Consider the following 285,546-nt stretch of genomic DNA (forward strand, 5'->3'; position numbering starts at 1 on the left):
TAAATGTGAGGAAAGTGAGCTAAATATTCAAAATATATCAGCTAGAAAAGTCTGACTGAATTTTTACATTCAGCACCCCATACGTTGGATGTAAGGAATTAAATGCAGAGGAGGTAAATTAAACGAACAGCATCTGTTTCCACCTGTTGCATATTTGATGGTTATTTATTTGTGCTATAACCTAACCACCAGGAAACAATCAGAAAATCTACATTTTCTTTCCATCTCGACTCGCTTGTGCAACCTCTCTTTTTCTCTCTGTCTTTTTTTTATTTTTTAACATAAACATTTAAAAACCTAAATTAACAACCTACAAATAGGGGGCAGCAGAGAGACAAACATCTCGTATTCTTATTTTCTACTTGCTGAGCCTTAATTAGTTTCTCTTAATTTACATATTTCATACATTTCACACTATTTCAGATTTTTTTTTGTATTTAGTTTGATTTACTGTTTACTTATATATCATATCTTAATATTGCTTATTTATCATACTTGTTCTGTTTTGCCTGTTGTTGTTCTGCTATCCACTTTGCTGCTTCACTGCCTTGCCATGTCTTATTGTGTACTATGGATGCTTGCTATTGTACTACTTATCCTGTCTGACAGTGAAGCATGGAGAAAGCTCTGTTTAAGTGTCACGTCAAACTCAAAATGACAGACTTCACGGTGAGGTATGCAAACAGACTGCTTGACATTTTTTCCTCAAAGTTGGTGATGACAATGCATTTGCACAACTCTTATCAGGATCACACGATGGCAAACAAACATCTGGTGATCCAAGCAACTTGTTTATATTGGCTATATATACACAGGAATATATGCCAAAAGAAAACAGAGGCGAGAGAGATATTGCCAACCTCTCTCGGCTCCGTTTTCCCCCCTAAAATGACCGTAATACGCCGTCGTAGGAAAAGAAAGTCAGACTTGAAAAGCATGCTGTCCACCATGAAGCTTGAAAAGGGGGAGGAGTCAGGAGAGAAAGGTTGGGCTGAGGGTGAGACACATCATTCCACCTTCCCTGCTGACCAAATTTCAAGTGAATTCTTGATGCGCGAGATGATATCTTAGTAACCTGTTTGTTGCCACCTATCCGTGAGGCCCGCCAGGCTGTGTGAGTGTGTTTGATTGTTTGTTTGTTTGAGGTGTGTGCTAGGTGTTTTTATCTGGCAGCAAATGTAAATGTCACAGGCTCAGGTGTGTTTATTTATTTTGGAAAGCTTCCACATTCAGCAGCACATTTGAGTTTCTCTTAAATGGGATGATATACACACACACACACACACACACACACACACACACACTGTTGCCCATAATGTTTTCAGACACAATCCCCTATTTTACTTCTTTTTAAATGCATCAGTTATCAATTTTGACCAGGTGCAATGATTTCCATAGTTTTTTACAATTACTCAGGTGAAATGAACTCATGCATTTGTTTGGTGCTATAAAGACATTTGCAAACTATTCCAACTTCATGGGCAACCCCTATATATATATATATATATATATATATAGGGGTCTATTTGTCAAATTGTTTCTGTACATATTTAGCATTTTGTTTAAATCACCTATTCTGTCTATTTTTTGGGGGGGGGGGGGTTATGAATGTGTGGTTAACAACCATTATCATGTTGTTTCTGCCTCATAAAAAGTTTAAGAAAATCTGTTGGTTAATCATTTTTAAAACCTCCCTTCAAGCGTCTCCACACTCAAGCTCCTTTCCCATGTGACCTCAAAGAGGGAGTTTTAATCCCTTATACGTGTTATTCATTTAAATGCATTAATTTCTGGAGTTTGTGGTTGAAGTCATTTTGTGTAAAGTATTCTTAATGTATATTCAGCTTCCGATCAGATTAACAGAAGTTATGAAAACGTTGCTCCAATATGCATTCTTAACAAGTTGAAGAGACTCAAATAAGCTCAAAGCTGGGCATAATTACTGGGTTGAATCATAATTTTATTTGAGTAATATTTGTTGCAAAGTATATTAACTGATAAATGTATTGAGGGAAACATTAAAGGAAGGTTAAAGTGTAAGGATGTGGCGGTGGCTGGTACACGCTCGACGACACTGATATGAATCAGTAGGTGTTTGCTTGAACGTTGAAGCTTGGCAGAAGTTCAGTCATTCCTTCATTCACGTTGCCTCTCTTTATTCCTTTTGCAGATCTGTTTAGAACTAAGGGAACGTGGCCGTTGAGAATACAGAACTCAAACCACCAATTACACCTGTGGCTTTTCACAGATTAGTCTTTCAAACTTTCAGCTGCGGCTTTAAGTCTCGGCAAACTGTTTTGTTTTGTGGAGATCAAACGTGATATTTTACAACTGTATTTGTGCACATTCTAATGCCACTATTATTGCATATTTTGACACATTCTGTCAGTTGAGTGAGAACACTCGCACACACATGTAGAGTATGTGGGGAAGGGACTGCTAGAAACCGTTAGCCACCTCTTTTCTCACATCATGCTCGCATTATTTCAAAGCGTAGGCAAGAAGGGCTACCTACTGTATGGCCCCTAACACCCTAAAAGACATGACGTTGTTGTTGTGCCCAAATGAGACGCCCCGCCACTCAGCACCAACCACACTGCAGTGTCATTCAGCTGACCTTAGATCAGCTTGCACCTGTCTGAGTGGAAGCAGTGATGCTTTATTCATAGACCGCCACCATCTGGCAACATCCATGCACCCTGCCAGCTTAACACTCACCCTGTCAGAGAGAGAGACAGTTCAGATAGGGAGTCCTTGCCTTGCCCCCCCCCCAAAATGCAAATTAGTCAGATTGACACAAAAAATGTTGAAATCAACACATAATAGTGAAAGGGTGCCATGTCTTTATATACACAGTTGATAAATCAAACCCACGAACACAAATCTTTGGAGTTGAAAAATCGATATTGTATTGGGTAGCAAAGTATCGCGATATAATGCCGTATCGATATATTTACCCACCCCTACTAACAACATTACAACGATGATATATTGTGTATTACATCTGTCTGATAGAGCGGTTCCAACACATTCTAGTCTAAAAGCTGTAGTTGTAATACATTGAAAAAATAAATGTGAGTGCATGTAAATGTAGTGTAATAAAATATGTGATACAAAGAATAAAAAAAGAAGCTTTTATATTCGTTAAACTGCATTTGTTCAAAACAAAAAAATCCTTTTTTAAATGTAACAAGATGCATTCACGTAATCCCAGCCAATCTTCTCTACAACCACACGACAAACATGGGTCTATTTACTCTGTTCCAATATAATCTGGATGTGGGAGGAGCCATGGGGAGTAAGCAAACAGTCCCATGAATGCTGTGGGTTAGTTTGGACCACATCAACCACAGCACTTATCAAAGCTAATAAAAGAAGCCCAGATTAGTGGATGCGGTTGTTTTGGCTTCAGATCTGTTGAACTGGAATCAGTTTGTGGGCGGGGCGCTGTCGCTCTGCAAACAGTGTTTATTCAATGTTCAAATGATTGTCTGAGTGTGACTGGTCCTCTAGCAGAGCTCGGGTCCTCTATCGGAGGCCTTGGAGCCGGAGGGTCTGCACAAGATCTTAGCTGTTCCTGGGACTGCGGAAGTGCAGTTTCACAATAAAGTGCAGTTAAGCCATTAACCACATGGGGGTGCTAGTGTCAAGTTTAACTGAAACACAAGTATCTTCACACCAGACGGTCCACCAATGCATGTCCTGTGTAGAAGTCGTAGTAGTAGTACTGCATGTGTGTATTGTAGTAATTCAGGTTTTATCTGTGCATCATTAAAGGATCACGGAATCCTGAAATCAAAGACTTCACAGCCAGAAGATTTCATAACGTAATAATTCATAAGCAGTGTTTTGCTGCCCTCTCTTGTTGAAAGCATCTCTGTTGCAGCCAGCGATGATGTCACAGCAGCAGCAGCAGCAGCAGCAGCAAGGTGAAAGTTAAATGACTGGAGGGTGGTAAGTTAGATTTTAATAAACCACCCCAGCTGCCGTTCGATAATCTGATTGTAATGAATTAAAGATCTGGGATTTTTCATTCATCATCAATCATCAGCGTCTCTCTAACCCCAAAAATATCATCTCAATGTTTGACTCCAACTCTGACAAAGCAAGCCCTATTTTGTCAATTAGTGAGCCCTGAACGTCTCATTTAATTTAAATATATGACATTAAAGCAATATTATTTCAGATGATTGATTTGAACAACTCTGACTTTTTGTTTCTGACACAAATTTTTATCTTTAAACATGTTAAAATAATCAACATTCTCCTATTTAATGTGCTAATTTGCTATTTGCAAGAAAACAATACAATTATCTGTACTATTGTCTGTTTAAATATGCAACCAAGGCCTAACGCTAACTTATGGTGAATTGAGGAGAAATCTGCCAAATAGACAAAACATGTCCAACATCCATTTGTATTGTGGATGTTTTCTTTCCACTAGTCTAGAAGGAAAATAAATGTATTTACCCTTGAGAAGTTCATAAATGATGATATCAGATATTTGTGTATTTATTACAGAAATAAAGTCAGTTAACAGAGTCAATATATTTCAGGTGAAAGGTCAGAGCTCATACACCGGTGTGTGTTATGAGAATCCGAAGACAAACAGGAAAGCATCCACATACTTTATAGTCTTGTATAGCGAGGGACGGCCGGGGAAGAAAACACCACCTGGCATTCGCTTCACTTCTGCCGTGTGAAGGTTAAATCCTTCCCAGTCTGTCCTGTTCCCTTCTGATAAACCAGGTCACCACAGTGGGAAACTACCAGCTCAGCACAAACAACACAATACAGGTTTACACAGGAAGACTTGTGGCCATTATCTGCCATTACATGTGAAAAGGTTTTTGTTTTTTTTTACCTGTAGTGCAGATAAAGGAAATACAATGACACAACCACTGTAAAAAAAATTAAATTAAAAATAAAAAAGCAGAAAATTATATTTAAAAAAGCACAATTCTCCAACAGAAACACATTTGGAAATCAAATAATATAACAGCTATATTTGTAAAAAATAATTAAAAAAGAGAAAAAATGAAATGAACCATTACTGCAGAGTGGAAACACAAATATATCAACTGGTAAAATGCCAAACCAGGAATATAATTTGTTGAAGGAATGGATGCACGCGATAAGGTGTGATAACCCCTTTGCTCCACTAGGTGTCCCTGTGTCCTGTTTGCTGGCCCTACTTATTTTAGAGGATCCTGGACTGGGTCGTCTGAGCTTCGTGAGCCACACCTGGGTCCCGGTTTGGTTCTACATTAATATATAATATATAAATATAGCTGACCACCTTCACATGGAGTTCCCCTTTCTTCCTGTTGAGCCACTTTTCACACATCCCCATCCATAACTGCACACTGACTTTGTTATTTATTGTTATGCTGTAAATAAAGATGCGTATTTATCACTTTTAAACTAGCCTGGTGTCCCAACTTTGAAAACAGACACCCAAAAGGAACCTATACAGCCTTAAAGCCTTTAGAGCATCACATATAGAAAGTGTAATCAGGAACCAAAGGTCCTTCCCAGGTAGAAGACCTGTCACCTGTGCTACCGAAGCTATGTCGGGATCAAATTCCTCCCCTGAATGTGTTCTCCCCCAGCAAGGTCCTTAATTCTCCTCAGCCGTATTTTGGGAAGCGTCGCTTTCAGGTCGGGACGCACGCTGACATCATGACATCGCGTTTTTCTGCGGGAGGCAACATCTACGTCGAAACCCAGCTATGAAAATAATGGAGGGGAAGTAATTACACATAAACATCACGGGGAGCATGAAATCAGTAGTATATGTAGTAGACCTGTCCTGCACACACACACACACACACACACACATGAAGGTGTGAATCAGGCCATGCCTCCTTTGCTTTACTCTAAGAGGCAGCTGAATGGAAAGTGCGGTTGGCTTCCATTTTTGGATTCCGGTCCAACTGGGTGAAATTATTCATCAAGGTCGGGGGGTTACGGATCTGAAATAGAATTGTATTGTGTACTTTTGTTTGTCCCGGCTCCCAGGATGGCAGTGTTGGTCCGCTGTGTTGGTACTCATTGGAATATCTCATAAATACACTGGCTGTTTAGTACGAATGTTAATGATGGTCATTTATTTCAATTTGAATATGTTTATCCGGCAAAAACCAACTCATACTCCAAACATTGACCTTGTTTTAGCCCGGTCCCACTCCCAAGTCCTGTGTTTTCTTAGTCCACCATTGCATGTGTGCACCTCCATGTTTATCCCTTCCTTTTCCTGTAAGGAAGTACGTTCTGAATATGTTCACAATCCATTCACAAAACAGATGACAGAGCCTGAGATGTCTCGGCTACGACCGAAAACCGGACTGCCGTTTCCTCAAACCTCCCAACGATGAATTCATCTTCTTTGTCCTTGAAAGTTCTTGTCTTTTTCACCACGACGGGTCTGATAAACGCACCAACATATCTCTCGTTGGCTAAAAGCATGTCTTCTTATGTGGGTTTCTCACAACACATTGCTATTTGGACGGAAAGCATCGAGAGGATTGCTTCAGTGATTTTGTTTATACACAGTCACGTGAATAATAATGTCCAGTGTTTCCCAGAGGGTCCGCAGAGACCCAAGAACTAAACTAAAAAGACATTCCTGTGGATTGTGTCATGTATTTCTCTTTTGAACTCTAATAAAATGCGAGAATATAAAAGTTCGAGCTCCGTTTGGTGGAATGGAGGGCAGACTTTAGGGGGTTTAGACTTTTTACCCCTCCCTGCCTCTCACACCGATCTCTGACTTTGATGAAAGTCGCCTTCACAAAGCCCTAAACACAATAGACCCCGCTCCCCCCTCCTCCCCCCTCCTCACCCCTCCTCACCCTCGCATGCCCTTGTGAGAGGATATATGTCAAAGCTGTAACATCATACTCCAGAGTATCACTTCGTCTCTCCGCGGGTCGCATTCCTCCGTGACGGTGGAGGACGAGCCGACAGATTCACGAGGAGGAGAGTTAAAGAAGAGGAAGAAGAAGAAGAAGAAGAAGAAGAAGAAGAAGAGGAAATTGCAAGACCAAAAAAACAAAAAAAGGAAAGACGAAGGACAGAGTTATGAGAGTGAAGTCCATAAACATGGAGCAGCATCTGGCATGGCTCATCCTTCCCATCATACACATTCCTGTCTGACACGCTCACAAAGCACCATTGTAATGAACTGGATCTGATGCTACCAGCCCTATAAGCTACGACCACATACACACACACACACACACACACACACACACACACACACACAGAGACGTTTGGCCTTGAGCCTCCTCCATTGTGCAGAGTTATGGGCTGACAGATTTAATACCACCTGTAAATGATTCTCTACTGTAAAGAGAGGAGGTGTGAACTTCAAAAGATAAGGAGAGAAGAAAGGAAGAGGAGGGCGGATGGGCCGTGATATATGTGTCGCTCTAATGTCACGTGAGCTGGGGTCAACTGTATGTGTGTGTGTGTGTGTGTGTGTGTGTGTGTGTGTGTGTGTGTGTGTGTGTAGTCATACCATACCTGTCAGTCCTTTACCCATCAGCCACTGCAGCCACAAGCCTCGAGCGGATCAGTGTCTGTGGTGGAAGATGTCATTTTGGGGTTTACAGAAACAAAAGTGCATTCAAGTCTTTTTTTACTTGAGTCAAAGCAAACAAGCCAAAACTGCAGTCAGTGAAAGAAAGTGTTGTTCTGTCAGGTCATGTGACCTCCTCGTAAAATAAATGAAATGTAAAGGAAGCTGTGTGAATCCATCAGGACCAAGAGTTTTCCTTTAGTCCGTAACAATGACTGGAAGTAAGACAAAGACGATAAAGCAAATGGCACCGGAGATGAAAATTACACCTCCTAAAGACACTTAGCTCATATACTTCCATATAAGGTACTAATAACAATCATACAAATAATAACAATAATAGGCCTAATTGATGTAATGCTATTGCTTATCCGAACATGGTCACATTTTATGGTATACCTTTCACACATAATGTTCATCGCTTAAACGTCAGCTAATACACTCGAAGATGAATGGGTTGCCATGACGACAAAGTATGTCAACTCTTTTTGGGGAGTTACTGCGATATTTCTATTGATCGTGTGAGCAAAAGTCCTTACTTTATATGTAGAAACAGCCTCTTTTTTTATAAATGTCTTGAACATGATATTCATACGCCATCAAAATACAGATATACTTTGAAAACATTGTGATATACAGCTTAAATTTCTGGAAACGTTTTTCACACTGAAGATGAAGTAGTGGGTAGTTAGTAATAATAATATACTGTAAGCAGTCCGATATTTGTCCTGGTTTCCTTCATGGGTAAGCTGGAGTTCAAAGTCGACTAGAGATAATGCTCTTTTCATCATATTTATACTTAAATAGACGTCAACGTGAAAAAAGCTTCTCTTTTTTTTAGCCTAACGTCCCCCAGGCGGAGGCTTGTGTCCGCTAAATGGGACAAGAGAGAAAAAAATCCCCAAATTCCCTGTGAATGGCACGGAGTAATTAATCTGCAGTAGGGGTTTGCCCTCCCCTCTGACATGTGAGTGACATGCAGGGTGTGTGTGTGTGTGTGTGTGTGTGTGTGTGTGTGTGTGTGTGTGTGTGTGTGAGGGAGGTGTTTGATTGCTTCTCCCCCTGGACCTGCTCCATCATGTCCTCTTCTTCTTTTGATGTTTCCCCGGTCTTTCCCCCCTTTTTTTCTTTTCTTTCCCCGCTCTTTTCTCTCTGCCACTTCATGTGCTGCAACGAGCTGTTATCCTCCTCCTCTTCTTCACCTTTACACTGTAAAACGGATCACAGGTGTCTCGCTTTTAGTTTTCAGGTTCCTTTAAGGTGAAACACTCCAGGCAAAAACATTCTTTCATGCAACGGTCAGAGGTTGGACTATTTTGTCTCCTTTCAGACAAGTGGAAAGCAAACATTAAACACTCCTTTTGTTTGTCTATACATTTCTTGTAAATTCACCAAAAAAGTTTGCCTAATTATTGCTTCATTTGCATATTTAGATATTACAATAAAAAAAAACTTGTGATGTTGTTTGGCGATATCTAGATAGTTGCTAAAATGTATGGAATTTGATTGGCCAGTCGCCAGGCGTTTAGGGTCAAAGGGTCAATCAGAGAACACTGCAGTAAACCTACTGAGCGTAATCTTTTCTGTGAAAAAATACCACAAGTCGGCCTGATTGGACAGATTTCAGCAACTTTTTTTTCCCTTCAGAGATCTAATCAAGAGCAGCTCCAGCTCCGCTGCATTATTACCTGCAGTCGGATGGAACTATTCACCAATGTTGGACTTTTAAATGTAACCACTCAAACACGGTCACGCTTGTCTGCAGCTCTAAATTCTCTGACATTTTATTTGCCATAATTGTGCTGCTTTAAATAAAATCTAACTGGTGAGCACCCCAGCGACTTGCCTATGGGCCGTAACTCGAGAAGCAGCTATTTGTGTGTGTGTGTGTGTGTGTGTGTGTGTGTGTGTGTGGGAAGGGAGAAAAGCCTGCCACATTAATGACAACCACACTTATGTAAAGCTCCACACAGTATTTATAGAGTCAGCTGGGCTTCAGAAGGCCACAGTCGGAAAGTCTGCAGCCCACAAGCCGTGCATCACGCACACACACACACACACACACACACTACATTCATTCGTTTTAATTCATCTGCCGTACACAACGAAAGATTCATCTTTCAGTTGTGCCTGATATGGCAACCTGAGTGAAAAAATAAATAAAAAATGTTGCCACCAAGATCATCAGCATCATCTTTTATCAGCAGGTCTTTAGGAAGGCCGGACCTGTTTTAGGGATCCCAGACCATCCTCTCTTCGGGGTCTTGATCATCTCCCTTCAGGCCAGAGATACAGGTGCAATTTACCCATTGTTAAATCCTCCAACACAGATTAGCCAATCATGGCATCTCATGCAGTCGTTTCACAGTTTCTTCATTTTCAGGCTACTTTTGTGGATTTCCAGCTGTCCTGATTATTTAATTACTACGATATCCAAATATTAGATATTCATGCAGTCAGTGACAGTGTGGGCTGCCTGGTAGCTCTGACAGCTTGACAGAGTAGCAGCGGGGAAGGAGGGCTTACCTAACACTAATGCACTTTTCGCCCACATTTAGCCACGGCAGCATCTTATTCGATCATTTTCATTTAAACATTCACACATATAAAGTGAGCAGTTGGTTTCCAGACATGATGTGTATTTAAGATTATAAGAAAGACACTTTTCCAACGTCGTTGTATCGTTTATTAGCTTCCAAACGTGCTCTTTCTGTGCCTTCGGACTTTCTCTGCCATATTTACCGGAGCTACATCTGTGTTTACGAAGCTGCCGGGGCAACTACTCACACACACTGACACACACACACACACACACACACACACACACATATATATATATATACACACAACCATCAGCACTGACACATCTGTATCTATAGACAGAGAACATGGATACAAACGTGTACAGCTCTGCCTTCATCCGCTCTCTATTCTCCCATCAAGCACTCATCAAGCGAGTTCTGACCCCTGATTGGCTGACTCCGATGTCACACTGTGTATATGTTGTACAAGTGGAAGCACAGATGCTCATTAAATTACCAGAGCTCTGTATGTCAGGGATGACAGGAAGCTGTGCTGTGAGGTCCAGCAGGGATGGCCCCGGGGGCCACAGGTGTTTGACAGCTGACATTTAAGTTTAAAACGTCATTCTTGCGTCATCACACGGCCAATTATTAGTTATGAGGTTCTGGGTGTGTGCTGCAAGATTAATGTCAATAACCAGTCAGTGGATTAAATGGCTTTTCTTAATTAAAAAAAGGGTAAGCATGACATTCTAGCACATTTTAAACAGTTAAAAAGAAATCCTTAAAAGTGGTGAATGCATCATCCCGCGTTTGGCTGCATATTGACATCGTTTTACATCGTTATGTGCCAAGTAAACACATGTTCCCACATATTGATATAAAAAATGTATATTATGAGAAGGGGGAAACCCAAGGTCTTCCTGTAATAAATAATTCCCACCTTTTCAGGGTGTAAGATCCCTGGTGGCCCCGTGGCTCACTCCGCTGCTACCCCAGCAGCTTAAATTAACTTTTATTCTAAAACAATCTGGAAAGCTGTTATGTGTCCAGAGGATTAAAAAAAAAAGAAGTCTTATGATCAGGAAATACATTTGAAACTTTCAACAAGCTTTTATTAGCTACTTGTTTAAACTGCAGTGTTCAAGTTCAAGATGAAGAAGTCTCTATAACATTGTTAGCATGTTACACAGATCCAGTCTTAATGTTAATCAAACCAATGTAACCTATCAGCAGGGCCGGCACAAGGCATATGGGAACTAAACGGCTGCTTAGGGCACCCTGGCCACCAATCATGTGTGGAGATTTTTAGGTTATGAATCTGAACGAATTTAGGTGTTGCTATTCTCCAGCTGACTATCAACAAAACGCACCAGAATACAGGAAATCACATCCACCAAAATCAGAATTTTCTTGGGGAGGACCCCCTCCTCCATTTGCACCCACTATTGCACAAAGAGGGTGGGGTCTTTATGCATCTGTGCCCAGGGGGACAGTAGTTCATAATCCATCACATGTATTAATATAATCTATAATGTAACATTATAGTGTGACATTTGTGTCAATTATCGTCAAGCACAGGTGGGAGGGGGGCCCTAAATCAAATTCTGCTTAGGGCCCTCAAAAGGCTTGGGTAAGCCCTGCCTATCAGTAAAGTATTTATTTTTTCTTTAAAAGATCATTTTTTGTGCACAAAGTGTGTGTGTGTGTGTGTGTGTGTGTGTGTATTTGCCGTAAGCAAACTTAGTAAACAGTGAAAATATTATGTTTTTTGGGGTTTTTTTTTACATGTGCTACTAATTCAGTCTCTTTTGAACTCTCAAACCAGAAGTGGTGATTTTTGGGAAAACGGAAAGAATAACAAAGACGTGAGTTTTATTTAGTCTGCTGCTGCGTTTGAATGAAGTGTGGTTTTATGGCGATCGACAGCGTGCTAAAAGGACTGTTGTTTGACGCGAGTCTTTGAGGCTTTGAGGCTTTTTTTCTGCTCACACTGATGTTTATTCCAGTAAAAATGTATCTGCATCAAAATCAAATCCATTGCAGAAAAAAGAATCTGCCCAAATTTAACCTATTCACACTGTTAAAATACACATAGTTAAAACCATGCAATATATAGACATCAGACATTTGGAATATACTTTATTGAAACTGCGTTTGACTCCCAATTGGCTCTAATTTAGGGGGGATTGTTGCCACCTGGGTCAAAGTGGAATTAAGTCCAGAGATCGTCCCTGATTGGCCACAGAAAGCAGGTGACAGGGTATAAAAGGTCCTGGAAGAGAACAATCTGATTGCTCTCTGTTTTTCACTCTCCAGGAAAATGGATGAAGGACAATGTTTTGTGTCCAGGAAGTGTTTTATTTTTATTTATTTATTACATTCTTATCCGTCCCTATCTTTTTTTGTTCATCTTTTATACAGTAAGCTGCACATCCTGCTCCCATATGTCCTACGTTTAAGAAGTGCTTTCACAGATCTATAAAATAAAATTAAAAAATAATTTCTAACGCCACTGGCAGCAGAATTAAACAACCTGCTAAAGCTGAGGAATGGGGGAAATATGAATAGAATTATTCAAATTGCAGACAAACAGAATGATTTCAACATAATTATGAAGAGTTTTCAAACTCAAATTAAAATAAATGAAATTTAGAATCCATGAGTGGAAAACACGACTCCTTCAACAGCTGTGGAAAACTTCATAAATCGTGTTTGTAGCGTAAATACGAAAAAAAAAAGATTGCTTCGATATTTTCTTTTGGCTGCAAAGCATGCTGGTATTTAGAGGAGGACCGTGACGATATCAGGCACCGAAGACAAACCCGCTCCTCCATCGCGGCTGCATAAACCGTAACGCTACACCGAGGTAAACGGGTTTCACAGTTTCACCGCTGACAACTTCGACTCCACCGAATCCCGGGCGGCAGATTCAGGCTGTTTTTTTTTTTCTTTTTAAGGTTCTCAGGCGGCCAGCAGCAGGATGTGCACACTTTAACAGGACGGGGAGGGAGAGGGGAAACTGTCCACTCAAGACTCATTTCAGTCCTCCAGAGAGTGACCAACCCTCGCTCCGGCCGTCCATCCATCCATAATCCTGTTCAGTAGAGTCCGAGACGTGACCACAAACCTTTTTTCCGACCCATAAATCAGCTTTTTTACAGCTGGGATATCCATTCATACGTGGGTTTTCTGCAATTTTACAGTTTGTTGCATAAGCAAAGCGAATCCATAAGCAGCGCCGAGACATTCGTGCACTAAACTAAAAGGTTTATGATACAGATCCAAGGTCTTTTTGAAGTTTTTTGGGTTCCAAAGTGGAAACTGATCAGGAATGGATGTAATCCATGACAACAGAAATCTGTGGAAGCTCACGACACCTTGAAGAGGACTTTAAACAAAGCTATGTTAGACGCTGAAAGGTTTAGTCCCAAGGACACTGAGCCGAAGCACAGCATGTTTTCTTTAAAAAAGAAAAACACGGAATGAAAGCAGCTGCCCCATGTGAACCGCAAGGACGATCCAACAAAGGGAATAAAAGAAAAACTCACTTTCTTCCACTGCCTCTCTCTCTGTTTCTGACTCACTTCTGTCCTCGGCTCACTCTGTGGCTGTTTTCTCTCCGGGTCTCTGGGCTCAGCGGGGTGAACGCTGTGCTGCAGTGGCAGGATGAAGATGGTGTTTTGTTGCTGCGGATCGACACCTGGGAGGCAGAGTCAAGCTGCTGGACGTTCAAACAAACAGACAGACACGATGCCCCCCCCCCCACAAAGACTCTGCAAAGACAAAGTCTACCTCTCTGACTTTCAAGGCCAGAGGTGTCTCCTGTGGTCCAAACGGTTCTTCTATCATTTATCTGCTCGTCTTCATCTTTTATTTCAGCCTCCACTTTCACAATAATCCACCCAAACTCACTCCCCGCTGGAATCGTGAATAAAATCCATCAATAAATGATATATGTGAAAGATTAAAAGCAATTAATGATGCTTGTTCTCACATTAGCTCCTTTCTGGAACACTCTGGAACAGTGAGGGTTTGTGAATTCCTAGCGTTTGTCATCATATTCACAGTTTCCTAAATTAAAGTTACGAGAAAAATACGCTCAGATATTCTTTGAGATAACACGGATTATTACAGATTATTATTGAAATAAAGAATAATAAAAAACATCTGAAAGGTCTGAAAACAGCCTGAATTCTGTTGATCCAACAATAGTGTTATTATGATAAAGTGGCTCTGAGCTAGCCAAAGGTCCTGAAAGATACATACATGCTGAAATGCATTCTATTTCATCGCCATTTAGACCTGTTACATGTTTTATTTTGGGTCACCAGATAAAACCTGTTTCTGTCCTCTCTGATATCCGGGGTCTGGGCGGGGCTGAAGGTCCTGGAAGATACGTATGTTTTCTTTCATGTTCTGTAAACATTAGAGGAAAATTAAATTGATTTAAATCAAATTAAGGCTTTAAATGATGCATAATAAAGGGGCGTGGCTGCTTTGAGAGACAGGTGGGTGCTGTCACCTGAACTAAGTGCTATTGAAGGGGAACTCGACGCCGTTTTGAAGGAACAGTCGCCTCTCTCTGTCGTCTCACGGGACCCTGATTGGTCCGTGCAAATTACACGAAGCCTGACGTCATGGAGATTTTCCCGTGATACACGAGAATGCAGCTGCCGTGCAAAGGTACAAATCTGCGTTGGAAACGGTCCAGTTTGTCCTCTCGCCCCGTCTCCGTGCTGCGAGGACAAAAGGTTTCATCCAGTCTGAACGGTCCAGCTGTACCCGGCGTCTGAGTCATTAATCAACAGCCACAATAACAGATCACTGATTAGATTACACTGTGTGTGTGTGTGTGTGTGTGTGTGTGTGTGTGTGTGTGTGTGTGTGTGTGTGTGTGTGTGTGTGTGTGTGTGTGTGTGTGTGTGTGTGTGTGTGAGCCATGATTCCGTGATGACATCTCATTGTACAGCGTGGTAACGGGCCGACTCTGCCAGCCAGAGCTTATTTAAATCCTCCGTAGTCCCCTGGCATCGACTGGGTGTGAGACAGCTAGAAATCACGGGGCCAGACCAAATCTGCGATTCTACGCTTGGTGCCGAGTCGCTTGGAAACACGTTGTTTTGAAAACAGTACGTGGTACACAGGCTTTTTTGTAAATCCATTATAAAAACACAAGTCCTTTCTTTCTTTGAGTTTTCTTTTCTTCCTGGGAAACCGGAAATCCTTGATCTGATCAGATCATCGAGTGAAAAGAAAAGCAGATCTTCAAGAGGCTCACATAAATGCATTCAAGTAGCTCTTAATGTTCTTCTGGATTTGGATCTGTGTGTATATAAACAACTACAACTGTTTGCAGTACTTAATAGGAAAGAAGAGCAAATATTCATCAAGAAATAAAGAAATCAATATTCCTTAAAGTGGAGCTGAAGCAGCGTCTAGTTTCTGTGATGTATTTCTGAGTGAAACAGGATAAACAAGCAGGACATGAAAATAAGCTCTCGACCTTCCCGAGCTCTGTGACATGTCTAAGCTGCAACTTGATTGGATGATATCTTTGGTTGAAATGAGTTGCTATTCACTAATCATATTTTTGTTGTCTATGTGATCTAAAGGGGTTAAAAAGGCAGTTTTTATTCCAGCTTTAATCTAAACTAATAGCTAACTTTATATAATATTTCAAACAAATACATGAGAACAAAGACTCACTGGAAAGTACTTCTTAGACACGACAGGAAAATGGAGCAATAGGTTTCCTCTCTTACTGATTTGGTGTTGATGCACTAATCTTTCATCACACCAAAGCAAACCAATAATAGCTGAATTGAACACTATTCTTCTGGCTTTAACAATGTCAGTCCACCTTAAAAGATTTCAAAGTGTTCTGTGTCAAACTACACTATCCCAGCTGAAATAAACATCTGTCCCGTGCAGATAGGTTGAATAACATAATATATGTTATATATATTTATATACATATTTGAAAGATGAGACTACGGCTGTGAGATGACTTTAAAGGGTTAACATGAAGATAATGAAGCTCGAATGAAACTGAAATTTGTTTCTTTTTTTCTGTGACGGATTTTTGCATCACATTCTGGAGACCTATATCTGGATTACTTCGAACACCCTTGATAACGTGCCCCCCCCCCCCCCCCCCCCCCCCCCCCACCGTTGCGTGCCAGACGGTGCTAATGGCATTCCTCACCATATATAAGTGATGGCGGCCCCCCAAGCGTGATTTGTCCCTAATAGCTTACTTCCCCCCTTCTCTCCGTCGTCCCCGTGATGCTCGTCTCCTTTGAGTCCCTGTTGCTCCTCTGTCTCCTCATTGTGATGTCCTCGCAGCAGATGGGCGTCCTTTCAGCCACATCAGCTGGGCCTTCAGTCCACCGAGACATTAGTCATGCCTCCGGGCTACCGGCGACACAAGAGGGCTAATTGGAAACAGATCACACACACACTCACACTTGTGATCACATTTACACGTGCAACCGCACGCACAGACCCGTGAACCCACATCCAGTCCATTACACACACACACACACACACGCACACACACACACACACACTTAATTACTCAGACCCTCAAACTAATACACTCTCACACAATGCGCCACACACACTTGCACTCTGTGTCTTTTCAGAGGCCCCTCCGTCTCCCCAAAGGAAGCACCTCAGGGTGAGGCGAAGGGGGTCAGTGTATTGTTTCTTATGAAGAGCATGTGAAACAAGCGAGGGTCTCCGCAGACGGGTAATGAGAGACGGAGGGACGGAGGGGCTGCAAAGACGGGAGAGGATGAGAATTGTCCACCTCCCATTAATGTGGCTTTTCCTCTCGCTGTATAAAGGACGGCTACATTGTGCGAACCCAGTCCAGCGTAAAAAAAGCCCTTAATGGCTAATAGCAGCACACACACACACACACACACACACACACACACACACACACACACACACACACACACACACACAACCCCCGATCTGGCTTGGCATCAAATCTGCAGCTCCCACAATCAGCTAACAGCTTCTTAATTAGCTCATCAAAGTTGACAGGTGGTTAAACTTCAGACGTACAAGATGACATCATCGGCATCCCTGCAGTCTGATTCGTGGAAGAAGTCCTGGACCAGGTGCTACCTTTATAAGGGGTTGAACATTTGCCTTCATTGAGTCTTTGTTTTACTCTTTTAAATATTCTTCCCAAAGGCAGAGCTTCACGTCATCTGGAAGCTCCTCCCACAATGCGTTTTAAAAAGACTGGAGGCGCCGACGGTGATGTCATGAGTCAGCTGTGTTGATCAAAAGAGTGACAGATGACAATGAATCACATCGGAGCTCGTTTGTCCTCGTTGATTGAAGTAACTGAGAAAGTATAAACATGAGCTCTGAAGGTAAAACCAGGAATGTGACAGTAAAATGCTGGAGATTGTTGAAAGTATTTGATGCCAGTCAAGCAAACATGACAAAAATCTATTTTTATTTTCATTTGAAGCTGTGATGTCACCTTAATCAATGTCAAAATCAATGGCAAGCTAAGAATACATTGTAAGCTGGAAATGATTGAGAACCAATTGTGTAAAAAATCGACAAATAAAAAAACAATGACAATGTCCAGCTTACTTTTGAAGATATTCAACTCCTTCAGAAGTGGACAAATGTCACCCATTTGTTCGTAGACTACAGTTTAAATGCCTCGATTTCATCATTTCGGCCGTTGCCATTTTGAAATGTTTGCAACCAGCGATTGAACGTGACCATATTTGGACAAACACGAGCATTTTAAAGTTATCTCAGTAGCTAATTGCTTTGATAGTGTAGTTTTGTCGTGGTAGCGAGGCCGAGGTAGCAATGCCGTGGTAGCTATTCGTCAATCAAAAGCTAGCCAAGACGAGTCTTGTCGGCATCAGCGTCTAGTGGCCATTAGAAGAATTGCAAGCTAAAGCACTGTTTTGAGGATTTCTGCTCGACATTGAAATGCTAAATGTGACGATAAGTCAATCGAGGATAACAGCGTGCTAGCCAGCAGGAGGTTCAAACTTCAAAAATGCAGCATCTTGTGAATAGATCCAGTAAATAGAAATGCTGGACATGTTTCGTCTACAAATGCAAAGTATATGAAAATGATATTCAGGAATAGGAATACATGATGTGGGATAGGAGACCAGGAGGTTAAAACTTGATGGGTTTTAGCCAAGGTGGCTTCTGAAATCCCTGCCTGGGTCTGTTCATTGTCTGTCTCAGTGGAGGATGTTATTCGGTATCTGCCAATTAAATGATGCCCCGGAGCATGCCTCGCTAACGCAGCTAATTTGTGTATATTTAGAGATAAGCAGGTTGGAGGAGGCGAATCCTCGAGATCGGCCAATGCAGGGGGGGGTGGGTGATGGACAGTGGCTGATTAGGGGAAGTCCAGAACAGGTTGGGTTTGCTCCGATGCCCCAAGGCTCTGTCGAGGCAGCAAACATCTCAGCCCGCGGTGCAAACACGCCCTCCCATTACTTATTTATTCATTCTCTTTCCGGATGATGCGTTGACAGCCGGGTGCTGCACGGCGCCCTGATGAACGGGGGGGATACTGTTGTTAAGAGCTGATTCGGAGACCAACGGATAGAGTCCGCTGGGCTTTACCTCTCACGCTGAAAATCAGGCAATGAATGACATTAAGGAGGAAGAGATAGAAATACGCAGCTCTGAACCATGCAAGAGCTGACAATCACATCGGCCAGGAGGCAGGTCATCACGGGACAGCGATCTGGAGTCTGTCCTGAGGCTGTGGATACTTTTCCTCCCCTTTGATCAATAAAACATTGGGTAACACATTAATATATACATTATCTGCTTTTCACTTATTTAGAAGTCCTTTGTATGTAAATTTGTGGCCCAATAGACCTTTAATTGGGAAGAAAGGAAGGGAGCAACGTGAAAAAGAGCAACTTCTTCTTCTAGCAGCAATTAAAACAAATAAAAAATATAGTCATGTTCATGTTATTATGTTAAAAAAACATAATAAAATGAAAGTACAGGTGCTAAATGTGCGGTATAGAAAAAAACGCTCCATACAGAAGCACTAACCAGATTCAGTTGGGAAATATGGGGGGGGCTTTTAATGTGAAACAGATGCAGGAAGTGTTGAGTTAGCACTAATAAGAAGCATATTATCACAACTAATAAGGGCAGACCAGAAAAGAGAATATTACATTTATTTTTATTAACAAATATAGTCATAAAGTTGTCTGTAATTTATAATAATAATCATAATAATAAGATCTAATTACACTCTTAAAATGTCTTGCATATATTACAGTGAAAACACAAAAATGAGACCTAAATGCGGCATTCAAAGATGGAATAAACATGATATCCTGTTATGATATGGCGTATAGATTTCTCTCCAGCTGAACAGAACTGAGATGTGACAGACGGGTTAAGAATAGAGTCACTCTTTTGAACTCACACACAGTCCTGAAATGTCATCATCACGTCGGAAATACAAACGCAATATTGGAGCTTGGCGTTCCCATTGGCTCTCCTGATCTTATTTCATATATTGATTTCCTAACCTTGTCCTCTGGGTTATATCTCTGGAAATACACACAAATCACCTCCACTCGACTGCAGCTGAGACGTTTAGCTGTTGTAAAATAATTCATATATTTAAACAAAATCAGGATTATAAGAGCCCTCAGCTGATTGTTTTGATTTCACATTATATTAAATGACTCACTATAATAAAAAAAAACTAACAATTGGGGTGATTTACTGCCTGTTTGGACATTTTAACCCAGTAAGCCTGTTCCTCATAGATTTCACGAGTTGCTTAATGAACCCTGGGATGTTAATTCAAAGCTATCACCTTTGTTTACGTCCAGCCGTCATGGATTTTCCTCTCTGAATACATAATGTGCAGTTTCATGCAGCAAACAGAAATATCATGGGACTTATATAACTATAATTTATGACTGCAAATGCTTTGGGGCATATGCATTCAATCAATAACCGCGTTACGAAAGAGCCCATGCAATTGGGAATATTGAGAGCGAAGCAAGCATATCCTTTAGTTGTGCAAGTATATATAAATGTATTATATCACAGGGAGAAGAGATTATTATATCAATCCATCTTCTAGAGCTATGTAATATTTCTTTTGTTGGTCCACTGCGTGCAGATCACATCCACTTAATGCTGAAAGCATCCATTTGTCCTTTATTGGTTCCTTTTTTTTTTACAAAGTGACAAAAGCTGAATTCCTTTACAAGTGTTTGTGGGTTAGATGTTTATTGTTGCTCAGATCAGTTTATGGTCACCGAGTCTTTAAGGTCCTAAACTGTGAAATGAAAAACAACGTGCAACAAAAGAAAATGGATTCCAGGGAGAAATCTGTCAATGAAAGCAATCATGAAACGCAAATTAAGTCGAGCTATCGAGTGGATGAAAGTGTCGATCGGGGGGGTCGTATTAGCAAATATTTATGCAAACATAACCTCTTTTTGATCAGATTAAGAAAGCGGCTTTAATCCCTTCATTTCTAATTTGCAGATTATATGTGACTCTTCGTGCATGAAATGGATTTACAGACTGCAGATGTTTTATATCTTCTGTTAGGGATTCATTATTTTACTCACTGATGGTGAAAGTGAGCAAAACCCAAATGAAGGATAAAGCTACTGTGGTCTAGTGATGTAAAATAAATTAATATTGCTAATCATAGTGGGCAATATCACATACCTCATAAATTAGGGGGTTGTCAGAAAGAAAACCTGAAAAGCAGCCTGGTCTCATGGGAGAATAGCATGACATTTCCCGACCTGTGTATGTCATTTGAACGCCACATCGTCGGTTATGTTTAGGCAACAAAACCACTTATTTCGGTTTCGGAAAAAACGTCATGGTTGAGCTACAAATAAACTATATGAACTAAGTAAAATACATACGTGAACAGTGCAACATGGAAAAAAATCACAGACATCACTCATGTGACTTAAACAGTTTGGGACACCGGTCTCCTGGGTGACGGTACTGTTTGTTTGAATGAAGGCAACGAATATGAGCCAATCAGACGGAAAGTAGGGCGGGTCTTATATGATCAAATCAACCAAACTACCATAAATAAAAGGCCACGCAACTGTCAATAGCTGTGAAAATGGTAGTTATCAGATAATAGTGCACCTAGTGGCCAATGAATGTGGGACATGATCATTAGCTCATAAAAAAAATCTTTAAAAATAAATAAATATGCAAAGTCAAATAGCAGATGCCATCTAGTTTTATGAGCTCCAGGTGATTTAGGTTCTTCTTAAAATCGTGGAAGGAGCAGCTTGGTTACCATGGAAATACAGCTGGAAATATACATTTATTTACACTTGAATATCATAAAACCTTTTTTTGTAAAATGTTAATTGAAACAGGAAGCTAAAATAGTCACCTGAAAAACAAGTACTCTACAAAAGTGGTATGAGTAGTCCAAAAATCATGCATTAAAATACATAAATAATCCAAATCACATGTAAACATACCAAACCCAAAGTACTATTCTGTCTGATGAAAATACTATTGGTTAAGTTAAAGTTGCTCCTGGGCTGAACAGTAGGCCTAAATATCATCATCATGGTGATCAACTGTGTGTGTTAATAGGCTCCGGTACCATTAAACGCTGGAGCTGGGTCACACACGATGCACTCCTCCACTGCTAGAAAAGTCATTTGAGTTTTATATTTCTGTGCATGGAAGCAGCGGGGCTTAACCACCATGTGTTCATTAGTGGTTATCTGTCTGCAGCCCCCGGAAACGGCTAAAATATGCTTTGTTTTGCTGCTCGGGGGTCGGAGAAGTTTGACTTTTCTCTCGCTCTCGTCTATCTCTGAAGCAGATAAACTCTCATTTCCTCTCATTACTGAATCAGATTGTAAAAAAAAAAATGCTGCAGGGCCAGACATTTGCTGTTGGGTGAAGAAGAAGGAAAAAACAATGGAAAGACAACGAGAGAGAGAAATCCGGAGAGGTCAGACAGACAGGCACAGTGGTAGAGGAAATCTGGGAGCCTGATGGATGATCAGCATCCACATCATCTCATTCTGACTTAAAAGCTCCAGAAAGGTGCAGAGGACACGAGGAATAAACACAAGCACAACAGTTTGTAAAAGGAGTCCCTCGTATTCAGCAGAGCGACCAGAGGTGATCTACAATGAAGTGAAGAGGCAATTAAATAGAGAGGATGAAGTTGGAAGTAAAGTGTGAAAAGAGAGGGGACACGGGGGGGAGGGTAGTCCTTAAACTTCCCCCTGAGACCCTCCGGTGTGATGACAGGAGGGGAGGAGATCACAAGGATTGTTTCTCACTGCCAAACCACCGTCTGCTCGCACTCGGAGGAAGAGAGACTCTGATCCTCGAAGGTAGGAAGCTTCTTCTGGGACCGATGGACTCACGGACGAGAGAGACGCATTCAATTCATGGATGAGACAGTCGAGTGGAGATGAAAGTCTAATTGTTCCGGGTCTGGGTTCGGGTTAGTTTTAGGGTAGGATGGCCAGGGACAAATAGAAAACAGCTCCTTGATTGTCAGTACTTTGCCAGATGATATATAATGGTATAGTCCAGGTTCCTTTTCTAGGTTTTCTCTATGGATCACATGAGCATGAAAATCCCCCAATGATAGCAGCAGAAATAGACAGGAAAACCCCTTTTTTTGTAACTTTAAGGGTTGTTTTTTCTGCTGTTCGAAGACTTAAAGGGTCTATGTGTGTTTTGTTTATTCTGTTAGCTGGAATATTCACAATCATGAACAGTCCTTACTTATTTCAGTATAAACACACAATTTCCACATTTTCAAACCACTTTTTTATTGACGTGTGTAGGAGTCACATTTTATTACCTCTTCATAATTATATAATTATTGTGTTACTTTTTATGGGATCCTGCCTCAGTTGCTCTCCCTGAGGTTTCTTCTGTTATTTCCCATGTGAGAATGTTTTTTTTTTTTTTAAGGGAGTGTTACCTTTTCCCATAAGAGGGTCTCATAAAGAGGATGTCGTCATTGACCTCAGCCTGGCAGGGTTATAGGTTTGAAAATATTATCAACCTTAGAAAACCAAATTTTAGCTGAAGCCTGATCATTTAACATTCACCCAGGAGGATAACTGGATGGGGGTGAGAATGTAAATGCAGATGGTGGTCTGAGTGATGTTGATAAGCATTCACTTAGTCAGTTAAATCTAATGCATCGTCATTATCCTTACACAGCTAAACTGGAAAACAAAAAAACATTGCAATCAGGTGCAGAGGCAGCAGAGGTCACTTCATCTAATATGATAAGAAGCAGAAGTTCAACTAGTTAGGGGCAAAAAATAATCAAAGCACGTTGCTCAGCCACAACCGCAACAGCCCTCAGTGAACAGTATTCCCTCTGTCATGCTCAGTGATTCCCCAGTCATTTGCCAAATCATCTTAAGACAAATAGTCAACGTTGTCCCAATTTGGGAAATCCCTTTCCACGCCAAGGAAAACCCGCATGATCAAAACCCTGTTGAATCAAAAACGACGTGACAAGGATTCTTATACAACGTCTGCCTACACTACCACAAGGAACCATTTCAGTCTTCAACGAACACATTCTAGAGTACAATTGGTGTATTCACTCCTCTGAAAACAAAACAGGAACTGGTTTCAGTCCCTTTTATACAGTTTACAACTCAAAAGCCAAACTCAAGGGCTCATCAAAAGCTGTGAGTTCACGTCTCCATGTAGGCTGCCAGAAAGCAAAGACTACAAAGGAAAACATTGGAAAGGAATACAAGATCTCTTGTGTTTACTTGTGCTCTATCTTGGTCCCTAATTAGATCTGAAAATTCAAACTCATTGCAGGATTTATGGCGTGTTCCTTCAGAGCTGCTGCAACGCCACGGAGGATAAGGGATCCTTTGTAGCTTTGGACTTAGGTAACCATACAAGCTCACATACACTGCAAGAAGTGCACAATCAAAGGATTTGGACAAATTTGGACCTTGTCTTTTTCATTGAAATGCAAGCCTGCATCACTCTTTGGTGACCTTCAATATCAGTCAGTAGAGGAAAGGCAAGATCCCCCGTCAAGTCACTGCCGTCAAAGTCATCTGGCAGTAGTTTTGATGCTATTGCCCAAAAACGAAAAAGACCCTGAACCCTCTTGTCCATTTGGCAGCAGAAGAGACACATTTGAGTCATGTAAAGATGCATAGAAACAAGCTTTTAAAGGCCAAGGGCATATGCTTTGGTTGTTCCTACACAGGCCACATTAGGAGGAGCTGCAGAAGTAGTCTTACCTGCAGAGCGTGCAAGGAAGCTCGTCCAAGGGTCATGCACATATTAAAGATGGTACTGCTGTAGTAGGTTGTGTATTAGGAGAATGTCCCAGTCCAGGTAGCAAACGGAAGCCAGGTTTTGTAAATGTATGCTGTCCTGGATCCAGTGCCAATCAACCTGAAAGGAAAAATTCACACATTTTGCGAAGAAATAATGAATCGAATAAAGTTTGGTGCCGTTTCATGTCATGTCTGGAATTTAGGTTTCAGCACTGGACAGCGACAGCTTCTTACCTCAGAAGGAACTGCCATCTACCACAAACAGCATTCCCAGGCAGAATGACTTAGCACAGTGGGAGGAGGATCTGAGTCAATCAAACCTCCCAGTATCACTGCTATGGTGGAGTTGTTGACTGGCGAAAATTCTACGAAACTTTTAGAACCGCAGCAGGTTATGAATAGCCAATAGCCCAAAAAAAGCTCTATTTATGGTGGTTGTAAATGTGTCCCTGTGAAGTCGTGAGGATCGCAGTGCAATGAGTGTGACAGAGAATAGGATATTCGTTGCGAGACCCCAAAATACCTACTGATCTCATAGTATATTCAAGATTTTAATGAGCTAGTGTGGAAAAGACCGAAATGTCAAATTTGCGGAACAGTGCCTGCAGAGTCAAAAAAAAGGGGGGAAATGAAAAAAGGACCTGCAGTATAAGCAGGAATGTGTTGCGTTTCTCAATGACATCTGAGGATAATTATGAGAAGAAGGTGCTGCAGGAAGCGCTGATACAGTCAGAGGAAATATTTGCTACATACCACACCATGGGATGCACCCCACCCAAAAGAAAACCCTTGTTTTTTTTTACTGTGCAGCTTCTTATAACGGCATATCCCTCAACACAGAGCTATTGCAAGGTCCCGATCTGGTTAATTCTCTTGTAGGGGTCACAGCTCATTGTAATTATGGCTGACATTAAGTCCCTGTTACATCAAGTTAGAGCGAAGAAATCTGATGTGGAATGCATGTGCTTCTTGTGGTGGCCAATAGCTGAAACCTACCAAGACCCAAAGAATACTTAATGCTGCTGCATATATTTGGTGCTGTGCCCTCCTCAAGTCCTTCAAGCTTTGCAATGGAAGTTGTTTCTCCCCTCGGGTGGCTGATACAGTCTGACACCATTGTACCTTGAGGACTGTGTAAAGTCAGTGGCCAATGAATCTGCAGCCGTCCTGCTAGTGAAAGATCTCATTGCATTATGCAGCAAAGGAGGGTTTCAGATTGAGAAATACTGAGTTGTGAAGAGGATCTTACCGGACTTCCCTCCTTTTATCAACCTCAGATTGGACTATTTTGGCCCATTTGAAATGAGACGATGAAGATTTATGATTTAAAGAGTCCAGAAGAGTGATACACTTGGAAGTAGTACTTACTTATTCATGCCTTGATAAGGTTTATTGGGTACAATCCTGGCGGGTGCTCAAAAAAAACAAAATTCTCCATCAGCAAAGTGCAGATGATGATGAAGTCCTTCAAACTTTGGTTCGTTATCCTACTACACTTTACCACCAAATCCTACACACTGGACCTTTAACTGTTCAGAGGCCGAATCACGATGATTTCTCAATACTTTCAAAAACGTAAAACGATCATATTAACGCTGTTGTCATTGATTTCTTTTTAATTCCTATTTTATTTTAATTTCAAACTAATGCTTGCACGTTTATAAGTCTAATTTTGCTCTCGAGCTTGTTTTCTCAATATAAATAATCCAATGTAGAACACTTGATATTCCATTTGAATGTCAGGAGGGCTGGGTTTTTTTTTAGGTATAGACACCTTTATTTATTAGCAGTGGATAGATAGGAAACATCGGGCGTGTGACATGCAGGAAAGGACCTCTGGACGGGATTCAAACCGGGGTCGGCTGCGTATGTACGTTCGTACATGGCATGGCGCTCTAACCACTCCGTCAACTGCACGCCAGGAGGGCTGTTTTGACATCTAGATTATCCAGATCTGTGGTGGGACTCTCAAGAGCCGATGGATATAACAACGTGATTGTTACACAAACTCCACCGCCGTTGCCATTGCTACTGTCAGTTGCAGTTACCACAGCAACTAATACACAAACACACACGTCTAGGCTCGCGTATACGCTCTTGCATGCATGTCCGCACACCCCTCCAACCCCCCACCCCCACCTGAAACACACACACACACACACACACACGCTGGTGTTGAATGACAGTGCTCCCCTGACCTTGGCGGCACTTGGAGCTCGTCCAAGCGAGAGGCTGCTGGAGGTGTTGAAGCCTGAGCGGAGCAGCGAGGTGAAGGACAGGCAGCGCTGTCAACGCTGGAGCCGCTCCGCTCTTCATTCCTCACCTCACATTCCTCCTCCAGTAGAGGCACTCGTCAAATCAGTCTGACTCTACCTTCACACACACACACACACACACACACACTGGCGCTTGTTATCGCCGCTTCTTCCTCCATGACTCGCCGTGACACCGCTGTTCTGTCGACGCTGCCGTTCCCGATTCCCGAAACGCAGATTTGTGTGAGAGGAAAAAGTGCAAACCGCAGCTACTTCACCCAATAACACACTTTTACTTCCTGAGTGGGCTACCAATTAAAATGCCTGTCATATGCTGCGCCCTCTTTTGTGATAATGGTGTCAGGATCGTAGCAGGGTCTCATTATTTGCCAGGTAATAAAGCGAGGTGTGACACAGCGGCGTTTATTCATAAAGATGTTATCTTATCAGCCTGGTAATCAGGGACGGTTTTAAGTCTCTGCTTCCTCTCGGCAAAGTAAAACGGGGGTCGGCAGCGAGTCTCAAAAGTCTCCGTTTATTAAGAGATTTCAAACACTAAATCAGACAGTGTTGCTCAAGGACAGCAGGAGCAGGGAGTGAACCGTCGATCTACATTTAATGGCTGCAGCGCTCTCCAGTCTGGCGGGGCAAGAAACACAATCAGGCAGCTTGTAATAAAGCCGGCCGTTTCAACAGATGAATTAAAACGTTTGGCATTTGGAGGTCAAACTGGTGAGCACACCAGAAATGTTGGTTTCTCTGCACGGGGAAAACTGTGTGTGTGCAGCTACATGAAGGTCAAAGGTGAACCAGGAAGTCGTCTGTAAACTCTGATTTTCAGGTTATAAATGATCTGCGATCATATTATTTTTGCAGTATTTTGCTGTATTATTACTGTATAAACTGTAAATGAAGTGCAACTCAGTAGCCAGCAATTAACCCTAAATTAACAAATAATATTGTTATATTGTAAAATAGAGTGAATTTTTGCATACAAGCCTGACCTGCATTGATTTCATAATCACAATATGAAGTATTATAGTCAGAAATATTAGTTATATTGTGTGAAAAACACATTTTACACACAAAACACACAGCAGACAAACATGATCAAACAAATACTCCAGCCTCCAATAATCAGTAAACCGCTTAAAGGCGCTATATGTAAGAATGTGGCCAAAAACGATACTACACTCAAATTCAAAACACTGCGGTGAGTTTTTATCCGCCTCCCCCTCCACCCCCTCCCCTCCAGACTCGAGGTTGCCAGAGCTGATGGCGTATCCAAACACGCCGAAGGCAGCCGGACAGCGGAGTAACAACGTTACTCATTTCGATCATAGAAACAAATGTTAGCAGCACAGCTCGTAACAGGACAATGCTAATGCTGCTAGCGTTAGCTGTGCTGTCCGGCCGGCCGCGGCTGGACAGCTGGACAGCCGGATGCCCGTAACAGGACAGTGCTAATGCTGCTAGCCTCCAGTCGATGTCCGGCCGGCTGCCAGCTGGAGAGCCGGATACCCGTAACAGGACAGTGCTAATGCTGCTAGCGTTAGCTGTGCTGCTAGCGTTTGTTTCTATGATCGAAATGAATAACGTTGTTACTCGACAGTTCAAAGTATTCGAAATGTCCATCCCCGTCAAGCTATGATGCTAACTTAGTTAGCCAAGCTCAACTTACCCGTCTAGGAGAGGAGTAGCCAATTCTGCATCCGATTTCAAATTCCTCTCAGCTTTCAACTGTCTCCACCGTTCAAATGCTTCCCCTATATAGACCCTCGCTTTGCCTCGGTTTTAATCTTGGCGTTTTTGTGAATCATAACGAGCTCTTTTGGGTTTCGTTGCCTCCGCCATTGTAGCTCAGTCGAAACTGGCAACCCGTGGCACGTGTCACGTGCCAAAACATGTTTTCAAATCCGCAAAAGATTTTTTTAAATGCGAATATTTTGGCTGTACTGTTGTTGTTGGTGAGTTCAGTATGTTATATGATCATTATTCCTGAGTCTCTATGACATATTAGGATGATTTTACAGCCAGTTGCTTTAGATTTCTTACATATTGTACCTTTAAAATCAAATTAATTAATATGTAATAATATGATTTACTTATTCAAGTAAATAAGTGTTGTTTCTGTAGCATCTGCACAATGTTGTGATGACTTGTACTATTTTTATAAAACATATAATATATATAAACACCTATCTGGGAGGAATGAACTGACATTAAAGGGTGGCAGTCATCATTAAAAATTAAAATACTTAAAATAATTTCTGTTCTTCGAAGATAGTTTCCCCGGACCAGTTCAATAAAAAGCCAGATAGAATAACATAAACAGGTAGAACCATTTCCTCAACAAAACGCTGTTGCAACTGTTTTTGGCACCCGGCCTCAAGATTAACTTCAAAGTTCAGTTTTCAGTCAATAATTGCCCCCGAGACATTCGGAAGATTGCACACATTCCACTGACGCTTAATGGAGTCGACTTCATGTGTGTTTACAAGAACAGTTTGTAATCATTTTATTCCACCTTCGTTTTCTCTTCCAAATACGTTCGACCGACCCCAAGGTTGAAATGAAACAGATTCTATGACTTTAACCAAGAAACAAACAATCAAATTCACCTTTTTATTTTTTAAACGGCAATATTTGCTGATCGTGACATCCTTACTTTAAATAAGTCTATTTGTAGCACTTTGATGACGTAACCAAACCTTCACTGTGATGGATTCCCTCAAACAAGTCTCTGCATGTTTTCATGACATTTTTAAGATGAACTGAATCACATCTCTTTTCTACTGCGTGAATCATAGTTTTCATTTTATCTTTTGGGATACGCACTCTTGTGATTTATCACAGATATCCAGACTGTAAATAACACTGTCACAGTGTCTTCCAGTCTTCTTTAATTTTAAACACTATATTTCCCAACTTCTCTCTGCTTAAGAAGCCCAGAGGAGAAAGGGGAATCCATCCTCACGTTTGCTTTTTCTGGTACACAACGAGCTGAAACACCAATACAAGCAACACATTCCACCAGGAACTTAGATGCTGGTTGTTTTTTCCCCCACTGTCATGAAGTTTGGAGTGAACTTTTGCCAGAGTCTGACTTTGCTCTCTCCTCCTTGTTCTTTGCCTTGTTGCTCTTTGTCAGCGTGTCAGAATAATGAGGGTGGGGGGGATGCTGCGTTCAGGGGCCGGAGCCCGGGACAAGCCAGCTCACCGCCCTGCATGAATATTCAGTCCTGCATATGGCGCCCTGCATAAGGATCTGCATTCACTTAAAAGGCGCTAATTAGGACGCCGGATTTTGAAAGGAAAGTGGCTGCGGTTGCTGTCAAAGAGCCTCTTGGGCTTAGTTAGGAGGGTTTCTCTATGCTTGGGAAGGAACGGGGGAGGAGAGAGGGGAGGTGGACCTCCTCCTTGGAAGTGGATTATCTAAGTGTGGACTGACCTGTAAGAAAACACTGAGGAGGTTTTGATTTGGGAGGGAGAGAGAATGTCATGTCACATCATGTCATGGTTGACTGGGCTTAAAGCACAGACTTTTTTTTTAAAGGGTAATACTGCTGTGTGTGTTTATTTCAAGTTAGTGTCAGTGGTTCAGGTTCACCTCTCCAGAGTTTCTTCCCTGTTTTTTTACTCTTGATCAGAATGACAACATCCACAGAAACCCACAATCACAGTAAATCTGCCTGTTTTGGACAAAATCATTTGGAACATATGACAATGTTATGCGATGCAAAGACAACAATGCAACAAATTAAACACTGAGAACAAACTTGGATAATAAAAAAAATCAAAAAAGAGAGTGAATCAGCTCCACAAGGGTAGGGTTCATTTCTGGGAATTCATAGTATTACCAGGCACTCGTGCTTCCAGGAAATAATCCATAAAGAACGTGTTGCATAGTTTTTTTTATTGTCATGTTTATCGGTCTTTGTTGTAAAATAGTCGATAATTACTGCTAACACTAACATTCTACATGTCATTGAGAATTATACGTCTTAAAAGACTCATAAAAATGCCATGTGCCTCTAATTTCTTCATTTTAATACATTTAGAAATGTGTGTTTGGAGCCCGATGTGGCTCTTTGTTAGATCCAACAGACTCAGGATCAGTGTCAGTTAAGGAAGCAGCCTTAAAGTACCACCTTAACTGTACTTGTGGCTACAACTAATCAGATTAAAGGCCACATCCAGGCCTGAGTCAAGATCATACCAACAGTTAATGAACAGTATTGTACACACAGGGAACAACCCATTGGAACAAATAAACACAATAGTAATCACGACAATGAAAAAAGGAAGGAAACACGGCTTTGCAATTAAACCGATAGAGTGGCGAAGTCCCGCCCCCTCCGCTAGACTCCCATGGGACCTCTGAGATCGTTAAAAAAGTGTGGGTCTCAATGCAGATAATATAATTAATTTCTGGTCCCAGTTGTTATATGTCCTGAATTAGAAATATGTTGTTTGTGGATTTAAATGATCATTTTTCTCTTTCTCACAGTGTTTTAGTGCCGATCAAACGAAGATGCCGGTGTGTTTTGTTCCTGAATGTTCCAGCAGGTACGACTGTTCATTCTTTCGGTTTCGTCCAATGAGAAGACGAGGAATCGCTGGCTCAAACTGATGGAAAGCAGTCACACCGAGAGCAGCGAAGAGCAGCGAAGAGCTGTAGTTCACAAAGCGGCCTCACACAAAACCTACCATTATCAAACTTCTTCGTATTGTTTTTTTGCATGAAAAATGATCTTTAAAAACCACAAACAACATAATGTGAAATTCATGGCACAATTCAAACAGGACCAGAAAGTAATTTCGATCTCACCTTAGGAATACATGCATGTCCCATGTACCGGACATAGAAAGGCGGGACTTTGCCACTCTGTGAGTGAGTGGATATGTTGATTGGTGTTTGTTTCACAAAAGGGCCTCGTAAGCCATCTTTGCATGACGGCAGTGTCACCTTTAAGGAGACACACAGCAAAACAGGAAGGTTATCATTGTGGTAACTATCTGATCTTTAAAATAAAAGATTGTGAGGGAAATTGTGAAATTACAGCATTAATGTTACAAAGTACCTCCCGGGTTTATGTGCTCTTTTGTATATTTGACAGTGATTCAACGTTTTTTTGCCTGAAAACCACCCCGTTTTTTTTTTTTTTACTCAACTCATCTGCAGCCCAAAGTCGCGTCATGGTAACGAATACAATAGCAACAAAAACATTTAAAAAATCTTCAAATATATGACAAATAGTGTCAAAAACCATCAGGAATCAAGTGTCGACGTGTTTTGCGAATGCATCACAGCCCGTTGGGGGAAAACCGTGAACTAGAAACAGACAGAAAGGGATGGATGTTTCCACACATACCCGTTTGGTGATGCATTCACTTGTTTTTTTTTTTACACAATTGTTCGACTGTGTCTAAGCGGAGCTCGGTCGGCTCCCAAACGTGCAATAAGTGCTCGGAGCGCCGACTGTAAATTCTTGACCACATCCCGACTCTGAGGTCGCCTCTTCTGCAGGAGCCAACCTGTCACGTCCAGCACTCGGGATGAGTTAAAGGTTTGTCCCGCTGTAAATATCTGGCAACCCACTAAATAGCTATTTGGTGGTTTGAGGCCCATCTCTTCCCTTGCGGACGTATCTCTTTCCTGCTGATATAGTGTCTCCGTGTCATCATTCATGCCGGGCTACGCCGGGCGAGGCAACGCTTCGGATCCAAGACTGCAGAACTTTTTTCTCTCCTCTCCAGTTTTCCATTTTAAAGCTTGGCGAGGAAGCTGATGGCCACTGTAATGCCTGTTTTCAATCTGTGCAATTAGTGCATAATAGGGGATTAATTCTCAGCGTGCTGAACTGCTACTCACAGATGGACTGCGTTAACCTCCCTGCAATGTAGATACATGTGTACATGCAGTGAGAGCAGCCTTTACAAAGGCTAGACTTTCCGTCAGTTTAAACAGATTTTATGTCCCCACACGGCAAACATCATGTGACACAATAAAGAAGCCCCTTTGGAAAAAAAAGCCTAGCTCCGAAAATGGGGGTGAAAATGCAAGTGAGCTGCTTTGCACAACCCCTTTTTTATTAAATATATTTGATGTTTGTGACATATTGATCAAACAGAGACAAGCAGGGGAATTGTAAAGTAGCAGGGCTGATAATTATCAATATTTTGGTTGTTTTTTGTTGCCAGTTCTGCTGTGGATCCAAGCAGCTGTCAGAGCTTGTCTATATAATAAATAAAACACATGTATATAGCGGAGGATTCCTGTAATTAAGGGGACAGCCGTCTGGAGCGCTGGACTAAATCCTAACGTCAGTATATCATCAATGTGTTGGATTATCACCAAGGCAACGACTTGTAAATCACCGTGTCAACAGCCAGCGGTGGAGCAGCTGTGCTTCGACAAGCCGATGTCCTACTCCCTCCCCCCCCCCAAAAATATCTATATATTAAAAAGGCGTGTTTGAACAACGCTGAGATTCCAAATACCTACGCAAACGTAATAATCCAGGACAACAAAGGTACGACTGTCCCCGCTAAAGCGTTTAATTGAGGCATTTGATTGAGGCGGCTGAACAACACGTCCATATGGGAGGTTTAATGGATTCACTTATAATCAAGCGAGCTTACCACTCAAAACAAAGAGCCTCTCAGTTGGAAAGCCGCCGCCGTGCTTATGTAATGTGAGTGGTTGATACAAAAACCTTCTCAGTGACTGGATACTAATGATATCTGAGCCTTGGGCTTCATCCAGTATGACTAGTTCTGCATGTAGAGCATGATGAAGTGGTCACACACACATTCACGTTTTAAAGACTTTTGGGGGCATTGCATTGCCTTATATTCATTTCCTGGAGATTTCCCCTAATCCTAACAATAACCGCCGTGGACTTAACCATTTCTAGGAAATTTACCGTGGGTTTCGTTTTTATTTCTCCACTGCTTTTAAGTCCCCCAAAAAAAGGATCGGCAATGGTTCAAAGATGTCGTCGTAAAAAAAAAAAGAAAGAAATGAATTCAACCAAATGTCTTTTCCATCACGCCAACACTTCAAAGTGTTGTCACATCTGTGCATTAGCTCCTCGAAATGTGCTCAAATTGGAAATATGGTTGCAGATATGACCAATCATATCCCTGCAAAATGAAATATATCAGAAAGTGTTATGTTAATTATCAATTAATCTCATTAAAAGTTCTTCAAAAAACTAAATCTTTTCCTGGAGCCAAGTTGATATCTTGATCTTTTATGCTTTTTCCCAACAAAATCAAAAGATATTGACTGGAACTGGAGTTGGAGGAATTGCCAATCTTCGAATTATATCCCACAAATGTTCTCTGATTTCTTTCTTTCTCTTCATGTTTTGGCGATGCTTCCTCCTCCTCCTCCTCCTCCTCCTCCTCCTCCTCCAGGCCTGGCTTCTATCACCGATGACTGAGCGTGTAAAGCTCATTGAGACGCCGCGACATTGAGCTATACACATTAAACTTAACCTCGACACTCAGGAGCGAAGATACTTGTAAATGCTTATTTTTTACCAGGTGGATTTATGTATTTCATAACACGCTGTAAATCCATCCCCCTCCTCCAGCTGAGTCTTTATAAGGCAGTGTTATCCTAAAAGAGAAATGTTTGGACTTGAAAGAGCCTCGCGGAAATCTGTTTATCGGCGGAGTGACACTGTTTACTGCAAACCACAGCGGCGCTGAGCAGCTTATGAAAAAACAGAAACTGAATGTTAATAAGGAATAATGTGTTTAGCTGCAGAGGAAAGGTTTTTGTGAAGATTTCCAGCCCCGCTTTGGCTTTTTCGTCCCTCTTAAGAGTCTCAATCTAATTTGGTTTCTTTTATTCCGTTGCCAAACTCTGTATCAGTTTATCTTTCTCCCCCTCTGTCTTCTGGATACCCTTCTCTCTCCTCTTTGGAGGCGGAGCCCGGCCCTCCGGTTAAAGCCGGTTGGAAGTCGGGCGCTGTTGACAGAATCAGGATGTCTCCTCCCACGGGGAGATGCAGGGCTTTTCAAAGCTGGGACGGAGGGCCGAGGACGGCTGCAGGTCCTGCATTAACAACATGAACACACACACATATTTGTCCCATATGCTCATCACTATTCATCACTAGTCATCTGCATGTCCTGTTTAGCTGACAGGGGGATTGGAGAGACACAGGAAGAAGGAGAGAGAGAGAGAGAGAGAAATGAAAAAACCAGGAGGGACAACAGAGGAGCGCTATTCTTAAAGGGATTTTGATGGGTTTCTTCTTCTGCGATTAATATGTTTCTGATTGAAGCAGCATGTCAAGGCAGGACATGACACAGTCAGACACTGCTCATTGTCTTCTTTCATATTCGTCAGCTGTTACAAATCTGGACGCGTCAAAATTAATATATTTGAGGAAGTAGAAAGAAAGTTGGGTTAGCTGTCCTTTCTGGCGTGGCACTAGAGATGGTAATCACACTCTTTCTTCTTCATCCATGACTATTCAAGAGTGAAATATCTTCACAACCACGGGATGAATTACCACAGCAGTTCATACGGGCATGCATGGTCCCCAGATTCAAGAGTCAAAGCGTTTACTATCAGATGCACAGTAAAAAACAGAGTCCCTGTACAATGAAATTCTTTGTTGCTGTCCATAGAATGCCAAGGAAAATCAAAATCAAATCTAAAGTAGATGAATAATACAAAACAAAGCCATTTTAAAAGGCAGCATGTGACAAATAAATAAAACGGTAAAATGTAAACAGAAGATGGACACTAATGAGGTTGGCGGCCATTTTTTTTCACATGTTTTAGAGCAGCAATTATGTTAAAAATTACATATTTATATTTTATAGTAGTAAATGAATGATGTCATTGTGAGCATGTTAACTTGACAATGTAACCACTACTTTACTTCTTCACCAGCCCTTAAACCTGAACTTTCCTCACAGTTTGTTTTGCTTTATAATGAGCATTAGCCTCACACTATAACTGGGAATTCTTACTTACATTGTAAAACACACACTGAGTTCACCTCTATTCATTTTTCATGACATGAGAGAAAGTCCTCAAGGCCTAGCATGTTCTATATTTAAAAAAAAAAAACATACATTTCATCACATTCACTGTGTTTTGGCTCAGCACATAAATGTTTCAGCTGCTCCTGCCTACACTTGGAGCTGGAGTTCGGGATGCTGTTGCCGTTTTGCTTTTGTAACATTATACTGAGAGGGGTTTCCAAGGTGAAGTCTGCTCTCATTAGGACGGACGAAAGTTTGGCTTGGTGCACCAGAAACTGGTAACTGGAGTGTAGGCGTGTGCTACGATACGGAGAACCAGCAAACACAGACATAAATGTAGAAGATTGCAGGAATGTAATGTTTGCAGAACGGTGGACCCTGTACATCGCTGCAGACTGACTCATCAACAGTGCTTTATATTCCAATAAACATTAAATAGGATGGAGGCTAAACTGAAAGCCCACCCTCAATGTAAAGCCGGTAGGAGTTCATTCATGTTTCAATCATTAAAAAGCATGGATGTCTTATGCAGAAATATGTATTGATGCTCGATGATCATCGTGAGAATCGAGGTTTGAGCAGTAAACCAGTTATGAACCCGAGTCTGCCTCCTGTCCCTCCTGGGAGAGCATGAAAGAAGAAGCTGCCACGGCTTCCGTATTATGTTGTAAGGTAACAACTAACTGTGTTCGGCCATGAGAGACGTTTGTGAGCTTGCCTCTGACTGGAAATCCACAAAACCAGAAATAGAAGAAATTCTGACGAGTCTATGGAGCAGACCCGACACACTGACCGACCATGGCTTGATTTTGCCAGTCTGTATTCAAGGGGAGGGACTTAGCAAATGTTGAACTGCTTTGCGATGCAACCCATGGAGGCTCGGGCCAACGGGGCTGAGCTGAAGCCCCTGGAGGCTGCGTTAGACACGGGCTTGCAATAGTCACCGCCAGACATCGGCCTCTAAACGCTGCTGTTGGTGGCTCGCAAACATGACCCGACTTTACACTCACGCACACAAAGGGATGATGAAAGGAGTCGGAAATGTGCTGAATCTCTGTGTGACAGGGACCTGAATCCGTACATAAACAACATACATAAACCACCATAAATAGAATACAAACAAACTCACCAGAATGCAGGAAGTGAAGTGTTTGAGGCCCCGAATGCAGTTTTAAAGGAGTGGCAATGTCTCCCTAACGAAAGCAGTCGTCTCGTAGACAAGCTTGCTGGGTTTAGTCCAATCAGATCGCGGCTCATTTGTCAACATCCTCTCAGATCATAGGTTTCACAATAGTTGAAAATGTGAAATATGTCCCGCAATTAATCAACCAGTTAACTCCTTTTGGGCGTTGTGAATGCCCTGAGGTCCACCCATCTCGTCTGTAAGACAGCTGCGACGCCAGGAAACCATATAATATTAGTGTTGTGAAGAATACTCATTATGCATTGATCTTCAGCAGGATTCCCATATAAAATAGAAATAAGTCGGTCTCCTGATCCTCAGTATCATCAGGGGACATGTTCTGGAGCTTCCTCATCAACACAGAATCACAAAAACACTGTAGCCTTATGATTTCTGTCAATATGAACAAACACGTTCTGTCTCTACAAAGAAATCAGCTGAAACGAGCTTCTGACGCATCCTTGAAGTCAGTGTCCTATTGATTATCAATGCTCCAGAAAAGTCCACTTAAGCAGACGCCCGGCATTTTGGCTCCTCGTCGTGGAAGACGATCGTTCACGGTCAAAATTATTGATCTAATTACTCAGATCCACTTGAACAGAGAGAGAGAGGGCGGCGCAAAGATTAAAAAGCCGTTCGTCTGCAGACCCGGAGGAAATGTGTATCTCGGCACCGATCTCAAACCGGGCAGAGAAGGAAAAAGGACCTTCGCTCCTCTGTTCTCCTGCCCCTCGGTGCTTTTATGCATTTGTGCTTCAAAATAAAGCTTCCAAGAACCACATGGTGTAGGCAGAAAAATGGAAACGGCCCTCTTTGTTGGTTCAGAGGCACCGTTGTGTGGGAGTTGAACCGGGGACAACTGTTGATTCTTTTACTGCACGGATGAAACAAAAAACGAGCCGATTCGGAAATTACCGGCACATAATGAGAGGTCTGTCTGTCATGTAGCAACATACGCAGCATGATCACTGTTGACATTTTGAAGTATTTTAATATTTTACGATTGAGGTGCTGTTTTGTAGAAATAATGAAGTCGATCTGAATGGATTTTGAAAATGACCGACGCTGAAGCTGATTTTCTCCAAACCGCTTATTGGAAACGTGTCTAATCTGCATTTCTTTTTTTCTGAAATGTCCCTTTTGCATAATATTCACTTGACAGCTGAGTTGATAAATGGCTAGTGACACATTGTCCTGAGATAACCCCCCCTCTCTAAAACCCTTCTCTTCTCCTTCAGCATGCCTTTGATCCGTCACCCCCCTCCACTGCTTCCTTCACATGATTTCCCTTCCTGTTGCGGCCTGTGCACATACTGTATGTAGGAACATGTGCGTGCCAAGCCGTGTGTAATATTACACTTATAGATCCAATCATGACACATCTGCAAGGCATCAGGGCATAATAATCCCACCACGCTGCAGTAAAAACCCCACAAAGGATATAGAACATCCTCGCTGCCTGTTTAGGAATGCTTAAAAACAGACGGCGTACCGGCGGTTCTGCTCGGTGTAATTGCCCCCACGCAGGAGGGAATATGTCACTTATTTTCTGTCCACCTGTAGGCTCGAATGCCTCGAATGATGGGAGCTAATGAAGTGTTGCTGCCGGAGATGGGGCCGAGAAACTGGGAGAAATTAAAAAAAAAGAGAAACAGGAAGAAGAAAAGTAAGAGGAAACGTGGGAGGTGGAAACTTTGACAGAGATATTGTCTCTTCTGCGCCCCGTGGATGATGAGCCGCCGAACCTCGAGTGGGAGACGCGGCGCTCAACTAGAAGTCGATTCTTAAGTTCAAAATCTTCACACATTGAAAAACCCCATCCTGACACTTCCTGTGCTCTGGTGAAGTAGTTCAGGGCTTTATTGGGGGGTGAAATGTCCCTGGAACTGGTCCCTACGAAGGTACCAGACTGCTAAAACAAGTACATCTCCAGTAAATGAAATGGTGTGGACAAGGAGACGTGTCCAAAAAATTCATGATGTTAGTGTGTATTTGTGTTGAGAGAGGGAAAGTGTGGCAAACGTTCCAGTAATGACCGTAATTTGCTTGAATCCCAGCCTTGTATTGATCGTTGGACCGTCCTGTTAGTTTCAGAGTTAGTGGTTTCAGGTTGATGTCTGGTTACATTGTAGATCTGTAACATTGCTCCCCAGTTGCCTTGTTGTTGGCAGTAGACTGTGTGTGTGTGTGTGTGTGTGTGTGTGTGTGTGTGTGTGTGTGTGTGTGTGTGTGTGTGTGTGTGTGTGTGTTGGTTCAGCAGATATTTTCAGGTGTTTTCAGTTGAGTACATTTCAGTTATTGTAGCGAGATAAAGCTCAGTGGAACGTTTCGTGGTTCAATAACCTTCTGCCAATCAAAGAAAAAATCAATTTCTCACTCTGAGGTTTGGAAAGATACCATTGTTATAGAAAAAAATATGGCTGAAACTTGACTAACCTTACCGTAAAATATATTTAAAAAAAAAAGGAAATTGTAATAAAAAACACAAATAAAAAAAAAACTGCGGATTTTACTTCCAATAGATAATCTCAATGAACACAAATGTGTATTAATATTCATTTCTAAAATCAAATATGTTAGATTATGTATTTATGAGGTACAAAATCCCCTTCATTGTCATGTGAAGACAAATATTTACAAAATATATCATTTTTTGATAAAACTACTGAAAGCTAAATGAAAACGAATGTGTATTGTGAATCCTAAATCAAATAAAACACATTTCTTTTTAATAAATCTGAATGAGGATCAGTGCTGAGTGGTCTGGCTTCTAGGTTCTATTGGATTACTGGGAGACCAATCAATCATTAATCAATTTACTGCAAATGTGGAAGGATGTAGGCGGCAGTAAACATATTAAAAACACCTCTTCATCCTTCCTCCTTCATCCGTGTGCTGTTCCTCTGCCGCACTCCCTCATCCCCCACATCATCCCGCTCCACCCCATCTCTACTCCACCCACCACCACCACCACCATCAGCAATCCCCCCTGTTCCCCCCTCCATCCTTCCGTCTACACAAAGCGCCCTTTCTAAGCTAGAATCAATACGATATGGAGTGTGGCCGCTTGCCTCTCAGTTGCTGTCAATCGAACTGATTGTCACGCACACAGAAATGAAGACAGCTTCTATTCTGCTGAATTAAGCCTCACAATGCCGGCACATGATTTCTCCTCAATCTCTCAGACAGGCGGCATATCGGCACGCTGATTATGAGTAAAAGAATATGACATTTATGATGTTTTTAATGGAGGAAAAAAATCAAATAAAGATATCAGAACAATACATTTATATTGCAAAACCAACTGTGACCCAGGATTTGTTCAATGCTATAAAGACTTTTTATGGATTGTGGATGAATATGAGGTGAGAGACTGGTTTACATCTCTATTGCCATGGCGACATGGTTCTGTGATGTCTTACCATCATTTTGACGCTCCACGTTTGTTTTTGCGTAAACATATTTATTCTCTTCCTGAGAGCAGGGATAGTTGACGTTATATGTCTGCTTGTCATTTGTACAACAAAACATTTCATACAAACTCTTGGATTTATAATCAAGTATTTGCGTTATAACCACCATCACGACAACCTCACAAAAATGATGCTGAGCCTTTTATAGATGAGCTGAAAGGATCTAAATAAATAAATGAAATAATACTTTCTACAAAAGTGTGATTCCCGTTCTCAAAGTCATTAAGTTTGAATTATAAAGTCAATTTTCTTTTATTGTTAATGCTCTTAAAAGTCCAACGATATCAACGGCTCTCAACCTGGCGACCGCTGAGCCGGCGGCTTGCAGCTAACAGTGCAAACACTCTCGATTGAGATAATGATATATTTGTGACTTTTATAGATCTACACCTTCAATAGGGAAATAATAGTCTCAGAAACACAACCATGGTAGGTGAATGACAAACATCGGATGTGCATTTCAGAGATCATAAAACATATGACTTTGTCGGGGAAATGAAAGGACAAAACCGGAACACTTTCCGTGCATCTTTGGCAGCAGCGTGCCACGGCAGGTGATTCACAAACGCCGTAATGAATCACTGTATATTTATCTACTGATGTGCTCCTCTCGCTCTCCCTCTGTGTGTCTTCTGTTTCTCACTCGGCTTCCCACATCACATCGACCAGAACCCGCCACCGCCACGCGTTATGAGCGGATCATAAAATCCAGAGAGTGTTTTCATTGCCATCCCGGCCTCTTTATTCCCTTTATGTTACAGGCTGCGGCGTCTGATTCAGCAACGCGCGCTGCTTCTCGCCAAAACCAGCAAAGGTGAAACTTTCACAGGTTTATTACGAATAAAATGCAAACAACATATAAGACGCTATTTACGGAGAAGGGGGGGGGGGGGGGGGGGGGCTGCAAAGAGTTCACACCCAGCATGCTTTATTGGATCTTTTGAAGTTTGTTTAAGCCAGTTTTGCTGGCCAGGTTGTGATAAGAGCTCAGACAGTACGAGGTGTGTACATTTCAGCTTTATCTTATCTCAAGGGATTGGTACCTTTTATTGTACTGGCTGATTATAGTATCCGGCACCTATCAAACAGCTTTATGGGGATGACTTTACACAGTGCATCGCCAATCTTTGGAAATGGTCACACTAGAGTATCTTTTGGAATCTTCAAAATATGTCTTGGTGAAAACAAATTAAATTAAGCTTTTCCTAGACGTCGTCTGTGTCCGGGATCACTAGCTGCTCACTGTATGATGGGTTTCTCTATTTGGTGGTGTTAGATGTATCGTCAATAAGATTATTTATACCCTACATAGGAGACTCAAACAATCCCATAATGCATCAGGGAATAAAGCACCATATACTCTTATGCATTGCGCTGGAGGATAAGATGTCATAAGAAAGAGAGTAGAGAGAGACTGAGACAAATCCATTCTTTGTTGCATGAAAATAACATATTTAATATGAGCAAAGCATCACAAACAGCCAGTAAAATGTACTTTGTAATTATTAATTTGGGAAGATATGCTTATTGCCTGACATTGACACAATCTCTACCTTTCACAATAAAAGCCCTATATGTTCAGTATGCATACTCTGCATCACCAGGGGGGGACTTTGATTCAGTCAGAGCATTTTTGCTGAGAGGCAAGTCAAGAAAATAACTGACAATATGTTATAATTACAAATATGTCCATATTTATTATGGATGACCCGCCAGCCGACGTTGATCTGGTTCGTTTTAACTGCACGACAGCATCGATGTGGAGAAAAAGTAGCGAAAATGTAATTAAGACCTGATTTCCTTTGAAACACAATTAATAAAGATGTTGAAACTACATGAATATCTATCCTCAACCTTCACAAAACTTTTCAAACTAGTTAATCCGGACATCAGGGTGTTTTTTTTTTCTGACACGCAGATTTTCCAACATTCTCAGATATCAGCAATTTTCTCATGAGCGTGATGTTGACATGCTGAAAAGTGACAAAAGAACAAACAAGGAACAAAGGAAGTCCGTTGCCAGAATCAATAAACTTACAAGGTAAAAGGTCATCAAAACATTCATCCAACAAGCAACCTGTTGCTGGTTTGTAATTGAAGCATGTGAAAATAAGTAGTATGCATTACATTCATTAAACGTAATTCTTCGAGGTTGGAGCCAACTTTTTTTTCCCCCCCTCAAATCTGTCCTTTTTGGTTATTTTCTCTGTAAATTCTCTCAAACTGCTCTGCGACTTCTCTCTGTCGTCTCCGTCCTTCTGTCCTCACAAACACCCTCCACACCCTCCGTCCGAGGAGCTGCAGCTGTAATGACGCTTGATGGAATTACAGTAAAAATATTGATCTGCGGGTGGTTGGAACACTGAGCAGATCCCCGGCCTGGTGGCCAGCTTTCCTCGGGTTTCCAGGTCTGTTCTTCGTTCCTGCCGAGCTTAAGAGGCGACGCGACGCCAGGGATGGAATCACGATAACGTGTTTACAAAACGTGGAAATTGGAATGAGAATATCTCAAAATGACATGAGGTGAAACGTCGGACCACAAGCCAAGAAACACGTGATTTATTTTATAGAACAAAGACCACCAGAGAACTCCACTCGGAGCCATTTATGAAATCTCAACATTTTGCCTATTAGCTACCGAACTGTGAAAGTCAATCCAAGTAGGTGGTTTACAAACTCCAAGCTGTAGTTTGGTTTAAATCAACTTTCAATCTTGGATTGTGTCTGTCCTTTGTTATCCTCCAAGCTACACCACGGATTTGGTGAATGCTCAGATCTTACATCCAAGAGGGTCCACCCTTGTGTGCAACCAGGATTTAGCACCATGTGCTAACTGCACATGTGCAAACATACATGCTCTGGTCCAGACCTGGTATTAACATGCATCCAAGTGCACAGCTATACAGCATGTCAGTTCACATTAAAACGCGTCTCCAATGAAGCTAGCCATATACTAAGAAAATCATACTTTAATTCCAAGGCTGCCAGCAGCTACTGGTATCTTTACACTTCCCTCTATAGCAGCAGTTTTTACTTTGGCACAGTCCAAATCTCCGACAGGAGGCTGCCTGAACACCGTGGGAATAAAGACCCGCCGTCAAAGTGTCAGACTGTGTCATAATTTAAATGTCAAGTTGAAAAATGTGTCTTTACACAGATCTGGCATTTAGCTTGACTCCGGCTAAACCAACTAGCATGCTACAGCTTATAGATAACAACTGGCACGCCTGTACTTCCTGGAAGAAACCAAACAGAAGTTGCGTACAGAACCTAACATTTGTTTGTTTTCATCTTGTGGGTTCGAGTGTCGTCATGGCAACAGGTGGTCCTCGGGACAACTATTGGAAACTGTTTCCAGGTGCCTATCTGAATCCTATTTTTTTATTTTTTTATTATGATTATTATCATTTTGCAGTAATTGTTTTGGTTTGGTTGGTTGGTTGGTTTTGGGTTTTTGGTCTTGGGAAGAGAAGCTTTTAGTATCCGAATACAAGTTGCAGGTTCATTTAGTGCTCATGATGCAGGATGTCAACCAAACCATCCCAACGAATGATTTATCCGTCAGGCGGTGAGAAAGAATGTTTGCAACCGTCTGGCCGTTTGTAATAAGTCAAACAAACACTTTGTTGTCCCAAAATGAACTATGACTAAAAGTCAACCATTGATTTTTAATCTCACACCGAGAGAGTAAAAACACGGCGGAGAACACATCCATAGTTCCTGTCAGATCCTGTTGTTGCTGCTACAGTGATAAGTGGATACCAGAGAGCCGAGGTGTGTGTGTGTGTGTGTGTGTGTGTGTGTGTGTGTGTGTGTGTGTGTGTGTGTGTGTGTGTGTGTGTGTGTGTGTGTGTGTGGTGATTCATTGAAACAAGCTGGCCCGAGAAGAGAGGAGGATGATTGAGTCACGGCTGCAAAGTGTTTACAGCTTTACAGCAAATCCCTGGTTATTGTACCTATAAAACCCCTTTTTATCATTTTTATAATGTCTAGAAAAAGAACACACACAGAGTTTTAAATGTAATTATTCTCTGCATCTAAAGCCAACATTTTTAACAAGAAACCTTTATAGCATAATGATGATTATCTCCTGTAACTGCTCCAACAGTTGGTTTTCTCTCCAGACCTCTGTGTCTTTGGCTTCGGCCCCAACTGGGAACATGTTCATGGTTGTATTCAGCCAACTGGGCTCCCAGTACGTCAAACTGGGATGATAGAAGTAACTGAAAGGAACTTGCTGGAGTTATCTAATCTTAGTTAGCTAATCTGAGGACTAAGCCACTTTCCCCGTTGGATTTAACGGATCTAATTGTCTTCTTATCCTGCCGCTTTCTGACTTTATTACTCAGTTTGCGCTCCATCTTCCATAAATGGAGATTGCAGTTTACCAAGTTGCAGGCAAATTGAAAAGAAATAGATTTTACTTTGTTCTTTGGTTGGTTGTTTTTGAGAGTTAAGAAATATGGGCCCATACATATCCATGAATGGTAAAGAGCAGAGCTTTTCCAATTTTAAGGTTGAAGCATGAAACTTACTTGTAACTTTCTGCCAGAACATTATCTGAACGTAAGTATTATCATACTCATAATATGAGTCAATGTTCATATTTTTGATTGGTTATGGTTGCATCTGTTTCCCTTTTCTCCCACCCATAGATTGGTGGGTTCCCGTATGTGTATTGCAGGTCTTGTTGCTGTTAAATGTTTATATATGTTTAATTTGCTTTGCCACATATGTGTTGGAAGAAACATAATTGCCGTTTGGAATACAGTCACTGGCAATGTGTTTTTTCCAATTTGGGAAATATGGCATTTTTTAGCCCAGAAATCATAGTGAAGAAGAGGACGACTGTTAGCACTGTTAGCTGCGAGCTGCAGGCTCAGCCGTCGCCATGGTTAGAGCCGTGTCCGAATTTTGAATTCAGCATCTTTTTGAAGTCTTAAAAGATTCCGATCCTTCTACAACATTTATAAAGTGTTAATAATACGTTTCCTACTAGCTTCCCACCAGGGACACTACCACAATAGTGTGCACAACAGAGCTGGAAGCACCACTGAGTACTGTTCTCTGGGGTGAAAGATGCAGGTGTGATCGTAAAAAGTACCTTTTCAAAAGCCACAAGACTCATTCCTTCTGCGTGAGTGTGTCAGGGACATGTTTAAGGTTTTTTCTATCATGTCGTTAACAGTTTACTGGTCCTCGCCTCACCTCTCAGCCCCCCCGGCACGTCGGAGTGCAACCCGATCTGCTGCTGCAGCCGAAGACAAGCTGGAGTCTGCAAACAGATACACGGAGGAAGCTTTTATTGAATCTATAAACATGGCGGGTGTTACACCTCGTAATGAAGGTGAGAAATCAGGGTTACAGTCGTCCTCGACGCAAACAAACAACCAATGAGGTCATTCAACCTGAAAGACAAGCTGTGTCAGCAAAACTGGATGGTAAGCCTCATGTTAATGCATGAATTTAATAAATTCCAACACTGATTTATCCCGAGGCTTTGTAGTTAACTTCCTGGTTAGGCTGAGCTGCTTGAGTTAAGATAAAATGCAGCCTCACTCTCTATTCTAATTTTTTTTTTGCCCAAAGAGCCTATTTTTAGTTGGTTTCAGACTATTTAAAGTCGAGGTGTGAAACTCATTTTCCTTCAACCACACGCAGCCCAATTTGATCTCAAGTGGGCCAGACCAGTAACCCCATTACATAATAACCTATAAAATAACCAAACATCTCCCTTTCTTTTAGTGTAAACAAGTACATTCTGAAAACAATTACTGAACAAAGCCTGTCTCACTGAATGTCTGGGCTACGACTGAAAACCGACTTTCTTGTTTCCGAAAAAACCTACCAACATTCATTTATCTTCCCTGTTCTCACTTGTCCTCGCAAACGTCTTGTATTTTTCCCAACGATGAGTCAAACATTATATTCACACCAAGCACATCTTCTTTTACCTCGGTGTTCTGTCACAAAGCCTTTACATTAGCATGCGGTATCTATAGTAGTGTATCCAGCAGAGGGCAACCCCACGGACAAATACGAAAAGCATTTTATCGTGAAACATTGGAATGAATGACTTCTCTGCAAAGTCACACAGTGAGCTGGATCGGACCATTTGGTGGGCTGGTTCTGGCCCTCGGGAACTATGGTTGACTCCTCTGACGTAAAGGGAAGAAATATGCTATTTTAGCTCATTTTTGGCACCCTTAATTTACTATGGCCAATTATGTTTAACAGGCTGAAGGCAGGATGTTAAGGTGGGACATAATATATGGTTGTCCTTTAAATGTACCATAACAGAATAATGAACCAACGTGTACTTTAACAAACTTGTTTATTTCGTGTTTAACACCCCCTTCCCCGTACTAATGGTTCCTAGAGGTCATTAAAACACCTTTTCTGTACTGTAAAGAGAGAAAAGGGAGCCTCCCCTCGCTGCTATTGGACCGTGAGTCATTGGATTTGGCGAAAGTCGGCTTTAAATCACAGCAGACAGGAGGTAATCATCTTTACTGGAGCCTGTTGTTCTTCAAAGGCCCTCGTCCATTTTTAGCCGCCGTGCCGTTTTGGGAGTTCATGATGTCATCCCGCGGCGTTGGCTTTCATGCTGATCTTCTCAATCCCTAGTTCCGTTTTTAAAACCTGCCATTAGCTAAACGGGGAGCAAAGTAAACCAGTGATTCACCCCCCAGTGTGCATTTCCATTGCTGCCGGAGCAAGACGATACTTCCTGGAGTGTGTGTGTGTGTGTGTGTGTATGTGAGAGAGAGAGAGAGAGAGAGAGAGAGAGAGAGAGAGAGAGAGAGAGAGAGAGAGAGAGAGAGAGAGAGAGATAACAACCAAAGCATCAGCAGAGAGGGAGGAGGGAGAAAAACAAATTGAGCCAAGATGGATTTTCAGCAGAATACAGAGATATTTTGTTAAAACATTGGGGAAAGTGTCTCAACTACTTCTGACTTAATGTATGGAAAATTAAGAAATGGGGGTTATTTAACTCCTTCCCTCCACACAGAAAGGTTTTTTTAAGAGATACAATTTTTGTTTGATTCAATATGAGAAAGAGAAAGATTACTTATTTACTAAACCATTCTAATTCCCAACCAATCCTTTCTCCGTAATTGTTCCCATACGACAAAACCTTATTGTGAATCATTTTTCGAGGGAAACAGATTTGGCTGAATCACATGATTCAAACTGTTTCAAACTTTAATCCGGTTAACAGCTGGTCTGTTTCCTTAGAAAACGTAAAAGTAAGTGCAGCTTGATTGTGGTTGTCCCAACCCGCCACATACAGATGTTTGGTCAGAACCCCTTAGCATCATGCTAACCTGCTGGAGTTGTCAAACTATGACGCCGTAAAGTTAACATTGTGAATTCAAACGCAGTGTTTTAGTTTCACATGGAACAGGAACAGCAGTCTCCTGTGTGAAAGTTCTGTGTTTGAGACCCCCATCCTAAGCAACCCTTATTGGTCTTCATGCTCTGTCACCAGACTCCTTACTGCAGTATTGGTTGACACTGGAGTTAGTTGAAAGGCTGTTGCATCTCATAGGCTCTAAAGATTACTCCTGCATCGGTATCAGAGACGGTGCCACAAGACGGTGCCAGAACTTTGAATCAACACCTTTCAAAATAAGATGTCAACAGAGATGAACATTAAAACCTTCCTGGAGATATGAGGTGTTTGTTTTTGCTTCAGAAGCTGAACTGAAAACCAAATGAAGAACAGCAGTTTTTGCAGAAATCTCAAAACCAAGGGTATAAAACTAAACAGATTCCACTCAAGGTTAAGTGACAATCCTTTTTTTCCCCATTTTGGTGGCTTCAGTCTGCCTGTATATTTGCACCTATAATAACTTTCCTTTCACCGACTTCAAGGCTGCTGCTGCTGCCGAATTTCCATCTGTGTCTTCTCACATCTCCAAAAAACATGTTGCTCGGTTAATGGTGACTGATTGTCGGAGTCTTTTTTGAAATGCGGGGGTCAGAGTTGCTCCCCCTTTGTGCATTGTGGAGATCCAACATCACAGTATAATCCATCCTTTAACTCCGGTCAGGCTTCAGATGCTCACATTTCCGGCCACAAGTTATAGATGGACAATAAATCTCATTGTGTTCTTTAAACATTCTTTCCTCTGGAGAAGTGGAAACTTCGTCTGAGCACACGATCAGGTGAAAAGAAAAAGAAGAACACTTGTTTTTGGAATGTTTTTTTTTTTTGGTTTTCCACGTTAAATGTTCCCCATCCATCACTAAGCAGCAGAGAAATACTGTAACCAAACATCTGTTTCAGGTTTGACACCGCTTGGAACAGAATTCAGATGGCTGGAGGGTTTCAGAGACACAAAGAGATGAAACAGGTGATCCAATTTACTCACAAATGAACATCTGTGGCCTGAAGAAATGGTTTCTGGCTGTCGAGCGGAGATCTGATTTGGCACATACGGATTCATTAAAAACATGCCTGCGAGAGCGGCTCTTGTCTGAATGCAGTCCTGTCTTGTCCCGTTTACACTAACGAAGCTCCAGCGTAGGTTCAGACAGTGAGGCTATACTTTAGCGTGCTCAGGCCAGCTGTTATCTCTCAGACATCCTGTCATTCTCCAATAGCACAATGATACACCTAAAGAATGATCCTGTCATCCTGCTGCTGAGTCTTCTTGAATATGTCCGTCTCTCTACCTTCAGGAGGTTCATGCTACTGTTACACCTCCGCATCGCCACCCACCATCGTCAGTAGTCAGCCTCAGCAGAGCCATCGGACACCAGCACCACCGTGTCTGGACTCCACGGGGAAAGATGGCCCTCGAGTGCAAAATCTACCTTACAAATATGTTAAAGACTTTATCGTGACAAATATTCTGTATAAGATAAGATGATCGAGAGTTACAACAACACAAGGGGATAGAGCAAAAAACAAAAGCATCAATATCAGATGCAAAATAGGCCTACAAAATAAACAATTTGTCTTTTCTTGGTTTAAATTAGAGGTGTTCCGATACCATTTTTCCCTCCCGATACCGATTCGGATACTCAAGCTGTGGGTATTGGCCAATACCGAGTACCGATACCAAACCCAGACATGATGCGCTAACATTAGCTCCTTTTAACAGGTATCAGGCAATCAATTCTTCTTCACCCCTCTAAAACAGCAGCTACCGATGGCAGCACAGCGCAAACTGTTTTATGAGCGGCAAAGAAGAACTGTGTCAAAGCTAACAGAGATAAATTACGTGGTATGGGATCGGTGCCTGGACTCCAGTACACGGCGATACCGATGCCAGCATTTTCTGCAGTATCGGAGGCATTTCCGATACTGGTCTCGGAATCAGAACAACTCTAGTTTAAATGATATGCAACAGGAAATGCAACTTTTTCCAAGACTGACAATGAACCTTTAAAGCTCAATTTACAATCAAAAGTGACATCTGATGCATTTGTGTTGGATGTGACGTTGTTACCAGCCATGAAAGAGTGTCACATGATTTGTCAATGTGATGGCACAGACTTGGAATGTCTGAAAATGTACAGGTATGTTGTGGGGCATTATTCGAGCAAGGGGGCAGGAAGTAGGAAGTTGGGAAGGCGCCATTGGCGTCCCCACTTTTAGCCACCTGGCGTTGCGGATATTGTGATCCCACAAAACCTCCTCTTATCATCTTAATAGGGCAGTTTTTTTTAAACTTATTTGATTAGTATTGCTAGTAGATAATGCAAAAAATAAAAAAATAAATCTGGCTTGTTCTTTTTTCTCTTCTTGAAGACTCAAGAAAAAACCGGCAGAGCACAGCTTGTGCTGAATACCTCTGCCAGAGTTGCTGACTACAGGACAAAAGACAATGAACACATCGCACCTGTCTTGGCCACCTCACACCGGCTTCGTTTCCTCGTTCCGCATCGATTAAAACGTGGTGGAACTTGCTTTTTCAAGACCTCGCATACCAGACAACAGATCAGATTGCCCTAAAGGACCCTAGAGCTGCTCATAGTTTGAGATCAAGAAATGAGAGTCCTCTTTGTTTTCCATCAGTAGATTAAAACTAGCAGAGAAGCTTCCTGATCCGACCAACATGATTTATACGTTTCTGCTGTTATAGAAATAGACTTTGATTGCACAGCCTTTGATTAACTGGTGTTATTTCTCTGCATTTATATTTTATTTTATTTCTATTTTCTGAACACTCTCACAACCCTCGCCTTGTTCTTATTGTTTATGGCTTCCTGGTGTGTGACTGATTTATTGTAAGTAGAAGAATGGAAGATGCTGTAAATTTCAGTGATTGAGAACACACAATGGGAGCCCACGGAGGCCTAAACACAGAGTATCGACGGGGAAGTCATTTATCCCTTCTAGAAATCTTGAAATTGCACTCACCAGGCGTCTGCAGAAACAAGGCTGAGATGTTGTTTATTGTCAGTTTTGTGTCAAAGGAAAGCAGAATTTTCAACTAACGTTACAGATTTCAACACAATGTAATAAAATGATATAAATAAGAAAGAAGAGAGGAAAATAATAACACAAAAAATACAATAATGAAAAATAAATTTAATTTATTTATATTTATAAATTAACTTTAAGGGCTTTGACGTAAGAAATCAATTTGTGGTGAAATATATTTAAAGGTTTCACTTTCAATTCCCTCCAACGTTTCACAGTGTTAAAGTGATGGTTTCGGAGTGAAATGCACCCTGACATCCAGCCAAATACCCCCTCGGAAGCATTTTTAGCGATGGTCAGCATTGGTCAAGATAGCCACTATCAGCCGAATGGCTTAGTACTAGCGCTATGGTACTGGGGGTATATCTTGTAAATTACCCCACTAATAATGCATGGAATGTTACCAAACTTCTGCAGTAGTACACATAGGGTCTGTACTCACAAAACGAGGCATTTGAAAGTTTGTAAGTACACCAGGAGTTTATTTAAAAGAACACTTGCCTGATAGCTTCTATCCTCGGCTGCTATGCTACCGCAGCGTAGACGCCACTTCCGTGTTGACCTGATAATACAAGCATTTATAAACATTTAGCGAAACTTTTTCATACTCTTGCGTGAAACTCGTGTCACGGCATAGGCTGGGTAAGCACGGAAGTAGCGTCTACGCTGCAGTAGCGTTAGTTAGCGTTAGTAGCCGAGGATAGAAGCTATCAGGCAAGTGTTCATTAAAAATAAACTCCTGGTGTACTTACAAACTTTCAAATGCCTCGTTTTGTGAGTACAGACCCTATGTGTACTGCAGAAGTTTGGTAACATTCCATGCATTGTTAGTGGGGTAATTTACGAGATACCCTCTGTACCATAGCGCTAGTACTAAGCCATTCGGCTGATAGCGGCTATCTTGACCAATGCTGACCATCGCTAAAAATGCTTCCGAGGGGGTATTTGGCTGGATGTCATGGTGGAAATTACCTAGGGTGCATTTCACTCCGAATCATCACTTTAACCTTCAGCATGTTGCAAAAGGTGAATCTGCCCCAAAAGGTTGGTTTTCTTGTGACGGTATATTCTCCCCTCTTGCTGTTTGTTTTAAGTTTCCTGGGGGTTTCTTAGACCACAGACCTCGTCTGCATTTGGCCTTTTGTGAGGACCATATCATAGCCGAGATGAGGCGGCTTAATGTTAGCCACACAATCTTCTACGCTTGGTCACACCAGCATTCGAAATGACAAAGTCCATTTATTTCAGTGGAATTTCCACAATTAGTGGCTTCACTCGAAGGCATGAGGCCTAAATCCGCACTGATGTTTCACGCCAAGCTTTTGCCTTTTTACTAATAGCTAAGTGTCTTTTGACTGGAGGGAAAGGAGTGCTGGAGAGTCCATGTTGGAGGAAGCTTTAACAGCTCAGTAAACCGAAGTTAATGTCCTGTTTTCTGCCAAATTAATAATCTTGTTCTCTCTGACCAATCAGTGGTGTGCAGTGTACATTTTTAGTACCAAAAGGGCAACCAGCTACTCTCCACAACTTTTGTCAATGGAAAACCAAGAGGAGGTAAACAAGTTGCTTGACTGGAGGTTTGCCGTTGCTATGGCAACAAGTGAAAGCTACCGCTAGCATCTTAGCCCAACCACCCGATCAATAAACACCCATAAGATGATAATTCGGCCCATATAAAAACAAACAACAATAACCAGCCATCACCCTAAAGATCTTAGAAAGGCGTTGTCACATGTTGTGATGTATTAATTAGAAAAATAAATGCGTACATGCATACGAAGTTAGCTAGTGTAGATGCTGGTTGTTAGCATCGTAATAAAGTAGCACATTTGCGACTTTTTTCATGGAATATTGCCCACCTCTCTCGGCTTTGTTTTTTTCCCCTACAGTGGTATTGATACGCCGTCTTATTTTCCTGACATCCAATAGCAAAAACATAATTCTCTCTTTAACATTTAACATGTTTTTCCCATTGAAATATAAACCCTGTTTGACATTCCCTCCAGTCGCAGCCAACAAGCTGCACAATGAAATACTTGATCCATTATCGATGCTTTAATCTGTGTGCACAAACTGACGGGTATTCTTAGGAGGATGAAAGATGCCTCTGGGAAATCTGCACCTGAGCAGGCGGAGGAAGATGATGATGGGGGGAAGCAGGCGGGTCAGACCTCAATGGAGACCTGCTGCCTTTGGGACCGCTGGACTGGACTCTGCTGCTCACCCTGTCAATCAAGACACTTAGCCTCAGGCTAAAACGCACACGTGTACTGCACACACACACACACACACACACACACACACACTCACCCTGCAGAAACGCCGGCGGTGTCCAGACATTGTTAGTTGTGGCCTCAGTCAAATCTCCTAAAGACTTATTTCCAATGCAAAAAAGGTTGAAATCCAGCTGGACATCAAAGACACTGACAGCCGAGGTGACTGTATGGAAATGAATACACTCATATGAATACACTCATATGAAAGTCATAAAGCACTTGATTTAAACTGGAAAAACATGGCGTTTCGTGTTTGTGACAACAACCTTCTGGTTCCATGGAGCGTGGGTGAATAAAAGTGAAAACACAAAAAAATGTATGGACGTTAGTTATGTATTAACCCCAGATTCCATGCAGATAGGCGTACCAGGAGATGTTGCTTTCGGGTTGATCCATGTGCACCCTTGAGCCTTGAATGAGCCCCCCTTCCATCCGAGCTCACAGCTTAGAGCTACACCTATATTCATAGAATCCAGAGTTACAATACGTAACTAACACTCTAGTCTATGTAAGAGCTAAGGCTATTGGGTAAAGGGCTCAACCTCCACTCTGACACCAAAGGTCAACAAGCAGAAAACATACATCAGCTCACAAACTGTAAATGCCACGTGGCAATGAGCCAGGTAGGCCTGCAGCTGTCAGCACCATGTCAGCCCTGTGTGGAGAAAGCGTATGTTACACCGTCCACATGCAGCGCTGCCATGCAGAAGGGGTTGCATGAAAACACTCTGAATGATAATAAAACCCACGGAGCCCACTCATTCGCGATGATCGGATTAGAGGCACACCTTTTGGCACGGATCGGGCAACACTTCATCTGCAGACGGGCATATATAACACTGAACTACTCAGGAAGGGTTAGATCCATCTGGAAGCTGCTGCAGAGAGGTCTTCCACCGTCATCCCTCTGAGACAAACTCTGTTTTGACAGTGCCATGCCATGCAAGAGCCTTTTGTAGTGAAGGAACAGCTGTTGTGTCTGCGTATAGTGTGTACGTACTGAGACAAAGCATCGGTAAGACAAGAACACGTTGTGGTTCTGCACCTGCCGTTGGAAATAATGGGTTTTCAGTGCTTCACTCTAGCTGATGTTATGTTATATTATATTTACAGTACATATTAAATAGCATTATTTTGTATTTATCCTCAGTTCTAGTGTCATTTTCAGAAAATGATCTGTGAACAAAAACGCACAAGTGTGACAACACAGTACAAACAGTGAAATAACCTCCACAAGGACCTTCAACCAGGAGACCAGTGTTAGTGTGTTAGTTTGAATGGATGGAGGGTTGGCTTATACAACCCAACCATGACTTTTTTCCTCATCAACGTGGTTTTGTTGCGTAATATTAAGCATGTGTTTTTGTTTGACTTTACAACATTAACCACTGCGTCCGTAGTGGAGAGTTTGACGCACTGGGCTACAGAGTGTGTTAGGAAAAGTGACGCCAGGGGCCGTTATGTGACGAGTTGTGCTGAGGGCGTGTTGATAAAAACACCTCCTGACAGGAAAATACAGAGGCGTTGGGGGGGTGTTGCTTCGTATAACGTCCAGCTCCAACAATCGCCACCAAAAGGCTTAAGAGTCAGACTCACTTTGATACTGAAATGAATCTCAAGCAATAGTGAAATTAGACCCATGCACCCAACTGCAGTGAAATTAGATTTATGACACGACAAAGTTATGTTTCAAGATCATAATATTTTATGGCACACATGACTAAACTTTAATTCCATGTAATCCAGCCTATTAAAGCCTTCCAATGAATGGCTCTTGTAGACCGACCACAGTGACTGGAAGCAGAGCGGTGAGGAATGACAGGCAGAAAAAGGTGACGAGGGTGACGAGGGTGTGTAACCACAGGAGGAAACCCAGTCTGTTTACCCAAGTGATATTTTAATTTGCGCTGTGGGTTTCAACCTGTTATTTTTTTTCTTCCTCCGGATCCTTTCAGCGTGGATAGGCTTTTTTTCACCTCCTGAAATTGGTCCCGGGGATGTTAAGACAACATTGACTTTGGCACGATGGGGCAGCAACTGGGGGAAGTGACGGGACTCCGAAAGAAGTTTCCTCCCTCCGCCTCTCGCTGCCCGGCTGCACTCTGATCAACGTCACATCACACTCGACGTCCGCAAACAGCCAGACACGTCAGCCCGCGTCCCCCCGGCGACTCTCCGTGCCACAGTGATGAGGTCACAATCTCCCGTGGAGGTCAAATCGAGAGGTCGACGCCTGAGGAAAGTCAAACACATACCTGAAAGACTCACTGTTAACCGTATGACTTCATACCATATAACGTGTACGTGTGATTTTAAGATATTCACTTTTATTTACTCTATTTTATTTAACCTTTATTTAGCCATGACTAAGATTTAAATCTCTTGTAAAAAAAAAAAGCATAAAAACATGGATATAAACACCAAAATAACAACAACAACAATAAACCTTAAATTGCATCAATAAAATTACTTGTTTTTCAGTTTTAGTTACATTGTGCATTGCATGCTCAATGAACCTTGATAAAAAAAAAAGCTGTGAAAATGAGAATTATTGCATGAAAATTGCATCCACATGCTCAAAACGCCTGCTGGAATCACTTTACGAACAAATATTTTTAATTTGTCACAGATGAGACACTGATCTTTTCTTAGTGAACACCCTCTTAAGTGAAAAACAATAAGTAATGTTAAATAAAATTATCATAAATCATAAACTATCCATAAATCAATATCCTGCATAAATGAAGGATAAATGTATGTAAATGTATTTTTGTGTCCTGTTTTTTTTTTTTTAATCTGGCTCTTATTTTTTCCTTCTCTACAAAACGAGACAGCTTTTTCAAGTCTCTCTTGAAGATATAAATATATATATATGATAATCCCCATAATGGAAGTTCAACCTTCTATGAGTGTTTTATCGCGATCCTATATAAAATACGACATCGTTGAATTCCTTGTACAAGCATGATTGAACGGCTCAGAGTCTGCTTGACCTGATTTTAAAGGTGGAAGATGCTGTGGAAGTGGATGCTCTAGCAATCCCTCTATTATTGTAAGGAGGTGAACTACTGGCACTTTAAGTGTAAATTTGACCCGTTTGCATGTATTATTTTGGGAGAGAAGTCTATAAATATCAGAAAGGAAGACACGGAAGAGGCTAGCAGAACAAAGGAAAATCCGAGGAGTGTTCTCCTCGTCAGGCAGATGGTTGAAACTGACAACCAAATGGATTTCCGTTATCTCCGGATGTCTGACAATCTGCTCCATCACATTCGTATACGTGAACCGACGCGGCACCGATTTCCGATGGACTTGCCATCATTTTTATTTCATCAGTTGATATCTTGACATTTAGTCCTGGGAGGAAAATTCCTGGAAGTGTTCACAATCGATAGGATTCATCCTCTGGGGAGCGTGAATGTGCTCAGGACAGTTTATTGCAATCTTCCTGTTGGATGTTGAGATTTTATACTGAGGGTGGCAATAGAGGAAATGTATTTGTATGACATTTTGTAGCGATTACATGACTGTTATTCTACCATTTAGTCCTGTTTGTATCCATTTTGTGTGGTTCATATTAACTAGAATTGGGTCCAGGGGAAAAAAATATCTGGCGCTCCACTTCACGATGTTGCTACGTTTGCCTGTTTGCCATTTGGGAGAGTTTGCAAGTTGCAAAGCCAAAACAATAATCTAGGAGGGCTTAAAAAGTGCTGCACTGTGGCGTTAACTGGCCAATAATGTGGGTTTGTCATCAGCGGCACCTTTCATCGTTAATAAAAAAAAAACACAGATAAATACAGCTTCGCATTTTTAAACGATTTCAATTTTGCCAGGAAGGATTTAACGGATTTTTCTATAAAACATAATGAAGAAAACTGTCATTATCCTCAGAGGGGTTTTTTGTTGATGAGAACTTAATAACACGGGGCAATGAAACCTTCCCTTCATATGACCAGAGCGGCCGTGTAGACGCTTGTTGTGCTCGTTTGTAGGTTTAATGCTATTGGAAGCGTAGGCAGACCTGTGGTCAGATTGGCCAAAACTACAGACGACAATGTGACGAGCATCCGCTCCCTCCGTCGGGAGCAGAGATTGAAGCTAAACTGCGGACTAATCGTCCTCTCTGTGTTTACAGCACCCAAGGGTGAGCTTTTAATGAGGCGATATGACTAAACGTCCTGCAGCCTTCATCCGTCAGGCCCCGGGCTTTCTGATGCCTGGGCAGCGGGAGAAGCCGAATCTCCTCCTCCTGTCCTTCTCATGTGACTTTACCTCGTCCTTGTCCAAGTGGAAACAGGAAACGTCACAGATAAAGTCGCAAACTGATCTGCAAGAAGCTGGTGTGAGATTAAAGGAGGCTCAAAAACTATTTTTGACTAAAAATTGCCGAAGCAATATTTTCTTCTCTTTTCTTTTGTGTTGACTTTCAAAGGGAATTTTCAGACTCTTGAAAAACATATTTTGTGCACAAGCCATTATTGTAAAATGTCAGTTTTGTTATTTCAGTGTTTCTCTTGTGTTTCTGTTGGATCTCTGCTTTGATTCGCCAGTCAAGTCCTATCTATTGAGAAATTGGAAGAAAAAAAAAACATTGTCAGCACGCCACAATGACTGCTTGTCAATGCTGAAGGAAGCTAAAGTCAATATTTATGCTGAATTGTCAACGTTAGATTCCTCAGTGATGGAAAACGTATCCAGATCATTCATCAAAGTAAACATATTTCAAAGTTAAAGCTGCAATTTAAATTTGATTTGATGATTATAATTCATGCAAACAAATCCCCGACACACTGGCCCTTTAATGCCATTAATACATCGAGGTAAAACGAAGAGGAAAATAGTCCACTTTAACGGGAATGAAATAAAATGTTTCCTCCAGACAGAAACCCCTGTGGTTGTAAATTTGTGTGACCTGTGATGCAGGTGGGGCTAATGCACCAGACTGATATTTCCCTTTTATTAACTGATGGATGTTATTGCCTGACCTACAGTGAAAAGTAATTTTGTTCCATAAATTGAAGGTTTCCCTGATATGGATGGGGGTCAGGATACTGCTGGTCCTAAAATAGTCTCACCGGTCTGGGTGTTACTCAGACTTTTACTGTCCCACAAATGTAGAAATCTATCTATCTATCTATCTATCTATCTATCTATCTATCTATCTATCTATCTATCTATCTATCTATCTATCTATCTATCTATCTATCTATCTATCTATCTATCTATCTATCTATCTATCTATCCATCCATCCATCCATCTATCCATCCATCCATCCATCCATCCATCCATCCATCCACAGAAACTTTCATACCCATGCGTATTTACTTTAGAAGTCAGCTCGGTGTCCTTGCCGTCTCCTGCTGTTCTACAGTCAGTGTCCCCGACTCGAGGCTAATGCATGCGTGGTTCCGGAGGCAGAGCATCAAGGTGCCCCCCCCCCCCCCCCCCCCCCCTCAGCCAGGAGGACGAAGAGCAAACAATGCGGGTGGAAACATCAGAACGGTGATGAATATGGATGCTCTGTCTGAGGCTGTGGGAGCTGCTACCCCGCCACAATAAAACATCCTCTTACTGAAACTGAAGAATAAAAGCTTTGTATGAAGTTTTTTTTTGGCAACCTCAAATAAAAGCATCGTAAAAGAAGAAAAAACATTATTATTTGTTGGACGTGGCCAAGTAACAACACTTTTATATTTATACGACTGTTCAAGTCTAGAAGGCATGTGGGGGAAATACAAACCAAGGGATCATTTTCTTAAAAGCTGTTGACTTTGATGCAGCCTGTTATTAGTGAAAGTGTACTCAAGCCATGTAAATTAGCCTCATACACATCTTGGCCACAGATGTGGAGACTCTGTGGAGCTGTAATGTTCTGAATTGCTGCTTTTACACAAGCCCAAAAAAACAATCAAACCCAGTTCAGACACCAGATTTTCTTGTGACTCTTGAAATGTGCTAAAAGGGATTCTTCACCCACAAAATGATGATTTGTATAAACATCACTCACCAAGGGTTACCTACCTTGAGTTTTGAGGAAAACTTTGTTTTTCTCACATGCGACTTCGCAGGGAACGTAAAATCAAAACATAAAGAAAAACCTTATGAATAGAATTAAATGTGGGGATCACGTTTAATAGCAGCATGTCGTTTTGTGGGTAAAATATACCTTTAAGCTTCCATTTAAAGATAATATTATTTCTCATTGCGTTGTTTCTATTGTGTTGTTAGAGGAAGTACATTAAATATATTTTTTTTAATTATGGATCATGAGAAAAATCTTCTGATATTACATGTTTGACCATTTTTTTCCATCATCATGTGAAAAGGTGAGTGAAGTCACTCCCAAATTTCACAAATGAAGAAAAACGAATGAGAAGATAATGATAGATAGATATTACTGAGAATGTCTATTAAAAAGTGACACCATTAAAGTCCTCTTTATCAACCACGTCCCTCAGGTGTCAGACTTAATTTCAAAATATGAATGCAGGCTTCCATAAACCTCATGAACCCTAGTTCTCCTTACAGGCTTACAGCTTTATTATCTGTGTCAGGTACACCTTTATCACCGGCTTCAGGTGGTTCATATCGAGGTGTATTTCTATATCAGTCTTATTGGATAACGGGGGGTTGTGGTGTACTGAAGGATTTCCTTCCCCTGCCCACTCGGTCGGAGCGGGGTCATAATGTCTTCGTGGATAAGCTGCGGAGGCCCAGCAGACGTATACAGGGAGATGAAGTCTTCATCAAATTTGAAGTTTCCATTTTCCTTCCCTCTGAAATCCCTAAAGCGGTGTCACGTTGGATCCATTTTCACACCTGGAAATAGTTTCCTCAGCGTGGGGGGTTTGCGACGGGCTCACAGGCTGGCGGCGGAGGAGGCAGCGGCGGCACGGGGACGTTTAAGCCTCCATCAAATAACGGCTTTGTAATTTCACAGGAAACGGCGTCGAGCCAATCTCTCTCTCTCCTTGTCTTCCCGGCGACGTCGCTGCCTGCCTCGCTCTGTTTCCCGAGTCGTCTCTATCTCTTGACAGCTTCAGACTCTATTAGCTGTGATTGGTCACAGTTCACAGCCATGAAATGAAAAAAAAAAAAACAATGTGAAACCTGTAATTGTAAATGTGACAGGTAAGTAATCGAATGGCGAACTTCAAAGGCTTAAATAAGCATCTTTTGCTATCAGGAGCCTTCTGTTTTGGGGGGTTGGGGTGAAAAAGGAGGGAAACCCCAGTATTATCGGGGGGATTTTCTCCAACAAATATCTCAGTATCCGCAGATGTGTCAACACTTGACAATCAACTTGCCCGATCGGTTAGTGATCGGATATAATTGCTCAACGGAGCGGCTATAAAGCGGTGGATAAACACATTTAATGTCCTATAAATTCCCAATAAAAGTCCCCCGTTACTTTTGCTACTTACACTTCCTCCTCTACACTTATTTCATAGGCAGAGTTATGTATTTAATATTGGCCTAATTGGCATTCCATACCCGGACAACCGGAGTCTCCAATGCAGTGAAAAAAAGGGCATGGTCCCTCACCGGCTTCCCACCAGCGAATGTCTTCCTTCGTCTCTGCTGTAAAACCTTTAGCGTTGCGTTGTACGGCATCAAACCCTCGACAGTCGCAGCTTTTAAACAGTGTTGAAGTGTTTTCAGGCTGGATTTTCCCTTGGAGCCCTCGTTCTGCTGCCACGGAAATTTTAAGAGATTTGAGAACAGTATCACCATAATTAAACACTTCATGGAGATTAAGTGTTGCAGCAGAGATATACTCGTTTAGTGTGTGTGTGTGTGTGTGTGTGTGTGTGTGAGTAGTTCATGGACGGTGAGGGCGGAGTGCATGGGACACTTAGTGATGATTTAGTGCGAGCAGTCATAGCTGTGCAGAAGTGGAAGTGTTTTCCTAAGGCTCATAGCATTTAACAGCTATAGGTTCACAAACTCACACACACACACACACAGACACATAACTCAGATCAACACACCTGATTTTCCCAGAGTGCAGCAGTAATGGAGTGCAGATTGAAAAGCATTTGATGTAAGAACCTGCCAATTATGAGCATTCACACAAAGACAAACCTACTGTACGTTTAATGCTGCAGCGTACTGTAACTGTACTGTACTTTCTTTTTTCCTTTTTTGTTGCTTTGGGATATCATAAACTGATCACAGCGTGCCTGGACTAAACATGACAGCGCTAACCGTGATGACAAATATAGTGGAGAGACAGAGATGCTTAACTTTTCCACTGTCAACATCATTTAGTGGCTCCTTGTCGACGTCCACCTCCCTGTGGAACTCAGCTCGCGGGCTCTTCCTCCTCTAATCATCTTTCATCACTGCAGCGTCGCCGTGGTGACGGCGCCGGTAGCCTCTCGAGGGGAAAATCCACCGTCAAACACTGGCTTCAGGTGCTATTGAGTTTGACGAGAAATTAGTTAAATGTAAGGTTAAAATTTAACAGTGACACGTTTCATTTTGTTTTTAAATGGCAGAAAAGCAGATAACAGAAGTCATAAAAACTTTGCTCAAATTTATTTATTTTTTATTTATTTATTTAATAGGGGTGGTGCAAATTTATACAGAATTAAAACAAAGGTAAATAAAATACAACACCCTCATCTTTAACATTATTGTTGTAAATATAATTTCAGCAAATGTCATGTGAATCATCCAGAACCAGGGAGCAATATAATCTGATGACTGAAAAGGGACATTTTAATATATATATAAAAATAGCTGAATTACTAATGAACTAGATTAAAACTATGATGGATAAAAATCTCTCTGAAACTAAGCATTTTTGTCTAAAGAGTAAGACAAAATCTGAAACAGCTGCCAAAATGAACAGGGCTTGGAATGATGCGTGACCACAAGTCAGAATAACAAGAGTCGCGTTCCCATTCTTCCAACGCCGTGAGGTTAACAGATAACTTTCTGTGATGATGATGTCCTCGGTGCCCTCTGCGAAAGTCTCAAACAACCGAAAATACCAAGATGACATCACGTCTTTATGAATGGGAGCCATTGCTGCGTCCCGATGGAAGAGTTTCCTCTTTTGACGTTCGCCTTTCAAGACAGAACACAGTCAGTCTAGGCCTGCTCCCTTTCAAAGGATCTCCGATGTGGCTTTCTTTTCAGGGAATTCAGGATCTCACAATCCATTCTGGATCAATCCTGTGAGTGATGATGTTGACTGATATACAAGTGAAATTGCAGAAACAGGAAACATCAGTTAATTATAAATATATTGAAAATGTATGGTTTGGACCAATGAAAAAAACGCAAGGTGATATTAGGGTTGAGTATTGGCAAGAACCTCACGATACGATACGTATCACGATACTTTGGTCACGATACGTATCACGATATCACGATATTGTGATATAAATACAGATGAAAACACAAGTACCTGTATATGTACATCAGATGATATTGATCAGAGAACAAATTGAGTCAAAACTATTTCATTCAAAACAGCCTCTCCATTTTATTAATTCCCATGAAATTCACTGGAATAAATATTGAAAATAAAATGAAAAAGGATAAAGTACTGCATTCACAACGCGTCTAAACATTAATTAACTTTCTTTTTTTTTTAAATTGATCTTTGGAGTTGAAATATCGATATTGTATTGGGCGGCAAAGTATCGCGATATATTGCTGTATCAATATTTTTACCCACCCCTAGGTGAAATAAATGGCTGTTTGTTCAGTCTGGACATTTTGTTCGTCAGATCCAGTTGCAGATAAACGGAAGCTACAGTGGATGAATTTACTGTATTTACCATAATATTTGTTGAGGTGAAATGTCAGGAATAAATTCAGGATAAATCATCATTTTATTCCCCAAGTTTACCATCATTTTACCAGAGTGCAACTTTGTGAAATCCCCTTTGACTTCCTCCATGAATACTGTATATATTGAACGTACCGCTGGCTGATGAAAAGTACGTCCACCCACCAAAAACCTTAATTTCCACACATAATCGGAAAAAAATTGCCATTGAACATCCCAGTCTGATCAGATTCAAGTGTATAATAAGGATTTGAGGGTGAAATTGGTTTCCTCGATATGGATAAACCCCGTATAGGTTTATAGACCACTGGTTTGTCCGCTGTTGTGTAAAATGAACCTTAAAATGTTTTTTCCCGTCGTGAAATTAGTTTTCTCAATCAAAATGTGAGCACAACATCATGACGGCCGGAGGCGATTCCTGAATAATTCAGACTTCAAACAGCCTGATGCTGCTCTTATCATCCAATCACAGATTCAGTCACGGAAGCAGGTCACCAACCCTCATCTATAATCCACTAAGAGGGTTTCCCCATCCATTAGCACCCTCACTACTGGATGCATTCAGCACTTGGGAAACCAACGAAAATGCATGTTTTTGTGTTTGGGTCGGGGCTGTTGTTGTTGTTGGGGGGTGTGATTATGTTTGGATACATTTAAATGGAATTCATTCCCTGTTTTTTTTTTAAATGCCACTTTGCATGCGGACCCTATTTCAAAATCATCTCATCAGTTGTGGCCATCAGTCGATCAGTCGCTTCAATAAAATAAAGAACGACTTCATTCTTCGTTAACTGGTCGCATTTCCACACAATAAACCACTTCATACTCGGAAGTCAACCACCAAAACTCTCCAAACATGAGGCCCAGCCCAGAAGCACATGGCATCCACCGAAGAAAAACAGTTTTATTGACTTATGAATAATGACTTCCATATCCTGTAATTATGACCTCTGGTATGTGGCATCTGGCAATTATGAGAAAGTGATTTTTTTTTTCCTACGTGTGAATGCCATGCACTTCTGCTCAGGTGAAAACTGGAAAAACGACAATAACGTCCCCGGGCCAAACTGTGTGGTACACAGCCTTCTAGCAGCAGAAGGGACATGTTCTATCAGCTGAGTGATTCATTAGCCAGCTAACTGAACACATGACAAATGGCATAATTATAATGTTATATTCAGACAAACTTTGCACTGATGGTTTTGTTCAGTGATGGATTTGAAGTCCCTAAAGATATGATATGATTTTTTTTGGGGGGGGACAAGAAATTGTCAACACAATATCAGGCTTAATAAATCAACTGAAAATAAATGGCAATCCATTCTGATTCCCAGGCTCAATGAACACCCTGCATGTCAATCAAAATGATGCATTCTGGGTGTTACAGTTAGTGTAGTGTGGTCTACTCTTGCTTTTAACCTTTAAACTTGTTGTTTTTTTGTTTTGTTTTTTGCTTGTTTTGTTCTGTTTGTTTGTTATTGTAAAGCAGCTTTGAGCACCTGGAAAATAACTATATGTATTATTATTATCTTCAGCATTATAAAAGAAAAGGAAAAGAAATGGGATCTTGGTACTTTCACTCACACTAATGTGCATCATGTTGATAATCAAACATTATTGTACAATTAGAACAACATCATACATTATCAAGTAATACCAGGATGCGTGGCGTGTTCAGATGATGTCATACACGTCGAATAAAGACGTATCAGACGACAACACTGACACAGCTCTCACACAGAAGCCCTTGTGGCGTATATATTTGTGGTGTGTATCTCGGTCCAGGTGGAATATTTAGCTACTTGAAGTGAATATTTCTAGATGAAGTAATGAAAGGCTGCCCCTGTGGAACATGGGAGCTGTTCTGTTTTTAGCGGCGCAGCGTTGTACTGGACGTGGTCGCTGCTACGTTGCACGGCTATATTGAGAATAAAGACATTTGTTGAATATTTGAGTTTACATAATCACTGCCTTTCTCCTGCTTGCGATATCGAGTGCCAACACTTTGATCCCTCACACACACACACACACACACAAACAGGCTTCCCAGAGAAAAGTGAGATGTTGTTGAGTATAGGATTTGTAAATTCTTGGAACTCCTGGTGACACTATTCCCACTAGAGCTTTGGATGAAAAGTTAGGGGATCACGTGAAATCCGTAGAGTACATCTTCATAGTGATCAACAGACAGCTTCGCAACAGAAGCCAGATTGAGTGGTAAGATCCACCGGTCGCTCCTCCGTGGCTGCTTGCAGTCCGAACAAAAATCAAACTAAGTTCCAAGTACAACATATGTAACATATTTCTCCCTGAATCACAACAAAGCAAACAAACTACAGGTCTGAATACGCCCTCACATATTAACGTATTTTGCTTAAAGGGGAGGTCATCCGCCTCACCCCCTGAAATTACCTATTTTGCTTTCACTTTCCTGTCACTATTTCAATAGAGATTAAATCAGAAATACTTTTGGTTGGAATATAATTGTAGGGAAACAAAATGTAGGCTTGAACGATCAGTTTTAAAATCTAAAAACAATAAAACCTCCATTATGTCGTTGGAACATTCATTATTTAATGGGGAAGCCCAAAGCAGTCTGCAGAGTTGCTCACTGAGACAAGTTGCCATTGTCTTTATGATAAACCAATGTCATGATGTATCATATGAAATCGCATGCAGCCGGCTGACTTCCAGTGAAACGTTGCATCAAAGGCAATAGCTGTGAATAAGTCAAAAGTCCATTTGATGTCATTTTATTAACCCTTTCAGTGCATAAAGAAATGCATAAATGAACGGATCAAGGGATGATTGCTTCTTGTTTCTTTGATGTGCCCGGCGGCTCGGCTCACAATGTGGATTTATGAATCCTGAATACTGTGAATGGAGAGCTTAATATCTCTTTCTGCCTGTTCCTCTCTTTTACAACAGGTCGCTGCGTTGAGGCAGGTTCAGACTCGGGGCTGGTGCAGCTCCGAGCCGAGCCGTCCCCTGTGTGTGGGACAATTACCGTGTGTGTGTGTGTGTGTGTGTGTGTGTGTGTGTGTGTGTGTGTGTGTGTGTGTGTGTGTGTGTGTGTGTGTGTGAGTGTGGTTAAAGTTGCAACCTGAAATCTATCAGCAGAAGAGAAAATTGGCCTACGGGGCTTTTGAGGTTTTTGTGAGTTTCCACCTTTAAAAAATGAGATAAAAAATGTCAGCAGCAAACTTAATCGTACTCCTGTGGGACTAGAGGGGGTCCGACCAACAAGAAAGAGAGAGAGAAGAACAGAATGAGTGTCAGGGCTTCTGTTTTCAGGAATACAAGTATCCCACATGATCAAAGTGCAAATAGAATGCACATTGGGATTGTGGATTTTTTATTTTTTTTAATCCTGTGGATGGAAAAGGACAAAAGTCACCGACAGCCTGGCACTGTCGGCTATCAATTTTTAGCCATGATGGTTGGTCTGCCGCTCTGTCTGCTGGTCAGTCGGTCACCACTTTGGCTTCACTGAAATATCTTCACAACAGCGACGTACTGGAACTGGAATTCAGATTCATTTATGTGGTATAAAATGAATATGATGATGATTAAGACCTCCAAGACACTTTAGGACAGGGATGCCAGGGTGAAATTGGACAGGGGGACAGATTTTTTTCAAGTGAGACCTCAGGGGGCCGGATTACACTTTCGGACTGAAAAGGCCAAACATTGATTCAACACATGGATAGGTAGGCTATTTGAAATGATTCATGAAGGCCTACACATCAAAAAGAAATTGCGTTGGCACCAAAATAGCCTCACAATGAGGCCTAAATGACATACATTACAAAGGAGGATGATTGGCAGGCGCTCTCCTTCATACAATCACGTGCACACTTCATGGCTGCACCTGATTGGACGATCGCTTTCACAGCTGTCCTGTCTGCTCCCGGATTTCAAACCGACCAACATGGCGGCTCGTTTGAAAACTTTCTCTTATATTACGACAATAGTTCACCGAAACGTGTTTCTGGAAACATTTTAAGCGAGAAATAAGCGATGCAGTTTCTGAATCTGTCTTTATTTTAGATCGACAACATTCAGTTTAAAAGATTTTCGAGAGCTTGCGGGAGGCAGCGGCGCACCGTCTCTCCACACTCGCCGTGAGTCGAATGCATTGCAGGGCATACCGTAAATCCTTTAATATAGCCTCAGTGAAAATCTTCGCGACGCGAACCTGACAATGAATGGGAAGGGTGGAAATAACGCTGCCTGTCGACACTTGCCCCGGCCAATGTCACTGGCCAGTAATAGAATACAGGTCAGTATTAGAGGATTTACGGTAATACTGGCAAATACTGCAAAACTATTGGGGTTCCCATTGAATTAGCTAATATTAGCATGCTAACATGCTTAACTAATATGATAAAGTCATCATGGTCAACGTCATACCTGCTTAACATCAACATGCTAGCATAGTCAATGTGTGCATATTTGAATGCTGATGTTAGTATTTAGCTCAAAGCACCACTGTGTCTAACCACATAGCGCTGCTAGAACGGTTCTAGACTCAAGGTATTTGTAGTTCTACATTTCAGGATGAGGCTTCCCTGTAGGCATGCTCTCCGTTTCAGATTCCCTGAATGACATTGAGGACACAGATACGTATGAAGTGCAAATGGAATTCACCAGTTTCCCCAAAAGAGACAAGTGTTTAAACACATGTTCAGGGTGATAGTGATCTGTAATGTTGAAACGCTGTGTGAGTCCAACAGCCGTCTCAGATGAAAGTGTTTCAGGTGAGAACTGACAAGCACTTCATCCACTCGCCTCAACTTCCTTCATGGATGACAACTGTTCAACACATTTAAGAATTCAATTTGGTAGATATAAACCTCGGTAGACCCTGCATATTAGTATTAACAACTGAATGGCTGAATGCAACACAGGAACACAGTGTAACAGGGTGAAAGAAATCAAGAACGTGTTGAAATCCCAGTTCTGAATCAGCAAAATGTAATGAACAGACGGGAGAGGTGGGTGGGACGTTTGAGGGCAGCCAGAGTTCTTGAAGTCCTTTTTTACTACTGGAAATGTGAGGTGACATACTTTTCAAGCATTTTCAAACTCTCCTGTTGAAATCATCAAAAATACAAAAATAATGACCGCCTATAGCTGAAGCATCCACCCTCCAGTTCCTCCTCAAGTTAAGTCTGTTAGCCCTGTCAGGACGTTTCCTGTAGTTTGGACTGTTAGCACTGTTAGCTACAAGCCGACGGCTCGGGCGTTGCCATGGTGCGAGCCATTTAAGAGGCAATCAAAATATTCCCAATGTCATATATATGTTCTTGTAATAACTAGAACTGGGATTATTGTGCTGACAATATTGAAAAGAAATTAATAAAACATTTCACATTGATGAACATGAATCTTCCTCTCTAAATGGAGGGCCCTCCAACAAATTCAAGAGGAGAAACAAGATGCTGCAATGGAAAGAGCACTCATGTCAGGACAATAAATGATGCAAATGAAATCCCATTGTAATCCACCGGAGTGGTGATCAGAACGAGTGGTTATCATTTACAAAACTGCACAAACACTTCAGAGTGCATTAAAGCGCTCCTGCTTCGAAACCCTTTGCTAAACCTAGTTCACAAGTCTGGAGCACACGGACTGAGGCTGCTCCAAGACATAAAATACTTCACATTGCAGCCTATCATGTGGTACTCCATTATTATTAACCACTAATAGGTCCTCCCACGTGGTCCAATACAAACACACAGCCCAAAGACAGATATAAACAGGCTGCCTTTTTCTGATGCTAATTCAATACAGGAGACAGAGACAGAGGAGCCGGGCGAGAGACCACAAGCTAGCCGGTTTTTGAAAGCAGAGCCGACGCGGTCTCGGAGTCGCCCTCGCCACTGAGGCCAATTTGCAGACATTCATTTCCTCCAATCTGTCAGGTCAGGCGGTGGGAGCGGTGGGAGCAGGAGTGGACGGGACGGGGGAAGTAGCGAGGAGAAATAAGTGAGACTCCGGGGGATTGGAGACCACAGAGCAGCTAGCTGTGCATCTATGAGGTTCTCCTCTTCTTCCTTCTCCTTCCCCCAGAACAAAATAACCTCTTCACACTCTCACAACCAGCCCACTGACAGAGCGGGGATTAGCGTTCAAGCACTGCGAGCGATGCTCTTAAGATCTGCAGGGTAAACGATGGCTCCTTTCAACAAAACTGAGCCATGTGCTCTTCTTCTACCTCCTCCGCCTCAGAGGCCACAGACTCACCCAGGAGACGTCATTAAGAGTATTTACCAATTGCTACAAACAAAGAGGGTGTTACTGTACGTGCCACTGGCTTCATATTGAATTACTGTCTGCCCTACTTTAGGGGGGGAAAATGCTGAGATTTCTTTTCATGTTCACAAAATGTTGTCAGTAGGACTCCTTCTCCCTACTCTGCTTCTGAGAAACAGTGATGGGTTTGTTGGCAAAGCCCTTATTTAAGTCATTAAGTCCTAAAAATGTCAATCCATCCACTATCTGTAACTGCTTATCCTGTTAAGGGCTGGAGCTGATCCAAACTGACCCTGGACAAGTCCATCACAGAGGTGAATCATCGATTCATAGAGACGGACAAACATTCACACTCAAATTCTGGCTACCTGAACCTGAATCCCGATTTCCATCCTTCATTCATGTGAACGAGCCCATGAACGAGTCACTGGATCTGTAAACTCCTAACAGTACCCGATAATCTGGGCCTGAACATCCAAACGGACCAAGGTCCCAGATCTGTTTCTCCTCCAATTGCTGGTCAATGTATCTACCAAAACTCCTGTAGTCTGAACCCTGACCTGATGGTGTGCAGATTTCATTCTTTTTGATAAAGCCATAACAGATTAAGCTATATTTACATAAATGCCTAAAAATTGTAGTTTTTGCCAGAGAAATATTCATAGTAGACATGACAAGGCATTATTCCAAAACCCCATCCTAATTTTCTCATACTGCTGATTGATAGACTACAATCCTACAGACATGATAAGTGTTGTGGTGTGATTGCGGCGTGTTTCGTAAAGCTTCTGTTGACACATTTTTCATGTTTAGTATAGCGGCAGCACTGATAGGTAGTTCCGGATGAGGATGTGTGTGTGCTGTGTTGACCTTGTGGTTACAGTAATGACATGTTAAGGAGGACGGTGGCGCCAGACAGCCCTGAAGACCCCTACCACACTTATAATTTGAGAAGAGAATTGTATCGGTCAGAAGTGTTCAACACACACAATATCGCCATATGAAAGCATAACAGTCCAAACAAATACCGTGGGGCAGAGTGCATATTTATGATATTCTTCTCAGGAATTCAGAGCACCCCAGTCGCCATATTAGACGCCAAAGGCAGCGTGTAATTAGGGATGTGTAACTACGGATTTCACAGAGCTCAGAGTCTACAGAGAAATGGCAGGGGCAGAGCTTGGTGTCTCATTACGCTGACGATCTTCCCCCGTTCCACCAAGAGAGTGAGCTCTTTGAGTTTGAGCGTCTTGCTCAAGGACACCATGTACGGGGGGAGAGTTTCATGGACCAAACTCGGGTGACCCGGGACGCCCTCTCCAACCTCCGCCGCCTCTACGCTCCCTCACATAAAAACCCCCAAAGACATTCTGACAAAGAGGCTGAGAGTCTGGCTGCCAAACAAATGCTTGTGGTTCCGTCTGTGTTCACATTGTGTTTAATCAGCTGCAACATCCCATAAAAATGCATTGTTTACAGTATGAGATTCCCATAAATGAGTGATCAAAGCATCAAGTGGACATCATTTTTTTACTTGTTTGGTTAGAAGATGGTTTTAAGGAATATAGCTGTTTAATCTGCAATAACTGTTTGTCTTGCCTGTTTACACATAATTCATTGTGAGGCCTGTTTCTCCAATATCCCCCCTTTTTTGGCTCTGTATTTGGTTTCTACCAACTCTTGCAGTGTGTATCTTGTAAGGTCTTACAAGATACACACTTCTAGCTTATATAAGGTTTATTGCTTATTGCTCAGGTGGTAGGTTCAATTCCCCCCTGACATGTTAACTAACAGAACCTGCCAATGTTTGTGTTTTGTTGCTCTGGCTAAATTAACGTAATGAGAAAAACACCCTCATTACATCGCGCTGTTGATTAAAGGTCTCTGAGATCTGTGTGTGTGTGTGTGTGTGTGTGTGTGTGTGTGTGTGTGTGTGTGATATGGATGTGTCAGCATGCCTGCCCATCTCCTCCCCCCTCCGGCCCCCTCCTTGTAAAAAAAATATGTTCTGTTCACGGCGGATTCAGCAGCACAATTATCACTGCGGCCTTTTCAGTCGCGGCTCTTTAGGCCAAGAGATGGAGCATGAAATGAATTCTGTGGCCAGCAACCGGGCCAGCTGGATTTGGGCTGTGCCAACACAAAGGCCGGGGCCGGTGCCAGGACACTTATTCGCTTTTGCTATGAAGTTGTTTCTCTTGGTATTTAACGAGTACTGTCAGCGTAAACTTCAGGTTGTTGTGTCTCCAGGCCTTAACCCCAACGATCCGTCTGCTTTTCAATATTCCATATACTCGGTATGCTCAGTTATAGCTGAGCTAAGCACAGATAATAAGATAGTGCTACTGCAAGCTTTCTCAAAGAAACACGATCATCATTTAAACGTTTTATCTTCATGTGATGGTGTTGAACTTAAAAAAGGTGAATTTTAATGCCATGAACAAAACTTATTTATAACGTCCTTGTCGGTTGTTTTTGAATCACCACTTATGAACAATTTCAGGTTTACCAATCTTTCTGACCTGCACGTGTTTGGACTGTGCCGATCCCAGGCGACGCATTCACATTCACACATTCACACATTCACACGTCCTGTCTTTGGACTGTGGGAGGAAACCCACGCAGACATTGTGAGCGCATTAAAAATCCTTCACACCGCTTAAAATGAAGTGAAACTGGGAAGATTTGGTTTGGTGGTTTATGAAACACTTGAAACGTTTGGGAACCTGAAAAACCTTGATCAAATCCAATATTTAAAATATCTCTTTCTAGAGACAATGTTGCTGTTATTCTTATTTGCCTTTTTATGATTGTTTGTATCATTGAAAGGTGTCAAAATGAGTCCGAAATGTATCCCATGTTGCAATTTGCAGCTTGTATCAAAAAACAGAACTTTGGGACATTGCTATACATATAAGGCTGCTAGTACACATCTCAAGATACTACCTGGAAGTACTACAAAATACTGTTAAAACACAAAAGCATGAGCAGTTCAAAACAAATAGGCAATCAATAACGCTCTGTAGTATTGATCCTTGTGTAGGTGTAGGCCAGTCAAGTTGTATTCTCTTTCAACTCTTCTTTGCTTACTTATCATTATTCTAATAGTTTACTAATTGTGCCAAATATAAGGCTTGTCCAAGTTCACCCGGTCCATTTACACAACAGGTGCAGCTCATCATTCAACAGGTACGTGCACACACCTTCACACCGAGCTGTACATGCCCACCACCGAAACACAGGTGTAAAGCTTTTTACAAAGAGCAAAGTGTAAACAGGCCCGTCTTTAAGCCAGGAGGCCGACATAAAAGGCCGTTTGCAGGGGTTTTGAGGCTGCTTTAGGATTGCTCGGTAGCCTATTGACACAGCTGCAGCGCCCCACCTTCTGCCCATATCGCCTAAAGAAAAGCAGCTCGCATGGAAGCCTGCATGCATCGCAATCTGTTATTTTGAAGGTTAAAAGAAAATCCAAGCGGGTAGAAGACATTCTGAAGAGAAAAAAACCCAACAAGCCTTTATAAGCCCCCGGAGGATCAAACCCTTTTGTAAGCAGAAAATTAGGATTCTCTGTGTACACATGCATGCCCGCGCACATATATGCATGCATGCTGGCGTGTACTGTATGTGTGCTTTTGATTATGCTTGTGGGTTTTCTTTGTGTACCCTGTCACTCTCCAGCTGTTTCAGAGGGAAAGTGCTGTTGCCTCGAAAAAAAAACGAAGCACACAATTACAAGTTCCATTCTGAGGAGCACAAAGGGGCCGATAGACAGGCCACGTATTTATAGAGAACTCCTGGGCATTTACAGCAGACGGCCAGCTTTGTGTTTGTGACGGAACATGTGGATGAGGGAAATTGTCACGTAATTACACCTTGTTAAGCATCTGACCTATCATTTTGTTGAAATGTGAAAGGGGCGATTCGGCGAGAGAGGGTTGTTATCAACGATGGCAGAGAATTTCAAACAGAAGGGAAAAAAGGGTTTGAATCAAGTGCACATCAATCAGTGTGTGATTTGAAGGACACAAACACATTCACTCCTACGTCTCTGCACATACGGCATTGATTTTTAAATGCAAAGAAAATCTGTGTGGGTTCCGTAACCTTGATTCCATTTTTGACAAACAGGCCATGTCCATGCTAGCGTAGATATATTTCTGTTTTCTCGGTTTTGGCCAGTTCTACAGTACATTTAAACATGCCAGTCTCACAATGTAGTTTGGATTTTTGCATAATTTCAGCTTTGTCTAAAAAGTGAAGCTAAAGCAGAACTGCCTTACACTTGAATTCTTCCTAGCAGCCAGCAGGGGGCGACTCCTCCGGTTGCAAAAAGAAGTTTGATTGTAAGTTTATGTGATTTAGACGCCACTTCTCACTTGATTTATTATCTAAGTAAACATTGTAAACATGAGTTTATGTTCTCAATCAATATAGTTTCATGTCTTCTTAGACGACTAAGTATATTAGTCTAATTACCGGTTAAAATATATAATTTCATTGAGTTATAGGTAATTGTGACAATGCATCTTGTTATCGGAAAACATTTTGAGCATTACAGACTTATTATGCAACATACGCTCACTCCAATGTGTCAAATAACGCAGCTTTGTCAGCGTTCCACAGCTTCAAACTAGGACGCTAACCTCTAGCATCACTTTTTCATGTCAGTCACGTCATGTCATTATACGCTCATCACATGCATAGTGCATTTTCAAAAAAAACTTCCAACTTCACAGGAATTTAGGTTAAAAAAAAGGGTTATTACTACTGATTGTTAGCACTGTTAGCTGCAAGCCGCTGGCCCAGCTGTCGCCACATTGAGAGCCATTAAGAGGCAACAGATGCTCTGAATTTGGTAGTATGCACTTTTTGAGGTTTATAACACATTAATCTAAAAATCTACCTACAATGTGCGCTATCATGTGTTTGATTGGCCTGCACAGTATCACCTAAATAATTTTACTGCTCCTTGTAGTTCTACGAAGACAAAACTGTTCTTCTTGCAAGAATAGACTTTTGTTTTTCTCACATCATCACAAAGCCTTCTGGGAAATGCAGGAAGTCACTAACTAAAGTGACTGCACAGGCAGGTTGAGACAACATGGGATTGCCAAAAAGGTCAATTAAAACTAATCAATGCCTGAATTGCATACAACAAATATATGTGTGGAAGGGAATTTCCTATGAATATACATGTAGTAACACCAGGCCATGGCTGCAAGGGTTCATGTACTTGTGTGTCACGGTACAGGGGCCACATGCAGAATACATGGTATGAAGATTGATGCACGTAATGCGGAACCATAGTTCACAAGCACGGATTTTGGCTCAAGAACCTTCCGTTGTGAACACGCATTCGAAGGCACTGCCCAAATGTGCAGCCCGTAATTTGTGTAATTTAATAGATGCTTTTACTTTTATAGCCTGATGTGACCTGTTGCCCTTTGTAAAAGTGTTCATTATTCGTACAGTAGTTATGTAACAGAATTGTTATAATGAAAACATTTGTGGAAACATTTTTTAAAAAGTTGTCTGTCCTTGAGACTTGCACTAAAACAAATTAGAAATGTATGTATTTGGGGTTTTTCTGCTCTACCGAACCGTGACTCGTAAACCGTGACTTCTGTGTACCGTCCCACCCCTACGATTGGCTCTCTTTAGTCCTTGTTGTGAAGTTGGATCATCGACAGCTTTGATGTAATGCTGCAGTGACGAGGGGGGGGATCATCCGAGGCTGAAAGTGAAGCCGAGCCTGCTGGGTATGGCAGGGCGGGCGGCTCTCCCCTGGGTGGAGCCCAGTGGATGCAGGGACACTAAATCACCAGCGGTCCCACAGTAAACATGTGAGCTTTATAGCAGCTCTGGCTTTCAGTGTTGGATGTCAATATTTGGTCCCATTCCTTGTGGTCGGGGCTGTGACGCATTCAGCCAGAGTTGGATTTGTGCTTACAGCCCTCCACAGGCCCATCCAGCCAGTGGTGAACAAACAAGCTGCTCTACATTAACCAAATACCCATTCCAATAGCAAATACAATGCCTTATTATCTTATTGCCCCAAACCACAGGCCGTTATGAAAAACACTGTGGAAGCCGAGGCCACTTTGTGATTTTGAGTGAAGCGGATGCAAATTCAAAGGGAAGCAGTTCAAGGGAAATGCTGTATTCAAATTGTCTTCCTTTTGTTCAATCTCATTAAACGACCCAGAAGTCACAACAGTCCGTGTGATGGGTCAAAAATATAACAAACAATACAATGAGTAAGCTGACTGCAGAACACTGAAAAGCTTTATTTTTAAAATATTTTCATATAAACAGAACTGCCATGTTTTTAACATATATAAGGACATATATATAACTTATGAAATGTTTGTCTTTTCCATTGTACTCTCTTGGTTCTTGAACGTGCTTGAACATGTATCTATGGCCCACCTTTACTTTTCAACAACTGCCCAGTTTTAACTTAGTCTCTATCTTTTAATGCTTCCTGTGTGTTTTGAACGCTTGTATGGAGATCACGAATCATGCAAAATTACAAACCTCTGGTACATTTAAACTTAATTTCTGATTGGTATCCAGTTCCCCCACGGGACCACTGAGGATCATTTCACATGTGTTGCGTGTGTGTGTGCATGCAAGAGATCCATGTAAGCTTGCAGTATGACACTTTTGCGAACGGGATAATTAACAGCAATTTATCCTCCTTTAAAAATCGTAATCTCGCCCCGAGAGATAATTCTGCCTACAAAGCCGTATCAAAGCTCCTGGCCTTTGTTCCCGTTTCAGCAGCTCTAACGGCGAGTCCGGGCCCTTCCCCATCCAGAGCCTCCAGAGCTGCCCCAGCTTCACCTCCCCTCAACACAGGCCTCGGTGCGCTGCCTCTGGGGGGGATGGAGCCTCAGAGCTGGGGCCTCTTTGGTAGCAGCGGTGCCGCCGGCGCTGTGAGTCATGGAAGATCTGATGGCTTTCTAATGAGGTTTTAAGACCTGATGCCAACAGGCCAGGTGCATGAGTCTGTAAAGGTGGGGTTTTTTTGCAGTATGTGTACTTTGTGCAAGGAGAGGAATGTGTGTGTTTACCACGCGCAGATTCATTCAAATGATGTCCACCTGCAGCAACAAGTGTGTGTTTTGCTTGTGTAGGCGATGATTATGTACATTCATGTGGAAATCTCTCCTGCGCCTGCCGCAGATGGTTAACGGCGGATCGCTCGCGTTGAAAGATGTCATAATCGGATTTGTGTAAAAGGCCTTTAATGTCGTCGCGTCTGCGCACAAGTCAGTTAAAAGCCGACCCGGCCCAGGTGATGGAGACTGGATGTTTTAACAGGTGAAAGTGATGCTTTGTCCACGTTGCTGTCAGTGATCCAGGTTTAACTAGCTTGTATGCTCGTGTCCGCCCACAGTAAGAGTTGGAGATGTTAGACTCAAGACATTTATCGCCGTTCTTTCTGGTTCAGTTTAACAGCAAACCAGCAAGTTCTCATAACGAAACAAAACACTATCATTTAATTTAAGATTTGATGTGGTGGTGGAGTGTGGAAATCTAAAATAATAATACGTTGTTGAAGGTAATCAATGTTGATTGAGTCTACCACGTCGTCCAAACCACCAGCCGTCACCTGACCTACTTGGTAAACTAAAGCATTATAATAGTGGAATTTCAAATTAAAAATCAGCTCATTGCAATGTAAAAAAAACAAAAAAAATAATCAGTGGTTTTCTCTTGTGGAGGCTAAGTCAATATGGACGTCGCTTTTGAATTGAGTTAGAATTTGATGAACTAGGATGGACAAGCATGTGTTCCACTGACATCTGCTCATTTAGGAAACAGAGAGAAAAAAACAGAATGCATTACAACCATTAGTTATTGAGGGCATCTTTCTTGACCACCACAGCTGTGCAATCCAATCACTAATACATCCCTAAGTCTGATTGCATGTGAAAAATTAAACTGGACGAAGCTGTAGATAACACCAGGGTCCTCCTTCAAGACACACAAAGGGTGAGTTATGCTTGGATAAAATAAATGGCAGTTTGTGAGAATGAAGCCCCTTCTCATCGCGAGGGGACGAGCCTGTGGTCAAAACCCAAGTCTCCGTGCTTTTTGCTGGCCGACAACAAAGCGGGGCGAAATCCTGCGTCCATGTCAGCGTGTGCGTTTGATTTTGGCCACATGTAAACGAGCCCATTGTATCGGGAGAACATGGAGAGAGCGGAGCATCCACAAAAATAAACCTCACAGAGAAAAGCCCTGTAGTTAGACGGGCCACAGAACAGGCTGCTGGGCTCTGAACCACACCGCAGCAGGACACACTTTATGTGTGTGTGTGTGTGTGTGTGTGTGTGTGTGTGTGTGTGTGTGTGTGTGTGTGTGTGTGTGTGTGTGTGTGTGTGTGTGTGTGTGTGTGTGTGGGTATGACTGTGGCACAGCAGCAGCCAGCAGCAGCAGCCAGTCCATGTGTACTGTGGTGTGGTTGGGTTCCCCTGCTAAATTTAATAAGGGTGTCTCTGGTTACATCATGGCCCGGAGAAACGGAGAGAGAAACGGAGAGAGAAACGGAGAGAGAGGGAGACAGGAAGTAGAGAAAATCTGCCGTCAGCGCTATAATACCCAACGAACCGTTCTACTGGGGTTAGCGTGTTTAATTTAGCCAATTAGCTAATAAACCATAAATTCAAGCTGCACACGACAAGCTGACAGACACACTGCCATGTCCAATTAATTGTCAGTAGGCGTGTGATAATATTAACATTTCATGTCATAGTTATTGGCCGAAAGATTTAGGTTTTATCCGGATAGTCATCAAAATTTGCTTAAAACTTGTGAAATAACACTAAAATATTGTGGAATCATTCATTGATTGTCAAAAATATATATATATTTTTTTTTTATTGCATTTTGGATAAGGTGAACATCCTTTTTAGTGTAAAAACATCAAGTTATCTTCAATAATATGATCATAAATCATTTCTCTGTGCTCTATTTTTCACTTCTTCACCATGATAGCGAGCTAGACAGCTTTTCAAGTCACAATATTTACAATTATCTCAATAATGGAAAGTCACCCAAATTTAACGTGAGTGTTGGTGATAAAAATCTTTTATTGTCCTTCTGTAATTATTATTATCTAATAAAATTGGCAACTGGCAAAACATGTAAGCAATAGATTATTTGTCCATTTAGCTCCGTTTTGGTCTCCACCTCCTGAAAAAAATGATCCGGTTGTCTACTGCGGGTGAATGAGAGCTTGTTTGCTGAAAGTAGCGAAACAAGGCTATGACTGCTGGCACTGAAGCAAACAGTAAATGTGCCATCAAACCAAACACAATGAACCAAAGACACAAAATAACCGAGTCAGAGCTGCAGACTTGGTGATGATCCCCTTTGAGTTAATCACTGTGTTCACATGACACACCGTGTGATATATTAATTAAAATGAAAAAAAAAACATAATTAATGAATAATCCTCAATTAACTTATCAATTACTAATTAAAGGTTTAGTAATTAATATGAAAATATGAATGAGTATCTCTGTAATTGCTGTCTGACACTCTTTTTGATGCTGCCACTGGGGAGCACCATGTAGATGTAGAACACATCACAGTCATATTGTGCACCTATTTAACAATATATACAGTAAAAATACAAAAAATAAATGTCTTTGTATTTTAATATCAACATCCAATTTTTTGTTCTTCCTGGAAAACAAAATATGAAGCATGCTTACGTGAACTAATAATATAATGACATCCATGCATCAATCAATCTGCAACAATCAAATTAATATTGTAAAATGCCGTTCCAGCTCAACTTGAGCTTCTGCCAGGATCATCGCTCTAAGTTCCTTCATTATTTTTGTGGTGAAAACAGTTTTGGCTGGAGACTTTTTTGTTGTTGTTCATTTTCACAAGGGTTTGTTGTTGTAATGTTCTTTTCAGCCACAAGAGGCTGAAGTGCCCCACTACCTTAGGTTTTAAATTGTCCCCATTGGGAAGAACAACAACAACAAGCAATGGGAAAAAAATCACATGTTTTCACAGATCAAACAACAAACTTGATTCTGATCCTCGCAAAACTTTTGTCCAGTTTCATAAATGAAAAAATAATGAACTTAGAAAAGCTTTCCTGGCAAAACCTTTTTTTTCACATGTTCTTAAATCATGAATAGAAAACAATTGAGATCCGACTCACATGCATGTCATGGCTTCCATGGGCTTTTGAATTGTTGAGTAAATACACTACAAAAGGACATTTTAGCGATTCTGATTAGAATGTGTAATTTGAATTAAGACTGATTTAACCATGGATGTGTATTTGATCAAATATGATCAAACCCCAACTATAATTGCACATTACAAGATGAGTTTATTGGATTCTTTTAAATAGTCTGAAATTGGAATTTTCAATAAATATCCCACATTAAGATCAATAATCGGCTGCTGAGTCATCTTTACCTTTTAAGGAAACAGCCACATATTTTTCTCTTTAGTTTGCTTCCTTTTTGTATTCTAGTTTCAGTCTCCTAACATGCAATAGTTCGAGAATGCAATGTGTTTTTTTTACTGGGAAATTGAATGTCAAGGTGTCCTTGCATGCACCAACAATGAGAATGAGGATGTATTTTTTTTCCACAATTGGGTCATTACATCCAATGATAAAAGCAAAAATGTATTTATCCCCAACGTCCGTTTTCAAGTCCCTGAAAGTGGATTTTCATATAATGCGCTGAAATAAATGGAAACAAATGGTCGTCTGGAATGTAGGAAGTCAGTCTGAAAATTTGGCCAGCAACACGGTGTAAACCCGGGACCGGTTGCCAGGCAATAACAGGACTGACACGGAGACAGACGACATTCACGCCGCCGTTCACACCTACGGGCAATTTAGAGTCAACCTGCATGTCTTTGGACTGTGAGGGGAAAACCTAAAAACCAGTGCACACAGGAAGTGGTACAACATAGAGGAGCGGATTCGAACCTAGAACCCTCCTCCTGTGAGGTGACGTTGCATCGGCCAGCGCTTTAAATATCCATTCCCTATGTGTGAGAAAGAAATATGCTCGGGGAAATTAATCACATCCTGTGTTAATCTCAGAGAGGAACGTTCAAATAAGCAAGTCGCAGAGAGGGAAAGGTCACATCGGTGATTTACGCACACGCGTAAAGAAAAATTAAAAATAAACTTCCAACACCTGCCTGATCTTCTATCTGTGTCAACCACCTCATCTCCGAGCAGGCTTCTTTATTTATCAGCGGAGGCTAAAGTGATAAGCCCACAGCTGTTCTCTCAGCACCTACCAAACAAGCACACACACAGCTTCTTTTTTTTTTTTTCCTGACGGCCATATGTTTCACCAAAAGGTGTCAGACACCGGTGGTGTCTTTTAGAAAGTAGCAGAGGATACAAAAAAGTCTGAGGAGCAGTGGTGTGACTTTTTTTTTGCACTTACGTCATAAAGTTCTTCAGTAATATTGTCAAAACGATGTTTGTAGAGGCATATAAAGGATTAGAGCATCCCACATTAACCACAGGTTATAATGAATGTCTCCATCTCTGCACCCAGAGATCAGGCCCATCCAGGTCCCGATCCTAAACCATCTCCACACAAGATAAGAAATATGCAAAATCTCCTTATATGGCCTTATATTTTCACTCTCCACGTAGTCCTAAAGCCTCAAGTTTGAGCCCTGTTGGATTTAATGTGTACATTTTCAGTATATCATTTTCAATAATCCTATTGGAGGGTTAGGTTACCTCGCAGTGCATCTTAATGGTCTCTGTAACTGTTAAGGCGCCAAAGAGTTATGTTATGTGCGTGGATTGTGATGATCTTATTAACACCTCGGTTACTTCCAAGCAGCCGTCCCACCACATCTAAAGGCAAAAAGGGTTTCTAACCGCCGTCCATGGCCGCACTCAAAGGCTTGGCGTCACAGCTTCCTCCTGGCTGCATCACACTGCCTCCCCAGTCTCTCCCTGAGAACGCTGTGTCGTGTGTGTGTGTGTGTGTGTGTGTGGGTGTGTGTGTGTGCGTGTGTGTGTGTGCGTGCGTGTGTGCGTGTGTGTGTGTCATTGTAGTGTTGAATTGAAGAAATGGGAAAAACAGAACAGTCCCTTCTCACATTCATGGTGTTGTATTCTCTTATACAGGCAAGAAGTGAAGAAAGTAGTGAGGTAAGATTGAAGGGAAGAGTTTTAGAGAGGAGCTCAAACTGTAGACTGTAAGTAAGAAGTGGTGGTGGTCATCGTGACATCACCTATTGGTTTGTAGCCTCATTTTTTTTTGCAACCGGTGAACGGAAGTGACCATATTTGGACTGCAGTGGATCTGCCATTTTCCCTGCTTTCTATCTGACTCTAAATGGACCATAATGTACTAAATTAACATCATGTTGTATCGTAGAAGACCTGAAACTATTGATTGAGACCATAAACTCATGTTTACAATGTTTACTGAGATAATAATCAAGAAAGAAGTCATTTTCTCATTGACTTCCATGCAGTCTGTCTTCGTTTTGCACCCAGAGGAGACGCCCCCTGATGGCCAGTGGAGAGAATGCAAGTTTAAGCCACTTTTGCCTTGGCTTCACTCTCCAGAACCAGAGAAGCACTATTTATTTACCTAGAAATTGTCATTGAATGTATTCAGACTGTGTTTTCCAGTTGGACGACACTGATCTATGTTAATACAATGTGATTCTATGAATGTTCTCAGCCCACGGTCTGTTTGTCAGTGGTTATTCGTGGCTCGTCAAGGTGTGTTTGTGTATTAATATCATATACACCATCAGAAAATACAGCTGCCAAATCAAGAAAGACTTAGATATTATGTATTGTAACTTTTCCCATTTATTAGGTATTATAAGCTTAACCCTGCCCTTGTTGATACAAATATTGTGTCCTAAAGAACAATGTTCTTAATAGTATGCGTGCTTCTTATGTCAATCCTCTTCAACAGATCATACATGCGGAAAATGGGGAAATGAAAAAACAAAACATAAGTAGATCGTAAAAGCTGAAAATTGTTCAGTGTCTTTATGATTGTTCACAGGAGTAGTCCTTGTCCAAAGCGTTGTTTATTAAAGTGCTCTGTATCAAATCACGAATAAGTGACGGAGCGGACCGCTTTTATTGGGACGAAATGTAATTCTGATGGATGCTCGGCGGGAGAGTGCAGGGGAGGCGTGCGCTGAATGACGATGTCCTGTTTAGGAGACGATGGAGCTCCCATCCTAACCCAAGCTGCCCATTATTAGAAAGTGGAGTCTAAAGCCTCCTTTTCCCGGGAGAGGAGGGACATAAATGTGCAGACATGTGGAGCGGTGCACGTGCTAGAGATGCCACCTATTAGAAAACAAGCATTAAAATGATATCATAAGAAAGGTTTAATTCCTGCAAGGCCAACACGAATGCGTTAATACGAGATAAAGTTGCCAGTTAGCGGCACGGCCATTAACAAATCATTAGAGGTAATCATTGCACAATGGTGACATTCACACCGCCGGCTGCAACGCTCAGCTGGGATTTGTGAAATCACAGCCGTCACACAGCTTTTTGTCCTTTCCTTGCCATACCTCTGCTGCCAACGCTCTCTCTAACTACGGCTGGGCGGACACATAATGAATGTCAGGTTGAACTGACACAAAAGTCCACACACAGAAATGTCCCTGGAACTGCAGAGTCATGCTTTGCCACAAATAGCTAATGTATCAAATCTGGGGCCCTGCTTATGAAAAAGTGTCTGGAGTTGGATTTTAAAAATGTCAGATTCAGTGAGATTTCTTTCTGCATGTTAGTGTGAGGTAATACGCCATTAAGTTCAAGTTCTTTGTTTATTATTTATAGCTTTATTGCTGGCTATATTAGACTGATAAAAAAAAAATGCATTGAGGTTCTGGAAGGCCTTGAAGTGTGACATTGTTGGCCCGAGTGTACTTCTGTACCCTCCTTCTTAATATCCTGCTGTCAACATGACTGTTCCCACGGGAGCTCGTTGTGCGTCTCCAGTCTTAATAAATGAATGTTAAACATGACGTAATCGCACTTAATAGTTGTTTTATGTCTGATGGAATCACTGTCATATTCCTATAGCTTTTTTTCTTCTCATTTATAGTGACTTTTTGGACTTAAATTCTGGTGGAACTAAATCATCCCTATTGGAACGTCTTTTAATCTTAAAAAAAACATATGACCTTTTTTGGATTTAATTGCATTTTAATATAAACCATAATATCCCTCCAGCAACTTTTTTTGGGGGGGTAAATATGTGGTACTGAATAATGGCTGTGTAATGACCTCATCTCATGGCCATTACACCCCACAGTTAAAACCACTGCTCTGTCATTTGCCTCCATAGACTTAAGTGACAGCAGAGGAGGTTTTCTTCTTCTTCTTCTTCTTCTTCTTCTTCTTCTTCTTCTTCTTCTTCTTCTTCTTCTTCTTCTACTACTTCTTTAAACCACGTTGTGTCAGAAAGAAAAGCAGGATGTACATTAAAAACATTTCTCCACGCTGTGGAGAGAAGTGCAAACAATTTACTCAGTTATCCTTCTGATTTGTTGACCACCAGCCTCTTTATACATGAGCGACGCTGTAATTTAAGAAATGACACAACGAGAGCAGAGATTTTGGGCGAGCCCATTTCTTGCGGGATAGGGGTGCGGGGAGAGGGAATTGGAGAGATACAGACATAAAACCAATACATTGTGGGGATATTCAAGGTTTTTTTGTGTTTTCTTACATGTGGAGTGAAGGAGATGTGTCATTTTTGCTCATTTACGCTCAAGTTATCTTAAATACACGGCGCTGGACGCGTCCAGCTCCCCCCTCATGTCGCGGCTGGTACGGTCCACAGCTCCTTTTGGTCGCTACAGCGTCGGGAACTCGAGCACAACATGTTGGAGACCGGAGCCGGGCTTGTTCCTCTCTGAGTTAACTTTTGAATCCCGGTTTTGTCGCGTTATCGCACACAGGAGGAGGAGGCGGAGGAGGAAGTCGAGGGAGACGGAAAAAAGGGGGCTTAAAAAAAAAAAAAAAAAAAGTCAGTCATGGTATGAGTTTGTTTTTAGTGTGAGAGCACGGAGCGTCTACTTGCAAGAGAAGCTCGTTGATATTTAAACTGTGAGGAGGAGGAGAAGAAGCACGCGAAGAGGAAGGGACGGGGTGAAAGGAGAAGCCCGGAGAAAGCGAGAGAAACGCGGGGTACAAAGATGCAGCCGGCCGCGGTGCTGTGGGGCTCCCTGATAACTTTGCTGCTCAGCCAGAGTCCAGGTAAGAAAACACGTCCGTTTAAAAAAAAAGAGTTGCAACCGCATGTGAGAGCTGAATGGAGATTGTTGTTTTTGTGTGCACCGCTTTTTTTTTTTAGTAAATAGTGTATGTTTTTGCTTTTATTCCGTCCTTATCAGCTCCGTGAACTGGTTTGACTCACACATTCAGACGTAGAAAAGAAAAAGCCCAGCAGCCAAGTTTCCTTCTCATTACAGAGCCCAATTTGAGATGGTTAAAATAAGAAAGTGTAGTGGAAAAATGTGTCTATGAGTCCGAGAAAACATGCTTGTTGGAGGCGAGGGTCGCATCTCTGCAGCAGCGCGTCGCTTCTCTTGTTGATTTAACTTGAGACAATGTTGCTTTTTTAATTTTGTAGTTTAATGTGGTGATTTGTAGTTTTTTTTTGCACTACTTCTCCTGCATGCCAGGTGCTGTTGGAAGTGTATATGTTGTTGAATTGTGAATTAAATGAGTTTTTTTTTGTGAGGTGCAGGTTACTAGTTTCCTATTGTTTGCTGTTTGCATCCATGCCTGATGTCCTGTCAGATCTCCACCTTCAAGCAAGCAGATTGCCTGGTTAATGAGGGAATACAACCCCAAACTCTTAAATCAGTTAGAATGGTGGTTTAGGTCGTGGTCTGTGCTGCAGATGCCCAGAAGCTGTGAATGAGACCAAATGCAGTGTCGGAGAGAGGACTATGTGATGAGTTGTGTGCCCTTGCGTGGGGTTTACCAGCTTGGTGGAGAGTTTGGTTCGATGACTTAAAAAAATGCATTTATAACTTTTCTCTGTGATGCAAATGAGGCATCGACTTAAAAAAATAACTCCTTTGCACATGACGGCTCGAGAGCAAGCTTTATTTTCACATTCAGTTGGTTGGAAAAAGAGAAACCAAGCGCGCTGCATTGGACTGTGATTGCAGGTGAAGCGGGCTGTTTATCTATGATAACCTGCATCCTGCCCCCCCGCCCTCCCTTACTGCCCCCCAGCAGCACTTGTAATAGGTCTGAGTGATTTCCACCACCCCCTTCCTATGTTTTCTCTAACACCTTGTATTTACAACATGTTAGAACAGCCGCTGGAATGCAAAGACCCTACGTAAGCTATTCCTAAACACACACACACACACACTGGGGCTTACCGTCACACGCACACACACACACACACACACACACACACACACACACACACACACACACACCCCTGACATGACATGAAACGATTTACCTGACAGGATAGCAAGAAAATCATGTCTGTAATTGGCTGGTTGGACCCGAGAAAGGAGGTTGCTGTAATTGTGACGACTCCCTAAATGTCACCGGGAGACTGGTGACATATTGTCAGCCAGATAAGAACTCGGGATGCAATTGAAAACAAAAGCCACCCACCCTGAATGATCCACATCCCATATATGTAGTCGGGGCTTTCATCCTTTCAGATATACTTATCGGTGGTTTCCCCCGGCGTCCCCTCTTTTATCTGGGGAGGGGAGGGGGGGGGGGCGTGCTCATTTGATAATGGACTTGTTCTTCCATAAAGCAATTAAGTCTGCCGGGCCTGTATCATGTCTTAAACACATCGCCGTCTGTCTGTGCCTGAGCAGCGCGAGCTGCCACTGTCGGCATTCTCCATTGTGGCACGCAACATATGGCTCGCCTGCTACTGGTTTTTGAAGACCAGTGGCCCGATTACTGGTGTTTAATTCCAAATTTCAAGATCTTGAAATTGACCATGTCAGTTATTCCAAATATAACATTTTCCCCTCCGGGTTTTGTTTTGTCAGGGAGGAAAATCCTCTGAAATAGCAATTAAACTCTCATGTGACAGTGACAGTCAGGCTCGGCTAATGACATTATTTTAGGGCTCGGGGCCTTTTAAAGATGGGATCTCATACCACAGCTATCCAGTGGTTGGGAAAGTCCAGGATGCATAAAAAACCATCAACGTAGATACACATATCCTGGAACAATTCATTGACAAAATGAAATGTAAAAGCAAAAAAATGCAAGAATGAAAACCTCTACCTCTACCATCTACTACAGATATTGGCAAAGTGATGTATCGCTCCAACCCTGACACATCAGCTGTTTATTTTGTCGACTGTCTTGTACTATTAGATACATATTATGGGTTCACAGAAAGATGATTTATGTGGGTAAAAAGCTATCATTTCTAAGCTGTGTACTGTGAATGGCATTATAAAGACTAGCCGGCAGGCCCATCTGACAGTAGATGACCCGGGGCTACAATTTATTACTCTCTCTCTTTGTGTGTGTGTGTGTGTGTCTCCAACATGTGTGTGAGGTCAAGATGCCATCTCAGCTAAGTCTAGTGGCCTTGCAGTAATGGGCTGAGTCGGTTTAATGGCGTGTTGGGGAGTGTGTTATACGATTTAATGATGTCGTCTGGGACAGGATGACGCCTCGCCCGGTCCTTCGATCCCCCACTGAAGCCTCCTCATTTGCTAATCAACTATTGATTGGACTCAACTCAGAACCCTCTTGTTGTTCCGCTGAAGGCGTCGCTTTACGTTACATCGCGATTGTGCTTTAAAGCATAAATCCATAATCCAATGAGGAATCGGGGATGGTATGAAATATTTAACTCCTTCTCATGCAGAAGCGAGCAGGACTAAACTGAGACAGTGCTGCAGTATGAATCTGACAGCTGGGCAGCTGTCCAAAAAAAAGAAATAAAAAAAACTGCTTCCTTGAGTGGGGTTGGTTGGTTTTTCGCTTGTGCTGCAGCCAAACAAAGACGGAGAAAAGAAAGAGGACGGTGACCGGACAATACAAGGAAAAGAAGTGGATCATTTGCATCATTAAAAAAAAAAAAATTCCAATGCAGTTTCCCAGAAATCAAGGCTACATTTTCAAATAGCTTGTTTGAAGTCCAAAAATCCCCAAAGGTATTCAATTTAAAATGCTATAAACCAGGCAAAAAGCAGCACCGCCTCACATTTGAGATGCTGAAATGGTGAATGTTTGGCATTTTTCTTGATTAAAAGGCTTCAGTGTGTTTCCAGCAGTGTATTGTAGCAGAGGTGACTCGCTTCAGATAAAAAAAAAAAGAAAGAATGCCTTTGCTTCTGTAAAAATAATTAGTACACTTTTGACAGAAAGTATTAACCTTTAGGGAAAGATAGCAGAGCAAATGCCACATTTTAATGAGCATTGGCTGTTGTCTAGGTCACATCTAGTAATAAAGGTAAATTGATAACGAGATGAATAAGGAATATGAAAAAAAACTTCTTTTGTGTCATGAAACAAATGATTTGGTAGTTTGTATTCATAAAGGCAAGGTGTTTGGGAGGAATAAAAGGCAAGAATGTTGTTGTGATGTCAATCGGCACCGAAATTAAGGAACTCGCATACACTCAAGTACATAATAAAGTACTTTTTAGTGTTAAATTCAATCGTACAAAACCCCAGAGATGAGGAGTGTCAGGATCTGTCAAATCTCCGCCCTGCCACCTCTGCAAAATCCTTTCATGATTATTGAAGATGAGCTTGCTTTTGATTATCCAACCGACTCAGATAATCATTTTAGCATGGTGGCAATCGAAGAGGAAGACAAACCAGACCAGCATCTAGTAGGAGTTGGAGGAGAGTCGAAGAGAAAGCTGGTTGGAAAGGGGAAGCGGGGAGTTTGGCTTTGTGTTTCTCTGCAGGGCAAGTTGCTGCCGGCCTTTGTGCCCTTTCCCTTTCCCTGCCACCTGTATCCCGTCATCAGCTCGCCTAGTCCCCCGACGTTACCCTCGTCATCCTGGACCTTCTCTTACACCGTCTACACTCTTTCCCTCGTGGCTTTTTTTACCCAGCAAGCATTAGAATATTAATTTATGACGTTGTCTTTCAAAATAGCTCCCAACACCACATTTGATGAAGTGTCCTCAGAGTAATTGTGTTGGTATTACTGGTGTTGCAATGTTTATATTAGAGAATAACTCGGGCCTACAGACAGATTTATGGCTTGCCAAGAGTTGTTTTTGGTGCGGATTCCACTCTGCAGGCGACGATACTTTTCTCCAACCAAGTTTTTTTTTATTCCGAGGATGTGGCCGTGACTCAAGGTCTAATGTAACGGGACTCCTTTGTCTGCAGGGTTTTGATTGTTTTGGCATGTAGGTTCTACCTTCCACTCTGGTGACCTTTCTGGTCGAGGCCGAAGCTATTTGGGGGGCTTCATGGGGAGGACGGGGTGTAGAGGTTTTTCATGTATGGATTGTTGTATCCAGTGTGTGCCCTCCTCTGGTCTGGCTGCTCAGGTTGGTGTCAGCCAGGCTTTTTGCTTTCACCAGGGGAAGGCAGACCGGGCCACCTGATACCCCCACTGTGCTTTGTGTGTCTCTGCTGAAGGGATGGAATTGCACCTCCAAGGTAGCCGTGGAGGTAACCTATGATTACTTGATTCGAGCCCCCCCTCTTTCCAACATTCCCATGTGGATAAGTGTCACCCTCCCCACCCCGCCCCCATTCCTCTCCTCGTGTTCCCCCACCTTTCCTATAAATCACCTTGCTCACTCACCGCGACGCCGGCCTCCTCCGCGACCCCCGGGCGGGCTCTCGTCTTTGGGGTCGTTTCTGATTTCAGAACATGATGCCACGGCCCCGGGGCCCATTTCAATTATGTTCACAGCGCTAATATATGTCACAGATGTCTGCTTTTAGGGGCGCACACGAGCAAGCAAACAAACAGTCGACAACTGGCGGAGCAGCGACGGTTGGCGGGGAAACGACAGAAACGGTCCACTGGTGGAAATCTCTCTGTGTTGGATTTAATTCATCACGCTGTTCTATCTTTTTTTGCTTCAGCTTTCACACGCTACAAGGGTTATGAGAGGTTGCCCACCTATGTTTGTTTTTGTTGAATGAACTGATGTTTGAGGGAATTTTAAGTGCAGTTTAGCTCCTTGGTCTTCGCCCAAAAGAAAACCAAAAGAATTAAGATGCATTCGCTGGCATCGGGACAACAGATGAAAAATGAGCCTTCTAAACTTATTCTGGCCCATTCACAGTTTTTCTGTTGATCACTTTGAATAGGGGTCTGCCAGCAGCTCTGACTCAGGGTGTAGATTGGGTCACGATTAATCGTGGGCTCGGTGGTTTGGTCCCTGCCTCGTCCTGTCCACATGGCAAAGTGTCCTTGAGCAAGACATTGAAGCCCAAATTGCTCCCAATGGTGACGCAATTGGTAATTTAGTGTGTGTGAAGGGATGAATGAGAAACAATGTGCTGCATTTTGGGAATCAACCCGATTTGTCCTTTTTATAATGTGTATTCTGACATTTTTGGATCCGGTTTAAAAAGCATTTCACGTTTGAGCTCTTCGACCAAAATACAAAGACAGGATACAAGCACAAAGACAGGCCAAGGTTTCCCAATAAAACCCCAGGTAACACAAAAGATTAACCAAAAAGTGTTACGTGAAATTCAGGCCATGCTACCGTAGAGGTTTGGTATGAAAAGGGGACATTGGTGGTAATTTAGGCCATGTAGTATGAATGTGAGTTCCTCAGGGGTTGCAGATTATTGGAGAGACTGTAATAAACTCTGGGTCTCTGTCTCAGCGGGGGTCTGCTGTGGAGGACAGAAAGATAAGCAGGGCTGGAGACTCACTGTCTGAGCACAACCAGTGGAGGGGAGGGGCAGGGACACAAAGACATTTTGAAGGACACACACTTGTATGGATCCATAGTAACTTAAACCTTCACAGAATTCAGTTCACCTCTCTGGCTTGGACTCCTGCAGGGATGATGATTCCAGCTGCACGATATTGGAAATGATATTTTTTGCAATATGACAGTACGGGAATATTCACCCCTAAATTTCCTTGGCTACATATTGAAGGGTAAATGCATCAGTCTGGTGTAAAATGAAAAGACCCAATTAACATTTTTTTAAATGGCATAATCAAATACTGAAACCACATATACGTGGTGGAGCCCTAATGCTGGTGACATTCTGGGAAATTTGCTTTGTGATGAAAGCTTCTTTTTGACCCCAAATGTAGTCTCAGCCATGCGATTAAATGCAGCCACTTATTCTCATGCATTGTCTCCATAACCAAGACATCCTCTTTACGCACGAAACCAGTATCTGATGTCGATGTCTGTATGGGTTCTGTATGGTGCAGCGCTTGCATTATCGCAGTGTATTGAAATGGAACTTCTCTATCATGATGTGTGTCACAAGATAATATATTTTTTTTATTGTCAACAAATCCCATGAAAAGATCAGAACCAACTATTGAGCCTTTTGTCTGTGTAGTCAAAGCTTGATACGACTTATTTCTCTGCCATCGATCCATTGTTTGGTCCATTGTCCAAAAAAAAAACTATTTCCTGTTTGAGGGATTGAAGGCGCCCAGCTGCTTATAGGATATAAATAACTAGAGATGGAGACAGACGGGCTTCTTCACTAACTGGACCTGGCCTCATTCATTCAGGTCATGGATGTGTGTATGTGTATGTGTGCATTCATACAATGCTTTCTACCACAGCTCACAAACAGCCTGTCAGCTATGCAGCCTCATGGAGGGGGAGGAGATGAGGCCTTTTACTGTTAATTGATGTCAGAGCTGTGACTCTGGTTTTTGTTTCTCTGCACAATATTCAGCGCGCACACACACACACACGCACACACACACACATTAAACACTACACCTGCTTCAAAACGATTGTAGCATGCTCCTTTCTCCCTCAGCTTCTATTCATAACAGTTATAATAAACCCCTCATAGAAACCTGTCAGACCACTCCTGCATATGTAATGAATCCCCCCCCGACCTCCCAAAGAATTGTCACTTCGCCCAAAAATTGCAAAATATGCTCCTTTTGGTTGCGCTTTTGTTTTACGAGGAGGCGATAGCATGCTATGCCAGTTGCATATTTTGCAACATCTTCGCCATGGCTGCATTGTAACTGCTGTGATTCCAAAGTGACCACAAGTGCTGGAGCTAGCTTCAAACCCTTCATTCCCACAGGAGGTGAGTCGACATGACCGTTTCTGTCCTTTGCCATGTTTTTCCTCTCGTTGTTTTGCAACAAAGCCGCCTTTTGTTATCACGTGGGCTTGTTTTCCTTCTTATTCTGCTTTCCTGATTATATCTCTCTCTACTCATGCTCAGCACCTTAAACTCTTCCACGTTGCTTAGGGTCACCACCCCCCACTCTGTTCACCAGTGGTGGTCCTGCACATGGGGGGCCTGCAGGTGTCTCATAGCTCACCTTCAAAAGGTGCCCGAACCAAGGCTCCTCACCTCTCAACATGCCTGTATGCACAAACCGCCTAGTCAGCCATACATCCTGGAACACACACAAACACCCACAGCTTCCATCCCAGCCTTCAGATAAGATTACAGTGTGATATGAATTGACGGAGGCCCTCACGCACTTAACGCAGAACACTTTCTACCCAAACGCACACTCTGTGGCGTTTAAAAATCCAAGAGAAATGAAAAATGAATCCAGTGTCCCTGTGATAATTATCCATTTTATCAAGTCCCTGTCTTTTCTCTTCTGGCAAAACGGAGGCAGATGTTTGATGACAGCCTCTGTAGCACTCTTTCGCACTTAACTCTAAGCCCACCAACTTTTTAGCGGTTCAATGAAATGCGAAAGATTTGATTTATATCCCTCTTGTAATTGTACACCACTCAAACATTGCGTTTCACTGTGAAATACATCAGAAGCTAAAGACGCTAACTTTTGTTTCACTCAGATTTTAATCCTGTGACACGTCAACCAATCCCATCTTTACAGTTACCCAGTTGATAGCATGATGAGACAGAGCTTAAAAGCCTGATGCATCTATGTGGTCCAACATGAGTGAATTCTGTAGTCTTGCTATAGTTACATCTTTTCCAAATCTCATGTTTTCGCTGTTGTCCATGTATCATCTAATGCCGGTGTGTATGGCTCGGCTCGGAGAAACAGCTGAACGGACTTAGGTGACTTTCCGATCACACCACGTACAGTATGAGCACATGGTGTATCAGTGTCGCCTTCCCTCCCTGAGATTCTACAACTGCAGGGAAGCACCTGCTTCGTATCTGATGTCCCTCTAGCTGTTGAAACCAGTAGGAGGCACGCTGCAGCACCGATGGAATTAAAAACACGCCCAAAGAAATCTCAGACACACTCTCGAAATGTGATACCACCTTTCAAACGCTGTCAAATAGCTGGCAAACATAAGTGTAAGATTGTATAGCTGATAGATATACATATTTATAACATTGCAAAAATTTACACAATTCAACAACCTGGCTGTGACTTTTACTTCCTTGATCAAATATTCTACAAATTATTCAATATATCAAGCGATTAGTTGTTAATCTTTTTAAATCTCAAAAAAATAGTGGCACATTTTCATCGGTTTTCCCAGTGCCCAAGGTAACGTCTTGACATGTCTGATAAACAGTCCAAACACAAAGGTACTAAATACCAGGTGATATTTGGCATTTTTGATTGACTAAACACTTAAAATATTGATGGATTTCTCAAAATTGTTGATTCAATTTCAAGATACCTATTGGTAATTTCAACATTACAACAATATGTAGTGTTTATATGTTTTTCAGATAAATATCCACAACAAATCTTTTTAATGTGCGTGTCCCGAAAGACAAAAAACACATGACATGTGTGGATTGACACTCACATTAAGATGCTTCTGTAATTAACTATTAATTTGCCAAATATGCGACAAAGGACTCCCCGAAACAGCAGCTCTGTCTGGTTGCTGCTCTTGCAAACTGCTTGGATGTCACATTTTTGAGCAAGCATGAAACACAATCAAGATCCTATACATAACGTAAGCGGATTCCATAGAAGTCTCAAGTTCACGGGAGATGCAAAGAACAGACTCAAATTCCTTGTATGTGCACACATACTTGGCTAATAAAGGGGATTCTGATGCTGTGCCTCTGATACAGTATAGACTTTAGTGGGAATTAGGACAAACCCATACCATAGATAAGGAACCATAGCTAGGGTTATTGGATATCTTAAAAAATTGTACACGCTGTTTTTCCTTATTGTCTCTTGCCGGTGGCACTCTTTTAGTAAAATAAAACGACAAACACAAAAAATACAACCGGGTATGTGCTCAGTCAATCGCCGATAGCCGATATACGAGTCCGATTGCCCAACCCTAAAGTGAGGTGTACAATCACCCCACTTGTACTTTCTCACAGTAATTATCTGTGCGTAGTTCATGCACACCCACACATGCAAACAAACACAGGCAGCTGGGACTTCCTTGGGGCTCGTATGATCTCAGAGTGCCTTTGCCCTTCTAGAGTGACATCTCTCACTTTTGTCCCCCTCCATACTGACGCACAGTGATGTCACCAGACTGTGTGAGAGCTGTAACCTGACTCTCGGCACACACACACAAACACACGGGTAGAAAATGCTTGACATGACAGAGCGCGCTCACCTCAAAGCTACTCGTTGATGCAGGTGTACCTGCGTATCTAACTTCATGGCGGGGGAAAATGTTTGTCCCACATCTTCCCTCTCCACCGCATGTCTTCACGCTTATGCTTCTTCTTTACATTTCTCCCCTCCCACTCTTTCTTCTTCCAACATTTTCCTTTCAATGTACCCTTAGCCCACAGGCCTTTAACTCCACCAGGCTCGCGATGAAGGAAATGGTAGGTGGGTAGTTGTGAAGGTGGTGAGGGTCTTTTATTATACAAACAGTGAAGGGGCTTTGGAGGCCCCCCTTTGAGGCCTGGAGCTGGAATGGGGACGCGACTGAAAGCGCTGTAGTCCCTAATGAACTCGAGTGGCCCATAGAAGCGGGGCCTTTTCACAGAAGCCAAGGAGGACAAAGTGTCAAAACAAGCCCAGCCCCTCTTCGTTCACAGGGGCTAAACGCCGCCTTTTGACTCTGTGGAGTGTGGGCATCTGAAGGGGAGGCCATGAGGAGAAAGGAGGGGGAGGCAGAATGTACTTGTTAAAACAATGGCCTCTTAAATCAAGCACCCCTCCTTGCCTCTCTTCTTCTCCTTAGCTCCCCTGCTCCCGCCTCCCTAACCCCCTCCTTGTATCGCCTCGACTTCCAATTAGACCTACTCTTGCACAAGCAGTTGAAAGCCCCATATATCGCAGGGGCCTCAAAGGAGAGGCTTTGGAGTTGCGTCTCTGTAGCAGTGTTGCTTCTATGAAAGGCCTTAGTATTCAGAGGAGAGCCCTGTTTGGGCTCTTAAAAGCACTCAATCTGCCACTAGGGACTTGTGTACCATCATGTCCCCTCCGTTCGCCGCCTCTACACTCCCTTCTTCCCCTCTTTCTGAGCCACTCCCCCCATTCCTGGTCTCTGCTTCTCCGTCCCACCCTCAGCCAAAACTCTTTCTTCTGTTTGTGACCCCTCCGTTGCTCCTCCATGCTTGGCTGCTCGCGGGGCCGGGGCAGGAGCCATGCACGGCCGGGGCCCGAGTGCTTGCTGCCTCCCTCCCTCCTTAGTTGTTTAGCCATGGATGAAAAGCGGAGACAAATATGTCTGTGGTTCAAAGTCCATCCCGGCAATTACAGTGTCTGATTAAAGAGTTGGCCTACACAGGCAGCTATGTATAATACTACAACTCCCACTCGGTGTTTCATAACAGCACCTTCAGAATAGCACTGAGCTCAGCAGTGCCTGATAAGGGCCCATGGCTGGCTGAGTCCACTGTTTACGGCGCAGTGATCGAGAGTTGGTGCCATAAAAGGGGCCACGATTGTTCTATGGACAGACTTCATAATAGCCAGAGCAGACAGTGTTGTTATATTATTCCTGTGCATTACTAATGTTTGCTTGCAGTTCCCCCCCATTTTCATAACATTCACAATTGCATACTTTTATTGAGAGGCTTGGCAATAAACAAAATGGTAAGGCATTGCAAGGATTTGGTATTTTGAAAATTTTGGAGTTAGTTCAACTTTTGCAAACTAACAAAGCCACGGCCATGAAGTGTAGCAGTAATGTTACGATGAAAGTCAAGTTCCTGTGTCTTGCTTGCCAACTGCTGAGTAAAGTGAAGCAGGTTAGCCCAAAAGTTAGCGATAAATCCGGTCAAGTCAGGCTGACCTTTTTTAAGGTTCCACCAGCTTTTCTTATTATAGTCCTCCAAGTTAAGTTTTATTAAAGCGGCTGCTGAGTCATGTCCGACACCGAGTGGTAAGATTCTGTAAATCGGTCCTGCTTAATATCAAATTAGTTTGAAAATGTTTACACTGGCTCAGCTCTACAATTTGGCATCATTTTGACATTTAACATGCTAAATTAATAATCGATTAATTGAAAAAGAGAATCTGTAAATTAATCAATAGCAAAGTAACCTTTGTGTTTTCCAACAGAGCATCGTTTCCTGTAGGGCTGTGCTATCAGTTAAACAAAACAAAAAAATGCTGAGCAAAACTCACAGGAGCAGCGTGTCACTTAAAGAAGAATAAAGCTAGTCCATCTTAAAGGTCAATCCACCTTAAGTGTGCCTGAGCAGCCGGAGTTCTGGCTAACGTCGGGGCTTAAATCATCAGCTGACTGACAAACTAAGAGACGGGAACGTTGCTACGAGTCCTCAAGGCCCTCGAGGAGACACAAGCTTTTATAACCGACGAACAAGCCGTACACATACTGCACCGCAACGTTCACAGCTGTAGCTTTTCTGCTGACTTCATATTCACGGTCGCACCGTGACTACATCGGCACAATATCGGTGCATCTCTATGTTGTAAGCATCATTTGTCCTTGTTTATGCTGTGAAAGTCCCCCCCCTCCACACCCCCAAACAACCACATCAGTCTCGGAGCACTGGAGCTCTGCGAGACAAACAACAGCTGTATTGTTTGATGTTGTTTATCTGCATGTTGTGCTCTGATGTTTGATTTACTTTGGACTTCCCTGTAATCAACACAAATGATCTTAAATGCTGGACTGTGATTACAAGAAGGAGACTCTTCAAATGTCAATGGCAATGCAAGCAGTGTTTGCACATGACTCTTTTGAACTTGTGATCTTCTCAAATACCTGCTGCTCTTACTGCAAAGCCGTGACTTCAAAAACCGTGAGACCGAATTGGCTGATGTGTTTTGGATAGATGACCCATGGTTGTGGAATTTACTTTCGAGATTGTGTCTTGATCCCAATCATGTATTTCTGCCAATGTGATTGCCTTTGTGTGACATAACACTGTGTTCAGTCTTGTCTAGTTTACAGAGATTTTGTTTGTTAGAAAAATAAATGATAAAACAATGGAGGCTTACATTAAAATAACTTTTCATAATGTTCTTGTGCTTTATGCTTTTTTAATGTATTTTCAAAATTCCAAACATTACTTAATTGCATGTCAGCATATAAGTGGGAATACTTTTAAAAGTTAAAAATGACCAATAAGCAGTATATCTCCCAGAAGGAAGAAAAGAGAAAGGAAAAGAGTATGAATAATGAATGGCGACTTTGCTTGAGGATTGTGGTAGCCACTCCCAGGGACCAGAGTTAGACTTTATGCCTTGATGCAAAAGTAGAGAAAGATAATAATATCAACAACAACACGATTAACAAGCAGAACCAGGGGGAACCATCTGCATGGACTGAAGTGAACTTAAACGGGCGGGAACAATGCTCTGCTGAGAGTCGGCACTAATTGGGTCAGCATGATTTTCCACTTTTGTTACAAGGTGGGTGATCTACGGGGGTTCTATTCTGAGAAGCGCCTACTTAAGTTATTGTCTCGGCCATCAAGAGACAAATCCATCTATGTTGGGCGAAGTCCAACATCTCACATCGTCCTCATTTTAATTTAGCCCACATTTATTTTAGACAGTGCGCTCCAACTCACAGTCGTGGCCCAAAATGAGTTCTGTCAAAGCTGTTTCACTTCTTTTGTGATATTTGTGTGTAAGGCGTTTGACTGGAATTGATTCAAGCGTTTTATTGTCACTGATGGCAGGAACACCATCGTGCAGGGAGAACAGAGGATCGGCCTTCTTGACTCTGGGCCACTCTGGATAATTTGTACTGTATGTCTGCATTTTTATCCACGATCAAAGGAGAGATGACCTACTTTAAATATTTGACCTGAGCAGTAATCATATGGAACATGCCAAAGACTCCACTTTGGCAACATCAACAATTTGCCAGTTTTGTCCCAGAAAAAGTTGATTTGTGCCGTTTTCCCAGATTTGGCCCGATATCTTGCACGGCTCTTGCATTGGTGGCAGATGCTGTGTGTGTTTATTGCTCCTAAATGCTGAGGTGATTGGGGATGGAGCAGGCAGGGATGTTTTTTTGGCCAGACCGAGAAGACTGGTGCTGCTTACAGATCCTACCCAGGTGTTAGCCTGCAAGGGAGAGGAAATCTGGGGCACAGTTAAATCAGAGCCAGGCCCGGACCCAACCCCGTAGGCTGGAGCAGCATGCTGGGGTTGGACGAGAACAACTCGGGTCATTGTGCAAACTGGGATGGTAATTTTGTAGTTTGAAGGCCTCCGCTTCATTCATACAGCGTACGTTATATAAGAGCCAACATGATGTCCATATCAGTTTATTATTAGATATGTAATTGCCTGTTTGGACTGACCTGGAGTTCAACCTGCAGTTCTAAGGACAATATACACTGACTGCCCTGTAACTGGCTTCACCCGTCATGCGATGTATAGAGAGCAGTTAGGGCCCACGTACAAATACCTCCTGACAGCGTCAGCCGGTGGACTCTATCCGACTACCTGTCCTCCTGCAAGCTACTTTAGATGCTCGAGTGATTGCTTTAACCTTGGCAGCCAGTAAGGAGGGAGGGACACACTTTGGAGCAGCATTCATAAAACACAGTCACTTCTCAAATTGCTCATTTAATAGGGATGCTGTGTGAGTTCCTGCTCTCTTATGAGAGAAGCGTCTGAGACTCCTAAAAGGTTGTTTTTTTTAATGCTTCTTCTTGCCTTCCCACAGCAGAGATGCAATAATTTTATGTCCCCGTTCAAGCAAGCGTTCAGGGTCATGCTAAGGCTCAGGGTTGGCTGAATTGATCTGCTTGGTATGAATCCCCGTTGGAGCTAAGGAGCTGTGCTGTACTGTAGAACAGGCATCGAACCGTTGTTCACGGTCATTTGACTTGTACAAAAGAAAATGGTAATTGTTGGTAGTTGTGGTGGTGACACTACGTCAGTGGGACCACAAAGCGTGGTCACAGCTCGCCAGGAAGGGAGCGGATGCATTTCTGGAGACGGATGTCTGGCTAGTTAGCGAGTCCTTCTCTGGATCGGCTGGAAGTGAGGCGGAGGGACCGCTGGACTCGGCTGCTGGCCACCATCCCGCTGTTCGGCTCATATTCTCTAACAAGTGTAGCATTAAAGCATGGGGGAACTAGCCAGTTTTTCGCTTGTTAGCCAATACCACCATGCTTTAGTGCTACACTGGTTACAGCAAATGAGCCAAATAAACACGTTACTCATCTGGTGACAGCAATGTGCTTTCCTACGCGGTGGCAAGAGTGTGTAGAAGCATTAAGCTGTTAAACACACGTCAAGCTCTCTGTACTTATTACTGCAAAACCTCAACCTAGTAAGTTCACGACTTGCCACAAGTAGTTTAGAATGTTTAGAAAGTAAGAAATCCTTTTGAATGGGAATGTTTGTTCTACTCCTGTTAATTTATAAGACTGTACTTTACTAGAGCAGAGAGCAGGGTAAGAAAGGTCACGGCTTGTGGTGTCAGGATATCAGAGGTCTCTCTTTCCTAAACTTTCACACAGCGATTCATCCTAAATCCTTGACAGGTGCCGCAGTTTAATACGAGGCTCTTCCATGCTACACGCATTTGGCCTCTGTTGTGTGCGTTTTCATGTTTTGTGTGCGTGTGTGTGTGTGTGTGAGACAGGTGCCAGGGTGCAGTCAAGTTGCCCGGCAGTTGCAGCGACGGGCTGAAATAAAAAGGTTCAGCTGGCGCCTGGCGCCCGTAGCGCTCAACTCAGAAATGTCCCTCTGGCCGTGTGCCACGAAAACACACTCCACACACCAACCAGGAGCCACTCAACCGACCCTGTTGATTGTAACAAATACACACTCCCAAACAATCGCACACGCACACACACATTCATCTGCTGATTTCCTTCCTCTCTGCTGCCACAGCTGAAGCTGGCAACACTCGGTGCCGCTGTCACCCCTGGGTGTTTCAGGTAGACACCGTCATCAGGCAGAGTGGTGCCAGCCCATTTTATAATTGGATTCAGTGTTGGCACTCCACCCCCCCCCCCCCCCCCCCCCCTCAGCCAGATAGCATTGATTTATGAGGGAGGCCTGGGAGACTGTATGTGGCTGAGTCCAACAAGCATTGCGCCACATCTAAAGCCTTTGTTCCTTGTGTTAGCTTCTCTGTCACTGAGCCGAGTCGCACTGAATGTCTGATACACTCGCGGCTCATTTAGATCGCTGTGTGTGATATCACTTTTATAATTTTCTTTATCTGATAAGCTGATTAAAAGTCAGTTGCTTTTGGTCCGCTGGTATTGTTTTCTTGGCCCGAGAACTGCGCTGGGATGTTTTCGTAGCTTCTGTGTTGGTCTCATCAGTACATGGAACAGCGTTTGATAGAATCTTAATCCAGAACCAAATTTATCGAATCAGAATCTGTTCAACAAAAGTTTAAGAACAGAATCTGAAAACTCATTTCAGACACTTATTCACTCTCTGCTAGTAAATAAAGAGGGTAAGCCTTTAATTATTATCTAAGATTTCTTAGACTTTGAGCTCAACAATCCTATGTATTTTAACCAACTTGGAACCGAATCCAAAATGAAAACCAGCTATGAGAACTCGACCCTCATCACCATGTCAGTGTCTACTTGAAGACTGGATACCACAGAGGCTCTCGCTGGCCTTCCAGTTACGGTAAACTCTGACTCCCCCACCCTCCACTCACTCTTTCTCAAGTATAGGGTGTCGGTGCTGTGCTCCCTCCCTCCCTCCCCCTCTTGCCTTGGGTTTATTTTTTGGCGATGGCTATTCTTGGCAGAGGAGTGTGCCCAGTTCGCTACCGCACCCCTCACCCCTTCCCCACAATAACCCTTCCCCTGAATCGGATGACCTTTTGCCCTTCGGAGGACGACACGGAGGTTATGTGCCTCCGGGACTCGCAAACACGGACTACTTTAGCAAAATAGAAGCAGCCCTGGAATGCAAACAAATGCTCCCATTACCCTTGAACTGCGTCCGACCTCGGTTTGTGTTCGAGAATGGAGTGACGGTCAGGATAATGGGCGAACGCTGTACCTGTCATCCACCTTCTGGAGCACCTTCTCTGTAGAGCAAGTGAAGTGTGAAATGACCTTCATGTGTAGCGGTTCTTTTATAACCGCTTTCTTCACCGCTGTTTTCTGACACATACGCATAAATGTGGGTTCGGATGGGACCCGCTGGAATTAGGGAGAGTGTTTTAGAGCTTGAATAGATAAGCTGTGGCTTCTGGGTGACTCACTTCATACGCATTTTAAATATCCAGGATGCATTATGTTATTTTTGGTGCATCATATCTATACCTCACCCCAGATCCTATATTTCATTCATCACAAATGCTCTTAGATTGAATGTTGACAATAATGAGTTCTCAGTTTTGTTGCTGAGCTGTGGACAATGGCTCCCAGTGTCTACAAAGACGACCATAAAAAATGTCAGACTTACGAGAAAGGATTTTATCACCGTCATATGGTGATAATAAACACTCACAATAACTTGATTGTGTGATAATTGAAAAAGCTGTCCAGCTCACTGTAGAGAAGTGAAAAATAGAGCCTGATTTACAAAACAAAATACATAAACCTATCATTTATTTATGCTGGGAGACTTTATGATTTATTATCTCATTTAAGTTTATGATATGATGGTCTTATCTGTGATACAATACAAATATTATTTTCTTAACAACATATAAAGTGATTGCAGTATGTTTCTAGCTTTAGTTTTAAGCATACTTTGATGATTATCGGGGTTCCACTCTTACCATCCCATGTCTCGTCTGACTTGCCGATGTGTACGTTGTACTTTTGCATTCCCGTTAGTTTTCACATCTGTGGCCCATGAGGATCTCGAGTCCCTGGAAAAACCCCCAGAGAGATCATTGCAGGTCAGATGAGGGCACGCACAGATAAACTGTAAGTTGTCCCCTTTTGCCTAATTAGTTTTCACGCTGGTGAGTTCTTGAAAGATGTCCGCCCGGAAAGCCGCTGCCAGCTGTAAGTCACATGATGGGAGGAAGATTTTAAATAACACAGAGACAATGTCCAGGGAACATCAAGTGCTGACCTCGTGCTCCTGATCAGTCAGACGGCTCAGGGCTCACTGTTCTGCAACAGAGCCACCATTCAGTGCAGCGACATACTGGATAACGCAGTCACTCTCGAAACACCCGCTGCTGAGACAGCTCTAAGACAAACACATGATGCCCTACTGAACAATCCTATTCGTTCACGTCAACTTAAAACATGCATGAAGGACATAAAGTTTCTAATAAAGGACTTGAAACAAAATGATAACGTAATGGTGTAGTATAGCGGCAAGTGGTAGTAACGTCCACCTGAGCAGACAATGAAGCCGCTCTCCCTCTGTGTGGGTTGTAATCTGAGCTTCTCCTTGCTCTTGTTAACATAGCCGGGCCAGCCACGTGTGCTTTAAGTGCATGTGAGCGTGCCCTCCTGGCTAGCTCACCTCCGTAGCTCAACAATACGCTAAAACGGTCATTACAGCTGATATCAGCACTGTTAGCTACAAGCCACAGGCTCAGCCGTCTTTAGATTTAAGAGCTTCTGAGAAGCAATTGAAATGCTACGCTTCCCCTGGCTAGCTCACGACTGCAGCTCAGCACTGCGCTAAAATGGTCATTTCAGCCGATATCACCACTGTTAGCTGCAAGCCACAGGCTCAGCCGTCTCCATTTTAAGAGCTTTTGAGAAGCAATCAAAATGCTATGAATCCTGTGCATAGAGCACCTTTTATATAAAAAAAAAAAAAAAAAAAAAAAAAAAAGTGCCTTCCCTTAATTTGAATTATATACTTGCTCCTCATGCTCAGTTACAACTTACAGTTTCAATCGAGTTAAAGGAAAGAAATGTATGCAAACCACCGTTCAACTGCTCATTCTTACAAAGCGCTGTGATTTATATCTTTCTGAACTCATTATATCTCCACGCTGAATCCTCTACTACTTAAGTTTATGGTTTTCTCAATTAGCTTGAAGCACTTTTGCAAACTTCCAGAGCAGGGGCCTGAACATGTTACGCTCAGCAATGCTTTTCATGTCTGCTCGGCGTTAACAATACTCGTAGTGATTGCGATGATGATGGCAGAGCAAGACATTTTTTCAGTCGAGCAAAAAACTCATCCCTCATTCAAAATGCAACGTCTTCTTCTGTTGCATTATGGTGCATTTAGGCGATGACTCATTATTTAAGTCATTAGTAAAGCCAAATAGATGGGGAAAAATGTTCCCATTATAGAGAAGCTGCAGCCGCATCACACATTTGCTCCTGGGTGCATTAGTGTTTTGACCTTTTTTTTAAAGCCATTTATTTTTCAGAGACGGAGAGTGGTGAGTGTTAAACCGGTTAACTGCTGCCAAGGTGGAGCGGCCTCATTGTCACATGGCTACTTCAACATCATTGAATATGCTTCACATTCTGTAGACATTCCTCTCCCTTTCAGACAGATATACTCCTGTTAAAAGCAGCAGCTCGGGATCTCTGCGTCGGCGCTGAGTCATGGACGACTTAATGGTGTTGTGCCCTGTTTACTGTGTTTACAATGGCCTTGCAGATATTTCCATTCCTCTGGGAGAGTGAAGCACTTCTTATCTGTAAAGCGATGGCACTAGAAAGGGAGGGAGAGAGAGATGCAGGCGGAGGGAGGAGAGGTGGAGAACATCAAAAGGAGGAGATGCTAAATATACTCATCCCATTTTTGGCTCCACATGTGCATCTATATCTCACTGTGTGGGCTTCAAAAGAAGAGGCTGAACCTTCAACATTTAACCGATTCACTCTGCTGAGAGCTTCTCCACATAGAGACGTTCCCATCGTAGGATGCCTTTGGCATAGGAATTGATTTATAATTCAGTGTTGGATTCAACCCGCTGATAACACCAATGTGTATATCCCAAAATAAATATGCTTGTATGCTTTCATTCACTTTGTGTGTGTGTGTATGTATATAAACGAAAATCCCTTACAGATCTGTTATTTATTACATCCATATAGGCAAAAAAAAAAGGATTCTCCCATTATCAGGATATTGTTATTGTATATGAAAGCACTACATAAGAAGACATATTTACGAACACATCCCCTTCTCATTCATAACCCATAAACAAGTACAAGTCTGCCATTCAGAGGCGGGTTCAGCCACCACTAAGGTTGTAAGTAAGGTATCTGGAAAAACAACTTATCAACATTAAAATCAAAAATCTCACACAATACCCAGCCCCAACAATAAGCCGAGTTTGACCAAAGAGGTGAAATATTACTGAGGCTAGTAGAAGTGTGGCAAGATACCCCTCAGCGTTGCCCGAAGGCTAACTGCATCGCTGCAATAACTCTCCAGTCTAAATCCTCCGCCACAGCTTCATCTCAGTGATGACCAGACTGTTGAGTAGTGGCTGCTGGAGAGATGCTCAAAATCTGACCCCAAAAGGGATGAGGGGAATGAAAGGTGAAGTAAAGTAATACTGCCTGAAACCATGAATCTAAACACTGATTCACTCACTCTGTCTCTCTGCACTTTGCCTGTCTCCCATCCAGCCACTTCATTACTTCCTTATCCATCACACACACCCATCTCCGTATCAAACTGTTGACTTTGCCAAAGCCTTATCTGAACTATTGCCAAACACCGGTCCTTTGTGCACAACCCTCGCAGGGACATTAGGACAGCGCCGTCGATAGAGAAGCATGAATGTTATCTGCCATGCCTGACTTTGGATTGAACGGCGGCTCAGATTTTGGGAGCAGTTTGCAGGAGGCTGGAGGATTGCCAGGCTCTTTCTTCGTCGGTCGAGTCTAGTTGTCTAGGTCCTTGATGCAACCTTGACTGCACCGGAGATCGTTGCATAAAACTGACATATACAGATCTGCTCCAAGCCAGAACCGGCACGCCAAACTGCCGTGCCCAGACAAGAGCCCCGTCTCCAGTCTGGCCTCAGCTCAGGTCCTCTGGGGCTGGATGCCGAGCCGTGGAGCTGTGAGTGCAGGGAGTGGAGGGGCAGGGAGACGCTTTTGTAATGGTAGCGGAGGATCAAGACTTTGATATGCATCCAATGTGATTTTTGTGTTTGTTCTTAAAAACCAGAATTATCATACACACTTCTCACAGCAGCGCCTTGTCCAATTTGGCTTTTTTACTTGTTGGAAAACTAAAGGGTGCCCCTGGCAGTTTTTTCACTTTGTTGTTTGTGGGAGCGGCCAGCTGTTTATAGACTTTCTTTGCCTCCGCCTGTAGTCCTGTAGTCAGAGGCCTGTTTTTTCCCCTCAGCTGTGAAGACTCAGTGTGCTGCTTGCTGTGGGGCTCTCAGATCTTTTAGAGGTTGACCTCTCCAAAACGCTGGGCTGGACTCTGACACAGTTGTGGTCATTGTGCTGGTAGTTAATGATTCTGCCCCTCCATTTTCAACCTCCAGTCTCCTTCAGTTCCACTGCCTCCCTTTTTATAGAATCAGGAAATGCCTGCCACGAATGGACGTAACTTCCAGGTCAGTGGACTTGGGGTCAAGGGTCACGGTTGGGTTGAGGCCGCCATAAATTGGACGACTGGGACAACTTTGTGTGTTGCTCGATGAATTCGGAAACCTTCATGGTCGGCACACACAAAAACAAGATATGTGTGGAAATGTAGGAACGTGGGTTTGTTAGGGTGCACGGATTAGGGAACACGTGGATCCAGCCCTCCACTTGTTCTTTGCTGATCCGATGGTTTTCTCTCCTCTACTGTCCTCTGCTCTCTTCCCACTGTTCTAGCTTTTCTCCTGCTCACTTCTTTCTTCTCCCTCTCTCTCTCCTTCTATTCGCCTCATTGCTAAGCAACAATGACAGCCGTGACAGATCTGCGCTTTGGCTCACACAGTGTCACATCTGACTTTAGCCAACCCCCTCCCACATAAACACACATGCACACGCACACACACGCTATACAACCAAGTGCCCTGCTGGTTTGCAGTTTATGATACTGAACCCCACCCCCCACCTCAAAATGGCTCCCTGGACCGCACCCCCTCACGGAGGTGACAGGAGGGAAGCGTCCAGCTGGATGGAACTGTTGTGTTCCTCTCCTGAGGGCTTTGATCTTTTGCCCTTCATCCCCCCCCCTTCATCAGCCCCATGCCCTGCCAGCCTGGAGAGGGGGCTGGATCGCTCCTTGATTTAGCACCGTTTCTCCCTTCCCCGTGGGGGGAGGCCAGAGTCTTCGAGAGGTACGACGCATACTTGTGCAGGGCTGTGCGACAGCTGGGACAAAGTGGAGGCCCTTTCTCTAGATGGGCAGCCCCTTGTGCCCCACCCGCCTGCCTTCCCTGCCTTAACTTCCCCCTAGCCTTGCGCTCATTCTTGGCTCCCCTTAGCTCCACGGCGCAGACTCATTGTCCCCGAGCCCCCACTCGTCTCTGGGGAGCAGAGGGAGAAGGCTGAGGCTCCCCTCCCTCGGTACCCCCTGATCCCGGCCCCATTTTTTAAGGCTTTAAGACTGACCTGTCAGCCGCTCTCTCTTTCCCCAGAGTCAATGCGACCCAGCCCCCTCAAAGACCCATCCGCATCGGCCTTCTGTTTGAACAGGCCCCACCGAAAGACCCCTTGTGCTGCCCTTTGTGTGCTCATAAATAAGATCAGAGTTAAACTCCCTGTGCTCTTGTGTCCAGAGACGGGCCCTGTGGGCCAGGAGGACTAATGCCGCTTGGCAGGCCTATCGATCACAAAGCTCCTCCCAGAACGTTGACCAGCTCTGCAAATGCCCTGGTGCCTAGCCTGCTACATGGAGCCTACACGTGCACGCAATTGTGGCAGATTGCTCAAGCACATATTCGCTAACGTCGGGTGATATGACATGTAGGCTACTGTGACTCCATCGTACTCTGAATTTATTTTTTCCCCTACACTGTTATACCAAGGTAGCTCTGGATTAGATTTGCACAATAATTTATATGATTTTTTTCCCTTTTTGTGTTAATTAATTCACAGAATTGGAAATAGTTTATCTATTACCAGTCTTCCATAAAAATTCCATTTACCAAAGTATTCCAAAGTATCAAAGAAAATTAGAGACTATTTTAAACACATTATATAACAGGTTGTATGGACTGCAACAGTCACGCCTTTCTGACTCATTAATTTTTCTTTTTTTTTTATCCAACACCACCTTCAGCAAAACCCTGGCCAGACCCTCAAGCCCATCAAATCTCAGTGTATCCCCGCAGCCTCGACCCTGTCCAGGAAGCTGCCTTTGCAGTCTAAATCAGCCCAGATTTATAGCGGGGCTTGGCTGGAGCAGGGCTCTGCTTAAACAATCGTCTGTCTTGTAACTTAAGAGGCAAAAAAAAAAAAAAAGAGGTAATCTCTTATCCCCGGCGTCTGGATGAGACGTCCCAGAGCTGGGGGCCACCACATGTACGAGGAGAAAAAAAAACCTGACCAACGCTGTAAAACTCTCTTGACGACCGACCCGAGGAGGAAGGAAGGAATATGTGAACAAGGGCCAGAGACTTGAAGACTGAATGGAATAACAAATAGACTGAGGTTAAAGGTGAATGGAGAGAACTGGTAGTTAGTTGAAGAACATGATGCGTCTCTGGATATTTCCTCCCCGGGGGTTCGCCGATTAAAGTCACGAAAGATGCTGTTTATTTCCTACCCTGGCCACTTTGGTGCTCGGCATTCCTCAGAGGCTAAAAAGTCAAACCGCCTATAAGTTTGCAACGGGGGATCATGCATGAAATACTAGACATTTATGGACGTACATGCACATGTTGTACACGGAGAGACACAATTGTCCGGTGTGATGTCCGGAAATATCGTATGTCGTGGGGTGAGAGGCTGTTTGCCTCGGGTCCAAATCCCTCTGTCATGACGATTATACGCATGTCCATGCGTCTGGAGCCAGTGGCCCACCTGTTCCCATTCCTTCATCTTCAAACGCAGACAGGGAGCCTGGCCCGGGGTAGACCGGGAGTTCACCGCTGCTTTGGGGGTTTTACTGCCTTGCAAGCGTAAGAGCCTACGCAGTAGCACTTGGGGCTCAGCAGTAGTCCCAATGAATACATTTATTTATACAGCACCTTTTATGAAGTATATTACAGGAACAACAAGAGTAGGCATTTTGTGATATAGTTAACAAGGTCAGATCCTGGAAAAGAAGAACATTGGTTTCAAGTCTTTTGCCAGAATAAGACATGGTTATTCCAAACCATGTTGCATTCAAAGACAAAAATCTCAATTTCTAGACGTGCTTCATGTCTTTCATTCTCAAATATGTTTAGGAAATGGACCTTCTTGGTTAGCTTTATTTTAAAGGATCATGTTTTTGGTTTAAAATAAGTCACAGGCACCACTCAGCTGGGTGTTAGACCCAACCATCCACTACGACCTTCTCCCTACATGATGTATGCAGAATTTGATTAGAATTGGATTTGTGATGCGTCAAAAATATCTAATCTGCGAGAAAATGTGTTCCCATATGGGAATCACTGATGCCCCATGGGACTCAAGGTTTCTCTTGATGGCACACTCTTGATTAGTAAGTATTTGTTTACTGAAAATCATATAAAAGTTAACATCTATAATAAGAGTTTGCCTGCAAGTGGATGGTCAGCTACTTTTTCAGCCTCTTCTCTTTTTTTTTTGCCCGTCCCAGAGAGATGTTTGGGTCTTTAGGGGAGAAAAGTGCTTTCACCCTGACAGAGTGCCTTTTAAGAGCAGAGGAGTCAGTCTTTTCCTCCATGTGGGGAGGAAGTCTTTGGAAAATGCTCTTTAACAAGTGTGAATAGAGTCATCTCTTGCTGCTTCTGTGTTTCATGTGAGACGCCACCACTTCTCCTCTTTGCCTCTAATCAATCACGGAGACCCTATCCCTGCCTGCCCTCCCTGTTTTTCTTCTTCCTCCCTTTTCTGTGGGATACGAGTCTTTTTTTTAATGCCCCTCTGTTCCTCTTATGAAGTGAGAGAGCGAGGGAGAAAGGAGCGCATACAGACGAGAAAGAGTTCCTCCAGTGTTTCTTTAACATGTTTAACTGTGGTCCAGGGTGCCCGGGGACTTTTGTTCGGGACCTCCAGATCCCCACCGGGCATTGTGGGAGCAGCTCAGGACAGCAGGGAATTGTGGGAAAATCCATTGAACCAGTTACAGGGATCAACAAATGAAATGGAATTGAACTCTAAACTTTTTAATTCTCCATCCAAAATCCTTCCGCTCATAACATGTTCTGCACACGATGTACACACGAGGTGATCTTGCAGAATCGTTGTGGCAAATGTCTGAAGAGACTGCCAAGCGAGATGCACGGCAAGCTAGTGAGTCAGACTAGCTGAAAAACTGCAATGGAGCATTGAAGATGAGCTGTTTTGGTCTGTTGTAAAGGCCTTTACACAACAGGGGGCGTGACCAATACACCAAACGAAATGCGAAATATTCGCCAAGAACTTTTATTGTGAAAGCTACGGATTGGATCTGGTCTGCCTTGCTTTTGTCAAGGTTTAAAGAAGGGATGAAGTTTGTTGTCTTGCTTCATACTAAGGAGCCTACTTGTTGTTTTTTCATAAATATGGGTGCAACCCATCAATGACTTTATTTGTCATGCAAAGGCATCATGTTCGTATTCTTTGTTATTCGTTTTTATTTATACATATTCTCAAGTATTCATGACAAAAACAATGAAAAAAAATATATTGATGTGCATATTAATCGCACAAAAACACCCCTTTAAGACTTTTGTAACTATTAATGATGTGAGAATTTTGCTTTTAGAAGTCCAGTTGTTTGCCATACATTTGGCCAACACAGACTACTAAGGCCCCCCCCCCACCGTGTGAAGTGTCCCTCTAAATGCAGGTGTACAGCAGGTGATGTAGTGGGATGTTGTTGGTTTAATCCCGGTTCACTGCTTCTCGTTGGCCTCCTCCGAGCTTGGAATGCCTTGACAGGAGGAGGAAGGAGGAATGGAGTATTTTGGGGGGATGGGAGTTTGGCTAGTGATCTCTTTCTTCCTCCCTCTGTCTCACACACACACACACACACATTCTCACATGCACACGCACACCCTGAGAGTGGCCGTGCGGTTAACTCTAGATCAAGTTCATTGTGGCTGAGTTCCGGGAGGCGGTGGTGTTGGAGGGCGCTGGGGAAGAGGAGGTGGGGGGGGGGGAGCAGTAATTAAAGAGCTTTGAGAGAGGGGCCCCATGCGCTCTGTTAGATGCATTTCACCCCCCCTCCCCCCTCACCATAATCCCCACAGGAATAAACAAATTGGGCTTTTCAGCCTGCAAGCTGGGCCTGGGGGCTTCTGTAATGGGATAGACATGAGGTGTGTGTGTGTGTGTGTGTGTGTGTGTGTGTGTGTGAATATGAGATATGAAGGACAGAACATGTGTTTCTTGGTCAGTTGTGTGTGTGTGTGTGTGTCCCTCCACAAGTGCAGTAAGTGGCTAATTGCTCCCAGCTCGGTGGTGAAGTGTGCAGACGGACAAAGAGGCCTCGGCTTCATTTACTTAATCCACGGGTTTGATATCTGAACCAGATTATACCTCTTAAACACCTGAGCACACCGTGTGTTTGTGTGTTGTGTGTGTTGTGTGTGTGTGTGTGTGTGTGTGTGTGTGTGTGTGTGTGTGTGTGTGTGTGTTTATGTGTGTGTGTGTTTATGTGTGTGTGTGTGTCTTATTTCGGCGTTTCCGTCTATTTGTCCGATCGGTCTATTTTCCTTCTTTTTCCCCAAAAAGCTTTGATAGAACGTCTGGTCCGTTTCCAACCTGATGTGTTCACCACTCATGTTCCTGCCCTGTTTTTGACATAATGTCATTGCATCGGATTTGAACAATTCAACAGTGCCGAGTCCTGTTTTCTATCGGCACACACCTGCTACCTCCAACAGAAACGTAACTACCGTTACACCTCCTTTTACATTTCGTCCACGCCCCACAGTTTGATGTACATTTCCAGACCCCGGGATCCTCAGCTGGTACTAATCTTGAATCTCATTGCGGGGCGACGCCGTGCACCTTCCAAAATGTTCCTTAATCGGATCAGGAGCGCGGGAGCATGATGTCAGGCGGGAAAGTGAAACGGAGGAGGGAGAGTGTATCTAAATCCTCATCTCAAAGCTGAAATGCGCCGCCGATCGCACGGCCGACTGTCTCTCCGCTTAACGGGAACAACCGGCGCCACAGTTTTGTTAAGCTAATGAGAGCTGTGTGTGTGTGCGTGTGTGTGTGTGTGTGTGTGTGTGTGTGTGTGTGTGTGACATCAGGTCCAAAATGGCCACAGCTGATCAGTTGTGAAGTGTTTGGAGGGTTGGGGCAAGGTTAAATGAATTCCTCTCATTTTTAATGAGCCTGAAGCACATCTCATTTCACTGGCTGTTGCACTTATAAAAGAAAAATAGTCCCCCCCCCTCTTCTCCTGTTCAGAACCTCCACCTCCACTTCCAGTCTTTCAGGCGACTTCAGAGGGTTTTACATGCAAAGCAGCCAATGATTTACTAAAAGCTCCTTTAATCATTGCAGGTTTTATTCCCCCCTGGCCTGTCTGGAGGTCAGTAATCATCTTTTTTTTTCCCCCGACACAAAAGGAGCTCTGTTTGCGTCAGACTTTTGACGGGAGGGAGGGAGAGATTTCAGCTTGATGACCTGCAGGTCCGATGAGGATCAGCAGGTTCATTTTTAACATCAACTCCCAAGTCTCAGCTGCTCTGTTTCCCTGCAGAATGTAGAGTCACAGATGTTGTTCTGTCACTGAGGAAGGGGGGGGAAGAGATGCCAAAAAGGCAAAAAAAAAAAAGAAGCTGTTAGAAAAACAGCGTTGAAGCTGGCATCCTGCTGAAACCTCCCTCCCTCTCTCTCTGCCTCAAAGCCGCCTTGACTAAAATATCTCTGAAACCACGTCAGAGAGGAAACGGCGTCTGCTTTGAAAGACAGAAAGCGAGTTTGTTTATGTCCCTCTCCTCCTCTCCTTCGTCACCGTCATCTTCCTCCTCCGTTCAGCTTCCCACTTGATGCTGCTACAGTGAATGCAGGATGCCTTCTTACACCACGCCGGCTCATCGTCGAGTCATGAATCCTCTGCTTCATTCACCTCTCCCACTTCACAAAAGAGGAGAGAAAAAAGGCTTTGGAATGGAGAGGACGGATGGCTGCTGGAACAAGAAGAGGAAGCCGGTGGTTGTGCTCTGATCCGTATTTAATCAAAGTGGAGAATATTCTATCAGTGGCGTTTTTTTTTTAAATTTTGTTTTATGATTCTGTTGCTGCCAACGTTCCTCCTCCACACTCTCTTCTCTCTTCCAAAGCACCGTGGTTTGTAACACTTTATGCACTCATCCTCTTGTTCCTCTTTTGCTTTTATCTCTAAAGTGGGTTGCATCTGTTCAGGGTGAAGGTAAAGATCTTCGGATGCTGCAGAATGAGGGAGAGACGTCACACGGCGGTCTGTAGGAGGATGGCTGTTTGAAATAAAGTAAATTGGCTGTTCTTTTTCTGTCAGGACGAATTCATATCTATCTTTTCTTGGTGAAAATGTAGGGAAACCCCCGTACTTGATTCCCCATCAAATTATAGTTAAAAGACAAAATCAACTGGGGGAGGAACAGAAAACCCTCTGATTTAATTATTGGCCGTTTCACCACAAAGTCCATGAAGTTGCTGTTCTGGAGGCCGTAATCATTATAACATGAGCTTCTGTAGATGTTGATATTTGGGTATTCTGGGTATTTTTAGGACATTTTATGATGATCTGATCAGATGAATTTCATGTGATGTAAAAGCTTAAGTGCATTAAGTGACTGTGAGGTATTAAGACTTAAAAAAAAGAACATCCTTAGCCATTATTAAGAATAAGAATAAGATAATGTAAGGAGTTATTCCTTCCCATCCACCTGTTTACACACAGGGTTGTTACGCTGGCTAAACAAGGAGATATGTGAAGGTGAGAGAGTACAATGAAATAAGACTCATCTCAGAAACTGACTAAACGTGATTTATTACTCCAATCACAGTATTTTGCACCATAATCAGTGCAATTATCATTTTTCCCTCAAGCCTCGGCGTCTCAGTCACTGAGTCATCAAGCAATAACCAGCAGTTATAGTCATCAAATAAATCCCAGGCCATGTTCTACCTGACGGATTGCAACAATGAAGCAGTGTGTGTCTGTGTTTATGTGTATGTGTGTGTGTGTGTTTGTGTCTCGGTTTGTGGGTCAGCAGCCTGCAGGCATCTGAGGCGGCAGGCAAGCCCGAACAGGCCAAACGCTGCCATCGGACCTCAGGCAGCACCTCTCCTGTCTTCTCCCAGTCTGGGCTGTATCACTCTGCCTGTATGGGGTGTGTGTGTGTGTGTGTGTGTGTGTGTGTGTGTGTGTGTGTGTGTGTGTGTGTGTGTGTGTGTGTGTGTGTGTGTGTGTGTGTGTGTGTGTGTGTGTGTGTGTGTGTGTGTGTGTGTGTGTGTGTGTGTGTGTGTGTGTGTGTTTGTGTGTGTGTGTGTGTGTGTGTGTGTGTGTGCGTGCTTCAAAGTGGGCCAGACAGGTCCATTCTTTTAATCAAGGCTGGCTGGAAACAGACAGGAGTGATGTTAACATCCTGCCAGCCGGGGGACAAGCTGTCAGTCAGCTTTAGGAAGGGACAGCCAACCGAGGAAGAGGAGGAAGAAGAAGAAGGGATGTGATGCACAGGGAAAAGAAAGCTGAAAGATTTAAGGACGGCAAGACGGAGGTGTGGAGAGGACGGAGCTGAACGGATAATTGAGGCGTGCCTGTGTCCGGAGGGCGATTTATTCCTTCCTAACAGTAAAATATGATTCCATTTGTCCAGGAGGCAGACGGGTCTCTGAGGCGCCGTTTGTTATGGCTGAAACCGAAACAAATTAATCTGAATGAAAGATGTGGCGACTGTAAGACTGTCACGTCATGCTCACACTGTGTTGATGCGTTGTCAACAGTATTATGCTGATGAATGACCTTCATCTCCCCCCCCACCCCACCCTGTTTTCTGCAGCTGGCACCCACGGGACGCTTTGCACCAAAAATACTTTGCTGTCTTTTCTTGCTTCGACATGACTGCCAGCTGTTTAGTCTGGTTATCCAAATTAATTTGGAGATACGACTGACATGTCAGCAAAAATCCTTAATTTGACTCGTGGCATCTTCTGGTTCTGACGCAAATACAGAAGTACCTTGCACTTGCCAACAATAGCCAGCAGGGGGTGACTCATCTGCTTGAATAAATGTATTTATTATTAACTGTAAACGTGAGTTTATGGTTCACGGCTTCTTCAATACATCATGATGTTCATTTAGTAAATGATGGTCCAATTTAGGGTCAAATAGACCAGAAAGCAGGGGATGCTTTAGGGGCGGGGCTACCTTGTGATTGACAGGCTGCCCCTACAAATGTCTTATTCAGCGTTTGGGTTGTCCCCTCTCTTGTGTCGCTTCTGGCTTCTGGCTGCAGGAAAAAAAAAAACCAAGATCACCAAAATGACGAAATTGAGGCTTCAATCCACAAACCAATGGTGACGTCATGGCGACTACATCCACTCCTTATATTTAGTTTATGGTTTAAGTAGAAAGCCAGTCTGGAAACTGGGATATTTAAGGTCTGACAGTTTGGTTCATAATCTTACAGTTTGTCTTCATTTTCTGGGGCTTTGCTTAAAATCGTCACGACAGCTCGACTGCTCGTGTTTCTGTCCCCACTGGATCTATTTTTTTGTAACAAACTGGAGTTACCCTTGAAATGCCGTCTTTTCTATTTTCCTCTCCCCTTCCTTCCCCCCTCCCCTCCTTCATTACACTACTGCTGATTTGGATGATGACTTGATCTGCTGAAACTGGCGTCACGAGCTGACGGGGGTGGGGGGGGTTGCTGCTGAATTAAGATTGATGTCTTCATATTCTGAAATGCCTTGGGCCAAATTAACGTTTATTGAGTTACATGCCTGATTTTCCTCTTTTATGAAGGTCTAAAACAGGATATCGCATCATCCCGGGCAGATATTAAAAAATACAAAATGTCTCGGGACTGGAAAAACGCTCGCGCACTTGATTGTTCTGCCTTTTTATTGTCGATCAAGGTGGGGATGTTAGCTCCAAGAATGGGATAATGTTGTGATTTTGTTTTTTGATGATTACAGCATCGACAAATTAAAGTTTGATGAGGGTTCACACCTCCGCCTCCTTATGGCTGTTGATGATCCATTAACAGTTGTCATAACACTGAAGCATAATTATTCTCCAGCCAGAGGGGGAACATAACTGCTTAGTCGGACGTGATCTGAAGGCTGCGGCGTATTAAGCACCTCAGATTGACGGAGCAAATATTTGTGCCGTCTATTTAAACGGTGGATGGGGGGGTATTAGGGCAGCGGAGTGGGCTGCTGTCATTTCTCCTTGCAGACGTGTGAAAAGCTTTCTGTCATGTTTAACTTCTCCCCCGGAGTCAACGAGCTGTGGTGCTGTGGACCGCTCTGGCACCGCCGGAGCTCAAAGTGACTGGCTGCCTTGTTCCCCAAAACCTCAAAACCTGCCTTCATTTATTTGCATTGACAGATTGTATTTTTTTGTTGTTGTTGTTTGCATAATTTTCTCATCTGCATACACGGCAAACGTACTAGTTTCATATTTTGACATCCTCGGATAATGGAATATGTGCACCATAGCAACGAAACCAGTTAGAGACGGCCTATAATTAGCCCGAGTGAAGCCGTACCTCTCCATCCTACACACGCAGCGGAAAATTGAAAAAAAAGTCCAGTGGGAGTGATTTTGCTTTGCTCTCTTTAAAATGAGTTAGAGAGCTGCACACGTCTCTCATTCAGACATTAAAAGGTTGTGAAGGCTTTTTCCTTATTGCCGAACACTACTTAATAATTACACATCTGTTAGCGATGCACCGATCGATCGGCTCTGATTGAAACCGGTTAGGTTTTCGGTGTGACGGAGTGAAGATGAGTGTGATCACAATGCTGTGGAGGAGCCTTAACAACAGCGTGGCTGATTACATTGTAATTGATTCCCAGCATGCAGCTCTATGTAATCGCAGTGAGGTAAATTACAATAGCATCACGACGTGTAATAGCAATATAAAATATGACATGTTTAACAGCCTTACACTAGCTCTACGCAGCTTATAATACACCATTAAAACTACTTATGCCAAGATCCTTTTTGGATCAAAGTATTTAAATAAAATGCAATTGTTTCATTTCCTAAACATTTGAATAATGTGTTTTTTATGCAAAAAAAAAGATAAATAACAAAGTAAAACTGAATTAGTTCTAGAATTTTTGATGGGCTACACTGATTTTGAGATGGTTTAAATATTTTTTGGGACTGTTCTGGGTCAGAAGTGAGAACAAGAAGTCTGGAAATCATAATCTGCAGGTCAGACTTTTAAAAATATCCAAAAATATTTATAGTATTAGCCTCAAAAATTGCAATTGGTGCATCTCTAACATTTCTGTTATGCATTAAGGAGCTGAAACATTAATCCATCTTATACAGCACTATAACTGTATCATCACACCCCTAACCTGCAGACCTCTATTCCTCCGAATCCAGAATTAAATCTTCAGTAAATGATGACCCGAGGAACCAATCTTACTCTCCCCCAGACCACCATGAAGCAACGCGAGACCCCGACGTCTTTGTAGTTTAATCAAATGATCAATCTGCCGGACTCCTCTTATTTCCTCCAGCACAATGGATCACTGCCCTTTCTTTGCCTTTTTTTTTCTTGTTGTCTATTTCCTCAAACAAGACAATTGGTTTGTATTGATTTTCCTGAGCATCATTCCCTGATGACTCATCCTCTCACTCTGGGAGCCCCGGCACGGCGAGGAAAAGAACACTTTCTTCAGGTTTCCTGCTCTACTTTTTTAAGGTGCTTGTCAAGGTGGAAGGTCCCCGTCTGGGCCTCGAGGCTCAGAACGGTCGCTCCTGATAGTAGGTGGGAAAAGTGTGTATCCAAGCTTTATAGTGTATTCTTTCATTAAGGGGGCATAACAACGTCTTTAGTGGGGTCCGAGGCTGGCAAGAGGTGTGCGGTGGCGCCCCCGAGGAGCATTTGGCCTGCCTTTACTGTTTTGTGAGCGTTTGACAGGTGAAATAGTGTGGGAACTGCAGGGAGTGTTGCTTTAAAATGCTTTTTGTTGCGCTTGTCGGGGATGTGGAGGTGCCTGGTGAATGCTCAATAGCTCTGTAGGAGCCACTGGTGAATGGTTGAGTGCCAGAGGGGTGGGGGGGATGGCTTCCCGCAAGAGCTGTGCAGATTGTTGCTGAGGCTCCTTCTGTGACGAAACAGTCCGCATTTCTTTCCCCCTCCAACCGCCGAGTCCCACACAGCAGAAACAGTTTTCTTTTTTGTGTTATTGATTGATCAGACTGGCGTGTACTTTGGCTGTTTTCTCAGCCTGAACCGGTCGGAGTGTCGTCATGCGAACTGATGAGCCACATGTTCAGCCTCGGGGTGGGGGGAAAGGGGGACATGCTGTGGAGTTCATTGGAATGGCATAAATCCGTCTTAATGTCCGCACTCATTTTCCTCGTCTCCGCTGTCGTGTTCCACGTGTCGAAGGAAATCTCCCACGAGGTCCGCTTAATCAAAGTCAGTTGTGATATCATCCCCAACAAATATGCTATTAATCAGAACAATGATTACTTTGTTCACCCGCTCTCCTCTGAGTTTAGTACAAGTGCCTTCAGGCAAGAACGATAGTAATGGCATGATAGTTGGGGTGACACAGTGAAGGAGGATGGCTCACCCCACATTTTTGATGATTGGGGCAATGGGTGGGTCAAACTGGGTCCTGAGAACCCACCAGCAATGTGGGGGGTGCTTCGTGCTCCCCCATCTCCTTGATTCACAGCCTTCGTATCACCAGAAAACGGAAGGAGGAGAAGGGGTCGAGGCGAAGACAAACCGATGGGAAACCAGGAAGAAGACTTCCAGCTAAGACGAGGATGTTGGGTGAAAACGGTTTACGCCGAGGGAAATGGCTGAAGACGGACGGCACTGGATGGATAAAGGAATGTGGGGTTTTGCGGGGAATAGCTTGCGGTTGCTTTTAGAGACGGAGAAAGTAAGGAAGAGAGCGAAGCAGAAGGAGAGAGAGAGAGGGATTGTTCGGAGCCAGCGCCTGGCGAGGGCCATTGTTCATCCTTCCCTTTTGAGCTGAAGGAGACAGGAGAGTTTCACACGCCACTCGCAGGCATCCTGCTGGGCAGCCCCGGAAGGGGGCTATTGCAGCCGGTAAAGAAGGCCCCGGCCGTAGGGATAAATTACTCTGAATGGAGGGGTCTGTGTTTGCCGTTTTCTCCCCTTTTTCTAAACGGAGCCAGAGAGGGGAAAGAATTCAACCCCAACCACAGGTTGTCCGCTTTGCTTCTGGAAAGGGCTCTGCCTTCCAAGTCACCAATTTAACATCCCTCCAACCCCCACCGTCCTCCCAACGCTTCACTCCCACCGCCTCTGGAATGCTCCGTGGGTTCTGGTTATCCCGCGGTGACCGGTTTCATGTATTCTTATTGGAGAAAAAGGGGATGCAAAGTTACGATCTGGCTTGATATCGACAAATGCATGTCCTACGGTACGTCTTTTAAAAGCACAGATGAAGTATCGTTCTTTGCGTCTTTTGCAACACAATGTTTCATATACTTTTTAGATAATGAAGATGCCCCAATGAGTGTTATACAGTGACGTTGGTTAGGTAACTTGTTTCCTCCTGTCGTTGTCAGGTTGATGGACATGGATATCCTTCAGCACTCCAATAGAAATGTATAGAGTTGCACACAAACTGAAGTAAAACATGTTTTCTTAATGAGTTTGTACAGATACTAACATGAGAAAAAGAAGCTCAAGTAGCATCAGTGATCTATCATTAATAACTTACATGGTTGCTATAGGAACGGGGCGGACTGTTTTGAGATGAAACTGAATACAAACCGACAAAGATTGCCTAGTTTTCAGCCTAGAGATGATGTTAGAGATGATACTGTTGGTCAATATTGACCACAGATAATTTTATTGTGGAAGATGTTAGATCAGTAAAACATGAGCCTTGCTGATTTAAAAAAAGAAGAAAAAAATGTCCTCATTTGGATCCCCAGTTGCAGGTGTCTTTGAGGATAAATCTCTGGTAGTTTCTTGAGTCCAGAATGAGTCTGGCTCTCCATGTTTCCTGCTCCGGTGTGGCTGATAACTATAAAGACTTGAAGCCTTTGACATATATGGGCACATTCTTACATGTGTGTTTATTTACTTGTGTGTGTGTGCGTGTGCATGCACACACATGTGTGTGTGTGAGCCCTCCTCTTAGTTAGCAGCTCATTTTAACGGCTGGCTGTTGGACTGATGTAGAAAACAGAGAGGTCAATATACCAAATCTGGCAAACTCTCACTCGGAGATCTGGAATTTACAAGCCCGTTTTTTTGCCCCAAATCCCAAATGTTAACATCATAGAGCGCCTTGGTGCCAACATGGAGGAGGTTAGAGCAGCCGAGCGGAGCCCTTCATGCTGCGTTGGTTTATGACTGGATATTACTGAGCTGGACCTCAGTGCCTGCTCTCCTCATCCAGTCAGAGCCCATAAAGTGAGTTACAGCTCGCCCGCATGGAATAATCTCCTCTTATTACACTTATCTCTTTGCTGAGAGTTCACATTCACAGACATTTTGCTAATACTGATCTGGCACCCGGCGCTGCCATGAGGCCTGTTCAGGAACGCGGCGCACGCTTTTGTTCTGGATTTTGGCACCTTTTACAAAAGGCGATTATCTTGTTCGTTCAGATGAAAACATGTTTGGCATTGGTTACATCTGTGATTGATAGAGGTGTTGGGACAATGATTTGTATTTGCAGATTGGGTGATTAAGAAGTGAAGATGAAATAAGGTAATTTAGTAAAAATTGGTAGGATCACTGACCGTATTAATGGATCAGGTATCGACCACTCGTAGCCAATCAGGTACATCCTTTCAGTCAGTCGTTTTTACCAGGAATTGAACATTATGTATCGGATAGTTGAAAGGTGCTGCGATTTGTTACTAGGGGACAAAACTCCAATGCAAAAAGCTACAGATTTAGTTCGTTTAGTTCAGTTTAGTTTATTTCAAACTTGTAAAATAAAGGACCAGTCCGTAAGAGAGTGTTGGGGTAATTACCAACTATGTCACGTTTCAATTGCATGTAAGAACACACTTAATGAACTTAAACAACACAACTAGCTTGCGAGGTTTAACGATATGTCTGTCTGGAAAGAAAACAGGCAGTCCGTGCAGGTAGGCAGTGAGGCAGGTAGGTCAATTATTGGATGGCTTATTAAAGTCCTGGACTGGATCTTTATTTTGTCAGAGCATTTGATTTATTGATTGCTCTCTGGATGTAAAGCACGTTCCAACAAATTGCCTACCCTAGCTTTAAATTCTGGTGTTCTTGTGTTCTCCAGCCATCTATCCTGGTTAGCTGTACGTTCTCCTGTAGGCCGCCGCGGTCCGACTTGATTTGTACATTAGACTGATTTCAGTCTGTCAGCATGCAGCCCTGGAGCAGGTGATCGATAAATCCCAGGGAGAGGTACTGACCTCCGAGGCGGGGTGGGGAGGGGGGGAATAGGGGTTTCTGTTACGAGGCGGGTCCAGGCTGAGGTTTTGGCCCAGACTTGTGGCTCATGTAGCACTTAAAGACTGACTCCACTGGGCTGGACCTGATCCAAACACACACATGCAGAGCAGAAAGTCTAAAACTTCACCTGCAGTCCAAGTGTGCTGCACAGACTGGAAATAGTAAAATAGTCCCACACACACAGATTTCAGGCTCCTTTAAGCCAATCCACTTTCCGTTTCAGTTCCTCTGCAGTTCTATTCTGGACCAGAGAACGGCCATGTTAACGTTCCCGTTGGATCAGCCACTTTAATTTGCTTTTTACGAAGCAGAAACGTGGTTTTGATTTGCATCCGCAGAACAATAGATGTTTGCAGCGGAGACGGATCACTAAGTTTGTTTTTTTAGGTTTGCGTCCCACAATGAAGACATGACTGTTTGTGTTTCCACTTTTTGAAGCTCGGTTAGGAAATAGCAATTTACGAACCGTGAACGCATCCCTCACATTGGCACTCATCTCCAGCTTTGTTTTCAAATTTAATGCACCGATTCATTCAAGGTTTTATCTGTTAAAGAGCACAAATGTTTGGTACGCGTGGTTGCAATCGTGCAGACATCTGGTTAAGGGCCGGCAATGTTTACACACTTCGTTTTTTCCATTAAGCAAATGTTCTCTAGTTGTATTAGCAGCCTGATGCGAGTTGAACTCCTGTTTCTTTTGGAAAATGTTGGAATGCACCTATTGTCTACTTCCTCCGATACGATACGGTGTTGGTAGAGTTAATAAGCAGGACTGTGGGCACCCAGGATCCTGATCCTCCACCACCGACTTCAACAATGACTCCATTATCAGAAGACTTGTCAATTAGTTTCCAGTCAGTTGATTCAACACTTAATCAAGTAAAAGTTTCAGCACAATGTCCTCTAGGCAGGACCTCTACACGGAACGATTAGTGTCGAAACCACACATTCGCTGAGGGATGGATCTCCGTTTTTTTAAGAATTGATCCAAACGTAATCCATCTGGAAATTAAACTCCGACTGAAACTCCCCAGTAGGGAGCTCTGACCCGTATCCCTGGTAGAGGCCTCTTTTTGGGGGATTTTGGGGGTTAAAGTTGGGACGAATGGGAGGTGTGTGTGTGTGTGTGTGTGTGTGTGTGTGTGTGTGTGTGTGTGTGTGTGTGTGTGTGTGTGTGTGTGTGTGTGTGTGTGTGTGTGTGTGAGGGGGGGGGGGGAGGGTCAGCTGGTCAAAGAGACAATCTCTGGATTAGAGCGAGCTTGGACACCAAGTGCTCACTCAGCACATTACCCAGCGAGTCTAGTGTTCACAGCCAGAGGCAGAGCTCAGAGCGCCGCTGTGTTTACACTGCTGCCAGGCCTGACACACACACACACACACACACACACACACACACACACACACACACACACACACACACACACACACACACACACACACACACACTCAAACAATCCTATTCATACCAGAGCCAAAAACATATTTGGACTGAAAGTCTCACATTCTGCTGTAAATCTGCAGTGATGCTCTTTGAACTGTCGGAGCAGAAGAAACACTGAACTTTTGATTCATACTTTTAGAACTTTTTATTTTTTTTAAAGTTCAACAAACGAGCCGTAATGTCGGACCAGGCCGAAATTAAACTCAAAAACATATTTTTGTGTTTGGAACTATATATTGATCAACGAATATGTCATGCTATAAGTTAGGGCACCAGTATTTATGGTAAAACAACAATGATATCATGCTAATAAAACACATATTTACACCACATAGCTACTATTTTGAGTAGAATTGATCTGCACAATATGCAAATTTAAAGATGAATTTGGTTTGATATCTTTTTTTCTTCAATTTCTCTGTAGATATCGTAATAGTGTTGTTATCTTGAATTCTTTTGTCCATGATATTTGTAAATCTGATATCATGGCAGCGTAACTATGAGCAGTCAATATACATTTTTGGTACTTTCGGAGGTTTGGCTATCGAGCCCCGGTCAAAGCCGTCTTTCTCTCCGTGGCGTTCACGCCGAACCAACAGACCAAACCTTTTCACGCTCTCGTCTCTTTGCCCTCCTCGGCCCTCACCTTTAACCCCCCCCTCAACCCCCACAGGAGTCCTCCCTGACCGGTTCATGGTCTTCTGTCATCTTTGTGGAAAAAGTAGTCGCCCAATCTCCCATTAGGTCATTAAATCCCTAAAGCGAGTGAGTCCTTCCCTTAACCGTGTACAGTAAGCGTTCACATGCACGGACACACGAGGCCCAAAGCCACATAAGTACAGCGAGGAGGCACCGCGCCGTCACAAAGGGCTGACGGGAGTGGAAAAGGAAACGTAGAGCGACGTGCCCCTCCCCCTCCTTAACCCCTCCGTGGCCCTGAGACCAGACGGAGACCACATACTCACGTCATCCGCCAGAACAGTTAAAAACAGTCTGCCAAGACCTTTCCCAGTTTTAAACCAGTTTACCGAAAAATCACTTTAATTCTGCTGGATGCATCTGCATCAAGTCATTCAACCTAGAATTTTCATTTTTATTACTTTTTTAGCACTTATGATGTATTAAATGCAAATGGCCTCCAAGCTTACCGTAATAAATCAAAAGACATCATTGATTTTTTTTTTATGTTGTAAGTTTTAGTACAATAGTCCTAGTATGCATGTGTTTTGTGCTCGGATGGTCTTTATCATAAAAACTTGCTGGAGGTTTTCACTTTATTTTGAATTCTTGACACTTTGCCCGGAGGAAAATTAGATTACGGAGGGATTCTGTTTATTATCTGAATTTGTTGTTTCAGATTTGTCACTTGCTTTAAGTAAAATACACATTCTTTTTTTTTTCACCAGGGGATAGCCCTCTTTATTATATCTTTTTTTCTTTTTTCTTACCACTCCCATCGCCGACCCCCCAGTGCCAGCCCACATGCCCGTCCAGCAGCCACTCATCGCTGGCCAAGTCAGTGTTATCTTTGAACCGACTTCAGAGAGACTGCTGGCCGGCCACGGATGATGGCACTGTGTGTGTGTGTGTGTGTGTGTGTGTGTGTGTGTGTGTGTACTGTATACAGCTCCATAGCACTATCCTTTCACCCCCCCTCCCCCCCTTGTTTGATCTCAGAGGCCTTTTATTTTTAACCTCAGCAGCAGGACGACGATGTATCACAAAGCGTGTAATTATGTTGTTTTCTCTCATTTCAAGGGAATAAAGGACAGTATCCTCCCACATGCTTCTGGGTCTCACTTAGTTAAGAGGCAGTGACTTGGCTCGGTGTGTCTGTGTGTGTGTGTGTGTGTGTGTGTGTGTGTGTGTTGGCTCTTCTTTTAGGCCAAACGATGTTAAAACTCCCCCCACCACCAGCCTGACGGGGGCTTCATTACAGACCGTCATGTCTGCCTGTTCACCGTGTGCATTACAACGGCAGTAAACACACACACACACACACACACACACACACACCCTCCTGCTGAGTTGCGTCACAAGAGAAAGTGATTGAGCGCTGCAGCGTGATAAGACAAGAGTTTTTAATGAAAGTTTGAGATGAGCAGGCGAGAAAAGAACCCCCCCCCCCCCCCCCCGTGTGTGTGTGTGTGTGTGTGTGTGTGTGTGTGTGTGTGTGTGTGTGTGTGTGTGTGTGTGTGTGTGTGTGTGTGTGTGTGTGTGTGTGTGTGTGTGTGTGTGTGTGTGTGTGTGTGTGTGTGTGTGTGTGTGTGTGAATCAGAAGGATGAGCTCGTGCTGATGGGCCTGTCCCGAGGTCTTTGCTTTTGAAGCTTCGGCATCAATCTGAACTTGTTTGTCCTCCGTCTCTGTTTACATGCTTAAACGTGCGCAAACCGGATATTTTAAGCGTTTTTTTTTTATTTCAGAATTTCCCCTCCCATACTTTTCTATCTTCCCAGCAGAGCTCGACATGTGCTGCCGTGGTTACCGGCTCGACCACATCAGGGCGGCCTGACCTACGGCGGGCAAATTACTAGGTGGAGATGAGCCCACGGGGGAGGGGGGGGGGGGGGGGGATGAAGCAAAGTTGGCGTTACCCAGAGCCATCATAACCGCGGGGATTTCAGCGAAGGTGTCCTCTGAGTAGCTTTACGGCTCCCATATGTTGTAATGGAGAGATAAAAGGGGAGCAGGAGCCTGGGAAATGGTGCTCACAATCATTAAAGCGCCGTGAATAGTGGAGAGTAAAAAGGTGATTAACCCGTTCACAATCATCATCATCGTGTCTTTATGGAGCTTTTTAGCCTCCTTCAAGCTCATCGTTCCAAACGGGTTCGGAGAAACTACCGCCCCCTCCGTCAAACCGCACACGGGCATATTGGTGAATTTCTTGTGATTTTTGTTGCCTGAGTGTTTTCTAGCGCATTAAGACGCGTTAGCGTCGCTGTGTGGGAGCGGGAATTAAATTGTGGCTTTATTACAGGTTTTCCGACACCTCGCGGCTCGTCTTTCTCATAAAAGTCTGGAAGGAAATGAAGTTTGCTCTCCCATATTGATATTATACCACCTCCGATGCAGACTCGCAATTATTCAAATGAAGGATATTGCATTGAAATGTCAACACAACCTGTATGTTGTAGAGTAGATAGAAGATCTGCTGTGCGACGTAGGGTTACGTTTGTTCGGATATCCTGACAAACCAAAAATGTGTTTGTTTTTTAGGATCTCACCAGTTTCAGTTTGTTTTGATTTCTCTTTGATATGATATGATATATACAGGCTGTTGTGTCACATACATATGTCCAGATATATCCAAAATTGTTTTCCCGATGATCATCAAACTGGAATCACATCACCTTCCATTTTTTGAGACAAACAAATTGTTTTTATTTAATAAAACAGAGAAAAGATGCATCTTTTTCAGTGGAAAAACAAGAAAAAAATGTAATAATGTAATTATTAAGGTCCCACTTCATAAATAAAAGTTCTTTGTAAAATGATTATTCCTGGATTTTTAAAACCAGACTCCATTTTTTCGCTTCTAGACCCTTTTTTACGTCCCTTAATGGAAATGAAAATGTTTTTATCGCGTCCCACGATAAAACCGTCCCACGTACCAGATACATCAAACCTCCAGAACGCCTGAACACAGTTGCGTCCTCTCCGCTGATTGGCAGTTATTCCAGGTGAACAGCCGTCGTGTATCCGTCTCGTCCCGTCGGCGTGGCGACGGACCAACGCCGGTGCCTGACAGCGAGGCGGGACGCCAGTTGTGTCCCTTCTCCTTGTGCGGAGCGGCGGGACGGCGTGCGGCGCAGCTGAATGCAGCTGGTTTCGGGGACGGTTCGGCCTGAACAGTTGCCGACACGCTGAGACACAGCTGTCTCTCTGAAGCGACGCCGTTATTTTTTTTTTTTTACAGCTCGACACCAAAACGGCAGAGGACGGGTGGCAGGAAGACAGGAGGGGGGGCGGCACAAAAGGCTTGACTCATTCCCTCCGTGCTCCCGTCTTTCACTTCTCATTGTCAGATGGTTCATTCCTCCCCACCCCCCTCCTACCCTCGATTTCCCGCTTATCACTTTTATAGCGGCACGCTGGCACGCTGAAAGAAAGACGCGGTCCGACCCTCCAGGTAGTCTCCGGGGAGGTCCACGCCTAATTAACTGGCAGCCTTTTGACACCGTTCAAAGCGTGCGGCCACCCGCTCTCGGGGCCGAGTTACCATTGTGTGTTTTGGCCCCGCCGCTCTCGCTCCTCCAAACCCCTTTTTTTAACACTCACCACTTAACTATTTAACGACAGTGAAATGGTGAAGACCGAGGTTGAATGCCACCGGGTCAGATCTGAGACCGGCTCGGTTTGGGTGCCGGCCTCTGCTGTAGGTGGGTCAGGTTTAGGTGTGGTGTCGGAAGCTGGGGTTTTGCGGGATCATCTCTGTTTACCTTTTTTTGGTGGTGGTGGTGGTGGTGGTGGGGGTGGTATGGGGAGGGGGACACCTGCCCTGTTCCACACCAGGCCTGTTTAGACAGTTTGGAGGATCTTTGGTGGTCTCTGTTTTCTTTCCCTCTGCTGGAGGTTCTTTCTGACTCACGGCTCACAGACGAGGGAGGTGAGACGTTTAGTTGTCTGTCTCTCTGGCTGTTGGCCCGAGGAACGCATTCAACACGTCGGCCTTCATCACCTGTTGTTGTTGTTGTTGTTGTTGTTGTTGTTGTTGATGAGAGAGGAGCTTTCCTCTTTTCTCACCCGATATGAACCCTGGTGATCACCTGGCTTTGAGAACACCACACGGTTATAGTCTGTTTCCTGCACAAGAGCAACAAGACGAAAAAAACAAAGAAACATGTCACCTGACATGTCACCTGGCCGTTACAACCAGCTGGACGAAGCGTGATGACATCAGAGAATACCAGAAAAGTTGCATTGTTCGTTGATGTTCAGTTTCTTTTTCTCCACTCAGCTTTTCAGTCCGTTTAAAGAAACCTCGCTTGAGATCAATTAACTGTTCAGGTAATTCCACTGTACCTGCTGCTCCACTTCATCGTCCCTTTGAAAGCCTGCCATATATATATATATTATCACCCAACCTTCAGCTCATAGTGATCCACTGTCTCTACAAAGCAGCGTGTGATCTCCCTCCTGTAATCTGTGCAGCGCTGCCATGCCTGGTGTGTGTTTTCTTTTGATGGAGTCTTACGTACCAATCTATTGAGCGGCGATGATTCTCTCTTTACTTCTTACGGAGGTTTGTTGGATGCTCGATTTGTAAACGAATCATTTGCGTGTTGATCCTTCGCTCGTCATCATCGGAGTTACATGATGATCTCGTGTTTGAATGTGTTTATTGACAGCTGATGTAATTCACAAGAAGTAAAGCCATGCTTTAAATATGCAACATGAAAAGGCATACAAAATAATTAGGAATCGGCTCAAAAAATCTGAATAGACCAAAACCAATAGCAGACTAATCAACCAATCGGCAGCAGGCCGACTCAGAACGCACTGAAAGACCCAGCAAGTATTAGAATCTTTCATTTCAATGCTGTTTTCATATCGAAAGAGCAAAATAAAGATGGCTACAGCCAGAAACGCTGCTCCTAAATCCTGCCGCATGCATGTTATCATACCGCCTCTATTCCTGTCCCCAGTCCCGGTACGTGCACATGCACGTGCACATGCACTCCACGGCGTGTGATGGTCTGTTTGGCCCCGGTCGGAGACGGTGGCCTCCAGCTTTTTAAAGCATGTTTGACAAATGCACAGCCTGTGATGTGGCTTCATGTTGACACAACTTCTGGGCCAGCTCAAAGACTCTAATTTAGCTCGGCACACACACACACACAGACACACACACACACACACACACACACACACACACACACACGTATGCTTAAAGTTGTGAAAGTGTACTATGGAGCAGTGGTGTAAGTTATGATGGGCCCTTATGAAACACACACACACACACACACCATCTTTCGTCACATGATCAAATAGAGACTTGACATTGGATCAGCATGTGTATTACACAGCAATGGCCATTGCATATCTGTACCAAAGGGGATAAGAAATGATTTATTTATTATTTAAGTTCTTCAGTACGCTACGCGTTGTTGCCCTCTCTGTCCCCCCCCAACCCTCCGGTACTGTCTGCCCTGTCTATATTTACGATTTCCAGGACATAGTCTGTACCTGTCTGCTCAGGATAATTACAAAGACAACCTCACAGATTGGAAGAGTCGGATGAGGCGAGCCCCGTTACCCTCCCGTTAGCCGAGTGTTCTCGGGGCGAGGGGAGGGGAGGAACGTGGGGGAAGAGGAGAAAAGAAGGGAGGCAGCTGAAGGGGAAGTGTGAAGAGGGGATGGTGGAAAGACAAGAATGAGGAGAAGGAGAGGGAAATGAAAAGAAAGAGGCCATTAATTTAGTGCCGTGGGAGGGATCTGAAGGTTACTGAGCTCTCTCTGCCAGGCCCTCCTGGGTTGACTGATGCCTTTGTGAGGAGGCCAGGAACCACACACACACACACACACACACACAACCGTGCACACACACACACACACACACACACACACACATGCACGTTCCAAGACTTTGGGTTTGTTGCAGCAGGCTAGTTTCTGCAAAACACACACACACACACACACACACACAGATGGTCATTAATGGGCTACAAAGTGAGAGCAAAGTGGTAAACCTTTATTTATTTCCTCTCCTCGAAGTGATTTGCTGCGATGCGTCTGAAAATGTGGTGACTGTGTGTGTGTGTGTGTGTGTGTGTGTGTGTGTGTGTGTGTGTGTGTGTGTGTGTGTGTGTGTGTGTGTGTGTGTGTGTGTGTGTGTGTGTGTGTGTGTGTGTGTGTGTGTGTGTGTGTGTGTGTGTGTGTGACTCTGTATTTTGAGATGTTTCTGTGTACATGACCATAATTGAAGGGCAATGTTAGCAATGTGTTGGGCTTGTTGATGCAATTTGATTTCATATGAATCAAAATATGTTGAATTGAAGTAGATAATGATTTTGAAGACGCTTCATAGTTTGATACTTTCTTCTTGTTTCTTCTTCCCTGTTTCTACCTGGAAGTCTCAGGTCAGGGCAGTAAAAGCTTTATTGTAACAGGACAAGAAAGCCGAGTTTCTGGATTTACTTCTCAGGGCCTTCGAGGGGGGAAATGAGTCTTTGACTCACGGCTCACAACATGTGGACAAATGGAACGAGTGACTAGGGGCCACAAATAGACATTTCTGTTAGTCCAGTGACTGATGACACACCAGGGCAGAAATAAGGGCGTTTGTGGTGACGATATATAACAAAGGACCACATCCCAACAGTTGATTTACCAAACTGAAATGAACTCTCAACCACCAGCGATCACATCAGTAGTCACTTCATCAGTGCAGAATCACATATGGAGGTTTTTTTTCTGATGATGAGAAAGAATCTTCAGTAAAAACCCATCACTTGGTGCTTTTGAAAACCTCCACAAACCGTCTCAGCTGGAAACATCACGCTACGCGTTGGCACATGCAAATTTACGCCGCTTCCTGAAAACCCCTCTGACCCCGAGAAAGTGGCTGAACAGCATGAGGGTATGCAGCTGTGTGCTCCTGGTCGTCATACCATCTCCCTCTCCCTCTCTCTCTGTGACACATGTTTATGTTCTGACAGAAGAGATCCAGCTAATGAAAGCCATTCGCATTAAGAGCGTGCGTTGCCCTCGGAAGGTTTGTGAAGCCTCATTTCAACATGGTGACATAGTGTGTGGTTGCATGGAGCGTATGAGTCTGTAGTTTACCGTACACAGCTCATCAGAGGAGGGAATGCAGATGCTTAAAGAAAGAGAACATGGATGTGGAGTAAAAGCAACCCAAACTATATCTGAGTATTACCTCAGCCTATCAGTGATTATACGTTCGGCTTTAGAGCCATTCAGACTCAGGGTCAGATTTAAGTTGAAAACGTGAGCATTTGACACCCAATTACCTGAAGGCTGGACTTCAAAGCTAAAACCATTTAAGTTCTGACGCAGTAAAATCAAAGAAAGAGGCGTCGCATCGCCACACAGCGTGAAGATGAAAGGAACGGAAGGTTCAGCACCGACAGACCTGAAAGATTTGGACCGCCAGCGACTTGTCTAAACAGACTTGACCTGGACTCGCTCAAAAAAAAAAAAAGGCTCTTATTTGTCAGATGAAGTTGCCGACCTCGGTCCCGAGTACGAAAGGCGGCGATCGTCTCCTGCCGTCTCTTTCCGGCTGTTCACATGAGCAACGCCACCGTTTGGGTCCCCTGACAGACGTTCCGATGCGGGATTTCATGCGATGCGATTTCACTGCGCAGCATAAATCAAATGGAGAGAAACAGATCTCTTTTGCACACATGGCTGTAGTTAGAGGTATAGATTTTAAATGTGGGATTATATGATGTACTCATCCGTAGTTGGTGTGTGATAGACAGGAGATACTGCACTGAAGCAAAGCAATGTATAGAAATCATATCAGTTTAAGTGTTTTCTAGATTCAGAATCCTGTCTTTTTGGTCACACAACTGAATTGTTGTATATGTTGTATTAAATCTTGCCTAATCCACCAGAAGAGTGCAATGGAAAAAGCCTGTATTATCTCAAGTGGTTGCTGGTCTACCGTTGGCTTCATCGTATAGTTTGTTTATGTTATTGTGTGACTCATAGTTCACCAGAATCAGGTAGACCAGCCCTTCCGGGAGGTAGAATATATTTTATTTCTTTGAACGGCTCCAGTTCCCTGTCTGAAACATCTAAATATAGATTTTCTACAGATGGGCAATGTGGTTTCATTGTCGCCCTCCGTCCACAGAGCTACACTGCTTTTCTGCCATTACTGGAGGTTATGCTACCTCATACAACCCCGCTGCAAAACACCCAAACCTTTCCTTTTAAGGAGGACGAATATAACCTCGTAATAAAAAACAAAGTATCACAAGGGCGAAGTCGGCTTTAATATTCGGTTGTATTTCGGGGTTTTGGCCCGAGAACACACGAGAACCACCGTCCTGTCATGTGTGTTGCCGTAAACGTCCGCCCTGTGGGACTCCTCTCTCAGAGGAGGGTTGGGATGTTTCTGCTGAGTAAACCCACCTGATACTAAATACTTTCTCCGGTAATAAAACCCTCTCCTTCCTCTCCGTGTGCAGGAGTCCGGGCCAGCGCCGAGTGCTCGTGTGGGAGGAACCACTTCACGTGTGCGGTCAGTGCGTTCGGGGAGTGTACCTGCATCCCGGCCCAGTGGCAGTGTGATGGAGACAACGACTGTGGTGACCATAGCGACGAGGACGGATGCAGTAAGTTCACTATCCTCTTCCTCCTGATTCTACCTCACTGTGACGGAACATTCAGGCCATTCATTTTCAAGTCAGGTTGCCGGGATCTAAGTTTCTTTTCAAAATGTTTTCTTTTCAATCAAGCTTTATTTGTCATATGCACGTTGACATTCAGTCACAGTGCAAATAAATGTGGACAAGAGGAACCAGTCAACTCACTGTTCATTGTGTATGAACAATTTAAGAAAAGGTATAAACATTTTTGTAAAAAAAAAACATTTAGAAATGTGTCTTGAGCAGTTTTATGTTGCGTTAAGGAGCCTGACAGCCCGCTGGTAAAAGCTGTTTCTCCATTTTTTTCTTACATGGTAACCTATGGTAACGGTGGTAACCTATGGTAACGGTGAACTTCAGCCTATTGTCTTCCATCCTTCAAAGCAGCCTTCAAAACTCACCTTTTCACTCCTAGTTTTAACCTTTAAACTTGTTTAAACTAGTTTTTTTGTTTGTCTTTTTGCTTGTTTGTGCTTTTCTTTTTTGTTTTGGCTTTTTGTAAAGCGTCTTTGAGCACCTTGAAATGCACTTTATAAAACCTTTAATTATTATTATTATTGTGGCTGAAATTAATATTACAACACTTGTTGCAACAACATTATCTTGACAAAACTGCCCAAACTTTAGGGCAAAGGAACCTAGAAACTGATCCTGGAATATATTATTTCTGCACACTTACAGCTTATAAGTGAGATTTATTGAATCTGAATTGGTCCAATTTGAAACTTGGCTTTTGCTTTGATTCATGTGTCTGCTCTTCATTTACTCCCTGGGATCAGGTTAAAAATCGATAATTGCCAAATCTGTGATCAGCGAAGGTTGACGGAGAAAGATTTTAATACAAACATTCGTATCTGGTTTCAAAACAGTTGTCAAAGCGGATTAAACGGCCCGACGTGTGATCCGTTAGCTTTTTCTTAACTCTTCTTATTTTTTATATACAACTTTCCTTGACTCATTTAAACATGTTTATTCCTCCATTAAAATAGAAAGTAGACTCTGTAGACATGATTATTTTTATTACACTATTTAAAATCTTTAAAAGAAATGATCAGACTAAACATATTATATAAATCCAATCCACTTTTATTTATAGAGCACATTTAAAACCAACAAAGTTGACCAAAGTGAAAGTCAAATCACACAGAGATCAAAAGCACACAATAACACTGTATGTCAGTACTCTACAGACTCATTTTGGTCAGTAGCAATTAAGGGGTTGGTGCCCAGACTGCTGTATTTCCCATTAGCATAGCCCCCACCTCCCCCTCTGGTTGTGTTTGGCAGCTCTCTCGCTGCAAATTTGCATAAGTGCATGACTTCTGAGTTTTCAATATTTTGTCTTTTTTTAGCTGGAAAGGTACAAGTGTGTTTCAGGCTGCATAAACGGTCCAGAATAGTGAGAGAGAATAGTATAAGTGGGCCCATATGGATCCCATCATCACTCTGTGAATCAGTGAAATGGGTCAGCGGTCCAGGCGGGGTTGCAGTTGTTCTGATGCGAGGCGCTCCGCGTGGCGTGCATGCCCCCGTGCACAAAAAAAAAAAATATGCTCGAGTGACTTTTGGCAACCAGGCTGCGTTTGGCCGGAGGTCTTGGCAGCGGAGCCAGACGGGAGTATTTTTCCTGCCGAGCCTCGTCAGTGTGTCAAGCGGAGGAGATCTCCTCTTTTACACTTCTGCACGTCCGTGTGTGATGTCACCGCGAGGGTCGTCTGCTTCTCGTAGAGTAGAGGGGAAAAAGCTGCCGCCCCCCATTTTGTTTTTGGTTTGACGCCACCTCGGCCTCCCTGAAAAGGTGTGCGGTTGCGCTTTCTGTGTTGATGTTTCAGTCCATCAGTCTTCCCGCCGTCACATTAAGCTATTCAGGGGTTGGAGAGGGGATGCTAAGTGTTATTGATCTCCGGCCAGTTGAATGTTCAGTGAGACTGATCGCCGCGCATCGATCCGCGGTTCGTTACTTATTTCAGGAGACACGTGGAAGCAGCTGACGGATATCAGAGCATCTAGCTGGACCTTCCTAATCCATTAGCATCCACCCCCCCCCCCGTCCGATCGATCCCCTGTTTCGCCGCGACGCTCGACCTCCTCGGAATCAGTCCGGTTAATCTCCTGAACCATGGAGCTCACATGACGTGCTGTTGTACAGCGGCCATTACTGTATTTATTCCCACTGTACTGTTGTGAAATGATGGGTAATATTACCCCTTTAGGCCTCTTTAAATGAAATCATCCATCCGAAGACCAGGCCAGAGTAAAATCCGCTAGAGGTCAGATTTTAAATGGTCCCCTTCGAACTGATTGATTGTAACGAACCGTGTCAGTATCACGTATATTTTCTTTTTTTTAAATTGAATGAGATTGTGTGTGTGTGTGTGTGTGTGTGTGTGTGTGTGTGTGTGTGTGTGTGTGTGTGTGTGTGTGTGTGTGTGTGTGTGTGTGTGTGTGTGTGTGTGTGTGTGTGTGTGTGTGTGTGTGTGTGTGTGTGTGTGTGTGTGTGTGTGTGTGACCGAGGGCCCATGTGACTCGGCTTCTATTACATTGATTGAATTAAGTGTTGGATCGTTAAAAAAAAAGAGCAGAGTGACATTTTTATGGCTTTTAATGACGTTTTCCAAAAACACGGCGAAGAATCTGATTTATGGGGACCAAACGTTTGGGTGTGGGGAGGGAGCCGGCCTCCAGAAATTGGGCAGGAAGTTCGGACAGTGGAGTGACCGTGAGAACCAAGCGGAGCGACAATAAACACATTAAAGCACAGAGGGATATCTCTCTTTAGGGCAGAATCGTCACAGTGTAGTTCGTGGCATCCACAATTTGTTTGAACTCTTAACGTATTTATCGTTCGGACCAATTTAACAATTTCTCAAGAAAGCGCCCAATTGTCCGGGAATCACAATGAAGGAGTGTGTGTGAGTGTGTGTGAGTGTGAAACCCCGGAGAATGGGAGCGGAGGCAAAGTGTCTCCCACTGTGGCTATGAAGCGATCCGTGTAAACCTCTGATCTAATTACGATGTGGGGATCATGCGGACGTCGTGCAGTGCAGATGTTGGCGGCTGTGCGTGCGTCGTGGGCTTGCGTTCCCCCGGATAAAGTTTCATGGCTGCACGGAGACCCGGAGAGGGAGTGGAGAAGAGTCGATGGGGGAGCACAACACGGATGGATTCTCTTTGTGTCTCAACGTCACAGTAGGAACTGAATCGAACTGGAAAGGAGTTGCTGGCGTGCCTACAGGGTCAGTCCCTGCAGGTTCACCAGGACCCACATTCTGGTTAGAGACAAGCCACCTCAGGCGGACCCGGATTCTGCTTTCTGCAGCCTTGGCAGATCCATGGGGTCCTCGCTGGGAGCCAACACTGACATCACGCTGCTGGAGGTCCAGGACGGATTTTGGAACCAGAGCTAGGACTCTGTGGGGAACACTGTCGGACCCTGCTGCTGTAAAATGAGAGGTTTTCTAAAGGGATTCTGGTTCTCAAACACTACCACTTCTGACCACAGGGGACACCAAAACACACCAACCATCATCATTAGAAGTTCCTTGTTGTAGCTACAAACTAAAGGATCATGGGTGTTTATTTCCCGTATCTACAAAGCCTTTATTGGAATGAGCAGCCTTTGATTCGAAGACGCACCATTAATTTGTTGACTGAAGATGATGCAGGTATTTATGACTCACTTTAGTTCAAAGGCAGGAAGAGCAACTTAGAGGATCACATCTCAAGGACAGGGCACTAATTAGTCCTGATGCAATTTAATGTAGGCATAACTCACAGAGGTTTCATCAAATTGATAACACACCCTTTTTCATTGATCCAGCTGCCTGAGCTCGAGGAGGGGTGCACACCTCCGGGTGGCTCATGGACAGAATAACACACTTTACTATGTTTGATTGCAGGCCAGATGTATGAGCTGTGAGAAAACTGTGACACGAAGCACCGCTCCATTAGAGGAATATATGTTTATACTGTTCTTGGCAGTCGGCTCCACGTCCATAAACCCTCATCAGGAGATGGAAGGTCACATGCCGCCTTTGTGAGTCTGGTTCCTATGGAAATGGCTGCAAAGTGTTCGCTCCGCGTTGAAGGCTGTGCAGTCGGAGGAGGGGAGCTGAAGTGGAGAGTGACTGAAAAGCTTTCATCACTTTGCTGTCCTTCTACCTTTTCAAAGCGCTCGTTGGGAGGCGAGGGAATGACGACCCATTTCATTTCCTACAAATTCTTCACAGTTAAAGTCCTCCCTTGTTTTTTGCTGCTTCTCCTGACATTATTTTACAGTTGTTTTATTGCGCTGACGAAGCGCCGCTAATTCGGTGATAAACACATTTTCCAATAAATCCTTCACAGTAAAAGTTTTATTTTGAAGCAGCAAAATGATGAAATGTTGGCGGTAACTAAACAGGACTCCGGCAGCAGGTCTTAGCTATGCTTCAGACCTGGTTTCTCTCTTGCCCGGGGGAGGAACTCCGATATGTAGGGGGAGGACGATGATGGAGACCTGCGTCTGATGAATTGTCCGTTCTGCACCCGCATGCTGTCCACACCTCACCAAGCTCATCGCGTGCCAGGCCTCCTCGCCATGTGGTCTGGATCGGACCCTGATGCGAGTCCAGGATCCAGGATTGTACAGACTTGACTGTTAATGCGTCCCGTCATGATCGGATGACAAAATAAGAGCGTAACTCTGGCCTTTGACAAGCTTTTGTTTTGATATTTAATTCCAGTGAGTATGTTAAAAGCTCAAGTAGTCTTAAAGACGATGTTTTGTCCCCTTTTAATAATAAATGTTACTTTTGTTACATTGTTTTTGTGCAGCTGATCTTTCCTCGGTGCAACCAGAACAGTGTTTTCCTTTGAATGTGGCCTTCTGAACTCCACAGATAGCCCGAGAGCCGACGAGGCCGACCTTCTAATCGAAGCCTCAGCCATGTTTTTTAGTCTCGCCTCATATCTTATCTGGTTCTCAGCTCTTTTCCCTGCTCTCACCTCCTCAGTTCGAGGCAATAAGAAGACCCAGATATGAGTTGTTCATACCGACTGTAACCAACAGCAGATAAGACTCGATAACCGTGGAAGACTTCTACATCTCCTGTTATTTCACCACGCGCCTCCTCCCACGTCCTCCTCCTCCCCCGTTGTTATAGATCATCCTTCAAGTTATTTCTCTCTCTCTCTCTCCCGGCATTTTTACTAACTGCAGAGAAAGCAGGACGTGAGCGCACACACACACACACACACACACACACACACACACACAGGTACGCTGTCGGAGTCCTGCTGAGTTGAAAGCAGCTGAGGTTGTGAAAGAGCAAATGCTTTGGGCCAGAGTAGGGAGACAGGGTTGCAGGAGATAGAGGTGTGTGTGTGTGTGTGTGTAGGGTGTGTGTGTGTGTGTGTGTGTGTGTGTGTGTGTGTGTGTGTGTGTGTGTGTGTGTGTGTGTGTGTGTGTGTCTGTCTGTGTCTGTGTCTGTGTGTCTGTGTGTCTGTGTGTGTGTGTGTGTGTGTGTATTGTTGGGGTGGAAGGGAGATGAAATGGAAGGGGAAAACCTCTGTTGTGTGTGTGATTGAAAGCGCTGCATGAGTTCTGGCTTCCTCTGCTGACGGCTGTGAGGTTTGAGGAATCAGAGTGCCCATAAACCCAAATACACACACACACACACACACACTTCATAAGAGCCCTCCATTGGATGCATTTCAGGTTGTGAGGTATGACGGGGCCTCCTGGTGCCGTTATATATTCACCACATTTCAGAGAGGAATCCATAAGAGCGAGCCGCTGACTCTGGAGTTCACGATTGTGAAATTGTAAATTATGGAACGTAACTTTCATGCATGTGATGTTGAAACGCGAGAAACACACAATCGTTGACCATATCTGAAAAAGGGAACCAGGGGCGAAGTCTGCTTTTTTTTTGTTATCAGTTGCCTAGCAACAGTGTTCTGACAATTTAAGACCACTGAGAGCCCAGGTAGAGCGTGTACTTGACGTTACTGTGTGAACATAGACCTTTTGAATTTGAGTCCTTCGGAGGGATTCGTGTTGAATGCTGTCATTTTGTTTGGTTTCGGAGGATTTGCTTTTGTCGTCCAGAGTCTCGTGATCTTTAGACATTTTTCCGACAGGAATCTGGACGAACCCGATCTCGTTGGATTTGAGCTTTTCAGCAAAGTAGCTCTAAATGACAGTTGGGATTAGACCAGATAGGATTACATTGTGGATAGTGATATATATATATAAAAAAAAAACACACACATTATTTGACATTGGTGACATCGGAAAATTCTATATCTTCCCAAAATGACTGTATGTTTCAGTGCTTTTGTGGTTATTTGGAGCGGGATAATTGTTACATTCCTCCACTCTAATCTCCAGATGTCTGTTGCAAAGTCTTTCAAGTGTAAATTTCGGCTTTTGAGAGACTTAAGAAATGTTTTTGGCTTAAAAGACGAAGTCTAATCTTGACCTTTGACCCCAGATCAAACTTGAAACTAGTTGCCTGAACAAAAAAACAAGCGAGGTATTACCGCAGGGTACCTTTTCCTTCAAAAAACATCTCCAGCTCAAACCGGTTCTCACAAGGGCATTGATATAAACTCACACACACATAAACCACCCACAAAAAAAAAAATAAGAAAATACCCCCTCCCTGCTTTAATCTCCCGCTCTCTGAAGTCTCAGCCAATCAGAGAGGAGCTGTGACGGCGGGAGCTCAGCCGATCCAAAGCAGGAGCAGAGAAGATTAGGATTCCCTGCTTCTCCGTGAGTCACTTTCTCTCGCTCTCCATCCCTTCATCCTCTCCTCCCAAACCTCCCTCCGTCCTCGCATCCTTCCCCGACCACAGGAAACCTGCAGAAACACACTCTATGTGGCAGTTTGTTCACTAAGCTCGGTCTTCCTGTTCCCTTCCTTCTTCGTCTCAGGATACGACCGCAGTTATTTGGACACATTAACATAATCCTCCTCCTCCTCCTCTCTTTCTTCATCCCCTTCCTCTCCTCCCTAAATATTTACTCCCTGCTCAGTCAATGATGCAAGCCCACTTGTTCACACAGAAGAGGACATGATTGGAGGCTGATTGAGGGCAGAGAGGGACGGGAATACGAACAGAGAGACAAAGAGCTGGTCGGTCCGAGGCCTGGCTTCGCCTTTCTTTGTGAATCTTGTTTGAGGGGGTTTTAAATGTGTAATTTAACACAACAGGGGGGACGGATTATGCTTTAAAAGTGCAACCGGAGATGTTTTCTGCATTTCATGATTCTTTCAAATATTGCTGCATAAATAGGTTTGATGTTCTATAAACTCTGTATTGATAATGAACTTTAAATAAGAGTAAAAACAACCAAGGTGGAGAATATTGCTTGGTGTGATACACGTTTAAAGTGATTATAATTATTATTATTATTACCGTAAATCCTCTAATATTGGCTTGAATTCCATTAGTGGCCGTTCCTGCTCTCGGTGGAGATAAATAAAGGCCCCTGTGGACATGTAGCGTAATGCATAAAGCTAACTTTGTTTAACGGTAATATGGAAGCTGCGGAGGAGACTTTTTGAATAAATTAACCTAGAATTTTATTCTACTGGTAGTCCTTTTTGCTCAAATAGAAGTAGAGGCCTGTCTCTTATTCTGGCCTCCTTCCAATAAAGGCCTGGGACGTGATGCGCTTGAGTAGAATAAAGGCCTATATTAGAGGATTTACGGTATTGTTATTATTTTGCCACCAAGTCTGAGTGTTTGGTTCTCGATACAAAGTCTTCCTGCTGTTGTGTTGCCGGAGACTCGTAGCGTCGGGACCCCGTTCATCTACACGGTGGTCCCGTTGGAACTAAAGAGGAGGTTGTTTTTTTATGAAGTGTCTGAACAGCTTAAACCTGCGGTCTGACACATCTGACTCAGCGGAAACTTGGCAGGCTTCCATTCTTCTCAGTATTCAGGTCTCAGTTGTACATCGTGTTCAAATGTTTCCGAATCAATGTTCTGATTTTTATTATTTTTTTAAACAATGAGGATCTTAGGGCTCTTCAACGAGCCTTGGTCTGTTTGTTTTGCTTCCGAATCAGAGTGAAATTGCATTTTGGTTTGTTTTTTTATTGGTCTGGTCCACTTTCACGTTGCTCAAATTAAATCAAACCAAATTTAAAAATAATATTTGATGTATTTTATGTGCTGAGGGTTGAGTACGAAGGAAGGAGCAGAGCGCAGTATTTCCACTTTGCCTTTTCTCTTCTAGTTCGCCTCATTTATCCCAATGTTCTTGAATTTATTGAGCATATTCTGTTTGTTCTCTTCAGCAAACATCAGACTATTCTGGCCAAAATCATAACTATATGTATAATAATTCACAGTAGTATCCCAATAAACATCAAAATATGCTTAAAACTGCTAAAATGGCACTAAAACATCCTGGAATCACTTTAAATATTTAAGAAATATTTTTTGGGGATCACAGATATGACACAACTTTTTAAAGGAGCATCCTTTTTAGTGAATACAATCAAATAATCTTAAATAAATTGATTATAAAAGGTGATTATAAGGTCTCCATGCATAAATAAAGGATATATTTATTTAAAAAATATAATTTTGTATCCAGTATTTTTTAAATCAGCCTCTACTTTTCACTTTTCAACTCACTCGTATAGCGATAACTACGATTATTCAATGTTTTTATCCTATATAATCCTATATCCATATTCACAACTGCACGGTTTGTGAAGACGCCCTTAAACATTGAACAGGAGGACTAAATATTTCTCACCATCATGTGACCTCTCCTCCACAGACCGAGATCTTTTGCTTTTAGCTTTACTTTCCTTCATTTCTACATCACTGTAATTTACAGCCTCGTAATACGTCATTTGGATTTTTTTTATTTTTTGACAGGCAGACAAAACAAACATTTTGGGAGCCATCACCTCGGGCAACGAGATACTTGCAGCAGGCACTTGTCATTGTGTTTGACATTTTATAGGCTGGATAATAACGCACTAATTGAAATGAATGATTGATAGATTTACTCGTTGCAGCCCGAGACATGACTGTGCTTTTTTTTTTTTTTAAATCATTTAGCTCTAACTCTTGGCAGGTGGAAATATTGTGATATTGGCAGGTTAGAAAGTTCACTCCGGTTTGATTTGTGTTTAGAGTTCACACATAGTTTCAGCTTCTATATCGAATTCATGGAAACTGGTGACTTGTTGATGTAGAACGAGAACGCAGGTTAAAGTTGATTCAAAATACGCCGAGAACGACACCGTTTCTATAGAACTATGCTTTGCTGATGGTTCACTCATCTTCATCCTCTTTATCACAAGGTTGTGGGTTCGATCCCCTGCTCAACTGCCTAAATGTGTAGGAAAGGTCACATTTCAGACGTGTATGCGATGATAAAAATGAACATTGAAGTGAGCCTTCTCGTCCCGTTCTGTAAAGCTGACCATCTTTACCCCAAGAAGCTGGATGACTGCACGTGTGTCCAGGCGGAAAGGGAAACTATCACTGGAGAAATTATAATAAGCAGCCAGCGACACGTAATCATAAACGTCTTACAATGTCATCATGAGACCACATCAGAGTGTTTCCTGTCATTCAGCCTCCAAAGAAGTAAAAAAAAAAACCCCGTGTGGGTTGAATGGATGACAGTCGCTCGAGTGTTCCACACTGGAAGTCAACGACTCAGCAGAGATTCGTCATGGCAACAAGCAAAATGTTTCTGCAGCGCTCTGCCTTGATGGGGAGTCTCGTGACGACGTCTGCTCTCCGCTCGGTGTAGTCGAGGACGGGGTTTTGATGTATTTGCACTTAAGCTGCTCAGATTTTTTTTACAAAAGATGGAAAAACAGTCTTTTGCTGCACAAGACTATGATAAACACTGACTAATGAGGCGATGACGATCGATGTCAGACGTCTCTGCAGTCGAGCATCATGAATGCAGCGTGGCGTCGCGGCCGTGGCGAGGCAGGAGGTCTGTGTACTGTAGAGGTGGAGGAGGGTTGTGCAGGGTGGAGGAGGGTGGAGGGGAGCCCATCACACACAGAGGCCACCGCCGGACGCCCTGCCAAGAAAAACTCTGCTGGCAGCGCCACTCCACTCTGACGGACCCGAAATATGCGCTGGCTGCCGACCAAAGCGGCCGAGAATCAGATAAGCCGCCTCTGTCGGGGAGCGAGGCTGCGAGAGGCAAAACACCGAGCCGAGACTGAGACGGATGAGGGGAACGGAGAGGGATTACCAGGCTGGGGGGGAATGGTGTTGTTAAACTCAGAAAAACAACACATTGGAAGGCCTTACACTCTCTCGGCATGTCTGCTATGTCACGGTGCAGAGCTGCATTAGTGAAGATCCCAGGAATCAGACACCAGGGCCCCCCGACTCTCACGCTACCTTTTGATATCCAGGTCTGTTTTCAGCACCTGCACTGGAAACAAAACACTGAAGGGTACGAGACGATGGGAAGCCAAGGAAGAGAGAACGGTTCAAACCAGAGAATAGAGACACATGTTTGGAGCTTTAGAGGAGAATATGTAGGAACATGATTAACTTCCATCCATCCATCCATTAATCTATCTATACATCCATCCATCCATCCATCCATTAATCTATCTATACATCCATCCATCCATCCATCCATAGAAGCAGGATGGCTCACCAGTAAGGGGTGTTTTATCAAAACAACTTTTTAAATCCAGACAGAGGAAGAAAAAAGCAAAGTCCCGAGAATGAGCGGCACTGACTTATGCTCAGAAAATACTGTCTCCTTCAAAGAGACAACCTCATCAGGCAGTTTTTCTAAGAACGCTTTAATGGCTTTTTATTTTTATAAATTGCTGCCTTTTCCGTTTTGATGTAATTTTTTTCTTTCTTTATTTTTTTCATGTATTATTTATGAGATGTGTTTTTTCATCTCTGGCAGCAACTATCAAGGTGCTTGTCTGCCAACACAGTTTACCCTCCACCCTCCATCCAACATGCAGTCCAAATAATGAAAACAGACACGGACCCCCGGTTTGAATGGATGCTTCCACCGTGGACGACAGTGATCTGGAGGCTGAAAGAGAAAACGCTTTTATGAAGCGTCTCCTCGGATGAAATACTCCTCGTTAAGACTCCTCTATCGCTCTCCCGGGAGTCCACATCTGTTTTTCCGTCGGAGAGTGTCCTCTCTCCGTCTCGTCGGTCCGTCCGTCCCTCCCATCCGATGCAGGCGGCGTGATAAGCGATGTTTACGCAGATATATTGGTCCCATTAGAGCCACTTGATTCAGCTGGCCAGCAGTAAAGGGGAGGCCATTAACTCTGCAGCTCAAGGCCACTTAAAGACGCACACATACATCTTCTAATGGCCTGGGACACACACACACACACACACACACACACGTAAACACACACACACCAGTCTTACTTCTGGACGAAGCCAATAAGCGTTCAACACTTATATGGCTCATTGTTTTTCGGTTGTTATTGAAAACAGAAAAACAGGGATATACATGTTTATTTTGCAACAGACACTCCTACACACACAAAAAACTCACAATACACAATTAGATAGAAGCCTACAGTTTAACGGGTTTTTTATGTAGTTAAAAGGCTTCTGGCAACTTCTCAACAAGTCATTTCTTGTTTTCTGCCCGTTTCTTTGCCTTTGTGTGTGTTTTATGGGTTGTTTATTGAGGATCAGTGGTTTGCAACAGCAGAAAACACATCGACTCTTAAGTATGCGGGAACCAAAACAATGTTGGAAATGCATTTAAATCAATCCGTTCTAGCCCAAAGCATCCAGGTGTTTTTTATATTCACGTAGATTACATCAATAATATGTTTTCTCCCTTTCCTCCGAGGATAACTAGCCATGCAGAAAGCTTAGCACCCCATTAACAATAAAGGTGAATGGACCGAATGTTTCTGGTGATGACATCATCAAAGTAGCATTAACAGGAGCCACCAGACTCCATTGACAAAAACGGTCATTTTACTGGAGGAAAAAGGTCCGTCTGACTGTGTGTGTGTGTGTTTGGAAATGACCTGTGGAATGCAGTAGGAATTCTTCAGTGCGGATGAGAAAAGCCCATTGGTGAAGGTCAGGGTGTGTGTTTGTGTGTGTGTGTGTGTGTGTGTGTGTGTGTGTGTGTGTGTGTGTGTGTGTTAGTGTGTGTGTGTGTGTGTGTGTGTGTGTGTGTGTGTGTGTGTGTGTGTGTGTGTGTGTGTGTGTGTGTGTGTGTGTGTGTTAGTGTGTTAGTGTGTTAGTGTGTGAGACCTGGAACGATCGTTCTGAACTCGTATGCTCTTGCAAACTTGTGCGAGTTTCCAAAAGTAACCCGTAACCGTTATGTGTTCACGCTCAAAGGGACAATATTACATAATTAATGGCGCTCCACAGGGGCAGGAAACGGACCAGAATGCATTGCGTTGTGCATCTGTCGTCGGTAGCTTGTGAAATCTCACACCGTCCTTTGATGAGGGTTTCGCTGTGGCATAATTCTGTCAACGCTCCAACTTTTTTTTTTTCTCAACTGCAGAAATGTCGACACATCATCAGTGTTGTTGTCAGTGAGCACACAGACCCCCCCCCCCCCCCACACACCTTTTTTCTAGTGAGATGGCAAAGATTCTGAGAAATGTGGGAATGAGGCGAGTGAAGGGAAGAAAGGTGCAAAGAAAAGGAGAATACATGATGATTCCTGGAATGCAATGTTAAGATGGAGATATCTGGCGTCTAATTCAGCCTCAAATTCTGGATCGGGTCTTTGCAATATCGCAATATATAATAATATGTGACATCACGTCATAACTTTCAAAGATCCATACTCAATAACTGCCCATATGCAAGTTCATGTATAGGAATCAGTATCAGGAAGGAAACTGATGGAACGTCTCTATTAGGAAGGCTGTGTGTGTGTGTGTGTGTGTGTGTGTGTGTGTGTGTGTGTGTGTGTGTGTGTGTGTGTGTGTGTGTGTGTGTGTGTGTGTGTGTGTGTGTGTGTGTGTGTGTGTGTGTGTGTGTGTGTGTGTGTGTGTGTGTGTGTGTGTGTGTGTGTGTAGTCAGCCTCAAAGGAATGCAGTGATAGCGAGGAGAGCGGCGCTGAGCTGAGCAGAATCTGTGTGATAAGAGAGATCAAAGTACCCGAGACCTCATCAACCTACCCAGCATGCTCCCTGCTGATCCACCTGATACCAATACACAGGCCCCACCTACTCTGTGTGTGTGTGTGTGTGTGTGTGTGTGTGTGTGTGTGTGTGTGTTTGTGTAAGAGAGAAAGTGAAGTGTTTATTTGCATACAATTTGCATCTCTCCCAGTTTGTGTGTCCAAACTATTCTGCTCTGTGCACAAAGTGTGTTTGTTTTGACGGCTCTGGTTGTGTGTGTGTGTGCGTGTGTGTGTCTGTGTCTGTGTGTGTGTGTGTGTTCTCTCCTCCTCCCTTCTTCTGATGAGCTGAATAATTTATTGAAATGTTGAGAAGCAGCATTTTTCCCCTCTCGTTGGTCGAGGCCATGAATCTGCTGACGCTCAGTCGGAGTCGCATCCAAAATGCATCAAACCGCTGCTTCGACAGCGAGGAGTGTGTAGCCGGCGTGCAGGCGTCACCACGCGTACCGACACTCTCCCCGTTGTTTCTCCACCACGCCATCGCTACAGACTTCACTTCTTCTTCTGCTCCGGCTTATTGCAGAAGTTCATATCGGACTTAAAGCTGTCGTTAGGTCGAGAAGGAGGAAATTGAATGGTTAAACTTGTACACGTCAGTAAAATGGGAATCTTTAATACTTAACAGTCTAGGTCTGCAACTAATTATTATTTTCATAATTTGTTAGTCTATTGATTGTTTTCTTGCCCATTGTAATCTCAGAGTTGACATTTAAATTGCTCGTTTTGTTCGACCGGTACGTAGGCACCCAAAGGTATTCAGTTTATTATCAAATATGGCTAAAAAGAATGAAAATGTTAAGGTTTTAGAGGGTAAATTCTCATGCCTGTTGATTTTCTGTTGATCATCTAATCAATTCATCAACTCATTATTTCATCATGAAAACGATGCTCAAAGTGAATTTGGTGATTCTTTTTTACTTCAGCCTCAGATGTTCCCAGCTTCTTTGAATGCACCACATGAGAAAGTTCTGAATCATATTTACACGAAAATGCAAATTTAATTTTTCAATGACGAAGGCTATTATTATTGTCTCTGATATGATTCAGTTTGTTCTTTCATTAATGCATTGTTTATGCAACGTTCAGTCTGACCATCAAATCTACAGAGAGAGAGTTCATCAGAAGGTGGAGAGTGAGACAACTATCTGCCTGTCTGTCTCTCTCTTTGTGTGTCTATCTGAATAATGTAATATCCATGCAGGGGTATGTGGGTCAGTGGGGCTTTGCTTGCTCTAGAGACCAGAGCCACACCCCAACACACACACACACACACACACACACACACACACACACACACACACACACACACACACACACACACACACGCTGGCTTAATTCACTCTCTGAGCCCCGACTCGTCCGCCTGTCTGCCTCTTTGGTTAACTCGCCGCGTGACGTCATGCATTTTTCATAAAGTCTGTGTTGCTCGGTCAATATTTCATACCTGGTATTGACAGGCGGGCGAGAGTCCACCGCGAGCAGCCTCCTCCCCCTCCCTCCCCTCCTCCCTTCCTCCCTCCCTCCCTCCTCCCCCTTGCCTGTAATTAAATTAGCTCTGTCTGCGGATCACAAAGGGCCAGTCATTCGGACTCTTGCTTAGATAGCGAGGAGCTGCACTTAGAGCGGATATGAAGTTAAGGAGGAATGCGCTGAGCCCGAGCTCAGAGCTGCTCTCCGGGTCTCGGGGTGAGGAGGTGGAGGAGGAGGAGGAGGAGGAGGAGGCCTTGTGGATCCGGATCAGACTCAGGCTCCGGGTCAGCCGAGACCTGACGGGGGGACGAGGCCCGCTGCATTCAAACTGTGTCTATCCAACTCTGACCTTTCACTGCAGCCTGCTGCCATACATCTTCATCACGACGTCTTCATCACATCGCATACCTACTCTCAATATATGCTTCATCTCAGGGCTGCCACTAACTGTTCAAGAAGCTACCATTCACTTGTGATTCATGGCTCGGGAGATAATATGATTAAAATAGTGAAAATATCGACCTTTCAGAAGATGAAACCAGATTCAGACAAATGGCTGATTTTCAGGATCTCAAAGCATTTAACATACTGACCGAAATGTGCCGTGAAAACATGTGTCCACAACCGTAAAGCACTAAAAGTTGGTGTTTAATATTAGTTCGGATGGTTTCACCAAATTCAGACACATTTTTTTGTTTTGGTAAATAAGGTTTTGACTCGTCTTGGCTGCTTTTCTGACCCACTTGCCTGAAACTTGATCATATATAAAAGCAATTTCAACGTCACTCAGGTCAACTATATGATACTATGGTAGACAAATATGAAACCAGCAGGAAAACACCATTGGAAGTACAACAAAACCTTGAATACAGAGAGAAAAGCACCAAAAGTCATATTGAATCTCTTTAAAAGAAACTGTCCTTGCAGGCTCACAGTTTGTTTATCAGAGTGTGTGTGTGTGTGTGTGTGTGTTCGTTCCGGCTGACTGACGTGTGTTCTCCCGTGTTGTGTTCACAGTGCTTCCCACCTGCTCGCCGCTGGACTTCCACTGCGACAACGGCAAGTGTATCCGCCGCTCGTGGGTCTGCGACGGGGACAACGACTGCGAGGACGACTCCGACGAGCAGGACTGCCGTGAGTACACGTCCTCGCTCTCGTCAACAACACACACACACACACACACACTCTCTGGCCCTGCTCTGACAGGCTCGGAGGATGAGTTATTAAAGTGCACAGATGTTGGAGGCGGCCGTGTGCACTGAGGTGTTTGTTTTGAGACGGAGGGAGTTGAACACACACACAAACAAACACGAGGTCCGCTCTCCCACCGTCGCCACACAGCCACTCTGTCTGGCCTTTACCCTCAGTGTATCCTCTTCTTTTCATTCGTGAACTTATCTCTGTGTGTGTGTGTGTGTGTGTGTGTGTGTGTGTGTGTGTGTGTGTGTGTGTGTGTGTGTGTGTGTGTGTGTGTGTGTGTGTGTGTGTGTGTGTGTGTGTGTGTGTGTGTGTGTGTGTGTGTGTGTGTGTGTGTGTGTGTGTGTGTGTGTGTGTGTGTGTGTGTGTGTGTGTGTGTGTGTGTGTGTGTGTGTGTAACCCAAAATACCCCTCAGCTGCCTGCCAGGCAGCATGTGGCCTGCAGTGGGTGAAGCAAAGGTGGTGTCTATGTCTACAGTTGTATTTATGTATCTCTGCATCGCTCCCTGGTGTGTGTGTGTGTGTGTGTGTCTCCTGTATTTCTATCTTTGCGAGGACCGTCTTAAGATGACAGTATTGTCTGTTGAAGGAGGCGGGGTTGGTCACATCGGAGGAACAAGCTAGATTTAAAGATACATGTCCAACCAAACTGTTTCCAATGAAAGTAGCTAACAGTGTTAGCTTTAACAGTTGATTGTGATTACAGGGGCAGACAGACAAGCAGGCAACCCTTTCAATCATTTCCTCTCATTGGAAGAAAGAACACAATGACAACTGGATTATTGTCGTTCTGCGACCGCCACACATTTGTGATTGTTTTTCTTTGTTTTGTCAGAGCATTTGATTTTTACTGCAACCCAACATAGAACAATCTACTCCTGCTTTGTTACACATTTGGAGCACAGAAGTTGCTTGGAGGGTCTACAGAAAGTCTGCTGTTGCATTGCAGCGCTGATGTTCTGAATGTCGGCTTCTAATCTGGTCAGATGTGTTATTCATTCATGGAATCCCCGGTGAAGTGAAATGCTAAATCACCAGATTATACCTTTAAAACTGGACTTAGGTTGAGGTTAGATTTAGTTTTGGATGGAATGCATTGTCTCAAATGTGTGTGTGTGTGTGTTGTTTCATGTTAGTCTCCGTGGACTTTGCGGTCCGGGTCTGTGAACACACGCTCCACTTTTAGACTCTGCATTCACCCACAATGACTTGGAGGGCGGCGTAGCTCCGTCACGCCTCCGTCAGCCGGGCGAGTCACTTTAATCACACTCAACACTCGGGGATAGTGACGGAGGAGTGACGCGTTCCCGATGGAGACAACACATGCGAGGAGGAAGAGACTCACTGCAACAATGATCAATAGTTTGTTTTGTGTTGTCCTGAACTCCCCGGAGTCTTGACGTGGCTGCGAGGTTGCCAGGGCGACCAGCGGAAATCATTCCTTTATTCCATTAAGGAGAGCAATTATAATTAGATTTGGCAGGAAAAATCTCTGCTCTTTGATCGATCCATCGGCCAATCTCAGCAGCAAAGATGAGGCAGCCGGGAACTAAGTCGCCCATCGCAAACAAAATAGTCAACAAGCCAAAAACCTGCCTTGAGGACACGGGCGGAGGAAGCCGTTGAGCTGGAGGAGGAAGCTGTTAGTGTTGGGTGAGCCCAGGAGACCTGATGTCTGCGGGCCAGATGGACTGTTCCGGGCTCACAGATGAACTCAGGTGAAGCAGCACATCGTCCACGGAGGTGTTTGCTTTCTAAAGGCCTGAGCAGACAGAAACCAAGCAAGGCTGATACGTTGTTCTTTTTGCTGGGTCATCTATGCCGTCTGTTGTACAGGACGGGTGCAGATGTTGGCTAGAAATGTGTGTGTGTGTTTGTCCTCAGCCTTAGCATGAATATACATGCAATCAGCATGCTGGGACAACTTTGGTCAATCAGTCTGGAAACCGTTTACATTTTGACTGATACCCTCTGGTGACCATGAACGTCTGACAAAAAGTCCAGGGTCGCCCATGAAGTTGGAATAATCTGCACGTCTTGTCTCTTGTAGCGCCAAACTAACGTGATGCATGAATTAATTCCACCTGGGTCATCGGGACACATGATGTAAACCATTACACCTGGTCCAAAGTGATGACTGATGCAGTTAAATGGGAATAAACAGAGGATTGGGTCTGAAAAGACAATATTCCAACTTTATGGGCAACAGTGTATTTGCAAATAAATGTCCAAATGCACCAACGTTCTGGACGAAGAAAAGACGATATAGATCGTTTCATTTGAGTTCTGAGTTGAGTTAATTTTTTTCAAACAAACCAGGAGGAATAACATGACGTTATTACAGCAGTTTATGCAGCATTGAGAGTTAATTCTCACTGTCTTCGTCGTCTTATTCAGCGTTCTGTTCTCAGCTCCATCCTCTTGTTTCTCTTCTGGTTCCAGGAACCAAGATGGCGACCGCCAAAATGCTTCAAAAACCATCCACTGTCCACTTCTGATATCCGCCTGGCTTAAGCAGCACTTAAATGCATGTTTTCTCCATAGCAACTGTTGAATGACACGTCATGTGGTTCCTCGGCGTACAGCAGGTAGCGGCTAGCTCTCTCTCTCTCCTGGAAGGTATTTCTTAACCGTCTGTCATCTCCTCCTCCTCCTCCTCCTCCTCCTCCTCTGTTGACCCACATACTGGCCAGACACTGAATCACTTCCTGATGGGGGGTCTGTCTGCTGCCAGCCAGCTATGAATTTTTCATCCTTCATGCCCGGTAAAATTCGCCTCCCTACCCTCGTTCCCCAAACTGCTTATTATTTCATGCGTCTTTCTTTTTTTTTTTTTTTTTCATTTCTTTCCAGGTCTGTCTTTCACCTCCCGATATATATATATATATATATTGTGTTTCTCCCCCACGCTGTGATACTGTGGTGATATTTCATTATTTAGACACGGGGAGACAATCCTCCACCTTCAGGATTTTCAGACAAACATGCAGACTGAGGTTTGTCTGTGTGTGTATATGTGTGTGTGTGTGTGTGTGTGTGTGTGTGTGTGTGTGTGTGTGTGTGTGTGTGTGTGTGTGTGTGTGTGTGTGTGTGTGTGTGTGTGTGTGTGTGTGTGTGTGTGTGTGTGTGTGTGTGTGTGTGTGTGTGTGTGTGTGTGTGTGTGTGTTGGACACGAGATATTCAGAATTTACAAAAGTGTAAAAGACATTCAGAAATGAAAGAAAAACACCGACGCGGTTTCACCACACGCACACGCACAGCCTGGTAACGACTCCCGACGCCCTTTGCCCTTTGACGTTTGGCTGCTGTGTGAATGATGAGTGTCTTCGGGGCTTGTTGACCTCTGACCTCGCTGTGTTTACCTCGCTGGTGGGAGGGGAGAGAGAGAGACGGAGCACGGGAGAGAAAATCAATTATTTTCTACCGAGTTGAACAATAGATTAAATGAGTGTATTTCTTCTTAGTGCGCGTTTAAAAAAAATAGTCACATTTGATTCGGACCCACCGCTGAGCTCTTGTGGTTTTCACCGCTGTTTCCTTTTTGGCTTCTGGCTGAGCGTAGGTCAACGTGGGCGGGGTCAGCTGAGGTTGAGCTGTCAGAAGTAGAGCGATTCTATAGTCCAGGCTGATATATTGGACAGTTATCACAGACACCATGGATACATCAACAGTGTGTACTGTATTCTTTGGCTGATTAGTAACAAGGACATGTAATATTAAAGATATCTGATATATATATTATTAGTGTTCCCGTTACGTCAGAGAGCAAAGAGCAGCCTGCTCATTAATAACCATTTAAAGGATCCTATTTTTGTTTGAGTTGTGGACTTACGTGAAGAATTAAATTCTATTATTGGATTATTTTTCTTATTTTCAACAGTATTTCTGTGTTAGATTCACTGTTTACTACTGTCTGTGTATATTCCTCCCTAAATTACCATACAAGTACACTGGGGAGATGCACCATGGGAGGTGTAGTCTTATTAAAACGTCGACTCCAGAAACACGAGCGGGTTGAACTTATTATTATTTAATGAATGTACACGTATAAATGACAGACATGTAGGGTCTCCGCTCTGATCTGAAGGTTATTTAATAGTCAGGTCAGAATGTTAACAGTTCACAAACACACACACACACACACACACACACACACAGCAGCGTTGACCGTGAAGCAACACACCAGAGAAAAGCTGAGAAAAATCCCCCTGAAGTAAAGCTTCATCCTTCCGTCTCCTCTTATCTCTCTCTCTCTTTCTGTTTGTCTCGGCTGTCCGACGCCCGCTCACGTCAGCGATGCATTATAGATTACCTCCCGCCAGGGGCCATCCGTCATTGGCTCTCCTTGACGAACCTGTTCGCCCCATCGATTACGGTATCAGGAGGCGTTCGTGTTTTTAAAATCCATCCAGTCTTTCATCGATGGATGACTAAAAGAGGCGAGGTGGAGGTAAAGAAGGGTTTGAAACTGAAGCCGGTCGTCCCCGACGACACGTGTCTTCTTATCTTCGCTCTCAAGGTGAACTAGTGATGCAACATTGGTCAATATACAGCAGCCAGTGTATTTATGTGTCTTCAGATCGTCCTGAATTCAGCTGGTTTGAAGTTTAAAGCGGCGTTTTTGATTCTTGAAAATGACCCGGACGTGTTCACTGTGTCTCGCTCTCCCTCTGATCCACAGCCGGCCCGTATTTAAATTCTCTCTCACACGTTGACATCATCATCTGCTGCTCCTCGGTGTCATTATTTAATAGTCAAGTCAGTACGTTTATAGGGCGTTAGAAACACACACACACACACTCAAACGTGGCGTGTCTCTGATGTGAAAGAATAAAGACATCTTCATGGCGTTGTTCGCCCTCTATTCCGTGAAACATCCTTCCGTCTCCTCTTATCTTCTCTCTGTTTGTCTCGGCTGTCCGGCTCTCGCTCACGGCGGCGATGAATTATAGATTAAAGTTAGACAAATTGCCGGATGTAACTATTCCCGGTGTCTTAAAAGGTCCGACAAGCGAGTGAAGCCTCGTGACGCCTGGTACAGATGTGTGTTTAATAGTTCAGATGGACAACAGAGCTGAGGGTTGTGTTTGAGATGTTTCTATGGTGAAGTTTTATCCTCTTCACCGCAGCCTTTAGCCTCTGTACTATAGATTTATTTATTGGTTTTTGTTGTTTTGGTTTGTTTGCTTGTGTATGTACGTTGTTGTATTTATTTCCTTCTTTTCTTTTCTTTTCTTTTTTCAAATAATTTCTCTGGTATTCTGTAGTGATTGTGTTCCAACTCTGAGGCATCACTATTTGTTCATTTTATCTTCCAGCCAGCTGTTCAGGTGTTTTATTTTCTTGTCATGGGAGAAGGTGTTTATACGTAAACATAACCAGTGAATCACATCTTAATGTACTCATGCATCGCTGTTTGTGCTTTACGCTATTGCCATGCTTTATTGCTTTTATCGTAGTTAATGTGTTTTTTTCTGAACCCTACTTGTAAATTTGCTGCTAGCCTCTGGCTTAATCTAGCATATTTACAGATATGTTTATTAATATGCACTGTCCCAGGTCTGAGGAAAGTCTTCAGCTGGTTTACAGAGAGGAAAGCCTGACACAAAAGGCCTCAGTTTCCCTCGTGTGTCGGTGCAGCTGTACATATACTATCAGCGACTTCTTGCTCAGTCTCTGCCCTTTCCTTTTGTGTTCTATCCTCCGTGACCTCTCCTTCTCCGTTCCCCCTCCGCAGCGCCCCGAGAGTGTGAGGAGGACGAGTTCCACTGCCAGAACGGCTACTGCATCCGCAGCCTCTGGCACTGTGACGGGGACAACGACTGTGGGGACAACAGCGACGAGCAGTGTGGTGGGTCCACAACGTTCACCTTTCACACTGTGTTTTTTTTCACGAATACGATCTGAGAGTTTTTTTTGTTTTTTACCAGACATGCGTAAATGTTCGGACAAGGAGTTCCGCTGCACGGACGGCAGTTGCATCGCTGAGCACTGGTACTGTGACGGAGACACGGACTGTAAGGACGGGTCGGACGAGGAAAACTGTCGTAAGTCAGTGTGTGTGTGTGTGTGTGTGTGTGTGTGTGTGTGTGTGTGTGTGTGTGTGTGTGTGTGTGTGTGTGTGTGTGTGTGTGTGTGTGTGTGTGTGTGTGTGTGTGTGTGTGTGTGTGTGTGTTCACTTTACACTGTATTTAGGTGACTTCACGGCTATACCTCGCCATCAGACAGACGGGGACTGAAGCCTTAATCTGTGCTCTTTTTAAAAACACCAGACCCCATTGACAAACACAGTGATTTAACCTCTAGGATTAGGGACTGGTCTACTGCTCCCTCAATCAGCCACATCTTCACATTATTGTATAACAAACAAGCTAACCCATCGAGACAGCGGTAGACATTATCTTAATGTTAATGCAGTTTTAAACTGAGACCCAAATTATGTTTTAAGTTTTTTGTATAGCCACAAGAAAAGCCATTAAAAGCTCATGAGAAGCCTGTCAGCCCATCAGTCAGTGTACTTAACATACCACTGGTGTTGACTTTGTCTGTTTTCTATGTTAAAAAAGAAATTAACTGGGTTTTAATGGGCCAAATATATCAAACTGGGAGCTCATCTCCACGGCAACGGTAGCAGGACGAAAAGCAAACCTGCAGGTTTCCACATCTGGACAGGATATTACCTGTAAAACTCAGAGTCCGTCTCCATGCAACGCCAAACCCTCCACAGGTCGCAGCCTCGCGATTCAAAACTTTATCCGTCAAGAAGGACGGAAACAAAAACAGCGTGGGGAGTGAGCAGCTGCACGGTAACTCAGATCTGACGGTAAGCGGCGGACTGTGGAGCGTCTACACATGTTCACCGTCTTCATCCACAACCCAGAACTCTCCGTCACGTCACCGATGGTTTCTGACAGACGCAGCGGAGGAGAGTCAAAGCTTCAAAGAGCGTCCGACAGCCAGCTGCCGCACCATCCTCTCCGGCATCTGTTTAACGTGTGTGTGTGTGTGTGCGTGTGTGTGTGTGTGCAGCCTCAGATGTGATGGCGGCCACCTGCAGCGTGGAGGAGTTCCAGTGTGCGTACGGCCGCTGCATCCTGGACATCTACCACTGTGACGGGGACGACGACTGTGGAGACTGGTCGGACGAGTCGGACTGCTGTAAGTTCTCCGTCTCTCACACACACACACACACACACACACACACACACACACACACACACACCCCGACATTATGACGACCCGCCGTTGACTGTAGGTGTTTTACTTTGAACCTCAAAGGAAAGACAGTCTCAGAGTCTGGAGTTTTTCTCCAAACGCTTAGAAACACATATCCTTTTATTAAAGGGGGAGGGGGGGGGGGGGTATTTAAGGGGTCAACAGGTCAACAGTATATGATACATGGAAGTGAAGCTCCTCATATGAAAGCTGAAGATTTAAGATTTGCTTACCACATGAAGACACCCAGACCCTGAGGAACACCTTAGAAATGTTTAGATCTGGTATCTTTTGACAGAAACCTCGTTATTGTCAACACACCACGGGGAAGCCCCCCGTCCTCTGAATGCCCTCGGCCTCGGGTCTGTGGTAGTAAAGTTTCGTGAAGCTGTGATTATCCCGGAGGTCGGGACGGGTCGTTTTTACTTTTCCACTCACAGATTGTGTCGTGGGGGAGATCGGTCCCCTGTTGGGCCCATTAGATGAGAGTTATGTTTTCTTCTTCTCTCCCTCCGGCAAACCTCTTCCCTCTCTCCTCTTCTTCTTCATCTTCTTCTTCTACTTTGTGTCCCTAAATAGTGAGTCATCCTCATTTCCTTCAACTAAAAGTACATGTTAGGCTCATCTCAAACAGGAAGTCTCAAGTTTAGGCATCAATCATTTATTTTGTGGATGCAACATCTGAATCGCTTCCAAACTGAACACGCGTCTTTGATTCTAATAAAATAGGTGACTCCAACTTGACGAATGCTCAGTAAAGCATAAAAAGAAAGAGAGAGAAAAAAGATAATTAATGAGTTAATTCACTGAGAAATGTGAAGCCGTTGATGAATTTATACAAAATACAAATCTGGTCTTAATTTGAAACTTTTGGATTATTGGACTATTTACAGGCCTTAAAACACACGGAGCCTATTTGTTGTTTCCCAGAGTTCAGCCTTATTTCATCATTCTTTGAATTCACTTATTAATAGTTTCTGTGATATGCCAGAACATGTTGGGATATAAAGTCTGTTATGGGAAGCCAACAGTCCAGTAACTCAAAGATATTCAGCCTACAGACATAAAACAGCCGGATCAGTTAGAATCTGGTCAAACGACACCCACGGCGTCTATATGCAGCAGACGGATCAAAGTTAAACACGTTTCTAACTTTGACTCATAAATATTTGATGTGACACAGAAATACATCCCAGAAACATCCCGACGTTCGGTGTTGGATTTCACGTTTTCACGCTCGGCTGACGTCAGGTTGACCTCAGGAAACAGCTGCTTTATGCAGGCCGTCGCTCCGCAGCATCTGTCAGAGCTGTCCCTTAGATCTTTCACTGTTTCACACACACACACACACACACACACACACACACACACACACACACACACACGCACACACACACACACACACACACACACACACACACACACACACACACACACACACACACAGTGTGAAGCCATGGTCCTGATTAACACAGACTCTCGTATTTCGCTCTCCTCACTCCAGAGAGGCTGACAAATCTCTCAGCATCTCCCTCCTCGTTCTCTCATCTCTGATTCCTCACATGTTTGTTTCATTTGCTCGTTGTCTATGACACACACACACACACACACACACAAGCACACATGCACACACAGACACACACACACTCACACACACACACATGCACACAGCGGTTTCCCCCTTTGTCTGCAGTGCGATAAGCTTCAAGGTTTCGTAACATCACTTGGTCATGCCAGTCGACTGAGCTCCTCTCTCTCTCTCTCTCTCTCTCTCTTCTCTCTTCTCTCTCTCTCTCTCTCTCTCTCTCTCTCTCTCTCTCTCTCTCTCTCTCGTCCCTCCCACGTCCAGGTTTTTAATTGCTGCCTCGCTTCTGAAGTGTTTGACATGTCTTTTTGGAAAGATGAGCCGGCATCAAAGCATTATTAAAGTAAAAAAAAAAAAAAGGGAGGGAGAGGCAGGAGACCTAAAAAAACACACACACACACACACACACACATGATTTGTGAGAGTTGACTCTATAATCTTTTTCATTTAAGACACATTAAAAGCCCTAAATCCTATTAGTTCCTTGCGCTGAGCGCTGACAGGAGTCTTTGCGCCGCATGTTCACTTTCTGGATTTAAAAGGTTAACAGATCAATCTACATCCTGTCTGACGTCCTGAAACCCAGCTGGACCTCACGTCCCCTCACTGTCCACTTCCTGCTGCTCTTCAGCTGCCCGTCTATTTCTGATATTTATTTATTTATTTATCAATTCTATTTCTGACCGGCATTTGTTCAGAATGACAGCTTCTTCTTTTTTTTTCTTTTTTTTTCAGTGTTTAAAATCAGAGAGAATTCCACTTTATGAAGTTTATAAAAAATTATAAAAGTCTGAAGACGTCTTAGCATCACACACACACACACATACACACACACACACACACACACACACACACACACACACACACACAGAGGAGGCATTCCTCAGAGGCATAAGACGGCCCATCCTCAGACAGCATTCCTTGGCATGGACTCTCCAGACACATGAAGGGAGCTTTGTTAGAGAAGAAGCCTCTCTCTGCCACCCCCCCCCCCCACTCTCCCCCCCCCCCCTCCCTTACGTGAATGCAAACACACACACACACACACACACACACATACACACATCCAAAAACACTCAACAACTTGCATGCCTCGTTACAGCTTGCGGACACTGATACTGCTTTGGGCTGCATAGCTGAGCAGATGAAAGAGCGTGCATGCTGTGTGTGTGTGTGTGTGTGAGAGAGAGAGAGAGAGAGAGAGAGAGACAGTGTGTGTGTGAGAGAGAGAGAGAGAGAGAGAGAGAGAGAGAGAGAGAGAGAGAGAGAGAGAGAGAGAGAGAGAGTGTGTGTGAGACAGTCAAGGAGGGAGATAAGGGCTGGATGAATCATTTGAGTGTGTGTGGGCGTCTGTGTGTTCGTTGGCGTCCCGGACTGATTCTAGTGACCCTCTCTCTCTCTCTCTCTCCCCCCCCCCCTCTCTCTCTCTCCACCTGCCGTTTTGATCATCTCTCTCTTCTCTCGCCCAGCTGATAAGCCCGTACACGGGGATCCTTGAAGCCCCACAACATCTTTTCTTCCCCATGCTTTCCCTCGTTTGTCATTCGGTCCGTCCCTTATCTGACGCCCACTGTTGCTTTGATGGGAGCCGTCTCGTTCTGTCAGGAGGAAACCGTTCCAACACACACACACACACACACACACACACACACACACACACACACACACACACACACACTCAGGATTTAAGATGCTTATGTCTGATTCAGCTTTAATCTGCTCGTCCACCTCCGTCTTCATCCGCTGCCAGTTCACTCTGATCACTTTGATCTGATCACATGTTGAGATGGGGGGGGGCAGCTATGATCTCGAGGCAGAGATGATCATAAGACAGTCAAAATAAACAGAACCGATTCATGTCTGCAGGGAGGGAAATATCACTGGTAGGAAACAAGCAGGATCTTGTATTTTAGGGACTTCTCAGGTTCGTAGTTTTAGATCCGATCTGTGAAAACCTGCCTGAGTCCCACGTGCCTGAATTATATATTTTCCCCAAAAAAGATGGAGGCAGAGACCCGAGATCTCAATAGACCCGAGGATAATTGGACCCGATCCAAAATGCGGTCAACCCAACAACAACAAACCGGAATAGTGAGAGAAAAAGCAGCGCTGGCTGCAGCAGGAAGACATCTCATTGGGTTTTTTCCTGCAGTTCAAAGTTTTTTCCTCCGGCTAATAAAGTAACCGCTTGGATTCACTTGGAGATCGGACAAATTGATGGACGGATACAACGGGACACTATTGGGCTTCTGGGTTACCTCTATGTACATGCAAACCAGAGCAATGTGACGTCTCCTCCGAGATGCAGGAGTGTATTTAGCATTTTCAACATGATAATAATTAACAACCCATTCAGTGAGTTGTGACTAAAACATATCATGTTGTGAGAGATTTGATTAACCCTTAAAAGGTAGCTCGAATCAAGCAAGCAGTGGGTTCATAGTCGTGATTTATGACGTGTACAGTTGCTTAGTTACAGGGTTACGGATGTTACAAAGTCATCCTTCTGACACTGGACAGTTTCTCCAGCATCAAAAACCAAATGTTCCATTAAACTGACCTGCCGGACCTGAGAAGCCGTCATTGGAAAGTGTTTGGGGAAAAAGGGGGAGTGGTTTAAAAAAATATGTGGCCGGTGATTGGATGAACCATCTGTCAGTCAAAGTCGTACTGAAGCAAATCAAAAAGAGGGAAAACAATGAAGAAAAGCTTTGTTTTGTTCTTCTATGAAGGATGAAGAAATACTCTCCAGTTGATGCTAATGTGTGTGTGTGTGTGTGTGTGTGTGTGTGTGTAGCTTCCCATCAGCCCTGCAGGTCAGTGGAGTTCATGTGCAGCAGCGGGATGTGCATCAACGCTGGCTGGAGGTGCGACGGCGAGTTTGACTGTGACGACCAATCGGATGAGAAGAACTGCAGTGAGTAGCTGATTTTTTTTTATTATTTTTTGAATCCTTTTTCATGTGATTGTTTCTGTGTATCCTTTTATCTGACTTCATGCTGGCATTATCTCACATCAGCTGATCTCAGAATGAGTGATTAAAACTGTGTGTGTGTGTGTGTGTGTGTGTGTGTGTGTGTGTGTGTGTGTGTGTGTGTGTGTGTGTGTGTGTGTGTGTGTGTGTGTGTGTGTGTGTGTGTGTGTGTGTGTCCTCCAGCCACGTCCATGTGCACGGCCGACCAGTTCCGCTGCGGCACCGGGCGCTGCGTCCGGTTGTCGTGGCGATGTGACGGCGAGCCCGACTGCTCCGACCGCAGCGATGAAGAGGGCTGTGAGAAAACCGGTGAGACTGTGGTTTGTTGTTGTCTTCGCATCAGGAGCTAAATATAACACCGGCTTCAATCGTAGCCATGACGACGGCTCAGAACAGCCCTCCTCTACCCACAAACTTTTACTATTTTTTTTCTTCTTTGAGAAAAAAACTTATGCTTTCAAACAATAGACTGATGTGTTTGTGTTTCTACTGTCCTGTAAACGGAGATAAAACCTGAAACAATGAACGGGAAGCGGAGAGAAAGATGATGTGTTTGGATCGTTATCCTGATTACATTCACATGAACCTTATTAAGTTTCTATTTAACTTTCCAGCTTCAGACATTCAGACTCACTTCATTCAATAATCTCAAGTAGTGTCTTTTCTTTATTTTTCCTGTTTTTGCTCAACACAGCACTTTATTCAGACGTAATGAACCATTCAAGACACTTAATTCATGCCAGTTAGAGCTAAAAACTTTGTTGTTACATCTCCTGTATTCAATTAACAATTTAATTTATATATATATACGATCTGGTCTCCCCACAGAGAGTCCTCCGTGTGCTCCGGATCAGTTCCAGTGTGGTAACGGACGCTGCATCGGCCAGAGGAAGGTGTGCAACGAGGCCAACGACTGTGGAGACGGGACCGACGAACACCCGCACCACGACTGCCGTGAGTCCATCTCCATGTCTGCATCCGCATGAGGCCTTTCTTTTCATTTGATCTTCATTATCCTTGAATACAAATACAATATTTACACGTCATAAAATACAAATATACAAAAAAGACAAATCAATAAAATCATTCTAGTTCGAGGAGGAAGATAAGCTTATCATTTCCAGCCCCTTCATTTAATTTACATATAGTTTACATTAAGCTTGTATATCTGTGTGACATAGTCATTATCCAAATCTGAATATGATCTATATATCCAACACAACATAATAACAAGAAAACAAAACATTAAACCTCAAGATCAGAAATGATCTTTGATTTTTCTTCTAAAAATGTAAATGTCCAAAAATTCACATTAACATGAATCCAACCTTTAATAAGCAAATATACATCTTCCTATTAATGAAACGTCATCTTGTGAAAGTGAGAAATATAAATATAGAATTCAAATACGTTTTATAAATATATGAATCTGACAACAATTATTATTTTAATGGTTTAGCGGTGTAAAAATACTTTCAGACATGGCAGTAAAGGCTGCACATTATTATTGGCAACACCTTTTATGATATGTAATAGAGGATCCCTCCACCGGGTCTCCATCAGCCTTGGGGGTCCTCCTCTGATCTGGATCACTAGAGTCCTTTGTTGGTCGACGCTAAATCACAAGAATCGTCTGCTGTTGGTTCTTCTGCTGCTTAAACCAAATGGCACTTTGGTGGGATACTAGAAAGGCCCCGCGGATAATGACTTTAAGTCCAGCCTGTTTTCCCCTCCAGCTATGAAATAAAACTCACTTTGAGGGGATCAAGGCTGCCATAACTCCGTGTAAGTCGTGAAGGCTGGCACGAGCGTTCTTGGGAGGGCCTCGCGCACTTCAAGGCTCAACGCAGCATGAGTCACAGCTTTTACAGTGTGTGCGGTTGTGTTTCTACTGACTCAGCACGCTGTGTTTATGCTCCTGTGATGTGTGTGTGTGTGTGTGTGTGTGTGTGTGTGTGTGTGTGTGTGGCGAGCAGGTCCGCGCTCCAGCGAGGGCAACTGCAACCAGAACAACGGAGGCTGCTCCCAGAAGTGTCAGATGGTCCGAGGGCTGGTCCAGTGCACCTGTCACACCGGATTCAGACTGATGGAGGACGGCAAAGCCTGCCAGGGTACCTGTGTGTGTGTGTGTGTGTGTGTGTGTGTGTGTGTGTGTGTGTGTGTGTGTGTGTGTGTGTGTGTGTGTGTGTGTGTGTGTGTGTGTGTGTGTGTGTGTGTGTGTGTGTGTGTGTGTGTGTGTGTGTGTGTGACTCTCATGGAGAGTTTGGGGCTAAGAGATTATTGATAAGAATTTAGTGTGAAATTAAATCTGGGATTTCTGCCACCAGTCGAACGTTCTATTGCCAGAAATTTAAAAACTAATGGAGCCCACAATATTTTTTTTGTTCAATATTTTTTTTTTTATTCTACAAGCGTGTTAATAAGGTCAACACGTTAATTTAGAATTTAAGGGGGCGTGACAAGACGTGTAACTGTGTGAATGAGCTTTTCACCTTGCCAACCACCTCTGTGCAAGTTTTTTTTGTCGTTTTTTTTATTTAATTGTTAACCCTGCGGGAGTTTGACGCCAACTTCTCTGTCTCCACCCCCTGGTCTGTTCCAGATGTGGACGAGTGTGCTGAAGAAGGCTACTGCAGCCAGGGCTGTACCAACACGGAGGGGGGGTTCCAGTGCTGGTGTGTTCAGGGCTACGAGCTCCGACCCGACAAACGCAGCTGCAAAGCTCTGGGTAAAAAAACAAAACAACAACACCGCCGTACTCTTATTTCAACCTTGAAGCATGTGACCACGGAGCAGTCGCTGGGGTTTGACCTCCAATAAAAACACGGTGGCGTAGTGTTTATACTCTAACCGTATCCATTCCTTCGCTCCGGGTTATTGAGTTTCGAATGTGGTTGAGTCATTCTTCGGGGTCTGGACTGGATTTGGATCGGTGAAGGGTAAAGTGCAGGCCTGGTACAGCAGCCCCATCAATCTGCTGCGGACCAGCCGAGTTAAACCCGGGTCAGGACCGTCTGTCAGGCGGCTGCCAGGACCCCCGGTCCTCACCGTCCAGTGAGATTAATGCCTGCTCTTATTAAAAGTGACCATCGCTCCTAACTCACCCGACACTCACGTCTGGTTTGGTTTTGTTGCCCGTTTCCACTTGAACTCACGTCGTCTCCGCCCCCTTTCTCCATCCTCCAGGTCCGGAGCCCGTGCTGCTGTTCGCCAACCGCATCGACATCCGCCAGGTGCTGCCGCATCGCTCCGAGTACACCCTGCTGCTCAACAACCTGGAGAACGCCATCGCCTTGGACTTCCACCACAGCCGCGAGCTGGTCTTCTGGTCCGACGTGACGCTGGATCGCATCATGAAGGCCAACCTCAACGGCTCCAACGTGGAGGAGGTCGTCTCCACCGGCCTGGAGAGCCCAGGTGCGTACGGTTTACCCATGCAGGATGAGGAGTTCGGATGAAGGTCGGCGGGTCCATCCGTCATTCATCCAATTATTCAACCCCGCTGCTTTCTATCCAGATACACTCTCCCGCACTTCATCCATCACCTCGCTCATAAATTAGCTCAGCAGTGTGACATCGATACTGTTGGAACTCAGAAGAGATCTCTCTCTCTCTCTCCAATGAGCCTGCACGTGACATAGGAAGGTGGAGTCAAATGTGATTGGCTGGATGAATCACATCCATGGTATCCAGATACCAACATGAATGTGCACAAGCCCTGAGAAATGTAGTTTTTCATCATATGTCTCTTTTAAAGGAATAGTTAAGTCAATTAAATTCGCGGAGCTGGGGTCTTATTTGGCTTAGCTTAGCATAAAGGGAAGGGAAACGGCTTGCTTGCTCCGTGTAAATATGTTCATTAATATATATATTTAAAATAACACAAGGTGGATATAAAATAGGCACATGTGACATATGTGTTTTGTGTCTTTTAAGGTGGACTGGCCATCGACTGGATTCGTGACAAGTTGTACTGGACCGACTCGGGGACGTCCCGCATCGAGGTGGCCAATCTGGACGGGACGCACCGGAAAGTGCTGCTGTGGCAGAACATGGAGAAGCCCCGAGCCATCGCACTGCACCCCATAGAGGCGTACGAGTCCAAGCACACACACACACACACACACACACACACACTGTATAATTCATTACAGATGGTTTCGAATGCACACACACACACTCATCTATACATATCCCCTCTGGATGTGTCCCAGTTGTAGTGAAGCAGCAGAGTAGGGATTAAAGTTTGGCAGCACAACAGTGGCCACAGGCGAGCATCTGTGTGGAACAAGTACTTCAGAAAAAGGGGCAGCAGCTAAGTGTGTTTTCATCCCCGGCTTCATATGCTGCATTGGCAGGAAAGAGTTTTAGAGTTTCAGAAGCCCCTGAGAAATGTTAAGCTACAAAACTCATTCAGCTTATTAGGTAACTCATTTGCATGAGATAATTGAAAAGTATATTTTTTTCAAAAAGTAGCTTCGGAGGAAGAACTCCGACCAGATGAGTGATGATGAGGAGGACGTGAATGTCGAGGACAGAGGAGAATTTTTAAATTATTATTATACCAGACATCTGCTGCGTCTTTAATCTGTTCACCTCCTTGACAACAAACTAACTAACCCCGTCCCTCCTCAGTAAGATCTACTGGACGGACTGGGGCAACACACCTCGCATCGAGTACTCCAACATGGACGGCTCCAACCGGCGGGTCATCGCCGACACACACCTGTTCTGGCCCAACGGCCTCACCATCGACTACGCCGGCCGCCGCATTTACTGGGTGGACGCCAAGCACCACGTCATCGAGAGGGCCGACCTGGACGGACGCAACCGCAAGGCCGTCATCAGCCAAGGTAAACATGTGATCAATCTAGGCATGGGTAAAAATATCGATACGCCAATTTATCCGCGATACTTTGCCGCCCAATACAATATTGATTTTTTTCAACTCCAAAGATCGATTTTTTTCATGTTTGGACGCCTTGTGAATGCAGTACTTTATCCTTTTTCATTTTATTTTCAATATTTATTCCAGTGAATTTCATGGGAATTAATACAATGGAGAGGCTGTTTATCTTATCTCATTTATATCGCAATATCGTGATACGTATCGTGATATCGTGATATTGTGATACGTATCGTATCGTATCGTGACCAAAGTATCGTGATATGTATCATATCGTGAGGTTCTTGCCAATACTCACCCCTAGATCCATCAGTTCAGTTCATAATTCATTACAGATGGAACTGGGTGTGCTTTTGCCGAAATAGTGGGTTGAAATAAACTCCCACAAATACACATAATTTTACCCAAGATGTGGTTTTACACATAAGTACTTTCTGTCAATTTTCGTCAAAAAAGTTGGTGGAAAACAGCTGTCTTAGGCTGTTTGTGAAGTAACAGTACTACATGTTATGTTTGCATTAACATAAGCTTAACTGCTATTTTCATACTGGTCCAAGCAGAAAGGATGGAAACTAAGTTGTCTGAAGCCCCTTTCCCATTGGACACAAGTCCCCATTAACACCCACTAACGATACAATCTGCATTCATTCTCAGGATAAATGACTCAGTACCCTTGCTGTTAGTCACATGTATTTATCGACATCAATCAACAAGGGATTTGGACAATTTTTATAATTTATTAATGTGCAGAACATACAATTCTCCTCAAAGCCACCAGACTCCAGTCATAAAACTGTTGTTTTACCTCGCTGGTCATCAAAACATAATTCATTAAAACTTAAAACAAAATAAGACTCTTCAAAACCGTCGTGGTAAGTCTTTCCACAACGAGCACCAACGCTAGTTTGGTTGAAAGCCTTAAAGCACAGATTCACCTCACCTCTTGTGTGAACAGAAACAGCTGTTATATGTGCTCCTTAAAGCCACAAGACTCCATTGACAGAAACATTTTACCGCTGATTGTAAAACGTACTTCATTCAAACTACAGAAGCAAAATAAAACTGCTCAAACAGTCTTTTCACTGTTCCTACACTCACCACCTCTGGTTTCAATGGTCTTTTTTCTTTTGAAAGAGAGACTAAATAAGTAACAGATATAAGAAAATAAAAAAAGAAGTAACCACCGTAACATTTCCACTATTTTCTAACCCTCTTTTCCAGAGCGTTGAATAACCGAAACAAATCCGAAAAGGCCTCTCCTGGCAACGTGAAAAGGAGACTATCGCCCATTAATAGCAAGTTTTCCCATTTTTAAAAAAGCCACATAAATGCGCTGAGTTTGGTGGAAAAAAATGTACGATTGTTAATAGAGCTGATTCTGCACTCGGTGGAGATGTTTAAGAGGAAGAACAGAAGAACCGCAGGATTTATGGCAACCCAAATCTTCAGAAAACAGGAGGCGGTTCATGTCTTTAACATGTTGGAGCTAAGAGTCAATGAGCAGAATTGCAATTGATAAAACGTCAACATAGCCAGCCATATTTCTGGTTGTTTTTTTTATTGTCAGCTGGAGAGAAACGGGAGAAACATAATGTACGGAGGTCTGCCTGGAGTTTTCTCATTAATTACCACACACATATAATATAATATGTATATATATAGGATGTAACATGCTGACATGACTTCATTACACCATATGGAGTTAATCAATGCCATATTTCCATTAAATAGCATACGCATGTGCCGACTGCTGAAATTCACACACAGATGCCATCAATAACAGCATGAAGCTGCACAGGCCTCTGTAAAAGTGGAGACCCTGCATTTATACACTGATCTGTCACAATCACAAGCCCTGCTTCTGAGACGGCGTGTTGAAGAACGTTTGGCTGATCCTCGTACATTTATACTGACGGAGTCGCTTCCAATTCTTTTCACTGGAACGAAGTGAAAAAAGCGTAGAAGCAAATAGGTGATCAAGGATCAAGAGTAGGGATTGGACGATGTTGGACTTTATCGCGGATCAGGATGAAACAAGTAATCCACTCACAGTAGTCGTACCACGATGCATTTCTTCTTTTAAATCGGGATAATCGTGATGTGAAATGTTGTCATGTCGAATAAAGAGTGTTTAAGAGTGAAAATAGCAAGTGACAAGGGTGTGTGTGTGTGTGTGTGTGTGTGTGTGTGTGTGTGTGTGTGTGTGTGTGTGTGTGTGTGTGTGTGTGTGTGTGTGTGTGTGTGTGTGTGTGTGTGTGTGTGTGTGTGTGTGTGTGTGTGTGTGTGGGGCCCTGTGAGCTCTCCTTAATGATGTGTGCTCTCAGGATAAAACGCTGTAATTGGCTCTGTCCTTCCTCCACAGCCTCTGTTTGCTCAGACAACACTCGGGACAAATAGGACGTGTGTGTGTGTCTCTGTCCGTGTGTGTGTGTGTGTGTGTGTGTGTGTGTCTGTGTCTGTGTCTGTGTCTGTGTGTGTGTGTGTGTGTGTGTGTGTGTGTGCATAGTTACATTCTGAGCCTCTGCCCAGGAATGTTAAAGCGTGTCTATCTCCCTTCACCTCGTGTGTGTCTGTGTGTGTCTGTGTCTGTGTGTGTGTGTCTTTGTGTGTGTCTTTGTGTGTGTGTGTGTGTGTGTCGGCTGGATGCGTGCCAGCTCCTCTGTCATTGGAGCTGGGCAACAGGCGGGTGTCACGGATAAGGCCGCTATCCAGTCTGCGCACCTGTGCAGGTGGGGGAGGGGGGGCGGGGCAGGAAGTGAAGGGGCTGTGTGTGTGTCCTGGTGTTCCTGTGTGTGTGCGTTGATGTGCATCATGGGAGTTCGGATCACACATCCTCCAGTTTTGGTGTTTAATTCCTGTTAGAGTGGCTCAAACGTCCGAGGTTTGCCTGGAACTGGTCTTTATTTGGTTTGGTCGCTTTATTAGCGAATGCTGCAAAAGGACGTCCTTATTGAAGTCCATCACATTCTAAGCAGAGCGTTGTTTAGGCGGCGTGTTGCCGGCGACCTGTGTGACAGATTCAGGCGAGGCGTGAAAGGACCGGGAGGTGCGGCATGTAGGTTAAAGGGGACATTACTGCGGAGGCTGGTGGGACGTTTGATGCCCTGTCGGCCTGCAGCTGCTCCCCCAGCTGTCCCGGAAAACAGGGGCAGGAGGGGTGAGGGTGGTGGAGGTGGTGGTGGTGGGGGGTGACCGTATCAAAACCAGGCGCCTGGTAGATGTGAAGGAAGAGGGCGCACTGTTGTCTCCCTCATGTGAGGATAAGATCAGAGAACACACACATTCAGCCAGTATCACCTCACACACACCTGGACCTGTCTGACGCTCACACTCACTCCTTCTTCATTTTAATGATTTCAAATGATGAAGTATTGACCTTAAAATCATGTACATATTTCTTAAAGTAGAGCAATGAATGAGTAATGTATTGAGATTGGTAGCATCGAATAGACAACACTGATTACCCGGTATCAGACATATCTGAGGAGCAATAGAACAATCATTTTTTATAGTGCAAGAACCTTGAGATCGGTACCTGAGACTCCCTACTCGTGACTCTATCTAACATTCTTTGTCATCTTCAAGGTTCACAGGAAACTGTAAATTCAACATAATGCAAAAACACTTCCAATGAATCCAGAGATAAATAATCTAATACAAACACAACCTTTAGTAATCCAATTAAAAGCTATTGACAGCACCTACAGCTCTCAAACACATCATCTGTAATATAATGCTGATATGAAAACCCACATTTAAACACTCAGCGCTGCAGAGCAAAGTGTTTCTCCAATAAATTCACCGTCTATAAAGTCCTCCGCTCTTGTCAGTTACGCCTGGTCGACTCGCTGCTTCCAACGTCCTCCAAAATTCAAATCTCGCGTCCTCCAAAAAGTCTGTGAGGTAGCAGGTAGTTATTAAAGAAATGTGGCCGAGCTGTGTACTGATCAGGACACATGATCACTTCTGATGGATGACAAAGCTTCGAGGTATTAGGACACATCTTCTGGAGGCGAATCCACTAATGAAGGTGCGGATCAAAGAGGTTGTTGTCTCATAAAATGTATTAATAGATTGGAGCATTATTATTCTGGTCTCTCTCTCCACTTTTACCCATTTACAACTTGACATTCACGCCGTGCTGTAAAACATTGTCATTAAATGAGCAGCGCCTTTTTTTATCAAAAGCCTCCACCACCTCCACGACTCCGTTTAGTAGCAGAAATCACTTTTTCCGTGCGTTTAGCCCTCTCGTCTGACTGGTTTGTGCAGCGACTCCGCCAGAAGGAGGATTAAGCCGGAGGGAGTTGAGTGTGGAGAGGGAGGGAGGTCACCCTGAGCAGATTTTCCAGAGACGAACATGCGAGGAGTTCCCTGTCGCACATGTTCTTGTTTAGGCCGGGGTTCCACTGGAACGGCCTGTAAACGCTTAGCGGCAAAAACTGTCTCGCTGCTAAATCCCATCTTTAAAGGCCCTGAAACTTACTTTCACACATCGGCGTCGGAGGATTTCTTTTTAATTGAGCACATCGCTGATGTTAGAACATCTCGTTATTCCACGTGAACCATTGTTGTGTTTGTGTTTTTATCTGCGTTCTTCTCGCCTGCTTTTAAAAGTGGACGGGGAAATGACATCAGCTGCACGTCTTTCTTTAACTTTGCATATTATTCTCATTTACTCACACATGTTCATGACATCTTTAACTTAAGACGTGTTTTTTAAAGACAACAAGACCAATAAAATACATCCACCAAAGTATTTATCTATTTAAGCTTGAAAATAAACCCTCCTCAAGGAGAATTGAGCCCATCAACAGACAATAAAAGTCCCCAATTAAACCCAAATTTATGAGGTTTTGTTTGGATTAGAGCACACACACTCTCCCTATACACACCTTGTAAATGCAGAGAAAGTCTGGGATGCATTACTGTCCTTCACATCGAAATCACCCTTTAAAATCATCTACAGAGTAAATAAAATGCAAGTGTACACTAACATGAGAACTGGAGTGTGTGTATATATATTTATCTGTGTGCATATAGGGGTGGGTAAAAATATCGATACGGCAATATATCGCGATACTTTGCCGCCCAATCAAATATTGATTGTTCAAAACCCAAAGATCGTTTAAAAAAAAAAAAAAGATTCATGTTTAGACGCGTTGTAAATGCAGTACTTTATCCTTTTTCATTTTATTTTCAATATTTATTCCAGTGAATTTCATGGGAATTAATAAAATGGAGAGGCTGTTTTGAATGAAATAGTTTTGACTCAATTTAACCTCTGATGAATATCATCTGATGTACATATACAGGTACTTGTGTTTTCATCTTTATTTATATTGCAATATCGTGTAGTATTGTATCGTGACTAAAGTATCGTGATAAGTATCGTATCGTGACTAAAGTATTGTGATACGTATCATATCGTGAGGTTATGGCAAAACTCACCCCTAATATATATATATAATGCAGCGTCTTTCACCGGTCTGACCTGGGTTCGACGACTGCTCTCCAGATCTTTTAAATTGAAGAGGAAAAGTGGCATTACTTAAGGAGGCCGGCGGAGCGTCTCTGGCCACAACTGAACCAGCGACAGGCCAATGAGAGGCAGAGTAATTGAAAGCAGCTCTAAATGGGGACATTATGACATCAGCCAAGCCCACAGCGCTGAATGGGAGGATGTTTAGAGAGCGCCGGTGAAACGAGCCAAATGCAGCATTTCTTCTTTCCATTTTTAAGTGTGTGTGTGTGTGTGTGTGTGGATTTAAATGTCATCATTGCTTTATTTTGAAGGCGTCAAACTTAACACCCTTAAAAACAGCTCAGTGTTTCATGAAAGAGGTCGTCGGGCCTGTTTCTGTTCTTTGTTGCACACTTCATCGAGCTTCATCTCTGCACCTCGTGTCTCCTGCAGGTCTGCCGCACCCGTTCGCCATCACGGTGTTCGAGGACAGCCTCTACTGGACCGACTGGCACACCAAGAGCATCAACAGCGCCAACAAATTCACCGGCAAGAACCAGGAGATCATTCGCAACAAGCTGCACTTCCCCATGGACATCCACACCCTGCACCCCCAGAGGCAGCCCGCAGGTCAGTGCACAGTCCACATCGGGAAGCGTTTGTTGAGCACGTTTTCATCGTGTCAAGGCTGTGTTGCCATGACAGCAAGGTCACAAAGCAGCGACTTGAATCGGGTCAATCGATAGTGTCACGATGGAAGAATTCAATGCAGCAAGAAAAAATGGAAGGGGTCTAAATTCATGTAATCTAGTTTTCTCAGTTGGAGCCAAAAACACCAAATTATCGGTAGATTGCCTTGTTAGTTATGTGCAAAATGTCAGGTAGTCATGGTGACGCAGCGGTTTGCATCAGCTGGTGCTGAGGTTTCCACCAAAACCACCAAACCAGTCAGTGCTTTCAAGGAAAAAGCTGACCAACATCACATTAAGGGAGATGTAGGTAGGTAGGTGGGTAGGTAGGTAGGTAGATCGGTAGGTAAGTAGGTAGGTAAGTAGGTAGGTGGGTGGGTAGGTAGATGGGTGGGTAGGTAGGTAGGTAGGTAGATAGGTAGGTAGGTAGGTAGGTAGGTAGGTAGGTAGGTAGGTAGGTAGGTGGTTGGGTAGGTAGGTAGGTAGGTAGGTAGGTAGGTAGGTAGGTAGGTAGGTAGGTAGGTAGGTAGGTAGGTGGGTGGGTAGGTAGGTAGGTAGGTAGGTAGGTAGGTAGGTAGGTAGGTAGGTAGGTAGGTAGGTAGGTGGGTAGGTAGGTAGGTGGGTGGGTAGGTAGGTGGGTGGGTAGGTAGGTAGGTAGGTAGGTAGGTAGGTAGGTAGGTAGGTAGGGGGTAGGTAGGTAGATGGGTAGGTAGGTGGGTAGGTAGGTAGATGGGTAGGTAGGTAGGAAGGAAGGTAGGTAGGGGGTAGGTAGGTAGGTAGATGGGTAGGTAGGTAGGTAGGTAGGGGGTAGGTAGGTAGATGGGTAGGTAGGTGGGTAGGTAGGTAGATGGGTAGGTAGGTAGGGGGTAGGTAGGTAGATGGGTAGGTAGGTAGGTAGGTAGGTAGGTAGGGGGTAGGTAGGTAGGTAGGTAGGTAGGTAGGTAGGTAGGTAGGTATGTAGGTAGGTAGATGGGTAGGTAGGTAGGTAGGTAGGTAGGTAGGTAGGTAGGTAGGTAGGTAGGTAGGTAGGGGGTAGGTAGGTAGATGGGTAGGTAGGTGGGTAGGTAGGGGGTAGGTGGGTAGGAAGGTATATACACTGTTGCCCATAAAGTTGGAATATTTCGTTTTCAGACCCAATCCTCTTTTAATTCCTATTTAAATGCAATCCAACTTCACGGGCGACCTATGCTTTTTTTAGGTGTTTAGGTTAAGATGAATAACAACAACGGACAATAACACCCCACACAGTATGGAAAAAGGGGCCATGTCTAGATATTACACCATGCATGAATAAAAGGCTCAGAGGCTCCTTATACAGCCACTTCACCCCCACATCCCTTTCAAATCTGTTACTGTGTGTGTTTAAAGTGAGATGTGGGCGAGAAAAACGGCTCCATTATTTATTTAATTTCTTTTAAACATCCACATTTTGCTGCCTTAAGCAGTGGAACATCAAACACAAACCTCATTAGAGGGAGGAGGATGAACCGGTTGAGGACAGAGATGGAGAACAGGAACCTTGTTTAAAGGCTCTCGTTGAACTCAGAAGTGTTTTGTTTTTTTTCTCCCCCACATGGTGTCCGACCCAGAGATGGTGGAATGATTTGCTGCCGGTGTTAAGACCCCGTGGTGAACTGGCCGGTTGAGGTCTTTCTACCAGCGTGATAGCGAAGTTCTTCGTGTTGAACTTGAGCTCTGGCCAAGAGAAAGTTAGGTTTATCGTGCTGTTTAACTATTGGACGCTACTACATGTTGGTAGAAGGGGAAGCCAGGCACTATTCCCTTTTTTTGTTGTTGTTTTGTTGCGGATTCAGTGAGTCATGTGAGCTCATGCGAGTGGAATAGATTTAACCTCTGCATCAATTGATCAAAGCAAAGAGGCGTCTGAACTCCAGTAAAATCCAGAGGCACGCTGTGATCTTTAACAGCAGATGAAATCTCTCTGCTGCCGATGTGTAGTTTATTATATTTTTCAGATAGAGAAATAATGACAGATGTGTTTATTGTACGGCGTGTTGCTCCACAGTTAGAGGACACATTTGAGAAGTTTGTTTTCTTTAGAGTTAGATGAGGAGATTGACGTCATGATAATTATTCTCGCTTGAATTTTAACGTTAAAACGTTGACTCCCGCCCCTGGAACGCAGCTTAGCCAATCACAGCGTAGCACGGGCTCTGCTCTGTTCACTGTCACGCAGTCATTTTGGATTTTCTCCATTTCCAGCGCTGTGTTTGTGGATTTCGATCACGGTTGAAACGTTACCCGGAGAGGTCTTTTACAACAGTTAGATAATATTTATTCTGGGAGAGCAGTCGGTGACAATGCCAGCTCCGACAGCGTGATGAAGTAGTGAGCAGCAGCAGTGGAGAGCTCAGCGAGGAGCCAATTGACCGACAACATTCGCTTCATATTTGAGGCGAGAAACTCCCGAGTGGTTTCCAGTTACCAATTCCTCGAGTCATCTTTGACTCGACTCTCTGCCTCGAAGAAACGAGTCAAGCAAGTTGTTGCTAGAACAAAACTTTAAATATGTTCGATGTATTTATAAAAAAGACTTGACACCTAAAGCTGTTTGCATTTATTTCCCTGCTGTGATGTTTTCATCGCATTCATATTTTAGAAAAACAGAAGATAGATAGATAGACCTCAAAATATGAATTGGAGACATGTATGAAATGGGTATCGCTGCACTTTAATTTGATGGCAGACAGGAAACAGGGGGAGTTTTATAGGTAAATACAACCAAAGCCCCTGGTTGGTTACCAAGATATAATAAATCATTATCCAATACTAGTATTTAAATGATAGAAAATAGGCTCTAACCATATTCGAGCATGGTATACTGAGCTGCGTTTCTCTGTGTCTCCTGTAGGGGGCAGGAACCGCTGTGGCATCAACAACGGAGGCTGCAGCCACCTGTGTCTCCCTAGCAACAAGACCCACACCTGCGCCTGTCCCACCGGCTTCAAGAAGGTGGACCACAGCAACTGTGCCAACGGTGAGTCCAGCAGCAACACGTGGACCTTTCATATTGATATTGCATTTTTGTTGATTCATGAAACGATAAACGCCAACAACAATGACTTTTAAGCCATTCACCACATGCATTTAATCAGTATTTTACTAGTTTGCATGTACTATTTAGTGGTCAAGACACCCACAACCATTATTTCTACTCTGTTTTATTCATTTTAATCTGGATTTTTAATATTAGGTTAAGATTGAACTCTCAACTCTAGTCTTTGCCAGAGTCTTTCCCTCCTGTGGCTCATAAGGAGTCCAAGAGTTCAGAACAAATCCTCAGCAGTAGTCAGTAAGTGTCAGTGTCGAGGTTTTACTGTTAGGGGAAACTACGTTTCAGACAACAACATGTGCATGCTGAGGATTACAAGACGTCCGCTAGAGCGACGTTAAATTGTGAAATTGCACGTTATGGTGCTGCACGAAACGTGAATTTATTCTGGCAAAGTTTTTAATGAATCCTTTGCTTGAGTTGTGACATTTACACACCGCGTAGTCCAGCATTATGTCATCATCATTACGGATAATTATGTGGGAGACAAGGGTTATGATGATTTATGTGTCCGTGCTGTTTTTTTTGCTGTGTTCACTGTTGACCCCACCCCCTCCCCCCCTCCACTGTTAAACCTAGAAGACTGACAGAAGACCTTTGGTCTTTAATCAGGTCTTGACAAGTTCCTGCTTTTTGCCCGAAGGACGGACATCCGACGGATCAGCTTCGACACCGAGGACATGTCCGACGACGTCATCCCTCTGGCCGACGTGCGCAACGCCGTGGCGCTGGACTGGGACGCCAAAGACGGCTACGTCTACTGGACGGACGTCACCACCGACTCCATCAACAGGGCGCTGTGGAACGGCACCAAGCAGGAGGTCAGTGACATCAGCAGCGCTCACATCTGAGGGGAGCAGCAGGATTTAAGTTTACGCAACACCGCCATCTACTGGTGCTGATGTGAAAGTGCAGCAGCAATGCAGGTGGAGCTGAGACAACTTGGGGAATTGAGATTTTTGTTGTCCCCCGTCTCTCCAGGTTGTCGTGGATACCAGTCTGGAGAGCCCAGCAGGTTTGGCGATTGACTGGGTGACTAACAAGCTCTACTGGACTGATGCTGGTAAGCAACCTCATTTCACACACCATCATATTCCTCATGCACCTTAGATTTAATGCCATTTCTCTGGTTTCTCAGGTACGGATCGCATCGAGGTGTCCAACGCCGACGGCAGCATGCGGACCGTCCTGATCTGGGAGAACCTGGACCGGCCCAGGGACATCGTCGTGGACCCGATCGGAGGGTGAGACCATTTAAAAAGGTTGAATCACGCGACCTTCACACGGCACTCTCGTTCTTTCTTCACTCGTGTGATGTTCTCCTTCATAGCTTCATGTACTGGACCGACTGGGGCGCCAACCCCAAGATCGAGCGCGCAGGAATGGACGCCTCCAGTCGAATCGTCATCATCTCATCCAATCTGACGTGGCCTAACGGGCTCGCCATCGACTACGAGACCAAGCGGCTGTACTGGGCCGACGCCGGCATGAAGACCATTGAGTTTGGCAACTTTGATGGTTCTGACCGACAGGTAACAAGTGTTTTTATGACATTATTAAGCCATTTTCATTCTCGCAGTGTCTCCATGATCTCCACTGTATGTAAATATGTCTATCTATGTATATAATATGCACATTAATACATGAAATTACATCATTAATCATAATAATAATAGAATATTTAATATATGGAATGAACATAAAGGTGTTTGTGAAGAAGAGGTAGGATTAAATAAGTTTAAACTTCCTTTTACTCCTTTTTAGACATATCAATAAATATTATAGGAATATGTTTTGTAGTATGCTTTAAATTTAGTTTTGCTTAATAATTTCATTTATTTAGATTCTGTTTTGTTTTTTGTTTTTTTCATGTCTGAAATAAATGTTAATTATTTCATTCTTTCATTCGTCCATGCTCATTTTCATTCAATTTAAATGTAATTCTTTAAATGTATGTCTGTACACTGAACAGATGTTTACAGATGCGACTGTGTTTGCATGCAGGTTTTGATCGGCAGTCAGCTGCCTCATCCCTTCGGCCTGACCGTTCACCAGGACAAGCTGTACTGGACGGACTGGCAGTCCAAGAGCATCCAGAGCGCCGACAAGCTCACCGGCTTGGGGCGTCGCACGCTCGCCGAAAACCTGGAGAACCTCATGGACATCCACATGTTCCACCGACACCGGGACACAGGTCTGTGTGCGTCCACACTCTGCAGCAAGTAGAGACGTTTCTCATTGTTTCGTCTCTGTGCTGCAACCCTTCAGATCTGAAATGAATGAAACAGTTACCATGGCTATAAGGCTTTAATTTAAAGATCATCCACATCAGATGAGCATCGTAGGAACTCTCACCATTTAAATGTTCCTGAGTGGTCGTTGTTTGCTTTAAAGGTGCATTGTGTAGGCTTTGAGGTCCTCTAGTGGTGAGATTGCAGATTGCAGAGCCATGGATGCAAATATGCATGAAAACGTGAACGGTCCTATCTGAGGCCAGATTTTGGTTTGTCCATTCTGGGCTACTGTTGAAATACGGGGGTGGGATCTGTGTATAGATATTATCTGATCATTCTAAGGCTAAGAAAACAGAACGTTTCATATTTTTATACCCTAAAAAAAGCATGTTTATTATTATTATCAGCATTTATATGTTACATTTCTACCAATAGATCCCCTAAATGCTACACAAGAACGATGCATCAAAGAGTCCTGATGCACTATAGGTCTAAAACATTACACTGTTCATCCAGAATGCATGTGATCACCTTCAAAAGCACTTGCATGCTCCTTATTTCATCTGAAATGCTGCAGTACAGAGATTATAAAACACACTGAGCTCGTCTGGTTAGACTTCTCTCGTGTGACAAAGGGGAGGGAAAAAAATCTCCTCCTGTCAGTTTCTAGCTCTCTGATTATTGCCGCCTTTTCCCGGAGCTCAGACTCACGTCTGTCTCTGCTGACTTTGAGAGGATTACAGGTAAAGTGAAACCAGATCCGTGGAGGGCAGGGAGCCTCAGGGGGGCTCATACCAAACTGAAACCTCACTCGTCTCACTGATGTGTGGGGCTTTCCCATGTTCCCCCTCAAGACAAGCCGTGTGTTTCTGTTTTTTGTTTGCCCCAAATTTCTCCCGCTCCCTTTTTTTCCGTCCCTCGGCTCCGAGCTAACCTAGAAAGTAGGACGGTGAGTGAGCTGAGCCTCTTTGTGTGTGTCTCCGTCTGCAGTGCGTAACCCGTGTGCGGTGAATAATGGAGGCTGTAGCCACCTCTGCCTCCTGGCTCCTGCTCCCAAAGCCTCCAGCTGTGCCTGTCCCACCGGGATCAACCTGCAGACGGATGGAAGGACCTGCACACCTGGTAGGAAGCTGCTAAAAATAACCCGGTTACTGTTGTCTGTGCACACATGACGCTTTGAAGCTTGATCATTTTCAAAAATGCAAAAAGGAAATCTTTGAAAAACGTAATAATGGCAGAGAAAACTCCAAAAAAGTGGCGTTCGAAGGGTTAATGTCAAAAAACGTTTGCTTCCAGGAAGATAAAAGCATGTCAGCGCCGTCTTGTATGTAACTGGAGTGCTTTGATGTGTGTGTGTGTCGTAGGGATGAGCAGCTTCTTGATCTTCGCTCGGAGGACGGACATCAGGATGGTCTCCTTGGACATCCCCTACTTCGCTGATGTGGTTCTGGCCGTCAACAGCTCCATGAAGAACACCATCGCCATCGGGGTCGACCCCAAAGAAGGTTCGTGTGTCTTCTCGGAGTTTCATAATGCTTGTATTTTAAAGGGGAAACCTGGAATGGTGAGAGCTCACAGATGAATGTGACCTTCTGTCTTGCAGGGAAAGTGTATTGGTCTGACAGCACGCTGAAGAAGATCAGCAGGTCCGACATCAACGGAAAAGCAGAAGAAGACATCGTAGCGACGGGTGAGGAGGGTTTGTTTGTGTTCATGTGTGATGCTGTTTAACTCCGCCCAGGCAGCGTGTCATGACTCCGCCTCTCTCTTCTGTAGGCTTGGTGACGACTGACGGCCTGGCGGTGGACGCCGTCGGCAGGAAGATCTACTGGACGGACACGGGAACGAACCGCATCGAGGTGGCCAACCTGGACGGCTCCATGAGGAAGGTTCTCGTCTGGCAGAACCTGGACAGCCCTCGAGCCATCGCCCTCTACAACGAGATGGGGTGAGGCTTTTTATTACACTTTTTATTATTACACTGGAAGAACGAAAATAAAATGTTTTATTGTCATGAAAAAGTTATTTATTATTTGTATTCTTATTTTTTTCATTATTCATTGTTTAAAAGAAAAAGAAAATTATGTATTTATGTTGTGCTGTATAATAAACTCCAATTTTGATTTAAGAAAACATTTAAATGAAATTTAAAAAAAAAAGTTGTTATTCTCTGTTGTCTAAGGTCCTGATGATTATTAATTAATTAATGATTGCAGAGGATCTGGATGTCTGGATATTTATGATCCAGCATGTCCTCATCAGCTCGGCTCTAATTGAAATCTCTTTCTCGGGACCAGTTACATGTACTGGTCGGACTGGGGAGAGCACGCCAAGCTGGAGCGCTCGGCGATGGATGGTTCGGACCGCGTGGTCCTCATCAGCAACAACCTGGGCTGGCCCAACGGCCTCGCCATCGACACGGCCGGCTCCCAGCTGCTGTGGGCCGACGCCCACACCGAGGTCAGCGGCGACGCCAGATTACATGCGTGAACTTCCACCTTAACTCATAAACTGGAATCGGAATGAAGTCCTGGTGTTTTTAAGGGCTTCATACTGTAATGTTATTGGGCCGATTTATTCTGATGGGGCAAGTCACTCTGGATCAGAGGGACTGTTCAAAATAATGATAATTATAATCTCTCCCTTTTTTTAAACACAATGTTATAAATGCATACCATAATAGTAAAATAATTAGACACAACCCAAACAAAAAGCTGCAGGATTCATGAAGACACAGCAAGTTAATTAAAAACAGACATAAATGAGTAGAGATTTAAAGGTCAAATGACTGATTGACTATAATGTGTTGAGACATCTGTCGTCATGGTGATAATCCCTCATCTCTCCGGTCCCCTCCAAGCGCATCGAGGCCGCCGACCTGAACGGGCAGAACCGCCACACCCTGGTGACTCCGGTCCAGCACCCGTACGGCTTGACCCTGCTGGGCCCCCACATCTACTGGACCGACTGGCAGAGCCGCAGCATCCAGCGGGCCGACAAGAACTCGGGGACCAACACCATCACGGTGCGGGCCAACCTGCCGGGCTTGATGGACATCCAGGCTGTGGACAGGGAGAGACCACTGGGTGAGTCCGGGGGGGACCAGAAAGACCACGTTATAGATTCTGCATCTGTCGCTTCACTGTTCCAGAACATGTCTGTGCGGCGCTATCCAAGGTGCTGAAACGGGTGGACATCGCATGAAATAGATATTAGAAATAGTTCGTTTTACATGGGTCTTAACAGTATTATGAATATGATGATTTTTAAACCGAAATAGTCTATTTATCATGATTTTTTTGGGGAGAAACCAAGCAATTCTATCTAAAATCAGACATTAAGCTTCCCCAGAAAGCCCAAATGGAATGATCCTGTTTCGTAACCACATTTCCCACTGTGAGCTTTTGATTGAGTCGTCAAACAGTCGACAATCCGGGTCAGCCCTAGTTCACATGTAACTGTGACTGCGGCAGCTGAAATAGCCCGGCAGCCTCACGGGGGGGGAAAGTGTCTCCATCTCATTTATCCCTCTCATTTCCATCGACCTGCTCTGCACTGAATACTCTGTTTGTAGATTGTTTTGCAGTTTCACAGCTGAACAAGCAGCCGCTTCACCATAGCAACTCTCCTGATTGTTTCCCTTCAGCTCGATGTTGATGATCCCAAACGCAGCTTCTGTTGATATGCATTATGTCACTCTTCAGGTTTTAACAGGTGCGGCCGGAGGAACGGCGGCTGCACCCACCTGTGCCTGCCTCGCCCCAACGACACGTCCTGCGCCTGCCCCACCGGCATCCTGCTCAAGGGAGACGGCAGGTCGTGTGACGACTCCCCCGAGTCCTACCTGCTCTTCTCCAACCGAGTCAGCGTGCGGCGGATCTCCCTCGACACCAGCGACCACACGGACGTGCATGTGGCGGTGCCCGAGCTGCACAACGTCATCTCGCTGGACTACGACAGCGTGGACGGGAAGCTTTACTACACCGACGTCACGCTGGACGTCATAAGGTGCGGACAGACATGATGTCTCCGTGCAGACGGCATGATTCAATTTGTTCTAATCAAGTAGCCCGATGTCGTTTAATCTCCACCCTTTACTTGGTTCCGTAGGCGTTCGAACCTCGACGGCACCGGCATGGAGACGGTGATCAGTCAGGGCCTGAAGACCACAGATGGTCTGGCTGTGGACTGGGTCTCCAGAAACATGTACTGGACCGACACGGGACGCAACACCATCGAGGTGGCCCGCCTGGATGGGACCAGCCGCAAAGTCCTGGTCAACAACAGCTTGGATGAACCCCGAGCCATCGCCGTGTTCCCAAGCAAAGGGTAAGAGTTTCAAAACTGGGTTTTTAACGGAAAATGTCTCCTTTTTTTTGTGGAATAAAAAGTGGGATAGTAGCAGGAAGAAGTCTCTTCATCAGCTTTCGTCTCCCGCAGGTTCCTGTTCTGGACCGACTGGGGCCACATTGCAAAGATTGAGCGATCCCACCTGGACGGCTCGGACCGGAAGGTTCTCATCAACACCGACCTGGGCTGGCCCAACGGTCTGACGCTGGACTACGACACCCGCAGGTCAGAGAGAGACAGACAGTCTGGGGAAGGAGCTACCTGTCTAGCTTTTATTAGGATACAGGAGTCTTATAAATGAAAGGCTTCACGATCCAATTATCCCCGTTGGGGAATCGGATACATAATATCCGAAGGTTTAAGACAAGATAAGATCATCTTTTATGTACACAGTGTAGAACAAATTACCAGTTAAATTACCTTCTTGTGTGAATCTATTGTGTTTAAACTTGTGATGTTTTCTGCAGGATCTTCTGGGTCGACGCTCACCTGGACAGGATCGAGAGTTCGGACCTGAACGGGAAGTTGCGTCAGGTCCTCGTCAGCCCAGTGTCCCACCCCTTCGCCCTCACGCAGGTACCCCCACCCCGCTCCCCCCTCTTACCCCCTCCTCACCCTCAGCCTGAAGCCTCTGGGCTGACCCTTCCTCCCGGCTGCCTCCTCCACTCACCTGCTCTCTTTCACTCATCGGCTCCCCGCGTGACTCATCGGTTCGCCTCCCTTCGTTCCTCCGACTCATGCTGAACCCATTCGACTTAACCATTTCTTCTACTTCTTCTTTTCCACTCTGACCCTCATTTTTCTTCCTCCCCCCCCCCTGCCCTTTCTTCCTCCCATCCCCCTTCTCCTTGTCCGTGTTTTTTCCTCTCCTCTTCTTCTTCTTCTCCCTCGTTTCCCCAGTTGAAGCCGGTGTCCTCCCCTCTAACCCCTTTCTCCCGACTCTCGCAGCAAGACCGCTGGATCTACTGGACGGACTGGCAGACTAAGTCCATCCAGCGGGTGGACAAGCACACCGGCCGTAGCAAGGAAACGGTGCTGGCCAACGTGGAGGGCCTCATGGACATTATAGTGGTGTCGCCTCACAGACAGACAGGTAAGGAGCTGAGACACCGAGGACATCCCGATGCTTATCTGTGAGGACACGAGCTGCAGAAGCTGATTCCGACGTGTGAGATCGTAACATCGCAGGCAATGAAGGCAGGCGGTTCTTGGTGAACCACGGTTGCCGTAGAAACGGACAACAAACTGAGCACAGAGGAAGAAAATACCTGATTCCAAGATGAAGTTAATCCACGTTGAAAATAATAATTAAAAAAAAGAATGGAATAAAAAGATTGTATAGAAGTCTTTTAGAAAATTACATCTCATTTGATTTATTACTTCAGTTAACATTGTAAACATGAATTTATGGTCTCAATTACTAGATTAAAGTCTTCTTCAAATCAGCATGATGATCATTTTAATATATTAAGGTCCCATTTTGAGTAAAATCGACGATAAAGCAGCGTATGCTTTACCTTGTGATTGACTCTTATAGTATATATATATACAGTCCCATGGTAATAATAGGATATTTTACTAACACCACAAACTACAGCCTCAAATATGAACATGGGATTAAATTAGTATCTCTTCCAGTCTTAATAAAATCAAAAAAGATGAAGCCAATCAGATCTTTTTCTTTGCCTCCCTGTGAAAACAGTTTAAATTAGAAGTCACATTGACTTACAAGAAGCTTGTTAATTGGACGGCAGCATATTGTAGTAACCTTTCGACTGCAGGGGGTGGTCAAAATAAATTGGATTCCCTTCGCTTTAATGAGTTAATTATCTAAATGCGATGGATTTGCAGTAAAATGAGAGGTTTTCTCTGGTGCTCGGAAAAAAGCGACCACTTTTGTCCACATGGACGGACAAAATCAACACCAAGACTGTCTGGTGCTGACTGTGAACCTCTGCTCTCGTTCAGGTACTAATCTCTGTGGGGTGAACAACGGCGGCTGCACTCACCTCTGCTTCGCCAAGACCAACAGCTTTGTGTGCGCCTGCCCTGATGAACCGGACGGGCGACCCTGCTCCACCAGTGAGTGCCCACTGGGATCGAGCTTGCCATGTTTTTTTCTCCAAATCCCATATATTTGATGTATTTTTTGACATTTTGATTATCTGCAGCCCTGTGTTTATGATTTATGAACACGCAAAACAGGGTTTTTTCCAGGACTATCTTCCCAACTTCCCTTTTTCTTTTAAATTAACTGTGAAAAAGGTGTAAAAAGTTGTTTTGATACTAATTTTGGTCACATGAGGCTGAAGATTATCAAGACATCACATGCTAAATAGAATAACCAGAATTCATGTTTTCTCCCGGATGAGTATTAATTAACATGACGTGAGTTATTAAAACTCACCTGGAAGAAAAGTGAAATGAAAAAAAGTAAAGAAAACTATCACCTGCATTGTTTTCTCACTGGCCTCCGTAACTCTCCCGTTAAAAGAATACATTGACTTAAAGACACACTCAGGTTCTGATCTGCATGCCTTCATCAGTTTCAGGTTACGTCCCGACCTCTCCTGCCAGAGGAACCAGCAGCACTCCCGTCCCCAACAAGATCCCCAAAGCTCCGACAGACGCCCCACACGGGGAACCCTCCCCGGTCAAGTACGTCCCATGGTCCACTTCACTCGCTTTTTAACAGCAGATCCCCTTTTTTTAAAGCCATTTGTATCTCAGAGTACTTTAAAATGATGGATGGAGGACTGAGGATGATCTCATCCCACAGAGGAGCACTATGTCATTGTTATCTTCAACCAAACACACCAGCAGTAATACTACAGAAGCTTTTAAACTCTCCCTAAAGACACTCAAAGGAGTTTTTTAGGAACCAATGACATAATGGTTTGAATGCATACGGTTGTTACAGCTGATATTAAGTTCCTTTCTCAAGCTTACGTCTTGTTTTCACAGCTGCACTGACAAGAACCTGAACGTGGAAGGCTGCTTGAGCAACGTGGTGACGGCTCCTCACGGTCAGTCCACGAGAACGTCCTGTTAGGACACTTCATGGAGTCTTAAAGGGACAGTCGCGTCAGAGCGGACAGCTGCCATCTTACCCACATTTAAAAAGAACAGTGTATTTGTTTGATTCGTGTGGTTGAGTAGAGATAAGTCCAGGGTGTTTAGCCTAGCGTAGCTTAGCTCAAAGACTGGAAACGGGGGGAAAGTGCTAGCCTAGCTCTGTTGGGTGCGAAGCTAGCAAAGTTTGGTGTAGCTGTTAGCTATTATCTAGCTAGCTAATGCGATAACAGCTTCTCCCTGCCTCCGATTTGTACACAAGTATTACGGATGGCAAAAAGCAAACAAATATGGACGCTAACAGTCCAAAAAGATCCATCCTCATAGTTATTAAATGCAAATTAGGTGAACTAGTAATAATAATAAAACTGTACTAAAATAGCACTTCTCAAAAACACAGCTACAAAGTTTAATTAGACTAAATAAAATAGTTATTTGTTTATTTATTTCAATTAGACTGAAATAAATACAATGCAGTGAGTTTATAATGCTATATTTACAGAATGCTGCAATCTGGCAACCGTCGCTCAAAGTTTGAGGACGTAGTTAATTCTATATATATTATTCATCTTTATATATATATCATATATATTCATATATACATATTATTGTCTTTATGCTGTATAGATTAGGTGTACAGTTATATAATATATATTATATATATATATTCATCCTAAAATGATGAAACTGCATTTTCTATAATAGCCTGTAATGTTATTTTAATATTCTTTTAAGTAAAACCACACACACTGGGCTTTAATATCTGTGTCTTCTGTTGCAGGAGAAGGACTTCATATCAGCTATGTGATTGGTGGAGTTCTCACCATTCTGGCCATCCTGATCCTCATCGCTGCTTTGATCATTTACAGGTCAGGTTGACTCCCAGCGTTTCATAACTCACATTTCATACACAGCAGATGCTTTCATTTACTTATCCGTGTCTTTTCTCCACGGGTTCCATCCACAGACACAAAAAGTCCAAGTTTGCAGACCCGGGGGTGAGCAACCTGACCTACAGCAACCCCTCGTATCGGACGTCCACGCAAGAGGTCAAGATCGAGACGTCGCAAAAGCCTCCGATATACAACCAGCTCCGATATAAGAAAGAGGTAACGGTCTGGAGACGGCAAAACGTTTCTTCCTCGTTTAATACACGAATGGATTTAAAGGTGCAGTGTGTGGGGATTTGGCGGCATCTAATGGTGAGGTTGCAGATTGCAACATCCGTGAATGGAACCTCTCCATGTGTAGCTATAAGCTGCTAATTTCAAAGTTATTATCCTTTGATTATACTCTTAATAACTTGTAGGTCCCAGTAGCCCCTCCCCCCTAAATGCTGCACACTGTTCCTTTAAGGGGAATCCATGATAATTCCATAGCCACAGACTATGGAGGTGTAAGGTGGGTAACCATGGAGACAAATGACTTTGTCCGATTGATTGTGTTGAAACGTTGTACGACGCGACAAAAGCAGGTTCTCGACCCCGGCGCTCATCTTTTCTCCCTCTCTCTCTCTCTCCTCGCTGCAGCTCTCTCATCCCTACAACTCCCTCTCTCCCTTTATCTTTTGACCCACTTGTCCCGTGGAGAGGTAGTTACACAGCATGAAGGAGTGGTGTTGCTGTCTTTGCTTTCCTTCACTCCTCCTCCTCCTCCTCGTCTCTCACCGCATGCGACCTGCCGTCCTGCTGTCCAACAATAACAATTCCTCTCTTTTGGTGCAGTTTCACAGCTCTGTGATCAGTCGCATGTCAGTGTTTAAGGTTGGGTTTTTGTTTGTGAAACTGACATTTTGAAGGAGTCGCAGATACATTTGGTACATGTAGTGGTTCTTAAAACCCAGCACTACATTTCCCATCCATCCCACTGCAGGCGGGATGTTATTCATCTCAAGAGAGAATTAAAAGATGTCTGCTTTTATCATTAAGAGATTTGTACATAAGGCAGAATCCATTTCCACGTCCCTTTGTATTGCAACTCATTGCACCAGCTGTTGCAAAAAAAACACCTCCTTTTTAAATGACTGGAAATGTTCCGGCTGGATTGTGTGTGGCCCATTCCAAGCAAACTCACTGCTTTGGGTTATTTAGCGTCTGTTTGAACAGGTGTGCTTCTGTAACTGCCAACTGTATGTATTCTCTTTTGTATTTATTTTTTTGGTGCTGGAGACGAAGACACACGCTTTCAAATGAGTCCTGCGGCAACAGATTGGATAATTGGTCCACGGGTGTGATGCACAGTGCTGTAGTCTAAATAATCCCATCTCCCTGCTTCTGTGCCATTAGGAGGATCAAGGATGAGCTCAATAGCTATTGGAGGTCAAAGGTCAAGGTGACTGTGACCTCATGTCCGTCCCATTCTCATGAACGCAGCACACCCTGAGTGAATTTCTTCAATTTTGGCACTCAAAGTTGAACCGATTAGAATCTGGTGGCCTCACAAAACATCTCTTTAGACACAACCAAACGGTTTATGATCTAATTAGGAATGAAGTGGTGAGATTTTGAGACAGGCGTGGATGTAAACTGCAACGTGACGTGCAACCGGTTGTTTTTTTATTCTTAATCTGAAAATGAGAAACTAACTGAGAAGTGTTGTGTGACATCTTGGTCTGCAGTGTTGTGCATTCAGCTGCTGATGTTTTGCATGTTTTAAATAAGAATAAATAAGTTAGAAAGAGAGAGAAAAAGAAATAGTTTAACACACAGATGAAGGTGGATGTTCCCTTTTTAACCTGCTGACGTAGAGGCCATCACTCTGACTCACTCCCGTCTCTCCTCATCCAGGGGGGAGTGGACGGAGGCTACACCAAGGAGAAGATCCGCATCGTGGAGGGCGTGTGCCTCCTGTCCAACGAGGAGCTTTACTGGGACGACCTCAAACAGATCAAGCCGTCCCGAGGCGGCCTGCACACCTGCATGCGCACGGACACCGTGTCCCTGCAGGCCAGCAGCGCGTCGCTGGACGACGGCGAGACGGAGCAGCTCCTGCAGGAGGAGGCGTCCGAGTGCTCCTCCATAACCACTCTGACCCCGTCGGCCATCACCCCGCAGCGCCACGCCCAGCACAGCCTGCCCGACACCGGCTGGGCCTCCACGCGCAAGCCCTCCACCGAGAGCGAAGTGTGAGGGAGCCCACCCCCCGCCCTCCATGCTTTATCTCAACCTCCATTACCTAACACACACACACACACACACACACACATCTGTATTTATAGCTGGTGCAAACACACATATATAAATAGGTACAAACAGTTGCATACGTAGAGGAACGGTACAAACGAACCCGGTTAGACACAACTAAGCTCCCGTAAACACACTCCTGTCTCTGAAACTGGGGCTCCGTCCTACTTGTGCACACACACACACACACACACACACAGATATGCAGTACAGTCCTCCAACACTACCCTCAGTGCTACGGCCTTCAGGCAAACATGATAAACTAATGAGCATACTGGAATCAGAGAGCAGAGGACTCTGGGAGGAAGCGAAACAGAGAGACACCAGCGTTATCTGGAGCCTTTTTTTGAAAGGATGCAGACTCTCAATGCGACGCTTCTCTGTGTACAACTTCACCTTTTACCTTTTTGTGAACTTTTATTTTAATTTTTTTTGGATGAAGCTAGAACGACGTACTCCCTGGACGATGTCACCACGATGCTCTCTCTCCCTCTCTCTCTCTCCCTCTCTCTCTCTCTCCCCCCCCCCCCCTCTCTCTCTCTCTCTCTCATGCCACTCATGTCTTTATGAACTCTATTTATGAACGTTTTTTTTTTTTTTGTACTTGTGGAGTGGGTTTGCTGACTTTCCGTAAAACGGCGAGAGTGTTGCGTTAGAACAGAACAGGTATTCAAGAGTTGTATTTATGACAGTGCCAAAGGGTGGGAATTCACAGAGTCCCCATGCTTCTTTCAGCATCTACACTTCAACAGAAATGTGTTTTAATTGTGGGATGTTTGTTGCCCTCACCGGTGGGACACTTCAGTGATGATGCCACCTGTTCCCCTTGTTTTACAGCCTCCAACCCGGACAAGCAAAAGACTCGCTGCAGCTGGTCCTCTCAGCCGGTTGCAGAAGTCCCATCATCCTTTGCAAAAGTTAACGTGAAAGGAGCCTTTATGGGTTTTTTTTAAGTTGTAATCGAACCATTGCTGATCCTCGGGCATAGCAGAGGAAGCCACGATGAAGTAACAGCCTAAGTGCCAAACATTTTCCTTCTTTTTCCTCCTTCAGCTGTGTAATTATTTTTATCAGAGGTTTTTAAAATGTTTATGACATTCTTTTTACTTGGGTTCGGTCACCCAAATCACAAAAAAAAAAAACTGATTTTTTCTCAGACATGTACCACAAGAGTTATCCAGTCAAGCAGATTGTTGTGGTTTTATTTATCCAGGTGTTAGACGTGTGTCTCTGGGATTTCTGATGCCCCAAAACACTGGAGTTTTCTTACCCTCTCAATGCAATCTGTCATTTAGGGTTTTTTTTGGTAGGTTAACATTGGTCTTTTTTAAAGAAAACAGGAAACATGTTCCTCAGATTTACCAGCCAGATGGAAAATAATCTACAACAGCACTTACTATTGGGATTTCAAGCTCTTTAATTCTTTTTTAGTGTTAAATAAATAAAAAAGTGCATGCATTATGCATTTTAATCCGCAAATGTTCCCTTATCTATGCTATCTACCCATATTCTTGACTAATGCCATTTTCTACTGTAACATTAGCTGCCTAAAAGAAGGAATACACCATTCTGCCTTCCCTGTCCATTCTTACACCACCAACAATGGTCTTATGTGAAGAGTGTTGTTTTTTTAAAGGCTGTTACAAAGATTAATGAGATAAGCAATGATATTACATTGTTCTTTGGCCAAACCCCCTCAGGGCTAGTTTTTTTTAGATAATTTCATCACGACAAATGTCAATGTGGTTTCAAATTGATTTTGGCTCTCTGTTGTTTTGGGGTAGGGATTAAAAAATTTAAAAAAAACTTCAACACACACGACTAAAGTATCTGCGCTGGCGATGAACTACTGGAGGTGCATGAGAACATTTGTTCTTCTTTTTTTTTGTCATTTGAGTTTGGATCCATCAACGCTAAATCTGTAATGCAAAGGTGTACTTGCAGTATCTGCCACAGTACAGTATAACAAATGGGTAACTTAGGAACACTGTGCATGTCTGACCCCCCCATCAGACAGTGAGGGTTATAGTTTAGAAATGTATCACTGACAACTTACTGAAAAATGTATTTAATACAATATATTATGCATTGCTTTAACTTTAGACTGCCATTCTGTCTGTCGTTGAAATATGGTACAAGGAAATACTATATTGCTATATTGGCAAATATATCGGTTAGACTTTATAGAACCATGTATTTTGAAGTATCCGCTACAAGCTCAGCAACTTGCTGATTTGCTGCTAGACGAAGCACTGAGGCCAATGAAAGAGGGTCTTGGCAGCTACATAACTCCAGTCTCTGACGGTTGGTTGACAGTAGGCCTACAGAGCATCACAGCGACCCAGTATCCAATCATCCCGGCTCACAGTCCCTCCAACTCTGCTGCAGGAATGCGAAAACTGTACAGATTTTATCATGCGGATATAAGCAAACATTTCTGTTGAAGATATTGTGTTGATTTAAGTTGTATAGTCTTTTGTACAAAGGGATTTCATGACCGTTTTTAGACTTGTATTAATTTTACTCACTGGAGAAGAACATGTTTTTGTTTTGTTTTGTTTTGTTGTTGTTTTTGCTGGATCATTTAACCACTGTGTTTCCAAGCCTTGTAAATGATAGGGAAGATGCCAGTTATTTAATAGTGCTCTTTTATCTTATGAAATACTGGTCGCGTATAGCTGTTGTAAAGTTAACAAAAAGAGGTATTTATGATTTCTGTTTGGTTGTCACTTGATGTGTAAATATGAAAAGACTGTATATGTATTTCCATGGCAGTACTAACAAGCTGTGTTGTGTGATATAGTGAATGATCCCTTTGCTATCTTTTAATATAAAATTGCATTTGCATTTCAATGAAAACCTTTTTGGTTCACTCATCTATGCACCTATTGCAAAATGCCTTTCCTCATCAGACACGATCAAATAGCAATAAAAGGAAAAGCAGATGTCGGCTTCTGCAGATAATTACAGACACAACAATGGGAGCAGAGATGTAATCAGAGAGTCTGGGTTTGGGAGGCATGATGCCAAGTCATCCAAACAGAGCAACGAGGAGACAATAAAAGTGTAAACATTGTACAAAAAGTATAATGACATGCTTAAATAACATTTTTCATACATAACTTTTGGAACCAAGTTGAATTCTGTTAATATAGTCTCTGATTGAGCCACTTCATGTTGGTGGTAGAGATTTTACACAAATGCACATGTAGGGTGGTAAATATCAATGCAAAACACAATGACAGCGAGTAAAAACATCCTAAATCCAAACATTAAAAACAAGGGTTATATTTAAGAGTAAGATGTAAGTTTAAAAAAGGTCACAAACAACTTTTAAATCGCTAAACCAAAAATACTGGGCGGAGGACTTGGGAAGCTAGTGTGTGCATGTGACGGCTACGCCGCTTTTCATTGGTGGTTCAACCGGAAAGGGAGTTTCAGGAAGTTCCGGCGTTTGAACCAATCAGCAGTAAGCTTCATGAAACGCACTCGCTTCAAATGAGAAGAAAACTGAGCGGTCTAGACAACCAGCAACGACGGGCGAGAGAAAGACCGAACAAAGAGAAGTTACCGCGACTCCTCCTGTGATTTTGTAAGTGTTCATTAGCTGCCGTTGGTTTAAAGTTTTATATCATAAAGAACTGCGCCATTTGTTTTAGAAACGGAAGCGAATGTTCGATGCTAGCACAGCTAACGCGTAGGCTAATGTTAAGCTAACTCGGCTAGTCAGTATTGTCCGTTTGCTTCAACCAGCGTTGCTGTTTGCCTGCAACGCTTGATGATGGATATATAATTAATGCTCGGCAACAGTTCATAAATCCTTCCATGGTCGGATAGGCCAGTTTAGCTTTTTTACATGTGCGTTTTCACGCGTTGGGTAACCGAGATGGACCACGTTGTGTGCGTTGCTATGGCTAACCTGCTAACTGTCCTCGTTGCAGCAAGATGGAGCTGGATGGAGTTATCGGTCGGTCAGAAACGGGAACCCGAGGTAAACACAAGCCCAGCAGGCACCGTCTCCACCACGTTCACAGTCACCGGGGTGTGTTGAAGTCACGTGGGTGGAGGGTGAGAGAGTGATGAGTTGCACCAATCAGTTGGGGTGTTTGCTGCAGTGGCAGCAATACTTAAACCCGACCCCACCTGAGGACACACACTGTGCACAGGGGCCATCTGACTCCACCCTCCACCCTTTTCATAAAATATGAGAAAAATATATATTATAAGTTTGTATTCTGTGCTTTTGATTGACCATTTAGATTCAGGAAGAACGTTTTCTAGAAACTGATGCAAATGTCAGATACTACTATAACACGCTAACCTGGCTGGTCAATATTATAGTTAATCAATAGTTTATTTGTGTCAAATAGGCCAGTTTTTTTTTTCTTTTGTATTTAGCTGCAAAAAGTTGTGCAACGTTAGGAGTGACAAAGTTTTGATCACATGACTATGGCTAAATTCTGCTTGGTTTTTTATTACAGCGTACCGCCATGAAGTCCTCACATTACCGGAGGAGGAGACTGGGTGGAGTTAACGGTCGGTCAGGAACGGGAATGCAAGGTAAAGACAAACTCAACATGATGGAGTGACCGTTGTGTGTTGAAGTCACGTGGGTGGAGGGTGAGAGAGTGATGAGTTGCACCAATCAGTTGGGGTGTTTGCTGCAGTGGCAGCAATACCTCAACCCGACCCCACCTGAGGACACACACTGTGCACAGGGGCCATCTGACTCCACCCTCCACCGTTTAATAGAATAATAATTAAGAAAATATATATTATAAGTTTGTATTCTGTGCTTTTGATTGACCATTTAGCTTCAGGAAGAACCTATTCTAGAAACTGATGTCAAACAAATGTCAGATACTACTATAACACGACAACCTGGCTGGTCAATATTATAGTTAATCAATAGTTTTTGTGTCAAATAGGACAGTTTTTTTTTTTTTTTTTGTATTTAGCTGCAAAAAGTTGTGCAACGTTAAGAGATTGACAATGTTTTGATCACATGACTAGAGCTAAATTCTGCTTGGTTTATTTGTATGCAGGCATTGCAGCTAACCGCCATGAAGTCCTCACATTACCGGAGGAGGAGACTGGGTGGAGTTAACGGTCGGTCAGGAACGGGAACACAAGGTAAAGACGAACATGATGGAGTCCAGAGTGACTGTTGTGTGTTGAAGTCACGTGGGTGGAGGGTGAGAGAGTGATGAGTTGCACCAATCAGTTGGGGTGTTTGCTGCAGTGGCAGCAATACCTCAACCCGACCCCACCTGAGGACACACACTGTGCACAGGGGCCATCTGACTCCACCCTCCACCATTTTAATCAATAATAATAAATAATGTACTCATTTTGTGTTCATTTTTTTTGTTTTTGATAACTGAACAACAACTAACCTCTGTTCAAAAATGTCTATTTTTCCAGAAACGATCTCGGTTCTTTAAGTCTACCATCTGGAAGTGGCAGGATGCTCTCAGCTCACGGTATGTTTCTGGAGGTCTTACATGACTTTATAAGCGTTTCCTTTCCTTTGCACCAGGTTTTTAGTGTTTCAGTGTTAAGTGTCGGGCCAGATTGCGAGTGTGTGCGCGTGTGTGTGTCGACACACTAACGTATCGCTTCGTGTTAAATTGAGTAAAGTGAGCATATTGCTCATGACAGTCAATACAGCTGCTTTTAGATGAATCAGTTCAACTTAATTACTTTTTTTTTTTAACCTGGAGGTTTTATGATGCTGCTCCTTGACATTGTAAGTAATGGCAGATGGCTCTATCCATTCAGTGTTTCCCAGGAGCCCTTTTTAAGGAAGTCGGCCTGCAAGTCTGTCCTTCAACAGGAAACTCATGGAGAAATTCACTTCCTGGCCCCACAAATGTCCCGTAGCTCAGACTGTTGGTGCAGACTGGAGCAGTGCTGAGAGAAGTGTACAGCATTTAGATGCATACAGTACCAATGAATACTAAGAGAATGATGGTGAGGGGGCAGAATTTAATGCAATTGTTTTTGTATCCATATCAGGGCTCAACACTGACTTTAAAAAAAAGTATTTCTAGTAGTCTCATTTGTTGTTTGTAAATTCTGCAAATATGGATGAAACGGTGATATTGTAACATTGGTAGAATGTTAACGATAACAGGACACCAGGAATGTTGCATGCATTGCAACTATTTTGTTTCTGTCAGTCTCAGGGATTTTTTCTTTTGCCGACCGCGTGCTTCGTGCTGCCTGTCGTTGTTTGTACACCGCTGAGGGCATGTTATAATGGCCCCTTCACACAGAATGAGGTTTCAGTGCACATCACAGTCCGCTGAGCCCGAAAGTTGACGAGTGAAACGCTGAACCTCGCTTTGCTCAACACGGCAAAAAAGCCATGGTGGCACAATCCGTTGGACATGATGGGTTTCAGAACACAGCGGTGTCATCGTCACTCTGTCTGAAAGGCCCTGAGAGTTGGAACAAATGGAATATTGACCTGTTCTCATTTTGAATGAAATGCTGACGCATTCAACAGTTTGTCATTATATTACATGTCTTTTTTTTCTCCTTTTTGCTGGGCAGATGGTACAGAACAGCATGTTGGGCGTGATGGCCAACAACTTCAGCAGTGTTGCAGCTGCATGTCATTCACAGCATGGATATGGATCCACTGTGCATCCTGGGAAGCCCTCACAGTTGTATAGTGGGCTTATTGCTGGTGAGCAACACAGCAAGGCGTCTGTGTTTACCTAAAATAACTCAAGGCGTCACCACAGAAAACCATGCTGCTGACACACACTGTAGTGGATGTGCACGAACACTCATCCCTCTGAGTCAGAGCGCTACATCACAGTAATACCGTTTACTGAGGCTGTTTTGCAGAGGTGACTGGAGTGGGTGGACAACCTGTAGAAGGCATTGCCGTTTATGTGATTGCCTTGCATCATCAGAGGCCACAGCTCATCTTAAATATCAGCATGTTCTCTGTGGCTCCGTCAGCCAGCAGCCGATCTCAGGCTTGGGTACTTTGTGCATTTGATTAAAGGTGCTGAATATGATTGTGAGCATTTCTATTGGCACATGGCAACAACTGAGCCGACGGCTCGCCACTATCAGCAGTGCAGAAGTAAGGGCGGCACTAGCGGAGTTTTGGGTCCTGCCCGTACTATGAACATCGTTTAGACCGCTGGCCAGCGAGGGCGCTCACATACAGGAACATGCACTCTAAGCCTTTACGACGAACTTAAAACACTGCTCAGGTAGATGTGATTCCACTTTATTTTAAAGCAAAGCAAACAGGTTTTTCTCTGCAGCATTATTAATGCTGTGAATATCAAATTAGCACATTAAGGCTGAGCAATATGACATGAAATTATCATAATTGTCATACACCTAAGTAATAATGAAAGCAACACTCTTCACCTGTGAGCAAAACTCTCTACAAAGCAGAGAAGCTAAATGTGTGAGAAAATGTCATCGTGACCTTTGGCATGTTCCTGCTGGTCGACCTCAACCTCAGATATGGTCACCTGACACCTTACTAACACTGCAGTTCATTACCTGAGACCTTCATATGGTGGATGTATTTGTAGTTAATCAGCTGTTTTATACATGAAAAGGAGGGTGTGCCAGTGGTTTACGTACTAAAATTATTTAGTTTTTTTTATTAAACTGTAATTCTAAGTTCAATTCCAACTGTAATAAACATTTGTCATTGCAGTCAATAAAATTGTAATTCTTAAGAGGCTTGTGTATTTTTTATTTATTTTTTCTCTTTTACATTTTTTTTTTAATTTTATTATAAAAAAAAAATGAACAGCCTAATCCAGAATTGGTTGGACACAGTTCCTGATTTTGAGACATTTACGCCCATGTTTAAATGGTTAGAATTATATTCAATTAATCAAACATTTTTCTAGCAGCAATGGGAATATTTATAGAGCTATGAATGTTTTTTATTTTTTTTTATGAGGGTGGATTATTGTTGAAGAGTGAAGAATTCAGGATAGATGCTCGTTGGTCTGCACATTTCCTTTTTGACCGGGTACGTAAGGTAATGCTTGTAAATGTTTTGGCTATTTGCATATTTTCAAAAAGTATGTAAGACTGTGCAACAAGTAAGTTTGGCTTTGAAAATGTAAGTTCTGTAGGAGTTTGTCCCAGACCTCTGCAGCCTGATGGCTCAAAGCAGAGTCCTACAACTCTGGATGAACAGCTGCCTTCACTCCTAGAGGACTCGAAAGGTGATGTGTGCTCCTCTCTGCACATCCTGCACAGTCTTCTATTTTCCACTAGGTGGCAGTTGAACATCGATGTTCCTCCCGGCTGGTTGGCTGCGTGTGGCCTGATGCTCTCAGTCACAGGTGTGTAATAAGGCAACACATTTCACTGGATTTATTCTGTTTCAGAAACACCAGAGCCTGAAGGCGCCACACAAACCCAGACGGCTCCTACGGGGAGGCATCTTGTTGGGTTAAACTAGTCTTTGAAGGCGAGTTCATTCCTTCAAAAGGAAAAAAAAATCCCTGTTTTAAATTGTTGCATTTTTCTCACACATTGAGTTACTTGAGGGGACTTTTGACCAAAAGGAAAAAAATCTCAAATGAAATAACTTTTTCATGAATATCCTTTTGGTACATAGTTACTCTTCTGCTGTATTATAACACTTTAAATGTGTTGCATTTAGAATTAAGTACAACACCAATGGTATAATATGCAGCTGATGTGATCAAATACAAACAAAGAAAAAAAGACCACATTTTGAGACCCTTTCTGTCTATATGAGTTCAGATTAATCCGTTTTGGCAAATCCAACTCAAAGGCTTTGAGCACATAATAGTCCTCTAATCCAGCTGTTGGGGTATTGTGTGACTCGGCTAATTAGGAGTTCAGTTCACGTGTCCTGTGTTTGCCTCTTTGCTTCGTTCGTAGCCCTTTTTGATCAGCTTTCCTCCGTCAACACTGATGGAAGTGCTGAGAGGAGAGGTTGCTGAAGGTCGAGCCCTCATTTAACAGCGTGCATATTAAAGCACCTGTGTGACGGTGTTACCCGCCGACAACATTCTCCTTTTGACCTGAGAGGTCTGAGGGCGATGCCAGAGCTTACTTCTCATTGTTCCGTTAGCTTATTTACTTTCCCGATATGGGATGAAAGATATTTCTTCAGTGCTTTTAATCTGTTTAACTGCAGGGATCATTTTGTAAGTTAAAATGCAGCCAAAGACACTCTAGGAGTTAATCTATTATTCATCTCAACGCTTTATTCCTGTTCGGAGTCGTTTCTCAAAGGTTGCACGGTCTTGTTTACGGCAGAGCGTTGTCATTAACCTCGGAGGTCACAGAGAGCTTTAACACTCGATTCCCAGCTAACTTTTTTTCCACGCGAACCCATCAACATGAACACAACGATGCCCTCCTCCTGCATCCTTTGCCTCTCAGACTGAACCCGGTGGTTTCAGACTGTCTGACACCACTCCTCTCGCATCCACGGAGCACGAGGCTGTGTCCTGTATCGGGTTGATGGGAGGCGGTTATGTCAGCCATGTTGAAATGTTTTGTTCAAAGATGTTTTCAGGCTTGTGTTTGTGAGGTTTGTTCCCCCTCTTCTGTCCGAGGATGCCAGAACTCTCTTTCCTCCCTCTGTCTATGCTGCATTCCTCCAAGTCTAAAGAGTGAAGCCAAGGCTGAAGTGCCTTCAACGTGCATTCTTTCATACGGCCAGCAGGAGGCCACTCCTATGGTTGCAAAAATAAATCTGTTGGTAAATAACTCTGAGGAAAATAACCCTAATTCTTACTTGCTTTATTACCTCAGTAAACATTGTAAACATGAGTTTATTGTCTCAATCACTGGTTTCATGTCTTCTTCAATCCAGCATGATGTTCATTTAGTAAGTTATGGTCTCGTTGAGACTAAAATTGATCATTAAGCCGGGTACGCTTTAGGGAAGAGTTGCCTTGTGATTGACAGGTTCCTACCGAGGCGTTGTCTGGTCCGGGTGTTGTCTCTGTTTTCAGGCCATGAAAATGAATTGTTACCTTTTGGTCAGCTAAAAAAAAGGAAATGACAAATCATCATCAATCATTTCCCAGATCTGTAAGTAATATAAACAAACTACTTATATTGTTTGAGGAACAGCCACAAAACCCAACATCTTCAGTTTACAGGGATAGAAAGCGGATAAATGTAAATTATAAAATTTTATGAATAGAATATATCCACTGGAATCATCAGAGAATTGCAATAAATGTTATAAAACAAAACAACTACTACTTTTTGATTGTTAAATTTGTGTACATTACAATTTGCAAAAGTATTAGCATATGTCTGTTTGCATGCCTGCCAATTAAAAGCAAAGCACTTTAAAAAGCACATGACATGGCTCATGTATCAGGACTGACCCCAGACCAGACTACAGGTCATTTGCACCAATCTCAAAGTCGACAAGTTGAATGTGAATTATCTTAAGAGTTGACACACGTTGAAATGAGCTCCTTGTCTCGCTGAATACGTCCATTTAATGCCGTTTCACACTTGAAGTCGCTCCCTCACACGTCCAGGAGAGATTTAAAATGGAGCTCTCGTCTCACTTCATGTGTCCCTGCAGAGAAACGACCAGGAGACTGATCATAGAGGACTGATCGACTCCACGTCGTGACTGCAGGCGGCTCTTGTTTTCTTTTTAACTGAACCCGCCGGGGAGCTTCCAGGAGAACCCAGCTGCCCACAGATGTTTCCTGAATATGTCCAAGACCTCGGGGTGGGATAAAAGCTATGGGGCTTCTCTTAAAAGAGAGAAATCCGTGTGTTAAGCCGAAGGAGGCTGTCGTGTCGAGCGTCCCGAGGGACCTGTACCTTTTCACGGTGCTCTGAACACACTCGTACAGGTTGCTGTGCAGATGTGAGCCGCCGATCAAAGGGAGGGTTCGGTATATATCGACAGCCAGAACAGCTTCCTCTGCTAACCAGGTCATGTTGAGCTGTTCAGCTCCTGGAATATGACCGATCGGTGAAGTCACCTCCCCGGGGCCCCAGCGAGCTGTGCCTCATGAATATGCAAACGTACCGGTTTGACAGCACATGTTAATGGTAAGATGCAGCCCTGTGTCAGTGATTCACAGTACAGTCATCATCCCAGTGAATGAGAGCAGAAACAGGATTAGTCCCAGCCAGATCCGGGGGGAGAAACTTTAGTTTCCTCATCACTCTGATCATGTGATGTACATAGTTGGGTTATATCTGGGGTTATTTAGGTGTACTGGCTTATATCACGGAAACACCTTTTAATCCGTCCCATCAAGATCGAATCTTCACATGCAATCACGCCTCCCTCCAAAATTGGCCTTGCATGCAGTCTGATGAAGCGCAGCCACGTGCCTCGCCCACGTGCACGCTCCCCTTCCTCGCCGTTTTCACGCTCGGCTCCGGTGTTGCCGCCTGTGCAGACGCTGTAGCTGCTTTGTTTTTTAATAAATTTGCAAAAATTTCTACATTTCTGTTTTTTTCTGTCAAGATGGGGTGCTGAGTGTACATTAATGAGAAATAAAATGAACTTTTTTGATTAAAGCAAATGGCTGCAATGAAACAAAGAGTGAAAAATGTAAATGGCTCTGAATACTTTCCGTACCCACTGTATGTCTGAATGTCACCAAGAAGCTGGTGACCACAGCTGAAGGTCGACACGTAGACGGACGTACATGTAAATGTCTCAAATGTGTATTTGCACAAAAGGGATGCAGGCACATACAACTACAGTGCTATTCAAATAGAAGTTAACTGATGCAAATGATTCGTTTCTGAGCTTTTTTTCCTCCCCTCGACTTTTAGTTTCTCCTCTTTGAGCCGATTCTTATGTTCAGACATAAACGCAGCCCGACCATATAGGATTCTGACAGCCGTCTAGAAACACCTTATAATTAGGAGCGGCTAATGCCTTTGGCTGAAGTTTTGTTCCATTTCTAGCTGCGTGGCGGTGAAGGTGTTCAATGAAACCACAAGGGAGCACACACTATAATAGTTGTAGTACTTTAGTTTCCGTCGTGCTGCCGTGATTGATTTCTGGTTGAAAGACAGTTTATTTTTATAAAGCTTGTGTCTTTGGGCAAGTCGAAGAAATCGGCTCTTAGTCTGATATCACAGAGGCGGCGTTCAGAAACACTGCAACTCCTCTCTGCTCTGAGAGCCCTCCAAAGAATGTTCTGCATCCTCTGCACTCGTTGGAGGTGGATGGGTGACGGAGCGGACGCGAGGTGTAAAGCTACACAAGCAGATTTAAAATAGATGATGATTCTCTCTGCAGTGTTCCCAGTCAGTCCCAGTTATCCCAGCCTGAACGGTGATGAACCTCTCACAAGCCATCAGAAGGAGAACAGGAACTTGTTCCATTAAATAACCAACAGGCTGCACACCGAGGAGCTTGTTTCTTATCCAGCGTCTCCTTTAGTCGGGAGCTAAAAGTTCTAAATATGAGATAAGGAGCGTCTTTGTTGCCTCTAAACATGAAGGCAGCCAACAGTGCGGACTAACAAACAACAGAAGTAACGACGGACTAACAGCGTTGACCTGAGCCATGGGCGTCGCCACCATATATTGACGGGGGGGGGGCGGGACTTGAGGGTTAGGGTTAAGTATTTTTATTAATTAAATAAATTAAAAAAATATTTATTTTATTTTTCAGTTTTATATTTAAATATCTCTATCAAATCATCATATTCATAAAGACATTCTCTGATTCCAATATACTAATGATTGCGGATTTGTTTGAGGCAATAAGGGTTTGGCTAAAGTCTGTCATGATCTGTGTTTTCATGTTTTGATTCCCTGGTTTATTTTGTGATTTTTGCCCTTGGTGTGATTTCCTGTCTCGTACTTCCTGGTCCTTGTTGTTTCCGCTGTCTTGACTCCCCCATCCTCTCGTGTTGATTACCTTGCCTGCCCTAATGTGTTTCACCTGTTCCTCGTCAGCTCCCTGCCTCCCTGTGTGTGTATATAGTCTGTGTGTTTCCCTTGTGTCCTTGTCGGATCATTGTTGCTGTTGAATGTCGTTTGTCGCTACCCTGCACCACGTCATGTCCCTGGAGTTTGTTTTTGTACCTCGTCCTGCCTCCCGTGTCCCTTCGTGTTTGGTTCCGTTTCGTAAGTGTTTCTTTGTCTGGTGTTTTTGCCCCTGTGGTCTCCTTCATTTGATACTTTGTTTTTTGTCTTAGGTTTTATTTTGTATTTAGTTTATTATTTAAATAAAACCTCTGTTTTTCTGCATTTGGGTCCTCACCTCCCTTTTTCGAGTCCACGCCTGTTTCCAAGCCCCCTCAAACATGACAGAATGATCCGACCACATTAAGGACCCAGCAGCTAATATGGACCTAGCAGCCTTTCTTTTATGTGGCTCAACGCATGAGCTCCGGGAGGCTACCTATAGACTCCAGTGTCTCCAGGCCGAGCACCGGCATGCTGAGGGAGAGGAGGAGAGGCAGTCGGCCCTGGCGAGGGCCAGGGAGCTGGTTTCCGCCAGCCCGTGGCTCAGGGGCTCATTGCCTGCCTGGGTCAGGGGCTTCCTCCTAACCCCTGAGCTTCAGCCATCCACAGCCAAGCCTCCAGTCCAGGCCTCAGCCACAGCCAAGCCTCCAGTCCAGGCCTTAGCCACAGCCAAGCATCCAGCCCACGCCTCGGTCACAGCCCTTGTCTCGGCCTGTGGTCTTCAGTCGGCGGCTCGGCCGACACCTGCCAGTGGTCTTCAGTCGGCGGCTCGGCCGACACCTGCCAGTGGTCTTCAGTCGGCGGCCCGGTCGACACTCTCCTGTGGTCTTCAGTCGGCGGTCCGGTCGACACCTGCCGGTGGTCTTCAGTCGGCGGTCCGGTCGACACTCTCCAGTGGTCTTCAGTCGGCGGCCCGTCCGTCGCCAGTCCCGGCGGACGATCGTCCGGCACCAGCCCAGACAGGGGACCGTCCCACACCTGCTCCTCGCAGCCTATTGGGGGTTCGCCTGTCACCAGTTCCTGTTCCGACGGGGGGCCGTCCCGCGCCTGCTCCACGCAGCCTTCGGGAGGTCCGCTCGTCACCAGTTCCTGTTCCGACGGGGGGCCGTCCCGTGCCTGCTCCACGCAGCCTTCGGGAGGTCCGCTCGTCACCAGTTCCTGTTCCGACGGGGGGCCGTCCCGTGCCTGCTCCACGCAGCCTTCGGGAGGTCCGCTCGTCACCAGTTCCTGTTCCGACGGGGGGCCGTCCCACGCCTGCTCCACGCAGCCTTCGGGAGGTCCGCTCGTCACCAGTTCCTGTTCCGACGGGGGGCCGTCCCACGCCTGCTCCACGCAGCCTTCGGGAGGTCCGCTCGTCACCAGTTCCTGTTCCGACGGGGGGCCGTCCCACGCCTGCTCCACGCAGCCTTCGGGAGGTCCGCTCGTCGCCCGCTCCTGTTCCGACGGGGGGCCGTCCCACGCCTGCTCCACGCAGCCTTCGGGAGGTCCGCTCGTCGCCCGCTCCTGTTCCGACGGGGGGCCGTCCCACGCCTGCTCCACGCAGCCTTCGGGAGGTCCGCTCGTCACCCGTTCCTGTTCCGACGGGGGGCCGTCCCACGCCTGCTCCACGCAGCTTTCGGGAGGTCCGCTCGTCACCAGTTCCTGTTCCGACGGGGGGCCGTCCCACGCCTGCTCCACGCAGCCTTCGGGAGGTCCGCTCGTCACCAGTTCCTGTTCCGACGGGGGGCCGTCCCGTGCCTGCTCCACGCAGCCTTCGGGAGGTCCGCTCGTCACCAGTTCCTGTTCCGACGGGGGGCCGTCCTACTCCTGCTCCACGCAGCTTTCGGGAGGTCCGCTCGTCACCCGCTCCTGTTCCGACGGGGGGCCGTCCCACGCCTGCTCCACGCAGCCTTCGGGAGGTCCGCTCGTCACCAGTTCCTGTTCCGACGGGGGGCCGTCCCGTGCCTGCTCCACGCAGCCTTCGGGAGGTCCGCTCGTCACCAGTTCCTGTTCCGACGGGGGGCCGTCCTACTCCTGCTCCACGCAGCTTTCGGGAGGTCCGCTCGTCACCAGTTCCTGTTCCGACGGGGGGCCGCCCCACGCCTGCTCCACGCAGCCTTCGGGAGGTCCGCTCATCACCCGTTCCTGTTCCGACGGGGGGCCGTCCTACTCCTGCTCCGCGCAGCTTTCGGGAGGTCCGCTCGTCACCAGTTCCTGTTCCGACGGGGGGCCGCCCCACGCCTGCTCCACGCAGCCTTCGGGAGGTCCGCTCGTCATCCGTTCCTGTTCCGACGGGGGGCCGTCCTACGCCTGCTCCGCGCAGCCTCCGGGAGGTCCGCTCGTCACCCGTTCCTGTTCCGACGGGGGTCCGTCCGACGCCTGCTCCACGCAGCCTTCGGGAGGTCCGCCCGTCACCCGTTCCTGTCCAGACGGGGGGCCGTCCGACGCCTGCTCCACGCAGCCTTCGAGAGGTCCGCTCGTCACCCGTTCCTGTTCCGACGGGGGGCCGTCCGACGCCTGCTCCGCGCAGCCTTCGGGAGGTCCGCTCGTCACCCGTTCCTGTTCCGACGGGGGGCCGTCCTACTCCTGCTCCACGTCGCCCTCCTGAGCGGTCCCGCCCGCTAGGTCGCCCTCATGCCCGGCCTCCTGAGCGGTCCCGCCCGCTAGGTCGCTCTCATGCCCGGCCTCCTGAGCGGTCCCGCCCGCTAGGTCGCCCTCATGCCCGGCCTCATGAGCGGTCCCGCCCGCTAGGTCGCCCTCATGCCCGGCCTCCTGAGCGGTCCCGCCCGCTAGGTCGCCCTCATGCCCGGCCTCCTGAGCGGTCCCGCCCGCTAGGTCGCCCTCATGCCCGGCCTCCTGAGCGGCCCCGCCCGCTAGGTCGCCCTCATGCCCGGCCTCCTGAACCCCCCCTCCTGGCCCCCTCCACCCACCCTACGTATCATGGACCTTGGGGACGTCTGGGATCCGTCCCTTAAGGGGGGGGTACTGTCATGATCTGTGTTTTCATGTTTTGATTCCCTGGTTTATTTTGTGATTTTTGCCCTTGGTGTGATTTCCTGTCTCGTACTTCCTGGTCCTTGTTGTTTCCGCTGTCTTGACTCCCCCATCCTCTCGTGTTGATTACCTTGCCTGCCCTAATGTGTTTCACCTGTTCCTCGTCAGCTCCCTGCCTCCCTGTGTGTGTATATAGTCTGTGTGTTTCCCTTGTGTCCTTGTCGGATCATTGTTGCTGTTGAATGTCGTTTGTCGCTACCCTGCACCACGTCATGTCCCTGGAGTTTGTTTTTGTACCTCGTCCTGCCTCCCGTGTCCCTTCGTGTTTGGTTCCGTTTCGTAAGTGTTTCTTTGTCTGGTGTTTTTGCCCCTGTGGTCTCCTTCATTTGATACTTTGTTTTTTGTCTTAGGTTTTATTTTGTATTTAGTTTATTATTTAAATAAAACCTCTGTTTTTCTGCATTTGGGTCCTCACCTCCCTTTTTCGAGTCCACGCCTGTTTCCAAGCCCCCTCAAACATGACAAAGTCTGAGATTAGGGTTAGGATTAGGATTAGGATTAGGATTAGGGTTAGTGGGTTCGAGTTGGGGTTTGTTAATTCAGGATATGATGTCTTTGCCCAAGCCTATTTATCTGGTGGTGGTAGAAGTTAAAAAAAAACTAAAATAAATAAATATAAAATAATAATTAAAAAAATTAAATAAATTCAATTAAAAAAAAATATTTTTTTTTTGGTCAGTTTTATATTTAAATATCTATATAAAAGCATTATAATCATACAAACATCCTGTGAATCCAATATTGCTAATGCTTGCAGATTTGTTTGATGGGATAAAACCAGGCAACCAGGGTTTGGCTAAAGTCTAGGATTAGGGTTAGGGTTAGGATTAGGATTAGGGTTACTTCCTTCTTTTGTTTTGGCTGTATCTCCGGAATGGTAATTCGTAGCTCTTCATTGTTAAAAACGATGTCAAGGTGCTACAGGAGTCAAGTGTTAAGGAGTCAAACAAAATAAAAACAAATGTCTCAAATGGGTGAAGTATCCCTTTAATGCTCAGTATGACAGTATGAGACTTTCAAGAGAAAACAGAGAGCCCACAAGTAGTTCAGGGACGACGTCGTTGTGGAGCGACGCTTGCAAACCGTCATATGAGGAAAATGCAATATGCAATGTTGACTATATCACTATCAAACACACAGATATTAAATTGTACTCCATTCTGCTGCTTTCAGGCTAATGTCAATATACAACAAATTGCTTGATGAATTTATTGAACAAATTGAACATTGAACTGAACACAAAAGGCACCAAGAAGGGAAGAAGAAGAAAAGCATTAATAGTCTCATTCAACCAACTCAAAAAGATTCCTGAGCATCCCGATGTTTACAATAATTGAGCAAATGGCCAGAAAGTTAATAATGTCTGCAGATGGAAAGTAGTTTAATATGGTGTTATTATATTCAAACTTCAATATTGCAGGTACTTTTTATTTCTTTATTTCTTCTTTTATTTGTTTGATGTGTTTGACATTGAGCTGAAGATAAAACGAGATGTATTGTGCAGTCAAGTTGATGAAGTTGCATTGGAAGGTGGAGCTGACTATTGATGTAGGCGTTTTCAGTATTTTGGGGGGGATTGGGTGGAGGATGATTTATTTTTAGTCGACTGTGAGGCCATGCGGGATGATATTGTTGTGCCGGGTGTCTGCTGGTTGGCGTACGCATCACAGATGTCGACGGGAACAAAGCAGCTGAATCACTCAGCGTCGTCGCCGGAGATTTGGATGCTGAATAGACGTGAGCTTCAGTCAGATCGGGGATGATATTAACCTTGCTCTCCCCTCGATTCTTTAAATGGCCGTACATGATGGACGACCCCTACAACACACACACACACACACAATACACACATGCCCATTAACGGTGTATCCTCATAACCGGATTAGGAGGCCGGTGATGGAAACTCTGAACTCGGTCCCATAATCTCCTGCTTGATACCTTTTTTTTCTTGTTGCTCTGATCAATCTTTGCGCGGGCGCCTCGGAGCTAGTTGTGACCTGTCATTGGTTTGGACCTGCATGAGGTTGTTTAGGGGTATTCAATGTCAGGTGTCGGATTCATTTATGGAACCTGTTGGTTACAGGTTGATATTTAGCGGCGAGCAGGAGTCATTAGTTATTATCTGTGAAGGGTGTCGCCTCTGTGATTTATTCGGCGCTGCAGCAGAGATTGTGCTGGTGCATTATGCCATCATTATGGCTCCAAGCGTGACCCAAATTTCCTCTGCTCCTCTTAACTCCTCCTCCTCCTTTCTCGGCGGCGTCGGCATCCAGACGGTGTGACCCGTGCTTATTACCAGCCTCGGCTGCTGCGGTGTGACCAGAGCGTGAGGGAGATGGGGGAGGGCGATAGAGACGGAGCGGAGGAAGAGGAGGGGAAATTGGGGAGAAAATAAAGGAGATTTGCACAGGGCGATATTACCGTCTGCTGATACGACACTGTTACACGTAATGAAAATGACACCAAAAATGTTTGATGAATCCGTCTGGAGACAGACAGTGAGTGAGCCCGAGTGCACCCAAGCATCTGCATTTAATATGTTCCTGCACTCATTTGCTTTGGGTGATTCTTCTGTCTCCCAGATGATTGAGCGAGATGAGAAACCACACTGACGTGGTGTTATTGAAAGCCTCAGATGTAACATTCAGGAGAGCTGTTGGGTTCAGGTGAGTCGGGTCTCAAGTCTTTATGGTCACAAGTTCTGCTTAGAACACGGCATAGCTATAACTCAGTGCTTTATCCTCATTCCTTTATCAATAAGCATACAGGATATTTAGTAAATCTTCACTCTAAACAGACTTTTGAAAAAACGCACAATGACAACTTTCATTTAAAGGCGCTAAACACAAGATCGAGAGCGTTTTTGTTTCCTCCACTTGTGCCAGACGACGATCTCAGGGATCCACGGCGGTCAGAGCGAGAACAGCTGATGCCTTTACCGATGTCAAGATGACTCGTTTGCCCATCAATGTATGAAATTAGAAAAACATGAATAAGCTAAATTGAATCTGCGACAGCGGTGCATGTGAGCCCACAGACCCATGCCCGAGATGTGCCGTACCAACGATTTCAAAGCTTTGGAGTTTGATTCATATCATTAACATTCAGAATATGATTCTCTATAACTAACAGGAACATCTCATAGTAGTCCACCTTCTATTCCTGTCTCTCTCTCTCAAACACACAGATAAGATAAAAGTCAAAATCCATCGAAAAAAGATGGACGCAATCATTTCCAAAATTCACAACATGATGGTATCTGTCTGCTCTGCAGCCGCACCGAGATTAACGGGCCGGTCTGCCGGTGACCTCGCCCGTTTCCCTGCAGGCAGATTCCGCTCTTCCCCTCGCTCGCCTCGGTGGACGCAGGAATCAAATCAATGAATCAATACGAGAGCCTACCAACACTTGTTTCTCACCGCGGAGATGATTATTCGAGTTCACTAAATGTGAACCTGAAGGCGGGTCAGAGGGCCATGACCCTTCCTGTGCACGTTTAATAACCATATTCTATAATTCCACTGCGTCTCCAACTAACAGCATGTTATCTCCTGTAAGTCAACGCATCCCTCTGGCCTCTCAAACTCAGAGATGCTCGCAAAGCTTCTCTCTTCTCTCCAAGTCCCGGTCTCTGGATTCAGCTGACCCCCTCCCAGAGTCCCCTCCTCCTTTTGTTACTCGTTCTCTCCACCTGATCCCACATCTGTCTCGACACCATGCTGCAAATCGTCAGATTCCTACCGCTGCTTAATGCTCCGCACTCCTGTTGATGCTTATCTGACATCCCAACATGCTTTTATCTGACTCACCTTCTGTTTCTTTTTTTCCTTGCCGAGGTGACATCTGGTAGCAACGTTAGCATCTCCTGTCAGCTAGCTCAATTGAAAAGCAGCAGGTGGTGATTATGACATAATGGCACATTAGTCGCCTCTGTTAGTGAACTCACCGCTACCAATCCTCTACTTGTTTATTAACGATTAAATATGAAACGCACACGCGGCGCTGAAACACAATTCTCCATTACCACAAATTAATTGAGACAAAATCGATGTTTCAAAATAGCATTGCATCCGCTCACATATCGTCACATCGTCTGCTGGTTGAATGGTTCTAACCTGATGACACCCACAGCTTCAGGTTGGCACTCCCAACTTCATGAATCTATTGTCTGAACGGGTGATACTGATGCTTTCACTTTGAGCTGAATGTAAGAAAATTACGACGTCAACCCGTGCGGATCGAGTGGGAGTCTATTATTAAATCAGCTCAGATTAAAATTAATAAACTCTCCAATCTACTCTCATATCTTGAGCTTTAATTAAAACTGCAGATGTAAAAAACATGTCTGCCTGCTGCAACAGATGACTGTCAGGCCAGATAAAAAATTACAGATTCAATGATACATTTCCAATCTTTATTAAGGCATACTTATTAGATATATAGCGTAAATATAATAGAAAAACACTCTCCGGCACCTTGAACCCACCTGTGACCTCTGTGGATGTACTTTATAAATCAAATAGAAAAGCTACTGTAAATAAATTCAAGTAAACGACAGATCAAGGACTTATTTGGACTTAAAACCTTCGTTTTGTCCGACCCTAATGTCTCTTTACACTGTTGCATATTTAAACCTGCATTAACAGATCTTCATTAAAGGAAAACACCACCGCATTTCCATACTGAACTATGTTCTGCTCTGATGTTAGACGAGGTGATACATACCTCCCTCTCCTCTGTGCGTGCACTCAATGGCTCTTGAGCGCACTCCGCACAGCGCTAATTTGCTAGCATGTAGCTTGTCCCAGTATATTCCTTAGGATCCAAAGGGGGGTGAAGTTAGAAGCGACCAAGCACTTCCACGTTGTCCCTATTTAAATACGGTTACGTGAGTAGTTACACGACCCAAGTTTGGTTACACAAAATGAAACATGCCAATTTTTCTAAGCGGATAACAAGGATAACTATATAGTATGGCGGAATAACAACTGGAAGCACTTCGACGTCGGCGCAGTAATATCATCACTCAAAACATGACGGGACTATATACCTTCTGCTTGTTTTCACAACCCTGTACGATCCACGTTATAACCACGATGTTTGATTGTTCACAAACTATCTTACTACAACCTGATGCTTCCTCAACTGTGCACAAACTACTACAGGTAGTGCAGGCGATGGCGTGCAGGTCACGTAGGTTCTATTGACGGAAGTAAGAGGGGGAGCGGAGTGATGATATTACTGCGCCAACGTCGAAGTGCTTCCAGTTGTTATTCCGCCATACTATATAGTTATCCTTGTTATCCGCTTAGAAAAATTAGCATGTTTCATTTTGTGTAACCAAACTTGGGTCGTGTAACTACTCACGTAACCGTATTTAAATAGGGACAACGTGGAAGTGCTTGGTCGCTTCTAACTTCACCCCCCTTTGGATCCTAAGGACAAGCTACATGCTAGCAAATTAGCGCTGCGCGGAGTGCGCTCAAGAGCCATTGAGTGCACGCACAGAGGAGAGGGAGGTATGTATCACCTCGTCTAACATCAGAGCAGAACATAGTTCAGTATGGAAATGCGGTGGTGTTTTCCTTTAAGGAGCAGCGAGCTGTAAACCTAAACACAACACGTCTCAGTTTATATAGTCTTAATCAAACATCCAGGAAACGCAGAAGAACACTAGCAGTCTGCGTCAACATCTGGCGAATAAACAGTCTAATATTATGTTTTCTTTTAGCTCCATTTTGTTCTCCAAGGGAACGTTTGACTCTTTAGTTTCTACTTAATAACTGTGTATGTTTTTTTGTGGTGGGCAGAGAGTTTCCAGAAGGTTTGTGGGATGAGAGAGAATCTTCGAATTAGGCCTAAGACGGGATAAATAAATGCCAAAATCCAGCCAGATAACTTTTTATTTTTTTGTCCTTTATTGCAGAGCTTTTAAAGTAAATTGGGTAAAAGTGAACCTATTAAAGAAAGGTCGTGGACCAGGGTAATTGAAATAGATTTTCTTCGATTAGATGTATCAAGAAAGTCACCGTGACCTTTGGGGAACACTAAAAGTTGGGTATGACTGTCTGGTCATGTGTCTGTGGGTCTACAGGAGGCTGTGGAGGCTGATGCTTGATCCACAGGTTGTGTTGCATTGTGGGAAGGGGGCATTAGTAGGTGGTTGTCATGGTAATGGCAGTGGATACTTTCTTAATTGCCTCTATAAGTCTTGGATGAGGTGGAGGTACCTTTCTTCCTGTGCCTTCATAGACCAGAAGGGTTCTGATGTTGTCTCTTGGGTTCTTTGCCCTTCCTTCATTGGTTTTGGAGGTTTGGGAGTCGGCGTGTGAATAACACGGCCGGTCCATCGGAGCTGAAGCCGGGTGATTGGTTGTGGTGATGTTGGCTCGCCTATCTTCCCAAGTAGGTCACCGTCGTGGCTCCAGTGTTAATTTATCAGCCAAGATGAAGAAAAATCAAATACAATTTCCATCTTATGTTTACAGTCCAATCGACTGGTTAGAAGGAAAGGCAACTTACAGTCATGACTATTGATGATGCACATAACAGAGACATATTTGAGGACCTTTCGAGTGGAAAGTACTTTGTCATGGATTACATTTTCTCTTGAAGTATGGAGATATGTTTCAAGATTTGAAGACTTCTGTCTGAACCGAGTACTTTTGTTGGCTGTCATTTGAAGCTAAACTATTAACTATATTTTCTCCAATACCAACCATAACTGTGTAGTTTTGTTGCGTTTTGTTTCTTTACCGTGTGTTTTAAAACGATTTAAATCTGAGGACGTTTGACGTTTCCCTGGCATCGTAAGAGTGCAGTTAGGCTGTATGGGAACATAGTTTTTGGAGGAGACGGAGTGGATCTCCTCCCAGGTGGGACGTTTATATTCCTCTGATGATGTGCGAGCGTGAAACACACATTCTACAAAGGTTTTCATATTAGATTCATCTCGCAGTCCTATTGCTTTCCTTCAGTGCCGACAGCGAGCTATTAGAGAGCAGCCAAGTCTGTTGGTGTGTGTTTTGGTTTCTCTCCTAACATCTTGGTTTAAAATCCCGTGGGGACCCCCCCCCCCCCCTTTCTCCTCTTGAAGATGAATCATCACTTCATAGGGAGGATTATCTCTGAGTCACCCGTCTTGCTAATATCACACCTTCATTGTGAGAAAAGTGCACACTGCCGTTGTCCTGAACAAAAGGACTGATGCGAGGACAAAGGTCCAATCAAGCTGATGTCATATTTTTTTCAATGCTAGCAGAAATCTCTCACAAGTGCAGAATAGAAGAATAAGTGGGATTTTTCCTCTGGAAATGGATTCTTAAAGGGGTGTGACAGCTCTTTGTCGCTGCATTGTTATTTCCACTGACCATAAAGCCGGCTGATAACTTACAGAATTGCCTCGGATGGAGTCTCCTCTCCTTTGTCCAGTTTGCAGGTGAGAGGTTGACCTTTCAACCCTCAGTGGAGAATACAGAGCAGGTGGTTGGGAGTCAGTGGGGGGGGAGACGGGGAACTTTTTAGTATCCAGAGCGAGATGGGAGGGGGGGGGAGAGCCATGGACTTTTTCCCCGGCCATGCAGCTGCAACATTAAAGTGAATGATGACTTTAAGCAGTGTATTTGATGCCATCTGTGCATCGCTGAGCTCGCCGGTGAGACGGGTTCAGACGCCGCTGCACTGACTGTCAATGAGAAGCTCGCCGGGCGTCACCAGGCCTCCAAAGCCCATCTGTAGAGAGAGATGAAGACGGCCAAAACACTCGCATTCACATTCACATTCCATAGTGTTACCGCATAAACAGTAGCTAGGAATATGTTGTACTGTGCTCATAAATACACACATATATATATATATATATATATATATATATATATATATATATATATATGTGTGTATATATGTGTATATATGTGTATATAACTGTAAGACATGGTGCATACAGGCAGGAGCGTGTCTAGAATTTTTTCTTGGGGGGTACAGACTGTAGAAGGGTGGCACACTGAATATATATACTGTGTATATATATATATATATATATATATATATATATATATATATATATATATATATATATATACATACACAGTATAGGATAATTGGATATCAAGCAGCTCACAAAAAACTTAGCTAAATAAATATACAAAGTAAACAAACAGTAAACAATGAACTCTTAGCTAAATATAGAAGCTAAACAATAGACAGTAAAAAAATAAACTCTTAGCTAAATATATTTAAAGTAGATAATACAAGTAAAAAAAATAAAAATAAGTTAAGTAGAGCACTGTATAGAGTCAACACATCATCTGAGGCACCCTGAACACAAATAGACAGGTCTTTGTGCAAATGTTTTGTGTTCCAAGAGGTTTTAAGTTTTAAAACTCTCATCAAACAACACTGATTAGCTCTGGTGGGTGGAGCCAAGGACGGTGGCCAATCGGATCCCAGCGGTAGCCGGTGCAACCCCACCCCTGTGGCCACGCCCCTGGGTACAGGGAACGTGTGTGTTGATCAACTTAAGTGATCTTGCACGGCAGCAGGATTGCTTCAATGTCATTTTCAGATATTAAACGAATCAGGCTCCAATAACGTGTTTGTTTCCAGTAAGCTAGAAACAAACATTATGAGATATCTGTGACTCTCCTGCCATCGGCTTCAAAGCCTCCACTAGAAGTGGATATTTGTCACTTTTGAATGAAACTGATAATGAAACCTGAAACCTACTGAATGGTTGTTAAAAGGTTAATTCAGTTTTAAAATGAAACCTTCACTTTAAACTGTTGGGCAAAAGCAGCTCAGAAGCAAAAACAAAAAAAAAGAAAATGGCAGATTTAACGTTTTCCCACACATTTCAGCTGACGTGTCATGAATAAATGAACACCTTTTCATGAAGCGAGTGCACCTGCAAAGAGAAATTAAGCCCGGCTTCTCCTCCGCCACTCTGTGATAGAGACACAGAGCTGCATGTCTCCGCTTCAATTTCTCAATCCGGCTTCACAGGGATATAAATTATGTGGAGTGTGAACTGAAAGTGAACCCTTCGTATTTCCTAACCTATGAAAGTAGACGGACAGGAAAGTGATAATTGAGGTCGCATTTGAGCAGTTTCTTCATTTAAATTTCCTGTACTTGGCCTTTTTTTTTTTTAGTTATGGTGTGAGTGGAATTATATTAAAGGCAAGCTGGTATATGGAATATGTGATGTTGCGGTTGTTAGGTGTGAGAGTTTGTTTGTTTTTATTTAGATCCCCGTTAGCTTTTGCAAAGCAGCAGCTATTCTTCCTGGGATCTATCATATTCAGTGTGACAAATAAACACATATAAATACACATAATGATAACAGACATGACATACATCACATTTACATAACAAAACAAAAAGAACACACAGACAATACCTAAGTACATTTCACATAAACAGGGATGACATCACAAAACAAATAAAAAACAACAGCTCCATCAATTACAGTTGATATTTAGATTATGACTGATAAATTGTTTTTTAAGCTATATAGATTAAATTGAGTAATATAATAAGGGAGTGAATTCCACTGTTGCATTGCCGTCTATATAACTGTACATTGAATCATAGTCTTGGTAAAGTGAAACAACCTCCAACTGTATGCCTTGTTGAATAATTGTGCCACTGAACTGAAAGACACATTTCTATCAATATTAAGAGGTGATTTTGTTATTATGACATCCTTAATAAAAACCATCAATAATGACAAAAATCTAGTTTTTACATCTAACCAACCTAATAATTTGTACATATTAATAGAGGGGTACAAGGAACTGCTTTGTGTTCCCATTTTTGTTTCGTAAATTGCAATCAGATTTGTGCGTTTTCATCCTTACTATCCTGTAACTGATGAGAAACGTTGGCCATAACTCTAGAAATCATATGCTACTTATGCAAATTACATGCAAATGTCCACTGGGGGAAAATATATTTCCTGTATTTCCCCCCAAAGTGTTCACTACATGCTCGTTTCTGGCTGCCTCCTGCAGAAATGCACAGCCAGGTCCACTCATGGGTCACATGACTCTGTTAAGCTACTGTAAAACCATCATCCAAAAATAAAATCAGGTCTCGTAACAATGCAATGTTGTGCATGTATCTAGCACAACAAATGCATAAGAATTATGTGTATAAATAATAAAAAACAAAGTCAATAAAACATCCATTCAGAGCCATTATCCCGCTGCTGGGTGGCTGGGATTAATGCCACTTTGCGGGTGCAAAGCATTATGGTCCGCGGGCTGTCTCTCCCCCACCGTGCAGCTCCATAATGAGCACTCTGGCAAATGTCCAGCCGAATCAGACTGTAAAACATGACATGTCAGCACTCGTTCTCATCCTCAGTGTGTCTCTGTGTCCCTTTTCCACCCGCCAGATCATTTGTGCCGCCTGGCTCAGGAACACAGCAGTGGGGCGGGTTGTTGGTTTCACTTAGACTGTGTGAGGAAGGCGGGGTTTTATTCCCCTTTATGGGGAGAAAGAGAGAGAGAATTATATTCCCACAATGCCTGAATCATGTATTTCATGCACAGCTTCAGGAAACGTTTTGCTCAAACATTTTCAACCCGAGCGGCTGCATCTTCCCCTCGAGTCTTGCTACAAATAATCATCTGTTCATATCTCATACGCCTTATTGTCTTTTGCATTGTAAACATTTGCTTTGCATTTAGATGGATCAAACCTCCAGACACGCCGTTTAACCGCAGGTCAACGCTGTGTATTCTGAAAACACAATCTTCATTTATGTCATCCTGTACGTCTTTGGCAACAGAAAACATAAAAATGCTGTTTTTGTCTCTGCACATGCATGTCTGACATTTATATTGTGCTTTGTTCTGGCAGGATTCCATCAGATTCATCACTTAAAGTAAAAAACAGGCCTATTAGCGAGCATGCTAACGGCTCGGTCATTGTAAGATGGATTAAAGGAGTTTTTTCAGCAATCAATCCTAAAGTGTTAGCTTAGCTCACAATGACAGTGTTGCTAATTTACACAATAAGGTAAAACAGGACCGGTGGGGATGTTGTTATTAGTGCAGGTATTTTGCATTTGTCGTGAATCAAAAGATTGGACAAATTGATGTTGTTATCGCAGTTCATCCTGTCGGGACCATGAATGTTTACCACATTTTATGGCAATTTATCCACTCGTTGGTTGGATGCTATTAAGTAGCAAAGTCATTCATCAGCAGGGGCCACATTAGTAGTTGTCATCATTTGATTCAGCAGCAAAATTCGATGTGAATCAGCTGTGAAATCCAGAAATAATTAGAGAAAAAACTTCTTGTAGTAGCCGGAGTATTACAGTACATGTGATTCTTGTGCTGAGGGGGGAGAAAAAGAGTTTTCTTTAAACAGTGGGAGTGATGAACAGCTGTGCTCAGCAGATCCTGTGATCACACAGCACTTCCTACTCCTGCATGTCGGACTAATGTGTAGGTTTGAGTGGGAAAACAAGGCATGAACCCCACGTCGCTGTGAAAACTCAAACCCAAGTGTTGATTGTTTGATCTCCTTTTTTTAGTCTATCTGATAAAAACCTGCCTTTGTAGCAAGGAAACAACTCTTACTGTTGCTTTTAGGTTCTTTTTTAAGGATTGCTCATTTATTTTTTTAACAAAATATAACATGATGTGTCAGATTTAGTCTTATTCTGGCATAAACATAGATGCAGTCAGTTCACACTGACCAAACTGGTGGACAGCGTGGAAGTAGATGCTGCAGGATTGATCTTCAATTAACATTTTGATACCTTTTCTCTCTTTTCTGCAGGGAAACTGTCAACGATCCTGCAGCTGTCGCACCTTCACCCACTAAAGATGCTTCAGGCATCGAAGGAACTACAACAGGTGAGTGTTTGAATCTCAAAAATGTGCTTTTTGTTGATGTATCCCTTTTAGACTTCCTGAGACACCGGGGAAGTGAAAGGGGCAAATCAGGAGCCCAGAAACATGTTTGGACGTCCCGGCTTGTCTCTTGATATTGAATATGCCCCGTCACGAAGATAACCCGGTATTATCTCATGACAATCAGATCACGGCCTCTGTGATAAATATGACAGCTGCCAGCTGTGATCGCTGTGACGGTTAACGTGAAGGTAGCACTTTTCCCTGTCGAGCTTTCTCAGCGGCTCAACCCTCCTTCCATCTGGATCTCAGACAGACGGGGAGCTTTCATCTTTAAAGACGGCCGGGTTTTGGCTCCGTTTCTCCTTCGTCATCCTCCTCTTTCATCCTCCTCCTCAAGTTCGGTGAGTCCTGAGGTTTTTCTTTTGTTTCACAATGTTACTATACTTTAGTTCCAGCTCACCTGGATCCACTCTAAATGATTGGAAACTGGTGTTAAATAATGTATCAGTCCCGATACCAATAACTTCAGATCCGGGACCAGTGTTTAATTAATAAGCTGGATGTCTCGCTATGTGTAAGCAGCATTGACTTAAACATTCATTTCCAACTTCGTGAAACAACAAATGCATAATCATACATTTATTGCATTATTTATTGTTAAAATAGTAAATTCTAAAAAAAAAAAAAAAAAAAAAGATTCAAACGTAGCATGAATTGTAATTCATGTGTAAACCTTTTTAATGCAGCAACAAATTGTTCACAACTTGAACAGGAATTCCAGTATATAAAGTATAGAGCAGGGTTCCCCAATTAGTTTTCACTGAGGGCCAAATTATGTCCAGGTTGCCAAGTCGAGGGACAAATTGTCTGTTATTTTTTTCATTGGACCACTAAACATTGTTTTATGTGCAAATGTTATTATTGTTGCTGCTATTATTTGAAGTATTATGATTGTAATGATTAGTACTACCAGTGGTAGTTGGTTGTAGTAGCAGATAGTAGTAGTAGTCATAGCCTGTGTTGAGGGACAGATAAAAATGTACGCTTGAAAGAAAATAAGTCCAATATCAACAATGTATTTATTTGAATGCCCCTGGAGAATATTTTGATCAACAACAAAAAACAACAGCACTACAGCAAGTGGTGCACAAGAGGAAAACAATATTGTTTAATAGTGGAGTTAATGATTTTTGTTTGCAGCGTCTTGCTGTTGTCTTGTAATTTGCAGACGGTCCCTGCACACTCGCCCGGCTGCACATAGAGATCAATGTTCTCCGTCCAGACCGGAGGACAGCTTATTTATGTAAAAAATCTGGGCTTTGGTCCTTGTAGCTCGTAGTCTATGATATTACGGTGGGAAAGAGGCATCTTTTGTGTTTGAAAGCGTTTCTCTTCAGATTTATTGATCCCGAATCTGTGAATATATTTTCAACTTTACCAACTCTTTATTTCACCTTATGGCAGGTTATTAGTTAGTCACTGGGTCTGCACGGGCCGGACACTTTGCTCTTGCGGGCCGGATTTGGCCCGCGGGCCGCTAATTGGAGATGGCTGTCATATATGAACGTAATTGTCAACACATACATACGGACATTTCTTAATTTTTCAACTTTTAAATATCTCTATCTGCCTCTTATGTTTGTTTGGTAATTTCTAGCCTGCTATATTATCAGTTTTGCTTGTGTGTGTATTTTGGGGTGACTGTTTTATTATTTGGTTTTTATCGCAAACAACAACAACAAATAACCATAAAATTTAAAGTAACTAAATGTCAGAAGCACAACACAAATAAACAGTCTCAGCCGGAAAAAAACAAAATATATTCGAGAGGGAACAGGAGGAAGCAAAAAGCGTATTTAGTCCCGCCCCTTCCTCACAAAATCACATCATATGCAATAAAAATTAAAATATTGTCATTCAATAGCCTCAGTTTATTGTTGACTGTTGGCATCCAAGATGATGTCCACTAATATAAAACATGTGTAGCACCTTTAACCCTGATTAATGGATACTCACATCCCTAGGTTCGGTAGGAGTTGGGTAAATGACTCAAAAAGAGGAGTGGTTTGAACAGGTGATATTTTAATATCGATGAGAAATAAAATAATAAACAAACAACTTGGTTGTTCCCTTTTTCAAAATAATAAGGCGCCAGAAAAGAAAAGAAAAGAGTCCTGGGACACTGAGCCCTCCTGCTCAGCATTCTTGTGTGTTCCGTTGAGGGGGATCCAATGTGTGTTCTGAGTGTCAATGTCAATTGAGTTTCCTTGTCTTCAGTTTCTTTTATTACTACTACCCGGGTAGGTGAGAAGTGTGTGTGTATATCTTATCTGCTCTCAATGTGTGAGATTCAGATGATCCGGAGTCGTTGAGGTAGGTAGGTTCTGCAGCTGGCCACACTGCTTCTCCAACTTTCTCTCTCGCTCTCAGAATCGCTGGGCTGGGCTCGCCATCTCGTTCGTCTCGTCCTCAGAAGCGTTGGGCTGGGCTCGCCATCTTGTTTGTCTCGTTCTCTCTGTTTCTCAGTTCAGACTAGCAAAGAAAAAAAAACAACCTACACAGAAAGTGCATAGGTATAAGAAACTTCATCTGATTCTGTCTCTATTTCTTATGAGATCTCATCGTTTTCTAGGTTCACCAAAATTTAGGAAATACATTAGAACACATTAAATTAATTATTATGACTTAAAACAATTAATTTTGACCATAAATGAAATCAATTATTCATGAATTATCATGTTAACAATGATATTTTTAACAGACACAGTTTATGCATCTTTTTAAACCTCTATTTATCATTTATCATCAGTTTTTAACTATTTTAATTCACCTTTTTAATATTTAACTCTTGAACATAAAATTAATTACAGTTTTTATACACAAAAGTGCATTTTCCTTAATCAATAAATGAAATATATGGTGCTGTTACCATTTGCAGTGGCTAATAACACAAATAAACAGTTCGAATGGCATAAAAAATGATTAAACTGCATCTTCTCAATGTAAACCGCATGGAAAATGAGCCTTAGCTTAGCGATTAGCATGGCGACTAGCATTACTAAGCATAAAACAGTGGACAAAATAGCATCCCAACCTAGCAGTTAGCATGTCGCGGTTGCTAGTAGCTTTAGCATTTCAAGCTAGCGATCTTTTTACAAACGATAAACTACGGTAGAAATTGCACAAAAGTAACAACAACAAAAAACATTGGAAGGCATCATATGGCACATTTTAAGCAACATAGACCAACAAAACCCAAGTTAATAGCACAATAAATGTATTTTTTTCCGTCTGAACGGCTACCGAACTAGAAGCTAACTGTGTGCTAACTCACCGGAGTCTCATGCATTTTACTTCACAAAGGGGGTTTTTCCTCGTCGGCTCACGGCTTATCGGGTCTGCCTGCGGACGTCTCTGCCGTTATCCGCAGCTTTCTGCTACTCTTTGCGTCGTGTTTTCTTTGTTTTAGCTACCGACTCCCTCGGTCTGGTCTGCTCTGCTCTGCTGCTGTCTGGCTTATGCCTTGAGAGAAAATGGCGTCTGCTCTCAGGTGCAGACTTCACGCGATACCTGACCTAGGTTCACGCCGTATACAAACACTAGCAGGGGAATACTGCCATCTAATGGGGGTTTAGTAGAACTGTCTAAATGACAAATATAGGTTTAGTAACCTTTTTCTTCATGCTGGTTACACATGTATTATATAATAGCCAAACCTGTTGTATATTAAGACTTACTCATTTGTATGCATTTTACTTTTTCTTTATGTACTTTAAGATGACAAGAATGAATGCGAGAAGTATGATTTTACTACAACTGCTGAATTGAGTGGCTCAGAAGAGGAGTTAAGGTACTGCCATGTTTATATTGACCTTTGAACTCATGACTCTATTGGTCTTTGAAAAAGCCAAAAATGTAAACCTTGGTGGCTTTTAAATCTCAAAATGCCAAATACCATAGAAGCATATCACACTCTTAGATATTACATTTACATTTAGGTCATTTAGCAGACGCTTTTGTCCAAAGCGACTTACAATAAGTAAGATAATAAGTAAGAATAAGATATGCTGGAATACACATTTAGCAGATAACAGCCAACAGTTTCATTTTTTAGTTTGACTACCTTATAAAATTCACCTTCACATGGTATAAAACTAAAAGTTCACACAATCTGTCAGTAGCAGTTTGATACAGAAATAATTTATTATTTATTATTTACATTTTTAAAAAAACATATTAATAAACAGGGTGGATGGTGTTAGGCAGAACGTCCTGCCTCCTCAGACTCCACAGGAACACTATCCAAGTCTAAAAGAGGCAGAACATCACGTGGGACCAGATACTGGGCCATGTTGGGGAGTCCGGACACCACACAGCAGCTCAGAGCACTGCGGCCGATCCCCATGTCAGAGACCTCGGACCATTCGCCAGTGGTCACGTTGTAGCACTCCACGTTGGTGGAGGTGGTGATGCCGTTGAAGCCCCCGGCAACGAAGATCCGGTCATCGATGACTTCGATGCCGAAGTTGCTGCGAGGGGTCAACATGTGGGACACTTGGTTCCAGGTGTTGCTCCGAGGGTCGTAGACCTCAGCGCTGCGGAGACGGCTGGCGCCGTCAAAGCCGCCGACCTTTGGGAGGAAGAGGAAATGAAAAGGTCAAATGGAGATTGAACCAGTTTCTCTGAATCTACAAAAAACAAGTGCTGATCAAATCTCTCTCTCTGTTATGTGAGGGTCAGCAGTGTTTCCTGGACTTACAGCATAGAGGCGGTCTGCATACGTAACGATGCCAATCCCACTGCGGGCGCAGGTCATGAGGCCGATGGTCGTCCACTGGTCGGTCTCTGGGTTGTAACACTCAGCCGTCTGCAGGAACTCGTTCCCATTGAAACCACCGCAAACGTAAACCTGGGAACAACAGGAAAGGACTTTAATAGGATTTAACAATGAAATGATTTAAGAATTAACACTTTTCTTGGCTTCTACTGGTAATAAATCATCTGAAATATCACTACACAACTGTGAGATAATGTGAGAATTATGAGACCCACCTTGTTGTGGAGCGTTGTGGAGCTGGCGTCACTTCTAACCTCCTGCATGGATGGAATGAGACTCCACTGGTTTGTCTCGGGGTTATAGCGCTCTGCAGTGGAGAGTCGTCGATGCCCGTCGTACCCTCCCATGGCATAGATGCACCCGTTGAGTGTAGTGACGCTCACGTAGCAGCGGCGGAAAAACATGGGCGACTCCTCATGCCAGGTTTTTGAGCCGAGGTCGAACCTGCACACGCTGTTGAAGTACTCCAACCTGTTGAAGCCCCCAACGCAGTAGACGCTCCCGTTGAGGAAGGCGGTGCCATGGTAGGCACGAGGACGCTCCAGATGCTGGGTCAAGCTGATCCAGTCGTTGGTGTGGACGTTGTAGGCCTCGATGCCGGCAGTCGGATCGCCGCCACTCCAGCCTCCGATGGCCAGCAGGACGGCGTTTGGAAGGCGAGGACGGGCGAGATGGTGGTAGACATCAGGCTGGTTTTGCACGACTTCTATGGCTTCCCTGACCATGCGCTGGCAGTCTGCGTTGTTATTCACCAGCTTATTAGTCATCACACTGATCCTCATGTACTCTGTACCCATGGAGGCCAGCCGCACCTGCAGAGAAAACAGGACAGAATGTTTGGATAGAAGTTCATGGACGGCAGTACTTTAGGCTGGTCCTTGACTCTAGAGGTGGCCCTACAGACTACTGTTCAGTCAGGATGAAACCACGGAGAAGAAATCATGTGACAGGAAGTCATCCTACCTTAGATAAGAGCACAGCCATGTGGTCTCTCCTTTCCTGCAGTGAGTGGGCGATCCAGCGGAGGACGGCCTTATACACAGTCCTCTCATCTCTCACTCTGAGGTCGTCTCGGTTCAGGATGGCGCTGAGTTGCTGCACAGAGAGCTGCCGGAACTCTTCAGAGGAAACCAGCTCCTCAAAGTGGTCGACGATGAAGCTGTAGGCCTGGCGTTGCAGTTCAGGGCAGAAGCAGACGGCGGTGAACTGGAAGATGCCGATGCAGTTCTCTGGGCAGAGCTGGCTCTCCAGGAAGTCGCAGCACTTTTTCACAACGCCCATCACATTAAAGTGATCGGCTGCTAGAAGCAGCTCCTGAACGTTGTCCTCCGTCACTGAAACGGAGCCGGTGTATGCAAAGTCAATGAGGAGCTGCATCATGTCAGGAGTCAGGCCGGGGATGTTGAAGACCTTCTTGTCTGGAGAAGACCAGCGTTGGAAGAGAGCTCTGTGGGTCAGGATGAAAACACAAAGAAGAGGATGAGAAACTGACGTCAGCTGTTCCTTCTTTGCTTCACACTAATAACTAGGATAAGAATATAGTGGGGCGCTTTTCAAAACAGCAGCAGAGTGTAATATGACTGATATGAAGGCTCCTCCCAGTTTACTTTAAACCACATCACTGACAAACCCAACACGCTGAATGACACACATGAAACCTGTTGAATAAATGACATCTGGAATGGAAATAGTGAATTATATGCATTTTGTAACAGATGTGTAACTTTTCTGAATGCACTCCATTCTAAAATCTGCTTTAAAGTACAGTAGTATGGAACTGAGAGACCAGCAGCTCAAATTCTACTTCACATTTTTAAAAAACAACAAAACAATAACACGTTTGGCAAACATCATAAATCCAACTTGAGCTGAGTCTACAACCGATGTACAAACTTCACATGTTGGAAGTCGATATGAGATGAATGGAAACAAGAAACCTCATTTGAGATGATATCCAGTCAAGTCATTATATTTATAAAAACTATAGACAGACAGGGAAACTACACCACTGGTTGAATTCTGAATGATCCTTTCAAATATGTTACAAATATTCTCGTAGCCGTCTATCAGGTGTTTAATGTCCTCTTGTTTTGTTTTAAATCACAGATGCTCTATGAGCTGGTTACGTGTTGTGGCTGTTCTCTCAGACTTCACATCGCTAATCAATCAATTTACTGTTACTTTCTGCTCATTTGAAGGATATAAATTCACAAGTTTCCCCCCTAATATCAGATAATGTACTCACTCGAAGTAGAGGCTGCATCCACAGAGGAAGATCTTGTGGATTTTAAATTCCACGTCTTCAACAGTGATGACTGCGTCGCAAAACGTTCCCTCCAGACGTAAATCATTGAACCCTGAGGCAGGAAACAGGAAAGAAGAGTGGCGTTGATTGGCCATCTTGATTTGCTGATGATAGAGTTGTTGTCTCTGGTTGTTGGTTTGTGTGGAGATCAAGAGAGAGACTGGACACCTTCACAGATTTCACTTCTAGAATAGATGCTCATCACATCACTGTGGTTTGTGATTGATGCAGAATGTTATTGTTCAAATGTAGTTAGTATGTGTTTAACTGCAGCTTCCATCAGTCAGACAGGAGGTGAAGGTTCACTAAAGTGGCAGAACTCACACTGTATCATTTGTTTCAACTCTTGGGCCACTTTATTAACCATGACAACGGTTGTTGCGTTTATTTTTGGAGTTTTTCTCTACTTTTCAGAGGCCACTTTAATGAACCTTCACCTCCTGTCTGACTGATGGAAGCTGCAGTTAAACACATACTAACTACATTTGAACAATAACATTTTCAACCCGAGCGGCTGCATCTTCCCCTCGAGTCTTGCTACAAATAATCATCTGTTCATATCTCATACGCCTTATTGTCTTTTGCATTGTAAAAATTTGCTTTGCATTTAGATGGATCAAACCTCCAGACACGCCGTTTAACCGCAGGTCAACGCTGTGTATTCTGAAAACACAATATTCATTTATGTCATCCTGTACGTCTTTGGCAACAGAAAACATAAAAATGCTGTTTTTGTCTCTGCACATGCATGTCTGACATTTATATTGTGCTTTGTTCTGGCAGGATTCCATCAGATTCATCACTTAAAGTAAAAAACAGGCCTATTAGCGAGCATGCTAACGGCTCGGTCATTGTAAAATGGATTAAAGGAGTTTTTCAACAATCAATCTTAAAGTGTTAGCTTAGCTCACAATGACAGTGTTGCTAATTTACACAATAAGGTAAAACAGGACCGGTGGGCAGGGCTCCAGACTAACTTTTTGCATTGGTTGCACTGGTGCGCCTAACTTTTTTTTTTAGGTGCACCAGCACAAAATTTAGGTGCACCCACATTTTTCATCGCGTCGCCTTTAACGCCAAAAAGTCACCTTTTTATCGCTCTCCTTTTACATAATGACACCCCCCTTATGGCCTAGGTTAACTGCAGCACCATCAGCACCCAGAGGAACCGTTTTCTCCAACCAATCTGCACACTGATGCCCAAGCGCAGTAAATGCTTGCTTTGTGGCACAATAAAAAGATCATACAGGTCGCTAGTCTATAGATTGCAAATGGAAAACTGTTTATGTGATCTTAGCCTAGCCTACTTATATTTTTACTTAGGCTATTCATTTTTAATAATAATATTAGGAATAGGCTACTATACAATTTCCTAATCATGATCTCTCATGTTGTAATGTGGGCCTTCAAACACTGTGCGTGTCCATGCTCCACCCGACATGTCCAATTAACATGTTGACCGGACTCCCTTTATGCAAAACGCGACAGTAGACAATAACGCACTCCTTCGTAGAGACGTCTGTGTCGCCGTCAGTCATGAATGACGTGTACGTGGCGTTTCCAACCTCAGCTGTCTTGTTCTTTAGTGTCGGCATTTTTTTTCATCAGAATCATTTCTGACTTAAATTTGGTGAACGGCAACTCCTCCTTTGCAATATTGTATGCGACGTTGAATTTTATAATAATTTCAGATTCCTCAGCGGACCTGATCGATACAGCCTGCCGCTGAAATGCAGCTGGATGAGGGGCCACTTTATTAACACACTTATCACGGCATGTAGTATGCTTTTTGGACATATTGCGCTTTTTCAACGTCTCGATGCGAACAACAACAACAACAACGGCAGCCTCCGTGCTCGTAGCAGATATTCTGCTCGTCTGTACGTCGGTGTATCAGGGCCGCTGTATGAAGAAAAATAAACGGAGCCGAGAGAGGGCGGCGATATTCCGGGGAAAAAGCTACTTTATTATGATGCTAACAAACAACCGCTAGCTAACTTTCCATGAATGTAGGCATTTATTTGTCTAATTAATCCATCCCAATGTGTGACAACGCCTCGTCACGGTCGTTAGGGTGACGGCTGTTGATGCTTATTGTTGGTTTTATTTATACGGGCCAAATTGTCATCTTATGGGTGTTTATTGATCGGGTGGTCGGGCGGAGATTAGCCGTAACTCTCACGTGTTGCCATAGCAACGGCAAACATCCGGTCACGCTCCGTCTCTTCTTCTGCATTTTTGTAGCAGAAACAGCGCCGCATAAGGGCCTGGAATATGTACTACAGCGCGCTGAGTCGTTTTCAGTGGATTCATGTGGACGCAGATTTTCTTGAAACGACGCCAAGGTAAACCCAGAAAAAAAGTTCGTCCCCGTGTGTACGGGGCCTTAGTCTCGGGCGAGGCTTTCTGCCTCTCTTCATTTTCAAAGAAAATCGAAGCGCTCAGAGTACCTGCTCAGCTCGCTCGCATTTTTCGAACTGACACAATTTACAGCAGTGAAAAGGACCACAGCCAATCAGAGGCAAGGACCCGCCCGAGCTCTGTCTCTTATTGGTTTAGACCACGATGCCATCAGGAGAACACAAAGAGATGCTGCGCTTATGATTTTTTTTTTTCACCCGAGCAGCGTTAGGTGCACCAGTGCGACCTACAATTTTTTTCAGTCGCACTCATAAAAATTTTGGTCGCATATGCGACCAAAATGGTCGCACTCTGGAGCCCTGTCGGTGGGGATGTTATTATTCGTGCAGGTATTTTGCATTTGTCGTGAATCAAAAGATTGGACAAATTGAAGTTATCGCAGTTCATCCTGTCGGGACCATGAATGTTTATCAAATTTTATGGCAATTTATCCACTAGTTGGTTGGATGCTATTAAGACATTTAAATCAAAATAGTTCATCACCAGGGGCCACATTTAATGGCAACTTAGTAGTTGTTATCATTTGATTCAGCAGCAAAATTCAATGTGAATCAGTTGTGAAATACAGATATAATTAGAGAAAAACTTCTTGTAGTAGCCGGAGTATTACAGTACATGTGATTCTTGTGCTGAGGGGGGAGGAAAAGAGTTTCTTTAAACAGTGGGAGTGATGAACAGCTGTGCTCAGCAGATCCTGTGATCACACAGCACTTCCTACTCCTGCATGTCGGACTAATGTGTAGGGCTGCGTTTCAATAACAGTTTGAGTCGCCCTCGCTCACTTGCCCTAAGCACTTGCCCTCGGGGGAATCCCCGCCGCCATCTTAAGGGCTGTTCCATTTCCCTGAACAGCTGAAGTGAACTCCGTGAGATCGACCCTCGAGGGCTGAGTGATCGAGTGAACAACGATGGCCACTTCAGAGCTGTATATCACCCACAATGCATTGCAGTGGTGCACGAAAAATATGTCCATGCGGTGGCGATAATGAACCTCAAACACCAGTGTCTGCTGTCTATTCACCACCAAGGAAGAAGAAGAAAGAAGAAAGTAGAAAATTAATTAAATTTAATTCATTTTCTTAAATTGTGCAATTAGACTGTCTGTTGCAGAGTTATGGCAGAGCCCACCGTTTACAGGTGTAAGTATATAAGCAGACGTATTGCCATCAAGCGTAGAATATGAGTCTCCGCATATTTTGTGTAATTTGGAATAGGCAGTATAGCGCTACTCCAACAACGTGTGGTTGATCCATGATTGTCTGGGCTGTTAGTGAACGAGGGCAGGTGTGTTCCATTTACCCCTTTCACTCCCCCTCCGCCCTCTTTCCCTCCGCCCTCCAAGTGGCCTCCGTGTGACGTCATAGCAAGGGCTGAGGGCAAGTGAGCGAGGGCGACTCAAACCGTTATTGAAGCGCAGCGTAGGTTTGAGTGGGAAAACAAGGCATGAACCCCACGTCGCTGTGAAAACTCAAACCCAAGTGTTGATTGTTTGATCTCCTTTTTTTTAGTCTATCTGATACAAACCTGCCTTTGTAGCAAGGAAACAACTCTTACTGTTGACTTTAGGTTCTTTTTTTAAGGATTGCTCATTTATTTTCTTAGCAAAATATAACATGATATGTCAGATTTAGTCTTATTCTGGCATAAACATACATGCATTCCGTTCACACTGACCAAACTGGTGGACAGTGTGGAAGTAGATGCTGCAGGATTGATCTTCAATTAACATTTTGATACCTTTTCTCTCTTTTCTGCAGGGAAACTGTCAACGATCCTGCAGCTGTCGCACCTTCACCCACTAAAGATGCTTCAGGCATCGAAGGAACTACAACAGGTGAGTGTTTGAATCTCAAAAATGTAATTCATGTGTAAACCTTTTGAATGCAGCAACAAATTGTTCACAACTTGAACAGGAATTCCAGTATATAAAGTATAGAGCAGGGTTCCCCAATTAGTTTTCACTGAGGGCCAAATTATGTCCAGGTTGCCAAGTCGAGGGCCAAATTGTCTGTTATTTTTTTCATTGGACCACTAAACATTGTTTTATGTGCAAATGTTATTATTGTTGCTGCTATTATTTGAAGTATTATGATTGTAATGATTAGTACTACCAGTGGTAGTTGGTTGTAGTAGCAGATAGTAGTAGTAGTCATAGCCTGTGTTGAGGGACAGATAAAAATGTACACTTGAAAGAAAATAAGTCCAATATCAACAATTTATTTATTTGAATGCCCCTGGAGAATATTTTGATCAACAACAAAAAACAACAGCACTACAGCAAGTGGTGCACAAGAGGAAAACAATATTGTTTAATAGTGGAGTTAATGATTTTTGTTTGCAGCGTCTTGCTGTTGTCTTGTAATTTGCAGACGGTCCCTGCACACTCGCCCCGCTGCACATAGAGATCAATGTTCTCCGTCCAGACCGGAGGACAGCTTATTTATGTAAAAAATCTGGGTTTTGGTCCTTGTAGCTCGTAGTCTATGATATTACGGTGGGAAAGAGGCATCTTTTGTCTTTGAAAACGTTTCTCTTCAGATTTATTGATCCCGAATATGTGAATATATTTTCAACTTTACCAACACTTTATTTCACCTTATGGCAGGTTATTAGTTAGTCACTGGGTCCACACGGGCCGGACACTTTGCTCTTGCGGGCCGGATTTGGCCCGCGGGACGCTAATTGGAGATGGCTGTCATATATGAACGTAACTGTCAACACATACATACGGACATTTCTTAATTTTTCAACTTTTAAATCTCTCTATCTGCCTCTTATGTATGTTTGGTAATTTCTAGCCTGCTATATTATCAGTTTTGCTTGTGTGTGTATTTTGGGGTGACTGTTTTATTATTTGTTTTTTATCGCAAACAACAACAACAAATAACCATTTAAAGTAACTAAATGTCAGAAGCACAACACAAATAAACACTCTCAACCGGAAAAAAACAAAATATATTCGAGAGGGAACAGGAGGAAGCAAAAAGCTTATTTAGTCCCGCCCCTTCCTCACAAAATCACATCATATGCAATAAAAATTAAAATATTGTCATTCAATAGCCTCAGTTTATTGTTGACTGTTGGCATCCAAGATGATGTCCGCTAATATAAAACATGTGTAGCACCTTTAACCCTGATTAATGGATACTCACATCCAGGGGTTGAAACTAACTTTTTGGCTTACCAGACAACTGGCGAGTAGATGAAAATGTTTACTAGACAAACAGATTTTTTACCAGACAAAAATATTAAATTGCCATTTGTTAGAATCAGACCTACAAACTCTGGAGAAGTGAAAAAGGTGACAACATGCAAAACTAAAACCCTCTTCATTCACTTCTACTACCCTGGTTGACATAAAAAAGGTGACTGTAGCCAAAAGGTGACCAGTTTGCAGGTGTGTAGAATTACTTTTTCGTATGTCTGTCTAAATTGATTTTCAATCATAGTAATCGCAGTCTCTTTTCTTCACAATATTTATTAGCAGTATATATACAGAAACATTTTTCATTTCATTTGTAACACACTTCAATCTCTGTCGGAGTCAGAGAGTTCCCCCTCAAAGCTGTCTCCCTCCTTCGTCATGAAATTCGGTCTTCTTTGGCGGATGGTCTCAGTGTTCCACCACAGGTCTATGGCTGTGGACGGGTCATAATTTGTAATGTCTGGTGAGCTGAGCTGCACCATTAGAAGATCAGTCAAGGAGGCTGATGTCAGCTTTGACCTCCAATCAGTCTTGGCCTGCACAGTATTCAAATCAAAATACAAAGAAAAGTGACAATTTTATGGTGCTCACACAAGATTGAAGTGGTAGTGTGTTGTGTGTGTGTCTGTGTGTCTTAAAAGATTTTACCTGCTTCATTGTGTTGAACCCACGTTCACAATCTGCAGTGGAAACTGGGATAGACATAACAAGGTCCATCAGGTCAAGGACATCAGGGCAAAGCTCTCCATGCTTCCTGTTGACCTCAGACCAGCTCAGATTTTGCAGGTTCTCTTGTTCTGCGTAGATTTTTGTCTTCAGTATAAGCCACTGGTCTGGGATGAGTTCAACGCAGACATCACTGGAGTTCAGGACTGGTTGAAAATGAGCACGGAGGGCGTCGACTTCAGTCTCCCCAAAATCTGGATGTCAGGGAATACATTTTTTGAGTCAACCTGTTATCTCACAAAAGACACCTCACACCTCCATGTCTACATAAAATACCTATTTTAGACACAATTAGCTGGCCTGCCATTTGTTACAAACATGTGCAATATGTGTAATAATTCATTCTGTGTAATGCACAATGTGTCTGCACCCTATCCTTAATCACTAAACAAACCTGCCAGTGCTGCTGCATTTTGTGGATCTGGCCAGTTCCTGAAGCTAGCCAACTTGGTGGCAGCCAGGACTCCTGAACTAATGTCTCCAAATCTGACAGTCAGGCTCTCTTGGAGTGTTGATAGGAGGGTCGCTTCTGGTGGTGACTTCCCTGCCCTGTCACTCCTGGCTGCGGTCACTACTCTCAACTCCACTCCCTTATATGACTGGCCACTGGTGGCCTTCATCATTGGCCCTTTTCTAATACAGAATTATGATTTTGTTTTAATCTCAAATATATTAAATCAATTAATTGCCTGAATGGTCACTCACAGTATAGCCTTGATCAAAGAGCAAAATAATGACAGTGACAAACCTTGTTTTGTATTTCTCAAGCATAGCCTGGGTGGCTAACAGGGAGGAGTGAGCCTCGGCTAGTGTGATAGCTGACATCTGGAGAGTGGCGGAGAGCTTGCTCAGATGGCCAAGAACGTCATGCAGGAAGCCACAGAATTTCACGACAGCGCTGTCCCTGGCAGAGCTGTACAAACTCCTGGCTTTGGCTTGTGGGACACCCCGGACACCTTGGGCATCAGGCGACTGAATCTGAAATACACATAAAATACACAGACAAAACGAGAAACAAATTAACAAAAAGCTGTACTTTTAATGTAATTTGTTTGTCAATAATGTACAATGTATAGAGAACAATTATATCTAGCGTTACATTATCATCACAATCCTACATAGTATAGACATCTACAGGCCAAAGCCAAATATTACTTTATATGGTGATCAGTATAACCTGTTCGAGATGGAGCACAATAGCTGGGTATCCTCTGAGAAACTGGTCCAGAGCTCTATGAAGGTGGCCAACCCATCGCGTTCCCCCAATTCTTGTGGGCATGAGAGGTGTTGCTTTGAGGGTCTGGAAGGTGTTGACTAGGTTGGCTCGATTAAGTGGACTGGTGTGGTAAAAAGTAAATAGTCCACTAAGCAGTTCTTCCACTCTCTGAAACGTGGGATTCTTCTTCATAGCATCAGAGAAGGCCAGCTCCTGACGGTGAGCCATGCAATGAACCCTCAGAACATAATCTTTGACCCCTTTAAGCCTGGTTACCACTCCAGTCTTTAACCCTGTCATGACTGCAGCCCCGTCTGTGGCACAGGCAACCAGTTTCTCTTCCCAGCCCTCACAAACACTGTCCATCTGGCTTTTGATAACTTGAGCTATGTGCGCAGAGTCTGCCTTTTCCACATCTTGGATCCCCACAAACCGAACCTTAACCTCCCCTCTTGTACAAAAACGAATGTACACCAACTCTTCTTCTTTCACTGCAGTGTCGGTAGATCCATCAGAAAGAACAGAGCAGAATTTGGCCTGCTCCAATTCTCTTTGGAGCTAATTTCTTTGCTCTTCAGCGATGTACTTCACAAACACTTTGCATTGCTTGTTGTTTCTGTATGTGTTCCCCACCGGCAGCCCTTTCTTCTCATCTAAACTGCAGAGACAAAATGAGCAATTAGCTTTTGTTAGCTATGATATAGAGTGATAACAATAACATTAACGTTAGCTAGCTGACGACATACAGTGTTAACTCTAGCTAAAATGTAGCTAACTTGCAAACTAGAATCATGTTTAGCTTAAATGACATTTCTGAAATATCAATTATCAAATCAGCTTTATTGGCATGAATAAAGTGCTTATTGTTGCCAATACAACATACAACAAAAATACAATTTACACAGACACACACACACAGTTTTTTGTTTTTATTTGTTTATATATATATAAAAAATTATAATATAATATAAATATATAATTAAATGACACAGACAAAAAATAAAGGAGGGAGTGGGTGAGTGAGTGAGTGAGTGGGCTTTTCCCTTTAACCTAAAATAGATTAAACTAGCAGAAAAACGCTGCCAAAAATAGGGCTACAGGACCCATCAAAAAACAAAAGTGTGTGTTAAAGTAATTTACCGTCTCTCTGCACATTATTCACATTTCATACATCAGTCATGTAGAACAACTTACTCGCACATCCAAGTGAAGTCAGTGAACGGTCGCGCTTGCTTGGCGATGGCGTGAGCGTTGCAGAAGAGGATTTCCAGCTTTCTCTTTGTAGCACGCGGTATTTTGGTGAGCCCATGCACAATTGGAGTTGCTTGGATGGGCTGGGACTTAGCTTGTGAGATGGTCATACTATCGCAGTGTGACTTGGAGCTTTCGTGAAAGGTGCTTTCTAGTTTCATTGTTGGACATCCTACAATGAATGAGTTGCGTTTGTCTGCAGAGTGTGAACGACACACTGTACAGATCATGCCCTCTTTGGCCCTATACTCAAGCCATGTTCTTGCCTCACCCGACACCGTGTAGCGCCACTTCTCATTAAATTTCCGAACATATTTCGCCGGTTTTGACTGAGACGAGGTGGGCGCTGAGACGCTGTCGGTCGATTCTTCCTCCGTCCTCGTTTTTTTTCTTGGGGGCTGCCCCCCCACAAGAAATCTCCACATAATGGAGTAGCTAAATCGTGAAAAAATAGTTTATAGGCTGCGGTAAAAAGGTCTACAAAGTATGAATGAACAAGTGTGGGAAGTGGTGTTGATTTTTGCGGGATCATCTGGGATAGCCCGCCTTACTCTGCCTCTGATTGGCTTACCCTGATTCCTCACTCCTCATGCCTACACCTAACCGCCAATGAGAGGCGTCCATCCCAGAACTGACGGGAGACGTGTTAAGTTGCTGATCAAAACACACAACTTCCTGTTTTTGCTGCTTCACATTAAAAGCTTCTACACAAGAAAGATATGATGGGCTTTTATTTTTTTAGATTACTCGCCAGAGTGGCGAGTGGTCTTCATAAATTACTCGACAAATACAAAAATTACTCGCATTTGGCGAGTAAAACAGCTTAATTTCAACCCCTGCTCACATCCCTAGGTTCGGTAGGAGTTGGGTAAATGACTCAAAAAGAGGAGTGGTTTGAACAGGTGATATTTTAATATCGATGAGAAATAAAATAATAAACATAAACAACTTGGTTGTTCCCTTTTTCAAAATAATAAGGCGCCAGAAAATAAAAAAAGAAAAGAAAAGAGTCCTGGGACACTGAGCACTCCTGCTCAGCGTTCTTGTGTGTTCCGTTGAGGGGGATCCAATGTGTGTTCTGAGTGTCAATTTCAATTGAGTTTCCTTGTCTTCAGTTTCTTTTATTACTACTACCCGGGTAGGTGAGAAGTGTGTGTGTATATCTTATCTGCTCTCAATGTGTGAGATTCAGATGATCCGGAGTCGTTGAGGTAGGTAGGTTCTGCAGCTGGCCACACTGCTTCTCCAACTGTCTCTCTCGCTCTCAGAATCGCTGGGCTGGGCTCGCCATCTCGTTCGTCTCGTCCTCAGAATTGCTGGGCTGGGCTCGCCATCTCGTTCCTCTCGTCCTCAGAATCGCTGGGCTGGGCTCGCCATCTCGTTCGTCTCGTCCTCAGAATCGTTGGGCTGGGCTCGCCATCTCGTTCGTCTCGTCCTCAGAATCGTTGGGCTGGGCTCGCCATCTCGTTCCTCTCGTCCTCAGAATCGCTGGGCTGGGCTCGCCATCTCGTTCCTCTCGTCCTCAGAATCGCTGGGCTGGGCTTGCCATCTCGTTCGTCTCGTCCTCAGAATCGCTGGGCTGGGCTCGCCATCTCGTTCCTCTCGTCCTCAGAATCGCTGGGCTGGGCTCGCCATCTCGTTCCTCTCGTCCTCAGAATCGCTGGGCTGGGCTCGCCATCTCGTTCCTCTCGTCCTCAGAATCGCTGGGCTGGGCTCGCCATCTCGTTCGTCTCGTCCTCAGAAGCGTTGGGCTGGGCTCGCCATCTTGTTTGTCTCGTTCTCTCTGTTTCTCAGTTCAGACTAGCAAAGAAAAAAAACAACCTACACAGAAAGTGCATAGGTATAAGAAACTTCATCTGATTCTGTCTCTATTTCTTATGAGATCTCATCATTTTCTAGGTTCACCAAAATTTAGGAAATACATTAAAACACATTAAATTAATTATTATGACTTAAAACAATTAGTTTTGACCATAAATGAAATCAATTATTCATGAATTATCATGTTAACAATGATATTTTTAACAGACACAGTTTATGCATCTTTTTAAACCTCTATTTATCCTTTATCATCAGTTTTTAACTATTTTAATTCACCTTTTTAATATTTAACTCTTGAACATAAAATTAATTACAGTTTTTATACACAAAAGTGCATTTTCCTTCATCAATAAATTAAATATATGGTGCTGTTACCATTTGCAGTGGCTAATAACACAAATAAACAGTTCGAATGGCATAAAAAATGATTAAACTGCATCTTCTCAATGTAAACCGCATGGAAAATGAGCCTTAGCTTAGCGATTAGCATGGCGACTAGCATTACTAAGCATAAAGGGGCTCACACACCGGACCGAAAATCGGCGTCTTTGAGAGAGTCGGCGCCCGTGACATGAGTCTACTTGGTGTGGTCGCTCGAATCGGCCCACGTCGGCGTTCATTTCAGCCGATTCAAATGTGTAATCCGCCATTCGAGTCGGTCATTCTTTTACAATTCTGATTGGTGGAGGCTAGCAGCTTGACTAGCGAATCAGTGAAGCCCGGAAGTGACGATGGTAAACATACCAGATAACCAGTGGAATCGAAGAAGATGTCGACACACACTCTCAACGCATTGTTTTGGCATCGCTTGACTGTTTTTCTTCGTTTGAATAATGTGGACTGAAGCGCTTGAGCAACAATTTATCGCCATGGTGGAGGATAGACCGTCGCTGTTTGTGGTCGCTGGCAAGACCTATTCCAACAAGCAGGTCAAAACGGAAAGCTGGCGCCAGATATCAGAGGCGTTGAATCTACCGGGTAAGATCTGTATTTGTATACAAATATCGCATTTGTATGTAGCCTACATCCCACATTAGTACGATGTGTAGGGGCAAAGGGCAACGTTTGCAGCTTCGAAACATTACCTTTCTTTTGATTGAAATAGCCTGTGAGCTAGCTGCTAACCAATGTGTAGCCCACTCTCGCGTTTGACCATCGGATTCCTCAGACATAGGATGTGCCTGCTATTTACTTTTTTTGACCTGTGTATTTGCAGGCTTTTGTAAGTGTTATTGTGTAGGTTGATACTTTGTGTTGAGGCAAGACCAGAATTTAATTCAACTCTAAACTGTATAAACTTTTCAGTGAAAGAGCTGAGGAAGAAATGGGACTCCCTCCGAACCCAGTTCACCCACTACAAAAAGCTCCCTCCATCAGGAAGTGGAGCTTCAGAGAAGACGCCCAGACAGATATGGGTTTTACGAAGGATGCAGTTCCTCGAGCCACACATGCAGAGGAGAGAAAGCAGATCAAACCTCACTCAGGTAACTTTGGCTCTCCCGTTGTTGAATAGTACTCATTTGTCGTCTGAATGAAGCTCGATTAGTGTTCACTGCCGACTTATCATATATTCTTAAGAATTTAGAAGCTTTGGCACTGACAAAAAATGTGCTTCTGTGTTGTTTATGAATGCTTTGATCCATGATATAATATATATTATCATTTTTTAGGAACCCACAGCCCCCACTGACACTAGTACCAGTAGGCCTACAGGCGCCAGGTTCGATGACCAGGACCAGAGTGAACGCGAGGAGGATCAGACCTCATCAATCGAATCACCATTGGCCGAATCAACCGTGTGTGAAGAGACCATCCACCAAGAGACACAGTCCCGAGCAGGGCCTTCTTCTCAGCGTAGAAGGTCTTCTCCCCAGTCCCCAGATAACACAGACCTCTTGCGCATAATAGGGGCTGCACTCATGAGGAAAGCAGAGACGAGGGCAGATGATGCCGTCACAGCGACCCTCAAAATCCTTGAGGTTAAGCTAAGGCAGGCGCCACCAGAACTCTTGGCGAGCCTTGAGCATGAAATGCTCAACGTCATTTATAATATCACCACAAAGCACAACCAGGAACGCACTCACTTGGGAGAACTGGGTCCTTGAGGCTTTTTTATTTGATATTGTACTTTACTTACTTATATTTATACATTGTCTTGAGCTTTTGTAGTTTGTTATTGCTTGCCTTTTATATTCTATACATTTTATACTTGACACTTTTGCATGTTGTACTTAACTTTATTTATATTTATACTTTAAGCTTTTGTATTTTGATATTGCATGCCTTTTGTATTTTATACTTTATACTTCTTACAATAAAACATGTCTTTGAAAAAGCAAATCTCCCTGCATTTTCATATCCACTGCAACCCCATTTCAACATTGTCTACACATTCCATTCATTCCATGATCTCCTTCCCAAATAACAACTATTCAGCAATAATGTCTAGCTATTCTCATTGTAATGTCTATCTATTTGGTCGTCTGGTCCTCCATTCATTCCATGATCTCCTTCCCGCATAACTATTCAGCAATAATGTCAGTGTTTCCCCTACCATTGTACAGGCCTGGCGGGCCGCCAGGCCAAGGAGACCTGCCGCCAGGCCAAAAAAAAAATCAATATACCAAAAATAAGCCACCTATCAATTCATTCGTAAATCAATAATCATTTACATTAGGAGCGCCTCCGCGCAGCACAGTAGACTTGCTCCCCAAGACGCGCGGCCGCAACAATCCTCGCCGCGCGCTCCCGCTTTTTTCTTCGTGTACTTTACGCGCTTGATGTTGTTCTGATGCCGCTCCGCCTCGTTAAACCACCACGATGCCGCTTTCTACTTTGAAAACACGGAACGTTGACACTGTATTTTGATAAGCTGTTGCACTCTTCAGACTCGTGGTGTGAGCGGAACCGGTCCATAGGGTCCATAATATTTATTTTATTACATTACATTATTATTTATTTTTACATAATAAAAATGCCGCTGTGTGTCTCCGTCCAAAACCCGCTGCGCTCGCGCTGTCTGCTCGCACAGATCCGCTCGTGCGCACATGCGCTGATGCAGGTCAAGTGTTGTCGAGAAATATAAGCAGAGACGGCGCTCCTTAAAAACAACATCACGCCATGTGTGTGTAGTATTAGGACGTGATGACGTATGTACAACCGGCCAAAGCCCGTTTGCCCCCCCTCCCCGGGGGGGAGGATTGTTTTTGATAAGATGTGGAACTTTGAGTTAACTGCTGTTGAGTAAACCTATAACTTATATTTTACTTGATAAAATAAGACAATATATGCACTCATATGTCGTTGTAGTGTTTTACAGTATCTGTAGCTATTATTAATGTGATGCTCATCATTTTCCAGCCATATTTTTCTGGACCCTGATCATTTCCATCAACCGGCACCTTAATAAGTCGCTCTCTCCTTGTGATCTTGAATACACTCTGGTTGAACAAAAATGTTGAATGCAAATATAATAATTGCAGAATTGCAGACTGCTTGCTGTGCCACCTGACTTAATCCAACTGCACCAATACACCATCCCACGCGTCTCGTCTGTTCAGGGTTTTTTCGGTGGGTACCACCGGGCCTGAAAAAAATTCTAGGGGAAACACTGAATGTCTAGCTATTCTAATTGTAATGTCTATCTATTACAAGTGAAGACCGCTAGCTTGGTCGTCTGGTCCTCTATTCAACCCATGATCTCCTTCCCCAATAACAACTATTCAGCAATAATGTCTTGCTATTCTCATTGTAATGTTTATCACCTTCACCCTATTTCAACATAGACTAGAAGTGAATAGAGGTATGACAAGGTATTTCACACTAATATTGTCTTATATAATAGACCATGGACTGCTCCTTTTGCATGTGAGCCAGTCACAAATGCTGATTTGATGATGCTACATGAGTCAATTATGATTGATATGATTTTTATTCATCTTTCAGAATAATCACAGCACGCAGCACACAAACAGCACACAGTCAATCTGTCCTGTATCATGTCCCATTGAAAAGGCCACAGTTGACATTATATTTACAATATTTACAATAACCACAGTATATCCACAGTATATACCACAGTTGAAACCCAACACAGTCAATCTGTCCTATATCTTGTCCCACTGAAAAGGCACTGCACCATGTTCAGACATAAAATGTGTACATAGCCCATCCCTAATCTGTTTGGCTCTTGCTGCTGTATTCGTGGTCTGTGGCAAGTGGGCTTGTTGTAGGGCAGGGTCTTGCCGCCATCTTCCTGGAAAAATGCCTCCATCTGGTCCTTCCCGGTCTAGAATGTCTGCCATGTATGCAGCTCTGCTCTCACTCCGTAGGAAGTTATGCAGAGCACAACAAGCCAGGACAATGGACTCCACTTTGACCATGTCTCTGATGTTGATGGTGGTAAGCAAGACACGGAAGCGCGTGGCCATAATTCCAAATGCATTTTCTACAACCCTCCGCGCTCGCGACAGCCTGTAGTTGAAGATTCGCTGATCTACACTGAGACCGCGGTTTGCATATGGTTTCATCAGGTAGTCTTTCAGCGGAAACGCTTCATCTGCCACAATACAGTATGGAGACAGCTTGTCAGAACCGGGAAGTGGTTCAGGAGGAGGGATGTTTGTGGTTTTGTTTACCAGGGCTTCTGCTAAGGTGCAACCATGAAACACTCCACCATCGGAAACTCTTCCATTACAACCAACATCCACATACAGAAATCTGTAATTGCTGTCGACCAGTGCCATCAGGACAATGGAGAAGTTGTGCTTGTAGTTGTAGTATGTGGAACCAGACCTTGGTGGGGGGCGAATATTTACATGTTTCCCATCCAGAGCACCCAGGCAATTTGGGAAGTTCCACTCCGACATGAATCCACTGGCAACCTGCTGCCACTCATCAGCTGTGTCTCTGGGCACTGAAAACAAGAAAAATAACAACAGTGAATACCAAAGGCTGATGTGTTTATCTGGTTTGAAAAACGTCCGGACAAACGACAATATGCATATTTGCACAGCATTAGGCTACCGTGTCTGATGTCGACGTAAAATAAAATCGCACATACCTTCATATATTTCTCTCTTAAGACCTGGTAGATGGCTTCACAGGTTTCAGGGACGAATTCCGTGATTGCAGAGTGACCCATTCGAAACTGATAAGAAAGACTCTTGAAGCTTTCTCCTGCAATTACAAACGAACACATTGCTTGGGTAATTATACGGAAGTATAATAAAGTATAATGTCCTGTTCAGGTGCCGAGAAAGGACCCGAACTAAAAAAGTAATACAAACAGCTTATCTTACCTGTTGCGAGGAAACGCAGTGTGACCATCAGACGTTCACCGACAGATATACAATCACGGTAGTTGGTGTTGCATCGCTGGATAATCGGTCAGACAAGTTCTTCCAGCATGTGGAACTTATCAGGAAAGAGCCGAGCGAAATTTCTGAAATCACCTGGCTCGTCCATCTCCAGTTCCCGACACAAATTTGGATAAACTCCTTGGGCTGCTCGCTGTTGTATCCACGGCTTCACCCACTTAGTGCGCCTAACTGTTCTCTTTCTTTTTCGCTTACGACTGTCTTCTTCCATAAGAATAAGTGCGAGAGCTGACAAGGCCAGTGTCTCCGTATCGACATCATCCAACATTTTAGATTTTTCCGTTCAGAGAGTAATCAAAACTACAGTCTACAACCTCACTCTGCTGACAACAGTGACTGGTGAGGACAGCGTGCTCTGTGTTATTGTCTAGGGAGGACCGCCTACTTCCGGTTTTCGTGTTTTTTGGCCCACAATACAGATTAGCGCCGCCTGTTGTTTTGGAGACATTCCATCTCGCGCAAGCGCGGAACGGTATGGCGTCGGCTGTAATTCCGTAGGTGTGAACCGCCCATGTCGTTGTTCGAGTCGGCCATATTAAGTAACCGACGCCGAATTTACCGACGCGAGTCGGGCAGTTCTTCCGGTGTGGACACAGCTTAAAACAGTGGACAAAATAGCATCCCAACCTAGCAGTTAGCATGTCGCGGTTGCTAGTAGCTTTAGCATTTCAAGCTAGCGATCTTTTTACAAACGATAAACTACGGTAGAAATTGCACAAAAGTAACAACAACAAAAAACATTGGAAGGCATCATATGGCACATTTTAAGCAACATAGACCAACAAAACCCAAGTTAATAGCACAATAAATGTATTTTTTCCCGTCTGAACGGCTACCGAACTAGAAGCTAACTGTGTGCTAACTCACCGGAGTCTCGTGCATTTTACTTCACTAAGGGGTTTTTCTCGTCGGCTCACGGCTTATCGGGTCTGCCTGCGGACGTCTCTGCCGTTATCCGCAGCTTCCTGCTACTCTTTGCGTCGTGTTTTCTTTGTTTTAGCTACCGACTCCCTCGGTCTGGCTTATGCCTTGAGAGAAAATGGCGTCTGCTCTCAGGTGCAGACTTCACGCGATACCTGACCTAGGTTCACGCCGTATACAAACACTAGCAGGGGAATACTGCCATCTACTGGGGGTTTAGTAGAACTGTCTAAATGACAAATATAGGTTTAGTAACCTTTTTCTTCATGCTGGTTACACATGTATTATATAATAGCCAAACCGGTTGTATATTAAGACTTACTCATTTGTATGCATTTTACTTTTTCTTTATGTACTTTCAGATGACAAGAATGAATGCGAGAAGTATGATTTTACTACAACTGCTGAATTGAGTGGCTCAGAAGAGGAGTTAAGGTACTGCCATGTTTATATTGACCTTTGAACTCATGACTCTATTGGTCTTTGAAAAAGCCAAAAATGTAAACCTTGGTGGCTTTTTAAATCTCAAAATGCCAAATACCATAGAAGCATATCACACTCTTAGATATTACATTTACATTTAGGTCATTTAGCAGACGCTTTTGTCCAAAGCGACTTACAATAAGTAAGATAATAAGTAAGAATAAGATATGCTGGAATACACATTTAGCAGATAACAGCCAACATTTTCATTTTTTAGTTTGACTACCTTATAAAATTCACCTTCACATGGTATAAAACTAAAAGTTCACACAATCTGTCAGTAGCAGTTTGATACAGAAAGAATTTATTATTTATTATTTACATTTTTTAAAAAACACATTAATAAACAGGGTGGATGGTGTTAGGCAGAACGTCCTGCCTCCTCAGACTCCACAGGAACACTATCCAGATCTAAAAGAGGCAGAACATCACGTGGGACCAGATACTGGGCCATGTTGGGGAGTCCGGACACCACACAGCAGCTCAGAGCGCTGCGGCCGATCCCCATGTCAGAGACCTCGGACCACTCGCCAGTGGTCACGTTGTAGCACTCCACGTTGGTGGAGGTGGTGATGCCGTTGAAGCCCCCGGCAACGAAGATCCGGTCATCGATGACTTCCATGCCGAAGTTGCTGCGAGGGGTCAACATGTGGGACACTTGGTTCCAGGTGTTGCTCCGAGGGTCGTAGACCTCCACGCTGCGGAGACGGCTGGCGCCATCAAAGCCGCCGACCTTTGGGAGGAAGAGGAAATGAAAAGGTCAAACGGAGATTGAACCAGTTTCTCTGAATCTCTATGTGAGGGTCAGCAGTGTTTCCTGGACTTACAGCATAGAGGCGGTCTGCATACGTAATGATGCCAATCCCACTGCGGGCGCAGGTCATGAGGCCGATGGTCGTCCACTGGTCGGTCTCTGGGTCGTAACACTCAGCCGTCTGCAGGCACTCGTTCCCATTGAAACCACCGCAAACGTAAACCTGGGAACAACAGGAAAGGACTTTAATAGGATTTAACAATGAAATGATTTAAGAATTAACACTTTTCTTGGCTTCTACTGGTAATAAATCATCTGAAATATCACTACACAACTGTGAGATAATGTGAGAATTATGAGACCCACCTTGTTGTGGAGCGTCGTGGAGCTGGCGTCACTTCTAACCTCCTGCATGGATGGAATGAGACTCCACTGGTTTGTCTCGGGGTTATAGCGCTCTGCAGTGGAGAGTCGTTGATGCCCGTCATACCCTCCCATGGCATAGATGCACCCGTTGAGTGTAGTGACGCTCACGTAGCAGCGGCGGAAAAACATGGGCGACACCTCATGCCAGGTTTTTGAGCCGAGGTCGAACCTGCACACGCTGTTGAAGTACTCCAACCTGTCGAAGCCCCCAACGCAGTAGACGCTCCCGTTGAGGAAGGCGGTGCCATGGTAGGCACGAGGACGCTCCAGATGCTGGGTCAAGCTGATCCAGTCGTTGGTGTGGACGTTGTAGGCCTCGATGCCGGCAGTCGGATCGCCGCCACTCCAGCCTCCGATGGCCAGCAGGACGGCGTTTGGAAGGCGAGGACGGGCGAGATGGTGGTAGACATTAGGCTGGTTTTGCACGACTTCTATGGCTTCCCTGACCATGCGCTGGCAGTCTGCGTTGTTATTCACCAGCTTATTAGTCATCACACTGATCCTCATGTACTCTGTACCCATGGAGGCCAGCCGCACCTGCAGAGAAAACAGGACAGAATGTTTGGATAGAAGTTCATGGACGGCAGTACTTTAGGCTGGTCCTTGACTCTAGAGGTGGCCCTACAGACTACTGTTCAGTCAGGATGAAACCACGGAGAAGAAATCATGTGACAGGAAGTCATCCTACCTTAGATAAGAGCACAGCGATGTGGTCTCTCCTTTCCTGCAGTGAGTGGGCGATCCAGCGGAGGACGGCCTCATACACAGTCCTCTCGTCTCTCACTCTGAGGTCGTCTCGGTTCAGGATGGCGCTGAGTTGCTGCACAGAGAGCTGCCGGAACTCTTCAGAGGAAACCAGCTCCTCAAAGTGGTCGACGATGAAGCTGTAGGCCTGGCGTTGCAGTTCGGGGCAGAAGCAGACGGTGGTGAACTGGAAGATGCCGATGCAGTTCTCTGGGCAGAGCTGGCTCTCCAGGAAGTCGCAGCACTTTTTCACAACTCCCATCACATTAAACTGATCGGCTGCTAGAAGCAGCTCCTGAACGTTGTCCTCCGTCACTGAAACGGAGCCGGTGTATGCAAAGTCGATGAGGAGCTGCATCATGTCAGGAGTCAGGCCGGGGATGTTGAAGACCTTCTTGTCTGGAGAAGACCAGCGTTGGAAGAGAGCTCTGTGGGTCAGGATGAAAACACAAAGAAGAGGATGAGAAACTGACGTCAGCTGTTCCTTCTTTGCTTCACACTAATAACTAGGATAAGAATATAGTGGGGCGCTTTTCAAAACAGCAGCAGAGTGTAATATGACTGATATCAAGGCTCCTCCCAGTTTACTTTAAACCACAACACTGACAAACCCAACACGCTGAATGACACACATGAAACCTGTTGAATAAATGACATCTGGAATGGAAATAGTGAATTATATGCATTTTGTAACAGATGTGTAACTTTTCTGAATGCACTCCATTCTAAAATCTGCTTTAAAGTACAGTAGTATGGAACTGAGAGACCAGCAGCTCAAATTCTACTTCACATTTTTAAAAAACAACAAAACAATAACACGTTTGGCAAACATCATAAATCCAACTTGAGCTGAGTCTACAACCGATGTACAAACTTCACATGTTGGAAGTCAATATGAGATGAATGGAAACAAGAAACCTCATTTGAGATGATATCCAGTCAAGTCATTATATTTATAAAAACTATAGACAGACAGGGAAACTACACCACTGGTTGAAATCTGAATGATCCTTTCAAATATGTTACAAATATTCTCGTAGCCGTCTATCAGGTGTTCAATGTCCTCTTGTTTTGTTTTAAATCACAGATGCTCTATGAGCTGGTTACGTGTTGTGGCTGTTCTCTCAGACTTCACATCGCTAATCAATCAATTTGCTGTTACTTTCTGCTCATTTGAAGGATATAAATTCACACGTTTCCCCCCTAATATCAGATAATGTACTCACTCGAAGTAGAGGCTGCATCCACAGAGGAAGATCTTGTGGATTTGAAATTCCACGTCTTCAACAGTGATGACTGCGTCGCAAAACGTTCCCTCCAGACGTAAATCATTGAACCCTGAGGCAGGAAACAGGAAAGAAGAGTGGCGTTGATTGGCCATCTTGATTTGCTGATGATAGAGTTGTTGTCTCTGGTTGTTGGCTTGTGTGGAGATCAAGAGAGAGACTGGACACCTTCACAGACTTCACTACTAGAATAGATGCTCATCACATCACTGTGGTTTGTGATTGATGCAGAATGTTATTGTTCAAATGTAGTTAGTATGTGTTTAACTGCAGCTTCCATCAGTCAGACAGGAGGTGAAGGTTCACTAAAGTGGCAGAACTCACACTGTATCATTTGTTTCAACTCTTGGGCCACTTTATTAACCATGACAACGGTTGTTGCGTTTATTTTTGGAGTTTTTCTCTACTTTTCAGAGGCCACTTTAATGAACCTTCACCTCCTGTCTGACTGATGGAAGCTGCAGTTAAACACATACTAACTACATTTGAACAATAACATTTTGCATCAATCACAAACCACAGTGATGTGATGAGCATCTATTCTAGTAGTGAAATCTGTGAAGGTGTCCAGTCTCTCTCTTGATCTCCACACAAACCAACAACCAGAGACAACAACTCTATCATCAGCAAATCAAGATGGCCAATCAACGCCACTCTTCTTTCCTGTTTCCTGCCTCAGGGTTCAATGATTTACGTCTGGAGGGAACGTTTTGCGACGCAGTCATCACTGTTGAAGACGTGGAATTTAAAATCCACAAGATCTTCCTCTGTGGATGCAGCCTCTACTTCGAGTGAGTACATTATCTGATATTAGGGGGGAAACTTGTGAATTTATATCCTTCAAATGAGCAGAAAGTAACAGCAAATTGATTGATTAGCGATGTGAAGTCTGAGAGAACAGCCACAACACGTAACCAGCTCATAGAGCATCTGTGATTTAAAACAAAACAAGAGGACATTAAACACCTGATAGACGGCCACGAGAATATTTGTAACATATTTGAAAGGATCATTCAGAATTCAACCAGTGGTGTAGTTTCCCTGTCTGTCTATAGTTTTTATAAATATAATGACTTGACTGGATATATCATCTCAAATGAGGTTTCTTGTTTCCATTCATCTCATATTGACTTCCAACATGTGAAGTTTGTACATCGGTTGTAGACTCAGCTCAAGTTGGATTTATGATGTTTGCCAAACGTGTTATTGTTTTGTTGTTTTTTAAAAATGTGAAGTAGAATTTGAGCTGCTGGTCTCTCAGTTCCATACTACTGTACTTTAAAGCAGATTTTAGAATGGAGTGCATTCAGAAAAGTTACACATCTGTTACAAAATGCATATAATTCACTATTTCCATTCCAGATGTCATTTATTCAACAGGTTTCATGTGTGTCATTCAGCGTGTTGGGTTTGTCAGTGATGTGGTTTAAAGTAAACTGGGAGGAGCCTTCATATCAGTCATATTACACTCTGCTGCTGTTTTGAAAAGCGCCCCACTATATTCTTATCCTAGTTATTAGTGTGAAGCAAAGAAGGAACAGCTGACGTCAGTTTCTCATCCTCTTCTTTGTGTTTTCATCCTGACCCACAGAGCTCTCTTCCAACGCTGGTCTTCTCCAGACAAGAAGGTCTTCAACATCCCCGGCCTGACTCCTGACATGATGCAGCTCCTCATCGACTTTGCATACACCGGCTCTGTTTCAGTGACGGAGGACAACGTTCAGGAGCTGCTTCTAGCAGCCGATCACTTTAATGTGATGGGCGTTGTGAAAAAGTGCTGCGACTTCCTGGAGAGCCAGCTCTGCCCAGAGAACTGCATCGGCATCTTCCAGTTCACCGCCGTCTGCTTCTGCCCTGAACTGCACCGCCAGGCCTACAGCTTCATCGTCGACCACTTTGAGGAGCTCGTTTCCTCTGAAGAGTTCCGGCAGCTCTCTGTGCAGCAACTCAGCGCCATCCTGAACCGAGACGACCTCAGAGTGAGAGACGAGAGGACTGTGTATAAGGCCGTCCTCCGCTGGATCGCCCACTCACTGGAGGAAAGGAGAGACCACATCGCTGTGCTCTTATCTAAGGTAGGATGACTTCCTGTCACATGATTTCTTCTCTGTGGTTTCATCCTGACTGAACAGTAGTCTGTAGGGCCACCTCTAGAGTCAAGGACCGGCCTAAAGTACTGCCGTCCATGAACTTCTATCCAAACATTCTGTCCTGTTTTCTCTGTAGGTGCGGCTGGCCTCCATGGGTACAGAGTACATGAGGATCAGTGTGATGACTAATAAGCTGGTGAATAACAACGCAGACTGCCAGCGCATGGTCAGGGAAGCCATAGAAGTCGTGCAAAACCAGCCTGATGTCTACCACCATCTCGCCCGTCCTCGCCTTCCAAACGCCGTCCTGCTGGCCATCGGAGGCTGGAGTGGCGGCGATCCGACTGCCGGCATCGAGGCCTACAACGTCCACACCAACGACTGGATCAGCTTGACCCAGCATCTGGAGCGTCCTCGTGCCTACCATGGCACCGCCTTCCTCAACGGGAGCGTCTACTGCGTTGGGGGCTTCGACAGGTTGCAGTACTTCAACAGCGTGTGCAGGTTCGACCTCAGCTCAAAAACCTGGCATGAGGTGTCGCCCATGTTTTTCCGCCGCTGCTACGTGAGCGTCACTACACTCAACGGGTGCATCTATGCCATGGGAGGGTACGACGGGCATCAACGACTCTCCACTGCAGAGCGCTATAACCCCGAGACAAACCAGTGGAGTCTCATTCCATCCATGCAGGAGGTTAGAAGTGACGCCAGCTCCACGAAGCTCCACAACAAGGTGGGTCTCATAATTCTCACATTATCTCACAGTTGTGTAGTTATATTTCAGATGATTTATTACCAGTAGAAGCCAAGAAAAGTGTTAATTCTTAAATCATTTAATTGTTAAATCCTATTAAAGTCCTTTCCTGTTGTTCCCAGGTTTACGTTTGTGGTGGTTTTAATGGGAACGAGTTCCTGCAGACGGCTGAGTGTTACAACCCAGAGACCGACCAGTGGACGACCATCGGCCTCATGACCTGCGCCCGCAGTGGGATTGGCATCGTTACGTATGCAGACCGCCTCTATGCTGTAAGTCCAGGAAACACTGCTGACCCTCACATAACAGAGAGAGAGATTTGATCAGCACTTGTTTTTTGTAGATTCAGAGAAACTGGTTCAATCTCCGTTTGACCTTTTCATTTCCTCTTCCTCCCAAAGGTCGGCGGCTTTGATGGCGCCAGCCGTCTCAGCAGCGCGGAGGTCTACGACCCTCGGAGCAACACCTGGAACCAAGTGTCCCACATGTTGACCCCTCGCAGCAACTTCGGCATCGAAGTCATCGATGACCGGATCTTCGTTGCCGGGGGCTTCAACGGCATCACCACCTCCACCAACGTGGAGTGCTACAACGTGACCACTGGTGAGTGGTCCGAGGTCTCTGACATGGGGATCGGCCGCAGTGCTCTGAGCTGCTGTGTGGTGTCCGGACTCCCCAACATGGCCCAGTATCTGGTCCCACGTGATGTTCTGCCTCTTTTAGACCTGGATAGTGTTCCTGTGGAGTCTGAGGAGGCAGGACGTTCTGCCTAACACCATCCACCCTGTTTATTAATGTGTTTTTTAAAAAATGTAAATAATAAATAATAAATTCTTTCTGTATCAAACTGCTACTGACAGATTGTGTGAACTTTTAGTTTTATACCATGTGAAGGTGAATTTTATAAGGTAGTCAAACTAAAAAATGAAACTGTTGGCTGTTATCTGCTAAATGTGTATTCCAGCATATCTTATTCTTACTTATTATCTTACTTATTGTAAGTCGCTTTGGACAAAAGCGTCTGCTAAATGACCTAAATGTAAATGTAATATCTAAGAGTGTGATATGCTTCTATGGTATTTGGCATTTTGAAATTTAAAAAGCCACCAAGGTTTACATTTTTGGCTTTTTCAAAGACCAATAGAGTCATGAGTTCAAAGGTCAATATAAACATGGCAGTACCTTAACTCCTCAATCATACTTCTCGCATTCATTCTTGTCATCTGAAAGTACATAAAGAAAAAGTAAAATGCATACAAATGAGTAAGTCTTAATATACAACAGGTTTGGCTATTATATAATACATGTGTAACCAGCATGAAGAAAAAGGTAACTAAACCTATATTTGTCATTTAGACAGTTCTACTAAACCCCCAGTAGATGGCAGTATTCCCCTGCTAGTGTTTGTATCCGGCGTGAACCTAGGTCAGGTATCGCGTGAAGTCTGCACCTGAGAGCAGACGCCATTTTCTCTCAAGGCATAAGCCAGACAGCAGCAGAGCAGACCAGACCAGACCGAGGGAGTCGGTAGCTAAAACAAAGAAAACACGACGCAAAGAGTAGCAGAAAGCTGCGGATAACGGCAGAGACGTCCGCAGGCAGACCCGATAAGCCGTGAGCCGACGAGGAAAAACCCCCTTAGTGAAGTAAAATGCATGAGACTCCGGTGAGTTAGCACACAGTTAGCTTCTAGTTCGGTAGCCGTTCAGACGGGAAAAAATACATTTATTGTGCTATTAACTTGGGATTGTTGGTCTATGTTGCTTAAAATGTGCCATATGATGCCTTCCAATATTTTTTGTTGTTACTTTTGTGCAATTTCTACCGTAGTTTATCGTTTGTAAAAAGATCGCTAGCTTGAAATGCTAAAGCTACTAGCAACCGCGACATGCTAACTGCTAGGTTGGCATGCTATTTTGTCCACTGTTTTATGCTTAGTAATGCTAGTCGCCATGCTAATCGCTAAGCTAAGGCTCATTTTCCATGCGGTTTACATTGAGAAGATGCAGTTTAATAATTTTTTATGCCATTCGAACTGTTTATTTGTGTTATTAGCCACTGCAAATGGTAACAGCACCATATATTTCATTTATTGATGAAGGAAAATGCACTTTTGTGTATAAAAACTGTAATTTTATGTTCAAGAGTTAAATATTAAAAAGGTGAATTAAAATAGTTAAAAACTGATGATAAAGGATAAATAGAGGTTTAAAAAGATGCATAAACTGTGTCTGTTAAAAATAATTGTTAACATGATAATTCATGAATAATTGATTTCATTTATGGTCAAAACTAATTGTTTTAAGTCATAATAATTAATTTAATGTGTTCTAATGTATTTCCTAAATTTTGGTGAACCTAGAAAACAATGAGATCTCATAAGAAATAGAGACAGAATCAGATGAAGTTTCTTATACCTATGCACTTTCTGTGTAGGTTGTTTTTTTTTCTTTGCTAGTCTCAACTGAGAAACAGGCTGTGTTCGAAATGCCATACTAACGTCCTACTCGTACTCAATCGTGACGTAAATTTGAGTACGTAGTGCGTTCAGATACAATAGTATGTGGATTTGTGTACGCGAGAAATGCCCGGATGTATACTGCATTGGCAAGAATTTCTGAGTATACAGCGGACCTTGCTAAATCTACTCAACTTCCCCAAAATGCATTGCGGCTCGTCTGACTTCTGAAAAGTTTTGGATAATGGCGGACGACTGCGGTGATTCTGGCGACAGCCCGACACAAACCGCGTACACATGTAAGTATACTGTAACACGATTTTTATGTTTCCAGCTGACTTTTAAATCGTATTGATAATGAACGTTACTTTATTGTTGTTGGCATTGTACGTTAACGTTACGAATCGAAGGTCCTGGCAGCCGGCTAGCCTACTGACGCTAATTTACCATAGAGGCTAGCGAGCGTAAGCGAAGCAGCAAATGTGCCGTTTTTACCGACGTTATCTAAGAAGATGGTGCTTATGTGAAAACGTGATAATATATTTACTAACGGTGGTTAATAACGCGGTGCACCGTTGTCCGTTAAAGGGACGGATGAAAACACCGGGCGCCTCATTCAGTGGAGGGAACGAGGAGGAGAAGTTCACCGGCAAGAGGGATGCTGCTCTGAGAGGCTTCACCTAAGAAAATGTGGTTTAAATGTTATAATTCTCATATGCAGGGCTTAACTACTACTGGTGCATATTTAGCTTCTCAATGATATAAGGTTGAACACCAGCGTATATAGATGGGAGATGTCCTGCTCTCCTGAGAAACCAGATGAAGTTGTCTTTCTTATTAATAACCAGGCAAAGTCAGTGCTGGATAATATCTACAATGTGTTAAAACATCAGAGTCCATTAAGTTTATCCCATGTGGAACAGTATTACAGTATATATTCTAATATATGACTAGTGGTGAATAGTTGATCTAAACAATGATTATGAGAAGTGTTGTTTGTATGAACTGAAGATGTCAGCACTGAGGGAGGAGAGGTCACTGCTGCACGCTGGAAGTGTTTATGGTCATGGATGAGGTGATGGAGCAAAGACCTGCTATTACCCCACTACACCCCATCTCCTCAGCCATGATGCCAACCACTGCAGCAGGGTCTCTCCTCCAGAGCAGGAGGGAAATAGACCTGCAGGCCGAAAACATGAGTCAACAATCATATATATTCAGATATTTATTATTTAGATTTGTACACAACCTAATAATCGTAAAACATTTAACAGGAAACATTTGTCTGTAACAACTTCTACTATGTGGTATTACTTATAAACTGCACTACTGATAAACACAAATAAAACCTCAACAATAATCATGTTCCTACAACACAGGGATCTGGACATTTGGAGCAGACACTGCAGCTACGAGCCTCTGAGGATGTCCCAGGACTGCTGGAGTGGCTCGTTGACTTCGTCGCTGTCACCCCCATCACCACCGTGGAACTATGGACATGGAACCCATCTGTTCTGTTAGTAAGCAGTGGACGAGGTTCTCCATGGAACGCCTTGAAAGACAGAAGTCCTTCCTTAAATCCCCTTCCCGAAGTAGAGTCCCAGCGGGGGAACATGAGGATTGACCTGCAGTACGGCCGTCTGCACCAACCAGTAACAGAAAACATCAGATATTACATTTATTCAGAATGTTTTCCTATTCATTTGTTGATAAACTACTTATTCCTTCTTATCATACACGTATTGCAACCTGTATATATAACATGGATTATTTGTCTAATAAATTATTCACTAATATCCCACTTGTTTGTACTTGTTTATTTTTATCACACCAAACTCATGCATGATATTATTAAAACCACTTATATTAGCCTACATGTAGCCTACATTTGTTTATGCATGCATATGCACATCTATTGATAATCAAATAATAAAGGAACGTATTTAAACCAGATAAGTCATATTACTTACTTCAGAGGGAAATCCCGTACATGTGAATAATGTAGCTCCTCCGACGGGCCGATTGCCTCCGTCGTATCCACGGTGAAGGTGCTGGTGTTCCGTGGTCAGAGGTATAATACGATCTATGAACGGACGATTAATGATCGATAAAAGCTGCTTAATAGTCGTGATCGATGGCGAGTGAAGGCAGCTACTCAGGTAAGAGGAAGAAAGAGGGAAAGCGTGAGAGCGCGCATATATAATAAACTGTAGAAAACATTTGACAGTTGTAATTTGACTTTAAAATATTTAGAAATATTAAATTAACTGTAATAATAATCATGCTTTATATTTTGATAAGTAATTAATATAAAACGGGAGCTAGAACCGCTAACGTAATCGATTCGGTTACGTGAGAGAAGATGAGGACGAGATGTCAATAAAGTTAAAAAAAAACAAAAAAATGTAGTATGAGATGTGTATACTTCGGTGTGAACAGTCTGAGGGTAACAGCATACTCAAGCGTTCATTTAGTAGGCAGTATGCAGTACATACACGTTGAGTATGTAGTAGGCAGTACGTTAGTACGGCATTTCGAACACAGCCACAGAGAGAAAGAGACGAACAAGATGGCGAGCCCAGCCCAACGATTCTGAGGACGAGACGAACGAGATGGCGAGCCCAGCCCAGCGATTCTGAGAGCGAGAGAGAAAGTTGGAGAAGCAGTGTGGCCAGCTGCAGAACCTACCTACCTCAACGACTCCGGATCATCTGAATCTCACACATTGAGAGCAGATAAGATATACACACACACTTCTCACCTACCCGGGTAGTAGTAATAAAAGAAACTGAAGACAAGGAAACTCAATTGACATTTACACTCAGAACACACATTGGATCCCCCTCAACGGAACACACAAGAACGCTGAGCAGGAGGGCTCAGTGTCCCAGGACTCTTTTCTTTTCTATTTTTATTTTCTGGCGCCTTATTATTTTGAAAAAGGGAACAACCAAGTTGTTTGTTTATTATTTTATTTCTCATCGATATTAAAATATCACCTGTTAAAACCACTCCTCTTTTTGAGTCATTTACCCAACTCCTACCGAACCTAGGGATGTGAGTATCCATTAATCAGGATTAAAGGTGCTACACATGTTTTATATTAGTGGACATCATCTTGGATGCCAACAGTCAACAATAAACTGAGGCTATTGAATGACAATATTTTAATTTTTATTGCATATGATATGATTTTGTGAGGAAGGGGCGGGACTAAATAAGCTTTTTGCTTCCTCCTGTTCCCTCTCGAATATATTGTTTTTTTCCGGCTGAGACTGTTTATTTGTGTTGTGCTTCTGACATTTAGTTACTTTAAATGGTTATTTGTTGTTGTTGTTTGCGATAAAAACCAAATAATAAAACAGTCACCCCAAAATACACACACAAGCAAAACTGATAATATAGCAGGCTAGAAATGACCAAACATACATAAGAGGCAGATAGAGATATTTAAAAGTTGAAAAATTAAGAAATGTCCGTATGTATGTGTTGACAATTACGTTCATATATGACAGCCATCTCCAATTAGCGGCCCGCGGGCCAAATCCGGCCCGCAAGAGCAAAGTGTCCGGCCCGTGCAGACCCAGTGACTAACTAATAACCTGCCATAAGGTGAAATAAAGAGTCGGTAAAGTTGAAAATATATTCACAGATGCGGGATCAATAAATCTGAAGAGAAACGCTTTCAAACACAAAAGATGCCTCTTTCCCACCGTAATATCATAGACTACGAGCTACAAGGACCAAAACCCAGATTTTTTACATAAATAAGCTGTCCTCCGGTCTGGACGGAGAACATTGATCTCTATGTGCAGCCGGGCGAGTGTGCAGGGACCGTCTGCAAATTACAAGACAACAGCAAGACGCTGCAAACAAAAATCATTAACTCCACTATTAAACAGTATTGTTTTCCTCTTGTGCACCACTTGCTGTAGTTGTTTTTTGTTGTTGATCAAAATATTCTCCAGGGGCATTAAAATAAATAAATTGTTGATATTGGACTTATTTTCTTTCAAGTGTACATTTTTTATCTGTCCCTCAACACAGGCTATGACTACTACTACTATCTGCTACTACAACCAACTACCACTGGTAGTACTAATCATTACAATCATAATACTTCAAATAATAGCAGCAACAATAATAACATTTGCACATAAAACAATGTTTAGTGGTCCAATGAAAAAAATAACAGACAATTTGGCCCTCGACTTGGCAACCTGGACATAATTTGGCCCTCAGTGAAAACTAATTGGGGAACCCTGCTCTATACTTTATATACTGGAATTCCTGTTCAAGTTGTGAACAATTTGTTGCTGCATTAAAAAGGTTTACACATGAATTACAATTCATGCTACGTTTGAATCTTTCTTTTTTTTTTTTTTAGAATTTACTATTTTAACAATAAATAATGCAATAAATGTATGATTGATGCATTTGTTGTTTCACGAAGTTGGAAATGAATGTTTAAGTCAATGCTGCTTACACATAGCGAGACATCCAGCTTATTAATTAAACACTGGTCCCGGATCTGAAGTTATTGGTATCGGGACTGATACGTTATTTAACACCAGTTTCCAATCATTTAGAGTGGATCCAGGTGAGCTGAAACTAAAGTATAGTAACATTGTGAAACAAAAGAAAAACCTCAGGACTCACCGAACTTGAGGAGGAGGATGACGAAGGAGAAACGGAGCCAAAACCCGGCCGTCTTTATAGATGAAGGCTCCCCGTCTGTCTGAGATCCAGATGGAAGGAGGGTTGAGCCGCTGAGAAAGCTCGACAGGGAAAAGTGCTACCTTCAAGTTAACCGTCACAGCGATCACAGCTGGCAGCTGTCATATTTATCACAGAGGCCGTGATCTGATTGTCATGAGATAATACCGGGTTATCTTCGTGACGGGGCATATTCAATATCAAGAGACAAGCCGGGACGTCCAAACATGTTTCTGGGCTCCTGATTTGCCCCTTTCACTTCCCCGGCGTCTCAGGAAGTCTAAAAGGGATACATCAACAAAAAGCACATTTTTGAGATTCAAACACTCACCTGTTGTAGTTCCTTAGATGCCTGAAGCATCTTTAGTGGGTGAAGGTGAGACAGCTGCAGGATCGTTGACAGTTTCCCTGCAGAAAAGAGAGAAAAGGTATCAAAATGTTAATTGAAGATCAATCCTGCAGCATCTACTTCAACAGTGTTTGGTCAGTGTGAACTGACTGCATCTATGTTTATGCCAAAAGAACCTAAAAGCAACAGTAAGAGTTGTTTCCTTGCTACAAAGGCAGGTTTTTATCAGATAGACTAAAAAAAGGAGATCAAACAATCAACACTTGGGTTTGAGTTTTCACAGCGACGTGGGGTTCATGCCTTGTTTTCCCACTCAAACCTACACATTAGTCCGACATGCAGGAGTAGGAAGTGCTGTGTGATCACAGGATCTGCTGAGCACAGCTGTTCATCACTCCCACTGTTTAAAGAAACTCTTTTTCTCCCCCTTCAGCACAAGAATCACATGTACTGTAATACTCCGGCTACTACAAGAAGTTTTTTCTCTAATTATTTCTGTATTTCACAGCTGATTCACATTGAATTTTGCTGCTGAATCAAATGATGACAACTACTAATGTGGCCCCTGCTGATGAATGACTTTGCTACTTAATAGCATCCAACCAACGAGTGGATAAATTGCCATAAAATGTGGTAAACATTCATGGTCCCGACAGGATGAACTGCGATAACTTCAACTTGTCCAATCTTTTGATTCACGACAAATGCAAAATACCTGCACTAATAACAACATCCCCACCGGTCCTGTTTTACCTTATTGTGTAAATTAGCAACACTGTCATTGTGAGCTAAGCTAACACTTTAGGATTGATTGCTGAAAAAACTCCTTTAATCCATCTTACAATGACCGAGCCGTTAGCATGCTCGCTAATAGGCCTGGTTTTTACTTTAAGTAATGAATCTGATGGAATCCTGCCAGAACAAAGCACAATATAAATGTCAGACGTGCATGTGCAGAGACAAAAACAGCATTTTTATGTTTTCTGTTGCCAAAGACGTACAGGATGACATAAATGAATATTGTGTTTTCAGAATACACAGCGTTGACCTGCGGTTAAACGGCGTGTCTGGAGGTTTGATCCATCTAAATGCAAAGCAAATTTTTACAATACAAAAGACAATAAGGCGTATGAGATATGAACAGATGATTATTTGTAGCAAGACTCGAGGGGAAGATGCAGCCGCTCGGGTTGAAAATGTTATTGTTCAAATGTAGTTAGTATGTGTTTAACTGCAGCTTCCATCAGTCAGACAGGAGGTGAAGGTTCATTAAAGTGGCCTCTGAAAAGTAGAGAAAAACTCCAAAAATAAACGCAACAACCGTTGTCATGGTTAATAAAGTGGCCCAAGAGTTGAAACAAATGATTCAGTGTGAGTTCTGCCACTTTAGTGAACCTTCACCTCCTGTCTCACTGATGGAAGCTGCAGTTAAACACATACTAACTACATTTGAACAATAACATTCTGCATCAATCACAAAACACAGTGATGTGATGAGCATCTATTCTAGTAGTGAAGTCTGTGAAGGTGTCCAGTCTCTCTCTTGATCTCCACACAAGCCAACAACCAGAGACAACAACTCTATCATCAGCAAATCAAGATGGCCAATCAACGCCACTCTTCTTTCCTGTTTCCTGCCTCAGGGTTCAATGATTTACGTCTGGAGGGAACGTTTTGCGACGCAGTCATCACTGTTGAAGACGTGGAATTTAAAATCCACAAGATCTTCCTCTGTGGATGCAGCCTCTACTTCGAGTGAGTACATTATCTGATATTAGGGGGGAAACTTTTGAATTTATATCCTTCAAATGAGCAGAAAGTAACAGCAAATTGATTGATTAGCGATGTGAAGTCTGAGAGAACAGCCACAACACGTAACCAGCTCATAGAGCATCTGTGATTTAAAACAAAACAAGAGGACATTAAACACCTGATAGACGGCTACGAGAATATCTGTAACATATTTGAAAGGATCATTCAGAATTCAACCAGTGGTGTAGTTTCCCTGTCTGTCTATAGTTTTTATAATTATAATGACTTGACTGGATATATCATCTCAAATGAGGTTTCTTGTTTCCATTCATCTCATATTGACTTCCAACATGTGAAGTTTGTACATCGGTTGTAGACTCAGCTCAAGTTGGATTTATGATGTTTGCCAAACGTGTTATTGTTTTGTTGTTTTTTAAAAATGTGAAGTAGAATTTGAGCTGCTGGTCTCTCAGTTCCATACTACTGTACTTTAAAGCAGATTTTAGAATGTAGTGCATTCAGAAAAGTAACACATCTGTTACAAAATGCATATAATTCACTATTTCCATTCCAGATGTCATTTATTCAACAGGTTTCATGTGTGTCATTCAGCGTGTTGGGTTTGTCAGTGATGTGGTTTAAAGTAAACTGGGAGGAGCCTTCATATCAGTCATATTACACTCTGCTGCTGTTTTGAAAAGCGCCCCACTATATTCTTATCCTAGTTATTAGTGTGAAGCAAAGAAGGAACAGCTGACGTCAGTTTCTCATCCTCTTCTTTGTGTTTTCATCCTGACCCACAGAGCTCTCTTCCAACGCTGGTCTTCTCCAGACAAGAAGGTCTTCAACATCCCCGGCCTGACTCCTGACATGATGCAGCTCCTCATTGACTTTGCATACACCGGCTCTGTTTCAGTGACGGAGGACAACGTTCAGGAGCTGCTTCTAGCAGCCGATCACTTTAATGTGATGGGCGTTGTGAAAAAGTGCTGCGACTTCCTGGAGAGCCAGCTCTGCCCAGAGAACTGCATCGGCATCTTCCAGTTCACCACCGTCTGCTTCTGCCCCGAACTGCACCGCCAGGCCTACAGCTTCATCGTCGACCACTTTGAGGAGCTGGTTTCCTCTGAAGAGTTCCGGCAGCTCTCTGTGCAGCAACTCAGCGCCATCCTGAACCGAGACGACCTCAGAGTGAGAGACGAGAGGACTGTGTATAAGGCCGTCCTCCGCTGGATCGCCCACTCACTGCAGGAAAGGAGAGACCACATCGCTGTGCTCTTATCTAAGGTAGGATGACTTCCTGTCACATGATTTCTTCTCCGTGGTTTCATCCTGACTGAACAGTAGTCTGTAGGGCCACCTCTAGAGTCAAGGACCAGCCTAAAGTACTGCCGTCCATGAACTTCTATCCAAACATTCTGTCCTGTTTTCTCTGCAGGTGCGGCTGGCCTCCATGGGTACAGAGTACATGAGGATCAGTGTGATGACTAATAAGCTGGTGAATAACAACGCAGACTGCCAGCGCATGGTCAGGGAAGCCATAGAAGTCGTGCAAAACCAGCCTGATGTCTACCACCATCTCGCCCGTCCTCGCCTTCCAAACGCCGTCCTGCTGGCCATCGGAGGCTGGAGTGGCGGCGATCCGACTGCCGGCATCGAGGCCTACAACGTCCACACCAACGACTGGATCAGCTTGACCCAGCATCTGGAGCGTCCTCGTGCCTACCATGGCACCGCCTTCCTCAATGGGAGTGTCTACTGCGTTGGGGGCTTCGACAGGTTGCAGTACTTCAACAGCGTGTGCAGGTTCGACCTCGGCTCAAAAACCTGGCATGAGGTGTCGCCCATGTTTTTCCACCGCTGCTACGTGAGCGTCACTACACTCAACGGGTGCATCTATGCCATGGGAGGGTACGACGGGCATCACCGACTCTCCACTGCAGAGCGCTATAACCCCGAGACAAACCAGTGGAGTCTCATTCCATCCATGCAGGAGGTTAGAAGTGACGCCAGCTCCACGACGCTCCACAACAAGGTGGGTCTCATAATTCTCACATTATCTCACAGTTGTGTAGCGATATTTCAGATGATTTATTACCAGTAGAAGCCAAGAAAAGTGTTAATTCTTAAACCATTTCATTGTTAAATCCTATTAAAGTCCTTTCCTGTTGTTCCCAGGTTTACGTTTGTGGTGGTTTCAATGGGAACGAGTGCCTGCAGACGGCTGAGTGTTACAACCCAGAGACCGACCAGTGGACGACCATCGGCGTCATGACCTGCGCCCGCAGTGGGATTGGCATCATTACGTATGCAGACCGCCTCTATGCTGTAAGTCCAGGAAACACTGCTGACCCTCACATAGAGATTCAGAGAAACTGGTTCAATCTCCGTTTGACCTTTTCATTTCCTCTTCCTCCCAAAGGTCGGCGGCTTTGATGGCGCCAGCCGTCTCCGCAGCGCGGAGGTCTACGACCCTCGGAGCAACACCTGGAACCAAGTGTCCCACATGTTGACCCCTCGCAGCAACTTCGGCATCGAAGTCATCGATGACCGGATCTTCGTTGCCGGGGGCTTCAACGGCATCACCACCTCCACCAACGTGGAGTGCTACAACGTGACCACTGGCGAGTGGTCGGAGGTCTCTGACATGGGGATCGGCCGCAGTGCTCTGAGCTGCTGTGTGGTGTCCGGACTCCCCAACATGGCCCAGTATCTGGTCCCACGTGATGTTCTGCCTCTTTTAGACTTGGATAGTGTTCCTGTGGAGTCTGTGGAGGCAGGACGTTCTGCCTAACACCATCCACCCTGTTAATTAATATGTTTTTTAAAAAATGTAAATAATAAATAATAAATTATTTCTGTATCAAACTGCTACTGACAGATTGTGTGAACTTTTAGTTTTATACCATGTGAAGGTGAATTTTATAAGGTAGTCAAACTAAAAAATGAAACTGTTGGCTGTTATCTGCTAAATGTGTATTCCAGCATATCTTATTCTTACTTATTATCTTACTTATTGTAAGTCGCTTTGGACAAAAGCGTCTGCTAAATGACCTAAATGTAAATGTAATATCTAAGAGTGTGATATGCTTCTATGGTATTTGGCATTTTGAAATTTAAAAAGCCACCAAGGTTTACATTTTTGGCTTTTTCAAAGACCAATAGAGTCATGAGTTCAAAGGTCAATATAAACATGGCAGTACCTTAACTCCTCAATCATACTTCTCGCATTCATTCTTGTCATCTGAAAGTACATAAAGAAAAAGTAAAATGCATACAAATGAGTAAGTCTTAATATACAACAGGTTTGGCTATTATATAATACATGTGTAACCAGCATGAAGAAAAAGGTAACTAAACCTATATTTGTCATTTAGACAGTTCTACTAAACCCCCAGTAGATGGCAGTATTCCCCTGCTAGTGTTTGTATCCGGCGTGAACCTAGGTCAGGTATCGCGTGAAGTCTGCACCTGAGAGCAGACGCCATTTTCTCTCAAGGCATAAGCCAGACAGCAGCAGAGCAGAGCAGACCAGACCGAGGGAGTCGGTAGCTAAAACAAAGAAAACACGACGCAAAGAGTAGCAGAAAGCTGCGGATAACGGCAGAGACGTCCGCAGGCAGACCCGATAAGCCGTGAGCCGACGAGGAAAAACCCCCTTAGTGAAGTAAAATGCATGAGACTCCGGTGAGTTAGCACACAGTTAGCTTCTAGTTCGGTAGCCGTTCAGACGGGAAAAAATACATTTATTGTGCTATTAACTTGGGATTGTTGGTCTATGTTGCTTAAAATGTGCCATATGATGCCTTCCAATATTTTTTGTTGTTACTTTTGTGCAATTTCTACCGTAGTTTATCGTTTGTAAAAAGATCGCTAGCTTGAAATGCTAAAGCTACTAGCAACCGCGACATGCTAACTGCTAGGTTGGCATGCTATTTTGTCCACTGTTTTATGCTTAGTAATGCTAGTCGCCATGCTAATCGCTAAGCTAAGGCTCATTTTCCATGCGGTTTACATTGAGAAGATGCAGTTTAATAATTTTTTATGCCATTCGAACTGTTTATTTGTGTTATTAGCCACTGCAAATGGTAACAGCACCATATATTTCATTTATTGATGAAGGAAAATGCACTTTTGTGTATAAAAACTGTAATTTTATGTTCAAGAGTTAAATATTAAAAAGGTGAATTAAAATAGTTAAAAACTGATGATAAAGGATAAATAGAGGTTTAAAAAGATGCATAAACTGTGTCTGTTAAAAATAATTGTTAACATGATAATTCATGAATAATTGATTTCATTTATGGTCAAAACTAATTGTTTTGAGTCATAATAATTAATTTAATGTGTTCTAATGTATTTCCTAAATTTTGGTGAACCTAGAAAACAATGAGATCTCATAAGCAATAGAGACAGAATCAGATGAAGTTTCTTATACCTATGCACTTTCTGTGTAGGTTGTTTTTTTTTCTTTGCTAGTCTCAACTGAGAAACAGGCTGTGTTCGAAATGCCATACTAACGTCCTACTCGTACTCAATCGTGACGTAAATTTGAGTACGTAGTGCGTTCAGATACAATAGTATGTGGATTTGTGTACGCGAGAAATGCCCGGATGTATACTGCATTGGCAAGAATTTCTGAGTATACAGCGGACCTTGCTAAATCTACTCAACTTCCCCAAAATGCATTGCGGCTCGTCTGACTTCTGAAAAGTTTTGGATAATGGCGGACGACTGCGGTGATTCTGGCGACAGCCCGACACAAACCGCGTACACATGTAAGTATACTGTAACACGATTTTTATGTTTCCAGCTGACTTTTAAATCGTATTGATAATGAACGTTACTTTATTGTTGTTGGCATTGTACGTTAACGTTACGAATCGAAGGTCCTGGCAGCCGGCTAGCCTACTGACGCTAATTTACCATAGAGGCTAGCGAGCGTAAGCGAAGCAGCAAATGTGCCGTTTTTACCGACGTTATCTAAGAAGATGGTGCTTATGTGAAAACGTGATAATATATTTACTAACGGTGGTTAATAACGCGGTGCACCGTTGTCCGTTAAAGGGACGGATGAAAACACCGGGCGCCTCATTCAGTGGAGGGAACGAGGAGGAGAAGTTCACCGGCAAGAGGGATGCTGCTCTGAGAGGCTTCACCTAAGAAAATGTGGTTTAAATGTTATAATTCTCATATGCAGGGCTTAACTACTACTGGTGCATATTTAGCTTCTCAATGATATAAGGTTGAACACCAGCGTATATAGATGGGAGATGTCCTGCTCTCCTGAGAAACCAGATGAAGTTGTCTTTCTTATTAATAACCAGGCAAAGTCAGTGCTGGATAATATCTACAATGTGTTAAAACATCAGAGTCCATTAAGTTTATCCCATGTGGAACAGTATTACAGTATATATTCTAATATATGACTAGTGGTGAATAGTTGATCTAAACAATGATTATGAGAAGTGTTGTTTGTATGAACTGAAGATGTCAGCACTGAGGGAGGAGAGGTCACTGCTGCACGCTGGAAGTGTTTATGGTCATGGATGAGGTGATGGAGCAAAGACCTGCTATTACCCCACTACACCCCATCTCCTCAGCCATGATGCCAACCACTGCAGCAGGGTCTCTCCTCCAGAGCAGGAGGGAAATAGACCTGCAGGCCGAAAACATGAGTCAACAATCATATATATTCAGATATTTATTATTTAGATTTGTACACAACCTAATAATCGTAAAACATTTAACAGGAAACATTTGTCTGTAACAACTTCTACTATGTGGTATTACTTATAAACTGCACTACTGATAAACACAAATAAAACCTCAACAATAATCATGTTCCTACAACACAGGGATCTGGACATTTGGAGCAGACACTGCAGCTACGAGCCTCTGAGGATGTCCCAGGACTGCTGGAGTGGCTCGTTGACTTCGTCGCTGTCACCCCCATCACCACCGTGGAACTATGGACATGGAACCCATCTGTTCTGTTAGTAAGCAGTGGACGAGGTTCTCCATGGAACGCCTTGAAAGACAGAAGTCCTTCCTTAAATCCCCTTCCCGAAGTAGAGTCCCAGCGGGGGAACATGAGGATTGACCTGCAGTACGGCCGTCTGCACCAACCAGTAACAGAAAACATCAGATATTACATTTATTCAGAATGTTTTCCTATTCATTTGTTGATAAACTACTTATTCCTTCTTATCATACACGTATTGCAACCTGTATATATAACATGGATTATTTGTCTAATAAATTATTCACTAATATCCCACTTGTTTGTACTTGTTTATTTTTATCACACCAAACTCATGCATGATATTATTAAAACCACTTATATTAGCCTACATGTAGCCTACATTTGTTTATGCATGCATATGCACATCTATTGATAATCAAATAATAAAGGAACGTATTTAAACCAGATAAGTCATATTACTTACTTCAGAGGGAAATCCCGTACATGTGAATAATGTAGCTCCTCCGACGGGCCGATTGCCTCCGTCGTATCCACGGTGAAGGTGCTGGTGTTCCGTGGTCAGAGGTATAATACGATCTATGAACGGACGATTAATGATCGATAAAAGCTGCTTAATAGTCGTGATCGATGGCGAGTGAAGGCAGCTACTCAGGTAAGAGGAAGAAAGAGGGAAAGCGTGAGAGCGCGCATATATAATAAACTGTAGAAAACATTTGACAGTTGTAATTTGACTTTAAAATATTTAGAAATATTAAATTAACTGTAATAATAATCATGCTTTATATTTTGATAAGTAATTAATATAAAACGGGAGCTAGAACCGCTAACGTAATCGATTCGGTTACGTGAGAGAAGATGAGGACGAGATGTCAATAAAGTTAAAAAAAACAAAAAAATGTAGTATGAGATGTGTATACTTCGGTGTGAACAGTCTGAGGGTAACAGCATACTCAAGCGTTCATTTAGTAGGCAGTATGCAGTACATACACGTTGAGTATGTAGTAGGCAGTACGTTAGTACGGCATTTCGAACACAGCCACAGAGAGAAAGAGACGAACAAGATGGCGAGCCCAGCCCAACGATTCTGAGGACGAGACGAACGAGATGGCGAGCCCAGCCCAGCGATTCTGAGAGCGAGAGAGAAAGTTGGAGAAGCAGTGTGGCCAGCTGCAGAACCTACCTACCTCAACGACTCCGGATCATCTGAATCTCACACATTGAGAGCAGATAAGATATACACACACACTTCTCACCTACCCGGGTAGTAGTAATAAAAGAAACTGAAGACAAGGAAACTCAATTGACATTGACACTCAGAACTCACATTGGATCCCCCTCAACGGAACACACAAGAACGCTGAGCAGGAGAGCTCAGTGTCCCAGGACTCTTTTATTTTCTTTTCTTTTTTTCTGGCGCCTTATTATTTTGAAAAAGGGAACAACCAAGTTGTTTATGTTTATTATTTTATTTCTCATCGATATTAAAATATCACTTGTTAAAACCACTCCTTTTTTGAGTCATTTACCCAACTCCTACCGAACCTAGGGATGTGAGTATCCATTAATCAGGGTTAAAGGTGCTACACATGTTTTATATTAGCGGACATCATCTTGGATGCCAACAGTCAACAATAAACTGAGGCTATTGAATGACAATATTTTAATTTTTATTGCATATGATGTGATTTTGTGAGGAAGGGGCGGGACTAAATAAGCTTTTTGCTTCCTCCTGTTCCCTCTCGAATATATGTTTTTTTCCGGATGAGACTGTTTATTTGTGTTGTGCTTCTGACATTTAGTTACTTTAAATGGTTATTTGTTGTTGTTGTTTGCGATAAAAACCAAATAATAAAACAGTCACCCCAAAATACACACACAAGCAAAACTGATAATATAGCAGGCTAGAAATGACCAAACATACATAAGAGGCAGATAGAGATATTTAAAAGTTGAAAAATTAAGAAATGTCCGTATGTATGTGTTGACAATTACGTTCATATATGACAGCCATCTCCAATTAGCGGCCCGCGGGCCAAATCCGGCCCGCAAGAGCAAAGTGTCCGGCCCGTGCGGACCTAGTGACTAACTAATAACCTGCCATAAGGTGAAATAAAGAGTCGGTAAAGTTGAAAATATATTCACAGATGCGGGATCAATAAATCTGAAGAGAAACGCTTTCAAACACAAAAGATGCCTCTTTCCCACCGTAATATCATAGACTACGAGCTACAAGGACCAAAACCCAGATTTTTTACATAAATAAGCCGTCCTCCGGTCTGGACGGAGAACATTGATCTCTATGTGCAGCCGGGCGAGTGTGCAGGGACCGTCTGCAAATTACAAGACAACAGCAAGACGCTGCAAACAAAAATCATTAACTCCACTATTAAACAGTATTGTTTTCCTCTTGTGCACCACTTGCTGTAGTGCTGTTGTTTTTTGTTGTTGATCAAAATATTCTCCAGGGGCATTCAAATAAATAAATTGTTGATATTGGACTTATTTTCTTTCAAGTGTACATTTTTATCTGTCCCTCAACACAGGCTATGACTACTACTACTATCTGCTACTACAACCAACTACCACTGGTAGTACTAATCATTACAATCATAATACTTCAAATAATAGCAGCAACAATAATAACATTTGCACATAAAACAATGTTTAGTGGTCCAATGAAGAAAATAACAGACAATTTGGCCCTCGACATGGCAACTTGGACATAATTTGGCCCTCAGTGAAAACTAATTGGGGAACCCTGCTCTATACTTTATATACTGGAATTCCTGTTCAAGTTGTGAACAATTTGTTGCTGCATTAAAAAGGTTTACACATGAATTACAATTCATGCTACGTTTGAATCTTTTTTTTTTTTTTTTTTTTTTTAGAATTTACTATTTTAACAATAAATAATGCAATAAATGTATGATTATGCATTTGTTGTTTCACGAAGTTGGAAATGAATGTTTAAGTCAATGCTGCTTACACATAGCGAGACATACAGCATATTAATTAAACACTGGTCCCGGATCTGAAGTTATTGGTATCGGGACTGATACATTATTTAACACCAGTTTCCAATCATTTAGAGTGGATCCAGGTGAGCTGAAACTAAAGTATAGTAACATTGTGAAACAAAAGAAAAACCTCAGGACTCGCCGAACTTGAGGAGGATGAAAGAGGAGGATGACGAAGGAGAAACGGAGCCAAAACCCGGCCGTCTTTATAGATGAAGGCTCCCCGTCTGTCTGAGATCCAGATGGAAGGAGGGTTGAGCCGCTGAGAAAGCTCGACAGGGAAAAGTGCTACCTTCAAGTTAACCGTCACAGCGATCACAGCTGGCAGCTGTCATATTTATCACAGAGGCCGTGATCTGATTGTCATGAGATAATACCGGGTTATCTTCGTGACGGGGCATATTCAATATCAAGAGACAAGCCGGGACGTCCAAACATGTTTCTGGGCTCCTGATTTGCCCCTTTCACTTCCCCGGTGTCTCAGGAAGTCTAAAAGGGATACATCAACAAAAAAACGCATTTTTGAGATTCAAACACTCACCTGTTGTAGTTCCTTCGATGCCTGAAGCATCTTTAGTGGGTGAAGGTGAGACAGCTGCAGGATCGTTGACAGTTTCCCTGCAGAAAAGGGAGAAAAGGTATCAAAATGTTAATTGAAGATCAATCCTGCAGCATCTACTTCCACGCTGTCCACCAGTTTGGTCAGTGTGAACTGACTGCATATATGTTTATGCCAGAATAAGACTAAATCTGACATGTTATATTTTGTTAAAAAAATAAATGAGCAATCCTTAAAAAAGAACCTAAAGTCAACAGTAGAAGTTGTTTCCTTGCTACAAAGGAAGGTTTTTATCAGATAGACTAAAAAAGGAGATCAAACAATCAACACTTGGGTTTGAGTTTTCACAGCGACGTGGGGTTCATGCCTTGTTTTCCCACTCAAACCTACACATTAGTCCGACATGCAGGAGTAGGAAGTGCTGTGTGATCACAGGATCTGCTGAGCACAGCTGTTCATCACTCCCACTGTTTAAAGAAAACTCTTTTTCTCCCCCCTCAGCACAAGAATCACATGTACTATAATACTCCGGCTACTACAAGAAGTTTTTTCTCTAATTATTTCTGTATTTCACAGCTGATTCACATTGAATTTTGCTGCTGAATCAAATGATGACAACTACTAATGTGGCCCCTGCTGATGAATGACTTTGCTACTTAATAGCATCCAACCAACGAGTGTATAAATTGCCATAAAATGTGGTAAACATTCATGGTCCCGACAGGATGAACTGCGATAACAACATCAATTTGTCCAATCTTTTGATTCACGACAAATGCAAAATACCTGCACGAATAACGACATCCCCACCGGTCCTGTTTTACCTTATTGTGTAAATTAGCAACACTGTCATTGTGAGCTAAGCTAACACTTTAGGATTGATTGCTGAAAAAACTCCTTTAATCCATCTTACAATGACCGAGCCGTTAGCATGCTCGCTAATAGGCCTGGTTTTTACTTTAAGTAATGAATCTGATGGAATCCTGCCAGAACAAAGCACAATATAAATGTCAGACATGCATGTGCAGAGACAAAAACAGCATTTTTATGTTTTCTGTTGCCAAAGACGTACAGGATGACATAAATGAAGATTGTGTTTTCAGAATACACAGCGTTGACCTGCGGTTAAACGGCGTGTCTGGAGGTTTGTACAATACAATTGGTTCCAATTTTTACAATACAAAAGACAATAAGGCGTATGAGATATGAACAGATGATTATTTGTAGCAAGACTCGAGGGGAAGATGCAGCCGCTCGGGTTGAAAATGTTATTGTTCAAATGTAGTTAGTATGTGTTTAACTGCAGCTTCCATCAGTCAGACAGCAGGTGAAGGTTCACTAAAGTGGCCTCTGAAAAGTAGAGAAAAACTCCAAAAATAAACGCAACAACCGTTGTCATGGTTAATAAAGTGGCCCAAGAGTTGAAACAAATGATACAGTGTGAGTTCTGCCACTCTAATGAACCTTCACCTCCTGTCTGACTGATGGAAGCTGCAGTTAAACACATACTAACTACATTTGAACAATAACATTTTGCATCAATCACAAACCACAGTGATGTGATGAGCATCTATTCTAGTAGTGAAATCTGTGAAGGTGTCCAGTCTCTCTCTTGATCTCCACACAAACCAACAACCAGAGACAACAACTCTATCATCAGCAAATCAAGATGGCCAATCAACGCCACTCTTCTTTCCTGTTTCCTGCCTCAGGGTTCAACGATTTACGTCTGGAGGGAACGTTTTGCGACGCAGTCATCACTGTTGAAGACGTGGAATTTAAAATCCACAAGATCTTCCTCTGTGGATGCAGCCTCTACTTCGAGTGAGTACATTATCTGATATTAGGGGGGAAACTTGTGAATTTATATCCTTCAAATGAGCAGAAAGTAACAGCAAATTGATTGATTAGCGATGTGAAGTCTGAGAGAACAGCCACAACACGTAACAAGCTCATAGAGCATCTGTGATTTAAAACAAAACAAGAGGACATTAAACACCTGATAGACGGCTACGAGAATATTTGTAACATATTTGAAAGGATCATTCAGAATTCAACCAGTGGTGTAGTTTCCCTGTCTGTCTATAGTTTTTATAAATATAATGACTTGACTGGATATATCATCTCAAATGAGGTTTCTTGTTTCCATTCATCTCATATTGACTTCCAACATGTGAAGTTTGTACATCGGTTGTAGACTCAGCTCAAGTTGGATTTATGATGTTTGCCAAACGTGTTATTGTTTTGTTGTTTTTTAAAAATGTGAAGTAGAATTTGAGCTGCTGGTCTCTCAGTTCCATACTACTGTACTTTAAAGCAGATTTTAGAATGGAGTGCATTCAGAAAAGTTACACATCTGTTACAAAATGCATATAATTCACTATTTCCATTCCAGATGTCATTTATTCAACAGGTTTCATGTGTGTCATTCAGCGTGTTGGGTTTGTCAGTGATGTGGTTTAAAGTAAACTGGGAGGAGCCTTGATATCAGTCATATTACACTCTGCTGCTGTTTTGAAAAGCGCCCCACTATATTCTTATCCTAGTTATTAGTGTGAAGCAAAGAAGGAACAGCTGACGTCAGTTTCTCATCCTCTTCTTTGTGTTTTCATCCTGACCCACAGAGCTCTCTTCCAACGCTGGTCTTCTCCAGACAAGAAGGTCTTCAACATCCCCGGCCTGACTCCTGACATGATGCAGCTCCTCATCGACTTTGCATACACCGGCTCCGTTTCAGTGACGGAGGACAACGTTCAGGAGCTGCTTCTAGCAGCCGATCACTTTAATGTGATGGGCGTTGTGAAAAAGTGCTGCGACTTCCTGGAGAGCCAGCTCTGCCCAGAGAACTGCATCGGCATCTTCCAGTTCACCACCGTCTGCTTCTGCCCCGAACTGCAACGCCAGGCCTACAGCTTCATCGTCGACCACTTTGAGGAGCTCGTTTCCTCTGAAGAGTTCCCGCAGCTCTCTGTGCAGCAACTCAGCGCCATCCTGAACCGAGACGACCTCAGAGTGAGAGATGAGAGGACTGTGTATAAGGCCGTCCTCCGCTGGATCGCCCACTCACTGCAGGAAAGGAGAGACCACATCGCTGTGCTCTTATCTAAGGTAGGATGACTTCCTGTCACATGATTTCTTCTCCGTGGTTTCATCCTGACTGAACAGTAGTCTGTAGGGCCACCTCTAGAGTCAAGGACCGGCCTAAAGTACTGCCGTCCATGAACTTCTATCCAAACATTCTGTCCTGTTTTCTCTGCAGGTGCGGCTGGCCTCCATGGGTACAGAGTACATGAGGATCAGTGTGATGACTAATAAGCTGGTGAATAACAACGCAGACTGCCAGCGCATGGTCAGGGAAGCCATAGAAGTCGTGCAAAACCAGCCTAATGTCTACCACCATCTCGCCCGTCCTCGCCTTCCAAACGCCGTCCTGCTGGCCATCGGAGGCTGGAGTGGCGGCGATCCGACTGCCGGCATCGAGGCCTACAACGTCCACACCAACGACTGGATCAGCTTGACCCAGCATCTGGAGCGTCCTCGTGCCTACCATGGCACCGCCTTCCTCAACGGGAGCGTCTACTGCGTTGGGGGCTTCGACAGGTTGCAGTACTTCAACAGCGTGTGCAGGTTCGACCTCGGCTCAAAAACCTGGCATGAGGTGTCGCCCATGTTTTTCCGCCGCTGCTATGTGAGCGTCACTACACTCAACGGGTGCATCTATGCCATGGGAGGGTACGACGGGCATCGACGACTCTCCACTGCAGAGCGCTATAACCCCGAGACAAACCAGTGGAGTCTCATTCCATCCATGCAGGAGGTTAGAAGTGACGCCAGCTCCACGACGCTCCACAACAAGGTGGGTCTCATAATTCTCACATTATCTCACAGTTGTGTAGCGATATTTCAGATGATTTATTACCAGTAGAAGCCAAGAAAAGTGTTAATTCTTAAATCATTTCATTGTTAAATCCTATTAAAGTCCTTTCCTGTTGTTCCCAGGTTTACGTTTGCGGTGGTTTCAATGGGAACGAGTTCCTGCAGACGGCTGAGTGTTACAACCCAGAGACCGACCAGTGGACGACCATCGGCGTCATGACCTGCGCCCGCAGTGGGATTGGCATCGTTACGTATGCAGACCGCCTCTATGCTGTAAGTCCAGGAAACACTGCTGACCCTCACATAACACATAACCTGAAGGGTGAAGAGATTTGATCAGCAGTTGTTTTTTGTAGATTCAGAGAAACTGGTTCAATCTCCGTTTGACCTTTTCATTTCCTCTTCCTCCCAAAGGTCGGCGGCTTTGATGGCGCCAGCCGTCTCCGCAGCGCGGAGGTCTACGACCCTCGGAGCAACACCTGGAACCAAGTGTCCCACATGTTGACCCCTCGCAGCAACTTCGGCATGGAAGTCATGGATGACCGGATCTTCGTTGCCGGGGGCTTCAACGGCATCACCACCTCCACCAACGTGGAGTGCTACAACGTGACCACTGGCGAGTGGTCCGAGGTCTCTGACATGGGGATCGGCCGCAGTGCTCTGAGCTGCTGTGTGGTGTCCGGACTCCCCAACATGGCCCAGTATCTGGTCCCACGTGATGTTCTGCCTCTTTTAGATCTGGATAGTGTTCCTGTGGAATCTGTGGAGGCAGGACGTTCTGCCTAACACCATCCACCCTGTTTATTAATATGTTTTTTTTAAAATGTAAATAATAAATAATAAATTCTTTCTGTATCAAACTGCTACTGACAGATTGTGTGAACTTAATGAGTTAATGATTTTTGTTTGCAGCGTCTTGCTGTTGTCTTGTAATTTGCAGACGGTCCCTGCACACTCGTCCGGCTGCACATAGAGATCAATGTTCTCCGTCCAGACCGGAGGACGGCTTATTTATGTAAAAAGTCTGGGTTTTGGTCCTTGTAGCTCGTAGTCTATGATATTACGGTGGGAAAGAGGCATCTTTTGTGTTTGAAAGCGTTTCTCTTCAGATTTATTGATCCCGAATCTGTGAATATATTTTCAACTTTACCGACTCTTTATTTCACCTTATGGCAGGTTATTAGTTAGTCACTGGGTCCACACGGGCCGGACACTTTGCTCTTGCGGGCCGGATTTGGCCCGCGGGCCGCTAATTGGGGATGGCTGGTATAGAGTATGTAAACATAGAATTGTATTGAATAGATTGGTCCCATTGTCACCAATATAATGCTGATATCAGTGTTGATATCGGTACATCCCTCCCATTTACACACTCCATGGATGAGGAGCAACGTGAGGATTCATTTGGAGTTGTGGATGTCCAATATTCATGCTTCTTTTCATTCTGTCTTTACAAATGGGACAAATTACAGCCTGTAACACCAAAACAAAGAGCTGAAAGAGGCTAAAACACTTCTTGAACACAATTTACGTAGTCATTTTATTCGTTGTTTGACCTTTTTAAACGTATTCAGACAAACCTTTTTGTATTAGGCTCTTCTTAAAATCAGTATGATATTTTTTTTTAAGAAAATTAAATAAGCAGTCCACATAATTTGAGGACCCTGCAGCCTCAGCTCTTAATTAAAATCTACATTTAACTGGCACCGACGAGGCCCTGGAAGCCTAATTAATTGGTGTGGTATTACAGTTAAGCATGAGGAGTTTTGTTTATCTTGTTCGCCTCAGAGACAACGAGGATGCTGGAACACATCTGCGTTGCGTTCGCCCCGCGGTGTTTCATCTATCAGCTCCTCCATCTCCACCGACGCCGCCGAAAAACCTGCAAACACCTGCTCCCGCTGTCAAATGTGCATCGGGGCTCACGCTCACCTTCATCTTGTCAAAACCTCGGGTTCGTGCTGTCTGTTTGACACGATTAGCTGTACGTCTCACGTCCTCGTCACGCGGTCGCACCGAGGTTAAATTAATTTAAAGTGAAAATGACGGCACTTTGCTGCTTCTCACAGCTTGAACCGATTCGGAGAGAGTTTGTTGGCTGGTCTGGAATCTGTAACATTAACAAAAATACAATGTTTGTTCAAAAAAGTTTCAATACAAGTACTTTGATGCTAGGTTTTCTAATTGCTCCTTGGCCTTTTAATATTTTCTCCTTATTTATTTGATCCTCCAGTGTTTATGGTTGATGCTTTCTTGATCCCACTGTCTTATTTGTCGTTTCTGTTGTTCTCTTTGTTAAGAAAAGTACTTTAGAAATAAAGTTTATTATTATTATTATTGTTATACTTCAAAAATTAAAACAACTCTTTTCAAGTACACTAAGCTTTTATTCATGAAGCATTCTCCATCTTCCTTGCCCTTGGGGTCGTTGTCTGGTTTACAGTTTTCAGATGGAATATTGGAGCTTTGCCTTATGGGAAATGTGTGTTGTTGTTCTTTTTTTAGAGAAGAAGACAACAAATCTAATGATTTGCATTGGCAATGTATCATACTTGCAGCATTAATTCCATCTATTTTTTTACCCAATGGTATGGCAGGTAGACCGAATGTGGAGATAAGTGTAGAGAACGCATAAATCCAGTAAATATATGCAGCTGGATGTTTTTGCAGAACAAATCAATTCATCTGATTTTGAAAACTATGCATTAGAAATGTCTCCGCTGAGGGCACCGGTCTGGACTTGGTTTGGCATCCAACTTCACTTTGACTTCACTTGAACCTCATGTCTCGGCCGCATTTATCCCCTTAAACTGAAACCAGAAGAATATTGAGTTTTACAAGTAGATATTTCGGAGATTTTTAACAAACTTTCATATCGGTGTCCAAGCTGGAGGCTCACTGGAAGCTCAGCAGCTCTTGTTTTGAGAATAAATTACTCCACTAAAACATCCGGTGCTTCGCCCCCAGTGATGGATGTGTTCTACCAGACTGTGTTTGTCAGTTGTGAGTTTGGTTTCAAGTGATCAATCTGCATTCCTGTCCTCATCCGGAGCCACGGAGTGAAAATTGAAAACAAAAGGCCAGATTGAGCTTCCTGTGTGGGTCTGGTGGTTCCCCTTAGGGGGGCTGCTAGTAGACTCCCCCCAACCGAATGGACCTGATTGAGTTGATTGGCCGCTTGATCATGCCTCCTGGATCTCCCCGAGGTATTCAAGGCAGGAGACCCGGAACATGCTGGGATTAAAACGCTCTGAGAATGGCTCGGGATTCCCCATGAGGTCTGGAGGTTGTGTCGGGGCAGCAAGATGGATCGATTGTAACCCGACAGCAGGATTTCTTTTAGATGCCCATGGCCTGTTGTGAAAGCAGAGAGAGAGAGAGTGGGATGGAAAGAAAGTGATGCATTTTTGATTAGGTTTGCACCTCCTTGAGTTTTGTGGGTTTTTAATGTGGACAGTGAACATTTAACAAGCACCCTGAAAAAATGCAAAACTGTTTTCACATTTATACATCTTATCCTAGTTAGCCGAGACCACTGATTTGAAGTTCTACAGGACCTCCGTCTGAAAGGACTTGGCAAGATCTTGTATTATTGCACTTCATTCCATGAGATGTCCACTTCTTATTAACAGTCTATGGCAAAAACTCAGAGTATATTTTGGATCTTTTTAGGTGACCAGAATCTTACAATCTACATTCATGACCTGAAAACACATTGTGAACGTGTTAAAGCCGTAAGACAAAAATACGTACATAACTCTAAACGGACCATACATTTACGAAATGAACATTGTGTATATAGATCGATGGATAGATAGACGGATATATAGACAGATAGATAGACAGATAGACAGACAGATGGACTTCTATATGATCAAACAGCATATTGCCCCCTACTGGTTATTAGAACATATGCACGTTTTAGGCGCTTCCTCCTTGGCTTCACTTTTCAGGATCTTGAGCTTGTCACCTGCCTCATTTATGACACCGACTGTCTGAACTGTAGGCTGTGAAGGAGCAGCAGGCCGGGCGGATGAACCCAGACCATCAGAGGCCACAGAGCTGCCAGAGTCGTCTTCTACTTCCTGTTTAATTTGAGCTGACAATAGTGACAAGCGTCAGTGCCGTGACCTTCTGTGACCAACAAAGTAATAAACCAGCGTATTATTGGTAAGGGACTTATGTAGATATTTGACATAACCACCGTCTGAGACGCCGTAGATCACCATTTCCACTCGGAGAGTCTGCAAACTCCCAGAAAGGCTTTATTAGAAGGAGTGATTTATCTAATCTGGAGTGAGGAGCGATGATGTGTGAAACCACGGGAGATGATTAAACCTCTCTAGTGTCAGGGAGACGGTCCCTGTCACATCCTGCTCCTTGTCAGAATTTAAGACCTCGCAGTCGTGACATGTCGTCCTCTAAACTCGGCACCGTTTTCTTTTATTCCTCCCTTTGTTCTCTAATTCTCCGTTGATGTGGCGGAAACACGGAGAGCGTGAAATTAATTGCTGTAACGATTCACCTCTCGCTGGGTTCAAGTGTCAGATTTACAGTAACTTTTCACAAAACTCTAGAATATCCAAAATGCTGACTTTATAGGTTCTTTATTCCGTAAGGAAACACGATAATCAGTCAGTTATTGAACAGGAATACAGGGAAGTTGTCCTGCAGCTAAACAAACGGACACAAAAGAAAACTTCCTTTTCCCCTGCTGGACCGCCCCGTTAATCCAGGCGCTGCAGATAACATCATGTTGTGATTTTTAAAAAAAGATTGCATCTATATTTTTTCAATAAATTGTCTTTTGGACTGAGATAAGTGTGGTGTTTGACAGCGAGGGTCCGAGGGAGGGGGGATAGAAGGTGATCTATCGTAGTTGAAGTTGTATTTACAGCCACAGTGTGTGTGTGTGTGTGTGTGTGTGTGTGTGTGTGTAGCTTATATGCAGAGCATGCTGCTGTAAAAAGCTAATTTAATTTAGCCTATTAATATCATAAAGGTGACTGCTATAGGCGATTATCTGACTATGGATGCCTGAGATAATAATAACTTAATAAAAACAGAAGTTTACAACGTGCTTCTAACAGAGCACACACATACACATCACACATTAGCAGAGCAAGAGAAACAATGAGCTGAAAAGACAGTAGAAAGACAAATGAATTCAAAGCAAATTAAAAAGACAACATCACATCAAAGCAAGTCTATAAAAATTAAATAAAAAGAAGCCATATTCGTCTATCCTAAATAGCAACCGATTTTATTAGAACCACCTTTTGTTGAAGAAATACCCAATAAAAAAGATGGACAGGGACATCTGCAGCAGGTTAAATACCAGTAAATATTATTTTGGGGTATTTGTGAACTGATTGACATGAGACTTATTGTTTTTGCCATGTGGAGAAGGTCACAGGAGCACGGATCCAGGATGGCCCAGAGGGGAAATTTGTCATGATAAACAACAAATAACAATATAAAGATCAGGTTTAGTGATTTCAGAGCAGCAGGGACGGATTTCAGAGTTCTTGGTCCTGGTCTTGGCAGATCGTATATGAGAGGACCGACTGGGCCTTCTTCAGTCCTGACCTTCCATGCTTTCACAATAACCTGCAAACAGGATTCTACATGATAGAGGGGTGTTTTTAAAGCTGTTGCATCTGTAAGACATTTGCATGCTGCTAATATTAAATGTGTTTTTTAGTCTCACATATCTGTTTTATTTTTTATTAATCTTGCCGAAACACAGGAATACTGCCGTGGTCAGGTCTGGGTTTCCTGTTCCTCCTTTCTGTTATACAACATCCGACAGCAGGGAGATGCAGAATATGTGTGTATTTGTCTTGACGTGTGTGTGTGTGTGTGTGTGTGTGTGTGTGTGTGTGTGTGTGTGTGTGTGTGTGTGTGTGTGTTTGTGTGCATAATGAGGACAGGCTGCTGATCGCAGCGGTGACTAAAGCAGAGTCTCTGTGTATAAATAATACAGCCCACTGAGATTTCCATTATCTCCCTGATAGAATAAGAATTGGAAAAGCATCATTTTGGACACTGATGGCATGTAGTGACATCACACTGAGGGGCACAATATGTATCAAATACATCCATCTAGCCATCCATTATCCCAACTGGGGGGGTGGAGTCTGTCCCAGCATGCTTTGGGAAAGAGGCGGTTAGTTGACAGACCAGACCTGGAATCTGAGTGGATCTGAGCAGAACCACCCGATCAAAGGTGGCTCCATAAAAAACAAAGGTATTTTTTGGAATGATGCACAGATTCATCCTTCCTGAGTCCCGCCCCCTTTTTGCTCTGTCCTCCAATAACATTTGATCAACCTTGGAACCACAGAGTTTCTGGTGAACCGGCTTGATTTCATCTGATTTCGTTCATTTGTTATGATATTATTATTATCATTATTATAATGATAATAATAATATTATTATTATTATTATTATTATTATTATTATTATTATTATTATTATTATTATAATCTCTGTGATTATTATCTATTATCTCTAAGTCTGCATGCTGTAGTCTTTGTAATACATTTTCATCTAACTGGTACTGTTATTGATTTCTTTTATTCTTCTTTTGTTTTTAAACCAAATTTACTCTGATTAAATGGTGCAAAGCAGATATAGTGCATTCATTTTGAAAATATAGATTTTTGGTACGTCTCATTTGCGACTGTTAGCCCGATGGGCATTTTTTTTCTTCCAATGTAGGAAGTATCTTATCAAAGAATGCCTAATTTCATAAAATAAAACATAATGCACTCGAATTATATTGAATTGGTGATTAAAACATGTATTTTTAGCATTACCTCATTATTATTCATACAATATAACCCAGTGTAAAAAAACAAAAACAAAAGCAATTTTTGTACTATTTTCACGTGAGGTATATCTAAAGGATATTAAATGTCCTACATTTCGAGCTCTTCCAAATGTGATTTCATAGTCAGACTCATAATTATGGCTGAAACCCAACGCTAAATCTGCTGATCAAAAGAATGTGAAAACATCTCGTCGTTCCCTCGAGACGCCGCGCCGCCTGAAAACAAACGTCCCTCAGGTCGTATCACTGTGGATCTAATTAGAGAACATGAAGTTGTAATTGACAAGGATACAATGAGCTGCTGTGTGGGTGGGATGTGAGGGAAATCTGAGGGGGGCATAGACCCGTCGCCTGGCAGGTAAATACAGTGTAACCCATCCATTTGAGTTTCCCCTGGGCTGTTTGGTGGCACAGCTCTCTCTCTCTCTGTTATTAAAACACTGTGCTCTCTCTCTCTCTTTCTCTTCTCCAGAACAAACTGGGCCGTGGAGAGAGTCAGGGCGGTGAAACCAGCAGGAGCACAGCCTCTGGCCTTCCAAACAACGAGCCGCTCTTATTGACTGTGCTTTCTTACAGCGGGCAAACTTTAACATTTTGAACTCATTTAATTTGACGGCTGCAGCTTTATCACTGCTCACCGCCGCACTCTTGACATTTTGGCAGCAACTTGTATTCAGAGGCCTCAAGGCTTCACACTCACACACACACACACACAGACACACACACACACACACACACACACATTCACAGGGCTTACACAAAACCACACACAGCACTGCTGAGCAATCTCAGTAGCTAATTGCATTGGTAGAAGCCTGTAAATCATAAGGTGGTCTAGTTGACTCTAAATGGGACCATAATTCACTAAATGAACATTCATGCCGTATTTGAAAGAAGACTTGAAACTAGAGAATGAGATTAATATTTACTGAGATAATGAATCAAGTGAGAAGTAGGGTAATTTCCTCATTGATGCAATCGGACTTCCTTTTTGCAAACGGAGGAGTCGCCCCCTAATGGCCAGCAGAGAGAGTGCCAGGTTAAGGCACTTCTGCATAGGCTTCACTTTTCAGAAAGGTTTCCGCCTTGGTCCAACATGGTTGCCATGTCTCCTGGTAAGTTACAGCAAAGATGAATCACTCTGTAATCACAGTGATCATCTCTGGGAAAGAAGTATTGCATTTTTTGCATAAGGGAGTCCCACTGGGTTCCTTCTCGGGGTTCCTTTGGAGTTTTTGTTGTACGTTCTGGTCTCAAGTCAAGGTTTGACTCTCATAATTTAGTCCATGGAGTTCCCCAGACCTGCTGTATCTCCCCTCGTTCTTTCCTCCTTTATTTTTTATGATACATATTAGCTAATCAGTGTAGTAATTTCCATAGGAGCTCTGCCACAATACATTTCCCGACATTTTAATCGTTTCCTGCGTGGAATATTCAGGCTCATTTTTCTCCCAACGCTCCCAGTTTTTTTTTGCTCTATTGGTTTCATATTTCATTCCAGATACAACACAGTGGGCCCGCCCATTCATAGTTACAAATATCAGCCGCCGCAAATGGCCTCCCATAAATATACAACAGCCCCGTGCTTCCCAGCTCGGCCTTATTTGTCACCGGCGAATTGGCAGTCTCATTGTCTTTTAGCCGCCCATAACGTATGCACCTCTCACTTCGCGGTCCGTAACGATCTTGAACTTTTCGGCAAAATTGCTTCATTAAACGGCGAGATATTTATCAAGAAGAGAGGAGATATCTGTTGAAGTGGGAGGCCGTTCTCTTCAAAACCGTCGAGTGGTGTTTGTCCGGGTCGGATGGAGCTGTTGGGATTGGCCGACCTCGGATGTTCAGCAAACAGAGGGAAGGAGCAGGTTAAGAGGTTAAGAGATCATTAATGCGTACATGTGTCCTGGATTAGAAAGCATTGATCTCAGATGAAGATGTTGGCTTTGGCTGTCTCTATTACTCTTCCCTTGCTGCTGAAGGGGGTTTGAACATTACACCTTCAATTTCTTATTAGACGTCCAGCAGACTAATCAGTCTTTCTCCTGCTTTTTTTTTAATATCCTTTAAACAAAGTCGAGCCAGCAGATCTATTCTGTCTCGCTGCTTCTCTCTCTCTTTGCTCCTTTTATCGTTCTCTCAGCAGCACAGCAGGTCGTCATTCATCTCACTCTGCTGTGCATGCAAAATATGTATGGCCTCGTGTGACCCCAGTGAGCTGTGTCTTTGCGTCTCCCACAAAGCAATGCATTCTGGGTGGAAATTGCCGAGGTCGATGCTAGTGTGCGTGTCACAGGTGCATATCATCCACTAAAAAAAAACAGATGATATGCACTGAAATGACATTTAGCAGTGGTCAGGGGAATTATGTTTTCAGCTTTCTCCGAGATATCTCAGGAACGCCCGGAGGGAATATCTTTGTCAAAAACATCCACATGGTCTCAAATTAAGTGATTTTTTTGGCAATAAATTCAAATTCATATGGTCATTATGGCAATTTCACTCAAAATGTCTCATTGGATAAATTACATTCTGGACGGACATGGATGGAAACTGCAAGTTGAAACTATGAGGCCGTTATTCTATTTTTTTAATAGACACAAGTTTTGCTACTCATCTTTTCCTGCATATATCAGTTTGATTGATCAGATTGATTGCAAGTGTAAAGGTCAACAGCCTAAAACTGAGTCTAGCCGTGGAAACCCGAGACACCTCGTATGTCTTCTCATCTCCCTTCCAGCAGCAGGACATCCTCACATCAGCATCCATATACACACCCACACACAAACAAGCAGAAAGTACACCAAACTGCAGGTCCACACAGTGGACCACACGAGTACACTTGCTATTTAAATGTATGAAGACTTTCCTCCCGTAGCCAGGCAGCATTAGGAAATGCCATTAAACCTCCCGTATAGGAAAGTGCACGCTGTTTGTGAACATCGTGCAGACTCCCTCCAACCCCCCTCCACCCGATCCCTCCCTCCTGGTGATGATCGAAATGTCAGCGTTGTGTCAGGGGGTTCACGTCGGACCTTTTCCCCCCATCATCATGAATATGGATGTTTTCCAGATTTTTGGATATGTTTTCAGCTCTCGCCCCCACAGAAGTTTAGCGATGACTCTTCGGTGTTCAGGCCGTGCATAGTTTCTTTCCTGCTTCATTTCACACTCGCTCTGGTGTTTCTGCAGTCATGATGGTCCACAATCACATCTTTCTTTCTTTCTTTCTTTCTTTCTTTCTTTCTTTCTGTCTTTCTTTCTTTCTTTCTTTGATTTTTCTTTTTTTAAGGACTTAAAAAAATGTCATCCCTGAAGAAACTTTGTAATAAATAAGTTTGTAAAAAATATTTCTGAGCTCGACCTTGGAAAGTCTATTTGACTTCTTGTGCAAAGAGTCCTTCCCCACTTCCGATCCCCCTGCTTCCGGTTGGTGGACTACTTTTGATCTCAACTACACACCTGTAAAGTTTAGGAACCGCGTCTTGCACGCTTGTGACCTCATCATAGTGACAAAGTCTGTCCACATACGGAAATACCTGGCAAAGTACTCACAACTGCTTCTGAGGTAGGATCTCCAGGTCTCTCCAGGCCTCTCCTGGTCTCTCCTTATCTTTCCTGGTCTCTGCAGGTCTCTCCTGGGTCCATCAGCAGGTCTGATTTTGTGCTGAGTCTGACCTAGTGACTATACAATAACTCTATAGAAATAGCCAATCTTCCTGCTGATGGTCCAGTTTACTTATTTAGGGCAAAGCGAGGCATCCCTATTAATAATATTATATTAATAAGACTGCTTCATAACCAGCTAAAAGTCCCTGACAGTAACTTTAAATACTGCTGCGTTGGATTTATTTGGAAACCCCTCTTTTTCTCTACAACTTGCACGCATTCGTTTTAACGCTTCTAAAAGAAAAAGTAGGACAGAAAGTCTCTTCACATTGTCCAAGTTTGGGTGGTTGATGTTGGCTCAGTACTTAGATTTGATATTAATCCCAGAATAGTTTCTGGGCAGCAGCCTCCTCTGTTTTATCTTGCGTGGCTGATTCAACGTGATAAGTCGCACCAAGTCTCCTAATTGCTATTGATTTCTGGAACTTTCCATTTTAGCACCTAACCACCCTTTTGCTTTATTCTGTCTGCTTCCTCCGCACACATTTCTTGGATCCTTTAAATGTAATTTATTTAGTTAGAAGATATAATGGGGGAGGATGAATTACAGTTGAAAAAGTGTGTGTGTGTGTGTTTCTCTGTGTGTTTGTGTGTTTAGAGCAGCTTGAATGTGTGTTTTGACTGATGGTGCCTTCACTGACGGAGGCTGTTTGTATGAAAGCTGACCAGAAAGGCCTGGCTGTCCCAGATAACGACTGCTGACTGCACAAATGTTGTCGCAAAAATATTGAAAGTGTGAGTTAAATTGTGCATGAAAGAGCGTGGGAAGTTTCAGTGACAGACACCGTGTGACTTTGTAGGCAAGAGCGATGGGAGGAAATCATATTATTGTATCAAATCTGTCATTTTGTGCCTTTTTGCTGACTATAATCACATTTTTATATTTCTTTCCTGTGCTACATTTCACTGTTGATAATGTGCATGAAGGATTTCTCTTTTAAAGGCCTTAAAGCTTTGCACTTTACATATATTTTCACTCTCTTTCAACTTGTTTCACACAATGTGTGTGTTTATTAATAGTATTATGATTGTTTTTGCCTGAGGTTGTGTGTGTGTGTGTGTGTGCGTGTGTGTGTGTGTGTGTGTGTGTGTGACATCATGTCTTCTAGTACTGTATTAATAAATCACATTTCTGCTCTTAGCAACCACTCAAAGTGCTTAGAAGATAAGCCGACGTTCAGGTGTGAGAGGTTGCCACGGCGCCCCCTGCTCATCAACAGCGATAAACATCCACACACTCTTCATGCCCCCCTGGCCCGATGGTTCGATTCCCATCGCAACATGGTGTCTCGTTTTTGACTCCTTTCAAAGACGAATTTACGTTTTGGCTTTGGTTTCCCAGAATCTGTCACCGACCCCGCTGTTTATTTTTAGTTCAGGTGCTCGGCAGAGTCACCCTGAAGCAGGTGAACACGGAGCGAACGTCGCAGGGTGCAGCAGCTACATTCACACTTAACCCCTTTATATCAGCCGTTCTGTTGCATTATGAGCCGTTCTCTCCAGCAGCAGGTGATTTAGAAAAACAACCATTATGTGGCAGGGCTTGTTGTAAATTGTTCTCACTGCCGACGGACATAGATATCATTTAATTCATTTAATTTTCCACCGATGGCTGTTTAATTATTTCCCGGAACTTAACTGTCTTAACTTGCAGTTGCTATGACAACAAGTGAAAACTACCAGCAGCATCTTGTAGATTAATTACGATCAAAATAACTTCACAGGACGTCAGAAATGGAAAATAAAGCTTGGCTTTATATAAGAAGAAAAGAGAAAAAAGTGCAGAAACTATCACTTGGCATAACTTGGCATTCATTCATTCACTCGTAGCTGCTCTGAAGCGCGAAAAACTTCTCCCGGTCTTTTGTTACGTAGCACCGCAAAGCATTATGGGCCTGCTGTTTTCTTTAAGTGAACTCTCTGTAGGCAAATACAATAGAAATTCAAAGTGGTATATAATCAATATCAGTAGACTGTATTATGAATTCAATTCTTTTAACTCTGTTTTTAACTTAAATAATAATATGAAATTAGCAGCCTTTAATCAATAATGTAAATAGAATAACGTTACAAATTAACTATGTAACCCATAAGTTACAACACGTCTTAGCCCACCGCTCGATCAATAAACACCCATAAGATGATAATTTGGCCTCATATAAAGAAACCAACAATAACCATCAACATCACCATCACCCTAATGACCTAACGAGGCGTTGTCAAAAGTTGTGATATTAATTAGGAAACTAAATACGTAGATCCATGGGAGGTTAGCTAGCATAAATGCCGGTCATTAGCATCGTTAATATATAACTTTATAAACTCCTTACTCCGTAATTTTTAATTTTCTTCCCCCTACAATGGGCCTAAAACGCCGTTGTACTTAATAATAAAAGCTGCTGCTTTGAGGTCATGGACATAATAAAAGCAATATTTGTGACCCATTAGCCTTATTAGCCGTCTTTACTGTTGATCCCGTTTCCCTCCCTTTACACTACAATGTACAAACCCTCCTTTTACACAAACAGTGGCTGATTGGCGACAACCATCTGCTCCTTTTTTCTTTTCTTTTTTTAAATGATTTATCTGTGAAAATTGGGAAAATGTAAAAGATGAGCTTAATAGCATTCCATGAATTAATCCATTTGTTACCTCTGTCCACAAATAGCGTTCGCTGTTTGCACCCCATTACAGTGTTTTTTGTCGTTGGAGCAGAAGACTTTAATAATGTGTGGTTGTTGCATCTACATCGCCAGAAATGAAATGACAACATTAGGCACTGGCAGCGTTGTCATTTAGTATTATTTCCATCGCCTTTTATCAGATCATCTCATTATCAGAGCGCCGGGTCTTTTTCTGAAAGGCTTATTTATTTCAGGATGATGCTTTGTGCAGAGCTAATCAGCTGCACCGATGAGGCTCCTTTTAAGCTTTGGTTTTATTGGCTCATGGTCAGAATATTCTCATTTTAGTGAAACTGATTGTTAATGTAATTCTATAAGTGAAAGCGAGCTATGCTGGTGACCCTTATTGATTTATCCAACACTGCTCTCACCATCGTTTCTGCTTCCCAGATGTTAATTTCACACATGTCGTGTGGATTACTGAGACAGTGTAACAGATAAGACAATGCTCCTCTTGGTGTCCAGGCCTAATTCTGCCTCTTTGTACAGATAACCTACATAACCTGTGGTTGCCCCAACACCGCATGAAGCATCATCCCTTTAAAAATAGAGAGGGTCAATCTTCTGGCCATGCTCCTCTGCCCAGCGCTGTTCAGGACTGTGGGGTATTAAGAAAAGATTCAGCCCCACAGAAGGCACCGTGGTATTTACCAAACCAGAGCTAAGGGCAGAGATGGAAATAGCTCAAATCTGAACCTCATGCTGACAGAGAAGCGGGAAACAAAGAGAAGCGCGAGAGGCTGCGGGCCGTAGTGTGGGTTAGCCAGGTTCGATCCTCCAGTCTGCATGTTGAAGTGCCCTTGGGCCAGATACTGACACCCAAATTCCCCCGAAGACTGTGCTGTAGGATTACATTGATTATATATATGAACATTTATCTAATGCAATACTTCAAAATGCACATCACATTACATGAATAGAAACAGGTTTATTACCGACAGCATCCCAACATTTTGCCCTCACCACAACGAAAAAATCAGGACAAATATGAAATATAAAATATAAAAACAATTATGATGTAACCATTCAAATAACTGCAAAGAAAAAAAGAAGCAAAACAATCATTGATGCGGTCTTATAATTACTGTTAATAAGATATAAGCAGGTGAAAATCAGGCGGCAAACTCCAGTTTAGAAAAAGTGAAGCCAAGGCAGAAGTGCCTTAAACTTGCATTATCTCTAATGGCCAAATGAGCCTACTTTTCTCTTGATGTATTAGTAAATATTGTAAACATGAGTTTATGGTCTTAATCTCTAGTTTCACGTCTTCTTCAATCCAGCATGATGTTCATTTAGTACATTATGGTCTGTTTTAGAATAAAATAGACGATAAAGCAGCGTATGTTTTAGAGCGTGGCTACCTTGCGATTGACAGGTCGCTACCACGGCGTTGTCCATGTTTTTGTCTTTGCGTTTTCAGTTTATGAAAGTTAATATTTTGTTGTCCTAAAATGATCTTATGCTGAGTTTAGTTGTATTCACTGTATCTCAACCTTTGTGTCTCTTTTGTTGCAAAAAACCAAGATGGCGACGGCAAAAGGCTTCAAAACTGTCGTCCACAAACGTCACGGTGCCTATCTCCACTTCTTATATACAACCTATGGTGGAAATAATTCTTCATGCTCTAGAGATATAACCCAGACATGCTCTGTGTCGACCACATGTTGAGCCTTGACCCAAAGTTAGGATCTGCTCTTTTAGAGATCTGTCCTGCAGAGTGTCTGAAAGTGAAGCCAAAGGCCGCTAAATGTCAAATGCTGTGGTCTCGCTCGCCCTGCTCTCCCTTTGCTCAGATCTTCCTCCCCTGCCGTGACCTCTGAAGGTTTCACGTTGACTGAAGTCACGCAACCATCACGCCCCCTCGGGGGGGACGAAACGCTGAAGTAGCAACACTTCACTGTAGTTATTCATGCTGAAACACACCCGTCTCAGACCACTAAATCAAGCTTCAGATACCTCGTTATTACATCTCGGTATGCCTCTGGTATTAAAGATGGGATAAATAATCGATTCTGTGATGCATTGTGATGCTTTGTTGAACGTTTCTGCATCAATGCAGTAAAGTCTATTATGTTTTTCAATATTTTTTTGGGCAATCTTTCCACGTTTAGTAGGTAATGTAACACATCAACTGTATCATACAAATAGGAATTGGTTTGAAAGATTTGACGGGAAAATTATCATTATATTTAATCCAAAAATAGAGTTGCATCGTTTAATTCTAAAGTAAGAATCGTCTAATAATCGAATCTTGACCCTCTGAATCGAAAGGCCCGAGGCGTGGTCATTCTGTTGTTGTGCCGGTTTAGACTTCTCCATCAAATTTGGTTCAGATTCTCATTGTGCAAAAGGATGAACCGCAATGACTATTGGTTCCATCCAAGTAGGTCAAAATGGACTTGAGACAAAAAGTGTTGGCACTGGATGTTTCTTGAAATAACATCTGACTTAAGATGACTTTAGAAGTTGCAGAAGATGAAAAAGTCAGAAACATGGATTACCCTCTGGGGAGCATGAATATATAATTGACAAACTAGTAGTTTAAGTTGCTCGAGCCCCATTTGCAGAATGTTGAACAAACACAAGGACATATCAGCCCACTTCTTCTGTAACTTTTTAAAGCAGAAATGGGGCCGGACTGCATCTCAGCCTGGAAGCTGCAGAGGATTTGTTCCCTGTAGATCAGCCTCCCTGCAGGTCAGCCTCCTAGGGACTCGGCAGCACTCTTCAAACCGCCTCCAGCAGATTGTGTGTAAACCAGGCCACAGCATTTTGGCACCAGGCTGGAGGGGAGGCAGCCCCAGATTGTGTTTGGTGTGTGTGTGTGTGGATGCCAGGAATACCGGTACAGATGGTTTGTTCAACACTGTGGCACTCTGAAGAGTTTCAGTATTGACCTACATGTCTCATTAGGAAAAGAAGACGACACAAAGGTGCTTCCTCTGCAGTTTGTGACTTACGCATGAAAAAGCACTTGTCAGAGTAGAAGACTCTCTCAGACTATTTGTCAGGCTGCAGTGTCTTCAGCCACAGAGATACGCTAGAATATATCATGAACTTTCTCTACTTTTCCCACCGTATCCGAGACACATTTTTAATTCACAAATTCTTTACTTATGTCGTATAATTGAAATTATCTCAGGGAAACGGACGGCGGGCCCCCTTTTTTTTTTCTTAATGGAAAAGCGGACATTCTTCCTCAGGCTTCTCTTTGCACAAGATCCAAAAATCCAAGCCCGGCGCCTGGAAGCAAGTGCATTGCAACCCTCATCTATCCAGGGTTAATTGACTCTTAGAATCCATTTCCAGCACTGGCGTTCTCTCTGTTGCCTGAGCTGTATCAATGTCACTTCATTATTCCAGCAAACAAAACAGCCGTTCCAAACATAACAAACCGCGTAATAATTTCTGAACCCTCCGCCGCTAGTAAGCACTCTGTCTAGACTACAGTGTACACTGAGGTGCCATCGGTTTCCAGGGGGGTGGGGGGGGTGTTCTCCATCTGCTCGCCCAGATAAAACATTAAATTGCATTCGTGTTGCGAGGGGAGACCTACAAGCAGCGAAGACGGGGAGCAGGATGTCGGAAAAACAAAAGCCCGATGGGAGTTTTACCAGCGCGCCTTGGCTAACCCACTCACCATATAATTAACTACCCACATCAAACACACCTCCCCGACACAAGTGAAGTACGGCCGCTGTGGTAAATATTCCGGAGACAGTGTGCTAATCTTTTTGGCAAACAACAAACCCTTTGGAGTATAATGAAGAGGAAGAGAAATCGTTCAGCCATCTAAACAGTGCTGCCACGGGAGCCGTTTCTAAGCTAACCCATAAAAACAAAGAGAGTTCTGGAAGACGTCCATGTGTAGCCGTTCCCACGGCGATCCCCCTGGCTCTCCTTTTATGAAAATGTGACTTTTAATTAAAACCGGTTGGTGGGACGCGTCAGGGCTCAGGGGGTCCGCGGCAGCCGTGATCAATATTAGCTAAGTAACAGAGCCGCGGCACCGCGAGGACGGGGCATCGCCTCCTCAGGCCTCCCTGTTATCCTTACAGGTACATCCATCCATGTGTGTGTGTGTGTGTGTGTGTGTGATGGTGGAGTTTGGTGCACAGAAGGTGTGTGGTTCCATTTCTACGGTCCATTGTCCTCTATCAGGCACAACGGGATGTTATCAGCCTCAGCCAGGCTCAGCCTCCTACAATGCTTCATTACCTGTGTGTGTGCATGTGTGTGTGTGTGTGTGTGTGTGTAGGTGTGTGTTCTCATCCCACAAACAATGCTTCATTACACGTCTCTCCCAGGGCTCCCTTAACATTTCATCCTGTCTCATTACCCAGTGAGAGTCCTGTTATCTGTTCCAGTCATATTTACCGAGCAGACCTTTGCCTTCTCAGACACACACACACACACACACACACACACACACACACACACACACGCAGAGCTGTCGTGTTTCTATATCTACGCCTGTAATGAATAATCGCTTTGGGTTTAATCAGTCCGTGCACTCGAGAGCTCACATGCTCGGTACACTACGACTTAAAAACAAACACACTAATAACGTCTAATTAATGTTAAAGCGTTGTAACGGTGTATCTCGTCCCCGAGTGTCTGTTTCTGTTTGCAAACATCGTAAGCCTCTTTTGCATTCAGTAGAAACGACTCTTCATCTCCTCTTTCTAATACCGACACACGGGAGAAAGGAAATGAAGGGACGACGTTTGGCAGTCAGGTGGTTCGGGCCTGGTTGCCGTCACGCTCTTGCTTTTTGTTCCCATTCAAAATATTCAAAGTCAGTCAGTGTGAGCGGAGATGAATAAGATGGCAGGGCTGAGGCTTCGGCGCGTCACGTCTAATAAGGAGCTGTCAGGTTATCGTAGAAAGTCTATTGATCATCCACATCTGGCCCAGTTTCCCTCCTCGGCCCCAGATAGAGGATTTCACACGGAAAATGAATCGCAAAAAAAGACACAGAGGAATAGCGGGACAAAGGGAGTTGGGGTAATGTATAATGAGATGTAATTATTCAGCATTATGCAATTTTCTTTTTTTAAGTTATTTCTAGGAGCTGTGTGACATTCTGGTGTAACATGAGCTTAATGTTTAAATGACAAACGGCAGATCTGCATTTACATAATCCTGAACTTTTTAACTCTCTCCTCGAGCGTGAACATCAACGCTGCAACTGGAACTTTATAGACCTCTGCTTTATAGTGTGTATTAATGGGCGGAAGATTTTCAAATGTGTTCAAATGCAACTTTTTTTTTTTTCAGACGTGATAAAGTGGGAAATAAAAACCGATTCAGATGGATTTTTCTCTTAGAAGCTGTCTTTTTCTTACCAGCAGCCTCCGAGGGGACGACGGGAGCCTCGAGCTGTGAAACAGCTGATTGTGAATGCATGTTTTTTAATAAAGGCCAGCTGCCTGCTCCACTGATTATGCGCAGCCTCTGTACAGAGTGATAAACAGGCACATTAGAGACGAGCGCATCTGCCGACACCTCCTGATATACAAGGTCTTTTTCAAGAATTACATTTGTGTCTAGTATCTTATTTTAATTCTAAATGGAGCTGGC

The 285,546-nt window shown here is 43.5% G+C and overlaps 6 protein-coding genes and 1 long non-coding RNA gene across 11 annotated transcripts; 5 read left to right on the top strand and 2 right to left on the bottom strand.

The window, feature by feature from the left end:
• Window positions 1-84,068: 84,068 nt before the first annotated feature.
• lrp4 (low density lipoprotein receptor-related protein 4) lies at window positions 84,069-188,452 on the top strand. 4 transcript variants are annotated; one of them, XM_084018467.1, is made up of 39 exons: window positions 84,069-84,418; window positions 130,856-131,002; window positions 146,670-146,786; window positions 152,587-152,700; window positions 152,780-152,896; window positions 153,879-154,007; window positions 158,447-158,566; window positions 158,807-158,932; window positions 159,452-159,577; window positions 160,600-160,734; window positions 161,226-161,351; window positions 161,810-162,040; window positions 162,560-162,716; window positions 163,259-163,476; window positions 169,447-169,623; window positions 172,555-172,680; window positions 173,368-173,576; window positions 173,737-173,818; window positions 173,894-173,999; window positions 174,086-174,287; window positions 174,760-174,949; window positions 175,980-176,111; window positions 176,354-176,494; window positions 176,593-176,679; window positions 176,766-176,937; window positions 177,287-177,449; window positions 177,850-178,075; window positions 178,694-178,997; window positions 179,100-179,318; window positions 179,430-179,564; window positions 179,807-179,915; window positions 180,240-180,432; window positions 181,308-181,421; window positions 181,886-181,997; window positions 182,304-182,365; window positions 183,193-183,280; window positions 183,379-183,520; window positions 183,941-184,002; window positions 185,198-185,322. In XM_084018467.1, the coding sequence occupies exons 1-38, from the start codon at window positions 84,358-84,360 to the stop codon at window positions 183,980-183,982; spliced, it is 5,457 nt and encodes a 1,818-aa protein (XP_083874593.1). In that variant the 5' UTR covers window positions 84,069-84,357; the 3' UTR covers window positions 183,983-184,002; window positions 185,198-185,322. The 4 variants fall into 4 exon arrangements, with proteins under 4 accessions (XP_083874593.1, XP_083874594.1, XP_083874591.1 ...); XM_084018468.1 differs by having other exon boundaries at window positions 84,070-84,418; window positions 180,288-180,432; XM_084018465.1 differs by lacking the exon at window positions 183,941-184,002 and having other exon boundaries at window positions 84,070-84,418; window positions 185,198-188,452.
• A 623-nt stretch (window positions 188,453-189,075) lies between these two features.
• On the top strand, window positions 189,076-193,397 carry LOC311013843. Of its 2 annotated transcripts, XR_014597197.1 has the most exons (6): window positions 189,076-189,185; window positions 189,535-189,584; window positions 190,075-190,153; window positions 190,639-190,726; window positions 191,018-191,076; window positions 192,152-193,397. It is a non-coding gene; the product is annotated as an uncharacterized lncRNA (long non-coding RNA). The 2 variants fall into 2 exon arrangements; XR_014597198.1 differs by lacking the exon at window positions 190,639-190,726.
• Window positions 193,398-217,705: 24,308 nt separating this feature from the next.
• On the bottom strand, window positions 217,706-220,684 carry LOC311015239 (kelch-like protein 10; the record flags this gene model as incomplete). The annotated part of the gene is made up of 5 exons (XM_084012368.1): window positions 217,706-218,077; window positions 218,207-218,356; window positions 218,500-219,096; window positions 219,248-219,731; window positions 220,530-220,684. The coding sequence occupies 5 exons, from the start codon at window positions 220,682-220,684 to the stop codon at window positions 217,706-217,708; spliced, it is 1,758 nt and encodes a 585-aa protein (XP_083868494.1).
• A 17,688-nt stretch (window positions 220,685-238,372) lies between these two features.
• On the bottom strand, window positions 238,373-241,316 carry LOC311010585 (kelch-like protein 10; the record flags this gene model as incomplete). The annotated part of the gene is made up of 5 exons (XM_084005135.1): window positions 238,373-238,744; window positions 238,839-238,988; window positions 239,132-239,728; window positions 239,880-240,363; window positions 241,162-241,316. The coding sequence occupies 5 exons, from the start codon at window positions 241,314-241,316 to the stop codon at window positions 238,373-238,375; spliced, it is 1,758 nt and encodes a 585-aa protein (XP_083861261.1).
• A 541-nt stretch (window positions 241,317-241,857) lies between these two features.
• Window positions 241,858-244,842, top strand: LOC311010595 (kelch-like protein 10; the record flags this gene model as incomplete). The annotated part of the gene is made up of 5 exons (XM_084005147.1): window positions 241,858-242,012; window positions 242,813-243,296; window positions 243,448-244,044; window positions 244,188-244,337; window positions 244,467-244,842. The coding sequence occupies 5 exons, from the start codon at window positions 241,858-241,860 to the stop codon at window positions 244,836-244,838; spliced, it is 1,758 nt and encodes a 585-aa protein (XP_083861273.1). The 3' UTR covers window positions 244,839-244,842.
• Window positions 244,843-253,188: 8,346 nt separating this feature from the next.
• On the top strand, window positions 253,189-256,134 carry LOC311010604 (kelch-like protein 10; the record flags this gene model as incomplete). Its single annotated transcript, XM_084005159.1, has 5 exons — window positions 253,189-253,343; window positions 254,144-254,627; window positions 254,779-255,375; window positions 255,519-255,668; window positions 255,763-256,134. The coding sequence occupies 5 exons, from the start codon at window positions 253,189-253,191 to the stop codon at window positions 256,132-256,134; spliced, it is 1,758 nt and encodes a 585-aa protein (XP_083861285.1).
• Window positions 256,135-264,571: 8,437 nt separating this feature from the next.
• Window positions 264,572-267,564, top strand: LOC311010608 (kelch-like protein 10; the record flags this gene model as incomplete). Its single annotated transcript, XM_084005176.1, has 5 exons — window positions 264,572-264,726; window positions 265,527-266,010; window positions 266,162-266,758; window positions 266,902-267,051; window positions 267,193-267,564. 5 exons carry the CDS (start codon window positions 264,572-264,574, stop codon window positions 267,562-267,564), a joined length of 1,758 nt encoding a protein of 585 aa, XP_083861302.1.
• Between the last annotated feature and the right edge of the window lie 17,982 nt (window positions 267,565-285,546).

Source organism: Eutrigla gurnardus (assembly GCF_963514095.1).
Source record: "Eutrigla gurnardus genome assembly, chromosome: 1".
Lineage (NCBI taxonomy): Eukaryota > Metazoa > Chordata > Actinopteri > Perciformes > Triglidae > Eutrigla > Eutrigla gurnardus.

Excerpts from the sequence above, each read along its gene's own strand:
- lrp4 (XM_084018465.1), top strand. The coding sequence starts at position 84,358 with ATGCAGCCGGCCGCGGTGCTGTGGGGCTCCCTGATAACTTTGCTGCTC. Across the intron at positions 146,787-152,586 it reads CTCCGACGAGCAGGACTGCC|CGCCCCGAGAGTGTGAGGAG; the intron begins GTGAGTACACGT and ends CCCCCTCCGCAG. Across the intron at positions 181,998-182,303 it reads GGGGAACCCTCCCCGGTCAA|CTGCACTGACAAGAACCTGA; the intron begins GTACGTCCCATG and ends TTGTTTTCACAG.